Source organism: Vicugna pacos, chromosome 16 (genome assembly GCF_048564905.1).
Source record: "Vicugna pacos chromosome 16, VicPac4, whole genome shotgun sequence".
NCBI lineage: Eukaryota > Metazoa > Chordata > Mammalia > Artiodactyla > Camelidae > Vicugna > Vicugna pacos.
This window is the reverse complement of record NC_133002.1, coordinates 37,420,607-37,657,990: the sequence shown is the minus strand read 5'-3', so window position 1 is coordinate 37,657,990 and position 237,384 is coordinate 37,420,607. Positions and strand designations below refer to the sequence as shown.

Genomic DNA, 237,384 nt, shown 5'->3' with positions numbered 1-237,384 from the left:
TAGAGGCCTCCCACCCCTGAATTTTATGTGCCCATCTTTTTCCTATATATCTATTTTGGTAACTTTTCTTGATGCAAGTCCCTGTCTTCTCTACTTCTCTCCAGGCAGGCATTTATTGTCTTCTCTTTTCCGCTCCCTGACTCCTTTTCTCTTGAGATGCCAGGCCTTTGTTCATCCTCCCTTATTTCTGAAAGGGATTTGTGACCTGTGATGAAGGCCCAGCATTCCCCACCCAATCTCTCCTTCTCTTAGTGTTAATTATGCTCATAGAAAGTTAATAGTCCCAGAACAAAGAGGGAGCGAGACCCAGAGATGTCTTTTTGTAAGTTGAGTTTCCAAACTAAGTGCTCAGTTCCGAAAGGGAGGCACTTAAGTCACTGATTGGCCTAATAACTGGAGTCTGAATTCATGCCATCCTGTGGAAATAATTTTTTCTGGGCCCTGTGGTCCATATTACAGCTAAATCACTGGAATGCTGCTAAATAATGTGCACATCACTAAATCGAGGAGGGCTCGGAGCTGCATTTACCCACACTCCTCCTTTCTCCACCTTCAACACTATCACATCACTATTTTTCATCTTTATGGTGCCCTTCCACAGAAGCACTCAATAATGTACCCATTGTGGAAGTAATCCGAAATCCTTTTCAGCAAGCAATAGTATTTAGTAGTAATAAAACACTAATTTGTCTACCAAACGACATATTTATAGGAGCTGTATATTTTGACATATTTTTATTATTTCTACTCATTTGCTAAGTACTTTCTAATACATATTTATGAAGCACATGCCTTTCCCCAAACAACAGTGGAAAAAAAAAAGAATCGTATTATTTCTTTTGTTAGTAGTAGCATAGCTTTTAAGTTCTAGAGCCCTGATTTTTGTTACTTTGGGTTAAGAGCCGGAAGAGTTAATGGTGATTGAGCACCTACTGTATGCCAGACTCTGTGAAAGGCACTTTACATAAATTATGTTTAATTCCCCTGAGACATATATTTTACCAATATGGAAAGTGAAATTCCCCTGCAACGTATATGTTACCAACAAGACAGAGACATTCCCTTGTCCAGGTACTTCAGCTAGAAAGGACTCAGCAGCATTTTGAACCTAGATTTTTCCAATTCCAAATCCCAAATCATCATTCCACTTCACCAGCCCCCTCTTATCTTCTCTGGACCTAACAAATTTTGTAAAACACAAAGTATTCCTTTCTGAGAGAGGCTGTGTAGGTTATCCCAGAATGGAACAGTTAGCAATAAACAGACATGGGATGCTAACCCCAATTTTTCTATGGGAGGTTATCCTCTGAGGGAATTATTAATAAATCAGTGGCAGGGTGTTTCCCAAAAAGATGGACCAATGCAAGAATTCTACTCATTCCTGGAGACATGACCAGCTACAAAGTTTTCAGGGCACAGTGCAAATGTTGGGCCCTTGTTCAGAAGCATTGAGAATTTCAGGATGGCAACAGCAGACCATTAAATTAAGCCCAGGGCTCTGTGCAAGCTGCACTGGTCACACTATTATGAAGGCAGCCATGCCTGAACACTAGGAAGCTGTCACCAGTTTCTCCTAGGCATCCTAGGCCTTACAATGATACAAAATTGCATAGTTATTATATGCCTAGGGAAGTATTTGGTGTTTAACATAAGCTATACTGCTGGAAAACAATTCTATGAAGCAGGAATTATTTTCCCCATTTCCCAGTCGATGAAACTAAACTTAAAGAGGCTAAGTGACTCATCCAAGGACATACAGTGTCAGCTGAGACGGAAGTAAATGAGATATAAATCTTGTTCCTTGACTTTGCATCCTTTTCAGAATAAGCCCATTGTCTTCTGGCAAAACCCAGGCTTATACTGAGACCATTACACCCAGAAACTAGAGAGGCAGGAAGAGCTAGGGCTCAAAGGAGTCAAGCTTGTGCAGCAGCTGATGTGCACTTGCACAGCTCCGGGATGCATGGACCTTCCACCGGCTGGGAGAGAGAATTTTACGCATGTCAAAGGGAGTGGCCAGTACCTGGCCTCCCTCTCCAGGATAGACAGGAAACACAATGAGGTCTTTACCTTGATAAAAGGTAACTACAGGGAACTTACAGCATCTTACTTAGTTACCATATATTGGCAACAGCTTGCTAAAGTCAGGAACAAGACAGGGATGATGGCTTTTGTTACTTCTTTTCAACTTAGCACCGGGAGTTAGTTTAGCCAGTGCAATAAGACAGGAATACGTGGGAGAAACACCTTTTTGAGGGTAAGCTTGGGTGAATAATCTACCTAACTGTAATTTAAACTCCATGCATCACAGAGCCTTCTCCAACGCCTATCCCCAAGTAATTGAACCGTTTTAACTCTCCCCAGTGCACTCCGTGCCGGAGCACAGTAAAAACCTGGTTGGGGTGTGCATCTAAATCCCTTATCTCTTCCTGGCTCACATCTCAGGGATGCATAAACCCTGTCGTTTTTTACTCAGCTTTATTTCCCCCCAAACCTCCTGTTCACTTTAATAGCAATGATATCTCCCTTTTTTGAGTGTTTGTCATTCTCTCATAACTTCTGCAGGGGAAATTGGAAAGCACCGAGAAAGTAGATCTCTGGTCCAGTTTTCATGGTGAACAAAGATGAAGAGAGGTTGGGACAGGTAGCCTTGGCTGCTATCAGGGGAAAATATGAAGAATTTAATTGAAATATTTACATATTCACAGCTAAAGGCAGCATGGGGATGGAAAGAAGTAGGGTTTGGAATCAGACAGATTCAAGTGTGGATTCTGGTGCTGTCCACTTATTAGCTTTATGTCCTTAACCTCACTGGATTCCCATTTACTGTCTATAAGATGGAAGGCTTTCCTAAGGTCTAAATAAGATGCAGACGAAAAGGACCTAAGCACACATGAGCCTGGATAAACTTGCCTCTGGCACACACTAGTTGCCCACCCACCATCGAGCTCCTCCACGCACACCCCCTTTTCTAGTATAGCACCCCCTTTCCCTCTGATGGCCATGTGTCTCCAGCCCCTGCTCCATGCCTATTTCTCCATTGGTCTGAGCCAGTCACAGTGGTTCCATTTCCCTTGCCATGGTTAAATGTGGGTGCATGAAGCAATTCTGCACCAGTGCAGTATGATGCATAAATCTGCTTTGTTGGAAAAAGTTCTCAGTTTTCCTGGTTCTTAAAAGGACACAAGGAGGTAATCATGTTCCTGCCTGTAGATACCATCCTGCCTGGACAGATGCTCAGAATGGCTGCATCCAGGCTTTGATGAGAACGAGCTTAAAGACAAAAACCAACCCAAAAGGAGAACAGAGTAGAAAGATGGAAAGACCCTATACACCCCTTGATGACAAAACTCTGAATGAGTCAACCTTGGACTTCACGTTACTAGAGACAATGAATGTTCTTCTTGTTTAAGCCTCTTTAAGCCAGGTTTTGTTATTTGCAGCAGAGAGCAGCCACGATACATGGACCTTTAGCCTGAGTCAGACTTGGGAGTTCAAGTGCCTGACTTAAAAGCTAGCACATAGTAGAGACTCAACATTAAATTCTAGTATCAAACCAAGAACATGCAACAGTCCTGTATAAAAAGACACGTAAGAAAGACACCCTGAGGACTCAATGACAGGATCACGTTGAAAACATTGTGTTCTTCCTTTGCCATCTTTAAAATGAATTAAAGCCCACACATTTGTATATTTAACAATTACTGAGCTCCCACACTGTGGAAGGAACAAAAGAAACATTGACGTGGGAACCCTTCAAGTGCATCGTGGGCTCATGGGCAGACAAGTAAGACAAGTATGAGTGAGTGGTACAGGATTATGATGTCTATCTAGACCACAGCTGAGACGTAAACAAGGGTGGATGTCAGGATGGGTATGCACCAGACTCTGAGTGGGTGGAGGCAGACACAGAAGCAAAGGGAGCAAAAGGCACGTGGGCAGGAGAGCCAGGCTGGCCCGAGGCCTGTTAGGAGAGCCTGGCAGTGTGGTTCGCCGGCAGTGGAGTGTGTGGGACCAGGACAAGGGCAAGGTGAAGCCCTGGTCTGAGAAAAGGCCCAGGAGGGAGTGGGTTGGGACAGGCAAGGTCCCACAGGAACGTCATGGGTGGTCTGGAGCAGCAGTGAATGGAGCATCTTTCTGTGGCCAGAGAGGCCTCCCGGGTGAGCCTATGGCATCTTCAGCTTTAGTAAGTGCTCACTGGGGATAGAACTGCACCATGTGGAAGCAAGAAGACAGAGTCCTGGCCAGGGAATCAGGAGTCCTGGGTTCCAGCCCCTGTTCTGCCACTGGCGCTGTCATTTCTCCTCTTTGGGCTTCAGTTTCCTTCTCTGCTAAGTGAGAGGATAGGTCATAAGATTGTTCTAGGCCTCTCAGGCCACAATATTCTAGGGTCCTGAGTCAGGGATGAGGCACCTGACACCACACACAGGAAGCACGGCAGATAGCAACCAGGCTCCACCTCAAACGCCAATGCCAACTAATTGGTTGTGGCTGTGTGGACTGCCATGTGGAGAAAAACTGCAGAGGACACCAAGCTCTGCACAGAGTGGATGCTTGATCGACTGGTGATGCCCGCGTGGGCTCAGGATGCCCAGAATGGCGCAAGTAGTAGGGATGTGCCATTCCCAGCTTAACGTTTTGTTTCCTACTATGGTTGCAGATATGCGCCGACTGCTCAAGATGTGAGGATGCTGAAGATTCATTTCTCCCAGGGGGCCTGTGAAAGCAGCAGCGCCAGGGTTCCTTCAGTCTTAGGCTCCCCAACCCTGTCCTCACTCAGGCAGGTACCCTTAGGACAGTCTGTCACCCATTCCTGGTCCTCGATGCTGTTTGCTTTTATTCCCGCTGTGTTCATCACCTCTAGATGTTGTACCCTCCACCTGCAACTCTGACCCCTGCTTCCTGCAGGCAAGACACAACTAGTTAATTACACAACAGGCTCTCGAACCGAGAAGGGCGACCCTCCTTTAAAAAAACCATGGTCAGTAAACACTCCTGATCATTTCTCCTTCAACTTTTATTTCCCCTTCCCTGGTGTCCTCCTGTGCTCCTAGCCAGGGTTACAGCTCACAGATGAATGGCCACAATGCCGTAACAGACAGGGGGGTTATTTCATACACTAGGGCACTAGGCTGTGGTACAGCTGGCAGGAAGAGAAGGGTAATTATACTGCATCTTGGAGCCACTGGCAATGAATTTCTGCATAAAGGACTACATTTGCCATGTATTATTTATGCCAGCATCAATTTTCCCAGCTGGCTCTATTTACTGTGCAAATTCTCCTCTGTCTGTTTATGGGCAAGGCCATGGTTCAGCACCTCTGGTTACACTATACTGTGGAGCGGCCCCACAGGGCACCATGCACGTTAAACAAGCGGCTGGACTCACTGCAAGCAGGTCACATCTTCCCTTCCTGTTAAATTATATCCCTGGGACTGCAATGAGCTCATGGTCTCACTCAGGCACGGTGATCCATGCAGGTGTGTGAAACTAAATCAGCAAGAGGGGAAAAAGGAATAAACATTCTTTGGGGTGTCACTGGGGGAAACCAAAAGACCACCTTTGGAGGGGGGCAAATTAGATGGCTCTGGGGCTCAGGGAATTTCCTTTTTATATTTTTAAGGATGGGACACAGATAATGAAGAGTTTTGCATTGACAAGGTTACTTCTACCCGGTAACTCAAAGATCGAGCTAAGGAAAAAGGAGCCCCATTTTACAGATGGAAAAACAGAGGCAAAAATAGAAGAGAAGGGAAACAAAGGCAAGCTAGAGGCCTCAGGCTCAGTCACTGTGTTAGGGTGGCGCGCAGGTATGATGGTGACACACAGGGTCACCCTCCAGTCACCGGTGTGCCTCTTCAGAGATGCCCAAGCCAAGGTGAACTTGGCTCCCACTGGAAACATACGTGGTAGAAACAAGGGGAGAAAATCTAGTACCAGCATGAATTTCTGGGCCCTTTCACAACAGCATCCTCTCTCACCAGTAGTGCTGTGTTCCCAGAGAGAGGAGCTGAGGACTGAGATGTCTGCCCAGCCTGAGAGCTTTTCAGCAGCCCCAAGAGCTACCCCCAATTACTCCACAGGAGGGCTGGGGGCCTTGAGGTCTCTCCCTTTCCCAATCAACAGCACAGTCATGTGTGATCTCCTTGTAACTGTGGGCTCTGCTCTGACGTCCCCCAGGTACCAAGGTCGACCATCTCCTGGAAACCTGTTGGCTGGAAGACAGGATCAAAGTGTGAGTTTTGGGGTTGAGCAGCCCAGGTGGGTAGCCTCTTTGGCTGCAGGGTCTCAGCATCCAAGAATCCCCCAATGAGACATCTGCAGGCATGGAAACCACCCTCAAGGGCCCAGAATCCTGGCTTTCTCCTGGGGCTGGCTCACCAGACGGGGAGATTTCATCAGACACACCATGCGCTGACTATCTGATGCTCCTGTGCCTTTGGTGACGTCCAGGAGAAACCGGGTGCTGGGTACAAAGCTCCAGGAGCGTCCGAGGGCAGGTTTGAGCTTCCCAGTGTCCCTGTCTCGGGTCATGTGGTTGGTCACCTGCAGTGGAAAGAATCACAGGCTTATAGATCTGCAATGCTAGTACAAAGGACATCTGCTCCTGCTGCTTCATTTTACAGATGGGAAAGCTGAGGCCTAGAAGACACGACTTCCCCTAGCAGCCATAACTTATCAACGGTCTGGAATTAGAACCCTGGGCTCCTGACTTGTGCATAGGTCTTGCCACTAAACCGCGATGCCTCAGGCCTGACTCCAACAGAAGGGGATGGGGCACGTGTCTGGGAATAAGCAGTGCTGTCTGCTTAGGCTTATTATACCCCCAACCCAGCAGATGGGCATCCTGAGACCATGTCCACCCACCCCTTTGTGTCAGAAAGTGCACCTCTGTGTATGGCTGGGGGGATAGTTTTGAAAGGGGGGGGGTGTCCTAATCTGGTTGGTCAGCTCTATTCCGCCCAGGCTAGTCTCAGGTAAGAAACCCCAGCTTTACCACATCCTCTTAAGGTTCTCCCTGTGCCCCCTACTCCCATCCCCGGGCAAGGATGTGGCCTGTTCATCATTGAATCCCTGCTGCATAAGCCAGAGCCTGGCACATAGCAGGTGATCACATACGTCCCATAGTCAGGAGAGGGAGGCCTAGGGACCCAGTATAAGAACAAAAGGATAGGAAAACAGATCCCCTTTCGCTGCCAGGGGGTGCACAAAAAGTAAAACCATGCTGACAATTCGGCAATGTCATATCTAGACACTTAAAAATACGTGTGTCCCTGACTTACTGATTATACTTTTAGGAGTTTGAGGAAATATGAGATATGTAAGGAGACTTAGGTATAAGGATGTTCATTATAGTTTTATTTAAATAGAAGAAAAAACTGGTGATTTAAAGGTGCCAAGCCAGGCAGCAGAGTGTCATGGTACATCAGGAGTTGCAAATGTGGTTTCTGAAAATCACATATCAATGGAACACAGCCAAGCCCATGTGTTCAGGGATTGTCTACGGCTGCTCTCATACTACATACGCAACTGAGCAGTTACGACATGGACCATATGGCCATGAAGCCTTAAATATAGCCGCCCCTCACTATCTGTGGGGGGTTTGGTTCCAGGACCTCCGGGGATACCAAAGCCATGGATGCTCCTCTCTTATATAAAATGGCGTAGTAGTTGGCCCTTGGTATCCACGGACGCAGAACTCGAGGATAGGCAACCGGAGGATATGAAAGGCCAATTGCATTTACTCTCTGGTCCTTTAGAGAAAAGGTTTGTTGACCCTTGTGATTTAGGTATTAAACAAAATATGTAGTTGCTGAAAATGGCATTCTTAAAAAAAAAGGCATTCTTAAAGAATCTATTTAAAGACATGGGAAATGGTAAATTTGGGGTTTTTTTAAACAAGTTTACAGTTTAGTTGGAAAGTCTGTTAAAAGTATGTGTCTATATTCAGAGAAAAAGATTCCATGGAGAGAGATAAAAATATATGTTTTCTAGGGATGTGGACATTGATAAATTTGACTCATATTTAACTTTTTTACCCTCTTCTATGAGAAGCATGCAGACTTTAAACAAATTATTTCATAAGCAGAGAAAGTTACTTTAAAAGCAAAAAGATTCCTTTCTATGAAGCTCTTGAAAAGGCAAAACTATTGGAACAGAAACCAGACTGGTGGTTGTCTGGGGTTGGGGGACCTTTCTGAGTGATAGAAATACTCTGTATCTTGACTGAGAGGAGTAACAAGACCAAATACAACTATGTCCATTAGTCAAATTTCGAACAGGAAAAAATCACTCTGTGTGAATTACACCTCAGTAAACCTGACAAAGGAAGTAAAAAGAGAAAGAAGAGTGTCCCTGATCCCTTGGCCATTTATGGCCTAATCCCCTTATGGTCTAATCCCCTCGTGGTCCAGAGCTTTAGATGACCCAGGGAAGCTGGCTATGACCTTTTCCTAAAGGGCCACTTTGGGGGTTCAAAAGCTGCTGTTTAAGGGAAATAAGGAGCTATAACAGGAAACTGAGCTCATCTCCCCACTTGGTGAAGCCCAGGGACCAAAGGTAAGACCAGTCCACTGGCAAAGCCCGCCTCCTCACCACCACAGCCACGCCAAGGTCCCGGGCCAGGGTCTTCAGCTCTCGGGCCAGCTGCATCATCAAGGCCAAGCCTGGAGGAGAAAAGGCAGGGAGGGTGGGCAGCAGGGCACTGGGGATCAGGCTGGCCGGAGACTGGACTCCAGAGCTGGGAGGCAAGATCATGACTGCAACCTTGGGTTCTGCCACACCACTCACCTTCCCTCTGCTGGCCTCCCAGAAGTGGGGAGACCACCGCGGTGACAGAGTCCACAATCACCACCTTCAGAGTCCCTGAAGAACTGCTCACCTGGGGTGGAGGGGTTGATGGGAAGCAGGGAACATGAACCAGTTGGCCTCTGGGGGGCGCCCAGTATGGGACAAGCTTGCTTCTCTGTCAGAAACTGGTAGGAAATAATCTCCCCCAGCTCAAAAACAGCTGCGCAAGCATGATGGCATTTCACTTAAGTTTTTTCCCCACCCTCATTTGTATGTGTGACAGGTTTTACTGAAGACTTAGGTGGACAGAGAGTGTTTAAACCACAGGACATCACACATACCCTCCAATCATTAAATCTGAGAAATCCCTGCTCAGATCCTGTGATCCGTGGTCAGGAAGTTTCTTAGTAGAATCTTTCTCCTTATGGTCAATCCCCCCTACAATCAGGCCCCTCTTTTTCCCTCTCCTCTTACTCCCCAAGTTCCTCACTTTCTCTGCTGAAGACGTGAGCGTTCCCTTTACCTCACTGTCTCCTTCTGCCATGCCTCGAAGGCCTCGTCTTCCACATCTAAAAAAGGTTTCAGATACAGGCTCTCTAGACAGACACCTGGTAGAACTGTACATTTCTGTCTCGACACAGAGTTTGCTTCCCCTTGGTTTCTTGGACCTAAACTGTCCTCCATGCTTCCCTTGCTTTTCCTCACTCCTTCTGCCCAACTCACTTGTTGATTCTGCTTCTGCAACTTTTCACTTTATGTTGGCCGAGTCTTGGATATTCAGCTTCCATGCTCTGTCTTTTACATGTCTCCCCCTTCATCGTCCAGTTAACTGACTCTTGGCCAGCCGTCAGCTGGTCTAAGAGACCATGGCAGAAAAGACTAAAATCAGCTTAGCCCTACTTTACTCTCTGGGAGAGCAGGGTGAAATTTCTGGCTGAAACCATGGAGCTATCAGGTCACCATGGGGCTTTCAGATCACCTGGGGCAGACAGACCCCACAATGCTTGTAACCGTGGGGCTGTAAGGTCACCAGGGGCAGAGAGACCCCATGATGCCCACTTCTAGGTATTCAAGCCCTCCATGGTCCCTTCCCCTTGACTTTGGGGGAGTCCTGTGACTCGCTGATGACAGAAATGTCAAAGATGTTTGGACACTGCTCTATTGATTAGGTGACATTATACAGCAAAGGAGCTGCCACTCCCATGAGTACATCATGTTGTGTAAACCCCCCTGTTGCATTTTGCTCTCACTCTTGCGCTGTCTTGAAGCAGCAAGTGGTCGCGCTGCAAACTGTCTATGGAAAGGGCCAGATGGCAGGAACCGTGGGAAATCTCAAGGAGTGGAAGGTGGCCTCTGGCCAAATGCCAGCAAGAAACTGAAGCCTCAGGGAAGTGAACTCTGCTGACAACCTAAGGGAACTTGTAAGTGATCCTTCCCCAGCTAAGCCCCCAGATAAGAACACAGCCTAGCTACAGCCTGGATTACAGCCTGATGACACCCTAAGCAGAGGACCTGGCAAACCTGTGCCCAGATCCCAACCCACAGAAACTGGGAAGTAACAAATGTGTCATTTTAAGTCCCTAAGTTTGTGATCACTTGTTATGCAATAATAGACTATATACCATGTAATGGTCCTAGAGTAAAAAATATAGTCTTTTGACCTGGCAGTTGAGATATCTGAGTTATAAGCTTCATTCTTATCTTAAATATGCAGTGACCTTGGGCAACTCACTAGATGTCTCTGGTCCCCTCTCCTCATCTCTAGAAATGAGGGCTGGATTAGATCAGGACTGCTTCACTTCATGTCTCAACACACAGGGGGTAATTACCAGCTGATTCCTATAGCAAGTATCTGTTCAACTATTACACATTCTAAAGTTTGTAAAAATGACTTACTATGTATAGAATACTGGGTATGCCCATGGGAATATGTCATGCTTTGGGGTGAGAGAAAAAGTTTAAGATGAATTAAACTATTCTCTCTAAGGTGTCTCCCAAACCTAAGAGTATATAAATCAGTGCACCAAATCCTGCCTGAGCACCAGCGGGCTGGGAGAAGCCGGAAGGGGGCGGAAGAGTGGGCTCACCTGCTGGGCCACAGTGCCTCGCAGGTCCTGTATCATATCCAGCATCTGGAAGATGTCAAATGCACGCACCACCTGGATCCTCTGAAGAGCTCCTGCCTGAAGGGGAAGGAAAGAGAAGGGAGGGTTTTGGAGAAGAGGAGCAGGGGGTTGCACAAGATGAAGAGAGATTTTTTTGAGGCCGAGCAGGAAGAGGCACTTAGACGCCAGGACTCAGGTCCAGGATGGCAAATGGGCTCTGTCTGATGGGCCAGTTCTCACCATGGTGGCTGCCTGGGTGTTGAGCTGCAAAGCCAAGTCAGAGCCCGTGGGAGGGAGTAATAGGATTGATTAGTGTGTCTGCCACGGGCAAGAAATGGCGTAGAAAACACAGAGGCTGGGTGTTTGGCAGCCCTGAATTAGGGTATGCAAGGGGCTGGGTTTCCTGGGAGCATCAGTGTGGGTAGCATCCAAGCTGGGATGATGTCATAATGGAGGAGGCTTGCAGAGTACAGGCAGTATTCGCAGAACAGCAAGTTTCAAAGCCAGAAATGACTATTCACCCAAATGGCCAAAATGTTCTAATGTCAGATAGTGAGATCTTACTGTGTCATAACCTCAAAGGAACCCAACCCTCTCCTACCCTTTACCTGCTCCTCCTCGTCTGGGGTTCTGGCCTGAAGTAGCTGGAGGATGCGGGAGGCTGTGAATCCTCCATTGGAGTCGATGTACAAGACGTTCTGCTGCAGGCCATGGGCCACGTGTGCAGACACACAAAGACACACCTGAGTAGAGACAGGGCACTGGGTGAATCTGAGCCCTCAAGGAGGGCCCAGAATGGGAGCTCCCACCGAATCTCATCCAGATCCCAGAAACAAGAGTCGGCCAAGTTGGTGCCCTCCTCCTTACCACCCAGCTTCTCTCTTCTGCGCTCTGAGTCACCAGCACCCTGGCAGAAGCTTCCCCAGGGATCCTGGGCTACACACCCACCTCCACCAGTCCTCCTGCTGCTGGCCGCATATGTACCTGGGTTTTGCCGCTACCCGGGCCTCCCACGATTTCAGTCACTTCTCCAGTATAGAGACCAGCATCGAGCAGTTTGTCCAGGCTGATGGCAGAGAAAGGGGAAGAGAATCAACCAAGGGGATGGGAGGGAAGTACGAACCAGGAAGAAAAGCAAGACATTCCGTCCAAGCACTGTTTGGTCCACAGATGTTCTAACATTTCTGGCCAGGAGGCTTCTCCTGATGGAGTCTCCTTTGGAGGGGAGCGGGCCCGGCTAAATGTTCCTCTGGCCCTGCATCCTCTCACTCTCAGCTTAAAGATCACCTCTGGGTGATCACCTCTCTGCAGAGGTCTTTGCCGCCCCATCCAAAGGTCCTCCTCATTCTCCATCTCAGACCCTGTATTATTAGTTGTTATAATTATAATAATAATAATAATTATTATCATTAGCCCCTGTAGTAGTATTCCATGGTACAGAGGCACCAAGTTTGTTTAACCATTTACCCACTGAAGGACATTTTAGCTGTTTCCAGTTCGGGGAAATTATGCATAAAACTGCTCTGAACATTTGTGTACATGTTTTGGCATAAACCTAAGCTTTTATTCCTCTGGGAAAAAAATGCCCAAGAATACAACTGCTGGGTGGTGTGGCAAGTGCATATCAATTTTACAAGAAAATACTAACCTATTTTCCAGAGTGGCTCTGCTAGGTTATTTTCCCACTAGCAATGTGTGAGTAATCCAGTTTCTCCACATCCTCACCAGCATTTGGTGTTAGCACCATTTTTCATTTCAGCCATTCTGGGAGCTATGTGGTCACATCTCACTGTGGGTTTCACCTACATTTCCCTAATGACTAATGATGGTGAACCTCTGGTAATACGTCTGTCCATGTCTTTTGCCCATTTGCCTACTTGGATTGTTTGTTTTACTGCTGAGTTTAAGAATTCCTTAGCTTAGGGTATAGCTCAAGCAGTAGAACGCATGCTTAGCATGCACAAGGTCCTGGGTTCATTCCTCAGTACCTCCTCTAAAAATAAACCTAATTACCTCCCCATGCAAAAAAAAAATTCCTTAGCTTGAAGTTTTAAGATGTGATTAGCCATGATGTGTTATTCATCTAAACAGGTACAGTTATGTTTACTCTTTGAAATCTATCTTTTTCTAACCCAGTGGGTAATCTGGCATGAAGAATGGGATCCTGATCAGAAGAAATATGCGCTCTATCACCCTCGTAAAGATTCACAGTGCACGTCGGCACTAAGGGCTCTGAGAAGGTCTACAACAAGGATATCTGCTTCATTTAGGTGAACCAGCATTTCCCAAGCTGTTGACTACAGAACTCCTCCCCTCCCGGGTTCAAGTTACGTCCATCGTCCATCGAGTACCCAAAGAATACTTGTGAGGAAGGCTAGAAACCTAGTGGGTCATCGTGGAATCTCACCTATGTCCCCCCTGGAAGGAAGGCTTATCACATTTCTTCAACAAGCCTCCTGGGGTCCCCTGCCCTTGACTGGGCCCCACACCCTCCCCCACCATGTCCTTCCCAGCGCCGCTCACCTCCACCCCAGGCCTCTGCTTTCACCAGACAGCCTTCCCCAAAAGCGCGGACCAGTTCGAGCTGGGTTCCTGTACTGAGGGAGATGACACGTGACTTCAGGGGCCTGGTCTGCCACTTACTAGCTGCAAGGTCTTGGGCAAGACACTCAACCCGAGTCCCAGTTTCCTCCTCCATAGAATGATGACTTTCATCGTAACACGCTCGGTGTGGTTGTGAAGATCGATGAAATAACGAGCTTGGAATAAGGGTGCCTGATTCCCAGCGACCACTCAGAGAATGTCCACCTGGTCCTCACTGAGGTCCGCCTCCTTCACAGAGCTTTCTGGAACGCCCTGATCTCCCCTGCAGTGACTCCCCGTGTTGGCAATCCTGCCACTTTACCACCTGACTGCTCCCTAAATTCTCCCCCTGTACATGCTGGTTTTATAAGCTCCCAAAGGCCAAGCTGGCTTCTGGTCAATCATCCCCTCCTGACGCTGCCTCCATGTGTGCTAACACCTCTCTCTTGTGTTCACCTGCTCTTCTCACCCACCACACCCCACACTCCTTAAGTGCAGGGGCCTTGCCTCACTCCAACAGGTATCCTCTGCATGCACCTGGCACCTGTAGGCACTCAGCCAATGCTTGATGAATTACAGACCTGAACCCCCAGCCGGGGAAGCAAGCCCTGTGCTGTAGGAACCTTGCCAAGAGAATGTGTTGTGGAACAGCAAGGGCCAAACCAATCCAAAGACTTCTGCGGTAGTGGAGTTCTTTTTCAAATTCTGCACCAACAGGCCAGGGGAGAGGTCAGATTCCCTTGGCCAGAAGCAGCCCGTTGTCTTCCAACTCTTTCCCTCTGCAAACTCGGCAGAATGTATTCTTGGCCCCTCCAGGTGCAGAGTATGGAGAATGCACCAAATTCTGGCTCAAGTGCCCCAGGGCTGGAGGCCCACCTCTGCCCCTCGATCCTCTCGAGCTAAACTCAAGTGGGAATAATAATCACTAATTCACAGGGTCACCTAAGAGATTATATAAATATGACCTACTATGTGTCAATGGCTGCACATAGTAGGCACTCAGTAAATGTTTGTCCTGCCCTGCTTTCTCTGGCCCCATATTTTTTGTTTTGTTTTGTTTTTGGAAAAGGAAATGTTTTATTCCTCTCTGCAGAGAGCAGTATACAAAGGTGGCAATCATCCTGACTCCATACATCACTGACACAAAAATGCCCCCTCAAGGATGCCCAGTTATCCGCCCCACTTGAGTCTTGGAGAATTGTCAATTAGTGAGTGGGCAGAATGCTAAGTCTCAGGAAGATTTTTTGAGACATTTTTGTGGGAAGTTTAGGGTCAAGGGGAAAGATGAGACCCAAGAGTGGGTGTTCCATCCTCCATCTTCCTGGGGACATCCAAATCCCGAAGGTTTTCTGAAGAAAGGCACCTCTCTCAGCAACCCAGGGAGGGGAGGCGCCCAGACCTACTGCCTGGATGTAAGGCTGAGGTGGAGAGAGGACAGGGTTAAGCAGCAGAGATCACAGATCCAAGGCTGAGGAGTGAAATGCATGGGGGAGAAAAGGGGACTGAGAGAGCCCAGAGGCCCAAGTCATAAATTCCACCCTGTCTCCAGTTTGGTGCAGAAACTCTTCTTCCCAAGACTAGAATGGAGTTTTAGTTCAGGGACTGGCCTTGCTCCAGGGCACAGAGAGGCAAGCCAGGCAAAGATCCACGGGTGGTGAAGGTGGAGAGGTAAGGGATCCAGACCAAGAGATGGACACGCCCACAATGAGCACTCAGACCACAGCGGGCGGTGAAGCTACAAGCCAGGATTGGGGAGGGAAAACTGCAGCTGTGTGTGTCTGAAATACAGAATTTTATCAGCCCTCTGCAATAAAATTTAAATCACTGCTTCTTCCGCTCTGTCCCTTGCCTACGAGCTGTCCCAATCCTTTCTCCCAAGGCTGGAGGACTGGGCAGTAAGAAGGAATAAGAGAAAAACCGAGGCCAGTAAGCAGGGCTGCAGCAGAGACTTGCCCTGCCTCTCCCCACCCCCACTCATTCTATAAAAAGGATTCTCTCTTCCTCCCCTTGCTGGATATACGGGCTGTTGGGATGAAGGCCGGGTAAAGGCAAAGGGAGAAAACACTTAGCGCATTCTTTCCCCTGCTTTGATGTGAAGTGTAGCTGCAGCAAGGGGCACAGAAGTTGAGGCAAAAATATGAGGGACAGGAGAGCTTGGGAGCATAAGCCTGTCTAGAGAGGAAGAGGGTGCTTCTCCTGCCTTTTGTCCAAATCGGCTGAGAGCTTTACTCCAAAAACTACAGAAAAGAGTGAGAAGGGGAAGCATGTAAGGGTTGGGGCGGGGAAGGAGTGGGTGGGGGTAGGGGGCAACCACAAACAGGTTGGAGATTGAAGGATCCCTGTGATCCCCCAAGATGGCCCTGAGAGCATCAGTTGGTGGACTGGATGAAAAGTCACAGCAGACATGTGGGTTTTTTGAGGGAGTGAGGAGCCTCTCTGGCCCCATCTTTAAGTGAAAGGGGAGACAAGGCCACAGAATAGTTGCCCTGATCTGCTGAATAACAATGAAATACTGACATCTTGTGTTATAGGACAGTGGTTCTCAATCAGTGGTAATTTTGCCCTCTCCTCTGACCTCCTCCGGGCGGTGGGAGGGGCGGGTCATTCGGCAAGGGCTGGAAACATTTTGGGGAAGAAGGGAGGTGCTACTTGCATCTAAGGGGAAGAGGCCAGGGATGCTGCCAAACATCCTACTATGCACGGGTCATCGGCTCCCCTCCCCCCAAACAATTACACACCTCAAAATGTTAGGAGTTGGAGAAACTCTGTCATAGGGTTAGAGGACTCAGAAGTCTTGACCATCCAGCCACGCTGCTCTCACCACTGTTTGAAAAACCCTGCCTTCCCTAGGCTCCAGAGTCAAAAGCCCAGCTGGAGGCTGCCACGGTCCTCCCGCCTCTCACCTTCTCCCCCAAGTACACAAACAAACCTTCCAATGCCGGTGGACAGGATGGCAGTAGAGGTCTTCAGTTCCTCGTAGAGATCAGCGCCATTGAAGGGGAAAGCCGAGAACTGAGCTAGCAGCACCCGCCTTAGGGCGACCAGGGCCTGCGGAAGGGGCGGGGCGACTCAGGATGCGGCCCTGGCGCTTCCACCCCAAGCAGCCCAGAGTACTCTGCAGTGACCCGGCAAGGGAGGGCGAATCCCAGGGTCTCATAGCCCCCCTTAGCAATCTCTGGAAACCCTTTGCTCAGGGATGGGCATTTAGAGACACCCCGTTTTGGAGCGTGCAGATCATCAGCTCACCTTATAGGACAAGCCACATTTCTGGGCTACCTCCTCCAGGTCTGCAGAAACGAGGTCCACCACTGCAAATTAAACACGTGGGGTTGATGCGCAGGAAGGGAGGCCTCGAGCCTCCTGCACCGGACTTTTCCTCGCCTAAGGGAACGAGCCGAGCCGCAGGACCCGGCGTGCAGCCTGGCACACAGCGGGCGTTCCATCCTTCCTGGGGCGTGGTCGCCCTACTCCCACCTTCCCGAGCTCTCCAGAGGCTGTGGGCGGAGAAGGGAGGGGAAGGGCCCCTCCCGGGTGTGCCAGGACACGAGCCGGCCTCCGCGCTAGGCCCAGCGGTGTGGTCAGCACTGGCGCGCGCCTGCGGTCACCTGTCTTGATCCCGCGGCTCCGCAGAAGCTGAACCATGTCCTGGGTGAGGCCCGGGCACAGCCCGGCGCGGAGCACGCCCATGTTCGCTGGGGGCCCGGGGCCGCTCGTCCCGGGGGCATCCGTGGGGCCCTCTTTTCAGACGCCTCCTTGCGCCCTTTTCTGGACCAGGCACGGGAGGCAGGAGACAGCGGCGGCGGCGGCGCGGTGAGTGCGGACCCCGCTGGGGCCCCGGCGCCCAGGGCCACCCCGGCCCTGCAGCGGCACCGCGCAGCCGCTTCCGGCTTCCAGGCTTCGGGGCCTGGCCGGCGGCGCCACCTGCCTGCCGCGGGGCGGACGCGCAGGCTCCCGCGACCCAGCGATTGGGGCGGAGACGGCGCTGGCGGAAAGGAGCCACGTTCCCCGCGCCGCTGACACCACTCTCAGCACCCGCGTATGCCTCCACCCTGTCCCGGATCACGCCTCAGTGCCAGCCTCTCAGATGCTCCTTACGTTCTGAGCGCTGGGCCCGAACATCCGACTGGACAGACCATCCCACTAGGCTCAGGGACCTACCCGATAGTGAGGAAAGACAGTGAAGAGGAATCAAGTAAATCAGATAATTATCGATCATATGATCAGTGCTAAAAAAGCAGCAGAGCACAGAGAGGGCATCTGCTTCTCTGTTTTCCAAACAAAAGAGTTTTTAAATGAACAACAAAACCCCTGAGCATCTAGAACTCACAACGATTTTGGTATTTTTAAATGTCCTTTGCTTGACCTCATCCTCTGGAAGAAATGAAACGACGGGGTTATCTCCTTACAATCCAATGCGGTAGGTGCTATGTTCATCCCTATTTCACAGATGAGGAAACTGAGGCTCAGGGCAGTGGAGGCAATTGCCAAAGTTTTGCAGCTTGTACCCCTGGACTTAGAGCAGATAAATCCACATCTGGGTGCAAAGCCAGCACTGTTTTAACAGTGCCGCCCACCCCCCTCAAAATTGTGTGTATGTTTTGCTACCATCAAGTGGTTTCCTTGAGAGCAGAATCAATGTCTGGTCCCCTTCTGTATGTCCATGCAGCACCCACCATTGTCACTCAACACATGAAGACACCTGGGGTGATCGTGTGGCAGAACTTAGAATTCTAGGGGGTCAGGTATAGCTCAATGGTAGAGCGCATGCCTAGCATGCACCAGGTCCTGGGTTCAATCCCAAGTACCTCTATCAAAGAAAAAAAAAAAAAGTAAACCAAATTACTTCCCTCTGCTAAAAAAAAAAAAAAAGAATTCTAGCACTGAAACCTGGGTTTAAGTGAGCTATGATCCCCATGAACTATTGGGGCTTTCCCTGTGCCAACACAACTGGACCCAGGGGGGTTGCGGCCTAGGATGTCTGGATGGAGAGTCTCAGCAGTCTATGGACAAAGTTTCCTGCTCCCAGACCCATTCCAGTACTGGGTCCCCTTCCTCAATGCCCGGCGTCTTTGTCTCTCCATCCACCACCTCCATTTCAGGGCAGGTCGGAAGAGCACAGGTGGTAAGAAGCATTTTGAGCTCTTCAGAGAAGGGCAGGGCTGCTGTAACCACAGAGCCTTAGAGCTGGAAGGGGCCCAGGGGATGCTGTAGCCTGTTCCTGGGTTCTGCCTGCTCCTGACATTGGCCCTGGGCAGCCGCAGCCTCAGATCAAGGGGGAGGCTGGCCTCTAATTGTTACACTCTGGGATGCTTATGAAGTCAGCTCATTACACCCCCATCCCACCCAAACTAAGGGTGTGTCCACTGCCTCTAGTTTCTCTCTGCTTCCTGTCAGCCTGGTTGTCCTGCATGGTGACGGCTGTGGTCCCAAACAAAGATGGCATCGGAGACACGTTATAAAGTGGGAGATGGGGAGGAGGCCATGCTGAAGAAGGAAACGCTTAATGTTCTGAACGCACTCAATCAAATGCCGAAGCCCTTTCCGAACCCCAAATCTATGAACAGGACCGTCACTACCAAAGGACTCCCACTTTCCTCAAGGGGCAGTTTGGTTAACTTCTTGGAGGAAGATGCCATCAATCTACCGTAAGACATAAGTCTGGTCCTTTTCTCCTGTTTAAGGCCAGAGCTGGGGGCTGGGGAGAGGGGCTTGAAGAGGCGGTACTTCCTTGAGTTATCACAGCCCAGACTCTGGACTCCCAGGGAGGAGCACGTGTACAGGTTGCCTATGGATTCCTGACCCCAAGTCAGTTCTTGGAGACACGCTGGCCTCTGGTTCCAGGAAGCCTTCTGGGATTAGTCAGAGGTTTGCTGACCATACTGCTCATCCTGCTGACCATACTGCACCCCTACACAACATCGCTGCCCGACTCCACTCGCCATGGCTTCTTTCCCGCGGTCCTCCCTAGTGTGACTTCCCCTGCCTGGTTGTGTCCCCCCAGTAGCCTGCCTGCCTTCACATTGCAATTTACTGTTCTTCCTCAGTGATTCTGTGTTCCCTTTACTTCATTTTACAAAACTCTTTGGGCACTTACAAGGTGTCTGGCCCAGAGTTAAGCTCTGGGAACGGAAAGCCAGAAAGCACAGTCTCCCAGCCTGGGGTGTGTGTGTGTGTGTGTGTGTGTGTGTGTGCTGGAGAGGGTGTCAGGCAAGAATCAAGCATATTACCGCGTGGTCTGCACTATGACAGGACAACCAGAGGGGACTTAGTATAACCTGGGAGAGTGAAGGTAAGGAAGGCTTCTTGGAGGAGGCGATACTCTTAGGAAGGGAAGGAGTTAGCCAGTGAAGGGCCGGTGGTATGGGTTGATGTGGGCTGAGGGAATTATCCGCAGGGAAGTTGCATGGGTGTGTGTCCTGTGCAGTCACACACAGCCCCACACTTAGAAGGGCCCTGTGCTTGGTTTAATGCTCGGATGTCACTGTCATGACAGTCTTAGTAATTTTTGAATTATTGAACCCCAAACTATATTGCCAGTCCTGATTATATGAAAGGGGTATGGTGTCCACTCCATAAGGGACCTGTACATTAGCCTGTATGGCTAAAGTGACGGATGCCTGTAGGAAGCTTCACGGTATAATGGGAAAGTCTTGGGCTAGGACCCCAGTTTAAATTCAAGTTCTACCGCTTAGATATGTGGCCATAGACAAGTTGATTAAGATCAGGGACTCTCAGTCCCTCAATTGTAAAATGGGGCTGGCGCCATCTAGCAGGGCTGTAGTGAAGATCGCAGAGACTTTTCGTCCGGCATGGAGCCCAGTGCCCCTTCAGTACTGGTGTTTCCAGTAAGTAAATCTAAAACAGAGATTCATTAAGACAATCTATAGGATAACTGACATCAATGCCCAGACTGTTCGGCCTACAAAGGGCCTTGCAGGGAAGGGGACCCAGAAAGCACCAGGGGCAGATGGGAGCTGTGTGGCATGGGCCCCAGGAGATCTAAGTTCTGGTTCCAAACTCTGCCATCAATTCACCTTGGTCGAGGTACGTGGTTCCCAAAGGCCCTGTGACTGCTCTCTCTTCATACTGTGGGTTGTGACTCACGAATGGGTCAGAAACTCATTCTAGTTGGTGGAGACGGGTGTTATAAAAATAAAATAAAATAGAATTGAAAATTCCACAGCACATCACACACAGAGTATTAGTTTCTGAAACGTTTTAGTTATATGTGTATGTGTGAGTATACTGGCTTGCCAAGAAATATGTATTTCTTATTTTGGGTCAAGATAAAAAAAAGATTAGAAGGCCGAATTTTCTGGATTCTGTATTTCATCAGTAAAAAATTTTAAACAGGTGGGGAAACATGTGCAAGGATTCTCTTTGTAATAACAAAGAATTGGTAACAATGAAAATATTCCACTTAAGGGAAAAAAACATGGAGTAGTTCAAATGACTGAAGCAGAGCAGATTAATCTAAAAAATACGATGTTTCTTAGTAAAAAATGGCAAGCTGCAAATGGAGGTGTACACAGTGATACCACTTATTTGTATAAAGTTTAAAAATATGCAAAATAATGACATACGAATGTAACAAACCAAAACAACACATGGGTAATAATAAACATAAAATTGTAAATTTACCACCCTGGCTGCCCCTAAGTGGAGGATGAGGAGAGAGGTCGGGGAGCAAAGCATATAGGGGACTTTAACTATACTGCTAAAGCTTTAGTTCTGAGCTGGATGGTGGCTATATGGAAGCTTAATATATTATTATTTTTTTCTCACTTTATCATATGGTCATCATTTTCAGTTTTATTGAAACATAATTGACACCTAACATTGCATTAGTTTAAGGTGTACAACATGATTTGATAACCGCATATATTGTGAAATCATTACCCCGATAAGTTTAGTTACCATCTGTCACCACACAGTTATAAACTTTTTTTGTGTGATGGGAACTTTTAAGATCTAATCGTATAGCAGTTTTCAAATATACAATACAGTATTGTTAGCTATAGCCATCATTTTGCATATTATATCCCCTTTAATATATTATTCATGATGTCTTTGAGTGTATCTAAAATATTTAATGATTTAAAAAAATTTATCAAGGATGAGCCACCTGTTCTCTTTGCTTAGCCCTGCAGTAAACCTTTCTCTGAAAAACTTTCTCACAAAAAAAAAAATTAGAACGGAAGAAAAAAGTTTTTGAGCATTCACCCCAATATGTGTATATTTATCTGTACCGTTAATTTTTTATGCTATAGATTAACAAATATTGTTAAATGTTATAAAATCTAAGTAAATAAATTATTAATTATATTAAATAATAAACAGTAGTAAATAAATATTAATAAAGCTTAATATAGTATTTTTTAGATACTTTTAGGTATTTTTCCATATCCCAATAGATCGTTGTGGTGTGTGTGAAAGTTTTAGCAGTGTTTCTAAAAATGTGGTTCTCAGAATACTTACAGCAGAATCATCTGAAGATGTTATTAAAGATGCTTTAGCAGCTTCCCTGGTCCTATCCCAACTGGGGACCAGGGACCAGAAATCTACATTTTTCATTAATAAGTGCCCCGGTGAGGTTGATGCACTGCCGCAAAGCAAGACTGTTCTGAGCTGTTCAGAAGCAGCGGGGGGCGCTGGTGAGTTGGGCCCAAGGCCTGCTCACCAGGAGCTTCCAGGTAGCAAGGGCTGGGGTTGCCTCATTTTTCCGGTTCACCTGTCTCCCCTCCCACTCCAGGAAGCAGATGCCAATGGAGGATTCTGAATGCAGCTCCGATGACACCAGCATCTCCCCGATGTCATCCACCCTGTTGAATCCCATCAAATTGGCCGTGACCCAGCCCAACAGCAGCTTCTTTGCAGGGATACTGGAGGGCGAGCTGAACAAACTCAGCTTCTCCTCAATGGCCAAGAGTACAGAAAAGGGGAATCTGGCCCTCTGCCCCCAATCTAAGTCCCAAATAGCCCCCGGGGGCCTGCTGGACCTTGACAATCCGGAGGTGGACACAGACACCTCCTCGACGCCCTCGGAGTCCTCTGTGGTCATGGATGTGCCAGAGGCACCCTTCATCTCTGAACACACGGTCAGCGATTCCACAGCTGTGGTACGTTTCCCTACTGATGCACTTGGTGAAGGCTCACTGGCCACCTTCGATGTGCCAGGCACTGACCTGAGCTCACTGAGGGGTGTGAGGATGCCTACTGCCTACATCCTGACTTCAAGTTCATGGGTTAGGAGAAAGGGCATGTCTGTAAAGAACTCCAGTGCAAGTTAGAGAGGGCTCAACGCTGTAGGAAGAGTTCAGATCCAGGGCCACCAGGGATCCAGAGGGAAAGAAGTGTTGCTTCCAGGTGCAGGAATAAGCTGGGTGGCTTTTAGTAACATTTGGGCTGGGCCACAGCAGTAGGATTGAAACATCTAGAGATGGGGAAAGGCATTCCGCAAAGGGCTGACACTGGCAAAGGCTCACAGGTGAGAAAGGGAGGGAGGAACCACCCAGTTCCTGATCCAGGGCTTCTCACACTTCCCTGAGCCTGCAGATCTGATCATCTGGTTACAAACAAGATTCCTGGGCCTCATCCCTAGAGGTTGATTCAGTAGGTCCGGGTTGCCTGAGAATCTGTGCTGCTAACAAATCCCCAGGTACTGCTGCTGGTCCACGGACCACATGCTGAGTAGCACTGTCCTAGATACAGGAAGGAAACAGGCCAGGAGCTAGTCTGGGGTCATTTTCCAGAGCTCCTCTAATGTTACGCTACTTTATAGATTTTTTGGTAAGCCATAAGGATTAGTTTTGGCAAAGCCTAATACGGTGACAAGTTGCAATCTGAGCTGTATTTTGGAAGATAAATCTGGAAGTCCCATTGTTGGATGGCCTAGAGCACTGTTTCTCTAAGTGTGGTCCCCAGACCACCAACAGCATCAATATCATATAGCAACTTGTGAGACTTTTTTTTTTTTTGAATTAACTTGTTAGAATTTTAAATTCTCGCTCTCCCCACCCCCTGCTTGGGACCTCCTGAACCAGAAACTGGGGACAGGGGCCAGCGATCCATGTTTTAGCAAGTTCTCCAGGGTATTCTGATGCACATCAAAGTTTGAGAACCACTAGCCTAGACAGAGGAGAAACGAAATGGCAGACAAGACGGGTGATTGCTAAGATCCCTTTCAACTGACACAGCCTAGACTATGCAGTGAGGGTACACTGTGAGGTGGGTAGGGCTGCCCAGGGAATGCAGCTTATGCTCTGGGCTGGTGGGTCCACATCTAGCGTTGGGAGTGCCCTGTAACACCTTCCATCAGCAGAGCAGGGATGGGAGTGGGGCATTCTGACCCACATTGCAGGAGGTGGTGGGGGGAGGCCAGGCCAGGTCTGAGGAAGCCTTGGGGGTTCTCTTCCCCTAGATTTCCTGGACCTATGCCCCGGGCAAGCAGCAGGTCAGTTTCTACCAGGTCCTGTTGCAGGAGGTGGTCAGGAAAAATGACAATGAGCTGCCCAAGGCAAAGAACCGCCCATGGATCTTCAGCAAGATCTTGGGCACCACCGTCAAGCTGATGGAGCTGAAGCCTAACACGAGTTACTGCCTCATTGTCCGCGCGGCCAACACCGCTGGTGTGGGGAAGTGGTGCAAGCCCTACAGGGTGAGCCCTGGGAGAGGAGGGGCCCGACAGGAGCCGGGGGCTGGACCGGGGGCTTTGGGATTGGGAATCCCCCTACACCCTCATGTCTCGTCCTCCTGCTCACTTCCCTTCTCCCCGAGCATAGAAGAGTCAAGTCCCAGCTGCTCTCCTCTGGGAGGTTAAGGCACTCTGGGGCCCTGGGAATGCAAACTGATCTGTTCATTCATTTCTAAACTTTGTCTTCCAAAGCCATTGGTTTTTGGATTCTTCAACTTAGTACTGATAATTGTGAGTGGGTCAGGAAGTCAAGGGCATTGAGGGAAAGAGAGGGAAGAGGCTACAGGGATACAAAGAAGGGGACAGCCTGGGGGTGGGCAGGGGAGGCTTGAGGAAAGACAGCCCTGAGGTTGGAAATAGCACACAACTGGGGAGGCACAGATTTTTATTTAATTGAAGCATAGTTGATTCACAATGTTAATTTCTAGTGTACAGCATAGTGATTCATTTGTACATATATATATATTCCCTTTCATATTCTTTCTCATTATAGGTCATTACAAGGTATTGAATACAGTTTCCTGTGCTATACTGTAGACCTTGTTGTTTATCTATTTTATATCTAGTAGTTAGTAACTGCAAATCCCGAACTCCCAGTTTATCCCTCCCCACCCCTTTCTCTCCTGATAACCGTAAGTTTGTTTTCTATCTCTGTGGGCCTGTCTCTGTTTTGTAAGTAAGTTCATTTGTGCCCACCCCTTTTTAGATTCCACATATAAGTGATATTATATGGTATTTTTCTTTCTCTGTCTTACTTCACTAGTGTGATGATCTTCAGGTACACTCACATTGCTGCAAATGGCATTATTTTATTCTTTTTATGTCTGAGTAGTATTCCATTATATAAATATACCATAATTTCTTTATCCAGTCATTTTTTGATGGACATTTAGGCTGCTTCCATGTCTTGACTATTGTAAATAGTGCTGCTATGAACACTCGGGTGCATATATCTTTCCAAATTAAGAGTTTCCTCCAGATATATGCCCAGGAGTGGGATCGCTGGATCACAGAGCAGGTCTATTTTCAGTTTTTTAAGGAATCTCCATGCTGTTTCCATAATGGCTGCAACAAACTACATTCCAACCAACAGTGTAGGAGGGCTCCCTTTTCTCCACAGCCTCTCCAGCATTTACCATTTGTGGACCTTTTAATGATGGCCATTCTGACCAGTGTGAGATGATTGTGGTTTTGATTTGCATTTCTCTGATAGTTAGCCACATTGAGCATTTTATCAAATGCCTATTCGCTATTTGTATGTCTGCATTGGAGAAATGTTTATTTAGGTCTTCTACCCATTTTTGGATTGGGTTTTTTTGTTTGCTTGTTGTTATTAAGTTGTATGAGCTGTATGTAAATTCTGGAAATTAAGCCCCTGTCAGTCTCACTGTTTGTAATTATTTTTTCCCCATTTCGTAGGTTTCTTTTCGTTTTATTCATGGTTTCCTTTGCTGTGCAAAAGCTTCTAAGTTTAATTAGATCCCATTTGTTTAATTCTTGCTTTTATTCCTATTGCCTGGGTAGGCTGCCCTAGGAAAACACTGCTATGATTTATATCACAGAATGTTTCGCCTATGTTCTCTTCTAGGAAGTTTATGGTATCCTGTTCTGTGTTTAAGTCTTTAAGCCATTTTGAGTTTATTTTTGCGTATGGTCTGAGGGAGTGTTCTAACTTCTCTGATTTGCATGCGGCTGTCCAGCTTTCCCAGCACCACTTGCAGAAGAGACTGTCTTTTCTCCATTGTCTGTTCTTGGGGAGGCACAGATTTGAATCGTGCCTCTTTGCTCCTGGTGTCAATGAATAGTTCGGTAAGGCTGCTGGAGATCCCATTTAGCAAACAGAACAGGGAGCGAGGGGTGGCAGAGTCGAAGAGGTGAGGTGGCAGGCTCAGACCTGTGAAGGAATCCTGAGGACTTCTATTTTATTTCAGTTCGCAACCGTGGCCAATGACTTGAGCAGCTTCCCTGAGAACAACCCCATCCAGATCACTGTGCGGCGCAAGGAACCCCGGCGGAAAACTGTGTCCCTTGGGCTGGAGGACATGCGGAAGCTAGAAGATCTGGAGTACCTCTTTCCCTACTAGAGGGGCCCTGGGAAGCCCCTACCTTCAGCTTCGGCCCAGGGCCTTCAGGAACCAGAACCATGAAATGTACCACCTGCACCATGCCAGGGAGCCGCTGACCACCCTGCTGGCCCTGGTCTGGTGGCAGTAGTCCCAGAACACCACCTCTGGGCTGGGGCCAAGGCTGGATGGGAGCTCCACTCACTGGAGACACCATAGGCCAGGCCAGGTCAGCCTCCACTGCCTGCAACTACTAGGCTTCCTTCCCCAGATCTGGGCTGGTCCAAGTCCCTCATTAAAAACTGGAGGTCACCAAGCACCCTTAAACTCTGCTTCATCCTCCTAATGGCCTCAGCTGAGCCACTGCCACCCATCCTCCTGGCTTCTGCCAGGACCAAGAATCCAGGTGGGTGGGGGGACAGGGGCAATGAGATGTTACTACCACCTCCTGCCTGGCTCTGCCAACATCACCCTTTCCCCGTAGAAGGAAGAGGTGGTCCTCAGAGACTAAAACACACCAAAACACCCCAGCAATGTTGGACAGAGGTAGTGGCAACCAGCAGACTGTCAGCATCAGACCTGAGCTCCGCAGGACATGGTGCAAAGTGCACAAGCTTCGGGGGGAGGGTCTGATTTAACCATGGCCCTTCCTAGATGTGAGGGCATGGGCAAACCACTCAAGCTTCCTGGGCTGGGTTTCCTCACCAAAAATATGGGGATGCTGAGACCCTTCTAGGCACGGCCACAGGGTTACTGTGAGGGTCATGTAGGAGCACAGAACAGTGCCTGGCACTGAGCAGGACCTCAGACCCCTCTTTGCCCCTCTCAGTCCCATTGCAGAGATGTGCCAGGTGGAAGCCGAGAACCACAGCCAGGTGATGTGCAAAATCCTAAAAGCACAGATGGGAATGGGGGATGGTGAGAAGGAACAAAAGGTCAGAGATGCCATGGCCCCCAGCAGCCCATACAGGGATGGTTTGCAATTCAATCTGGCTACATGCACTTTCGCATTGGAACAGAAGAAAGTGGAGGCAAGATGATGGAGGGTAAGACCTTGCTCTAGGGTCTGAGGACGTCCTGGTGGGGATTCCCTTCACTATGTGAAAGTCCTTGTGGGGCAGACAACCATCACCCCAATCACACCACACTAACTTGCACTGGAGCTCTCACCACTGCATGGCCTGTTAGGGGGAGCCCTCTGGGACACCCCTGCCTTCCTCTCTGTACCCCGAGAGTCCAGTGGTGCTGCATGAGAGGTCGAGGAAAGCACCCCCAGAGCAGCACTGGCTGGCACAAGTCCCTATGATGGTTAAAGTGTCCTCCATCTGTGCTGTCCAGATCAGCAGGCAGTCCTGAACTAGTGTGACAACTGCATTTCTAAGTGGACTGAATTCGAGTTGATGGAAACAGTCACACAGGGTTGGTGCTACCAGAGGGGACAGCACAGACTGAGGTCACCCTCTGGCCACTGACATACAGGCTTCAGCTGGCCTCCCCAGCTTTGACTGGCCTCCCCCTCGAAGGCACAGGGGCAAGAGAGGAAAGGCAACTCCCTGGCCACTACAGTTTTGATTTGTTTTGCCCAGAGGGAGGGTGCTACACAGACTGACCTAACACAGTCCTCCGTTGAGCCCTACGAAGAATTATAACTCAAACGAACAAAACATAAGTTATTTATTTGGTCACAGAATCCGGGGTCTGACCCTGAATAGAGAGGGCATTCAGAAAAGGAGGCAGAAGCATCACCTGGCCTCGCACCACTCCAGCCAGCACCAGCGAGGTACTGAGTGCTGGCCCAGGGCTGGGCTCAGTGATAACCTCCCATGACCTTCAGTCTCCTGCTCTGGGAAGGGACCCCACTCGGGTCTGTCAGAGGACAGCAGGCCTCACTCGTTCTCAGCCTTTGGTCTCCGTCGGGGCAGGTGGCTGGCAGAGGCTGGGTCCAGGTGATGGACCCAGAGAACATGGGATTTCTTATCTTCTCCATCTGTGGAGAAGGGGAGGGAAGAGGATGGGGATCCCAGGGAGGCGTCACAACCCCAGGAGCCCACAACAGGGGAGAGCTTGTGGTTCCTCTTGGGCTTCGAGAGTCCAGCTACCCAAACTGAGGCGAGGCACCCCTGCTGCCTGGGCCAGGACCTCTTCCCGGATGTCCAATGTCATCAATGTCCAATGACAACAGTGACAATCCTTTAACAAGTGTGCAAAGCTCAGGTTCCAGTGCGTTCACCTATCTTTGACCCTCCTGTCTACCGAGGTTTGACAACTCCCAGGGGACACGTGAACTCAATCCTCTGAGACTGTACACTGAAAGGAAGACCCAGCATTTGAATGAGATCTCAAGACTCCAAAATCCAGCATGCTAAGAAGTACTGCCCCATGCTGGAGGGTACCATCGGGGTCTCCCATGATCCCCGTGATTCCCACAGCCCCCCGACTTGCCCAAAGAGCCCTGAGAACCGGACAGTCACACAGCCGAGCACACCAGCCACCCCCCTCCCCGACACTCACATCCGGAGACATTTGTCCTTCCCGCCACTCGCCACTCTCTGGCCGTCGGGACTCCAGTCGACAGCATATACCTAAACCGGGGAGGGGCAGGGGCACAGTGAGGACGTGGGAGAGGCGGGCCAGGCTTCACTTCCCCCTCCCTCAGCCTCGTGCCCACAAGGGTTGGCCGCACCTCATCCGCATGGCCTGGCAGGTCTGTGGCCAGCTTCTGGGCCTTCACATCCCACACCTTCAATGTGCTGTCACTGCTGCCACTGACCAGGAGTCGGCTGTCGGCTGACCACGCAATCTGGTACACGGCAGCCACATGGCCACGCAGGGAAGCCAGGTACCTGGGCCAGGGGAAGATGATGGATATGAGCTCTTCCAACACGTCTGAGAGGTCCTCTGTGTCCACAGCAGTGGTCTCAACCTTGGCTGCATGTCAAGAGTTATGTGGGAATTTTTACAGGCGAACTTAATCACTATTGGTCATTACTTTGCAAAACTTCTCCAGATGAGTTGCTTCTAAGATGCCTCCGGGCAGGCCTCTGTGCCTGCTCACCTCTGCCAGCCTCAGAATCCAATGCAGCCATCTGCTTAGCCCACCTGCACGACAGCCCCCAGCCCCCAACAGGTGCCTGCTGACAGGTGGCTTGGAGATACAGTGGGCCGGGCCCACCAGGAACGTGGTTGGGACAGACTAGCTGTGTCTGCGGGCACAAGTCACCAGGCCTGAGACTCAGAGTCCTTACCTTAAAAGGAACTGAATGCCCTCTCTCATGGCTGCTGTGTGAAAATACACGGAGACTGACACACAAGTGCCCTTTGGCCTCAACAAGGGTCCCCTGCTCCTTCTCTCTTCCCGCCCAGGCCTCTGTCTCTCCTAAGTAACCCGAGGGCTTGTGCCTCATCACATCAGTGCTTCTCAGACTCGGAAGGTGACCTTAAAATGCAGATTCTGATTCTCAAGGTCTAGGGTGGGGCCCCAGGCTCTGTGCTTCTATCAAGACCCGGGTGATGCGCCGCCTGGTCTGTGGACCACACTCTGAGGAGGCCCGATAACGTCTGGACCACGAAGCTACACTCCTGCGCAGCCCTGGCCCTCCACCAGCTGTCAGATGATTTCTCTCCTTAAATATGAGATGAACTAGCATTTTCAGTGCCCTCTTAGTGCTGGTGCTAAATACATCACCTCATTTAATCCGTGTAACAAAACTGAATCTGCACATTCAGAAGAGACAGATGCTCAGAAACACTTGCCAAGGCCAAATGGCCAGGAAGTGGCAGAGCCAAGTTCCTTCCAGAGGAACAGCACCCCCTAGCCCTGTACCCCAGGCCTAGGCCCCCCACTCACTTGCCCGTCCTGCCATCCCACAACTTGATGGACTTGTCAAAGGAGGCACTGGCGACGACACGGGAGTCTGGGGAGAAGAGCACCTGGTTGATGAGGGCCTGGTGCCCTGTCATTCGCGCCAGGGGCTTCTTGTCCTCTGCCGGGGACCACAGGAACAGGGTGAAGTCGTCTGAGCCAGACACCAGCCTCTCTGGGCCCTGGCCCTAGAGGAGGCAGAAAGCACACCATGTCAGACACAGTCTCCGAGAGGAGAGCCTGACCTCGGCAGCAAACACATCACTGACTGCTCAGGGCCAGCGTGGAGACCAGGACTGGAGAAAGGAGGCTGGGCCAGCACTAACTCACAGGGGTTACTCCCCCCAAAAGGAAACTTCATGCGCATGAGACAGGGCTATTTCTATGACATAATTACATGAAAAAGCAAGGCACAGAGTGGTGTGTTAAAAAGGGGAAGTGTTTTACATGTGGGTTTGTATACGTGTGTGTATTTGTACTGGGTGCAGTGTACACATATACACGTATGTGTATACCTGAAGTCTCTGGAAGGAGACGTGAGACACTGGTAACACTGGATGCACCCAGAAAGCATGGATGAAGGTGTAACAGAGATGAGAGGGTTTCCACCATCTATCTTTTTGTGTTCTTTGAATCTTAGACCATGTGAGTATGCTACTGAAAACTAAATAAAATTTAAAAAGAGAGACACCTTAGGACTGCAAATAAAGATAAGCAAATAAAACAAAATAAAATGATCCCCAGCGCAGTAAGATTTTTAGGATTATAAACTAGGATTCTCAAGAACAACTTCCCAGAAAACATAAGTTCTGAGCTGCGGCCAGAAGGGAGACGGGCCTGAGCACCCGCAGGGTTTTCAGGGCGAGCAGAGGCAGAGTACGGCACCGGGGATGCCGGCGGATCCTCACCCGCACGAGGTTGTAGCGGCTCAGAGCCCTCTCCTTTAACTCCTGCACTGTGTCCAGGTACCGAAGGAGGAGGAATAAGGCCGATTAGGAAAATCCAGCGCAAACAGCAAGCACCCCCCGTCCTGCTTGCACACGTGAAGCTAGAAAACTGGCTCCCCCACCAAGCGGCCCTCTCCCCTCCTCCCGCTCACTCACAGGACCCTTGGAGGTCCCTGGCATTCACTGAGGCCTCGGCTGGCTCGAAGGCCCCTGTGCGTAGGGCGTAGTCAGTGCTGAGGGCCATGGTGTTCACCCAGTGGCCGTGGCCTTGCAGAGTCCGGCACAGCACGCCCTAGGGCGGAGGGAGACAGGTCAGACACACATAGAGCGCTCCCCAGCCTTGGGAACCTGGACCCCCAGATCAGACCCAGAAGACGGGAGCCATGGGACTCAGAAGCACAACCCTTACTGTGATCTGAGTCAAATCACCCTGCTGGGCTCATCTGTAAAATGAGGGCACCAGCCCAGATCAACGTTTCTGAAAATAAGTTTCACGGAAGGGAAATGTCAGAATAAAAGGACTCTGCTCAAGTAAGTTTGGGATAGGACAGGTTCGATAGGGCTCAGTAGGCTTCCTACAGCAGGAATTTCAGAGCCCGACCACCTAACAGACCTGGAACCTCCACTCTAGTGCCGCACCACCCATAGGACCCCTTGTTCCCCAAGCGCCTCGCCAACTGGCTCCCAGACACGTTCAGGAAACACTGGTCAATGTTCCTTCCAGCACCCACATCCCTGGCCCGAGGTTTCCCCAGGCTGGTTCCGGAACCCTCCCAGCCCTTACATCATGAGCCCTCCAGACTTTGATGGTGCGGTCCTGGGAGGCGGAGTAGAGAAGCCCGTCCCCTCCCCACCGGAGACAGGTGACTGACTGCGTGTGCCCGGTGAGGATGCGCTCACAGCGGCCCGCGGTTGTGTCCCAGACCCGCACGCTGCCGTCCTTGGAGCTGCTGGCCACGTAACGGCACGCGGGGTTGCTGGAGAGGAAGAGAAACGTGCCCTTACATCTGACCTGGCGACGCCTGTCTTCCCACAGTGTTCCCCGGGGATAATGTCCTTACAGCTTCCTGACCCCAAGATCTGGCTGCATTGCAGGGTGGCTCTCAGGCTGTGTGATGACACCCTCTGCCCCCACCTACCGCAACACAGGTGCAGATCCACCGCCTGTCACGTGTTCACTATGCCAGATTGCCTGCCCTGTCCCCTCACGTGAGGGGACACCAAGCAGGGGAGGGGTACAGTTCTGAACCCCTGGCTCCTCACTCACCCCAGCTCTGTCAGTGTCACTTACGCATGGAGGGGCTCCCAGCTCAGGGCTGTGATCCACTTGCTGTGGCCCGCAAGGGTCCTGCCCACTTGCTTCCCTGTGCTGGGGTCCCACAGGAGAATCTGAAGGACAGAAGCTCATCAAATAACCCTCCCCAACCTTCCCCTGGCCCCATCAGAGGTATCTGCCCATTGATCCCACCCAACCCTCCCCAAAGACCCCAGAACCTGATTCTGACCCATCCCCCAGAAAGGGAGCCCCAGGATTGCTGCCTCGTTACCCTGACACCATCTACCTGGCCGTTCTTGCAGCCTGAAGCCAGCTTCTTGCCGTTTGGGGACCAGGATATGCTAAGGACCCAGTGTCTGTGTCCTGAGAAAGCAGGGGAGGGAGAAAGGGGGACCACACCTGTCTTTATCCCCAGTGCCGAGTGACACCTGGCACACTGCAGAAACACCTCAGCTAGCTGCTGAATAAATGAACAATTGAACAAAAGAGATGAGGCTCCCCGGGCAAAGGGAGACTCCTCCCCAAGTGCCAGAGCCATGCAGCGTGCCGCCCAGGTAATACTGCCACTACGGTTCCTTACGTGCTGCGGGACACAAAGTACTTTTACATACGTCAGCCCTTGTAATTCTCACGACGGCTCCAGACTACGGAGCAAAGCGTGCAGTACCATCCCCATTTTCCAGATGAGAAAACTGAAGCTTAGAAAGGAAGTGTGCCCTACACACAAGGTCACCCAGCTAGTGCGTGGCCCCCAGGCCAACGGCTTCAGCACCACTTGGGAACACGAAAGGCAAATTCTTAGGCCACACCCTAGACCCAAACAGACAAAAATTCTGGGGTTAGGACCCAGAAACTTGAATTTTAACAAGCCCTCGAGGTGATTCTGATATATGTTCAAGATGTTCAAGTTTGAGAACCACTATGGCAGAAGCTGGATTTAAACCAGGTTCTCTTTCACTCCTGGCCAGTCAGCCCCTGCCTGTTTGTAAGTGGCGAGCAGGACTCAAGGGTAAGGTCTCTACTGAGGAACAGGCAGCTGCTACCTGGATGTTAAGGGGCTAGAACCTGCTCTGGGCCTCATCAGGAACTAAAGAGCAGATCACCTGCCCACCCCTGCGTTAAAACCCCCTGAGTGGTGAACTGCATACCGACCCGGGCATGTGAAATGCGGTGTCTCAGTGCTGAGATCCCAGAAGCGCACAGAAGTGTCTCCGGAGCCGCTGGCCAGGTACCTGGGGAAGAAGAGGGGCTGCCGGACCTCTGCAGTGGGGACAAGGCGGCGGGGAGCCCACCCGGAACACGGGACATGCACACTCCTGCTGCCTAGTCAGTCGTCTTCTGGGAACAGAATCTGGGACTGGACTTCTCTCTCTCTCCTGAGAAGGAGAAATATAATGCTAGTGCCATCTGGGAGAAAACCCCCAGAGGCCATTTCTCTCCCTACCCTTCCTAAAAGGAATGACTACAGACATAACCAGGTTTAAGGCTTCCCAGTATTCTCATAGGATTGTGAGACTCCAAAGGGACCTGTTTCAGATGAAGAATTAACTCAGAAAGGTTAAGTGACTTGCCCAGGTCACACAAATAAGAAGGGGCAGAGCTGAGCTTACAGTTCAGATCTCCTGAGATCAAGTCCAGGAAGGGCTCTTCCAAGGCAGATGTCCTTGGCCCTTGGGACCCAAACTTCCCACTGGGGAAGTCCCTTACTTGCAACTTGAGCCCAGAGCCTGGGTCTGTGGTAGGTAGCCTGAGGCCCCACTGAGCATAACTTTGGGGTACCCCCTCACCCCAGCCAGAGGAATCCCTCCATGATTCTGCAGCTGCCCTTACTTTCCTGTGGGACTAAAGGCCACGGAAATGACCGCCTCGCTGTGGCCCTCCAAGGAGCTGGTGCAGCGGGTCACAGCGCGGACCCTGAAGACAGCCTGTGGCTGGTAGATGATGTCAAGGACCTTCTCTGTCTCCACCGCCTGGGACTCCAGCGTCCTCCCCAGGGAGGACACAATCTCAGTATCATGGACATAGAAAGCCAGTGGCAGGGGATCCTCCTGGAAGACAACAGCAAAGGGAAGCCCTCCCCATCAAAGGATGAGTGGGGCCACCTCTACCAGGGAGGCCCTCCTTACTGAGCTGTGGGCAAAGCTTCCTTCTTTTCAGCCACCCTGCTTGGGATACTCCCATCATTCCCCATGGAACAAGATCTTTTTCATCCTTGAAAAGCAACTGCAGGACACTTACTTACCTACCATTTTAAAATCCTTTATCTGCATCTCACAACCACCCTGGGAGGTAGGTATTAACATTCCCACTTGACAGAGCAACTAAGTGATTAGCCCAGTGTCCTATCGCTAATGACTAATTCAGGTTCTTCAGAAAGAAAACCGAAGTCCAGAATTAGGATTAGTATACAGCACTATGCAGCGTTTTCTAAACCATACCGGGCTGTATAATGTGTAAGAAGCATCCAAAAAGCTCACTGAAACTGCAGACTCTCTGCTTCACCCCAACGTCTGGTACAGTAAGTCTGGGGTGGGGCCCAGGTACTCCATTTTAATATCCTTCCCCCACCCAACAGAGGGTAGCATTTTAATAAACACGGGCTTAGGGGAGCATAGGTTTTGGGTCTGACATTTGGGGTCCAACTCCAAATCCACCACTTACTGCGCAGCATCGTACAAGTGATTTAAGGCTTCCAGACAACACTGTAAAATGGGGATATTAATGATAACGGGGATATAATGAGGGGCTTTGACGAGGAATCAATTTGACAATGCACCCAACGCGTTCAAAACCAGGTCCCTCTCCGCAGGTGGACCCGATGGTGGGCGTGTAAAGCGGTCTCGCCCTGATCACGTCTTCAGACCCTTCCCAAGGTAGACGGCACTGCCTAGGTGTATCACCCCTGTGGGTGAGTGGTGGGGGCCTTTGTATCCCAGACCTTCGGTCTCCAGATCCCCTGTAGGCCCGACCAGGACAGCGCCGCCAGCCCCCAGCCCGAGGGAGGAGACGCGGGACCGCTGAGCCCGCCGCTCACCTGGGCCAGCAGCGCGTTGCACACGAGCTGCAGCTTGTCCGGAGTGATGTCCACGGGCACGTCGAACGGGGAGCCCAGCAGCTGCCCGCCCTCATCCTGGAACTGCACTAGCAGCCGCTGCACGTCGCGCGCCGCCGCCTCGTCCTGCGCCGACAAGCGCGGCGGACATCATTCACGCCGCCCAGGCCGGAGGGCCCTCACTCCCGCCTCCCTCCGGCCTCGGGGACCCCGGCCCCAGCGCCCAGCCGCCGCGCCCCCACCCCACTCACGCACACCCACCGCCGCCGGTGCCTCCATCTTCCGTCCCCACGTGGAGGAGGAAGGAAACTCCCGCGGGCCGGAGCGCCGCCCCCGTGGTCCGGCGGTGCCGCAGTCCGCGACATCGCCCTCTGGTGATGTGGAGGGGAAGTGTCGCACCGCACTTGGACTCCAGCGATGGGAGTGAGCTCACCGGGTACCTGCCTCCGCAGCCTCCCCCGGACGGGCTGCCGCCTCCTCATTCGGTCCTTCCCAGTGCCTTGCAAGATAGAGACAATTCTTTTGTTTTTTGAGAGCTGGGATTCTTGCCTCAGTTTATGGGCGAGGAAATCGAGGCTCTGAGCGCTAGATTTTCTCCAAGATCGCAGAGATAGGAAATGGGAGTGGCTTACAAAGCCAGAGCCCACTGGGTTGAGGGCAGTTCTGCTTCTTTTTTATTTAAATGGATGAAATCAATTAATAATACTTGATGAGTACAGAAGCCAAAACTTCCTACAGTTTCCAACACTGTACAGCAGTAACAGTAACAATGATAATGACGGCAGTGTGTCAAGAATTGTTCTAAGTGCTTTACACATACAACTCTCTCCTGGTATTATAGGTGAGGAACTAGAGCAGAGAGGGACCACGAGCGCTCTGACTGGCCACCTGAGATCTTCCTCTCTCTCCATCCTGGCGATCTCAAGCTCTGCCAATTCCGCCTCGTTGACCTCTGTTGAATCTGTTCTCTGAGTCACATGCTCCTACAGCAGGCTCTTCACTTGCCTCCTGTCTCTGCTCTTGCCTCCTCCCGTGTATTCGGTACAGGGCAACCAGGGTGATGTTTCAAACCCAAGCTCTGGTCTGTTACTTTCTGCCCTAAAACCCAACAGACCCAACAGGGGCTCCCATTACAGGCAGGAAAGTATCATTCTTTCCCTCACCCTTGAAAGTTTTATTGAGACATAGTTGACATAGAACACTGTGTACTTTTTGGGGGAGGGTTGGTGGTAATTAGGTTTTATTATTATTCGAGGTTTTTAACAGAGGTTCCAGGGAGGTTCTGGGAATTGAACCAAGGACCTTGTGCTTGCTAGGTAAGCACTCTACCACTGAGCTATACCCTCCCCCAGGCCGAAAAGATCAGACTCCTTATAATGGTCCACTGGGCCCTACTTACTTCTCCTGCCACTCCTCTCTTTAAGATCAAATCCTTCTGGCTTTTTCTTAGTTCTTTCAATGCCTGACCCTGCCTGTATCCCTGCTTTGCACATGCAGTTTTCTGTCTGGAACTGGAATGAACTGAACTGTGCACACACACGCCCAATTCATATGTTGAAGCCCTGATCCCCCAGTGTGACTGTATTTAGAGACAGTCCATAAGGAGGTAATAAGTCTTCGGCTTCTAGCCTCTACAATTGTGAGAAAATAAATTTTTGTTGTTTATGCCACCTAGTCTGTGGTATTTTGTTATGGCAGTTGGAGCTGACTAATACAGGCAGGAATAGTTCCTCATTCTTCAGGTCTTGCTTTAACTATTGAATCATTTAACAAAGGTCTCTGCCAGACATTGTTCTAAGGGCTCTCTCTCTCTATTAAATCATTTAATCACTTACTAAGAGAAATCTTCTCGGAAACAATGTCATGTTTCCTGATTACAAGTTTGCAAAACATCTCAGTATTCATATTTAGAAAGCACAGATCCACGGAATTCTTTCCTCCATCCATTCAACAACTATTACTGAGCATCTACTACATACCACACACTGTGAAAGACACTTGGAATATGGAAGTGAACAAAATAGGGACAAATTCTTACCCTCATGAGCGTTCTCTGCTTCTGTGATCATTCACAGTTTCTGGCACATAGTAAACGCTTCAGAAAAGCCTGCGGAAACAGGCTCACAGACATGGAAAACAAACTATGGTTACCAAAGGGGAAAGGGGGGTGAGGAATAAATCAGGAGTCTGGGATTAACAGATACACACTACTATATATAAAATAGATAAACAACAAGGACCTACTGTATGCATAGGGAATTATATTCAATTTCTTATAATAATATATAATGGAAAAGAACCTGAAAAGAAAAAAAAAGTATGTATGTATATGTATAACTGAATCGCTTTGCTGTACACCTGAAGCTAACATTGTAAGTCAACTACATTTCAATAAAAGATTTAAAAAAACAAAAATGCTTGTGGAATGGATTACTGAATCAGAATTTGAATCTAGGATCCCTTGGACCTAACTAAAGTCATTTTCTACTAATGGCAGACCCTTTACCATATTATGTCACTGCTACAGAGCGCTGCTCCACAAGGGGCCCAGGGTTTGGGACACCACAAGGGCAGGGAACTCACTAATCCATTCATTCATTCGTTTATTCAATCAACAAACATACATCAAGGCTGGCCCTTGTGTCCAGCAGGGCAGTAGAACTTGTCCAAGGTCACATAGCTGTGTTTTCAAGGTCACATCGCTGTGTTTTCAAGGTCACAGTGCTAAGAGCAGAATCTAGTGTGAGTGATCTCACCTATGCTTCTTTCCTTCAGCGTCTTTCTCAGCTCTGGTCAGGTAAGTTTGAAGCTCTATGGGAAAAGGTGGCAGAATGGTAGCACATGGAGCCAAGCATCAGTAAGATTTCATTCAACAGTCATCGGGCACTGACTCCGCCAGGCTCTGTGCCAGGGAAATCAAGCTGCACGAGATGCTGTCCTTGACCTCTGGGAGGGAGCTCACAGGGCAGGCTCAGAGACACTGAAAGGTGGGAGAATTCTGAATCCAAGTAGGAACAGCCTCATCAACTTGCCTCAGGAACCTTCAGTCAGATGGGGAGGAACAATTCCTGCCCCAGGGGACACCTTCTCTGGTGGCAAATACATAATTTTTTTAATGAAAAAAATTAAATTAAATTAAATTAAATTAAATTATTTTTCCTTATTTGAGGCATAGTTGATTTACAATATTATATAGGTTTCAGGTGTACAACATAATGATTCATGATTTTTAATGAATACATAGTTCATGTCCCGGGAAAACCCCCTTCTGATAAGGGGGACTTCGCTTGTCCCAGTCAGTTGGCGGGTACAGTTCTTGGTCTCAGGGGTTTTCCAGGCTGCTCCAGCTCTTGCTGTGGGAGAAGAATTCGGTCTGGTGGGGCAGGGGTATTCAGAGCTGGTCCTGAGGGAGCTCCCAGTCTGATGGGAGAGGGAGGCTGAATGTATCTACTCCATAGAGACGGGCAGGAACCAGAGAAGACGTGCAGACTGAAACAAACAAATAACTCACTTCCAGTAAACTGACGCAGCAGGTCCAATGGTCTTTCTGAAAAGCCAAGGCCATTGTCAACAAGTGAATGTGGGAGCAGTTGGGGAGTTGTGGACAAGCAGAAGAGGCGAAGGAACTTTCTTTCCTCTTCTTCCCTCCTCCCTCCCGACAGGCATTTCTGGAAGTCTCCAGTTGTTCTAGGACCTGAGCAGCTGCTCTGCAGTCCAAGTCTGACGGCCCCTCAGCTGTCACTCTGTTCCCAAAATAGCAGCGGTGGGGGGATGGGAGAGGGGTTGTTTATCTGGGATGGAGGTGGAGAAGCAGCATTATAGCTGTGCCTAGGGAGGGGGGTGTCAGCTGGGGGATTCCTGTTCCTCTGGATCTTTCTCTCCCTCTTTGGGGCATGAGTGCCTGAGCCCCCAGGACTGGCCCTGAGCGGGGTGCCAGGGTGGAGGTTAGTCAGAACCTCCACGTGGTAATGACTGACCAGTCTGGGGAGGGGGAGGGCCCTGAGTATCGATGACAGACTCCAGGGGCACCTGCCCCTGTGGCTAAATAAGGCCTGGAGCCACTGGCAGGGGCGATAAAGTCTCCTGGGTGGGGGCTGGGAGGGACAGACTGACTCTGGCTGGCTCGAGGTTCACACGGGAGCTCAGAGGAGCGACACCCCCAGGGGGAAAGACCAAGAGCATCGTCCTTGTGAGAAAGTGAGCTGGCCTGGAGTGCTCCTTGGACTGGGGAGGGAGAAGGGGGACCCAGAGGGAATTTTAAGGCCTGTAGTGAGAATTCAGGCCCTTGGTGGGGTGGCTTCACCCGTCCAGCTGGGAGGGTAGGGAGGGAGGCACAGGGACTCTGAGACTGCCCTCCACTCAGGCCCCGCTCAGAGCAAATGTTGCGATGTCCTTCCTTGTCGTGGACTCGCGGGTGCTGGGGGTGGCTCCCCTCCAGGCAGCACCCTCAACTCCCATCCTGGGGGGGGGGACCCTAGAGCCCCAGACCTCAGGCCACAAGCCCAGGTTGGGTCTGGAGGGAGGGGCTGGCCAGACGGACCTGCTCCTGTCCCGACAGATGACCGAGACGGAAGCCGTGCAGCTGAAGGAGGAAGGGAACCGACATTTCCAGCTGCAGGACTACAAGGCCGCGACCAAGAGCTACAGCCAGGCCCTGAAGCTGACCAAGGATAAGGCCCTGCTGGCCACGCTCTATCGGAACCGGGCAGCCTGTGGCCTGAAAACGGTCTGGGCTGGGGAGGGGCAGGGGGCTGAGGGTGTGGAGGCAGCCCCCTCACCCTGATCCCTGTGTCTGTCACCCAGCCCTCTCACCTGGACCCCTCAGGGTGGAGAGCGGCACCTCCCACTGCTTTCCTGGATCCCCCGCCTGCCCCACTCCTCTGCGAGACAGAAACGCATCCAGATGGGAACCAGCCTAATGGGAACCGGCATTGTGCCGGTGGGGAAGGTGGGGGCTTCTCATATGTTATTTTGTGGCACTTTAACGACAGCCTGGGAGGCTGCTGCTGCTGCCAGGCCCATATCACAGGCAGAAACTAAAGGCTCAGAGGGCTCCATCACTGGCCCAAGACCTCCAGGTCGTTAGTGGCAGAACTGGCTTCAGTTTGCCTGATGCCAACGCTCACCTGCTTTTCCATGCCCAGTGAGGGGTGCTCCTCTGGCCTCTGACAGTGGCAGCTCCCAGCAAGCCCTCTCTGCACCTCGGGGACCCTCTCTGGCTGTCTCTGCATTGGACCTGCACTGAGTTTCTTCCTTCCCCATCTCTCAGGAGAACTATGTTCAGGCGGCTTCAGATGCTTCGAGAGGTGAGGCCCCTCACTTTGCCCTTGCCCTCCCTACCCCACCCCCACCCCCCCCACCCCACATCCCTGTTTTGTCTAAGAAGCTCTCGAGACTCACACGAATTACAGATTGTATAAACGTCACCCTAGGCGTTGTAGGCGGGGCTTCAGTTGGACTGCCCTTATGTGGAAGGAGAGCTCGAGGAAAGCCAGACTGGAGTCACATTTTTACATATTAAACATGCTGGAGGCAGCTTCTCTTCTGAGAAGGATGCTTGCAGAAATCCTTTTGTCACAGTAATGACACAGCCAGTTTGTTGTAAGTTAGGATATGCTCACAGTGGGGCGGGGGTGGGGTGTCCCCAGAACCAGGGCATCAGCCTGGTCCACTCTGGGGGAGGCCAGGCATCCTGAGGGGAGGACACTAGGAGAAACAAACATCCATCAGCGCTGGCCTTGGCGTGCCGCAATAGCCTATAGGATAGTGTGTGATCATTAGAATAGAATGGAATTGAATTAAGAGTGATCAAAATGGGAAGTCTCCAGGCCGTATTTTTAGGGCTATAATATGCAGGGTGAAGGGGATTTTCCTCTGTGCAGGTCTGTGTTGGATTTTGATTTGGCCACCATTATTTAGGAGAAACAGAGATAGTCTGGAGTGAGTTCAGAAGGGAGGGGCCCAGCTGGGAGGGGACATCCCCTGAAAAGCAGCTGAGAGAAGTGGCAATATTTAGCTTGAGCTCCCAGGTGGGATGGAGAGCTGCTTTCAAATACCTAAAAGGCTGTCACAAGGAGGAAGGATTGGATTTCATCTCACAGGTTCCAGGGCTGGACTTAAAAGGGCAAGTTTACAGGGAGATACATTTGGTAGGAAGAAGGAAGAGCTTTCTGCCTTGGAAGGAGGGAGCTCCCCACTGCTGGAGGTATGCAAGCGCCAGTTGGATAAGCACTTGGCAGGGATCATGGAACAGAGGCTGGAGCATCAGACATTGGATGAGATAACCCTTAAGCTCCCTTCCAACCTTGAGACTGTGATTCTTTCTGCCTCCCTAACAAAGGGGAGCCTTGGGCCAGATAGTCTACTTGGGTTCATATACTCCAAGACATAGAAGCCTTGGAGTTGGGGGCAGCGGTGGGGGATGGAGGAAGGTGGTCTGCAGCCCAGCCCCCTGAGGCCCTCCCTGTCTCCCTCGTTAGCCATTGACATCAACTCCTCGGACATCAAGGCTCTGTATCGGCGATGCCAGGCACTGGAGCACCTGGGGAAGTTGGACCAGGCCTTCAAGGATGTGCAGCGCTGTGCCACCCTGGAGCCACGGAACCAGAACTTCCAGGAGACTCTAAGGAGGCTCAACATCAGCATCCAGGAGAAGGTGAGCGGGTCCCCTTCCCACGAGCCCTGGTTACCTCCTCTTACTCCTGGTAGGGACAAGTTAGGGGAACAGGACCCCAGGGCAGGGCTAGCCAACCTCCACACTTTTGGATGGAGTGGGCACGTGGCAAAGAACAGCCGAGCAGGTGCACCTGTCTGTGAGTGATCAGAGACGCTGTGATGCTTATCCGAGCATGCAAGCCATCCAGAAGTAGAACATCAGTCATTCAAATTCCAGATGGAGGCTTCTTTAAAAAAATTGCAACTTAGTATGTCTGCAATACAATCTCCCTCTCTTTCTAGGACGACAAAGGCAGCAGGAAAAATCTAGAAAAAGTGAAGGGAGGATGTTACTGGGGAATGGAGGAGAGCCAGGAACCAGTAAAGACAGGAAATCTTTTCTAGGAAAATGAAGTGGTGTTAGGAGAACTTGGACCGGAAGTGAAGAATCCTGCACGCTAGTCCTGGCTTAGCTACCAATTTTCTGAGGGGCTCCTTGGGGTGTGGCTTCTCCACTGTAAGAGCAGGAGGGTAACTGATCACGCAGCTCCGTGCTCCAAGACACAGTAACTCCTGTGTGCCTGGGGCAGCCCCCCGGGGGGACCACAGCATGATGTCCAGAGGGCAGACCCAAGGGCTGACAAAATACAGACTAAAGAGTGATCCGAGTAGGGGTGGTGAATGAGAGATTCCCCCACCCCCAAGAAAGGAAACGATCCCAGGAGGGAAATAGGCGGCACTATGGACCAGCAGAACAAAGCAGTGGGAGGTACCGAAGGAGCTGGCAAGATGGGAGACGATGTTTGGTTAGGTCATTTTATGAAAGTTTCAGAGCATTGGGGTTGGGGTTGGGAGAGTGAGGGATGAGACATTTGAAAATAATGGTTTTAATTTGCTTAAACAGGGACTTGAAAACCATTTCAGGGTCTGTAGATATATATCCTGTAGATATATTTTCTGTTTTAGCCCATATTTAAATATCTACTAGGTAATTGTTTACTTAACTGCAAAATTGTGGTGATGATACTTTGCCTTCCAAGAATTGTGAAGACCAAATGGGCCAGTGAATGTAACTAGACTGTGAGCTCTGTGGCGCAAGGACTTGATTTTGTTCACAATTCTGTCCTCGGCATCTATCAGTGTCTGATTCGTAGTAGCTGTTCAGTAAATGTTTGTTGAATGAATGAATGATGGAGGGCAGCAGGAAGACTAGTTACCCTAATACTAACTGAGATGAACTTTATGTGGAGCCGACTGAAATGATACGGATGTCGGCCTGCCTCATTTCCCACTCGCTCCTCTCTCCTCAGCTCCGTGTGCAGTTCTCCACAGACTCGAGGGTTCAGAAAATGTTTGAAATTCTCCTGGACGGAAACAGTGAAGCCGATAAACTGGAGAAGGTGAGTGCTGGGCAACCATCTGGTCAGCAGAGGGCGCTCTCGGGACCCGCTGGGTAACTGCACATCGGCTGTAGGCTCCGCCCCCAACGCCCTGCCAGGTTGCGGGACCGGGAGCCGGGAAGCGGCTCCTTGGAGGAAGCGGACAAAAATGGGCCAAACGTTAAGCAGTTTAGAAAACAAGGTGAATTATAAAAAGGACCAGGATTAGGGTGACACCAGTGAGGAGAGTCATGCAGCAGGGTTGGATCCTGTCTTTATATTTTTATGTTTTGTTTATCACGGAGTTTTTTGCATTGCACTGATTTTGATATTTTAAAATATTGCAATAAATATCATTTATCTTGATTACAGAGGTCTTTGGTGTCCCTGTAAATTTTGCATCCAAGGGGAGTGTCTTACTTGCCTCACCCTAGTTTTGACCCTGAGATACAATGACACATTAAAATGTTTTATTCTATTTCAAAATATTGCAAAAAGTCATTCTGAAACATGAAAATATTTATTCATAATATTATCCTCTTAGCCAAATTTGTTGCATTAAAAAATGTTTCTTTCTATTCCTTCAGAGGAAAAAAAATGAACATCTGAATATTTATAAGAACTTGACAGTGCCTGGGGAATTTTTTAGTTTTATGGTCAATAAGTCCATATAATATGCAAATATCTTTTATAACAAACACTTATGAGGATTTAATGAGTTGTTCTAGATAAAAGCGCTTTGGAACGTACAAAGCCCTTGACTGATAGTGATGACGGTTCTGCTAATGCTTGCCTGGAATTCCCTGATCAGCCTCCTCCCCAGCATCTTACTCTCCATCTATTTGCCCACCTCTTCCTCTTCTTGCCTCATGAATTCTTTGCCCAACCCCACGGTCTAAAGTCCTGCTCCAGTCCTCCTCTCCAGATCTGGAGATTTTGACCCGCAATTGGCTGCCTGCGGTTACAGAGGGCCAACTGTACTATGCCATTTTATATAAGGGACTGGAGCATCCATGGATTTTGTTATGTGTGGGGGTCCGGAAACCAATCTCCTGTGGATACTGAGGAATGACTGTACATGTATCCTCAAGGAGGAAGGTTTTTGGTTGGGAAGATACTTGAAAACCTAGCTCAACTGTCTACTTTTATAGAAATGAATCTGGAGCCCAGAGAGGTGCTATGACTTGCTCAAGGTCACACAGCTAGCAAGTGGCAGAATCAGCACTCAAACCCAAGGCTTTCAAATCCCAGCTAGTGCTTCCTCTGCCCACAACCTCCAGCCTCCTGGAGCAACCCTGCAACTTCAGATTACCCTGAACAGATGAACAGAAAAATGTCAAAACCATATTCAAGGAAAAATTTTAAAGGAAAATAATTCTCCATGTAAAGACATTTCACTTCTGTTAAAAAATAAACTGAGACATATTAACATTTTAAAGAGTTCATTTGAGCAAAATCTGTTTGCACTGGGCAGCGCCAAACCAGAAGTGGTGAGGGACCCTCCACCGACAGGGACTAGGAGAAAGACTTTCACGGAAAAGAGGTGGAAGCAAAGAAAGGCAATTATTTGATTGGCTGTGGTTTAAGCAATTACATCACTTGGGAAAGCCTACTTAGCTGTTTATGATTGGTTGTCCCTAAATTTCAATTTCTTAACCTTAAGGCAATACAAGGTTAGGTTTGGGTTTGCTTACTTAGTTGTAAGGCTTTGAAGCCACCTCAGTCTAACAGCCTCCTTAATTGAACACTTCTCTACCTTTAAAAATTTCTTATCCACACGCATATAGACACAGTTTTATTTTACCATAAGTGCAATCCAAGTGAACCGAGGATTCTGTTTCTACTTATCAATGTTTTTTCCAAGTTACTAAGGAGTCTTCTCATTTGTGACTTTCATGGCTGAAATACAGAACTTTACTGCAAGCCACTTTGTTTCTTGTTTTGAATTATGTTCTTGGGTCACGTTTCCAGGAATGGGATTACAGGGCGGGAGAATATGAAGATGTCTTGAAGACCCAGTCCTCGCACCAGCTCCTCACCTTGGCCCATGGCCGAGACCTCGGTAGCTAGACCTCCCTCACGGCCTTCATGGTTTCCTCCCTCCTTCAGGCTGCCAACAACCTCATTGTCCTAGGCCGTGAGGAAGCAGGGGCAGAGAGGATCTTCCAGAACAACGGCGTGGCCCTGCTGCTGCAGCTCGTGGACACTAAGAGGCCTGAGCTGGTGTTGGCTGCGGTGCGGACCTTGTCGGGCATGTGCAGTGGCCACCGAGCGAGGGTGAGGGCGGGGTGGGGTTCATGGCGAGGATGGGTGCCAGTCTGAGGACCTGGAGTGGGCATGTGGGCAGGGCGTGGCTGGCATGACAGCCCCTGATACAATGTCTAAGGTGCCCCCCTTCAGCTGTGGTTGCCTGGTCCCGGATCCAACAGAGGCTGACCCTCTCGTTTTCCTTTGAGCTGGGAGTGGGTCTAACTAAGCAAAGATAAATTCATTGAAAGTGGTTATGAGGAAGAGCTGAATGTAAAGGCTATGAGAGTTCACTGTTTTTCATATTAAGTCTTTGGAATCCAGAGTGCATCTTACACTCAGTCCATCTCAAGTGGACTTGCCACCTTGCATGTGTTCAGTGACTTCCCCAGCACGAGTGGCTACTATATTGGACAAAGCAGCTCTGCACCTCTGGAAAGGGGCCTGGCTTGTGTCAAAGGCCTGTCCAGGCCATGGGCCCCATGAGGCATCAGCTGCCTGGGCGTGCGTCCCTACTGCCTGGGTGGCTATCACCCACCCCCTAACCTGCCTGGCAGCTGGAAGGGAAGGGAAGTGCAGGCAGCTGACTGTGGTTCTTGCTGGGGTGGGGTGGGGGTCATCTAGGCCACAGCGATTCTCCACGCCGTCCGGATAGACCGAATCTGCAGCCTCATGGCCGTGGAGAACCAGGAGATGTCTCTGGCCGTCTGCAACCTGCTCCAGGCCATCATCGACGCTCTGTCTGGGGAGGACAAACAAGAGCATCGAGGGAAGGAGGAGGCCCTGGTTCTGGGTAGGAGACAGTCTTCGGTTTTGGTGCCGGGGGGTAGGGGGCAAGGCAGAGTCAGTTACCACCTCGGACTGGGCACTCCCTCTATATAGAGGTGGTCAGGTTTTATTTTTCCATTTATTTTCTGATGATGAAAGTAACAGAGGCATAGCAGCGTTATTTACAACAGCAAAAAGGTGGAAGCAACCAAGTGGCCATCGACGGATGAATGGATAAACAAAATGTGGTGTCTACGTATACAATGGAATATTGTTCAGCCTTAAAATGGAAGGAAATTCAGACACGTGCCACAACATGGGTGAACCTTGAGGAACATTATGTTAAGTGAAATCAGCCAGCCACAAAAAGACAAGTACTGTATGATTCCACTTATATGCATTTTCTAAAACAGTCAAACTTACAGAAACAGAAAGTAGAGCGGTGGTTGCCAGGGGCTGGGGGAGGAGGAAATGAGGAGTTATTATTTAATGGGTGTGGAGTTTTACTTGTGTAAAATGAAAAATGTTCTATGGATGGATGGCGGTGATGGTTATGCAACAATGTGAGTGTACTTAATGCCCTGAACTGTACGCTTTAAGATGGTGCATCTTATTTTATGTATTTTTATGCAATTTAAAAAAGAAACAGAGGCTTATTGGAGATATTTGAAAGATTTTAGAAATATGTGAAGATGAAAAAAACAAGCCAGTCTCCAGATAACCACTATTATCACTGCCATGTGTATCCTTTCAGTCTTTTTTTCTATCCATCCGTATAAATATCTATTTAACAAAGCTGGAATTCAGCTATGGGCGGTTTTGTGTTTTTCCCCTTTCTAAGCATTAGTATTGCATACCATTTAATATTCCTGAAGAGAATTCCTTTTGACTTTAATAATTATTATTTTGACATTTGTCTCATTCCTGCATATATACACATACAAGCTCATGTTTCTTCCTGCACATCCAGGTCCTAGACATCATTTTCGAACTTCCTGCTCAGCCTGGGAAGGGCACAGAGGCAGGTTCACTCATAGAAAATTTGATCTTAAATAATTCTATTATATTCCATTGTATGGCAATATTATAATTCATTAATCAGCCCTATGCTATTGGAGATTTAGATTGTCTCTAATTGCATGCTTATAAAAAAATTTCAGTTGCCATTCTTTATGTAAATCTGTTTGCATTTGTAATTATTTTCTTGGAACAAATTCCTAGAAACTGGAGTTAAATGCTATGAATGTAAATAAAGCTCTTTCAGATTCCTTTCTGAGGGTGCAACAATTTGTGCTCTCACCAAGTGATGATAAGTATTCTAGTCTCAAATCATTCTCACCAGATTCGAATACTGTCATTCTTACAGATACTCTCCCAGTCAATAGCTAAAAATTATCTTGTTTGAATTTTTTAAGTTAACTAATGATATTGATCATTTTTCCTTATTCTTATTAGCCATTTGGTTTTGTCTTGAAAAGGCTTGTTCATGTTATCTATTTTTCCTCTTGGAGTATCAGTGTTTTTCTTATTGATTCAGCAGAGCTCTTTGGAGATTAGTTAACTTTGACCTGTCTGGAGTCCTGAATTCCTGATGTGGTTCTGACTTACTGTTGTAATGATCAGCAAGTCATGTTCTTTCTCTGCACTAGAATCACTGGAGGGTCCAAGATGGCTTCACTCATGGCCGGCGGTTAACTGGACGTGCTGGCCAGGGCACCTTAGTTTTACTCCTTGTAGCCTCTCTGGCAGGCAGCTTAAGTTTCTATGTAACATGGTGGCTGCATTTTGAATGGACAAGCCCACTGTGCAAGGGTTTTTAAGCCTCTTGGTGTGCCATAAGATCACAAGGCCAACCCAGGGCCAGTATGGGAGGAGACTCCCCGAGAGCATGTTTCATTGGGGACTGCAACTTCCTCAGGAGGTAGTGAGCTGTTGGACATCTCTGCTGAACGATTCTTCCATATAGTGATTTCAGCTCTATCTGCTTGTAGCTCCACCCACCTCTGGTCCCGGTTCTGCCCTCTGGAGTCTCACAGAGTAAGTCTCATGACATACCTTTATCTCATGTCCACTCATGTCTTTACTTCTTTCGTTAAATAGCCCCATTTCTTCATCATTGATTTATATGACACGACTTGGCGATTTTTCATTTTCTACCTGCCTGCCTTTGGGCTCCAACTCAGAATGAGGACAAAAATCTCCAAGTTCCAGAAAGGTCAGACAGGGCAAAAGCAGGAAGAGGCATTTGCTTTTAAGGTCCGCAGTGAACAGGGAAGAGCTGGTATCCCAGCAAAGGCTTGAAATTCAGGCTCCCAGCATGCCTGAATTTGTGGGGAGTAAGATGTATGTAGGGATGTAAATTTCCTTTCTGGAAAACATTTTATTAAATCAGTGTAGTAGAAACTGCATGAAGCATCTCTGGATCCCTGCCAGTCATTGCGTGGGAGTGAAGAACTTTCTAAGAACCAGAGCTGTTCAAGTATGGAATAGGCTGTTGCAGAGGTCAGTGTTCAGAGTGGCTGGAGGACCCCTTGGGGGTGTTGTTTAGAGAGTTCCCTTCCTTTTTTTGGAGTGAGATGGGCAATACTATACTTCCCTGGGAAATTCCAAAATCTAGGAAGCAGTGGATTCAGTATTTCCAGAGTCCTTCCAGAAGCCTCTGCCATCACTGGTTCTACAGCCCTAAGACTCCCTGGTCCTTTCTGTTTACCACTGTCCTCTCCTTCCTCAGACACCAAAAAGGACCTGAAACAGATCACCAACCACCTGCTCGACATGCTGGTCAGTAAGAAGGTGTCTGGCCAGGGCAGGGATCAGGCCCTGAACCTGCTCAATAAGAATGTCCCCAGGAAGGACCTTGCCATTCAAGACAACTCGCGCACCATCTATGTGGTGGATAACGGTGAGGAGATGGGAGGGTCGGGGCTCACCCCAGCCTTTCCAGTGGGCAACCAGGGTACCAGGCACCTAGCAGAAAGTGGAAGGGGTACGGCTCTTGTCTGGGAGAAGTCTTCATTCCCAACTGAAAAGCTGGGAAAGTGTATTAGCATATTAGGATCCACCAGTGTGCTGGTGAGGGTGGAGGTCAAGCTTCTGAATTCAGGACCTGAACACACGCAGAGAACACAACACACTCAGAAACATCTGGGTGGAGTTTCCTGACAAGCGAGGAAGTCTGGGGGAAAGAGAATATAAAATAGTATTTGAGGGAGGTTATATGTCAAGGCACAGATTGTCAGCACTGGTAGAGACCTCTGAGATCAACTAGTCTTGATTTTGTAAATGTGAAAATAGAGGCTCATAGCAGGAAGGGGGTTGCTTAGGTTCGGGCAGAGTCAGGTGTAAAACCTGGCTCTCCTGGCCCCACCCCAGGGATAAGCCACTCTGGATAAGCCATGCGCTGCCCAAAGGCAGGCTGGCGAGAGCTGGAGGTAAGACACAGTTGAGTGAGGGGGCTGCTTGTGAGGACAGGGCTCAGCAGGCATCTTCCACCTGCTGCCGTCCATCCCGCAGGCCTGAGGAAGATCTTGAAGGTGGTGGGGCAGGTTCCAGATCTGCCGTCTTGCCTGCCCCTGACTGACAACACCCGCATGCTGGCCAGTGTCCTCATCAACAAGCTCTACGATGACCTGCGCTGTGACCCGGAGCGCGATCACTTCCGCAAGATCTGCGAGGAGTACATCACGTGAGTTTCCTGAAGGGGCGGGCTCTGTATTAGTTATCGGTGGCTGTGTAACAAGTTACTCCAAAATTTAGGAGCTTAAAATGAGAGAAATCATTTATTGGCTCACAACATGACAGCAGTTTGTCAGAGGCTTGGCGGGGTAGTTCTGGCTTTGGGGCTGACAAGTTACAGTCACATGTGGGCCTGGGCTGCAGTCATCCGAAGGCTGTCCTGGGGCTGGGAGATGTGCTTCCAAGATGGCACACTCATGTGGCCCCCAAATCGTACACTTCTCCTACCTCCTCCTTGGCCAGTTTTCTTGACCATGCTTGCCCTGTGTTTTAGGGGCAAGTTTGACCCCCAGGACATGGACAAGAATGTGATTGCCATCCAGACGGTGTCAGGGATCCTGCAAGGCCCCTTTGACCTGGGCAATCAGCTACTGGGACTGAAAGGTGTGATGGAGATGATGGTGGCGCTGTGTGGCTCAGAGCGGGAGACAGACCAGCTGGTGGCTGTGGAGGCCCTCGTCCATGCATCCACCAAGCTCAGCCGTGCCACCTTCATCATCACCAATGGTGTGTCGCTGCTCAAAGAGATCTACAAGACCACCAAGAACGAAAAGATCAAGATCCGCACGCTGGTGGTGAGTGGGCCGGGTACCAGATTCATCCGGGGCACAGGGACACCCGGAGAAAGGAGACGTGAGGAGACCACGCGGCAGGAGGCACCCAGAGCAAGGGGACAAGCAGGAGGCTATGAGAATATGGATTCAGAATGGGGGATCCTGCTGCGGAGCCCTGACGACATTCGCCCCGATGCTTTGGAGTGAAATGAACACTGCTGAGTTTTTGTCCAGCAAGTAGTTTTAGTGCAGACTCCAAAAAGTCAGTTTAGGGGTGTGTAGGGGGGTACAGCTCAGTGGTAGAGTGCGTGCTGAGCATGCCTGTGGTCCTGGGTTCAATCCCCAGTACAACCAAAAAAGTCAGTTTCTACATAGCATAGTTAAACCTGCTGCATTTTATTCCATTTTATTTTTACGGAAAATACTTTTATTGACCTTTTTCTTGTCAACAATTACAGTGAGGATGTGAGTCATTGATCTGGTTTTTCATATCAGTTTTAAAAAAACGAATTTTATCTGCTGCCATGGTGGGTTTTCTCTTACGGGAGACATTTTTTCCCCAGGTAAACACCTGCCCATCCGAATTTGTCACCCACAAAATATGATTTCACTGCCAGTTTTTGTGTCATACGTTTTCTCATTGCGATTTCAGATCTGGTTACTATTCTCCTGTGCTGATTTTTCAAAATGAAGACACAAAGCATCCCTGGGGGGGAGGGGTAGGGTAAAAGCCTCCAGCTTTGTGGACGTCTACCCTAACCGGGAAGCCTCAGGGAAGGCATCTCGGAGGAGGTGACACCTGAGCTGAGTTCTGTAGGACGTGCTGAAGTTTATCCAGGCAAAGAAAAGGGGCAAAGGATTCCAGCCCCAGGGACCTGTTTAAGCCAGGCCTTGTCCCCAAGTCTTGGTGTCTCTGATCCTCCATGTCTCCCCTCCTCCGCAGGGACTCTGTAAACTTGGCTCTGCAGGCGGCACAGACTACGGTCTCCGGCAGTTTGCTGAAGGGTCCACAGAGAAGCTGGCCAAACAGTGTCGCAAGTAAGGGGGTCTTATTTCCCCAGGCCCACCGTCTCCTCTCCAGGATGTGCCCTAGTGGATGCCAGATAGGCCACCGACCTGCTGCCCACTCCCCTGAATCGCTTCACTCTTGCCCCTGGCATCCTTCCCCAGTGCCTCCCCTCCCCCAGGTGGCTGTGCAACGCATCCATAGACACCCGGACCCGGCGATGGGCAGTGGAGGGCCTGGCCTACCTCACGCTGGACGCTGATGTGAAGGATGATTTTGTTCAGGACATCCCTGCCCTGCAGGCCATGTTTGAGCTGGCCAAGGCAAGTGTGGCCCTGACCTCTGGCCTCAGGGTTGGTTGGATTTGGACTCACACAGCCTCCCCTGAGCCTGAGAAATTGGATCTCTGTGTCCTCATTCTGACTCTACCCTTTACTCTTCATGTAAACCGGGGTGGGTCATTTCTCTTTTCTGATCCTCATCTTTCCTCTTCATGCCTTCCAGGCAGTGGGAGGATGAACAAGAGGTCGGTTTTTTTTTTTCCTGGGACTCCTGGGACTGAGGTCTTGAAGGACTGAGAGGTGGTACCTAGCATCTTCTGGGCCCGCCCCTCCTTCCAAGTCCCTCCCAGACTCCTTTCCTCCTCTGCTGGACCAACCCTCTGGCTCTTTTTCATCACTAAAGGGCGGACGTATGGGAGGGAGTTTCCAGCAGAAGGAGTCCAGCCCCCACCGCGTCCCACCCTAGTCTGATGGAAAGCTTTTGAAAGGGGCACAAAGCAAAGAGGACACTCAGAGGACCCCCATTCATGCTCTCAGGGGTGTTGTTGACGGGGCAGGAGAAACTGCTGCCCACCTTATGCGAGCAGAGCCAAGAGCCGAGAGAGGAAGCTTCTTGGAAGCAGCGGTTTGTTCTCAGTTTCCTTCTGCGCCTGTCCCCTCTTCTCCCCTACCTCCTGCCTCCAGACCCCTGACAAGACCATCCTGTACTCGGTGGCCACCACCCTGGTGAACTGCACCAACAGCTACGATGTCAAGGAGGTCATCCCTGAGCTGGTGCAGCTCGCCAAGTTCTCCAAGCAGCACGTGCCTGAGGAGCATCCCAAGGTGGGGATGGGGGTGGCTGGGAGGGGGCCTATACCACCAGACCGTCAGAGAGGTTTGAAGGAAAGTTAGTGATGTTCAGGTGCTGTGCAGTCTGTGTCTGGGAGGATTTGGTGGAAGATACAGATACATTGAAGAGGATCATGGTCAGTTTCTCCCACTAGGTGGCACTCTGTTTTTTCTTAGTTTTAGTATTCTGTGGAGGGGGAGGGGGAAGGGGAGTCAGTAATTTGTAGTCTGAGAGACCAAATGGAGGCCATGATGAACGTTTTGCAATTTACGTGTTGATTTCATGGACATCAGACAGTTGTATTTCACGTTTTCCACATTTATAAAAACTTCATTTTCTGGGATATCCGGGTTTGGGGATCTGCGTACGAATGATGAGAAGAGGAAGGATGTGGTTAAGCAGCAGCCCAGATGTCACAAATCCCCTTGCGGCCCTCCCCACAATGATTCCCTGCACACAAAGTTGTATTTTGTGTGTGGTTTGCATGTGAATATATGTGCATCACACTTCTAGCCAGTAAAGCAGTTAGTTTTTTTTAAATGATCAAAATCATATAATCATGATGCAAAACAAACAAAAAGGGGGACAGTTAGGGAAAGAACATGGCTGCCTGCAATTACATCCTCTCCCCACTGACCACTGTCGGCCTTTTTGTTTATCACCCACCAGAAGCTCTTTTGTTCTGTGCATTTTTTCCTTTTAATAGTTATAATCAGAATGTGGTCATCATTTTGTACCCAATTTGGGAAAAATACTCCAGGGGTTTTCCCCCTTGCTATAACATTCTCTAAATCAGTTTATAAAGCTGCATGGTTTTTCATGCAAGCGAGTGTGTATAGCATGTTCTGCTGCCGTGAAGTTCAAACTTGGCTTCTAGAGATTTCCCATGAGCTCTCCAGCTACTCTAAGGATTATCTATATGGAATATTTAACTCCAGGGCAGACTCTGGGTTTCCAGCAAAACCCAATCCATTGTTATGTCAGCTCTGTCCGCTCTCTCTCCCCTCTCACTCCTGCCCACCTCCCCTCTCTCCCCTCTGCATGCTCACCCTGATGGAAAGCCAGCCTTCTGCAAGATAAGTCACGTATGGGTCATCTAGTGATCTAGTGTTTTGGATGCTCCTTCTATTTCACTCCTCTGTGAATGAAGAGTCTTTGAGATGGATTTCCTTACCATCATTTCATCTCCCCAGGACAAGAAGGACTTTGTAGACATGCGGGTTAAGCGGCTTTTGAAGGCTGGTGTCATCTCGGCGCTGGCCTGCATGGTGAAAGCAGACAATGCCATCCTCACCGACCAGACCAAAGAGCTGCTGGCCAGGTGCGGCTGTGGCAGGCCAGGGCTGGGGGCTGAGGGGCCCGGAGGCAGGAGGCTGGGCAGGGAGATAGAGATACTGGGGGAGTAAGTGAGGGAATGAGCCACTGGGGGCCTGGAGAGGAGACTGAAGGAGGTCAGCATTGAGAAGCGACATGGCAGGTGGGCCATCACAGGTGCAACTGCATTGGGAGGAAAGAGGTCACTGTCCATTCTGCTCACCTGGTTCCCAGGCCCTGCAGTTCCCGAGATGAAAGGCACTGATGTGCAGCCCGATGTGGAGGCAGACAGGCTCACAGTTACAATAAAGTGTAGTGGGTGCCACGAGGAGGGACATATAGAGGGCTGGTTGGAGCACAAGCCGTGGTACCCAACTGGCCAGACTGGAGGGTAGGTGGGTGGGCAGTCTGGAACGCCTCCTGGAAGATGTGACAACTCAGGGGAACCCTGATGAACAAAAAGGAGCCCCTCAAATGCAGTGGAGGGAAGGGTTCCAGGCAGAGAGAACAGCGTATGCAAAGACACTGAGGATGGAGGGAGAATGAGCGATTGAGGACAGGATTCTCCTGGAATATGCCTGGAGCACGAAGTCCTGGGGAGAGAGGGGTGCTAGATGAGACAGAGAGGGAGGCAAGGGCCAGAGCACAGAAGTCCTGAGGTGCCTCCATGTTGAAGTTTCTCCTGGGTGGCGGGTAGCAGGAAGCCATTTGTTATGAGCCTGAACAGAAATAGGGCAGCTCTTTGCAGCTGCATCTGGCCTCATGTCCTCCCCAGCCACTTATGTCCATGGCAGTATCTTCCTAAGGTTAGTTTTGGGGCAAGCGCACAGGGGTGGCACTTCCCAAGGTTTCACTGGGTCTAATCTGTTGGCTCGTGCACTGAATGTCCTTTATCCTTGTCCTCCAGGGTATTCCTGGCACTGTGTGACAACCCAAAGGACCGAGGCACCATCGTGGCTCAAGGTGGTGGCAAGGTAATTGGGCGAGATAAGTTTCTTGCCATTCTAGAAGGTGCTCCAATGGGGAAGAGCACATGCATGTGTGTGTCTGTGTGTCTGTGTGTGCGTATGCTCCTGGCCTGGCCCAAGAATAATGCACTCCCTGCCCCAACCCAACCTCCTGGAATACGGTCATTCAGAGATCTCTGCTGTCTGTGCCCAAAACCAACTTCTGTCTGAATTTATGATGTGGCATGAGATTTACTATGGAATCTTATTTTTCCTCCTTGCTTTTGGAAGGAACAGAGACCTTGGGCTCCGCTAGAGGAGACTTGTTGTCCGGTCCTCATTTGTCCCCTTTTTAGCTGCATAACCTTGGGCAAATTACTTAGTCTTCCTGAGCCATAGTTTCCTCATCTGTAAAACGAGGGGGAAAAAAATCACACACTCTATACAAAAATAAACTCAAAATGGCTTAAAGACTTAACTATAAGACAAGATATGATAAACCTCCTAGAAGAAAACATAGGCAAAATATTATTTGACAGAAATCTTAGCAATGTTCTCCTAGGGCAGTCTACCCAGGCAATAGAAATAAAAGCAAAGGCAAAACAAAAGAAAACATAAAAACCCAAAACCAAATGGGACCTAATTAAATGTATAAGCTTTTGGACAGCAAAGGAAACCATAAGGAAAACAAAATGACAACCTACGGAATGGGAGAAAAGATTTGCAAATGATGAGACTGACAAGGGTTTAATTTCTAAAATACATAAACAGCTCATACAACTTAATAACCAAAAAACAAACAACTCAATCCAAAAACGGGCAAAAGACCTAAACAAGCAATTCTCCAACAAAGACATACAAATGGCCAATAGGCACATGAAAAATGCTCAATATCACTAACTAACAGAGAAATGCAGATCCAAACTACAGTGAGGTACCACCTCACACCAGTCAGAATGGCCATCATTCCAAAGTCCACAAATGATAAATGCTGGAGAGGGTGTAGAGTAAAGGGAACCCTCCTACATTGTTGGTGAGAATGTAGTTTGGTGCAGCCATTATGGAAAACAGTATGGAGATTTCTCAAAAAACTAAAAACAGACTTACCATATGGTCCAGCAATCCCATTCCTGGGCATATATCCAGAGGGAACTCTAATTTTTAAAAGATACATGCACCCCAATGTTCACAGCAGCACTTTATACAATAGCCAAAATATGAAAGCAATCTACATGTTCATCGACAGATGACTGGATAAAGAAGTGGTGGTATATTTATACAATGGAATACTACTCAGCCATAAAAAAGAATAAAATAATGCCACTTGCAGCAACATGGATGCACCTGGAGATCGTCATTCTAAGTGAAGTAAGCCAGAAAGAGAAAGAAAAGTACCATATGATGTCACGCATATGTGGAATCTAAAAAAGAAAAAAGAAAAAAGAGGACACTAATGAACCCATCTACAAAACAGACTCGCAGACATAGTAAACAATCTTACGGTTACCAGGGGAAAGGAGGTGGGAAAGGATAAATTTGAGAGTTTGAGATTTGCAAATGTTAACCACTATATATAAAAATAGATAAAAAACCAAATTTCTTCTGCATAGCACAGGGAACTATATTCAATATCTTGAAACAACCTTTGATGAAAAAGAAAATGAAAACGAATATATGTATGTATATGCATGACTGCGACATTGTGCTGTGCACCAGAAATTGACACACTGTAACTGACTGTACTTCAGATAAACAAATAAATAAATAAATAAAATAAAACCAAATGTTTGTGGCAAAAAAAAAAAATCACACACTCACTTTGCAGAATGTCACAAGGATTAGAGAAAATTCACTTAAAGTGTTGGCTCACGGTAGGCATTCAATAAATGACTGCTGTTTTGATTAGGTTTGACTTAGGCAGAAAGCAAACCATCAGCGTATCGATCTGTTTATTTTTCCAAAAGCCAAACAAACGTACGGATGGGTAGGGGAGAGTGTGAGTGAAGACCTCCACGTGTGCTGGGAACTGGGGGAGTGAATCTGTGATTAAGAATTTCAGTGTTTTCTGTGATGCTCAAGAACTGACTACCTTGCTGAGTCTTCCTGAACTTCGGGTGGAACAGACAGCAGCTGGAGAGGGAGGGCGCGGATAGAGGCCTCTGCATGTCTGTGACCGAGGAGTGACTGTGCCCTTTCTTGCAGGCTCTGATTCCTCTGGCTTTGGAGGGCACAGATGTGGGCAAAGTGAAGGCAGCCCACGCCCTAGCAAAGATCGCCGCGGTCTCCAATCCGGACATCGCCTTCCCTGGGGAGCGGGTGAGCGACTGGGGGGGTCAGAGGGGGTGATGGGAGGAGTCTCCTCTGCTCCCAAGGACCTTTCCCCTTGTCACCCTACCCCTGGCCTGGGAGCGGGGGCATGGTGCCCTCACGAAGAGGCCAATGAATTGGAGGTGGGTGGATTCCAGGTCTGGCTCTGCCTGAACTAAAAAGGCTATCCTCTTGGAAGCTCAGTTCTCTCGTCTGCAAAGTAAAGGAACTAATCCTGCCTCTCAGGAGCACTGCGAAGGCTGAATCACACAGTGGGCAGGCAGGTGCTTTGGAAATTCTAGAGCTGGGCAACTATAAAGGACTGGGGGAACACGGTATCCATCCGACCACACCTTGACCCTCTCCCCCATAGGTGTATGAGGTGGTGCGACCCCTTGTGAGACTCCTGGACACAGAGAGGGACGGGCTCCAGAACTACGAGGCTCTCCTGGGCCTCACCAACCTGTCTGGGCGGAGTGACAAACTCCGGTGAGTGGGATGTGGAGGGGGCAGGGGTGAAGAGAGGCGTCCTGAAATTGAACATGTCATGTGTACTGTGTGTGCTTTCCTTGGGGGACAGGATCAAAGGCAGGGGGTAGAAATGACTGTGAGAGGGATCTGAGTTAGCACTTGGAAAACCACATTGAGTGTACAAAGTCAAAGGAACTATAAAGACACTTTCATCTGAAGTAGTGAAAAAAAGAGAGCAAGTGGATGGGTGGGGATACCACGTATTCCTTCTCGGAAATGGGGGATCATGGAGTATATGGAATGCATTGGGTTGAAATTCTTTTGATTGTGAGTGGAGAAAACTTACTCTAACTCCAAACATAAAGGAAAGTTAATGACTCGTGTAAATAAAAAGTCTGGGGTAGTCCGGATTCAGGTGCGGCTTGATACAGGGGTGTCAAAGCCGTCCCAGGTCCTATTTCTCTCCATGTCTTCTGTCTGTATTGTCTTAATTCTCAGATGGGCTTCTCCCCTGTCTCATAATCACAAGGGCTGCTCCAGATCTCATACCTTCTTGGCTTCATACCCAACAGGAGAAAGAAAGCCATTCCCCAGCAATGATACAAAAAAATCTCCAGCAGGGTGACTTGTTTATCCCAGACCTGTTGCTATGGCCAAGATGCTGGGCTCTGTCACTGGGTGCCCCTCTTGGAGGTGGGGGTGGGATTAATGCCACCTACACCATGTTGGCTAAGGATGTGGGATGGCCCAGGGGTGGCCAAAAACACCAAATGCTCACTGCAGAGGACTCAGTGGCCTCTCTTTCTCCACCCCTCACACCCTAGGCAGAAGATCTTTAAGGAGAAGGCCTTGCCAGACATTGAGAACTACATGTTTGAGAATCATGACCAGCTGCGGCAGGCGGCCACCGAGTGCATGTGTAACATGGTGGTGAACAAGGAGGTGAGGGGGGCTGAGGATGGGGATGGGGGCTGATCAAGGCACGGAGAGTTCGGCCACAAGGTTGGGCCTGGCGTGAGACTGGGGGCTGTTACAATGGTATTAAGGTAGCACTTTGCCAGAGAACCCAGGAATCCCTGAGTCTTTCCTAGATTACAGCACCTCTCCGTGTAGGGACCCCCAGGAGAATATATGCACAAAGGAGACAAAGGAAAACATACAAAATAACATCATCCCCAGCTGGGGCTTTGACCCCAAAGCTTGGGCTGGATGGGGTCAAAGTGCCATTTCCCCAAGTTACTTCCTAAATAGTCTCATAGGCAGGGCCTCTTACAATCAAGAGAAGCTGGACCACTTGCAACTGCTGCAGCTCCACATATATAAAAGAATGAAGCAGGGCAAAAACAGTTACAAACAATTTTAGAATATGTTAAACATTACCATTTAATGAATGATCACTGTTTCCATAGAAACTGCAATGCACTAGGATAATGCAATTCACAGGATAATTACAGGATTTGTAAAAACAAAATGAATTCAGAACGTGTCAGTGGCTTCATGGTCCAGTACTGGGATAAATTATCACCATGCGATGAATGAATGTCTTTCTTTCCATCCTGCTGGAACACTGCTGTGTCTGTAGGTATTAGCCTCATCAGAGGTAACAATAGGGTGGAAATCTGAGGTCCTTCGTTACCATGAGAACCAGGCCAAGTGGCCCTCCTGGGTGCTTACGTAGGGGTGAGTTTGAGAGCCACTCTGTTGCCCTCAATTCTTTTTAAAATTTTTTATCACTATATTACTATTTTTTTAATGGAGGTACTGGGGATTGGACCCGGGACCTCGTGCATGCTAAGCACACGCTTTGCCACTGAGCTGTACCCCCATCCCACCCTCAATTCTTCCCTCAAGTCTTGGATCTTCTCCCTGTTATAGGAGGAAAACCTGATCCATGAAAGCCTGTTAATCAAAAGAAATAAAGCTACCACGGGTCACCAGGGAGCTGGCCTGAGGCTGGGCTGGGGGCCCGGCAGCCAAGTGGGAGGAGAGAGTATGTCCAAAGAAAGGGGAGGGGTGAGCCATGGGAGGGGGAATCGCCTTCCCAAAGGAGCACCAGCTGCCACAACAACCCAAATCAAAATGCTCAGTGGTCCCAACAGGACAGAAGCTCATTTCTCACTCACATCATTTCTTGCTCACGTTGGGGTTGGAAGGTTCACTTCGAAGCAATGACTTGGGGATCCAGGCTTCTTTGATCATCAGTAAGTATCACCAGAGCCCTGCCCCACAAAGAACTGTCTACCCCTCTGCCACCTTGGGAGTGGTCTGCGTTCAGATGGCGAGTGGGGAGACAGACCACGGCACGGGGGAGACCCCTGTAGCACTCAGCCATGATGGCCTGGAAGTAACCCCTATCACTTGCCTTCCATGAGGAAAACTAGTTCATGGCCGCATTTGGTCCCCGGGCCCTGGGAGGCTCTTCTCCTGGCTTTCAGGTTCTTGGGAAGCTGCATTCCTCACCTGGTGAATGGTACAGCAGCTCTTGAGTACCACATAAACTACACAACTGTCCCTTGCTTGCCAAGCCTCTGTGCCTCAGGGACTGCAGAGTCATTTTATGGCAGACCCTGAAGGCCCATCTGTGGTGGGAGAAAAAGTCTGGGCTTCCCCAAAGAGAAGAGAAACACGGCTCCTCAGGAACATCTCCCCTTCAAGAGTCTGGGCCTGCCCTTTCCCGAGGGGTGGAGAGTTGAATGCAAAAAGAAGTGATGGAGGATGCTATGTGGGGAATCCCTTATTCTCTTTAACCTTTTAGCTGGAGGAGTTGGTAGCCCCTTCAGCTAATCAGAGAAGACTTCCTGGAGGAGGTGTCATGGGCGAGCCGCTCAAAGGAAAACTCCGAGGGATCTTGGGTCAGACACTGTGGCTCAGGATGCATCTTTCCCTCTCCAGGCTGGGCAGGTGGGGGCATTTTTCTCTGAGCCATCTGCCTGCCTCCCCTAGGTACAGGAGAGGTTCCTGGCTGATGGGAATGACCGGCTGAAGCTGGTGGTGCTGCTTTGTGGGGAGGATGATGACAAGGTGCAGAATGCAGCCGCAGGGGCCCTGGCCATGCTGACAGCAGCACATAAGAAACTGTGCCTCAAGATGACTCAAGTGGTGAGAGCGGGCCCTGGGGGCAGGAAGAGGCTGGGTGGGCTCTAGAGAATCTCCCCACCCTGAGACCTCACTGCCCTGTACGATCCCCTGGAGGGAGGCCAGCCCCCATGGTAACTCTTCCCAGCCCCTTGGGGATCTGTTCCTACCACCTAAAGAGAGAAGACTTGATACACTTCCGCCCCTTACGCTCGTTATTTGGACTCCCTAAGTGTGCCACCTCAAATTGCCCACTGCCTTTGGTGGCGCTTATGACTCATTACTTAAGAATAATAACAACCACTTAACTACTGCTGTGGAGCCCCCAAGCTCCCCCAGAGAAGCGTGGATGTGTTTGGGGTACCACAGGGAGCTCGCAGTTTGGTAAAGTGGCGGCAGATTCTCTTTAGTGAATGTGAAGACCAGATCCTTTGGAGGGACTGTGGCCATCTCGAGAGGAGTAATAGGAGTGATGTTGACACAGTCACAAACATGGGGGTGCAAAATGAAACTTTCCTTGTTTCACCAAACTGAACTTAAGTTCGTGGGCATCATTGCCACTGACAGTGAAAAAAATGTAAACATCTCAATTCAAACATATTAAAGCGAGTCTGCTTTAAAAGGCAGGCTCTTTTAGTCAGCTTAAGGTAAGTGTGTGTGTGTGTTTTCTCTAAGTTCTACAGGGGTTTATGCTGTGTGTGTGTGTGCGTGTGTGTGTGTGCGTGTGTGTGTTTTCTCTAAGTTCCATGGGGGCTTATGCTGTCCTGGCAATAGAGGAGGGGTCTCTCTCTGAGATGTAACTCATCCTGCTTGGTCCTTGCCTTCAGCACTTTCCCAAAGGCAAGTTTCTCAGAACTATAAGGTGTGTAAGAGTCACCTGGAAGGCTGGTTAAAACACTTCTACTAGATATTCTTTTTCGTTTGTTTTTTAAATGGAGGTACTGGGGATTGGACCCAGGACCTCGTGCATTCATCGAATATTCTGATTCAGTAAATCAGAGGTGGGGTGCTCTGCGACTCCTTCACTTACAACGCTCCAGGCACTTCTCTAAGTGTTTATGTCTATTACATCATTCCACACTCCCAATGACCCTGTGCAGTGGGCATGATGATTATTACCCTTAGTTCTAGATGAGGAAACTGAGCTCAGAAAAGTAATAGCCTAAAGCCACACAGCCAGTTAGATAGGAGGGGACTGAAAGCCTTCAGGACTGCTACCCACTCCTGACCACTTCTTTTGTCTTCCCGAGGGACTCAGGAATCCTGGCTGCATTCCTGTCCCTGGGAGCGATGGGTGCTGGACCCGTGATCAGTTACCCATCAGTGTTCAATCATTCCCTGAGCCCTACCACAGCTACCTGAACTTTCCTTTCCTGTCTTTGTGATGGGAGAATCAGTGCAGAGTTTACAAAAATCTGCTCAGAAGCTCAGAAGCAATCATTTGCCTTTTCTTCCTGTGTCTGTCTTCCCATCTGAGAGGGGTGCACGTAGAAAGGTATCCCTGCTGACTAAAGAAGGGTGTAACAGGCACGAAGCAGCAAAGGGGAAATCATTGGATCAGTGCCTGGAATCATCACTCCTGTCCACATCTACTTTGGGGCTCTTACGATGCTCCAGCTCCCATGTTAAGCTCTTTCCATGCGTCATATCACTGAATCATCACAATGCTGTGAGGTAGGCATAAAAGATGACAGATGAGGCTCCCAAGGCTTGGAGAGGTTAAATAATTTAGCTAAGGCCATACAGTTGGTAAGGGGCTGAATTGGGACCCGAACACTAGTCTCTCTGACTCCAAATCCCATACTGATAACTATTCTATTCTGTTGCTCATGTGTGTCTGTTGAATGATATGTCTAGCCTCCTGGTTCTGTTCTCAGCTCCAGCCCTGTGTCCTGGGGTGACTGGAGGGGTCTAGAGTCCTGTTTTCCCCAAGCAGCTTCACAACCGGGAAGGGAGGAGAGAGATGGGGGAGGAATGGAGGAGAGGACACATTCCAGACCCCAGTATTAATTCCAGTTGAAGTCAGGGCTAGTGGAGTGCATGCCTAGGGCATGCCTCTAAGGGCACCTGGGTGGGCAGAAGCAGGCATTGCATATGTGCCCAGGGTTAGAATCCCCCTTGCTGAACACTCTCCATCCCCATGCCACTCAGGCAGGCAGTGGGCCTGTCCTTTGCTTCTCAAGATGCTTAAAAATTAAATGGATGGGTGAATGTTTGCTCTTTACTATTTCCAGCTGTGTGACCATAGCTAAGTTATTTCCTTTCCCTGAACTCAGTTCCTCCACTTATAAAATGAAAGCACTGGATTATCTCAAGTTCCTTCTAGGTCTCTGATTGCTGCCCTGGCCCTGGTAAGGAGATGGGCATCACCTAGCGAGTCCCAAGGGGCTCCAATAGGCAGAAGCTGAGACCCAGACAGATAAGCAGATACATGTTTGCCCTCTCAGAATCTAAGCCTGGCCAATGCTTTCTGTTTATCTAGTCCAAAATCTCATTTGTCTGTCCCCCAACTGATTCCTCCAACCCTTCTTTTTCCTCCTCCCCACCTCCAGACGACTCAGTGGTTGGAGATCTTACAGCGGCTTTGCCTGCATGACTGCACGTCAGTCCAACACCGGGGCCTGGTCATTGCTTACAACCTGCTGGCAGCCGATGCTGAGCTGGCCAAGAAGCTGGTGGAGAGTGAGCTGCTGGAGATCCTGACTGTGGTGGGCAAACAAGAGCCAGATGAGAAGAGGGCAGCAGTGGTCCAGACAGCTCGGGAATGTCTCATCAAATGCATGGAATATGGCTTTATTAAACCAGCGTCTTAGACAGGAGCCCAGGGGATGCTGGGGCTGCTCCTGCACCGTGCAGAGTTCTGAGCTGAGACCTCCTGGGGTGTCAGTTCAGCTGGGGATCACAGCAGTGACAAGGAAGCCTCCATATAAAAGACGGACGTAACTGCTCCCTGAGTTGTGACTCTTGCCCTTTGCTCCAGGAAAGATTGGGTCTTTCATTAGCTCTCTTACTCCTTACATCTTTTATGTTCCAGAGATTCCTAGAATAATTTTCATCTGTGATTAGGAAGATAGGTTGGGGAATTCTTTCTGTACCCATTCCAAAGGCCAGGATAAGCGGCTGAAGTTCTTTATGTTGGAAAATGGGTTGTGTGGTAAGCTAGGACCTAACAGGTGTGTGAATATAAAGGTTAATGCTGGTGTATCTGGATGCTGATCTGTGCTGGTTTTTATATCCTCCCTTCCATACTGTTTGAATAAGCTGCTTAGAAATGCATGCTTCAGCTACAGTGCCCTGTCCCAGCCAACTGTAATGGAAATATAGTTTATGTTCAATAAACGGTGTGACATGAATTTTGCAATTTGCTTGGGGAAATCTTCCAAGCAAGATGGATGGGATGAATATAAATAAGATCAACTCAAAATACTTTAAGAAAATAAAAAAGGAATTCATTGGTTCATATATCTTGTCAATACAGGGGAAGGCCTGACATTGTTAAATCTAGGGCTCCAATGTTGTCATCTGATATTATTTTCTCTGTGAGTGACTTTCTCTCTCTCTCTCTCTCATCCCCCGACTTTGATTTCCTCTGGGTTGAGCTTAATTTCTGGCAGGCTCCTTCCATGTGGTGGGAAAGACAGTCTCCAGAAGTTCCAGGCTTCCATAGTTGTTATGGTTCATAGTTATGGAAGAGAAGACTATTCTTAATAGCCCAGCAAAATTCCCAGGGACAACTCTGATATATCTAGTTTGCATTACATTTCCATTTATCACATTAACAGAATAAAGAAGAAAAATAACGTGATTATCTCAATAGATGCAGGAAAAACATTCAATAAAATTAAACAATTCATGATAAAATGTTTCAGTAAATTAAAATTAGGAGACTTTCTTAGTTTGATAAAGATTATCTACAAAAATGCTACAGTCCAAATAATATTTGATGATCCCCTGAGATTAAGAATGAGACAATATTTGCTATTAGCAATTCTATTCAGCTTTCTACTGGAGGTTCTAGCTAGTACAATGAGGCAAGAAAAGGAAATGAAAAACAAAGATTGAAAATCAAGAAATAAAACTTTCAAATAATTCACACAACAGGACTATACATGTGTGCATGTACATATATATATATGGGAAAAATCTACAGATGAACTCAGAAATGATACGTGAATTTAGACAGAAGGTCAATTTACAAAAATCAATTGTGTTTCTGTATACTTGTAATGGGAAATTAAAATTTAAAAGATGATGCCCTTTACAAGAACATAAAACCACATCAAATACCTAGGAATAAATCATGAAAGACACTGAAGGACTCTACATAGAAAACTATAAAATATTATTGAGAGAAATAAAAGAAAATCTTTATAAATGAGAGATATCATGTTCATGGATTGGATGACTCAACATTACACTGGAGATGTAAATTCTCCCCAAATTGATGTAGAGATTCCATGAAACGCTAACCAAACTTTGAGCCTTTTTGGGGACAGAGACTGGTAAGTTGTTTCTGAAATATATATGAAAATGCAAAGAGTCAAGAATAATAATGACTATCTATCAAGAAGAAAAATAAAATTGGAGCAAACCACTTGAACAAGCATGTCATAAAAGAGGCCAATAAGTATATGAAAAGATGCTCAACCTCACTAGTTATCAGGAAAATGGGAAACAAAAGTATTATGATATGCTACTATAGACTTGTCAGAATGGCTAGTATTAGAAACACTGACAAAGCCAAATGTTGGTGAGAATGTGGAGTAACTAGAACGCTTACACATTGCAGGTGGGCATGTAAATTACTATGTCGCTTAAGAAAATGTATTTGGCGGTATCCCCTAAAAGCGTCAGGCAGTATTCACTAAAACAGCCCGCAACACCTAGGTACAGGGCTAACAGAAATATGTACTTACATGCACCAAAAAGCATGTACACAATGAAAGAGAACATTTTTCATCATGGCTCCCAAGTGGAAATAACCCTAACGCCCATGGAAAATGGGTAAATTGTTCCATCCTCATACTGGAGATGATATACCAATGCAAGTGAGTAAACTACTGCTACATACAACAATGTGGAGGTAACTTACATACACAATATTCAGTGAAAAGGGCTGAACCTAACGCCATGTCCTGTAGAGTGAGTGATTCCATTTGTACAGGTTCAAAACCAGGCGAATCTAGCCTATGATATTAAAAGTCAGGGTGCTGTTTACTTGCAGTGAGAAGGGAGTGGATAGTGATGGGGAGGGACTCTAAGAGAGCTTCTAATTTTTGGTCTGGGTGTGTTGGCTTTCATCAAGCTTATGGTTTGTGTACTTTTCTGTATGTTATGTTTCATTTTTAAAAGCGTAATTTAAAAAAGTGAATAACGTTTTTCTCTTAAGAGTGTGAGGATTACATAAAATAATGGATCTCAAGCACCTGGTTCTAATATATGAATACTCAATATTAATTAGCTCCTTTCCTTTCATCTGATTGCTATTCCCTGTTCCTTAGGGTAGAGCTCCCCTATTCATGGATCTGTATGTACTTCAACAGGTCACCTGGGGAAACAGGGGACTGGGGAGTAAGCCAGTTCACATTTACAAATTCACGCAATGGCGGCTACCTGGCCTCAGTGTGTTTAGGAAAGTTAAGGGTTGTGGTGGTGGTGAATTTACAAACAGCTAACTGGTCACCTAGGCTCCACGGCAGAGTGGGCACAGCACTCCCTGTAAGAACAGGAGTTGGAGCTGGGATTGGACTAAACCACCCAGGAGTCCACAAGGTGCTGTTTTACTTACTTTTCCCCACTTTGCGTTATGTTCTTGGCTCCTTTATCATAAATTAATTGACTATATGTATGTGGGTTTATTATTGGGCTCTCAATCTATTCTATTAATCTATATGTCTGTTTTTTACATCAATACCATTCTGTTTTGATTATTATAGCTTTATAATGTAGATTGAAATCAGTAAGTGTGATGCCTCAAGCTTTGTTCTTTCTCAAGATTGCTTTGGCTATTCAGGGTCATTTACAGTTTCATACAAATTTTAGGAACATTTCTTCTATTTCTAAATAATGCCATTGGAATTCTGATAGGTGTTGTATTAAATCTGTAGATTGCTTTGGGTAGTATGGACATTTCAGTGTTAATTCCTCCAATCCATAAACATAAACTATCTTTCCATTTATTTGTGCCTTCTTCTATTTCTTTCATCAGTGTCTTATAATTTTCAGTATACAGGTCTTTTACCTCAGTTAGATTTATTCCTAGGTATCTTATTACTTATGGTGCAACTGTAAATTAAATCAATTTCTTAATTTCTCTTTCTGCTAGTTCATTATTACTGTATAGAAATGCAACTGATTTCCATATGTTGATTTTGTATCCTGCAACTTTACTGAATTTTATTACACTTAATTTTTTGTGAACTATTTACTGTTTCACAGATATAATATCATGTCATCTGCAAATAATGATGGTTTTACTTATTCTTGTCCAATTCGAATGCCTTTCATTTCTTTTTCTTGCCTAATTGCTCTTTTTAAGACTTCCAATACTATGTTGTATAGGGTGGCAAGAGCAGATACCTTGGTCTTATACCTGATCTTAGAGGAAAAGCCTTCAGCTTTCACTATTATGATGTTAGCTGAGGGCTTTTCTTGTGTTGAGCCACATTTCCTCTATATCCACTTCTGGACCCTGACTCTGCCCATAAGCGAACCAGCACTAGCCCCAACTTTCCTCAGTCAGCCAACCAGGAGCTGGCAGCCTCTGCACAAGGTAAGCCCGGGCAACCAGCCGGGCCAGGGGCCAACCAAGCCTACCAGCCCACCCACGCAGTCAGCCTGCCACAACAGAATGACCCATGCACCCTCACAGGGGGAACCCCTGGAGCATAATGAGTGATGAGGGGAGTGCGCTGCTGGGACATATAGGACATCTCCCACAAAAGGCCACTTCTCCAAGGTCAGGAAACATACCTACCAGATACATAAAAATAAAAATAATAACTTAGGGAAAATGAGGCAAAAGAGGAACATGTTCCAAACAAGGAACAAGATAAAATTTCAAAAGAACTAAGTGAAGTGGGATAGGAAACCTATCAGAGAAAGAGTTCGGCATAGTGATCATAAAGATGATCAAAGAACCTGGGAGAGGAATGGATGCACAGAACAAGAAGTTAGAAGTTTGTGGAGTATTACTCAGCCATAAAAAAGAATGAAAGTTTGCCATTTGCAAAAATATGGATGGATCTAGATGGTGTTATGCTAAGTGAAATAATTCAGACAGAGAAAGACAAATACTGGATGATTTCATTTATATGTGGAATCTAAAAAACAAAACAAATGAACGTAACAAAACAAAACAAAAACAAAGTTACAGACACAGAGAACAGATGGTTGCCAGAGGGGAAGGGGTTGTGGGAGGAAAGAAATAGGTGAGGGAGATTAAGAGGAGTCTCCGGGGGATGAAATATACAGTGTAGATACTGTATACAGTGTGGCTGATACAGTCATTAAATATGTAATACCTTTGTATGGTAACAGATCATAACTAGACTTAGGTTGGTGATCATTTTGAAATATGAAGTATAGAAATATGGAATCACTATGTTGTTTAACAGGAACTGACATAGTGTTGTAGGCCAACAATATTTCAAAACAGCAAACAAACTCACAGTAAAAGAGATCAGATTTGTGATTACCAGAGGCATGGCTTGAGGGGAGGGGGAACTGGATAAAGGCAGTCAAAAGGTAAAATTTCTAGTTGTAAGATAACTGAGCGGGGAGGGTATAGCTCAGTCGTAGAGTGCATGCTTAGCATGCACAAGGTCCTGGGTTCAATCCCCAGGACTTCCATTAAAATAAATAAACAAACCTAATTAGTCCCTCCAAAAAAGATACATGAATACTGAGGATATTTTTTAAAAAAAGGAATAAAGTAAAAAAAAATTTAAAAGCATTAGGAAAACATCTCATAATCAGTGTAATTGTTTGTAAAGAACATAAAAAGACTGTGGACAAACTACTAACAATAAAAAGAAATTTCAGCAAGGTGGCCTAAACTCAGTATATAAAATCAATTCCATTTCTACACACCAGCACCAAACAATGAGAAAATGTAACTTTTAAAGAAAAACCTAATTTACAACAACAAAAATTAAAAGGACCTAGTAGTAAATGCAACAAAAGATGTACAAAACTTGTACACAGTAATGTGTAAAACTTTAAAGACATTAAAGAAGATATATAAAAATCCTTTGACAAATATTTGTGTGTGTGTATATATATAAATGTAAAAAAGTTATAAATAAATGGAAAGTACAAAGACTGATGTAAACATGTCACTTCTTCCCAAATCTATCTATAGATTCAATGTAACTGTAATAAAAATTCTGAAAGGGTTTTTTGTGGAGCTTAAGCAGATTCTAAAATTTGTGTAATAGATTAAATGATTAAAATCACCAAAATAGTCTCAAAGGAAAAGAATGAAAATAAAGAAGCTTACCCTACCAAATACTTAGCATAATATTACAATATTAAGACAGTATAGTGTATGTAGAGACAGACAAATTGACCAAGAGAACATAAAAGAAATTCTAGAAATATGGCCACACACAGATATACTTAGCAACATGCTGGAGGCGGCATGGCAGATGGGTGAAAGTGGAACTATTCAGTAACTGGAGCTGGGTAATGTGGTTCTCCACACGCAATAAAATGAAATAGCATCCTTACATCACTCTCCATTGAGATGGACCGAGGATTTAAATGCTTAATGTAAAGTGCAAAACTCTAAAACTTCTAGAAGAAAATGATGGGAAATATGTTATTACAAGAAATTGAATATAGTTCCCTGTGCTATACAGTTGGTCTTCGTTGTTTATCTATTTTATATATAGTAATGTGTGTCTGTTAATCCCCGACCCCTAATTTATCCTTCTAACCTTAAGATAGAAAAGGATCTGTTACACAAGACACAAAGAGCACTAAGCCACAACATTTAAATATTGTCAATTTGACTATATTAAAATTTCAAACTACTGATTATCATAATATCCCTTAAGAAAAGAGAAAACGCAAGCCACAAACTTGGAGAAGACATCTGTAATTTGTAATATCCTATTACCAAAAGAGGATTTGGATTCTAGTAAATGACTCCTACAAATCAATAGGAAAAAGACAAAAGCCTAATAACAAAATGGGTAAAAGGCAGAATATGCATTTCATAGATGATAAATACATAGAACCAGCAAGTATTTGGAGAGATGCACAACCAAATTAATAACTAAGGAACTGCAGATGCAAAGGGACACTACCTTATACCTATTTGAGTGGGAAGAAGGAGGATGAGAAGAAAAATGAAGAGAAGTTTGACAGTTGGAGAAGACGTGGCATTTCTAATATATCGTTGATGTTTGTATAAATCTCTCTACTCTTACATTAGTATAATACTGGAGTGGTGGTTTTCTCCTTTACACAAGAATTATTTAGGGACTATATTTAATTTCCTTGTGGATTTTATTAATGTTTAAGCTTTTATTATCAGTCATAATTTTTACGTGTAGTATTTTATAAGTCTTATGTTTAGAAAAAGGTTACTGAACGATGTAAAGCCTTAACATTCATATATTATATCCTTAAGCCAACAGTGCAAGCCTAATGCATAGTCCAGGGCGTATCTGAAGCATTATTTATCATAAGCAACAGAAGCTGAAAGTATATTGTTTGGGGGAAAGACATTAACTGGGAGAGGGTAGGGAAGTAAATCAAGTAGCATAATTTTGGAAATCATGTACCCTGGAACTAGGCAAATGCAAGACTGAACCCCAGCTCCTCAAAGTCCTAACAATGTGGCCTATGGCAAATTACTAAATCACTCTGAACCTCAATTTATTTATCTGCAAAATGGGAATAATACAGGTATCCACTGCATAGAATGGTTGTAAGGGTTGATTGGGATTTTGTGTATATAAAGCTTATGATACAGTGTCATGTACATAACAAGCACACAATAACTGTTATTATACTACTAATAATATTAGTGGTCTTCTGCTAGGCACTTTTGTGTTACTTCATTTAATTCTCCCAGGAACCCTAAGACAGTATATTACTCTCATTTTACAGATAAGGAAATGGGGTGAGAGGGGTTCAGTAGTTGTTGTTAACTGGGTGAGCAGGGCTGTTCATCTACAAGGTCCAGCAGAAGTCTGCTGTCACATGGGCTTGGGTGTGCAATTAACTGAGGAGGACATAAGAATCCAAGGGTGGTACTATCTAGCCTCTCCAGTTTTCTTTCTCCATCATCCCTATCACTAGACTTCCATCTTCTAAGGGCCTGGCCCAGAAAATCATGGTTGGGGGCAAGTTCCCAGGGGGCCCCCAGTTCCTCCCAGCACAGCCCCGGGCTCCTATCGCCTCACTCAGGATTACAGGATTCCTAGGACTCAGTCTCTTTGGACCCCACTAACAGGGCCCCGGGTGGGAATGCATTCTGTTCCTGAGGATTCCTTACGAATTTAAAGTTGGAAAAGGCCTCTCCAGCTTTTGCCTCCTTTCTTGGGCTTCTTTCTCATCCCCAGGTTTGGAAGGCAGCTTGTCTGTGCCCCCAGGTCCTGTTTGGACCAGGAGAGCAAAGCCCTCAGTCTGGGGACCCGGCTCTGCTTCCAGTCTCCTACTTGACTGGGAATGCAAACAGCTCCCTCATGTCCCCATCTGTTAAAAGGAGTTATTATGATACCTGCCCTAACCATCTCCATAAATTAATATAGAGGACGGTGATGAAGATGTTTGGGAAAATTCTAAATCCCCACAGAGGTGTGAGGCCCCACTGCTTTCCCACAGCAGTATTTATTAGGGCTTGTATTATTTACCTGCCGTTAGCCCTTCCCATCGCCTCCTCTCCCTTCTCGGGCTAATTTCAAGGTCTCAAGAGGATAACAGTATGGTGGAGAAGTCCCATGACAGAGGCGCTCTTGGCCTCTCTTTATCTCATTTCCGTACGTAAAGCCCAGCACCTGCCCCCAGAGTGGCTGACTGCATTTGTGCAGAGTCTCAACCCCTTTCTACAGCCCCTTCCAGGAAATCTTGCTGGATGGCCCTCCCTCCACTCCTGTGTAACCGGGAAGGAACCTCAGTTGTTACTGAGTAAGTCAAGCCTCCTTGCTTTACAGATTCAGCAACCAAGGTCTCAAAAGTGAAAATAAGAGATTTGCTCAGTATGACCCGTCAGGTGAGTGGAAGAGCGGGGACTGTAACCCAAAGACTGAGGTTTGGCTTTCAGGCGTCTTTACCAATTCCCTTTTTTTTTTCAGATGAAGCTCATTTTCTGACTTTGTTAAGGGTGAGTGGGAGGAGATTCAGTGTTTAATTTCTCTGCCAAAGAACCCAGTCCTTACTGGACAGCCTGACCAGATCTCTAAGACCAACCCTAGTGCATGAAGAACCTAATGGAACTTCAGAGTAGGGAGTGGTCATGGCAGAATAAGGGGAGCCTAGAACTCATAGGGACCCCCAAGAATGGTGATCTAGGAGTGCCTCCTTGTCAGTGATTACTCTTGTGATCCCATCAGACACAGACTCCCTGGATGGACAGCCTGGTGAACAATCAGGATTTAGGAGACTCTTATTTAACCTTGTCCCTTGTTGATTGAGGGCTGCACAGAAGCTACTAGGGGAGCATATCATTCTGGCTCATGACTTATTTGTTTCTGATGAATCTATCTTCCAAATGTAGAAAATATGTGGGAAGTTTATATAAAGAGCTATATGTCAGTGTGTGGATTACCACAACTACTGCGTGCCCATCTAGACAAATGGAGGACTCACCCCTACAGCAGTAACCTTGTACTTTTCACTTGACTCTTAGCCCCCTCTGAATCTTACCCATCCCTCAAAGTCTAGCACAAATTCCCCCTTGTCCATTAACTAACCCTATCCTCACCACTCTAGCCCGCAGTGATGCCCTCTGTCAGAAAACCTCTTTGTCAACCATTCAGTCATCCATTTATTTATGAAATGATGCATTATTAATTTTACGCATATAGTTCCTAAAGTTGAATCAGCCATGAGTCTCATCCTTAAATTGGACTGGAGGAAATACACTAAGTCACTAAGTGATTGCACTAGAAGGCACAGCGGTTAAGTGCCATGTAGCATACAATCAGAGTGCAATGGGAATGTTGAAAATGTAAATATCACCTTAAAATGGGCACAGATCAGGGAGGAATTCCTGGAGGAGACAACATTTGAGCCGAGTCTTACAGACTTTGACCCTGTGGCATTGGAAGAAGGACATTCAATATAGAGAAAACAGCGTAAGCAAAGGTGGGAATATAGGAAGTTACAGAGTTTGCAATCTGATGACATGGGTTAAAATAAAAAAGAGAAATCAGGGGGCAACTGAAGACTGTGGCTGTGATCCACCCAAGGCACTCATCTGGACTGGAGCTACTGCAATCTGCAAGGCAAGACTGAGTTCTACAAGGGCATGGCTGTCGTGAGGAAGAAAGTGGGTGTTTGAGTCAGAAGAATGGGTCAGAAATAGATTGAGAGAGAACTGCAGGAGAAGGACATGGTTTGATGAACCTTGAAGTGCCTTGATGGTGTGTGTAAAGGTTAAGAACAGGGGTTCTGGAGTCAGAATACTCGGGTTAAAACCTTGCCTTCAACTGCTCACTATACGGTACACACACTCTACCAGCTGTAACTGACATTTAATAATATGGTTTTGATATCTTTCAAATCAGCACAGAGCTCTTTCCTACAGCTGCATTAAATTCCTTTGGAAGGATATTCCATAATTAATTTAGTCAGCCCTCTAATAATGAACAGATAGGTTATTTTTGATTACTTGCTGTTACAAACAAATGCTGCAACAAACAAGCTCACACATACATCATTTCTTATGTGTGACTATACATCTGGTAGATAAATTCCCAGAAGTAGAACTACCAGGTAAAAGGAAAAACACATTTATAATTTTGAAAGATTGCCCATTTCCCTTTTCAATCCTACCTTACAACTACCATGCCAATTCCCCTCGTGGTCAACCCTATGCTGGAAGCATACAGGGAATGGGGTTTTGGGGATGTAGTTCCACTTAGATAATTTGGCAGAACTGGTAAATTTTAACATGATATACGTTCACATTGTGAAAGGATTCCCCTGTACCTGAGAATGAAGTAATGCTGTTGAGGAAAATGAAGTCAAAGAGTGAACCAGTGTGTGTGCCTGGGCCGTGGGAGAGTCCTCACTTGGGGAGGAAGAACTTAGCAGAGAGCTCAGCATGGAGAAGGAAGTCTGTTTCTTCTTTTTGAATAAATATACTGAGAAGGCTGATTCTTCATCTTTTTGGATATATCCTTGCAGAAACGAATGCAGCCAGAACCTGGGGCCAATGGAACAGCTGTTACTGAGTTCGTCCTGCTGGGCTTGGTGGAGACACCAGAGCTGAGGCCAGTTGTCTCTGTTCTCTTCCTCTTTGCCTACATGGTCACGGTTGGGGGCAACCTCAGCATCCTGGAAGCCATCTTAGTGGAACCCAAACTCCACACCCCCACGTACTTCTTCCTGGGGAACCTATCAGTGCTGGACATTGGGTGCATCACCGTCACTGTTCCCTCCATGTTGACTTGTCTTCTGTCCCACAAGCACACAGTTCCCTATGCAGCCTGCCTCACACACAGCTTTTCTTATTCCGTCAGCTGGTTGGGGTGGACTGCTTCTGGTTGACAGCCATGGCCTATGACCAATTCCTGGCCATCTGCCAGCCCCTCACCTACAGCATCCACATGAGCCAGACAGTCCAGAGGATACTGGTGGCTATGTCCTGGGCTTGTGCCTCACCAATGCACTGACCCACACTGTAGCCATATCCACACTCAACTTCTGTGGCCCCAGTGTGATCAACCACTTCTACTGTGACCTCCCACAGCTCTTCCAGCTCTCCTGCTCCAGCACCCAACTCCAACTCAATGAGCTGCTGCTCTTCGGTGTGGGTTTCATATTGGCAGGTACTCCCATGGTTCTCATTGTCACCTCCTATGCCCATGTGGCAGCTGCAGTTCTCTGAATTCGCTCATTGGAGGGCAGGAAGAAAGCCTTCTCCACATGTGGCTCCCATCTCACTGTGGTCTGCCTCTTCTATGGGTCTGGTATCTTCAACTACATGCGACTGAGTTCAGCCAAGCTTTCAGATAAGGATAAAGCTGTTGAGATTTTTAACACTGTCATCAACCCCATGCTGAATCCAGTCATCTACGGCCTCCGGAACCCTGATGTTCGGGGTGCCCTCTGGCGAGTAATCATGGGGAGGTGGTCACTGGCTCGTTGACAATTTGTGTCACCTTTTCCCTTTCTCTTTTTGGACTAAAGGAGAAATTCTATGGGGCCAAGAACTAGGACAAATGGTCCAGAACTACTCTACTTCCCTGAGCACTGGATTGTTTTGTAGAAGACAATCGTTACTGTTTCCCAAAGATGTCCTGCCCAGTTATAGGCAATGGGCCTGTAGGCTCTGCTAGGTCAGCCCCCTTGACAAATTACAACGGCAGTCACTGCAAGCTTCCCGTCTGGGTAAAAGTGAAACCTGGAGGCTTTGAATGCTCACAGGTGCATGTCCTACAGGGAATGACTCTTGGTTGTTTATAGGTGGGGTTCTCCCAATACACAAGCAACCCCCTCAGGTGGGCCTGTGATTCCTTCACGTTCAGGCGTGGTTGGTCCGTTTATAAAACAAGCCCAGCGATCAGGGTAATTTTATTTCTCCCATGAGGCTTCTCCAAGCCAAAAAGAGCAGCTCATTCCTCTCTCATCACACAAGATGCCACAGAATATAGAGGGGACAGATGGGAAGCTGAACAGTCACGTGTTCTTTAGTAACTCTGGAGACTGTGACCCCTCTGGGCAAAATTTTAAAACTCCATTAACATATATGATAAATCTTACAATACAAAACTGAAATTTCCTCGTCTATCCTTACATGTTTCAAATCTTTTAAAAGATAAGCATTTATAACCTAAATATTATTTAAATATTAAAAAAATTCAGAATACTCAATATGAAATTCCCCTCTGAATTCTCATTCTCAGTCCCCAAACCTGATAGCTGAGACAAACCATATCTGTAAATACAAGTCATATGGTGATATGAACTTACCAGCCTTTAGACCAGTCATTATTTAGCTGTATTTTCCTTCTCATTCTTTAAAAGGAACACTGGGTAATAGCTGGTGTTTACCTTTCCAGACAAACACACACACACACACACACACACACACACAAACATATAAGCAAAATACCATATTGTTTTGTAATCTGCTTTTCTCCTTTCCACATACATAGTATAATTCTTAACATGTCATCCTACAAATCTATCTTATCCATTTTAAAGGCTGCAGAATATTCCATTTTATGTATAAACTATCATCTATTTAACCAAACCCCTATTGATAAAATTTCTTTCTTTTTTTTGCAATTGCTAATAATAATGGAATTAATGTTTACTTAGTATAAATCTTTCCATATATCTGAAATTATTTCAGCTGGTTAAATTCACAAAAGTGATTTGAATGTGTGTGAGTGTGCACCCATGCTAAGGAAATACAGATGTAAAAATTGGTAAATATTCTGCCTTTCTATTTGCCAAAAACACGTGCACCATTTAACATCTTGACTGGCAGTTTATGAGAATATTTGTTACCTCACTTGCTGACTTCACTGGCTATTATAAATAGAACGTTTTATCTTTGATAATTAGATCAAATATTGCATTATTTTTTAATTTGTGTTTTTTGTTTATGAGTGTGATTAGACAGATTTTTAAATATATTTCTTTATTATTTGTATTTATTCTTTCAAAATTGTCTGTGTTTTTGTCCCTTTGAGGGTAATTTATCTTTATCTTACTGACTGATGGAAACACTTCACATTTTAATACAGTATCGCTTTGCCATAATGTTGCAAATATATTCCCCAATTTCTCATTTGTCTGTAACTTCGTTTAGGGTGTCTCTTGCCCAAGTTAAGTTGGACATTTTTATGAAGTTTGCCTTCTTTGTTCTGTGTCATGCTTAGGAAAAATGACTTTTCCACTTAAATGCTGTATAAATATTTCCCAGTGATGTTTTTCTAGTACTTAACATTTCTTTATAAGTCAAGTATTTGATATATAAAGGATTTATATTTGCATATGTTGTAACTTTTCTTACTGAGAAAAACTGCCCTAATACCATAAAGTGTAAGCTTGATCATATACCATGTATGTGACATTTTATATATACATACTATACATACTATACATATATATGTATATATATATATATATATACACATGTACAGTCAGCAAGAAGGCAGAATAGGAGGTTCCCCTACTCATATTCCCTGCTCAGTGTAACAATAATTTAGACAAAAAGTGACTTTGTGGGAGCTTTGGGATCTAGGTAGGAGACAGTGAGACCTTGCTGGAGCCCAAGTCCAAGGAGGGCCTTTAAGAAAACAGGCTTGTGCCCAGGTGGCAGACTTGCAGACAGTAGTCCTGGATACAGACTTGGAAACAGCCCTGTGGACTAAGCTACAGCCCCATTTGGCCTTGATTCTGTCACCAACAACATTTGCCAAGGGACCCAGAAGGAGCAGACAGACCCCACGATACTTGTAACCATGGAGCTATCAGGTCACCTGGGGCAGACAGACCCCATGACGCCCACCTCTAGGTATTCAAGCCCTCCATGGTCCCTTCCTCTTGACTTTGGGGGAGTCTTGTGACTCGCTTTCTGATGAAAAAAATGTCAAAGGTGTTGGGACGTTGCTCTCTTGATTAGGTGACATTATACAGCAAAGGAGCTGCTACTCCCATGAGTACATCATGTTGTGTAAACCCCCCTGTTGCATTTTGCTCTCTCTTGTGCTGTCTTGAAGCAGCAAGTGGTCGCGCTGCAAACCTACAAGTTTTCGGTGTCATTCTTGCCCTAATCATATGTTGTCTCATTTCATTATCTTTTAAAAATGGCTAATTCCTCTGACAGATTTCATTGGAATCAGTGAGAATTTTCACTGAGTAGCTGTTGGCCTTGTATCTCCCTCCCTTGTTCTATCACTCAGATCTCAGTAAGGAGCTGGGCTCCGAGCTAGTTTGCCCATCAGTAAGATGGGGACAGAGGCAGCCCTAGGTGGCCATGGTTTTTGTACCAGCGGACTCCCTAGAGCCAGGGTGTGTCCCTGACCCAAGGAGAGACAGGCTGGCCAGGTGAAGTCTCTGCATTCTGGCAAAAGCACTGCCCAATCTGGGACAAGCTGGGCAAAGCAGAGCCTTACTCTTGGGCATTTTTATTTAGAAATACGGTAGGGTAGCATTTGAGACTAATAAAGGATTGTGCAAATTTGAGGTAATGTGACATAAAAAATATTACCTAAGCCTCACTTTATGTACCAACATTGAAATAATGGAAACATCCCCAAATAGGAACCTGGAGCTACTTGGAATCCTGGTCCACAATCTGGGAAGCCCAGCAACATGAAGATCTTTATCCTTGGTTTCTTGTCAGCTCCCTGTCGTGCCCACCTCTCTTACTGACATCAACCCCCCACTCATTAGTCTGAGCGGGCATGGGGACTTTCTGTTCTCATGACCTAATGGTGTGACCCAAGTGCCTAGTACTGCACCTGGCCCGGAGCAGGTGCTCAGAAACAGCTGCCGTCGTTCTCCTTGTTGTTGTCATTGTTACTGACTCATTCAGAATTTCTTTTACTCACTAATGTATTTTAACCATCACTGGCTTACTAAATGTGACCGACTAATGACTTTCTTTGCAGGAGTGGAAGAACCTTGCAGCTGATGGAGGTGGCACTGTCATTTGAAATCATGCGGCCACGGGCCTCTGCTGGGTAAGGCAGGAAGTGGGTAGGTTTGGTGCTGGGCTGAGCTGGATGGAGCTGAGCAGCACATGGCTGACCCTCAGTGGGGTCAGGAGAGGCCAGGGCAGCCCAGGTGAGGCCTGAGGATGGCCATCTTGGGCAATGGCTGCTCTCACACATTCTTTATCCTGTCCCTCCAGCTAGCTCTCCAAGGGTTGGGATTTTTTTAGAGAAGAACAAGAAAAAAAAAACTCAATGTGAATTTTCCACCAACTTGAAAGGTTGGAGAACCCCCTACCATGACAGGGCACACATCTGTACACAAGTTTGAGAGCTTCGGAGAAAAGCCAGGCCTTGCCCTCAGGGTGGAGGCAGGCCCAGTGATGCAAATCTTCTGGCCTCCCCAGACCCTGAGACGGGGGCCCCCACTGGCAGAGGCAGCTGTGCTGTGAGTAACCACCGCTGGCTGGAGCGGGGGAGGATGCCAGCACCAGCTGTGCTGTGACTGCATGATCCTGCCCCCTGTGCATGACACGCTTCCCAGTTCCCAGGGACTGATTATACTGGGGAAATGAGGGAGAGAAGCCCTTCTTCATCCTTCTAGTCATCCTCCTGTGCCCACATCACCCCTCGCGGAAGCACTGGCTACCATGAGAGATTCTAGCTTCAACCTTGCTTTCTCCTGCCTGTGACCCTTGTTCTTTGCTTATAAATATTCAACTATTTATATCTTAAGTCCTTACCACATGGCTAGAATTGGTTGCGAATTTGTACATCTTAGTTAGAGAAAAACAAGTATTTAATAACGAATTCTGAGAAGCCAACAGGCCTGAGGCGGGATGGGGCTCACATCGCATCGCTCCCCTGTGCTGCCTCACTCTCCTCATCTGGCTCTTCCGACTCGATGGTCAGAACCACGTCAGCTGCGCCATCTCTGGGTGACCTGGGGTAAGAAGAAAAATGCTAAGTAAGGCCTTTACTCTTGAAAGGAACAATTAAATTTTTCATTATTTCCTCATTTTGGATGAGAAGTTTAAGTTGTCCCCGATCACTTACCTTGCATCCCTACTGAAAATCTCTTCCTCATCAGAAGATTCCCCATCATGTAGCTTCTGCGCCATATTTTTCTTGCTTGTGGCACTGAGAGGTCTGTACACGTCCCTGAGCCAGAACGGCCGCATTCTCAAGAAGAAGCCCTCCTAGAACAGAAAAAGGGGAAAATTCATTCTGCATCTCCCCTGCTTTCTCTGGCAACAGTACTTTATCCTCCTCAGATTTACCTGACTCTCAGTTTCCTCTGGGCATTTTCTACGCAGCACAAATCGAAAGAAGCCCCATGGAAGAAAACACACACAATTAGTGATGCATGCCACTTTCCACATCTCACAGTGTGTCTGTCTGGTCTTATTCGGACTAAAAGGGCACCTCAGTCAACACTCACAGCAAGCAAAGGCACCACAGACCTGGAGGCTGATGATAATTCCATGCACACTGGGCTCCCAGAAGCTCTCCACGTCTGTCCGAGATGGCCCCCCAGTGTCCCTGGACAGGCCTCTGAATGTGGCCGGGCACGGAGTTCGGCCAGACTTTCTGGTCCCACTCACCGCCTCGGCCCTGCCAAGTGCCCTCGTGCAGGGAAGACCCTGCACAGCCATGCTGGGCAGAAGCACGTGACTGTCTGGAAGTGTTCACCCCAGCCCTCCGCAGATGCAGTCTCACACGCAGCACGTGCTGGGGGCTGGGGGGGAGGAGCCCCTATTTTCCTAGCTGCTTTGTCCTGTAAGCTGAATCACACCAAGTAAACCCGAGTCTAACTAGCACAGTTATCTGACTCACTGACTTTCATACCGCAGGCTGTCCCTGATGCGTAAACGAATTGTGAAATCAGTTGAAAGGCCATGACCAGCACTAAAACACAAAATATTCTTTTTTGAATATACATAGTATAGGAAAATATCAGAGTGCAAAATCAGTTTGTTTTAGAAACTCCTTGTGTCCATAGAGTATGTGGTACTGATTTGTGACATAAAAGGTAGCTCACAGCCCAAGCAGTGTGATCAGTGAAGGCCTCAGTGGAAAGGAAGCATCTTCTTTTTGATACTCACGAGTTAGCATGGCCGTGGGGCAGGGCCTTTTCCCTTCCTCTTTCTCCACTTCCTTAATGGAAGAAACACACTACTCTCTAAAGTTTCTCCCAGTTAAAATTGTATGAGGTTTGTATAAAGGGAATGGAGTGTGGGGGCCTGAAAACCAGCAGGATGACAGGGGATGTTTTCCTGCCACTTTCTAGAAAGGACTCATATATTCTCCCTTCCAACAACTTTGAGTGAGGCTGGCCCTCAAACCCTAGAACCATGTGGCCTTCCCTACCCCAGGACCTCCAAGGCCACTGGCCCAGCCCGGCCTGATGGCCACCACCAGCAGGAACAGGTAACAACCCAAACCTCTCCCCCTCCCTGTTCTTTCCTTAAAGGACTAGGAAAAGGACAGGCGTCTGGGCCTGTCCCTTTCCAACTCAGCTTTGGCTGGGGAGCTAGTTTGGCTGGTAAATAAATTCGGGCAAAGCATTACGATAAATATTCTTCCTGCCTTTTTGGTTTCTTCACTGTAAACTGAAGAGATTGAAATAGATGAGGTCTAAGTTCTCCTCTAGTTCTAAAATCCTAGTTTAAAAATTACCAGAAAGGGGGAGGGTACAGCTCAGTGGTAGAGTGAGCTGCTTAGCATTCACGAGGCCCTGGTTTCAATCCTCAGTACCTCTATTAAAAATAAATAAACCTAATTACCTCCCCCACAAAAGTGAAACAAACAAAAGAATAAAAACTCAAAAAAAAAAATGGCCAGAGTAGTACTTACCTTACGCTTTTGCTATTGCCCTTTGCTGCTGTCCTGTAAGAACAAATCTGTTTTGGAAGAAACATGATCAGAATTATTCATCATAATGATCATCACCAAATTTTTATTCATTCCTTTTTATTTTAAGTCTTACCTATCCAGTGAGATGACGACTTTTTTTGTGGAAGGAATGCTCTCTTGTTTACTAATCCTTTGCCTCTTTCACAGTACCTAACTTAGGCTCTTGGGCACAGCTGGCAATACATTTTATTGATTGTTTTAGGCAACATTCAACAGATAATTCCCCCCCAAAATTCTTATAAGTAGGAAAACAAAAGTATCTACCAGGAACCTAAGCACAGTTTTAAAGCCAAGAGTAAGACTAGGATGCTTATCATTACGGCCACTATTGATCACTGTTGAGGAGGTCCTCATCACTGCAGTAAGAAAAATACTGGAAAGGAAGAGAGAAGCACATTTGCACATGAAATGATGGACATCCTTTAGGTAGGAAGCAATATGAGAATTCAGGAAGATGTTACACACAAAATCAAGAGATCAACATATAAACCTCAAAAACTTTCCTATATAACACAAATAACTAAGAAATAGAAGAAATATCCCATTTACAATGTCAGTAAAACTGCATAAAGTACCTAGGGATAAACTTAACCAAGAATGTGTAAGACCTATGCGATGAAAACATTGAAACTCTTCTGAAGGACATTAAAATGAAAAAGGTGTATATAGCATGAGATACCATCTTCCCAGAATGTTGTAAAGATATCAGTTCTCCTCAAATTAACCCACAAATTCAATGCAATCCTATTTAAGTCCAAGATAAATTTACAACAAAACCTGGCTAGTTGACCTTTGGTAGAGAAACTGTGCAAGAATAGTTATGAAATGTATGAAAAAGATGATCAAAGAGCAGGAGCTTACTCTGCCATTTATACAGTATGTTCCAGAGCAACTGGAATAGGCAGTGTGGCACCGGTTCTGGTGCAGGAAAAGACAATGGGATCAATAGAACAGAGTCCAGATAAAGATAGTATTTTTAGATTAGTGAAGAAAGAATGAACCGTTCAGCAGAAAATTTTGAAACAATTCGATTTTCATGCAGTGGAAAAAAGTTAGCTCCCCTACCTCAACTACACTAAAAAAACCAAATTCTAGACAGATTACAACAGCACCAAGAAAGTATCAGACTATTTTTATGCCACGAGGTGACAAAGGCCTGGCTGACAAAACCCGCTCGCCACGAGGACAGGGGGATACGGGGACAGACTGTCAACAGATGGCTACTCTTCCGAGCCCCTGCCCTCTCCTCCCCTGGATTGTCTGTCTTCTTCCTGTTCATTTATAACACTCTTTATGATAAATAAATAATGGCTCTCATTGATTTTCAGTGTTTCAATCACTTCCCAATGTATTTGTCTCTAAGGGGATGAGACAGAAGAGTGGAGTAAGGAGCTCAGGCTTCACAGTCAGGTGAAACTGCTTTCTCCTTTTGGTTTTGTCACTGGGGCCTTAAGCTGATGTCCTACATCTATGAAACAAGGATGCTACTGCCGTCCTCACAGGATTGTGGGGATTAAACCAGACAATACACGGAAGACTCATTGTCCTGTGCTTGGCATAGGTCGGTGCTAAGTTGGTGTCACAGACAGGGTGGTCAAATCCGCCAAAGGTTTCTGCCTGTGGCAACAGGCTCTGAAAGCTCTTTTCTACCACATGATTATAAACATACTGCTTCTACTTTCTTCTAATACTTTTATGAGTTCTTTTCTTTCATGTTTACGGAGATATGTTTAAGGTGAGAAATGGGGACCTGCTATTATCTTTCCCCCAAATAGTTAGGCAGCTGTTCTACTACCATTTATTGATTTTCCCCCACTGATTAGAATATTAAACATGAAGTTTCAAAAGCCTAACGAACACATGGGTCTCTCTACTGCTGAGCTCTCTATGCTACTTCAAATAAATATTATGTTGCATTACTCCTCATTGTGGAATTGACATAATGCCTCATCCCTCTTCCACTTAACATCATTACTGTCAACTTTAGGAAAAAGATTGCATGGTCCCAGTCCTACAAAAACTTATCATCTAAGTGGGGAGAGGAAATAATGAAATGATATAAAAACAAATTCAAGGTTAAACTACATAGCAATTAAAGCAATAAAAGAGGAGTTTATAGAAATTCTACAAAAGCACAAGGCCATATGCCACTGGCAGATGCAGAGGGCACAGTCTGGGCAATGGCCAATGACTAGCAAGCTGACACCACACTAGTCCCCAGGTTCCTAGGCTCAGAAATGAGACTCTGTCTTCACCAAGGGGGATCTCACATCTTCCTATTGAGGCAGTCTCACTTTATCAGTATCATAGGATTGATCAGAAATCAGAATGCCAAATTATTACTCGTCAGTGAGAAATACATCTGTTCTACAGACAGGACCTCTGTGTCCACACAAGCAGAGAATTTCCTTCTGTAGAGACAGGCCTCCATGGCACACCGAGGCATAGCTGGAAGGCTATGCGGTGAGAACAGGACTAGAACAAAAGGACATACTTTAGCCTGAGGCAGGAATTTATTTGCAGTGTTTTGATGGAAACTACCTATACAATGTCTCACACACCAGAGAAGAAAGCTGGAAGTAAACCTAATGAATCGACAGGATCACACTTCTCTCTCTTAGCCATGTCCTTTCAGCCCTCCCAGGGTGACTGACGGCTCCAACAGGGTGGAGATGATGTATCTCATCACATCACCCAACAAAGAAAGAAAGCAGTGAAGGGATGAGAGTGACTGGTGAGGTGAAGGGTTTTGAGCTGAAGAAATTGTACTACTGTGTCAACTCTGACCTTCTTAAAAACTTGACTTTTCAAAATAGTCTAATGGCTTCTTATCTTGGGTTCAGTTCCACAGACACCCCCTGGGACTGGAGCTACTTTAAGAATCCCGGGCGTATAACTTTTCAATAAAAGCCCAAAGCCCATCTCAGCCCTTGTTGACTGAAGAGGACTGTGGAGTAGTAGCAGGTGGAAAGGTAGCTCTGATTTTCAGTTTGCAGGTTCTGAATCTCATTGTCCTTACCACAAGAAGGCAGAAACTTATAACCAAGGTAGCCACTACTGCAATCATAGATACTGGCACTGCCAAGATGAGTTTGTTGGAATAGCTGTATCCTGGAACTTCTTCTGTGAGCTAAAAAAAATAAAGAATAATTTCTTTTAGAAACAAAGAGAAAAGATGAAATCTAACTATTCTTAAACCTATTCAGACACTAGCTCACTCTTCTTTTTCGGGGGGGGGGTGCGTGGGAGGTAATTAGGTTTATTTATTTTTAGAGGAAGTGCTGGGGATTGGACCCAGGACCTCGTATATGCTAAGCCTGTGCTCTACCACTTGAGCTATACCCTTCCCCTTAGCAAACTATTCTTAAACTACTCTAAACCCCATCTTTTCAAGTGAGTAGCTTATAGGTTCTTAAAGAACATACCAGATCTCATGTGTTACTAATCTTATCATCAGCATTTTCTCCTACAATTCACCTTGTGTGTGAAGGCTCCCCTAGGAATAGTGGCATCATTCTCTAAATGAGCACAGTGGGAGATCGCTGTCTTAGCCAGTCTCATGGATGAGATAAGATACAGACCAGGAGCCCCTGGTCTTCCTGCTTTGGCACTTTAATGGCATGCCCTACACTGAGTGAAAGTCCAGGTCCCCATGTGTCAGGCATTGCCCTCACCTCATGTGGCTCCTGCCCTGTCTCTTCACTCCGGCCTTCTGTGCTCTCATTGATGTAGTTCTCAGTTTTCCACAGGTCAGTATCCCCCTCTGCCTGGGGCAATTTTACTTCTTGCTGCTCACTGAGCAGCTTTATCAGAAGGCCTGTTCTGATGAAAAACTTGGCACAGGACAGCTTCACGTGCGTCTCAGAGCAGTCCATTTTGAGAGTTCGGATCAAATGAGAAATGAGGCTTCTCATATAATCATTCGGGATGGTGGACCGTAGCTGCTGGTTTACCTGTATTTCAAACTGATCACCCAAGGATGAAAGCCCTGGGGAAGTGAAGCTGGTGGGTTCAGAGGGTAATTCAGTGCCCACGTTGTGGTATTCCCGTTGTGTTTTGTCCGTGTGTTCAACAGTTGGCATAAAGTTGCCTGTAGTAACAGAATATGTACTGAGAACATCCGTACGGGCAGCGACGTCAGAGATAGCTCCTTCTGGCACAGTCGCCTTTCCTGCAAGAGGGTCTGAAGAAGAAAATATTTCTGGTGGATTTCCGTGAGAATTTAGTTCTCCTGAAGAAGAAATATCTTCTCGTGAAGGAGAATTTATGAGGCTCCTCACTGGAGAGGAGGGAGGCCTGCTTGCAGACATTCTCCTGAGGAGCTCTTTCCTTTTCAAATTTCGATTTCTTTCGGCCTGGAATGCTCTGTGCATCGCACGAGAGCGAGAACCAAGGAACATGTGTTTTTTTCTGGGACGCGAGGTTGGTTTAGAAGCTTCCATATTTCTAACTAAACTTTCTGCATCTTCTAAAATAGTGTAGGATAAGTCTTCTGATTCCAGTTTAACCTCAGATTTAGGAGGGGTGGGGGCAGGAGGCAGGGAAGAAGAGACTGCTGCTTTGTCTTTATTTACAAGTGAGGGTTTTGTGTTGAAGGAGCTTCCCACTAACTTCCGGGGCCTCCCCATCATGTGAAGCTGCCCCCCCGCTCCTGGGGACTGCCTCCTGAGCGCCTCTTCCTTGGCAGTGTTCTCCACAGCTGGCTGGGCATTCTGTTTCACCCAGTGCTTCAGTTCGTTGACACTTTCTTTGATGATGACATCTGGATCCTTGAGGACCCAGTCCACTCCCCGTAGCCTTTCTCCTACACCCTCAGTCTTTGCTGGGCTGTTTTCCTGTGGTTGGGCAGTGTCCAGCTGCTTTTCATCCTTGGCAGTGTTCTCCACAGGTGTCTGGGAATTCTGTTTCCTCCGACGCATCAATTCTTTGACACGTTTTTTGATGATGCCATTTGGGCCCCTGAGGACCCAGACCACTCCCCGCAGCCTTTTCCCTACACTCTCAGTCTTGGCTGGGCTGTTTTCCTGTAGTTGGGCAGTGTCCAATTGCTTCTGAAAGGCCTGCCATAATTTGTGACCCAAAGGGTCAGCACGTACAAGCCTGGCAGCTTTTTCCTTCTTTTCAACTTCATCAATTTTTTTTTGCATTTCTGAATCTGACCATCTTTTCAGATGATAGAATCTCTGCAGTATATTTTTATAAGGTAAATTGTTGGATTCAGGTTTAAGAAAACGGTTCCTTGTGTTTTTTTCCAAATAACCCAGGGACTTATCTCCATCTTGTAGATGTGAAAAGAGAAGTTTAATGAACGGTAAAAATGCTGTTTCTAAATCTTCTAGATTTCCCTCCGAGAAATAAGGCAGTACATAACTTAGTGCACTGATAACGTCACTTTTGTCATTAAAGTCTAGCTCTTCATCGACGAAGGCTGAGAAGCTGACACCATGTTCGTCCGAGGACGCCTTCTCTGGCTCAATAATCAGCTCGGTGCTGGTATTATTTTTCCGGGCTTGTAACACCTTCATGAACGATCCTTCCATGTTCCCCACAGCTGCTTCTTCACCTGTCAAAAAAGAAGTTTTTTTGATAACTGAAGGCTGATGGACAGCTTTTTGCCAGTCCACAGCCACATATTCCAGTCAAATAAATTAGAAATCAGCAAACGTCTGGGTGCCACTTAGAGGGGGGAAAAGAAACCTCACAACAGAAGGTGAAAAAGATGTATTTTGAAAAAGTGGCTATCTACTCAGAAAATTCCATGGTGTGAAATAGAGTAACAGTGTTTAGGATTATTCCACTGGTTTCCAGGGGCCAACTGCCCAGTACTCAAGAGAAGTCAAGGCTGGGAGGACAGCTGTTTCCCACTCAGCAGGATGCTCTGCAGACCCACTGCGACTCCTCACTTCCATACACCCTGCCCCGTCCTGCCTCAGACGCAGAAGAGTACGAGGCTTCCGCTCTCCGCCTCCTCAGTGTGCTCGTGTCCCGCTCCCATCACAGGTGATCACGGCACCCGCTGCTAACAGCTCCTCATCTGGATGTGACCTTTTCCACCTACCCCCAATTTCTCGCCTTGGTCCCTGCTCCCATATATTTCAGCCCCCATAACAGAAGGCTCTATACAGAGAGAAACACCATGCGGGCAGGGATCTGGGGTGTAGGTTAAGGCATTTGCCAGGCTGTATGCTAATGTGGAATGTTCAACAAATCAATGGAATAATACTTGAAGTCCTAAAATGCAGATGGGAAAAAGGAACTGTTGTCAGATGCCTACTTTGCTTTCATTTCATTTCACTCCTAGTATTCCCAGCTTTACCTGGGGACCCATCAAAAGCTTCTGACTGTGTGAAGGTCATGTGTACTGCTGTGCAGTTGGGTCTCTCTTCCAGAAGGATTAAAAGTATTTTTGGTGGTGGTGGTTAGGGTCAGAGTAGGAGGTGAGGGTCAGAGGAAGAGGTGAAGGGTCATGAGAAAGGAGGAACAAGGGCTCGCAGAGAGCCCAAAACCAGGGACAGAAGATCTAGGCACTAGGCCACAGCACTTAACACCTCTGATCTTGCTTTTGCTCACCTGTAAAAGGAGGGAGATTAAAAATGCCTGTTCTGCCCATTTCTGGGGGAGAAGGGAGTAATATAATCAGTAAAAAAAAAAGTTTGGAAAATAAGCAACATTTTTATGCCAGTAGCAAAATGTTATTATTTATAATGTGCTCCAGATCATTGATAGAGACCATATTCAAGCTGTCTGGGCATGAAAGCACATCTTGGAAGTCATCAAGTTAAGTGCCAGTAAATCTAATGTATAGAAAAATTCTTGAAAGCATCTGAGTGTTTTGTGGATAGAAATGCTTGAGATTCAGAGCTGGACAGTCTAAGAATAAAAGAGCCATCCCATCCACTGGAAAGGCTAGGGAGCAGCTTCTAGTTATGGAACCAGAAACTCTCAGGCTCCAAATAAAACATAAAACACCACCACTTGTATTCTTTTATAAAACTGCAAAAACAAACAAAATAAACAAAAATGTATTGACACCTGCCCTATAAGACAAAGGGTACTTGAGACCTAATGGATATTAAGTCAGTTTACAAACTGTGATGCACTGTATGAATAAGTTCTCATTTGGGGGTAACGCAGAGAGCACAGTATACAGTATGTGGCCATGAATGTTAATTCTCTTTCCACTTCCATGACTTTCTCTTGTTCCTCTGTGTATGTGGACCAGTTACATTATTAAGCTAACAATGTAACTGAGGCATTATCAGTTTAACAATGTAACTGAGAATCCGACTTTTAGCAAGGGAGTAGTTCTCAGAAATTTAGGAAATTGAAACTCTGAATGAATGAATAAAAATTCAATTACATCATTAGTTTAAAATTTTTATCATCAGTGATTAAGAATAAAAATTTAAAAAATAAATAAAAACTTAAAAATTTATCATCAGGCAATTCAGACTCACCACAATGTGTCGTGTTTGTCAGGCAGTCACTGTCACAGTGCAGCTTGACTGTCTTGCAGACAACTTCAATAGTATTTTTAAATTGGCAGAGGCAGCAGGTCCTACGGCTAGGTAAGATCCTATAAATGGAAACACAATTAAATTAGTGGTAAAGGAGTGACTTGAGTAGGGAGGCAGGCCAAGGCCACCACAGGGAAGTGCAAAAAGGAGTTCTTGGGGGCACATGGCCTGGAGAACTGGACAGGCACCAGTTGGCCAACCGCTGCTCTTAACTGTTGTAAATAAATACAGAGGACAGAAGTGCCCAACAGAAGGGTAAGGACGGCAGTGGGTGTTGGTGAGCCTAGGAAGAAGGTGACAGGGATTAGAATTGGGTGACACTGATCTGTAGTTTAATTCACAAGTATCTCCTCCCAACACCAAAACATCGTCCATTAAAAAAAAGGACAAATAAGACATGATCAAATTTAAGGATTTCTGCCCTGTGAAAGACACTCTTGAGAGAATGAAAGATAAATCACAGAATACTTAGCTAATTACATATTGAATAAAGGACTTGTTTCCAGAATATATAAAGAACTCTCAAAACTCAGTAAAAATATAGACAAAAAATTCAAAGATATAAAGATGGAAAAGCAGCATGTGAAAAGATGTTTGACATGATTAATCATTAGCGATGCTACACTGAAATGCCACTATATAATTATTAAAGTATCTAAAGTTAAAAATGATGATCATAGCAAGTGTCGGCAAAAACGTGAAGAAAATGGAGCTCTCGTACACTGCTGGTAGAGATGTAAAATGGCCGGACAATCATGGAAAATACTCTTCTAATTTAAACATACACCTACCAATGATCCAGCCGTCCTACTGGCAGGTATTTACCCAAGACAAATACCTACTAGAGAGGTTAAAATTCTTCTTAAAACCTGAAATATCAGGATCAGGTGAAGCTGCGGAGCAAGTGCAACTCTCATGCACTGCTAGTGGGAATGCAAAATGGTCCCGTCACTGTAGAGGACAGTTTAGCAGCTTCTTAAAAAGGTAAACATGCACTTGGCATAGGATGCAGCAATCCCAACCTTAGATATTTTGTCCCAAAGAAATGAAAACATATATTCACACAGAATGTATGTTTACACATACATGAGAGTTTTTAGCGGCTTTATTCATAATAGCCAAAATACTAGAAACTATTCAAATGTTCATCCCCTGAGGAATGCATAAACAAACTGTATATCCACACAACTGGACCACTACTCAGCAATAAAGAGGAATGAACTACGGACAGGTGTAACAGCATGGATCGATCTCCAGAGACTGCCTAAGTGAAAGAAGCCAAAAACAAAAGGCCACATACCCTATGACTTAACTTACAAGGCATTCTGGAAAAGGGACAGTTATAGGGACAAAAATCAGACTGCTGGTTGCCAGGGCTGGTGGTGGGAGGAGGGGACTGACCTCAGAGGGACATGATGTGACTTTTGGGGCTGCAGAAGTTTTCTATTTCTCAGATGTGGGGGTGGCTATATAACTACATGTTTGTCAAAACACAGAAACTGTGTATTTTAAGAGAGTGAATTACATGAAAATTATGGAACTTGTATATCAATAAACCTGATTTAAGAAAATAATAAAACAAGCCTATAAAAAACAATCAAGCAAAAAGAAAAATCCACTTACAGTTTTTCCAATTCAAGGGACATCATGAGGATTCTTTCAATTGTTGTAAGTGAGACATGTGTTTTTCCCAGGTCTCTGAAGGAAAAGCCCAAACAGGCATGATATAAACCCAAAGACAAAAATTCCACACTTAAAAAGATAATCAATATGTTATTATTTCAATTCTGGCTTCTTACTTGCCATAGACAGTAATTCCAAGGAGCTCTTACTGAAGAAATTAAAATTCATTTGTATCATTAAATTAATGACCTTGGTGCTGACCAGGACAATTTTTTGTTTTAATCATTAGCCTACCTCTCACTCTCAACTGCATCCACCTTCCTTGATTATTATTATTATTATTATTTTTAATAATGTACACCTTATTCCTTTTTGCTTTCTGGGATAAATCATATTTTTACATGTTTCATCTCTATACATGTTCTTCAACACAGTTTTCTTCCTCTGCTGGCTGTCTTACCCATATACATTCTTTCCTAATCTTTTTCTTTGCCAATAACTCCTACCTCAAAAACCCAGTTAAAATTTAAATTATGACTTTTTAGCTAAAATCCTCAATCTCTGATGAAAGTAAAAAAGAGCAGATATCAACTCAAGAGCCACAAGACTGTTCCAATACTTACAAATATCTTAATGCTGGCAATTTAAAAAGGTAAGTGTCTTCAACTGTCGTCAAAGGATTATGACTGAGAATTCTGAAAAATGGAATCACATTAAAATTAACTGCATTTTCACTAACGCCCATGAAAGTTTATATTCATTATTTTGGTATGGAACTTGAAGGTAAAAAATTTTTTTTTTCTGAATTTACCTATAAATCACCCTTAGAATTCATAAAGCACTCTTCATTTGGGAACTACCCAGGTATCTAGATGATAAAGTGGAGAACAGAAAAAGAAGAAAAAAAAGTAGATAGCAAAGAAAAAAATATGCCCAAGAACTTTTTAGGTCAAAAACCCTAGAAGGGACTATGCTGGTAGGAAGCCCTTCATCTGTAAGAAATACTATTTCTAGTGTCCTCCATAGTTCAAGGCATTTTCATCTCTAGAAATTTTTTAAATTTCATGGTTTAAACTACCCAGTGAAAGACAAAAGTAGGACCAATCCCTTGGTTCTGGAGCTGAAGAGAAGAATACAAGAGGAACTGGGGAGACCCAGACTCCCACCGCACACTCCTGTGTGTGCTTCTATCACAGTCTTTGCTGCCGTGTGTGGGATCACTGTTTACTTGTCAGTCTCTTGGACTGTCAGCTCCGTGAGAGCAGGGACTATACTGTATTGTCATTGTCTGCCTGACACAGAGCCCAATATTTACTAGGTACTTAATAAATGTTTGTTGAATAAATAATATTGTTTATATATCAACAAAGTGATAAATTCATTTTTTGGAACAAATTTTTATTCCAAAATGCTGGAATAGATTTTCTTCTCAATTCTTTAAAACAAACAAGAAAAAAAAAAAAAACCCAAAAGAAACAGGAAGAAAGAAAAGAAAATCTGCCTTTAGGTTAATTAACTCTACTCAAGAATCATTAGTGTACTTTTACAGAATATTATAAAGATAATCACAACATCCTTTGGATTGCCAAATATCTATGATCAACATTTAATATTTAATCCTCACTGTAACCTTATGTGATAGATATTATTATCCCATTTTACAAATGAGGAAACCAAGGCACAGAGAAGTTATGTAACTTGTCCTAAGTCATCAAGCTAGTAAGAGGCAGAGCTGGAATTTGAACTCAGTTCTGACTCCAAAGCCTGTGTTTAACCTGCATTAAAAAAAAAAAAAAAGAGTGTGTTTAAAATAACTGTTACTTTAACCTTAATTTTGAGGGCACTAAATATAGAAAAACCTTTTCAAATTTCATCTCCCCACCTGGGAGAGCCTCTATGAGAATTACATTTTCTCTTATTTCTTTTCTTCAATTTAATGCAGGGGAAAATATTACTTCAACTTATAAACATCCCAGTAATACGTCTTTACAGGCAACAAAATGACAACTCAAGGGGTCGCACCGTCTAGACTTTCTAGATTTGGCACAAAACAAAGGAGGAGCCCAGCCCCCAACACACACCTACTGTATTCTGAGAATCTTTTGAAAGTAACTGTGAATGAATTTTAGGAATACAGTATTAATTTGCTTCTAACACTAACTGATTCTTTCATTAACTTTTTCTCCCATTTAAGATGAACACAGACATTCAAGAGGAACAGGCTTGTGCCTCTTCCACGCCCATCTTTTCTAATCCACCACCCATTTTCTACTTCCTTGCCCCTCTAGCTTGTCACCCTCCTGCAGAGATGCTAGCATGGCTCTCGTAAGTTTTCCCATCAATTTTCTTCCAGTATGAAAGGTTCTTGGGGACAAAGTCTTTGGCCTATTCTTCTTTGTAACCCCAGCACTTAGTGTAGGGCAGACACACAGCGCACATGGCACTCAGTGAATGTTTCTGAATAAACTCATTAATTTTTATCAACTGTGAGTCCACAATCTCCCCGTCCCCGGGTCGCCTACATAACCATAAGGAAACTTAGATTCTTCTAAGGGACTCTCATTGTTATAAAATGTTTACAAAACATCATGAGTTTAAGACATGGTACTGATGCTACTAAAACCTCCTGGTGGAGGGACCTAATGAGCCCCCTCTCTGGTGCGCTGCCAAGAGAAAAACTGACCCTGTGTTCTCTTTCCGCAAGTTAGGCACCAGTAAACTAATGAAGAGGGGAGGGAGATGCCACTGGTGGGCACGTGCAGAACTGCTAATCCAGCTCAACACACCCTCAACACCTTCATTAACCCAAAGTGAACTGTGTGAAACTGTATTTCTGAACCACAAAATAGGAAAGTCTTTCCCAAACCCTGATTTAGATGAGGCTCTTCACCTTGAGTCTAAAATCCCCTTCAGGCCACTGAACCTACCCGCTGTGATCTGCATGTGACATGGAGAAGTCACAGAATTTTCAAGATTCTGAAAAGCCCACATTTATTAGTAGTAGTCAGGAAAGAAAGTACATAGAATTAGGCTATAGTGTTGTATCTTCTTTGAATTTTTCACATTACAGCTTAACACAAACATCCACACCTCAAAGGTTACTATTGGCCATAGATAATTCACTTCAATTTCATATTTTTGAAAAATAACGTTTTGGGTGGTTGGGGAGAGAGGTGCCCAGTGGTCGGTGTTCAGGAATTCTTTCTGCTTCACCATTTAAAAGAAGCTAATAGCTGAGGAAGCACCCATACCTTTTGCTCCCTGAAGAATTTTGCGCTAAACTTGGTTCTTTGCAGCTCTGTGCTGCATACATTTTAAGCAGTTAGGAATTTTGCACATGAGCAAGAATTAAATTCAAAAGTGGAATTTCAAGTACCATTCATGTGTTGGAGCAGCAACAATGGGATTCCATGACAATGCTGATTTGAATGTTTCTGTTGGACGCCTTTTATTGCTCATGCCAAAGATCAGTACTAGGGAAAGTCAAGTGTTCCATATATGAGTTAGACAAGTCTCTTGCCCTCTTTGTACCTTAGTTTTCTCATTAAAAAAAAAAAAAAAAGGATCTCAAGACATAATTTCTGGAATTCATGAGCTTATTACACCCAGCTAAACAATTACCGATAACAAAAAACATAGTTTTTACATGTATTCATCTTCTATTTTACTTACACATTCTGTAAAAACTGCATTCCATGCCAGGCCCGGAATGTTCCAAAGCTGAGGTCTGTGATTACATTACATCCAAGATTTCTACAAAAAAGAAAGAAACAAAGAAAAAGAAAAAAAAAAAAAAACGACACAAGCAGAAGAAAAAGGTAGTTTTTCAGAACACTACCCTTTGGCAGTAATTCTAATTTATATACAATGAAACATAACCTCATTATCCCTTCCATACACTAAAGAAATCTCCCTGTGGAAAATAGTTGCTTATGATTTATATTTTCATGATTTTATATACATGGTGCATTAGATACAAAATGGTAAATTCTCAATAAGTATTTGTGTTAAGTGATCCTTATTCCTCTAGCGAAGGGCAGTACCACTGACATTTTGGGCCGAATAGTTCTTTGTTGTGAGAGGCTCTCTAGTATCCTGTAGGGGGTTTAGCAGCATCTCTGGCCTCTGTCCACCAGATGGCAGCAGCATATCTATAGTTCTGATAACCAGAAATGTCTCTAGACGTTGCCAAATGTCATCTGAGCGCAAATCTTTGCTAGAGACAAAGAGGATTAGCTACATAATTCTAGTAGCTTTCTACAATAAGATCTTAATAATATTTCAAAATGGGTAGCAAATTCATTTTATAAAAAATTAGGTTTTATAAAAATTCCAAACACAATGAAGTTATATTTGTAACTTACACAAACTCCAAAAAAGGTAGTGATTCAAATGTACCACTTTCAATAAACTGTATCTTATTGCAGGATAAATCTCTAGGAAAAGGAAAAGGAAAATATTGCCTCAATTAGTACTAGATAGCTAATTAGTAGGAACAGCTAGTAGAGGTTAGAATAATAATAATGAATAAGTCACTTCTATATAACCTCTAAACCCTATGAGCCCCTAACCCTGCCCTCAGCTATCCTAAGAGTCTCATTTTCATGATGTTCATAAACAAAACATACACCTATATAGATCTGGGTAGATTTTGGAGGTAATCTTTCCTCAGAGCAGAAGAATTGATTAGATAACCTATTGTGGTCTCAACAAATTCTAGATTATAAGCTCAAAGTTTTTACCTCCACATATAATTATAATGTTTAATGTGAAAAGGAATACTCTCCTATTTACACACCTCCCAGTTTAATCCTGATTTTCTATGCCAATTCAATACCAGAAGAAATAAAAGATAGCCTTTCATACAACTTGAAAGGAATTACTCCTCTTTATTAATGCGTAATTTGAACTAATTGAGTATGATACTAAAATACTGACTTTTACTTGAAACAACCACACTTGATTATAGCTGGCTATCTTACTTCCACTGATTCTTAGTGTCTCCTTTCTCCTGGGTGGGTGTAACTGTCTTCTGACTGGTGTTTGCACCTGTAGTCTCTTCCTTTCTCAGCCATCCTGTACAGTCACCGGATTAACTCTCCCGAAGTGGTTCTCACTTGGGAAATTACTTAAGAAATGCTCAGCTCTGCTCTGGACCAACTGAACCAGCAACTGTGGGGCACAACTTGTGCTTTAACAAGCCCTCCAAGTGACTGATTCTGCTGCAGGCTCGAGTCTGTCCGAGAGCACTGCTGTGGGAACGGGGCAGCCTGGCCTGTTACCCTCGGCATGGCCTTCGAAGCCCTCGATGACCTGGCCCTAATCTCCTACTCTTCCTACTTGTACTCTCCAGGTACTCAAAGCATGTTTCCTGTGTTTTGCCTCTCTCCTACCTTCTTTTTGCAAATTTATTCTTCCCAAGTCTGTCTGATGTTACACAATGGTCATTTAAGGTTCTGTTCAAACAGCACTGCTCTAGTAACATTTTCCCTGATCCAATTTGGAGACTTTCTTCCCTATTCTGAGCTCCAAAACCAACTTACAGCTCTCATTGCCCCTCTTTACTTCTTTCTTTCTTATATAGCTATTCTTGCAGCCCATTTCCTCTTGAATGTATGGACTAGACCTGCTCATGCGCATTGTCTATCATGTTTAAAGCCAATGCATGGACATAGACATAAAGCAAAGTCAGACAGTTTTAAAAATAAACAATTAGTGTAAAATGATTATAAATCAATAAAAAATGTTAAAAAAAAAAGTTTAAAAAACCAAAAAAACCCCAAAAAACAATTAGCTGGGGAGTGAACAGAAGGAGGAAAACAACTGTTTTAAAAGAAACGTAGGTCTATTACCTCATCGCTCCCTTTTCCACGCCTCTGAAGCACCCTGTCATCCACTCAGTGCTTGTGTATGATGGTTTGAGCTTATGTTTATTTTCCCGGTGAGATGAGGAGTTGCTAGAAGGAACTCTCTCTTACCCATCTTTGTATTTACAACACTAGGCACAGTGCTCAGCATATTCTTTTCTACTGATAGGTATTTTTTAAAATGAGTGAGAATAACTTGTGCTAACATGAAATAATACACTAAGAAAGTATTTCATAGTAGAAGTAATTAAAGGCCTAATCCACTGAGCAGTCATCTCACTTATTTTTCTCCAAACTGTGTTTCTAAGGTTTGGAGCCCAGATGACAGAGGGACCCAAGAAGACTAATACACAAGTGGCTGCCCCTTAAGACTTGGATGGTTTGATAGTTAAAAAGACTGTTTTTAGGGTCCTGTGAGACTCTTTATACCCACTTCCCTTAAGCCTTCTATATTTGCAAGAAGAATATCTTTGCTAAAGAGAATCATTAGTTAATTAATGACATACACAGCTCTGGATGCCACGGACAAAGGATAAAAATTGATCTTTTATAGCAAAGAACACACAATCTCCCTATCTCTAAATAAACAAAAATACTATGCAAGCATTTCTTTCCTTGTATAACGAGGCTGGAGAGTTTTTTATTTTGTAATTAGTGAAGTTAGGGACATTTCTAATATGCTTATTTGGTGTAAACATTTATAACTATACCACTTGAACCATCATCTTAAACATTTTTAATATTGGTATAACAATTCCTGCATTGAATCCTTAATACCAGCCTGTTCTCTTTGTAACTTGGTATGTCCTGGACAATACTGTTTACATAATTCATCTGCTTAAATATTTAATATTTAAACATTAAATTAATTTAGATTAAAATTATGAGTCAATGGCATTCAAAATAATGTAAGTGTTCTATATGTCTTGGTCCTGTAGGTGATAATTGGAGCTTAACCTCAATTCCTCTCATTCCACTAAACCACCTTTTCCACAACTTTTCTGTGAAGGCCACACACAGTCTCTGTTGTGTGTTTTCCTTTGGTTTTCCCTCTGTTTTCCCACTTACAGCCCTTTAAACATCATCCTGAACTTGTGTGCTGTGTAAACACGGATCATGGGCTGGATCTGATCCACAGGCCATAAAGGTTCATGTGGGTGTCTGTAATTGGCTCAGACCTCATTACCACTTTTCCTCTACAACTAAAAGGTGTTTTTCCATCTACATCTTGTCTATATAAATTTAAAAATTAAAAATGAATAGGAGGTATTTGATGCTAGAGATGGGCTGGGGCCCTACACAGACTGAGAGAATTACAGATTTTATTGCTGGAAAAAACTGTAGAGATTATCTAATTTGAACCCCTTAATTATTTAATAGACAATGTAACTAAGAACTCATAAGTAAATGATTAACTAAGTAACTTACAAATACCGGAGGACTAGCAAGCCTTTAAATGAATCCTTACGTAACTCAGTCAAAGAATTATCTCTGAGAATTCTGAAAAATGAAAAGGTTATTTTTGGATCAAAATGCAAAACAATTACAATTATTTACTACATAGGACTAACTCCTACATGCAGGGGAAACCTGGGTAATGGTACCACCCAAATACCCTAATTCTTATTCAATTTAGAGATGGTGGTCTCTGCTCTGTTTCCATTTAATCATTTCTTCTCATGTCTTCCTTTGTGTCCATCTCTCTCCATCACACACACACACGTGCACGCACATGCACACCCCATCCGCTCTTCCTCACATCATATATTTAATGCCTACTCTTCAGATCACAAGTCCTTGGTTAGAACCCAATGCTGGGTAGCACTAATGTTGCAGAGCTGCCATTCTTTTCTCTTTTCCCAAACCGTATCTGGAAGTCCCAGACAGAACTATATTAGGGCTGCAAATGAAGCCATTTGATTTTTTCTCCCATTGAAAAATTTTTTTGAAAACTAAAATGTGCATAAAATATACATAACTGTTCACTTTAACAATTAGAAAAGAAATTCCCATGTAACACCATTCACGTCAAGAGAGAAAACCACCAGCATCCCTGCAGCCCCCGCTGTACTCCTTTCCAGTTACAACCCTCTCCCTAGAGGGAACCACTATCCTGACTTTAATACTGATTTCCTTGCTCTTTAAATGTAGTTTTGCCTTTTATACATCAGCCGCAACCAACATAATTTAATTTTGCTTCTTGAACTTTATGTAAGTGGAATCATATACGTATTCTCTACATTCTTTCATTCAACAATACTTTGTAAATTTATTTTTGCATGTAGCATGTAGGTTGCATGTCTAGCTACATGTGGCTACTGAGTACCTGAGAGTGGCTAATGTGACTAAGGAGTTGAATTCTAATTAATTTAAATTACTTTTAAAATTGAAATTTAAAAACTGATAGTGTAATTATTAGAAAATGTTAAGTATGTTTGCAACAATTTCAGTATGTAATACAACTTTTCAATTGTAAATCTTATGAAATCTAAATACACATAAAATTTAGCAACCAAATTGAGATTTCCAAGAGTTTTAGCATGGACAAAAACTATGTAGGCTCTCTCATTAATTTTTATACTGATTACATGTAGATATGACAATAATTTGGATATTTTTGAAGACTTAACACAAAAACATGGTAGATATCTTATCAACAATGTATATAATGTTTACATGTTGAAATGATAGTATTTGGGATATAAGGGTTAACTAAATATATTAATATTTACCTCATCTGTTTCTTGTTACTTTTAAGTGGCTACCAGAAGCTGTAAGGTGACTTCTGTGGCCGGCATCACGTTTCTGATGGAGTGCATGACTTCTAAGTGTGGGACTAACCACACTCTATTGACTCAACTACTGGTGGATACTGAGATTTTCTAGTCTTTACTTACTAAAAAACAATGCTGCTTTGAACAGTCTTGTATTTGTATCCTGATACATATTTGCCTGAGCTTCTCTAGGAGGTAACAGGGATACAAAATTGTACTTCTAAGAAGTTGTGCTATTTCAAGTTGGCAGACTGAAACACGTCAAGCCTCTACTCCTTCAACTTCCACCAAAATCCCTAAGAATGATAGAAAAGATATAATTTTAAAACTACAACCATAGCTCAAAGCAAGCAGCTCTACAAATGCTCCCCGACCAGATATGTCCTGTAGCTGCCTACAGGGTGATTATTTGGGGTGGTGTGGTAGGAGCAACCTGCAACACATCAACCCCGCATCTTTGCTCCTTAATCCAGGCAGCAAAAAAAAAAAGGTTCTTCCTCTAGGTTGGAGCAACTAGTGTTAGAAAAAGGGCAAAGTCCCAGAACCCTGGAGGAAGGCCATGCACTCCCTCACTAGCCAGCAGAAGGCTCCTTCCACTTCTTGCCTACTCTCAGGAGAACCCATTGAGAGTAACACGCCTCAGCAGCTCACTTCACCTCTCCCATAAAGCTCGAAAACAGAAGCAGCAGAATCTCAACTACAAAGATGAACTGTACTCAGAAATGACCAATGGGAGAAAGCCAACTCTACTAAGGACAGAAAACAAAAACAAACGTAAGAGCTTATAGCCCACTCATCAGACTTAACACAAGATGACTTTAGAACAGCATAATTAGTATCCCCAGGCAGATGTAAACAGAAAGTGCATCCGTTGCAAAGAATCAGCTCAAGAATATATGAGTGAGAAGTTCTTATTAATTAAAAACAAAACAAAAACCTCAGTACATGAGCAGCAGAAACGACAGTTAAAGAATAAATTAGAAAACTGAGAGATCCAGCCAATGACCTCTCCAGAAGGCAGAATGAAGGGGGCAGGAAGGATTCACACTCACGCCTGCCTCCTGGGTCTGCCCGAGGACTGCTAAGGCCTTTGCTCTGCCTAGTCTCGCAACAAAGACTAGGAACATGCTGCGGGAAAGAGGAGGTGCTATTTTGCACCAGTTTCTTTTCTTTTTTCTTGTTTTGCACCTGTTTCTTGAACCTGCTAAGGAGGAAGGCCCATAACCAGTGCCTCCAAGAGTTAGAGGGAGGGAGTGGTAGAGAGCCAGCACACAAGAAACTCTGTGAGATGGCAAAGGTAACTTTCTCTTGTCTCAAAGAATCCCCTTCCTGGCAGGAAGTATTAACAGTTGTACATCCTTCAGTAGCCTTGGGGATCTGAGCACATGCTACGTTGCCTTGTGAAACTATTTCCACTAAGTTCTGCATTTAAAATGTTCTGTTTTTCTCTCACAGTGTCTTTTGGTCACATTTATATTAATACCACCTCATACCTTAATTCCATCTCATAGATTATTCACTTACAGCTTACGAGAATTAACATGTTACTATCTGGAAACCGTGTGGCTGAAATCAAGGGCAGTTCTGTTACAAGATGGCTCATATTATACAGGATATAGTTCCACACATTTTCAAAAGACCATTAAAACAAAAACACAAAAAACTTAAATTCCCACAAAGAACTCTTGGTGCCCTGTGAATGCTTCAAAGACCCTGACCTCCATTTGAAACTGACCACGTTAGAAGGAACAGCAGAGATGGTCAGAAGATATGTGAAGGGGGAGTGGTCAACAGGTGGTGCTATGGCTGTTTTCTCACCTCTATTAAGTGGTTAAGTTTCATATTTCCATGGAAATGATCCAAAAAGAAAAAAAAAATCAGTAAATCCAATGTCATTTATAGTAACTCTTTTCATAACTTAAGAAGTTGGAAAAAACTCTACTTCCCTACATCACATAACAAAACTGTATGTGAACACCACAGATGACATACAAAGGTCATAGGGAACAATGATATATGAAAAAAATCAAGACAAAAATGAAACTCACATATACTAATTATAACTTTAAACACCGACAAGGATTCATAAGCCAGCAGAGACAGGGCTGACCCTCAGCTGTTGATGGCAGTGTCTTCTGATTGGCTGATGCCCATGTCAGACTGGCTAGAGTCTGAGTATCATAGAAGGACGGGGAGTAACCAAAGAATATGTCTTTTAAATTAATGGTTTCTTTGTATCAAGCTGTTTGGATGACAGGATAGTAAAATGTTTAAAAAGAACAATACATTCCACCTAGAAGTAAAGTTTAGAGGATGGGTCAGTCACCAAAAAATTACCCCAAAAAGGAGCTTCAAATAAGCAACCAACTGAAATAAAATATACTGATCTGTAGAACTCCAAATATTCATTTTCACTAAACAAAAAAATTTTAAATTATAGGGAATTGGAGTTAAAGCCAGATCTAAAACTTTCTTACACCATGAAAATATCAAAACCAGGCATGAACTAACATTTAAGAAACATCCATGTTTAACTTCTGACCAGGGTTATGGTCTAAGGCAACCTTCTGAATTTCACATTTATTCTTGATATTATATTTTTGACAATTATCCTTATCTCTACCTCTGTAACTTCTAGGAAACTGAGGGGGCTCAGGGTTTGTTTGTTTGAGTTAACATATAATGCAAACAGTAGGCCATTCTGAAAGTGATTTACTCTCCTTCCTCTGCTTGCTTTCTCTCCAAAGCACACATCAGTACTTGATATTATATCTATCTATTATATTTATATATTTATTTTTATGTATTTTTAACCCCCTGAGAACTGTGCTATTTGGTCGCTTGTTCTTGGGCCTGTATCCCTGGCATGTAAATCAGTCCCTGGAACACAGTGGATCCTCCATAAATATTTGCTGGACGAATTCGGAAAGCGACAGGTTCTATCAGATACTGTTATTTAGAACAAATCCTCCATTTATTATCTACTTATAAGTATAGCATTACAGAAATGTCTTTCTTTGCCTGTACACTTATGACTCAATCTTTTGAGACAAGAATCCTTTGAGAATTTCGTAAAAGCAATGGCCCTTTTCCCTAGAAAACTGCATTTTCTTCAATACATGCAAAAATGTGCATGCAACTTCCATTTGTGGATCATCCTTTTAGGGCAGAGGTCTGAGAACAGAGTGGACTGAATTCAGAGGCCCAAACTTGGAAGGGAAAAAAAATTACATCTCCATTTTCCCAAATATCTAACTAAAATTAGCAATTCCTTCCATATGAGCCCAGGCAACAAACCACAGATCAGCAGTACAGCTAACTTGGTTCCCAACAGAAGTCACAGATCATCCCACATCATGTTTGTTGCAGCTATCTCAAAATATCATTTATTCTCACCACTATCTTGGAATTATAATAGTTATTAGACTTACCATTATTCTTGTTATTTAATGTGTTCAGAAGCATATTTATTACTGTATCACTAATTTAAAAAATATTCTGAAAATGATTTCAATGTAACTGGTTTCCTTTTTCTATATATATTAATTTATTTTACATTTAATAACATTATCCTAAGAACATAAGCTTCTGCAGGTCACCAAAGAGATATATGTGGTGGGGGTGGGAGATTAAGAAATCCTGCCCTCGGGAACCACTGACCCGAAATTAGGAACTTCTGCTTATAAGGTACAAAACTCAAGTTGACTTAGAAATCTTCAAACCTTACCACACTCATAGTTTATCAACTCCGAAACACATGCTTTATAAAAATCAGTTTAATTTATTTTCTTAATATGTAATATATAGTCACATGGCTCAAAATTCCAAAGGTATATATATATAGTACATGATCTAAAGTTTTCCCCTTACCTCTGTCCCTCAGTCTACCATTCCCTTTTCCTTCCCAGAGAAAACTAATATTATCTATTTCTTGTGCCAAATGACTTTCATTTTTCTAACAAGCTTGGGAAATAAAATCTCTAAGTTAAATACTATCATGAGAAATATAAACCACATATAGTATTTAAGAAATCTGTAAACTAAAAAACAAAGACTGCCTGGATCTAGCATTTTTTCTTATCAGTAATGTATCAGATTAAGGGGGCATCTCTTTAAGGGTAGTCGAAATCCCTATTTTTAGATTACTATGACTGTTACGTCTTCTATTATTAATTTGGGAGTCATATTTATGATTTGTCTATTCTAGTTGAACAAATAAGACAAACTGCCATGAAAAATGCCAGTTAATTGCTTTGAATGTAATTTTTCCCCTAAAATCACTTATGTTATCTAACCTGACTTACATACAAATCAATTAAAAAACAAAACAAAACAAAACAGAAAAATGTGGTAAAGGGCAGACAATTCAGAGATGAAATACAAATGTTCAGCAAACATATAAAGATATTTAAATTCACAGGTACTCAGAAAAATTCAAATTCAAATGGAACCCCTTTTATTCACCCTTCAGATCAGCCAAAAACATGGAGAATATCCAGCAGTGGAAGGCTGTGGGGAAACAAAGGCTGTCAAGGAGTGCTGACTGGAGTGTAAACTGGCACGACCTGTTTGAGGGCAATTAACAGTTTGTATCTACATAGTCTTCACCCCAAGGATCCCATTTCTAGGTATCTGTTCTACAGAAATACCTGACAGGCTCACAAAGATGCATGTACAAGGATGTTCATTGCAGCAATGTTTGTAACAAGAAAACTGGACATAATCTAAACACCTTTCAATAGGGGTATCATTAAACTGATACGTCCATACTATGGAATATTATGCAGGAGTTTAAATGAACACGGCAACCCTCTACATACTGGGAAGGAAAGAAATCTAAGACGTATCGTGAAGTTAAAGAATCAAGTTGCAGGATGTTATCATTTATGTAAAAAAGGGTAAGAAAGTCACACAACGAACTTATTTTGTTACCTGTAAATATGTATGTTGCCAAATACATGGAAAAGATTCTGGAAGGACTGTTTTCCTAAACTCAAAATTGTGTGAGTGGGGGATTAAGGCACAAGGAGGGTTTTCACTATACCTGTTATTTCTTTTTTTTTTAATTGAGAATATAATCATGTATTACTTGTATAATGGAAAATAAGTTTAAATTGGTTCTTGCTTATCTGAATGAGGGCCTGCCAAGTTGAATTTTTAAATAAACATAGAATTTCAGTCAATAGGTTAGTTTGGAATATGAAGGGAGAAATATCTTTTAACACAGCTGTTGACCTCGGAATTCTGGACCAAGAAGAATCTGACAAGGCAGTTAGTGTTTTGTATGCATATTTAGAGAGAATATACTCACAGTTTCTCAGTCCACCGGTAAGGCTTCCAAGTATTTTCATTAATGTAAGAAATAGAGTTTCCTTGGAAATCTCTGTGAAGAAACACAGTTCATAACCTTAAATAGGTAGGAAGAGAATGAGGAGAGTAAGTGAAAGAATCATGACAACCTTGTGGGGAATACTCAAATGCAGAAAAGACCAGCTTTCTAACTCCCACAGCTCCTCAGCTTCCCAGTGGGCACAATTCATAATATAATGTGAGGCCACTGGCAAGCAATGAGGCATCTCCTCAGAACCTAAACTTCCTATCTGTCCAATTTCTTGGATATATATTGCCAATTATTTTAAATGTAAGTTTTTTTTCTCCCCAAATCACTTAAGTGTCTAAAATGACCCCTACAAATCAATGATAAAAATGTATCATTATCAGCAAATAAAGAAACCTTATGCCAGGTAACACCAAAGCTTTGGCCCAGTGCCCTCTAACTCTCTCCAGGTATTGGAAGGATAAGGGCAGTTAGAAATTAGAGATTAAAATGCAAATACCTCTTAGACATATTGCATAAGGAAAAGCACAGATCACTGAACAAGGAGTAAAGTTATTACCTCATTAGGGGGAAAAATGCAAAGGAAAGAGCCTGGAAGGAAGGACACACATCAAAATGGTAACAGTTATCTTATGGGTGGGAGGGAGGGTGGGGAGAGAATTTCACATTTTAGCCTGTAATACTTCTATGACACTTTCTTTTAAACAGTGAGAATGTATCCATGAATTACATGTTTAAAAGAAGCTGTTAAATGCCTGAGGTTCAGTATCAACCACTAAGTGTGGATGGCTTTGAATCTTTTTACCTTTAGCTTTGTCCTCTTTCCTCAGCAACAATTATTTAGTTTTTATATGCACATTTTTCAGGGGGATCAGAAATAAGTTAAAACAGATACCTGTCTGTCCACCTGCCTACGGGACATTTCCACTCAAACAGAAGCCTTCTGGTAGCTTTATGTTCATCAATAAAACTGAACTCATCTCCCTCAAACTGGCTCTCCTTCCCAACTGTATGTCCACCTGTTGTACCACCATCCTTCTCCTCATCAACATATTTGATTTTTCTCTTTCCTGTACACCTCATCCCCCGACTCTAGGCAGTTACTAAACCTTGTCGGTTTCCCTTTGTTGTGCTCTCAGGATCTCCCTTCTACTCCTGTCACAACCACGCTAATCCAGCCCGTTCTCGCTTTCCTCCTAGGTTTTGCTACAGCATTCTGTTTGGTCTCCCTGAATCCAACCTTCCTCTCTAGATCACACTACATATGGAATAAAATAAGCTTCTTCTTTCATCATTTCTCTCTTTTCCTTGAAAACTTTCAATGGCTCCCCGTATCTTACAGCGTATTTTTCAAACCCCCATTTGTGACAGTCAAGGTTTTTCATAAGCTTATCTTTCATTGCTGCCTAACCCCGTTCTTCACAGCTAGACTGATCTCTTAAATCCTGATGATTCCTGCAGCCACACCTTCCCCTAGACTGTACTCCCTAGTTTTACTCTAACAAATCACAGCCAGTCTTTAAGTTCCAGTGAAAATTTTAGCTTATCCATACAGTTTCCCCTGACCTCCACACCCCAGTGATTCCAGGTTCTGGCTAATTACAGCACCTCTCTGTATCTTTTAATACTCAATTACACATCACCTCTCTTTTAAGGCATATTCCCTTTCTTCCCACCTATCACTGTCATGTTCTGGAGACAATGCCATACTTCTGTGGCTCCCCTAGTACTTAGCCTTGGGTTGGGCATAAAATGGGTGCTATACAAAGAAATCCAGGGGGCAAAGATGAGTTCTCGATATAACTGAGGGATTGAATAATAAATATGGCTAACACTCAGATATATGCTAGGCACTGATGTAAAAGCTTTACATGTATTAACTCATCTAAATCTCACAATAATCCCATGAGATGGTGACTATGATAATCCCCATTTTCCAGATGAGGAAACTGAGTCACAAAGCTAATAAATGGCAGACCTGGATTCAAACCCAGGTAGTCTGACTCCAGAATCTCTACTCTTAACCACTTTTTTGCATTACCACCAATGAGATGGGGAGAGGGATGTGTTGCTGCAACGATGGAGCAAAAATGGGAGAAGATAAGATGTTAAGAAATTAAATAATGAAGTCAAAAATGGAGAAGGAAAAAGAATAAGGGCAGTTATAAGTAAAAGACTGGAGAAGACAGAATGATAGTAAGAAGGCAAATGAAGATAAGAAATCACTTATAAGACAAACAAAAGGTAAAAACAGTCAGTCAACGTGAGCTGGGGAGATGAGGAAGACCCAGGAAGACCTCAAAGAAAGGCTGCCAGGTCAGGCAAGATGCAGAGGAAAAACAAGGAAAAGCAATTCTTACAGGACAGTCAAGGTGCCATTGTAGCTGCTGGGCTGTGGCACGGGCACTCTGCGAAGCCTCTCCTTTGGGCTGAGACCAACGCAGGACAAGGTCTCATTACTGCAGATGCAGAGCTCACAGATGTTTACAACTGTGGGAGCGCTCTGTTCCGGTTGCTCCTTTCCTGAGGTGTATGTTATAGAAGGCACCACCAAAGGCTCAGTTGAAGCAGGTGTCTTCGGTGACCCTGGGTGCCGAGTTACGGCAACGTCCTGGTCTACAGGTGGAACTGTGACTCGAGTCACGTCTGGGTGTGCAAGTGCCACCTCAAGAGAAGGAGCTGTAGTCTTCTGGAGGACTGCAGAATGTCCAGCCTCTGTAGCAGGTTCTGGAGTTACGGTGAGCTCCAGGTCTACGTGATGAGGTGTAACGCTCGGCGGTGCTGGGTGTTGACCCTGACCCTTACTTGGAGTTGGAACAGTCACCTCCTGATGGGGTGGATATTGAGAGACAACCCCCTTAGGTGGCTCAGGAGGCTGCGTTGGGGTCTCCTGCTTTGTTTGAGAAGGTTCAGTGTTCACACTGGATGCTCCAGTTACAGTAACTTCCAGGTCCACAGTGTGAACTGAGACTGGAGTGATGCTTGAAGGGGCAAGTGTCATCTCAGGGTGTTTTGAAGGGGGAGATATGGAATGTACAGCCTCCGTAGTAGGTTCTGAAGTTATAGTAAGCCCTAGGTCCAAAGGTTTATCAGTGACACCGGGCGAGTTGGAATGCTGAGCTTGATTCTGTCCTGGTGTTCCAACTGTCATCTCAACTTCTTTAGGTGGCTCTGGAGGCTGAGCTGGGGCCTCCTCCGGGACCAAAGAAAGCCCCGGCCCCTTGAGGTGATCTGGAGTCTGAGCTGCGGTCTCTTGTTGGCCTAGAGAAGATTCAGCCTTCCCAGGGGGCTCCGTAGACAGAGAAAGAGGCTTGGACTGGATTGGAGAAAACTCAGCCTGCTCGGGGGAAACGGGAAAATGAGCAGAGCCCTCCTGCTGCTCTGAAGAACTTTCAGCCTCCTTAGCAGGCTCTGGAGTGATGACAACTGCCAGATCCAGGGGTTTACCTGTGGTACCAGGCATCACTGGACGCTGAGCTTCACCTGGACCTGCAGGTGAGAACGTCACCTCGTTACGGATTGGAGGTTGAGCTGTGGCAGCTGTAGAGGTCTCTGGAGGCTGAGTTGGGGGCTCAAGCTGGACTGGAGAAGGTTCACCATTTCCCGAGGGGGTTGGAGCCTGATCCGGAGCCTCCTGCTGGACTAATAAGGGTTCCAACTGCGCAGGGGACCCTGCAGACTGAGCTGAGGCCTCTTGTTGGGGCGGAGAGGTTTCAGATTCACTTGTGGGCCCTGGAGTTATGGTGAGTGCAAGGTCCACAGGTTTAACAGTGACACTGGGCCTCTGCAGAGACTGAGTTTGATCCTGGCCTGGACGAGAAGCTGTTGTCACATCATGCTCTTGAGGATGAGCTGGAGAGGGTTTGGCCTCAGCAGGAGACTCTGGACGCTGAGCTGTGCTTTCCTGCTGGGTTGCGGAAGGCTCTATCTCTGCTGGAGACTGAGCTGGGCTCTCCTGCTGGGTGGCTGGTTTCACTACCTCAGGATGCTCTGTGGGCTGAGCTGGGCTCTCCTGCTGGTTTGAAAAGGGTACAACTTCCTCATTAGGCTCATAAGGCTGAGCCGGTTGTCCCTGTTCACCTGGAGAAGGCTCAGCTTCCTCAGGAGGCTCTGGAGGCGGACCTGTGGCATCCTGCGGGGTTGGAGAAGGTTCTGCCTCCACAGAATACTCAAGAGGCTGAGGCAGGGCCTCCTGCTGGGCTGTGGTAAACTCGCCTTCCTTCGCAGGCTCTGGAGTGACCGTAAGTTCCAAATCCACCGGTTTAAGTGTAACACTGGATGGGTTGGAGTGAGCTGGATACTTACTTCCAGCTCGAGCTGCTGCCTCATCACTCACTGGAAACTGAGGTACACTCTCACCAGGGAACCCTGGAACTTGCGTTGGGGACTCTTGGTGGAGGGGGGCAGAGTCATACTCAGGGCGCTCTGCAGGCTGAGCCTGGGCTTCCTGCTCGAGCAAAGATTCAACCTCCTCGGGGCTCTCTGGAGGCTGAGACAGAGCTTCCTCCTGGACTGGAGGAGGTTCCACCTCCTCAGGGCTCTCTGGAGGCTGAGACAGAGCTTCCTCCTGGACTGGAGGTTCTACCTCCTCAGGGCTCTCTGGAGGCTGAGAAGGGACCTCCTGCTGAACTGGAGAAGTTTCAACCACACTAGTGACCTCTGGAGTTATAGTAAGTGCCAGATCCACAGGGTTAACAGTGACACCGTGCAGGTTTGATTGCTGAGCTTCATTCCGGTTGGGAATATTTACCTTATGATGCCTTAATGGCTCAACTAAAACCTCCTGAACTCCTCCCTCCGCCTGAGGGACTGAAGCGCCTACTTCCTCAGGGGCCTCTGAAGGCTGGGACAGAGCCCCCTGCTGAAGTGGAGGTAGTTCTATCTCTTCAGTGGTCTCTGGACGCTGAGCCTGGGCCTCTGCCTGGGACAGAAAAGATTCACCCTTCTCAGGGGTCTGCAAATTTTGAGCAGGAGCCTCTGGCTGGAGTGAAGAGTCAACCTCCTCAGTGGGCTCTGGATGATGAGTTTGGGCCTCCTGCAGGGATGAGGGCATTTCAGCCTCTTCCAGGGGCTCTGGAGGCTGATCTGGGATTCCCAGAAGATCCAAAAGTAGGTTCTCCTCAGGATTAACAATATCCATACTGGAATCCAAATAACCATTCTGTAACTGTTTGTCTAGATCCTGAGGTTTTTTCCCCACATGGCCTGTAGTTCCAATAACAATTTTTGCAAGTTGTCGATGCTGAACTAAATCTTTCTTCAGGTTTGGGGGTGAAACAATAAACTCTGTTGGTTTGGAACTCTTACTACCTAGCGGTGGAATAAGTATTTGAAATGACTGGTGATCTTCATCTTGATCCACGTCTGTAGCTTTCATGTTATTACCTTTAGGTTGAGACAGAGCTGGGGCCTGATTCTGACCCCAGTCTAGCACTGGAACCTCCTCTGGGAGCTTTTGATGCTGGGTTAGCTTGTCATTCCCATCTTGATGTGGAACAGCAACATCTGGATACAGCCTTGCAGACAGCTCTCCATGTGAATCTGTGTCCAGGTATGGAAGCAATGTCTCGGCTGACGTCTGCGTGACATAATTAAAGTCCCCCAACTCTGAGTTGGGGGTCAGCTGGACAGAGTCCAGGGACCGTCTCAGGGGCCATCCCTGGACCAGAAGCCAGAGTGGTTGCCAAGCAAAGAGCTGCAGCAACCAAAAATACTGGCGAAGCATAATCCAAAAACGATTCGGGCACAGCGACACAGGCCAGTAGGACAATGGCTAGGAACGCTGAACAGACACCGAAGCGAAATGGCAGCCTGGCTACACATGCGCCCCTCCCCTGCCTCATGCACCACCCTTTAGTGACACCTCCTCTATTAGGTCACAGGGGAGATTTAACCAGAGTGAGGCTTTTCCCCAGGGCCCAAGCCATCCTTCCCCCAGCAAAGGTGACACTTACCTCCTGCCTCTCTCCAATCCCGGCCTGGCCCCCCGGCACAACGAGGCAGGATTTGGTTTGCAGACCAGAGTGGCCCTGGACTCCAGCCGTGCAGGGGTGGGGGTGAGGTGGTGCAGAGCTTCCCAAGGAAGTCACAGGGCCCAGCCTTCTGGGAAATTCAAAAGTGCTAGTTCAGTTCTGGCCATCTGAACTCCTCCTCCTCAAAGCTGACATCTGAGAGACATTCTCTCTCTCCTTGGCCACACTGCTTCCAAGAAAAGTAGCTGACCTACAAAATGAGCATCAGTTATGGTGGCAGGATGGGAATACACTTTACAGTTAGTTATTCTAAAATGTTGTCATGTCCTCTAAACTCTCAGGATCGATGTCTGATTATAAACTTCACCACTCTATTATTAGGGGTTACCACTGAATCAGTGATGACTCCAAAATTTCTGCAGGAAGGGTGCTGGAGCGGGTGAGCAATTCATTCTGGGAAAGAGAGTCAGAAACCAAGCGAACAGCCCTTTACGTTAGTGTGGGAGAATTTCCCCATCCCACCTTGTTTCAGCACAGCCATTAGTCTAGAAACAATTACAATGCCCCTTTTCAGAGGTCTACCCTGGGTGCACACACAGGGAAGACACCTAAGATGTTAAAGTCAGCGTGTTCGGGGGAGGTATAGCTCCATGATTAGTGTGTACCTAGCACACACAAGGTCCTGGATTCAATCCCCAGTATCTCTATTAAAAATAAATAAACAGTGGGGAAGGGGGTGGGAAGGGATAAATTGAGAGCTGGAGATTTACAGATACTAAGTACTATATAGAAAATAGATAAACAAGTTTATACTGTACAGCACAGGGAACTATATTCAGTATCTTCTAGTAACTTATGGTTAAAAAGAATATGAAAACGAATATATGTTATGTCCCTATATGAATGAAGTATTGTGCTGTACACCAGAAACTGGCACAACACTGTAAACTGACTATATTTCAATAAAAATATTTTTTTAAGAAACAGAATATAAGTAACTAAATAAAAACCTAATTACCTCCTCCTTCTAAAAAATAGTCAGCATGTTAAATAATTTTCTTGAAATACTGCAACTAGTACCAAGTTTACTTCCTTCACAGCCCTTATAATAATCTCTTTCATTTCAGTCCTTTTAAATTGTCTGGCACACCCTCTGGTCACTAAACTCCATGGAGAAGGAGCTTCATCTTATTCCCAGTGTCAAGCACATAATGGCTTTTAAATGGAATTGATTCCAAGATAGGCCAATGAGGAATGGGTCTGTTGTTATAATCAGCTTTCTGAAAACTTTAGCATCGATACTGAATCCCTTCCTCTCACATTGCACAAGAAGCTAGATTTCTTAAAGTCCAAACATGAATATGACTGAAGTGCCCCTGATTTAAACTGAATTCAAAATAATTTGATATAAATTGGATTAAAATAATTATCTTGTGCAGAAAAAACTTCAAATACTTTTTCAAAATGTAACCATCTTTTCTTTCTCTACTTTCTTCCCTTCATAACAAATTTGGCAATGCTGGGGTGAGTTAAATAATTAGAAATCTAGCTGCAAATTAAGTTCTCAATGACATGAAACACATTTTTACTCCTTAAAAAAAACTTACATGCAGTATATTAATATTTTCTTTTAGAAATTACTTTGACAACTTAATCCCTAATTCAGGGCATCCATATAATTAATTTATAGAAAGGTTTTTCAGCAAAATATTTCACCTAAGATATATACGAGATGCTGAGGTCTGGGTAACAACACAACTTACTTGAAAGGCATTCATACTTATCAAATGCTGCAGCATAATCCCACTTACGGCCATAGTTACTTGGTTCCTAAATGCCTGGGATTCTGCTTGAGGGGAGTTTGAAAAGGCCTGTATCTTCTCCTGTGTCCACAACTGTAGAAGCACACTGATGGCCCTCAGTCCTGCTCTCCAAATTTCAAATAAGCGGTCAGAGCCAAGGGTCAGGACTTCAGGAAAAGCCCCAGAAATCCCCTGCCTCAAAAGCAGTTTCAGAGTTTCACATTTCCCTAAGGATGACAGAGCTGAGTGGACACGCCAAAGTCTTTCAAATCCTGCTGGTTGTTTTGAATTCCGGAGACACTGGCTGTGTGCCCCTCGAGTTTTTATCTCCTCACAATTGGATTAAATCCTGTACTTCCTCTTCAGTCCTAGAATCTGTGATCTCTTCAAAGGGTCTGTGCACCACAGCCATTTTACCGCTTCCTGAAATAGAGTTAACAAGGGTAAGTTCAGAAGTTTTCTTGTTCTAAAACTTCCCATATACAACGGTAGCACCCAATAATTAGACATTCTTTTGATTTCTAAAAGCAGAAAATAAGAGCATTTTCCTAGCAGTTCCCTCATCTGACACTTCAGTTTTTATCACAAATATTTGTGAAAATGTATGTAAGAAGTACCAACTTTGCTTGGTTCAAAAAACTTTATGATCTTAGAAATAAGAACTGAGAAATAATGACACAGGAAGTAAAAGCTATCAGAAACAAAAATGTTCAATCATAATGTGATTAAATAGTATGGCATTAGGTGGGGGTCAAAGTGAGTTCAAACCTGGGATGGACACCATTGGACTATAACAGATACTTCCTATTAGAAGCAAGGCAAGTGTCTCCTCCTTGGGACCAAAATTCCGTCAGATACAATGAACAAAGCTTTGGAGAGAGAGAGCGAGCGAGAGAGAGAAAGAGAGTGAGAGAGAGCGCATTTGAACACTACTGGCAGAAACTGGCCCATGTACCTTTTGGACAATAAAACTTCCCTCAAGGCAAACTAGAGTCATAAGGCTTTCCGGTCTAAGGAGTTGTGAGTGCATGTAAGGAATACCTTCAGCATATTAGGAACAGACAAACAACCCGGACATTTAGTTTGGTTCTTAAAGGTTGTTAATCAAAAGTTGACAGCTGATGAAGATTCTGCCTGGTGACCAGGGAAGTCAACCTTCACAGGAAGGACTGCCATGGGTTCTAGGAAAAAACTCAGTACCAGCTGGAAAAACCTTTCTAGGGATCTACATTTGACTTTATCCACTCAAGTCCTTGTATAGGAGGCAAAGGACTGAACATTTACACAAGAGTTTAAATCTTTAGATGATGATTTTCTTGGGATAACTGAAGGCTACAAGAAATCTATTGGAAAGGACTATTTTAGCACAAAACAAATTATTAACCAAAAATGGAAAAAAAAATTTTTTCCCTCTTCCTTAGCTTCTTGACAGGCAGTCAGCTCTAAAATTTTAAAGTCAAAGGTTCTGTCAGGCATCGCCTAAGATAAGAACCTATACTGCAAGGCAGAAAAACTCTGCCCAGGGCTTTAGTTGCTTAGCCACGGTGATGAGGTATCTGGAAAAAAAGGGTTTTAGGAAGAAAGGAAAAAGGAGAAATCCCATCCCCTCACTACCCACCACACTGGAAAACAGACCTTTCTCCAGCTTGTCCAAGGGTTCCTCGGCCATGCCAGCTCCAGGACTCCTGCACTCATAGGATGGCAACACCACCTCTAAAGCACAGAACTCCAGGCTTTGCTTCTGATGTGGTGCCACAACATCTTCATTTTTCCTTTCTTCAAGGTCAAAAAGATCCTGAAGCTGGTAGAATTTTGGTGGTGAGTTTTTTTGTTTTTTGGCTTTTTTAATGGAGGTACTGGGGATTAAACCCAGGACCTCATGCACACTAAGCACATGCTCTACCACTGAGTTATGCCCGTACCCAGGACTTTGAATTAAAGGCAAGAGTTCAAAATATTTTGTTATTAGAAGTAAAAAGTAAACTCCAGCAAGCCCAGTTAATAGTTGAGGTGTCCTGTTGCTTCAAAATCAAGGAAGACTTGCAAATGAATTACTAGATATGGGCAACTGTTTTTTATTATATACCATACACATACTGGAGAAAATTATGACCACCACCACTAAGTCATTGAGATTATCATTAATTCTACATGGCAGGTCAATGCTCAGATACTTCCACTTGGAGGTCTCTCATATTCCCCACAATCCAGCTCTAGTCGTCTCTCTGAAATCTAGGATTTCAATGTTGAAAGGAGTCTGGTTTAAGAATAAAACGGAGTCTGGTTACAGTTTATCTTTATGACCCTTTTTGATCATCCATTGAATCCAAAGTAGTAACTGGCCAATTTCAGGCATCTGGAGCTGCTCAGGGCAAGGGCATTAGGTTGAACTGCCTTATGTCTGGTGCCCAGACGAACCTAAAGACATAAGAGAGCTAAAAATATCACAACTTGACACAGAGACTTATTTTGGATACACCTGAGATTTATCAATGCCAATTTCATAAGAGAGGTTATGAAGGTTAAATAGGACCACAGTTTAATAAGCATTGAGTTCATAGGAAGCCCTAAATAAATGCTATTAGTTTTAAATCAGTACTTTCCTGTATCACTTCCAGGGCCCCTGATTAATCAGAAGGTTTCCTTGACCTCTGGTGGTGAAGGTGATGATGAAAGCAACCAAGGAAGTCCTGCAGAAGCCTCTTACAGGCTTGTGGGTAAGCAAAGGAAGTAAATCGTTTTAGTCCTGTCATCCTGTAGCTCCTGCCTGAGAATATGACCTCAAGAGGAGATAAGATGGACCTGCCACTGAAGTAGGACCTGAATCTGTAGCGGCCCTGCTCCCCAAGTTACTAACCCCTGTGAGAAGAAGGAACACACATACCTCTATACATTTCATAAACAACTAAAAGAATTAGCACTCTTTTAGCATCATCTGCATTAGCAAGCTTCTTTGAGAGTATAAATATCTCGTTAGCTCTCACACATTACTGTGGATCTCTTACATTGCTAGTTCTTCCTTATATCTCTATTTCAATTTTAGATAGGATGTAGTGTAGAAGTATATTCATAAAAATTTAAATACAAATAAAGTCAAAGCATTATCCTTTTTTTTTTTTCATCCAGGCTTCTTGCCCAAAAGATGGGAAGATGCAGTCAACTCCTCCAAAAAAAAAAAAAAGGGCACAGACAAAGAGGTAGACAAGAAAAAACATTACAACTCTCTGCCCAGGGAAGGCAACAGTGCCAGGTGTTTCCTTGAGGATACGCACAGGATGGTTCTTCCCTCACCAAGGGACCAGTCCTAGGTGTCCAATCTCCTGCTCCAACAGCTAGGTGGTAGGAGAGCCAGCTTTAGGCTGGGTCCCACCCCTGGCTGGACTCCTGGGGCTGGCCCAGGCTGGGAGTGGGCTTCCTTCTCACTGCGGGCTCCCTGGGGGAAGCGGAACAAGCAGAGGAGCCCCTGCTAGAGGAAGACCATGAAGAGAGAAGGGAGCCGCCCTAGCCCTGGTCCCCATCATTCTATGCTTCCCCCTGATCTAGATCAATCTGACTTGGGCTGATCCTCCCCACCCCATCCCAGCCCATGCCTTCAGAAGGCTGGCCTAGGGGAGCCCCTGTGTGAGACACTGGCCTCAAGACCTGATTCTGTAAGGTGTTGACAAAAGAAAAAGTAGACATCGAGGCAACAGGAGAGGAACAAAGCAGCCAACACTGGAAGGGACTCAAGACACCAGGACAATCCCATCCCCTACCACTGGGGCACTGGAGCCCCAAAAGCCTGCTGGGCCCTCCAAAACTGTAACAGCCCCTAGAGACCTGGACCTGCCCCTCTCTTCACAAAGACCTTTCTCACCAGAGCCGCCTCATCTTCTGCTGGGTGGGGAAGAAGGGGCCCAGGAGACAATGGGGGAACAATCCTTCGGTCCTGCCCTTCCTGAACACCTCTCCAGGGCACTCCCCTCAGGTTCCTGGGTTTCTCCCTCTCTGTAAAGAACACCACAAATACATCACTCTGTTCTGAGCAAACAGTGCCTGGCTCAGTTTTCAAGACCTGTCCTTAGTCCCACTACTCAAACACAGCCCCTGGCCCCTTCCCCCTCTCTATTCCACACCAGGTCTCACCCTGCTCCTATTCTAATTCACGCTATGAAGCCAGCTACTCTGCACCCCTCGCCTCCAATGGCAACAGACCTGTTCCACCCAGCACCTAAACAACACAGCTGTCCCCAGTTACTCCCCAATCTGCACTCCCATCACTCTGCTACACTCCCACCAGCCACCACTAACCACTTGGCCCAGCGGAGCTCTGTAACTTTCCCCTTTACTCTGCCTCCACCATTCTCTTCCTCATACCCCTTCACACTTACTCCGCACTCAGTACCCCAATCCCTTGACCCCTGCAGTCCCAGGGCCCAGGCGCTACTGACCGAACATGCCGAGGCCACGGGAGGCAGCGTCAGACGCGGACACCCGGGACCTGTGGGTTCGGTACATGGTCCAGCACATGGTGGTGGTGGGGACCTGACAAGGGCGCACGCCTCAGCAGCAGTGCCGCCGTTCCGACCGCCGCCGGCTTGTCAGCATCCGCAGCAACAGGCGCGTGGCACCGGGGCTATCGGGGCCGCCCCCTCCCTCTCCCTCCTCCCGCGTGGAGCCAGGCGGACGCGGCAGGCGGGGCGCGGGACGCGTGCGACCCCCTCCCTTCCCTGATCACTGGCTCGCTCCCTCCCTCCCTCGCAGCGCCTGCGGGTAACGGCTCTGGCCCGGTGCGCCCTGGCTGCCGGCGCAGCCCCGAGCTTTTCCGGGCCCAGGGCCCACAGCTCAGCGCCGAGCTGACCTCTGGCCCCGAGCCGGCAGACGGACCAGCGCGCGCACGTACGTGGGGTCTGAGAGCCCCGAGCTGAACCACGGCCGCCTCCCCTCCCCCGTCCGCCAAAGCATTATTTTTCATTCGTTTGTGTATCTTTCCTCATCACCAATTTATAATCCCCTGAAGTGCAGGGATCACCTGGCAGCGCGAGGCTTGGGTGGGGAGTCACCTTGCGGAGCCAGGGTCTTGAGGAGGGAGGAATCACCTGGCCCGGGACTGCCAGTTATTGGGGCAAGGGCGGCTTTCTCCATCCCTCCCCTCCACCCTGACCAGCTCGCCTGCAAGGCCTCGGTCCTGGGTCCACAGCTCAGCTCCCACAGCAGCAAGGTTTTGTCACTCTGGGTGAGAACCACAAAAGACACCAACTCCGCCATCCCACTAGTAGTCACTGCGCCTGCGCAAGGAGCGCCCGCGCCTGCGCAAGGAGCGCCCGCGCCTGCTTTGCTTTGCTTTCCTTTCCTTCCTTCCTTCCTTCCAATAGGTCGCTTGAGAGGGGCTGGGCCAGCTCGGCGGTGCTCTGACCGCTCATTCGCCCCTCCAACTCAGGCGGGTCTTGCCTTTAGTTCCCGTCCCCTAGCCCCGCAGCCTCGAGGTCTCCCAAGTTTAATGCTTCTGTTAAGTGTATTTTTAGGGTAGAGTCCAACTGGTGAGTTTACAGGATCAAGTGGTGCAGATGTCTTTATAGAAGCTGGCTTCATTTTCAAACTCCCACGGAAGACTAGAGTACTAGGTAGTTACCACTACCTACCTACAGAACTTTAAAAAGAAGAGAAGCAAGGGGTGGCAAAGTCAGGTCATCACAGTTGGGATTCCTATTAAAAGGGGCATATTGATTCATCTGTCTCAGCTTGTCCTCGGTGACTACCACAAGCTTCTGCTGTGTGTTGACTAGCCAGCTTCCAGGTGTGGCCAGAGCAGGGCTCGGTGTTCTCCAGCACGTGTAGCAGGCGTTTCTGGATCTTGAACCTAACTGGCTCTCTGGGAACCTGGTTGATTTTCCAGACGTCCTTGTCTTGAGGCGGGGCTGTCCTCTTCACCCTGGTGTGGTGAATCCACAGGATGATTCCTGCAACCTTGAGAGCTGTTGGGGTGGTTAATATAACTGGGTTGGGACACTTCCAAGTGGGTTTGAGAGACTCCTTTTTCCAATCTTTTACCCAGACTTGGTCCCCAGGTTTGTATGGGTGTAGCTCTGTTCCCAGTGAGACTGGGATCCTGTCAGTTACCCATCTATGGACTTCTCGTATGGTCTTTCTGAGGCCCTGTATTTGCTTATGAAGTTTTAAGCTTCCCACTTCCTTAACATTTTCTCCTAGTCTACTCAGGGGAGGGGATCTCCTATACAAGATTTCAAAAGGGGAGAACCCTATCTTGGCTCGTGGGGCACAGCATACCTGCAGGAAGGCCAGGGGCAAAATGTCAGTCCAAGGTAGTTGAGTTTCCTGACTGAATTTTGCTATAATGTGCTTTAGGGTTCAGTTCATGTGTTCTACTGTCCCTGAACTCTGGGGTTTGTAGGCCACATGTAGACTCCAGTGGATGTTTAGTGCTTTTGCCACTTGTTACACTATCTCTACCACAAACGCAGGTCCATTGTCTGACCCTACGGTCAATGGCATCCCGAATCTGGGAGTAATGTCTCTGAGTAAGGCCTTTCTTACCTCTCTTGCCTTTTCAGTCTGTGTCAGATATGCTTCTACCCATCCTGAAAAGGTGCAGACAAAACCCAGCAAGTATTTGTGTCCTCTGCTAGGCCCTATTTCTGTGAAATCCACTTCCATATCTGCAAAAGGAGCCTGGCTACAGGGCTGGATTCCCCTTGGCCCAGTTGGCCCCTGTTTTGCATTGTTCTGGGCACATATGAGGCAGCGCTGTGAGACCAAGGCACAGAGGGATGGAAGTCGAGCGATCAGACAGTACCACTCCAGCAGGGCCTCTAAGGCAGTCTTTCCCAGATGGTTGAGTCCACATGGCTTAAGGACCACCTGATGGGCTAATTGTTCAAGTATGTATATCCGTTTGTCAGGCATCACCCACCATCCTTCCTTTCCTTTGGTTCCTTCTTCAGTCCTGGTCCATAGGTCTTCCTCTCAGCTGTATCTCGGAGGTGTTGGCAGTTTGGGTGCTAGCAGAACCTTCGCGATGGTCCCAGAATCTCTGGCGTGGCCCGATTGACTTGCTGCTTCTTGCATAGCCTTGTCTGCTAGTCGGTTTCCTCTGCTTACGGGATCATCTCCCTTTTGGTGTCCTTTGCAGTGGATAACCGACACCTCTGTGGGCTCCCAAACTGCCTCTAACAGTTGTAGTATCTCATCTTTACTTTTGATCTCTTTTCCCCCGGCTGTTAACAGACCCCTTTCTTTATATATGGCACTGTGTATATGCAGGGTAGCGAAAGCATACTTAGAGTCCGTGTAAATGTTGACCCGCTTTCCTTTTCCCTTTCACAACGCCTGGATGAGTGCCCATATTTCTGCCCTCTGTGCCAGCCAGCCCTGTGGTAGAGGTTCAGCCTTTATTATCCCGTGTGCCGTGGTCACCGTATATCCTGCCCTACGTTGTCTATCTTGCACGTAGCTACTCCCGTCTGTAAAAATTTCAAGTTAAGGATTCTGGAGCAGAATATCAGACAGATCAGGCCTGCTTGAGTATACGTCCTCTATTATCTCCTCACAGTGGTGGTCAAGTGGGCCTTCTCCCTCAGGCAGGAAGGTGGCTGAGTTCAAGGTTTGCACCGTCTCCAGGCGGATCCTGGGATTTTCACAAAGGAGCCTTTGGTAATGTGTCATCTTAGTGTTGGTCAGCCACTGATGCCCCTGGCTGTTCATCTGGGCAATGACTGCATGCAGAAACTTTACATTGATAACCTGCCCAAGAGTGAGCTTGTCTGCCTCCTTGACTAGGGTTACTGTCACAGCCAACGCCCGTAAGCATGGTGGCCATCCTGATGCCACTGGGTCCAAGCGCTTTGATAAACAGGCCACGGGCCGCTGCCGTGGCCCTACTGTTTGGGTGAGGACCCCTAGGGCTGTGTGATTCTTTTCATGGATGAACAAGTTGAATTCTCTCATCACATTTGGTAGTTCTAGGGCTGGGGCCCTGGTCAGCAGTCCTTTGATCTCATCAAATGCTTCTTCCTGCTTGGGTCCCCAGTCCAAGGGTTCCTTCCCAGATCCTACGGTGGCATCGTACAGGGGCTTGGCTATGTTTGAGAAACCAGGGATCCAGATTTGGCAGAACTCTGCTGCCCCCAGGAATCCTTGGACCTCTTTCTTGGTGCCTGGCTGAGATATAGCACAAATGGCTTGTTTCCACTCTGGGCCCAAAATCTGATATCCTTCTGAGACAATGAACCCAAGATACCTGACTGTCTTTTTACAGATCTGTGCCTTCTTCCAAGAGACTTTATAGCCAGTGTCCAATAGCAAGGCTAAGAGGGCCCGGGTTCCCTTCCAACAGTCTTCTTGATTGGGGCTGGCCAATAACAGGTCTTCCACATACTGAAGCAGGGTGCAGTTTAGAGCTTCTCCAGGGAAAGCAGTCAAGTCCATAGCCAGTGCTTCCCCAAACAAGGTAGGGGAGTTTTTAAAACCCTGTGGTAGGCGAGTCCAGGTCAACTCAGTTTTCCTGCCCGTGTAGAGGTCCTCCCACTTGAAGGCAAGTATTGGTTGACTGGCCGGTGCCAGCCTGAGGCAGAAGAAAGCATCTTTGAGATCTAGGCAGGTGAACCATTTGACTTGGGCCGGTAGGAGGCTCAGAGGAGTGTATGCGTACAGGACTACCGGATGTATCATAGCACTGTTGACTACTCACAAATCCTGCACTGGCCTATAGTCTTTTCCTTCCGCCTTTTTGATGGGCAGAAGGGGCATATTCCATGGAGATTGGTACTCTATGAGAATTCCCTTGTTGTGCAAGTGCTGGATGTGCTTCTGAATTTCCAGGCGGGCTTCCCTGGGTGTGGGGTACTGTCGCAACCTCGCCGGGGTTGCACCCGGTCATAGGTCTATTACCAGCAGTGCATGGTTCTGGGCCAATCCAGGGAGTCCTCCTTTTGCCCAGATGGAAGGGAATTCCTTCAGCAGACAGTCAGTGTTCGTCTGAGTGCTTTCTGTTTGGTATAGGCACTATTCTTCTTCTTGGGTCACGGTCACCATCATAAGCAAAGCGTCTTTCCCTCTCAGAGTCAGATGCATTTATTTTCCAGGAGAGAACGTTATCTGAGCCCCCAGTTTTTGTAGTAAGTCTCTTCCCAAAAGGGGGATGGGACACTCTGGTAGGTATAGAAATTCATGAGTCACCAGATGTCCTCCCAGCTGGCATGATTGAGGACAGCAAGATGGGTGAGCGGCCTGGTCCCCAGTGGCCCCCACAATAGTTGTATTTTTCTCAGTCAAGGGGGCCACAGATTTGGTCACCACCAAATGTTCCACGCCATGTCCACCATAAATGTCCTCGGTTGGCCCCCCACCAACATCTCAACCGTGGGCTCCCAAGGGCCCAGGAGTAGAGAGCCTGGTCCCCCCTAGTCTGAGTCCAACCCTGCCAATCCAGTGAGGGTCCTCGGATGGGGCTTGGGTCGGTACTTTCCTTCACTGGCCAAGGGCTTTCTCTTCGGAGGATTCTTTGCCTCTCCACGATGAGGACACTCATTTTTCCAGTGATCAACCTCCTTGTAGTATGCGCATTGGTCCTGCCTCAGTTGGGCCCTCACACACAGTCACCCCCTCTGTGGTGGGGTGGGATGCTGGTTTGGGTTGGGGCTCCCTAGTGCCACTGCCAACAGGATGCTTTCTGTCTCATCCATCTGTCAGCTTCTCGTTGGGCTTCGTGGTCGCGGTTTATGAAGACCTTGTTGGCCATCTCCAGCAGTTGAATAGAATTCTTTCCAGCAAAACCTTCCAGCTTTTGGAGTTTTTGGTGGATGTCAGTGTAAGACTGGGCCACAAAAGCAGCATTGATCATTTGCTGGTTTTCAGGGGCCTCAGGGTCAAATGGGGTGTAGATCCGAAAAGCTTCACACAGCCTCTCACAGAAGTCTGTGGGGGACTCATTTGGCTTTTGGATCACTGTGGTGGTCTTGGATACGTTGGTTGGCTTCTTCGCCCTGGCTCGCAACCCATATAGGAGGGCACTCCAATATTCACACAGAGTCTCTTATTTGGCTTGGGTGTTAAAGTCTCAGTTTGGTCTCGTTTCAGGGGCCGCATCTTGGGCCCATCTTTCTGTGTCTAGAGTCCCTGCCGGGGCTCGCCCTTGTAGCCACTTTCTGGTTTCTGTCAGGATATACTTTCTTTCTTCATTGTTGAAGAGTGTTAGGAGCAGCTGACGGATGTCATCCCAGGTTGGTTAGTGGGTCTGGAAGATAGAGTCTAGGAGGTTAGTCATGGCCTGAGGTTTCTCTGAATAGGGCAGAGTGTGGTGTAGCCAGTTTAAGAGGTCCGTCATACTGAAAGGCTGGTAGTGTAAGATGGCGCGGCCAGGGTGCACAGAGCCATCATCGTTTACTTGTTGGGGCCCTTGGGCCTCCCGAAGAGGCATCTGGAGGGCAGCCGCTGGCTGTGTGACTTGCTGGGCCAAGCGGAGTCTCCTCCCTACGGGCTCCTGGCTTGGAACCAGGAGTTGTGACAGTGGGGACACAGACGGAGGTGGACTATCTGGTAGGGGCAGCTGTGGTGGAGCCGTAGCAGAGGGGACATATGTTGGGGGCATCAATGGCTCTTCTTCAGGGTCCTCCTGAAAGATCGGCTTCATCGTATCTTCCTTTTTCACCTTCAGTGTTTGGGCCATGAGAATCCTACGCTGTCCTTGACCATTTGCATAGAACTGGACCCATGGAGGCACGGTTTGGGCAATCGTCAGCCAAGAGTCAATATATGGGAATTGGCTGGGGTGCCCTGGGGTCCCAGTGATTACTCGGCATACAGCCCGGACAGCTGGCAGGTCAAGTGTGCCTTCTGAGGGCCATCCCACTCCAAACGTGGGCCATTCTAGCTCGCACCGTGTGCACAATTTTCCTGGTGTCAATTTAACTCCATAGTCTCCTGAGAAGCCCTTTTTGAAAATTTTAATCATACAGTCCAGAACAGTTGGCTTTGACTTTGAGGCACCCATTGTTATCTGACAGATTTTACGGTCTATAGGCGTGGGTCTGCTTTCGGCGCCGCAGATGGTGACCCCAGTCTCGCTGTTTCCTCCACTCCTTGAAACAGTGGAGCTCCCCAAAGTCCCACTGCCTCACAGGGCCTAATACCTGCTTGGCTGCAAGCGTTGCCAATGAGTCGGGGTTTCTCCCAGGAAAGAAATCTCTGATGTAGTCTAAGGCTTGGACAAATTTCAGGGGTCCTCATACAAAACCCTCTCTATAGCCTGAACTGACGAAGAATGGGGCTGAGATGGCAGGCCAGTGACAAAACGAGTGGACGAAAAAGGGGGCCTCCAAGGAGCGGTGCAGCCAGTCCTAGGGAAGCCTTCCCTGGCTCAGCTCTTGAGGTCTCAGCATCAGACAGAAGAGGCAGTACTGGGGCTGGCTCACTAATCGCCACAAGGTATCTCGGAGGTCCAACGATATGGTCGTGTCCGAAACTTTTTCAAAGAAGTCTCGTCCTAGTCCCTGAGGGCACAGGGGTTGCTTATTCGTGGGATGACCTACATCCCCTTCCCTCCCTGTGTGGCCACCCTCTGCCGGTGTAGCAGACAAGACAAAGGGACGGACTTTCGCTGCATCCGCCTGGTCACTCCCCTCTCAGGGACAAAGGTGCCTCTTAGCTTTGGCGAGTCAGTATAATCTGCTGACTCCAATTGATACCCCGAAGGGTTGATACTGCCCTGAGCCATATGAGGTCACCACGGAACCGTAGGTTGGGACTCATTCAAACTCCGTAGCAGAGCGCGGTGGAGCTACAGACTTGAACCTGAAGGGCAAGTGGGTTGGGCTGCACACACACACACACACACACTCACACATACACTCAGAGGTTTATTTCACATTTCTCCCCTCCAATTCGGGGATTCCTGACCTATGTTTCCAATCAGGGAACCCTTAGGAGGTCATGCCTCCTCTCCTGTCTGCTGGGACAGGACCTAACTATGGACTAGTCCCTGGGTTCCTACCTGATCCAGATGTGCTGGCTGGTGAGCTGGTCTGTCCCTCCACCGAGGCTGGTCGGGGTTCAGCCGCCCAGAGGACTGAACCACCTCCACAAAGGAGGACCCAGAATACTGTGGGGTGGTGTGCCGCCTCATTCGCTTTCAGGGTTCCCCGACCTCCAGGCCGTTGCTCCACTGCCCCGGCAGCTCAAGGGGCTGGCATGGTTGGAATCTCGCTGGGGCCTCCAGAAATGTTACAGAAACCTGAATCCTGTTGAGAGAGCAAGTGACACTCAGAGGGTTGAAGAACTCAGGTTTATTACGCCAGTGGGGCCACAGTTAACACCCCAAGCTCTGGACCCTGTCTGTAGGTTTACACAGGATTTTATACAGCTTTAAGTTTGCACCATACGCAAATGAGATGTTAGAAATGGACCAGTCAGGAGTGAGCTTTTGGGAACCAATGGAATCTTAGGGGTGAATTTTGTTTTCCTAGAAGCAAGCCATTTTACAGAAGCGCAAAAGTTGGAAGGCAATGGCCCTGCCTGGGGGGTCCTGCTGATCCCTTTGTAGGTTTTGCCTTCATTCCCCCCATTTGATGCTCTCTTCACTCCTGGAAAAAATTCTCTCTCCCCCAAAAATGAACACACAAAATTTTACATGCAATTTCAAGCAGTTTGCCCATTTCTGGAAACCCATCCATGCATCCCATAGGGACCTAAAAGCTCCAGTCTAAGAACTCCTGCCATATAGCAGGTTTTACTTTTCAGTATTCGTAATATACATTTAGGTTAGGTTTGTAAATTAAAATTTTCTCTACCTCCATTGCTCTTCTTCCTACCCCTTTTCCTCCCAGTCTCTCTAGCATATCTATGGTCATGAATGATTCAGTTGAATGAAAAAACGGTGTTGAGTAACATCATTAAATGTAGAATAAAAGATCCAAGTGGGAACCCCAATATGCTACTTAACCAGATGTATGACCTCGGACAAGTCAATTAATCTCATTTGATCTCAATGTGTTCCCCTGTAAAACCAGAATAACAGTACCCTCGCCTATTTAATCTGATAACAGAGGCAAAGTTCCCAGCACACAGGGGGCTTTCAGTGCTGGTTCCTTTCTTCTTCCTATTTGAGAGGATCATCCCTAAAGAATTTACAGATTACGGATAGCAGAGCAGAGACTTACGTAATTTTAAAGTTTGTTGCATGTATTTTTTCTAGTGAATGTGATGTAGTGAAGATGAAAGAAAGGAAAAGATGGGGAAGGGAAAGTTTAAAAAATGAAATAGGCTACAAGCTACTAAAGTAAGAATATAAACTGAACTTTATCAAAATAAAAAACTTTTGTGTGTCAAAGGACACTATCTGAAAAGTAAAGCGATAACCCACAGAATGGGAAAAAAATATTTGCAAATCATAGATCCAATAAAGGTCTAGTATTCAGAATATATAAAGAACTCTTACAACTCAACAATAAAAAGACAACCTAATTTTTAAATGGGCAAAGCACTTGAATAAACATTTCTCCAAAGAAGATACACAAATGGCCAATATGTACAGAAAAGGATGCTCAATATCTTTAGCCATTTGAAAAAAGCAAATCAAAACCACAGTAAGGTACCACTTCACACCTACAGGATGGTTATAATAAAAACTGGAAAGAAGCAAGTGTTTGCCAGGATGTGGAGAAATTGGAAGCTTCATACATTATTGATGGGAATATAAACTGCCATTTTTGAAAATGCTTCCTCAAAACGTCAAACAGAGTTACCATATGACCCAGCGTTCCACTCCTAGGTATGTACTCAAGAGAACTGAAAATATATGGTCATACAAAAACCTGTACACAAATGTTCATAGAAGCATTGTTCAGAACAGCCAAAAAGGGGAAGCAATCCAAATATACATCAACTGGTAATGAATGTATACATAAAATGCACATCCACACAACAGAACACTATCAGGTCATAAAAAGGAATGAAGTACTGATGCGTTGTACAATATGGATGAATCCTGAAAACATTATGCTAAGTGAAAGAAGCCAGACTCAAAAGTCTATACACTGTATGATTCCTTTTATATGAAAAGGTCACAATAAGCAAATCCCTGGAGACAAAATAAATTAGTGGTTCAGAGGATCTAGGATTAGGGAAGAGCAGGGAGTGACTGCTAACAGGTTCCATGTTTCTTTTTGGGCTGCTGAAAATGTTTTGGAAACATACTAGTGATGGTTGCACAACCTTCCGAACATACTAAAAAACACTGAATTGTACACTTTAAAATGGTGAATTATATGGTAGATGACCAGTATAAATAAATAAATATGTAAATAAATTAAATGAGATAGGCTACCTGGACACTAGTAGTCCAAAGACAATATGAAATAAAAGATTATCTGAAAATCAGGTACTTTATATTAAAATGACACTACTGATTTACTGGTTAGGTCGTAAGTGATGAACTGGGCTCTAACAGCAGTGATGCAGTGAGACTGACTGGAAATTTTACAACCATCCACAGTGCTGAGAGTCAGTGGATCTAGGCCGGCTCTATCTGGGGCTCTTCCATACTGCTTAGCAAGTTATTTTACCTTTTAAACTCCCAGTTTTCTTTACTGTACAATTAGGGGATTCCCTTCCACCACGGACATTTACTGTTTGTGCTGATTATTTATTTTCATTCTCTTGCCTAGTTCATCTAGTTACCTCCTGTCACACAGTATTTCCAGCCTTTTCAACATTAAGGGCTATTGTACACTCCCCTCTCCCCACGCCCCTGCCATGTTCCCATGGAGGACTGTTTTTAAAAGTTGTGTAAGAATTTGCATTTAGGTCATTTTTTTTTTATTCTTTACTAGCCAAATACAAAGAAGCAGTCTATCATAACTTTTTGGTTAGACTGTCTAACTTTTACCAGAATTTCTATTTGACTTTCTGAACACTAAAATGAGCTTGTTAATCTCAGGTTGGGGACACCTGGGTTAAGGGAATGTATCACCTACAATCTCCAAATGAGTATGGACACTAAATGGGACTGAGCCCATAGCCTAAACTTAAGTATCAGTAACTTTTTCCAAAAACAACACTGGGTCCACAAGACTTTCTCAGAGGGGAGAGAGACATGACCACACTTAACATGATTCCTTGGATGATTCTATTCATTCCTCTGCCTCAGTCATAAGGCACTTAATAAGCTGAACTGGATGTAGACGAAATCTATGAAGCCTCAGATACCTGCCATATCCACTGCTATCTCACTTTTTTTTTTAATGGTCCTTAAAAAAAAGTAAGTTGTAGGTTGAGTGAAACAAAACCAGGCAGCAATGCCACAACTGTGTCAAAACTAAAGGCAAAAGTGCCCAACTACTCTGTAGGTGGTGGAGAGAACTCTACCCAACAGGGGCATTCTATGCTGGATGTTGGCAAACTGAGCCAGTGGCTCCTCCCTCTCTCTTGGGATGTACAGCTGAACATAAAGAACAGTTTGATACCGGGGTCCAGGCTGTAACCCTAACCACACTGAGTTAAGGCTAACTCATCTATCACAGTCTTGGAAGTGATGGGACTCTGTTTACTAAAACTGCTGCTACTCAAACATGCGGTTTATTTATGAATGTCCAGGTCTTTCTTCTCCAAAGGGAGAAACAGCTTTTTTTTTTTCCCTGATTATAAAGGCGAAGTTCATAGGTCAAAAAAGTTTACACACTAAGTGTTTCCTGTCCAATTCCTGCACTCTACTGTTCATTAACAAGCTCTGACACTATCTAACATAAGGAGAAGATATTTATTTATTCCCTCAAATAATGATTGTATTGGCCCCAATCTTCACAAGCTTCAAATCTGTTTGGGGAGCAAGAATTATACACAAAAAATAAGTTACAATTTGCAAATAAAACAAATGTTATTTTTTAAAGGTGCCATGTAATTATTTAAAAGAGCAAGAAAGATGTAGAAGGGACAGGCTATGGAAGGCCCTGTGAAGAGCATGAGAGCTGAGCCAGGTCCTGAAGGATGGAGGGGTCTGAAAAAGCAGAGAGGAACTGAGAAGACAGGCTGAGGAGAGGGCTACGTGAGTAGGGCTGTCATTGTGAATAAGCAGAGCATACTTAGAGGTAAAGACACGGGTGCAGCCAGAGGGATCTTCCCGGGGGGTTAGTCGGTGGTAAGGTTATAAATGGAGAGTAGGGACAGAAAATGGAGGGGTTTGATTGGAGAGCGAGAGAGATGGGCATCACTAACAGTGGCAGAGAGAGCCAAAAAGTGAAATCAACAGATTTTCCTCTTCACATGTGAAGGATAAAGAAAAAAAAAAGTATCAAAGATGATTCAGACAATCTGAATTTCCATTCCTGTATCTAACAGGAGAACATACGTGGAAAAGCACATATTTTTATTACTGTTAACACAATCAGATTCAGAGACCTTATCTAGTTCTATCTTTTGCACAGTGAATAGGTAAGGTTTTGTTTTTTTTTTGCTAAATATTCCTAAAATTCCTTTACAACGACAAGCACTGCCAAAAAATTAAGTCCAAACCTCCTTCAAGATTAGACCCCTCATGTTACCTTTCTAACCTCATTTTCCTCCACATCCTTCCACAAACCCTATTAGGGTCTGTCTACTCAGTGTCCCCTGAGCAAGCCATGTAACTCTCATGCCAGTCACTTGTGTATCCTGCCCCGTCAGCCAAGAATGCTTTCATCTCTCTCCCTATCAACTGAATCACACGAATCTCTATATTCAGTTCAAACACCACTTACACTTCCTGAAATTCCCCAGCTCCATCACTTTTCCTGTGTGTATTTCAACTATACTTCTCCTGGTTTTATTATATTTATTTCATCCTATACTGTATAAAAATTATCTATATGTCCACATATCCATTGCAAGTGATTGGTTTAGAGGTGGGCCCATGATTAAGTTTTGGACAGTGAGACTTAAGTGGAAGTCAGCTGGAAGGCTTCTGAGAAAGATTCCAAATCTCTTAAAAAGCATAAGAAAGCACTAACCACCACCTTCTGCTGGATGTTGTCTTGTCTGGATATGATGCTTGGAACCGTGGTACCCATCTTGCATCCATGATGAGAGTTGGCTAAAGGACAAAGTAGACACATCCAAGTGGCAGAGCAGAAAGGTGGAAAAAATGTGGGTATTTGATGATGTCACTAAACAACAGATTTAAACCAATCCTAGACTGAGACATCTTGTTACTTGTTCTGATAAATTTTCCTTATTTTCAAATTATTTTGAATTGGATTTTCTATCATTTGAAGCCTAAGACATTCTAATTTCTACAGTCATGCTTGAGATACATATTAGACATCTAAGCAGAGATGTCAACTAGTCAACTGGACAGAAGAGTGTGATGATCAGGGAGAAGTCAGGACTGGAGCTATATATTTGGGCGACAGCAGCACACGGAAAGAATTCAAATTTGAGGGCTAGGAAGACAGTACAGAGAAAAGAAAGCTTTAGGGCACCCAAAGGGCAGAAGAGAAAAGGCCAACAAAGAAGAGAGAAGAAATTAACACTGATGTAAGACAAAAACACTCACCTGCAATGCACAGAAGCCAAGAGATTAAAAAAAAATATTTTTTTCAAGAAAGAAGAACTGGTCAACTATATCAAATGCTATTATAACACTGAGTAAGACACAGAAGAGTGACTACTTAATTTAGCGGCCAAATAATTCCTTAACATGAAGGCCCTCTTGTCCTTCCAGAGCCTCCTTCTCCCTGGAAAATCAGCCGTCCTGAGTTAAGTAGTATAATGATTAAGGGCTCAGACTTGGGCCGACTTCCAGAGCTACCACTCATTAGCTGTGGAATCTACTCAACCCACTGGCCTCTCCTGTGAGAGGAAGCTGGGATGGGACTCCAAATGGAGAACAGGTCTGAGTTCAGTCTTTAAAGGCGGGACAGACCTGAATGTGTTTAAATGCTGGTGGGAAGGAACACCTTTTACCAAACACACACACACACACCAAACTCCATTACAAGAAAACACTTTGGAATTCATTATAGTAGAAGGTTAGTCCACTAAGCTTTAAAAAATTACATATAGAAGAAAAAGTATGATAAATACACAATCTTAAGCTCTACCTCATTGCAGAACATATCAACCAAAAGAAAAAAGATTATATATTACAATAAGTAGTCATTGTAAAAAGCCAATGAAAAGTGCCTAATTTTCTCTTGGTTATACTACGAAGACGATTCCAATACTAAAACACAAAGTACTAAACCAAAAAATTTCAGTTTTTTTAAAAGCTAAGGAAATCTATAATATAGCTACCTAAAATCATTTGGAATACCCTTTTAAAACACTTTCAGTCTTTAATATAGTCTCAAGTGTTTAGTATATTCTGAAGTATTTTTCCCCTTTGGTTTTGCTGAAGAAATATGCTAACTGGACATAAGCTTTCTATAGACTTATGTACAACACCCACATAAGAACATGCTAACACATTTTAATGTTCACTTCAGGAAATTCTAAAATTTAAAACCACTCCAAATTAAAATATGACCACTTCAAAGAAAGGGGGATAATTTCAAAGTTAAGACCAAAACAGCTTTTGATACAAACCACTGCATGTTGCAGAAACAGTAACCTAGTTTCATTTTGAGTATAGTGTTTGTTGCCCTCAAGGGATCTGCAACTTTCCAGCAAGATTTTTTCATTAAATGCCAGATAACAGGTAAAACAGAGGAGAAAAAAAAATCAATACATCTCAACTCTTCAGTTTAAGGGCGGAAAAGCACGGTCCTTAAGAACACATGCAAACACGTATCCACGTATGATATTGACAAGCTTCTGTTAGTTATTGGTGACATAACACTACAATTTTAACTCAAGACTCAACTGCAGTACATGTGGCAATTTAACAACCTGCTTGTGAGGAGCAAAAATCCCTCAGCATCAAGCAAAATTATTCTTGGCTATCTGCTCTGTGGCCCAATAATTGGTCAGTAACAACCTGAGCAGAGAAAGCTGAATTCTTAACTACCAGTTCCCAAAATGTGGTTCTCTATATTGAACTGTGAATGACTGCATATTTCAATGAGACAAAAATCCCAAACATCCACATTTCTGAGTGGACAACCTGTTTGTTCCAAGACACTCTCTCCCCATAAGCCCGAGAGAAGCTACTTTAAGGGTATAAAATAAATTAATTAGTAACAATACACACTTTAGACATTTATATTTTAACTGCACTGGAATGTCTAAAAAACTGAGTCTATGAGCAGCAGAGGCACCGAGTCCAAGAAGAAGTGAACAGACTCCAGGCTTGCAGACAAATGAGTGAGTAGGTGGAGGAAACATTTATGTGGGGAGGATGATCTTTATACGATGCTTTGCTTAATCTAAAGAAAACCACAGCTCTTCACAATATATGCTATAAATAGATGTAATCAGTCAAAAACTTGAATAAATATTTGCCTGCCTGCTTGTTTTGTTTTTAAATACTTTTGTCATAAACCAAATCCAGTGAGTGAGCAAGACAATCGAGACAACATGACCAAGCAGGTTGCCCAGTCAAAGGCCTGGGGACATATGATGAAGACTAATTCCCCTTCATCTGTTTATACTGAAGAAAAGATTTTAATTAGCAGTGTGGGGTTTTACTGTAATAGCTTTAAATATACTTCCCTTACCGAAATCACAGTTTTCACACTGGCTCACATCAATGCAAAATTTCTATCACCTACTTTTGGCAATATCTTTAAGAAATGTGACGAGAGCAACCAAAGATAGTTTCAATCACAGAAACACTGTTCAAGTAATTGCTCTTTCCTTCCTTCCCAGCTTCTCCCCACTAAAACCTCACATTTACCTAAGAGTTACAAAGTTCCTGTCAAATAAGTGTTAATCTCTTTTATAAGAGGAAGCTAAGGCCTGCTGGCTTAAAGGACAATGAGAGGGATTCTGAGGGAGGAAGAACTAGTTGAGTATATAACTGCTATACTCTTTCATCCCTTCAAATAAAATCTAGCCAGAAGATAAAAGACAATTCTTTTTGGGACTGAAGGTGAGGATTGCTGGTAAAGAGGTAATTCTAGAGCTTCTAGTATTTTTACAACAGAAATGTATTATGTCTGTAATAAACAAAGCAACTAATCCTGAACTTAAAAACTAAACGAATTCATCAAATCTATTCAGATTCAATACATAAGATCTTCTAGAGGCAAGTGTTGCTGAAAGACAGTTAGAAAAAAGGGCAAACATAATTTAACTAAGCATAAAAAAACACTTAAGTCTACACCAAGCCTCAAAATATCAGCAGATTTTTAGTAACATTCAACAAATTGAGCACCTACCATGGGTGAGGTGCCACAGACATAACTATGAGCATGACAGATACGCTCCCTGGTCTCAGAAAACTCACAATATTGCCAAATAAATAGGGTGACTGTATATCCTACTTTGCCGGGCAAGGTCCTGGTTTATATGTATTTCTCCCAGAGTAATTATTAATAATGCCCCTCTCACATATCTCCCATCCTGGACAATAAATCATATGGTTACCCATTTATGCAAAACCAAACATACTACTGTACATAAATGCCAATAGGTTTGTAAACTATGTATCATTTCCAGGTTTTATCTTTTTAAATTCATTGTATTCATTTTTATTATACATTAAATTTTCTTAAATTATAAAAAGTAACTTATTTTGAGGGGGAGACTATAGCTCAAGTGGTACAGCGCATGCTTAGCATGTACGAGGCCCTGGATTCAATCCTCAGTACCTCCTCTAAAAATAAAGAAATAAATAAACATAATTACCTCCCTCTCCCCCAAGAAAAAAACTAAAAACAAACAAACAAAAACCTTATTTTAGACCTTCATCTCATTCTGATATATATCTGTCATACAATAAAACCAAAGATCTGCTTTAATCAAATAAGGGAAAATCAAAACCTGATTTTATCATATCAAAATGTATACAAAGTAAATAAATCAAATGAATAAAAAATAAAAACTTTAAAGACTATAAGCCCCCTGAGAACAGGTAGTTCTTTCTAACATACTACTTCAACATTCCAGTCTGTGTCTAGCTCAGTACTGAGAACATATTATGGTCCAGATATTTCCCACTAAAAGGAAACAGCACAGGAAACACGTAAGTCTGGAACATTTTATCATAATGGAAAGCAAGGAAGCTCTCAAAGACCACCAAGGTTGTGTCAAAAAGACTCAGAAGCCAGGCTGATAAGCTCCTAATGGATAAAAATAGGACAACTGAGTATCAACAAGGATTAATAACAGTAGTGGGTTGAAACACACCAAATAAGCTTAAATACAATGGTCACCTTTAGAGGATACTAAGAGAACCAACTCATTCTTTTAAAACTGCGAAGTAAAGGGCAAGAATCAAGCATTTAGTCTGCCATTCCTATCAGATATGTACCTTAAGGAAAATAAAACTGTTCTTTCCATCTAGTGATCGATAACAGTACCAAAAAAGAAACAACCAGCGCTATATGTCTCCTGGTAGAATTATAGACCACCACCAATTAGTCTGGCCCCACACCTATGAGAAAAACTGAATCTTAATCGGATCAAGCCTGCAAATCTAAAAGCCAATTTACAGGAAATAAAAGAGACTGAGGAACATGTTAAATGATACCACGTGCATACAATCAGCACGATCCTGACTACTGAAAACTATACAACCAATGATATGGGTTCTTCAACAAAAACAACAAGGAAAAAGAAAGACAGGAATCGGGCGGGGGGGGGGGGCAGGGGCAGGAGAGAGAGAGAAAAAAAAAAAGGAAGGAAGGAGGACCTATAGATTTAGAGAGTTAACAGACATATTTACCAGTCACGCTTCTTTGGACCTTAATTCAACATTCCAGCCTGTGTCTAAATGTTGGAAAAACAAACTGAAAAACAATTATGAGTCAACTGGGAAGTATAAACACTGACTGAATACTTACTGATGTTCAGAAGTTTTTTAGTGTAAAAATGGTATTTAGTTGTCATTTTTGAAAAAGAATTCCCATAAATAATATGATATGATGTCTAGTATTGCTTCAAAGTAATTGAAAGGAGAGGGGTATAGTGAGGGCAGATACAAGATTAGCTGTGTGTTAATAATTGTTAAAGCTGGGAGATGGGCATATTATACTGTTTTTCTTTTTTATATTTGAGAATCCTATAATATCAAAGATTGTTTTCAAAAGCAGTATTATTTCCTTTGAAAGACTAAAAATAATAACATAATTTAGAAACATATAGGTCACTATAACTTGCCAACAATGAAGAAAAAAATATTTTCTATTAACTATAATTGATTCTACATTAACGTTTTGATATGACTAGGAATTACAAAAGAAGTAAAATATAGTTTGAAAATCCCTCCATACGTATTATGATTACATTTAAAGCATGCGCTTTGGGCTTGTATTGTCCATTTTATGAGGGGGAGGTAATCAGGTTTCTTCATCGATTTCTGCTTGGAGGAGGTACTGGGATGGAACCTCTGACATGCTGGGTGCTGAGCATGCGCTTACCACTTGAGACATACCCTTCCCCTATGACTACATTTAATTTTCTCTTTTCACAACTTGAATTTCATACCTCTAAAAACTATAATGTAAGCAATATGATATATTTCTGGTTTAATAAAACTTTAATCCCAAAATATGCCAACACACAATGATCAAAAGTATAAAAGAAAAGTTAAACTTGTTAGCAGTAAAACAACTTGCCTGGTGAGATCATCAGTCGAGATAAGAATCCAGCCTTCTAGATAGTATCCACTACTGTATCCCAGATACTCATTAAGCTTCTAATTTTTCAATGACAGGACAAAAAACTGAACCAAAAACTTTTGTCTTCATGTGGAACTTACCATGTAGATCAGGTAGGGTTTTAGATCTGATTGCTCTTAAGTACGCAGCCATTGTTTTAGTAAGAACTGGAATTAAGGCTGCTTTATATGTGTTCTCCAGCTGACTCACTACACAGTATACTCTGCTACCTTCATATATACAGGTCCAACCAAGAAACCATTATTCAAACAAAGTACATGCATGTTTACAGGAGAGAGGCTTAAGGGTGAGCAGAAGACCATTTCAGATGGTTTTCTAAGCTGGCTGTACTATGAGGTAACCAGGATTCTCTTCTTACTCTGTCAGTGCTGTGGCGCTGTGTTACCTTAAGCACAATGGGCTGAAGCATTTCGTTGTATCAAAATCAGATGTAAGCACAGACCATGGTAACGGTTCTTACCATTAAAAGAAAAATTACCTTCTTCTTCCCTGGTTTGCTCCCTTCATCCTGAGTTAGCAAATATCATGTATTCTTAGTTCTAAACTGCACATTTCATTGTTTCTAAAACAAGAATGCTACATACTTCTCCTCAGCTCTAGGATGCTACTGATTTAAGTTCTTATTTTATGGTCAAGTTTATGGAAGATCCAAATGAAGTAGCTACAGTCTCTGACCTCATGTTCCCAACCACATGTTCATTTTTGGCTGTTCCCTCTACCTTACCACCAACAAGTCCTATTTTTAAAAACTGTCCTTCCTGCTCTAACTGCTTACATAGCCTCACAGTTCAGGCCCTAATCACCTCATACACAGATTAAAGCAGTCATTCTGCCTCCATCTTTCAAATCACTTTACACAGAGATCATCTAAAATACATTTTTTCTAAAGAATTTGGATCATGTAACACCCTAGCTACAAAACCTTTACTGGTTTCTTGAGCCCTGAAATAAAGTTTAACTCCTTAGCAAAGTATTCATAAACCCTCCACCATCTGAACCCAACTGACTTTTTCAGTCTTGGCTCCTAAAGTCCTTTTCTCCCACCTAACATTCTCATGCTATTTCTCAAATGCATCTTGATTTTTTCCACCCTTAAACATTTGATTATGTCATTCTTTCCTTTTACCTACTCATTGTCCCCTCTACCACGCACCCCAATATGACTATAAGATCCTAGCCGTATTTCAAGACCTAGCTTAAGTACCTTCTTCATGAAGCTTTTCTTGACCACCATTTTTGTTTCCTAGAATGCTTAGGAGGACTTTTTTGTTCTTTTAAAAGAAGTGTAAGCTAATGGGGGGAATACTCAGAAGTTCCATTTAAGCTGGGAGGAAAGTGATTTTAAAAGTCCATATGTATATGATGTTGCAAATTTCTTCCTTCTCTTCCATAAACTAAACTGTTTCAAGAAATGATTCAAACTAATATAGTGAGTTTGGATGCCATGGGTTGCCTCGGGAGGGATTCTTTGTATTAGTAAGTGCAGAGTGAAAGATATCCAAGTACTACCCTATATATAATAGAACTCTGCCTTAAGATCAGCAGCTCTGTCTCCTACAAGAACTGCCTAATACTAATATTCTCTCAGAACCAGACACTGTAGACAGTGAAACCACTTGGCAGAAGTTAATTTCCCAGTAAACAAAAGGCAGATATTTCCCATGTGCTCCTGGAGATAGGGACTGGTAACTACTGAGAAGGGTACCACTGTGCAAGAGCTACACTCATGATGTTATAAATCTTGTTTCTGCATGGACACATGGGGGTGGGGGAAAAGATCTTCAACCCTACCCTAAAAGGGACTTGGCTGAATGTCTGTGAACATCAAGAGATAACTTCTGAAGACAATAACGTCAAAGACAAATCTGTCTAAACCAATATAAAGATCCAGATACATTATATATAGGACATACATATGTACAATGTATGACTAAAATTGATCTATGAAAAGATATTCAAGCTTAAGAATAGAGTTTAAAAGCCTGAGTTAGGATATTTCCAAATAGTAAAAGAATGTCAGTTGAAAAACTAGTGAAATTTGAATTAAGTCCGGTGTTAAGCTGATAGTAATGTACCAGTGCTGATTTCTTAGTTTATGTAAGACTTTATTCAACAATAAGGGAACTGGATGAAGTGGTATATATATGGGTACTCTCTCTGCAACTTTTCTGTAAATCTAAAATTATTCCAAAATTCTAAATGTCTTAATTTTAAAAAAGAGCACTTACAGGATAACATAAATTGAGTTGTAATCAACATTAAAAGATTTCTTTGAATCAAAAATGTGAGTTGCTTTATTAGTTTTTCTCAAAAGCGAATTTTTTTAATTGACTTTTTAAAACTTTGATGTTTTTAAATATTCTCAGGTTTACTTAGTAAACACTATCAATTAGCAAATGGGCTGGGTCTTTTCAGCAGGACCCATGTACAAACATGTTTATACATGTTTCATGGCTTAAATCCTAAGCTGGCAAATGCCAAGGTAACCTGACTGACTTCTGACATCAACTGGCATGGCTGACTACAGCTCAGAATGCTGTGTCAATATGGAGTAACCTTCCTTAGAGCCATTCAGCGCTATTTTCCGAAGTGTGAAGTATGTGTATTTTGGGACCCAGCCTTCAAGAATTCCCCATTAGTTGTTAATGACACAGGTATAAAAAGATGTGTATACAAGGGCATTCATAACAGCACTGTTTAATATAGCAAAAACCTGAAACAAATAATGGTACACACAGACACTGGCATACCACATAGCCATCTGAATTACGACATAGATTTATATTAACTGACACAGAAGTATGTCCACATTAAAAAAAAAGAAAGACTAAAGAACATTGTGGGAATGGAAGCATGCAATCTCATTATGTATAACTAGGTACATACAATTATGCATATATAAGCTCCTATTCAGAGATATCTCAGGAGAGGGTTAAGGGTTGGAGAGGAGATCTTTTATTTTTTCCTTATATTTTTCTGTAATCCTTAAATAATTTTAGATAAGCATGTGTAAATTTTTAGAAAAATAATGAAGCTATTAAAATAATAATGTTATATAGAAGTAATTCATTTCACACTCAGATATTAAGGACAAGCACCCAAATATGTAACCTTAAAAAGTGATCCCCAATCACGATTGAAAATGATGAAATATCTATTATTAAACTTACTGTAGACTATAACCCTAGAAAACTAACAAACGGTTATAAAAACATCAAAAGACTCTAGGTTGTCAATGCTAACCGTAACATTAGGTGTATAATTTTAGCTTATAGATGGACACATGTTACAGTATTATTATGCTTAGCTAGAGCTAAACTATAGTTATAAATATCAAGTTATTTCATATGGATTCTATTTATAAATATGTATATTGCTTATACTGTTTGTACTTTAGATAAGATCAGTCAATAGATTTTTGGGGGGCACAACCAAGACAAATCTGTCCTCTTGCCAAGGATTTCTCTCCATACCAACAAACTGAGGAGCTGCAAGAGAACTTATGACACATTCAATATTTTCTATTATATGAGAGATGAAGTAAGAAAGAAGCTCAAAAAAGTTACATGGTTCCTGTAAAATCAACAGCTAGTTAATGGCAGAGCTGGGCCTACCATCTAGATTTTAGTCATAAGACTCAAAATGAATTATTACTACTTAGCTATTAGGATGGCTAAAATAAAAAATATTAACAATATCAAGTGTTAGCAAAAAAGAAGAACAAATGGGACTTGCAGTGTTATTGGTGAGATGCAAAAGAGCACCCAGAGCACAGTCTGGCAGGTTCCTTTAAAGTTAAACACACACCATATAACCAAGTAATCCCACACCTAGGCATTTACTCTGGAGAAGTGTAAACTTAGACTCACCTAAAACTGGAAACAATCCAAATGTCCTTCAACTGGTGAATGAATAAGCAATCTGTGGTACATTCACAAAGTGGAATATTACTTGGCAATAAAAAGGAACAAACCTGATACACACAAAAACTTGGGTGAATCTCAAAGGCATTATGCTGAGTGAAAGAAGCCAGTCTCAAAAGGTTACATACTGAATGATCACATCTATATAGCATTCACCAAAAGATAAAACTACAGAAGACAACAGATCAACGGTTACCAGAGTGGAGGGTGGGGAACAGTGTGAATGCAAAGGGATTGCAGGAGGGAGTTTTTGGGTGATGAAATTATTCTGTATTCTGATTGTGGCAGTGGTTACATGAATCTATACAGGTACTGATACTCAAAGTGCTGTATATATGCCAAAATGTCCATTTTACTGTACATCAATTTAAAAATTAAAACAAATTACTTACTCAGTCTCTGGTTTCTAAAAGCCAGAAATACTTATGAATTTTTAAATTCAATTCTAAAATTAATTTTTCAATTAGCAAAATAGAATGATTTGATGGGTCTTTTCTTACAAAAATCTCAATGCCAAGAAAAGAATACATTCAACTTGGCAAGTTACATAATCTCACTTTGTCTTAATTTCCCTGTTGGTAAAATGGGGATAATAATATCCTACTTCAAAGGATTCTATGAGGATTAAATGGTAGATAAATAAAATATAGACATACACATAGTATACATAACTTTGGGTATAGAAATGGAAGACAACTCCAACCAGGGAACTTTTAAGTTTTGCCCTTTTGGAGAACTAGGTTCTGACAACTGCTTTTCTGAGAGCCATCTCTGAAATACAGTCCAAGCCCAGAGTCTGATTTTCACACAGAAGTAAAAAATTCACTACTGAGTCCTTGATGTATTTTTATTCTGTACCACTCTACACAAGTACATTGTTGTTTAAACCAGGCTCTGTGTTAAAGGTTATGCTCTAGAGTTTATTAAAAATCTCTTTGTATATATTCATTAGTCCCCTCAATTCTATCTAACTTAATGAATAAACAGGCAGACAGTGCTTACGTGTGTGTGTGTGTGTGTGTGTGTTTATTTAGCAATAGTAAGTGTACTATTCCTTAGAAGAACATAGCTCAAATGCTAAGCAAAATGAGGATCCAAACTTAACCCTTCCGGAGTTTCAGGTCTTTAAGAATTACTGCTCTATATGGAATAAGTGAGGTCATAAATACGATGATTTTCTTCATGCCACATTTCTTAGCTTTCTATTTTAAACTCATACCCCTAAGCACAGCATTTATCATTCTTCCTACCCCAATTTGATCCAGTAAACATTTGCTTAGCATCTACCTCAAGAAAATCAGTTTTGTTAAGCTCAGCTTAGGGCAGTGATTTTCAAACTGCCTGGCCCAATTCAACTTTTTTTGCCAAATGAAATAGAATAAAATAACAGACTGTGTCACAGATAGTAAGGGTAAGTACTGTTTCATGAAGCTCCTGTTTCAGTTGTGGGTGCGGGTGTGTATGTGAGTGAACACATGTGGGCATGCACACACTGCTTCTTACTGTGGACCATGGTCCAAAAGTTTGAAAAATGGTGCTATAGGGAATTAAATAAACAACAGTTCTAGATTTAGAACAGTCCAACCCTGCACCAGTTGGCTTCTGTGGACATGTCTTTTAGTACTCACTGTATCACCTGACCTTAGAAACATAAGTCAACTTTAAAGAAAAAAAAATCTCACTTTCCATCTGAGGTGATGAAAAGCTTGAAGAGACTGAAAGGCAGAACAAACTATCTTTTGGGTACTGTTATAATTCCTGACAAGTTAAAATGGATGCAGAAGTGTATACCTTCTTTACTATAACCTGACAAGAGGAAACTAGCCATTTGAAAATAGGTGATTTTTCTACCATACATGTATTTTCCATATTCAATTTAACCATTTTCTCACTTAGAAATATTAAGGTTTTTTTTAACTTACCATATTATACAAGATTTAAATATACCTTATGTCAAACAACCAAATGTCTTCTTTTATTAGAGCAGAGCAAGACACACATTAGTATCATAAAAGTAAAAATGTATCTGCTTTTGAAAAAATTATACTCCTAAAAGTTTTTCTTATATTTTATATATATATATGGGGGGGAGAGAGGGGGAGGAAAGAGAGAGAGAGAGAGGGAGAGGGACTTTTATTCTTTGTGAATAACTCTTTTATATAAAAGCTGTATTCCAAAATAATCTGGCTTTACCCACTAGGCGACTATAAATAGCCAATTAAAAAATCTTATACTAAAACTAGTATTCATATTTAAAATCCTATCACTATTTAGAAAATTACCTAGCTCACTTCTTCTCTAGACTAGATAAACTACTGAGTTTCGCACGCTAAATCTAACAAGGCCAATGCTAAAATTGCTACCTGTACTAGGTAGCATCAGTTTAGTGAAGCTGCTTTCCGAAAGGATTTCTCAGAATCAGCACAGCTGACATTTTTGACCCAGTAATTCTTGGTTGTGGGGGGGCTGTCCCATGCATTGCAGGATGTTTAGCGGCATCCTTGGCCTCTACCCATGAGGTGCCAGTAGCACACCCTGAGCCCCACTGTGTGAAGGAAAAGCCCAGCTGGGCTAACAAGCTAAGTCACAAATCTAAGTGTGATAAGTGTCAGTTTACTGATATAAGTTCTGCCGGGCTAACTTGTAAATCTAAAGTTTAGTGTCAGTTTACTGGGCTAACAAGCTAACTCGTACATCCAAGCTCAACAAGTGTCAGTAATGTGATCTGTTCCAAATTGATAAGCTCCAGTGTACTGATTCCTTGCTTTTTGTTGTTTGAGCCTTATTGGCTAATAGCCCCATACTTGTAATTAACCCTATAAAACCTCATGCGCACTTCTTGGAGGTGCTCAGAGCTTCGGAGCAGAAGCCCCTCTGAGCCCGCCGGCATAATAAATCTGAGTACTCCAACCCTCCGAGTGGTGCTTGTTTCTTGGCTGGCCTGTCATTTCCGTAACAACTGGTGACAAAGATGTCTCCAGACATTGCCAAATGACTTATAGAGCAAAACTGCCCTTGGTTGAGAAACACTACCTTCCAGGGTTATATGTTAATCATTATTTTCATATTTGGGCAAAAGGAGTGGGGAAATGGCATTACTGTAATTAAAGCAAAAAATCTGATCAAATGCAGTTTTTAATAGAAACAATGATACCTCAGCAGTTACTACAGTGCATGGGTACACAGAATCACATTTCACCAGCCAACTGGTTGGCAGCTCTACCAAATTTCAAAATATTCAAGACAAAGTTAACTATAAGTAAGTTTTTCAAGTCGCTAACTTGTTTAAAAACTTGGGTTTCCAAAACATTTAAATATATGGCAGTTATAAAACCTGTATTAAGAAAAAAATTTTAATAACTAGCAAAATAAGAATTTCAATATTATGAAATGAGGCAGTAAAAAGAAATATTTAGCAGTTACAAAAACAAGTATTTCAAGAGTTGTAATTATTTTAGAGACATTTTCCATCATATTTAACCCCCTTTCAAGGATAAAAGAATATGGGGTTTGCTCTTAGGTTGACTTGAGAACTCTCTACATATCATGAAAATCCAAGCTAGATCTTTGAGAATGTACTAAAAAAAAAAAAAAAAGGTTTAAAATTGCTTTGCCACACTGAATATTTCAATATTTAATTTGAAATAGGTCATTATAATTTTCCTATGAATCAGTTGGGGGATACTTTTTAAATTAAAAAAAATCCTTGGTAGATATATGCTTGAAGGATCAAAAATTTTATGTACGGAAGAGAATATAGTGACTAGAGGAGCATTATTCATAATAGCTACACCAGAAACAATTCAAATGTCCATCAATGGTAGAATGGAGAAATAAACTACATATATGCATACAATGGAGTATTATATGAGATAAACTAATTCCTGTTATACACAATGATACGGATGAATCTTACAAGCCAAACACAAATGAGTACATACTGCATTACACTTAAATATAGCTTAGAGATTTTCCACAGCCGTATATAGTTGCTTCATTCTTTTTTGTAGCTATACAGAATACATTCTATTGCATGAATATATCCTAACTTATTTATTCAATTCTATACTGATGAACATTTAGGTTTTTCCCAAATTTTTGCTGAGTTAATTTAAATGGCTTTATATGCTTGGTGTGCTAGAAAGAAGACTCCCTACAAGGAGGATCTTTCAGGCAAGGGAACTGCAAACCCTAGCTTCTAGGATATTAACACGGGAAAAGCCCCTGGGCATCTGGGTCACAGGAACTGGGATAAAACACAGGTTAATCCACAAAATTGAGAATATAAACACTCTCCTTGCCACCCTCTCAAAAAACAAAACAAAACAACATATTGCCATATATTTCAATGTTGACAGGCTGCTGATACTGCTCTAGATATGTTAAGATGATACATTCAAAAGGGTGAAAACAATTCATAAGGGCCTAGTTATGAATCTCATTTTATAGGTTACATAAAGTAATTCAGAAGTTATTTTCCATTGAATTCCCCAAGCTGAATCAAAATTCCAAAGCTGAAAAGTATAAGTGTGTTAAAGACTATATTCTTCAGCAGCATTAAAGACTAAAGGAATCACCTGACACTGTATACCTTTGTGAAATCCAGCTAGTTATAACCCTCTGCATAGTAAGACCAAGAAATCCGGCTAAGGAGCCATTCTTTGCATCATTTCCATTTCTGTTCTCTTCCAACAATCCCTTCTCACCACACACTGACTGGTCTACCAAGAAACGAAAGAAGCAACTAGCTATCTGCTAAACCATTTGACTCAGTAAACTGGAAAAAATAATTTTAAAACACAGCACCCCCTCCCAAGAAAAAGCTTACTTACCAAAATGTATTATAGTTGAGGGAAAAAAAAATGTAACTCAATCACCTAAATTGTGTTTGTTAGTCAGTCTGGGCACACACAGCATTAGTGCTGTTGCTATTACACATTCTGGCAAGGCTGTTTTTTCAAGTGTTCTGCAAAATCTAAGGCAAGTCTAAGACCATTATTTGCCAGTCCCTCTTTATCAGCAATCCAATACTGATTCCACTGACAGGAAGCCCTTAGGTGGCTCAATAATAAAAGAAAAGAAGGCTTAGCAGATTCCCTTGAGGTAAATGCTAATAATGCAATACTGATGTGTCTACCTTACCTGAAAAGTCTCTAGCTAACTATTGTGGGTTCATGGACTTATCACTGAAAAATGATATTTTGCAAAAATGACAAGAGTAATTTAATTCTATAGAGCCCAAGAAATTCTATTTTAAAAGCTCTATGTACTGAATAAACCTATATACATGTCCTTGAATCTACTTTTCAAAGTAACCACTCTATTGAAATATGTTTAAAAAAGGAAAAAAATGTCATATTTCACCATAAAACTCCCTTTTTGAGTAAAAACAAGGCTAGGAACTATATACACAATCTAAAGGTATAGGCCCAAAGTGAAGAGCTGATAAAATCTGACAGGTAAAGGGAACTTGCTTTTCTTCCCTTCACCCACCAAAGCAAAAATGCCTAATGCACTCAAACTTATAGCCCTAATAACAGTTTACGATCAGAAGGGAAACGGGAATCCTTTAAGAAAACAATGTTCATAAGTGTTTTCAAAAATCAAAGATAACTGCTGTATAAACAAACAGATTAACTAGAAGCAGCATCTGATGTCTTCACTGATTCTACCAAGCACTTCATGGCTTGCATTAACCATGAAAATTTACACAAGGCTTTGCACGTGATTCAACCCTGGACACAGAACTCATTGAGCTACGTTAATGTCCTAAAACACCCCTTTCACCGCATAAGCTCTGAATAGGCTTAAAACAAGCACAGCCTGTGGGTAACACTGTAGAATTTGGAGCTAAGTTTTATTGTCTCCACCAAGTTCAGCCAGCCACAGAGCAACAAATCAAAGTTCCAATAAGCACACTGCACCTGCAAGACTTAGGTGTGCTCCAAGTCAAATATTTGCAATTTTTTCGTCCCAAATCTGCACAAACGAGAGTATGCAGCTCGCAGCACCAGACCTCTAAATCCTGTAAGCCAAAATGATCTGTAGTTTCACTCCCACGTCACTCACATGCTACCTTTTACTGAGTCCTTAACATGTATATGCGACAGGAATTGTTCCAGCAGTTTGCATATATTATCTTTAATCCTCATAACATATCCCACTCTGCTGATCAGGAAAGTGAGGCTAGAGAGGTCAAGATGACTTGTCCAATGCCAGAAAGCCAATAGAGCTTTAGTCAAACCCGGCTCTGCCTGGCTCCAGGGAGACGGGTTGTTTCCCGGATCCCCCTTCAGCTATCGTCACTAACTGCAACACTGGCTCACCTTCATCAAAGTAAATCCAAGTGCTAACAGTCTGAAATGATGACAGGAGATGAGAAAAATATACCTTAAACCATAGCACAAGACCCAGGAGTTCCTAATGAGGAAATGCAGTCACCTTCTTTAGCATAACTAATTCCAAAGGCTATGGCTCAAAATAGAAGACAATCCACAGTTGGGTTTTTTTGTTGTTGGCTGTCTCTCAACTGACTTTTTAGAACAAGGGAAATGAAACTCAAAAGCATATTCGCTCTTTTGGCGAAAGTTTCTAAAACTCTTGAGAAAAGAGTGATTTTTAAAAACAGTTCACCTTTACAGTTTACTTCGATAGGATCCAGACATTCAAAAACAAAATCACATCAGCAGCATTACTAATCAACTTTCTTCTACGGACTTGAAAAGTATTTTCTTACCACACTACAAGATTACTTCCCATACTGAGAGCAGAAATGGAAACAGCTCTGGGTGTCACAAATCAGATCTTGAGGCCACAGTTGCAGAAAGTCAGTGCTGCTTCCCTTGAGTAGGAGCTGCTGATCTGAACCCTCCTAAGGGAAGGGTGTCTGAAGAAGAGCACTGAAAAAAACTAAAGCAAGCTGTTTGTACTAATGAGAGCGAGCTGCTGGCACCACTACTCCTTAAGTGTTTCACTGATATGCAATTGTTTTCCGGCTTCCAAGCTCTGAATCTGGCAGAGAGAATGCTGTTGTCACAGTCATAGGAGTTATATGATCAGCTGCTCTGTGTGTGTGGGTGTTTAACTAGGTAAGTGACTGGTTACAAGAGATTCTGCAATACTAAATCAAGGAAGTATAATGTCCCCTGAGATTTTAACAATCTGTCACTATATTATGCTGACAAAGAAAAGTAACATTTTTGCAACTTTAAAGACTTTGGGTTTAGGATTTGCAAATAATTTCTGACAGTAAAACCTTAGACACTACATGAACAAAAAATACAACCTATAATATAAGCCACTTCAGTCATGTTTATTAGATAATAAAAAATGCAATATTTGCCATCTCAGCGTGCTTTCCAAACGTCATAGGTACACTGCATAATTATTAGAATAAATGCTATTCTTCAGGTGTATAAAACACGTTCTATGCAAGATTCCAAAGCTCCCTTGCCTTCCAAAAATCTGTTAATGCCATAAATTCCTTGGTCTCTCAGAAGCCTCAAAATATGAAAAAAAAATGAAGTCACCAAGGGATTCTTTAAATGAAAAATATCATCAGAACTATAAGCTCCTGGAGAGCTGGGGACTGTGCTTCTTTTATATCACTGTCCATCACAACACTATCACACACTGGAAGAAATGTCTCTTGATTTAAATATGATCAAAAGGCAAAGGCTGGATGCAGAGGGATTTAACGAATAGCTGATATTTATCCCCTGCTTACTGATAGAATGGTGCAACATTCATGACTACTTCTAGATTTCAAACATGGAGACTGAATTCCCTAATTATAATTAAAATTCTTCCATTAAAACAAAAATTTTAAATGGATGATTCTGATGGTAATATTACCCTGAATAAAGACATGAAATCATATTTAATAAAGCTGAAAAATCTTCACGGAACAGGTACTCTATTACAGGAATGATAAAGCCTTAAGAAATCAGATCAACCTCAAACAACACAGAACGATTCCAGATAGGCACCATAAAACAGACCACGGACACCCCTGCTGAAATCTGCTACATTTAGAATATAGTGCAAGGAACATACATTATCAATTGGTCAGATTTATTTTGACAAGTTATTTTGACTCCAGTTTTAACTCTTTCTGAAACTTTCACATACATCTTTCTACTGGAAGATAGGAAAATGGTGCCTTACAAATGTCTAACTGTAATCAAAGAACAAAACACAAGGATACATAGTTAATCTACTTTGCTGCTTACTGCTCAGGACCAAAGTAATGCCAATCCTTAACAGAAAAACAAAACAAAGCAAAACACAAAATTCAAATTCCTTTCACTTTTGCATAATATAGATCTTAAGTTGAGGTCCCAGGACCAGGTTCAAGATGACTGTAATTGCATACAAAATTATGTGTGTCTGTTTTATTGAGAAGAGGGCCCTAAAGGTTTCCATGACCCCAAAGGAAGGTTAAGAACCACTGAACTAGGTATTTCCAGGATCCCTAAAACTCAGCAGTGAACACTTTAAGCAAAATTACACTAAAGGTAGTGTCTACCCGAATACATGTACACAGGTCCTGATACAAACAGCCAAGATACCTGCCAGCCCTATCACAGAACACCACTCTCAAATCAGCCCTATATGGGAACGTCACCTGCATTCAGGGCATACACTCACACATGCCAGCCACAGCAGCTCTTCATTCCCTAAGCATACACATGTTGTCAAGAAAGCATGTGCTAGTTGCCATTCCCAGAACAATACGGACCTAGCCATCGCTGGAAAAAAATATACAGACATTGTTCCCAAAATACTACCCTATGTATTTACTATGGCTTGACCATAGATGTTAAACATTACAACAAAGTAAGTGAAATTCCCACACAGCATATGTATATAATTAACAGGGAAAAAAGCATCACTCAGGTATTACTGAGGGTCCACAAGAGATGCATATAAGGGAAACTGTAATGATGCTTGAACACGGGGACAACCTGCGGACAAAGACAGACTCACACAGCAACGTCCTGATAACATGGTTGTGGAAAGCACCCTTCTCCAAAGGCAAAAACACATTCCTTTGATTGGCACAAGCCATTCCTGACAATGGATCCGCGATGACAGAGACTGTTCGGCAATCAGGAAGGAAGGGGGGGGAGAGAGAGAGGGAGGGAGGGAGGGAGAGAGGGAGGGAGGGAGAGAGGGAGGGAGGGAGGGAGAGAGAGAGAGAGAGAGAGAGAGAGAGAGAGAGAGAGAGAGAGAGAGAGTGTGTGTGTGTGTGTGTGTGTGTGTGTGTGTGTGGGTGGGTGGTGAGGGAAGGATGTGCTAGATGTGATCAAAGACTGGCCCTCTTCAAGAAGAGCATATGGGATCTTAAATCGTGAAGACGGTCTTCGAGGGTGAGGTAGGGACATTTATCATTTCTACAGGAGACACCCCTCGACAATGGACATGTTCTGTGCAGATGGAACTGGGGTGTCACTACCTTTAGTGGCTCCCATCTAAGAATCTTAAGTATCTTAAGCAGAGCCTGATTGGAGGGGAAGAGGAGGCGGGGGTGGAGAAAGGTCTGCATTACCCTCTGGGTGAGTGTTGGGCGGGTGTACACTAGATGCATTTTATCTAGGGAGGCACAATACTCCCGGCGGTTCGAGGTCTGGGCGCAACCGCAGGGCAGGGGAGGCAGTGGGTGCAAGCCACTAGCTGCAGGGCAGGAGAATGCTCGCAGGACGACCGGTGCAAACCTCCCCTGGGCCCGCTGACCCGTGCAACCCCGGCCTCCCCCTGGGCCTCGGGGCGAGCGGACTCTGAAAAACTGGAGCCCAGCTCGAGTCCGGGAAGGAGCGGACGAAGGGGCAGAAGCGGGCGCCCCCGGCCCAGGCTCGGGACCAGAAGAGCGCAGCGCCCGGGGCCTCCCCGCCGAATGGGGGCTGCTTCGGCCTAGCGCACGCAGCTGCCTCGGCGAAGGGTTAACCCGGCGCCCAGAGCCCCGGTCGGCTCGGCGGGTGGCGGAGAGGAAGGGCTGCTGCCAGGGGCGCAGCAGCGACTGCGGCGTGTGCGTGGGGGGCAGGGGCCCCTACTCACCCGGGCCGGCCGCCTCCGCTTCCGCCACCCCGACCGCCGCCTCGGGGGTCCATCCCTGCGGCGGGGGGCCTGTAGCCGAGGCGCTCGAGTAACAACCGACGGCCGGGCCGGCCCCTCCCCCCCGCCCAACGTCTGTCCTGCGGGCCGCTCCGCAGACCCGGCCTCGGCGGCCGCCGCCGCCGCCGCCGCCGCCGCCGCCGCAGCGCTACGTGGCCGCCGCTCCGACGTCTCGCGACTGCCTTCCGAGCGCGCGAGGGCGAGCGGGGCCGACGTGGCGCGCGACGGGCGGGGAGGGAGGCAGGGGAGGGGGTGTGCGTGTGCGGTTCTGTGTGCGGAGAGGCGGGCAGGGAAGGAGGGCGAGAAGCGGCGAGAGCGCGCGCGCGCCCGCGGCCCCTTCCCTCGCCGGCACCCCCGCCCAACAGGGAGCCCGACACCTCCCTCCCTCCGCCCGACCCCCTAGCATCTCGGCCGCTGGGCGCGGCGGCACGCATGCACAGCCCTCGGGGTCGGCCCCGGCGTACCTTTTCTCCCTCCTGCCACTTCGTGAGAGCTCCGCCGCCGTCGTAACCGCCGACTCCCGCTCCACCCACGCCTCCCCTACTCCGCCCACTCCCGAGCGCCCAGGTAAAGGCATGGAGTGCGCGTGCGCACCGCTCTCCTGGGGTCTGGGGGCGTGGTTGCTGAAAGTAAGCCAAACCGTAGAGTGGGAGGGAGCTTTGGGCTGGCTGTGGGGTGGGATTCCACAAAGTAGGGGACAGTTTAGGATTTGGGAAAGATGAGGTGAAGAAGGTGGGCCAAAGTAGAAAAGTAGGCCCAAGTGAGATTTAGAAAGTAAATGAGACTTTGGTTTATGGAATACGTTAAAAAAAAAAATCTTGACTCTGGTCTCGTTACTGGAAGGCAGTGTGAGTGACAGGACAGAAATAAAAGGCAAAATATAAGCAGTATGGTCATTCGCCAGATGAATGGGACAGCTAATAAAAACTGGAGAAATTTAGAGATTGCTGAAGTGGTCAGAAAAACAAATTTAGAGCCGCACTTGTTCTGTGGCCAAGAATAGGGAAGGGGGGGTGGTGCATGCACGTGCGCTTGAGACAGAGCTGCTGAAAGAAAGGAAGCCTCCATTTAAGTATTACAGCATTATGACTAATTAGCTATTAATCATTAATATAATTAATGGTATTATTAGCTAACAAGGTAGCATTTATCCAAGTTCAGAGCCAAGAGAGGGTGTCCATAATTGAAAGGGCTTGGACTACAGAGAGGGGAAATGAACAAGGCAAGGTGAAGGCCTAGCGTGGAGTAGAACCAAGGCACGACCTTTCCCATCATAAACCAAATTTCCCTGATGTTTTCCAAATCTTACCGTAATTGAAACTCCTTATTCTCTCTCCGTTATTTAAAGCACACTTAACAAGTGTTCCTGCACTGAGGCTGACCTCTCTAAACATTTTCTATTCAGATGCAGCTACTTCTCCCCAAAATAGCACCTCCAAAAGAAATTCCTGTGGGAAGTAAAATAACCTGAGTCTGGGAAAAGGTTAGGGAGGAGACTGAAACTTTATAAAGGGATTCAAGGACTGACTCTATCCTTGGCTCCTTCCAAAAACTGATGATTGGATTTAATTACACTTGGACTCCAGACCCCAGGAATTGCAATTTAGTAGCTGTGGGTCATGTTCTTCAATAGTGAGTGTCTTCCATGGATAAACACTAAAAATGGTACCATATTTCAGCAAGGAGAAAATCTTCAGGCAGAACAGGAGAAAATAAGCATAAAGTAGTATAAGGAAAAATTTAGGTTCAATGTGAAAAAGAATTTGGCATCTATGGGGGACAGTGAGCCCAGAACATCTGACTGAGATGTCTAGCTTTGCCTTCTCGGACATTTGATCCATTCCCCACCCTCTGATTGTGAGGGCCAACCTGTTTGGAAGGGAGGTATGCAGAGTGATGGCTAAGGAAACAAGGTGATCTTCCAAATCTCTGGGACTCTACCCACAGGCCAACCCTCTGAAGGGCTTCTAGTAATTAGAATAGTAGTATGGTTACCTGCCCTTCGAGGAGTGCTTTACGGTTTTTGCAGAGAGGTTCTGTCCGTTATCTCATCAGATCATCCAACACCCCCACAAAGCAGGTAGGACAGGTGGTATTCCCAATGAAGGAAGTTCAGGCCAAGGTAGGTGTATGGGCTCAGCCCAAGTCACCAAGTCCAGTCAACTGTGGAGGCAAAACAGGACCCGGTCTTCCAAGTCCCAGGGTGCTGTCCTCTCAGAGGGTTTGAAAGGCTGTAGAGAATGACTGCATATTCCTGTGGGGTGAAAACAAGTAGTCTTGGCATGTGAGGGAGAATAATTTTAATATTCAGTTCTAAGACTGCATCTCCTTTATTTCATGTTTTTCCCCCCTCCTTTCTCTCTCCAGGACCCTGGGACTTGCCTGATGTATCTGAAGCCTTGGTGACTGGTTCTCTGGAAGACCTTGGGCCTGGCAAGGTGATCCCAGTTCCTCTGCTCCCACTTAACTCTTACCCTTCAAGAACCTACCAAGAGAAGGGCGTCATCACTTGACATGTCACAAGAAGAGGGCGTTTGCCCTCAGTCAGCCTGCCTTCTTCAGCTGCGGGCACTACAGCTTAGCAGTCATGGCAGGCAGGGCTTAGCACCCACACTGGCCTTGTTGAAAGTCAAGTCTTCTGTCATCCTGGTTTCCCGGCCCCGGATAGTTCCTCACTAACTTTTTCAATAAGGGTGGGCGGAAATCAACAGGACCCATTTTTTTTTTAATTTAAAAGTTTTAGTAAAAAGTTCTGTATACTTTGACAGTTCTGAAAACCTTCACAGATTTAACTGAAACAGCAGCAGAGCTATCTGGTTTCTATAAGGTGAGCTTGATGGCCTGGTACAAACTCCCTATTCACTGCATTTCTTTGCTCCCCAAGTTTTCAGGGGTGTACCCCTAGTCAATAATAGTTCTTAACACACTTACTTATGGAGGGGCAGTGGCCGTGGCTCCCTACCAACTCATTAACTAATATAACCCCGTCCTGCTGTACCAGACTTGGGGCCAGAGCTTGGTCATGACCTTCTGGGTCCTTATACTTGTAGTGTTGTGACCTTTGTTCAATCACTTCATCTTTGAGGCTTTGTGCAAAGAGGGGATTATATAACTCTTAGAACCTTCCAGATCTGATACCTAGGATTCTACTCTAGAAAGCTGACTGTGTTTGTTAATACCTTGTAATTTCATTCTTTTCCTAAGAGTTACTATCTAATTCTCATCTCCAAGCCCTTGCTATAGGAAACTGCCCCTTCTACAGAGTAGATAAAGCTGTCCTGGTCTCTCCTTTTGTATTCACTTTCCCCGCCTCATATCTCTAAGTGATAGTGTTTAGAGACAGCCCAGAGAGCTGGACTCTTGGCTTGTCTGCCACAGGGCTTGTCTGTAGATGCACACATGCGCTCATGTGTGTATGTATATTTACAGTCTTAAAGGAATGTGGTCCGTGGGCACTTTCATTCTGTGCCCCCTCAGCTCCCACCACTCCCACTTAAATTCCAGTGAAAAGTTAAAATGAATGCCAGGGTGCTCTAGAAGAAAAAAAGAGGATTCACTAAAAGACCAGATCTGTGAGTAGAGCTGTTTTGCTTTGGGGATAGAGATGAGGGAGGCTACTGAGACAGCCAGTGTCACTTCCATCTCAAGCTTGGTTTTGGCTGTAACCTGGACCCACCATTTGGTTCACAGCTCCCTACAGCTGTGATCTCTGTACATCACCTCTTCTATTTGAAACATCTCAGAGTTTGGAGTATGATCATTCTGGTGTCCTTGTCATCAAAATGCATTTTATAATTTTTTCAAAGCAACAGGTATATGACCATTTATACAAGTCTTTCTTCTCCAGTAGTTCATTTACTCCTCCCCTCAACCCTGGGAGGTAGGAAGGGCAGGAAATGTTCTTCCCACTATTTTTTAACAGCAAATTAAAACCAAGGTCCAGATTTTAAGGGTAACATGGCCAGAAGTAAAATCTGGGTCCCTGGGGTCCAAGTCCAGCACTTCTCTGTGACACGATACTGCAGCCCTCTGCTGGACACCATACAAAGCAAATTGAACAGATGTGGTCTCTGCTCTCTGGAAGTTTGGACTCAAATGGACAGCCACGACTCTGGCAAACATAAAGGGACAAAAGTGAGTCACAGTCAACTCACCTATGCCAATAAATAAATGAGTTAAATAGATAAGGAAAGTCATGTTTACCTGGCCTACTAATTTTTTTTTAATTCCAATTGAGTAGAAAGGACAGTGTTAGTGAGGCTAAGGTTTTAGTCCAGTCCCATCTGCCTACTTGCTTTGCACATGGAAAACTATTTGTAGCTGTGCTGCATGCCTCTTCCCCTCCTTGTCTTCAATGTTCTATCATCCTTCCTGAAGCTTCTACCAAGTGTCTGTCGAGCAAGGTGGGAATCAAAGACCATTAAGAAATCCTTTCTGGAGGGCAGGGTTGGTCCTGGGGGCAAGATGGTGGCCTCAAGATGAGGGAGAGCTTCCTCCATGCTGCATCTCTGGGTCCCTTGGTCTGCCGAAGATGCAGGCCTCCGAAGGATTGGGTTTTGCTCCTTTAAACCCCTTCCCATTACCCCCACCTTTTCCAAGAGTCCTGAGTGGTAATTCCACTTCTAAGTGGGACGAGTGTCCACTAGCAGATGTAACGAATTGATAAAACTTCCTCCAATAGAGCATGCTGGCTCCCTCGCGCCCTCCTGCTCAGCCCTGAGCCTCGAGGGGGTGGCTGCCTGTCTCCCACCCACCCAGGGTGGGCAGGAAAATGCAACCCCCTCACTGCAAGCTCATAGACTCATTTTAGCATAAGCAAATATGAAGTGTTCAGAGATCAGGAAGGTTGCTAGTGGATGTTTAACTACCCTCTCAAAAAGAAATACATTTTCTTTGAAAAAATAGAAAAAGAAATCACCTCTGCCCTCAAGCAACATCTTTAACCATTTTCCCAATTCAAACCGCTGTGAAAGCTTTCGCTAACCCTATGTCAACCATCTCTATGGATGGAAGGACAGATCAACTCAGTCCCTGTCCTGTTGTTAGAGGTCCTGCAATTCATCTTTATCGATGCAAGATGATCAGTTAGGACAGTGGAGAGGTGGGCTTTGGAATTTGAGGGACGTTGGTCCTACCTCAGAGAAACCAGGCCACCACACTACCTGCAATAGCTTAGCTTCCTGGCTATCTAAGCAAAGGCCAAGAGGAACCCTGGGGTTAGGGAGCATGGGCGCTGAGGGAGTCACCCACAACAGGACAGCATCTCCCATCTCTAAGTGGACTGTTGCCACCCAGTTCCTACCCTGGGGGTGCTGCCTCAGGGTCTGTCTACAGCAGAGTGATCTAGGGCAGTTAGGCCCGATTGCGTTTGAGTCTTTAAAAGGCTCAGAGATTCTTTTAGGCAGCACGATTAATTGCTGTCTTTAATTGATGTCACATATGCCCCAGAGGCATGCACTGAGGTCCAATTGAAGAGATGGTTTTTTAAAAATTGGAATTAATTAATTAAAGAAGGCAGCTGCACGGGGCTGTGAGCTAGTGCCAAACTCCGTAACCCTAAACCAGCCAACCCACCCAACCGGCCTCGCCACCTGAAGAACAGGCCCAAAGTTCTCACGGAGGTGGGATCGGAGACCTGGGATGCAGTGCAAGACATGGGGGCTGCAAGGGGAAAGGACGAGGCTCAGGGAACCCTCTCTTAGCTTTCATGACCCCGCAGAAGACTCAGCCGTGGAGAACTATTTGGGCCAAAAACTGTGTTGGGGGGCTGGGAAACGGCAGAAAAGGGAAGGTACGGGGAGGGGCGGCAAGGGGGAGGGTGAAGATATCTGGAGCGAGGGGGCTGGAATGGGAGCTGGCGTTGCTAGCAGGATTGAAGAATGATGGGGCCACTCCAGGGAGGGGCTGGGAAGATCTGGTGGTGGAGAAGACCCTGTGAGCGGAGCTCAGAGGAGGTGGAGCCTGCACGTGGGGGCACGAATGTGGTGCCTGGGGCCTCTGGCATTCAGAAGAGGCATTAATGAAAGCCCTGGCCTGAGGTCAGCAAAGCTGTGGCAGCTTTTCACAGGAGCTGGGCTAAGAACAACAACAACAACAATAATAACAGCAATTAACCATAATGAGACCTTGTCTGCAGCAGGCTGTTCCTGGAGCTTTGTTAGGCATGAAGTCATGAATTCCCCTGGCCCCTCAGGGCCACATTTTTCTAGAAGGAACCGAGGTGAAAGAGGACACAGTTAATCCTGTGCGGTTCAGACTCTTGCCCTTGGCTGGCAGGTTGGTTCACACACAGAGGGGTAAAATCCAGGGCTCCTTTACGTTTCCATAAACGGTACCATCTTTTGCCTTTATTTAGAGTCTGAAATAATGCTTCAAAGGGGCGCATACAGAAACGTAGGAGTCCACCAGATGGCTAACTAGATGGCTAAACCACTTCGATGGGAGATCTCAAGTCCCGCCTGACAGCACCAGACTGCACAGTATGCTGCATGGAGAGTGGCCTGGAGATGACCTGGAAGTGGCCATCTGCTGGAAGCCCTAGCTGGTGGCAGGGCTGAGCCTCAACCAGCAGACAAGGTAAGTTGGAGGACTTCAGGTGTTTGCCCCCCACAGAACAAGGAGGGAAGTTTGGAGTGAGGGCTAGAGGTGCGTAAGAAGAGGAGGGTCATTCTAGATTGGAGCAGTCACATGGGATGGCGCCTGGGAGCCAAACCTCAAGCAAACCTTAGTATCAACAGTGACTAGCCTGGCAGATTTCAACCATACTTTCCTGTGTGTGTTTCATGTAACAGTGACTGCAAATTATACACACCCAATCTGAAGACAGACTTTCCTTCATATCCCATAGATGGTAAGAGTCAGCATCGTTATCCTAGTCAAGATCAAAGAGATCTCGATATAGTTAAATAGAACGGGTATGCTGGTCTCCCTTAGGTTGTGGAGTAGCAGGGATTATGTGCCCCATTCATGAAGAGGAGCTGAATGTCTTTGAATCTCAGAGGTGGGCAGGAGAAGAAATTGTCACAGCTGAAGTGCCATCACCATTCATGTCAAGGAAATAAGAGGGCCCGTCCTCACTATTCTGACCCTTGCCATCCCTCGAGAGCCATAGCCTTCCCTCCTTTCCCTGTGTTACTACAAAGAAAGTCACCTGTAAGAAGGTCCTCGAACTTTCAGGGCTTGAATACCAATTGACCTTGTTAATGGCCTCAAAGAACATACATAGTGTTACATGGTGAATTTAGGGAATGGGATGTTCTGGTTAGTCAAACAATCTGGTTTTGAAAGTAGTACTAAACATATAGTAACATTTGAGACATACTAAAATTGTTCATCACTTATCTGAAATTCAAATTTAACTGAGTGTCCTGTATTTTATCTACTTGCTGGTAAATCTCAAAGAGATCCATAGCCACTTTTTTTGGAGCTCCTTAGAGAAAAAAGCAGCAGGAAGGAGAGAGATACTTTGGTAGCCTGCATTCATTGGAACTAGGAAGCAGGGACAGAAAGGATAGGCGAGCAAGAAACCCCAGACCGGGCGCCCATTGACTCTGAGAAGCACACTTACCATCACACTAGATGTGGCGGAGTCTTTGGCCCCACGTCAAACTAAACAGTTTTTTTTTTTTTACAGAGATCTCAGGGAAGAAAGCCTAAGACAGAACATCACCTACTCTCTAATATTATCCAACACTCAGATGGACCCCTAGCTGAGAGTGGGAACAGACAGGGGCAACTTCCGTCCCTCGTTTCATTTCGCCAGCAGAGAGGAAGAGGTGAGCACTCCATTGAGAAACATGGTGCCATTCAGAGGGGCTGCATGCTCCTCCTGTGCCAGAGAATCCCCTGGTGCCTGGGGACCTCCTTCCCTATCATGTTGGGTGTTGATGGTCCTGTGGAAATGGACCCCCTATGAAACTAGGTTCTGCTCTGTGTGGCATTGACCATGAATGTCTTTTTCCTGACTGGGTTGTGTTCTCAGCATGTACTGGGCACCAAGATGTTCCCAATTTATTGAGTACTTTCCACTGTCCTGTTTTACCTCTTATCCCAGGCAGTCCTTCCAACTGCTCTTTGAGTAGGTATCTCCATTTCACAGATGAGAAAACCGAGACAGAGAGAAATGAAGTAGGAAACGATGTAAGGTCACATTAAGTCTCACGTGGCAGGCTCAGGATTGAACCCAGGTAGTCAGACTCCTAAGCCTGCTCTTTTGACCATAATGCTATACTGCCCAGAATTCCAATTCCGTCACCCCACTCTTCTGCTCAGAATTCTTGAGGTGGGGAGGGTATAGCTCAGTAGTAGTGTGCATGCCTGGCATGCATGAGGTCCTGGGTTCAATCCCCAGTACCTCCATTAAAAAAAAAAAAGAATTCTTGAGTGGCTTATCCTGTGATAAATAGGATAATGGAGCCCTAAAGATGTCCACATCCTAAACCCTGGAACCTGTGAATATGTTACCTTACCTTGGTGAAAGGGACTTTGCAGATGGGATTAAGTTAAGGATCTTGAAATTCGGACCTTAGCCTGGGTTATCCGATGGGTCCAATCTAACCACAAAGGTCCTTCAAAGAGAGGCAGGAGCATTAGAGTCCAAGAAGGAGATGTGACCATGGAAGCAGAGGGCAGAATGGTGTGGCTGCTGGCTTTGAAGATGGGAGAAGGACATGAGCTAAGAAATGTGGGCAGTTTCTAGAAACTGAAGCGGGCAAAGAACTGACTCTCCCCAAGAGCCTCCAGGAGGAACACATCCTACTGATGCCCTGATGTTGTCTCAGTGCAACTTCTGACCCCAGAACTGTCAGTAAACCTGTGTTGTCTGAAGCCACTAGGTTTGTGCTTATTTGTTACAGCAGCAGCCAGAAACTAATACAGCTCCCCTTGCTTAAAGGGAAATCTGAACTGCTTTGCAAGGCAATTAAGGGCCTCATGTTCTCTTCCCCTTGGCTGACTGCCTAGCTGTTAGCTCATGGCCACCCCACTCCCACTCCCACCCCCACCACGCTCTACACACTGAACTTCGTCAGGATCCTCAGCAGGCCATGTCCTTTCTTACGTCAATGCCTTCGCTTGTGCTGTCTCTTCCATCTGGAACACCCTCTTCTCACTTGTTTGCCTGGCAAACTCCTCATCCTTTATGTCTCAGCTGAAACAATACCTCCTCTGCGAAGCTTTTCCTCCTTCCCCCAAAGGAACGTAGAGCTCCTTTCCTGCATTTCATGCCTCTGCCTCATTTCATGTGCACTCCCATCAAAGCTGTATTTTAAGGACCCATCTGTTTCCTTCCTGAATTATAAGCTATTTGAGGGCACAGGACCTCTCTTTCCACCTTTATCCTCCCTTAGCACCTAGCAGAGTCCCCAGCACCTAGCAAGGTGCCCAGCACATCAAATAAAGTTCTCCAGAGACTAGAGCTCCTTTCATGACCTGTGCCCTGGACCAGTGATGCAGCTTCCCCAGCCCCATTTCTCCATCGATAACAAGCACTGGGGGCATCATCCCTTCCCTTCTCTACTGAGAGATGAAAACAAAGGAAAGCAGACATGGAAGTGTTTCAAATTGAAAAAGAAAAGGCGCTAATCAAAGTTTTGTAATATTCCATTTGTACCCACGGTGTACAATGCTTCCTCTCCAAGTCTCAGTTTCTTCAGCTGGGAAATGGGTCTAGAGGCAAGCTGCACCAAAGACAGGAACTGTGGCTGCTTCCCCTCCCTGCTGTATCCCCATCTACACTGCTCTTTACTCTCGGGTAAATTCTCTGATGTTGGTTGGTGAAGACCCTGAGGGAAATTCTTCCACATTCTTTGGATTCATGGTTCTCTCTAATGTACACGCCGATATTGGGTATCGTCTTGAGCGGAGGGTTCCCCACAGTCACCTTCTCTGTAACTGAGCTCTGTGACCCTGAGTCACATGTGCCTTTCAAGCCTCCAGACTCACCTGAGGGTTCTCCCGCGGACATCAGATATAGGTTTCCCTCCGGCGGGAATTCTCTGACGTTGTGTACGGTGGTTGCATAAAGATGGTGTATAAAGGAAGGCTTATTCACATTTATTACACTTACGAATGTTTTTTCCTGTTTGAATTCTCTGATGTGTAATGAGAAGTAAAAGGCTAATGGAGGTCTCAATAAAGTCCTATTACATCTCCAACCCTGGGCTGAGGGGTTCCAAGATATAAAGAATGGCCTCTGCCCTTTAGACACTCGCCAACTGACTTGGGGGACAAGATTCACGTACATGAAACAGCTGGGGAACACAAGACATTGTGTAGTCGTGCCAAGCTGTAGAATTTAGCAGAATTCAATGGGAATTCAGAGAAAGAAGCAGACAACTAGAGATTGACCAGATGGGAAACATGCATGGAAGAGGTGAGCCTGTAGCTCGACCTGAAAGGATGGTAGAAATGGTAGAATTGACATATCAGAAATTGACACATTGTAACTGACTATACTTCAATTAAAAAAAAAGAAATGGTAGACTTGAGGCTGGAAGAGAGAAGAGGAAGGTGTTCGCATTGAAAGGTGGAGGGTGGAAGAAGGATAAAGGAAGGAAGGGAGGGAGGAAGAAGGAAGGGAAAGAAACTCAAATGTAGGAATTTGCCCCTTGATTTAGGAAACTACCACAAATTTAAGGCAACAGCCTTTGAAAACTGTATTTCTCTAATGCTTTTCTTGTTTTAGAGCTCAAGCCACTTTCATTTCTACCAGGCACACCTAAAAAGGAAAGCTCCATCACTGCATTTTATATGCCAGCTCCACCCCCGCCGCCACTCCCCCAGCATTCTTGGGGCCCATTCCACTTCCACAACCAGGAGTGTCACCCCCCAGGGTGACAGAGGCACCAAAGTGGGGAGAGAACCTCACCTAGGTGAGGGTTCCAGGAAAGCACCCCAGAGGCTTATATTCGAGCAGGTGGGAGCTCTCTGTCCTCCACCCTACCCCTGCACCCCTACCATCACTTCCTCTAAAAAAATTTCCATATGGGATACTGACACTTAGAATGAGGGCCATCAGATCCAAAGGCCTTTCACTCATGTCAGTTTTATAGAAGTTTTGTGAAAACACTCGGAGTTTTCTTGTTTTCCCCATTCCACAGAGGGCGGCAGATGAGCCAGAGGGTGGAACTTGCAGTGTCTCGTCTTGGTCAGACAGTTGGAGGACTTTTCTGCCAATTACAGTGCTTAAACACTGACTCAACATCCAACAACTGCGTGAGGGGTTAGAGCCTTCATTCATGGACAAGTTTCAAAATGAAACACAGGGGCACCACTTCTCACGGGCAATGTAGTCAGAGAACAGAGCAGAGTGTGGATTTCATCCACAACAGGGTGGCTGCTTTCTGGAGAGGTGGCGGAATCTGGTACTTCCCAGCACAGTGAAATTGGGAAATGCCTTTTGCAGCCCTTCTCAGCTTCATTGCCCAAATGGTTTGTTTGTACGTGGAGTTTTAGGTTCTTAATTCCGTCCCTGCTCCCTGTGTCCACTTCCTTAAGAGACTGAATTCAAGAAGGGTGGGGCCTCGCTCCTCTGCCCCATCTTGGTGGAGAACAGATTGGGAGCTGGTGCCTTGTGGGTCTTACCATGTGGACATCCTGTTGGAACAGTCTCCACTCCTCCCCAGCACGGCACGCTCTGCAAAGAATCCAGGCAGGAAGTAAAAGAGGTATTTGAGGACACGGTGAAAATGCCCAGACTCCCAGGGACCCTAGGTGGTTGTCCAGTCAGACCGCATGCCCCATTTTCATCATTAGTGTCTGTCCTGCCTGTTGGTTCATGGGCTTCCCCAGGACAGGAGGCTTGTCTGCCGTTGTCACCATCAGAGCCATCTCAGTCCCTGTCACAGCGCCTGATACACAGCAGCTGGTAGTAAATATTTGTTGAATAAACCAACTATAAATGTGGAAGTGATTCCCTTAAAGAGCTCTCTGCTCTGGTCCAGACATAGAGTTACACTATTAGATGGGGGCACGGGAAGGGACACTGATAGGTAATAAAAAGAGCTAGAAATGAGTGGGAGGGCTTTGGAAAATAGCCCCCAAATTCCAGGTGTCTCTGCCAAGCAACAGGGGACACTGAGGTTCTTCAGCTCATGGACAGGAGGAAGAGGCAGGCGCAGGTATTGCAGGGTGTATTTGGTCTGGAATAGGGTAGGGTCCCTGGAAAAAGTGCATCTTGGAGCAGCCTAATCCTAGTGGCAAGCTCACAAAATGACTTAGGTGGCTGAAGGGTGAATGTTTCAGCCAGGTGAGTGTCAAGAAAGTGGTAAGAAAGGATCTGCTGTATAGCACAGGGAACCATATTCAATTTCTTGTAATAAAATATATGGAAAAGAATCTGAAAAGAAAAAATATATATGTATGTATATGTATAACTGAATCACTTTGCTATACACCTGAAACTAACATTGTAAATTAATTACACTTCAATTAAAAAAGATTTTTTTTAAAGCAGCAAGAATTCCAGGAGTGTTGCTCCTGTGTGAACTCAGAGCTGGCGGTTGAAACAGAAGCGAGGGCCTGAGCTCACGGCCACAAATGGCCAGGGAGGAAGAAGATGCCTCGGGACTCAGCCCAGGATGCTGGCATTGCCCTGTGTAAAGTGGGGCCGAAACCAAACAGGAAAATGTCTTTCTCCAGAGAGCGTCTCCTGAGGGCAGCGTCACACCTGAGGCATCTCCACCCAAGGCTCCAAGCACAGCACCTTGAGTAGCTACTTATTAAATTCTTGATAAATTGAGAGCTTGGCTGGTTGGCCGACTCTGGGAGGCACTGAGGAGGTGAGAACTTGTGGAGGTCCCGAAGCCCTGTTGACTGACTTCTCTCCTCCAACGTCCTCAGCCTCTCTTCCATGTTGTCCCACCTCAGCTAGAAGCCAGAAGATGCAGTCAAAGATCGCTGCTCTCTAGATGGACAGCGCAAATGGGGAACGTGAGTCTAGCACCTATCAGCTGGGTCTCAGCCTCAGCTGGTGGGGCCACTCCCTCCCTTCTCCTTGGGTTCCCCACTGCCGGCCGGCATCTACTCAGTGGCCCCCTTGCCCTACCCCAGCCCCAGTCGTCAGGTTGTCATTCACATCTCCTCCTAGTCAGTCTTTCTCTCTTTGATCTCATCTGGGCAGGCAGGGACATGTCACCAACGAAAGCCTGGCGTTAGCAAATGTACACACACACACCCTCTTTCCCCTGTCTCTGAGCCATCGTCTGGCCCTCTGCCTCTGGCCTGGCTCTTCCTCTCCGGGGTGCTGAATGCAGCCTCTGCCTCTGATGGGAGAGAGCGGGGCATTTTGCCCAGCTGCGTCTGTGGCACTGGTCTCCCTCACGGGCTTGGGGAAGCTCCACCCATAAGGAAGGACCATCCAGAGAGACGCGAAACCAGCAGCCTGACCTCATGATGCCTGAGCACCTGGCAAAGAGGGTACCAGTTCTGTCGTCCTGGACCCAACCCAGTTCTCTCTTCTATGATCCACACCTTCCCTGGCTCTCTTCCAGGCCGACAAGATCTGCCCCAATTGGGGAAGGATAAACGTGGTCTAGTCAGTAGGGGTTGGCAGGAGACAGAGGTCTCCCAGGACCTCGGTCAAATCATGCCCTGGCTCTGTGCCTCAGTTTCCCCCTTGAGAAATTCTGCCCATGCTTCCAGGGTTAGGAAAGTCCCTGAGCTCACTGGGGAGGAAACCCGCCATCATGTGTGTTCCCTTGCAGCCAGGAGCCGCCCGCCCTGCCCCACCCCACCCCAGGAGGCCTTGCTAGCTGGTTATGCCCGGCCAGCAAGGCAGGGTCCTGGAAGATGAAAGCTCAGAGAAGCCAGAGCAGAAATAATAATGATAATCATCAGCTGTGGCGTCTCAACCATCCAGGAATGCGGGGCCCCACGCCCTGCATGCCCTACACCCCAGGACACTCCGAGCTCTCCTCTCCCGTCGTTTTATTGAAGCAATCCCACACTCAGCCATTCCCAGCCCAACCCATCTGGGTTCCCAAGGACTGCAGTCCAGCCACAGGCTCATCCATCACCCAGGTTCCATGGGAAGATTGAGCTTGACAAGACCCAAGCCAGCAGCAGGGGAGGACACCTGGCTCCTTGGAACCTGGGCTCCAGGTTTCCCCGAGAAACCTGCCTGCCCCTGGCCTGAAGCGCTTTCCCACAGACCCATCTGTCTGGTCAGTGTGACGTCCAGGTGCTCTGCCTGTGTCAATACCAATCTGAATTCAAGTCCTGGCTGGACCACAAATTAACTCACCATAGGACTCTGGGCAAATTTTGTTTGGTTTTTAACTTCTTTGAGTTCCCTGCCTCACCTGCAGCTAAACTTTCCAAGGTTCCCCCTTGCTCACTGAAGATAAACCCTGAATCTCGTGGTCCAGCATGTGGCTGGTGAAAGGCTGGTTCAAATGCATTTTTCCGACCCCACTCTTCTTTACCCTCTAGGTGCCATGCGAACGTGACTACTCCTTGTTGGTCATACGTACCCCAGGCTTTTGCATCCTGCGGCTTCCATCCTCCTTTGGGGGTGTCATTTCCTCCATTTCTATCTGGCCAGGCCTTCCTAGCCTTTGAGATCCAGGCCAGGGGTCTTTGCCTCCAGGACTGTGCCTCTCTTCCCACCTTGGAACACTGGCTCCTCTCTGTCTGAACCTCTCAAGCCCCTGGGTCCACCCTGTACTGTGGTTGTGTGCACCTTAATTGTCCACGGGACTAGCAGCGTGCTGAGGTCCCCACCTTTGTGTCTGCCTAGTACAGCTCCCTGCATCCATGACACATACTCCATAAAAACATTTTGGGCATAAATGGTGGCAAATAATCATCTCCACCATTCCCACATAAATCTGCTTTGAAAAAATAAAAGTAATTTTTGTTATGCAGTAGAGTAGCTTTACAATGTTGTGTTAATTTCTGGTGTACAGCACAGTGATTCATTTATATGTATATATATATATATATTTCTTTTCATATTCTTTTTTATTATAGGCCATTATAAGGTATTGAATATAGTTCCCAGTGCTATACAGTAGGACCTTGTTGTTTATCTATTTTATATAGAGTAGTTTGTATCTGCAAATCTCGAACTCCCAATTTGTCCCTTTCCACCCTGTTCCTGCCTGGTAGCTGTAAGTTTGTTTTCTATATCTGTGAGTCTGTCTCCGTTTTGTAAATAAGTTCACTTGTGACTTTTTTTTTAGATTCCACATATAAGTGATATCATATGGTATTTTTCTTTCTCTTTCTGGCTTACTTCACTTAGTATGAGGATCTCCAGATCCATCCATGTTGCTGCAGATGGCATTATTTTATTCTTTTTTATGGCTGAGTAGTATTCCATTGTATAAATATACCACAACTTCTTTATCCAGTCATCTGCTGATGGACATTTAGCTTGTTTCCATGTCTTGGCTATTGTGAATAGCACTGTTGTAAACATTAGGGTGAGTGTGTCTTTTCCAATTATAGTTTTCTCCAGATATATGCCCAGGAATGTGGTAGCTGAATTATAGGGTAAGTCTATTTTTAGATTTTTAATGAAACCTCCACACTGTCCTCCATAGTGGCTGCACCAATTTACATGCCCATGAATTAGGGTGATCTTTAACCTGCAATTTCTTTACAGGAATCTTTTTAACCCCTTTGTCCATTTTGTGAAGGTTAATTCAGTTCAAGTTAGATACTGTAATCCACAATGTCATTTAACCAGGCATTGTAAAAACTGTGACCCTCTGCAATTTTCTATCCATGAACTGGGGAGTGAGGGAAGCCTGTCAGCCCCTGTGTTTCCCCCAGCAGATCCCATATGTCACCCCTGGCCCATGGCTCAGCCTCCACGCTTCCTTGATTCAGTCTGAAGGGAGTCTTCTGCGACCCCACCTCATTTCCATCACTACTATTTCCTCTTTCCAACACCCTCTGGCTATCTCAGCCACCTCAAGCTCACCCTTTCTAAAGGCTTCTTTGTCAAGCCCACTTTGTTCCCCTGATTCCCTGTCTCTAATAAGGACACCACTAAATGCTCAGTTGCCCAGACTGGAAACCGTACAGTCAGCGCCCCCCCCCCAACTTGCCATCCTTCCAAATGAGCCCACTTTCTAAGGCCCCTCCCCGTGGTGTCTCTGGCCCTGACCATTCCTGGGCCACTTAACCCACTGGCCTCCCTGCAACTGTTCTCTCCCCTGTCGTGTCTCCTCCATGTTTCTGCCAGAGAATTCTTTCGAATACACAAGTCTGGTTTGGTCTCCCTGCTCCCTAGTCTTGCCATTTGCCTCATGGATAAAGTTCAAACTCTTGGCAGAGGATCCAAATCCTTCCAAATTGTTCTCTCCCAAGCCCCTTCCCTGCTCCCAATCCCCAGTCAACCACCTGGGAGCTGCCACCTTGAACACCATCCTCCCCCTTCTCGGCCTGCTGACCTGCGTTACTTAACCTTCAAAGTCCAGCGGCACCTTCCAAACACTGAAGGCAAAGGAAGTTACTCCATCTCCTGCAGGCTAGCACTTGGTACAAAATTCTCTTGTGTTGTGCTCAAGTGTGACTGATTAGCTGTTTGTATTCTCCTGAAGATGTTGGTTCCTGAACACTTATCTTATTTCTATCCCCTCTCCTCCTCCGCTCCCTCCTAGCCTGGTGTGGGGCAGGCTCCCTGTGAAGGGCTGTTCTGTTGACACGAGGCGTTAGGAACTTCTTCCCACCCATCTCCTTCACTGCCCACTACTCCACCTCGGATGGTGAACACTTAAAAAGCAATACTAGGTACCAGGTCCTGTTCTAGAAGCCTTGGGTATTGTAACTCACGTAACCCGTATTACAACACCATGAGGTCGCCACTCCTGGCATCTCCATCTTACGGATGAGGAAACTGAAGCACAGAGAAGCTTCGTGTCAGTCCAGGGTCATGGAGCTCAGCAACCCAGATCCAGAGCTCTGATCGGTGCCATGCCACCTCAGCAGCCTTCTCTCTGCTCTCTTTCCTCCATGAGAGTGCCTGCTGTTTCCAAGGCCCGCTGAACACCCTCCCACCCTGCCCAGTGGTGGGGCCGAGTGGCTCTCTCCCCGAAGAGAGAATGACAGACACGACAGTCTCCCTCTGGTCACCCAAGCCCCGCTCTCCTTAGGAGAGGCCCGCTGCCTGGCCACTCCGTTCCTGGGCCAAGACTCTTTGCGGGGATCTGAATTCTAGTCTCAGTGGGTCCAGATTACTTCTCTGGGAGGGTCTGCCTGAGCCATGCTGGGGATCCCACCCACAGCCCACCAGCCCCTCAGGCACCTGGAGGGCGTTCCCCACCTGTTCTACCTGATCAACTTCCCGGCCATTAATAATGTCTCATCCTCCTTCTCTGGGGCTTTCTGTCTATTCTGCCTTGCTTCCCCACACTTCCTTTCTGTTCTTCTTTCTCTTTGCAACAAGCCTGGGTATTTTTTTTTTTAACATTTTTTATTGATTTATAATCATTTTACAATGTTGTAAGCCTGGGTATTTTTAACCTGAAGTTTCCACTCACCTCTTACTGTCCGGTGGGGACTAGGCAGGGCTGCTGGCGGTGGTTTGCCAGCCTTGGAGGCTGGAATTTGCAGCCTCACTGCTGGGCACAGCCTTTGCCCTCACCCTTTGCCATGTCTGTTCAACTCTCCCTTCTCTGCTTCTGGGGTAAATACCCTAAACTGGCCATTGCTTGAAGCTTTGGAAACTGTACGGGGCACGGAGGGAGCTGACCCTGCCGTGATGCTGAGAGACTGTATATGGAGCCAGGTGAGAATCAAGGAGCGCTGGAACCTCATCAGGCCACCAGGGTCACCTCTCAGTCCACCTGTGTGACCACGTGATGAGGCATCAGGGGAGCTGCTGGGCCGTGGTCTGCTCCATCTCTGCAGATTTGGAGACCCAGCTCCAGGAGGGGCTCCCACCCCCTCCCCACCCTCCTGTGACAGCAGTTGTAGGTCTCCGCAGCCAGGCAGCCCTTCCTGCTTGGAGTTCCACCTTGGCCTCAGCCTGACCCCCCATCACTCCGTCCTCATCCAGACGGTCTCCAACCCTGCAGCGCACAGGCTCCTCGGCCCCGCAGGTGCTTAACAGAGGAACTTTTGTTTGAAGCCCAGACCGACTGCTGAGGGAAGATAACTGGGCTTTTAGGGTTTCCTGGTTATTGTTGTTTGTTTTTTCCTGGTTATTGTTGTTTGTTTTTAAGTTTGGTTTTTGTGCTCAGCTTTCTTCAAAGAGAACAGTGGCGACTAATTGAGTTGATAGCCAAGATTTTTTTAAGCAACTGACAGTGACTCACTGTGGGCGGCTGGGCCCGTGGCTAATGTTCTCAAGGTAATTGATAGTCGTAATGACCGCCCCGGGCACCGCCGTATCCTACTGCGCCCTCTGAGTCACCGCAGCGAGGATTAAATATATTCAGCATTGTTTTTATGTTGGCTGTGTGTTTTCAAAATTCTAATTCCTTAAAAAAAAAGGCACCCCCCCTTACTAAGTTTTATAGTAACTAACTGATTACTGATTGAAAACCAGGAAACTGATTTTCCCTGTGGTCTAGTGGGCCTTCGGGACTTGTGGACTAGACAGAATATCTTCAGTCTCTCCTAACTGAGCCCACCACTCCCCACTGTTCAGCTGCCCCAGGGTCCGGGTCAATCAGGAGCAGTGATGCCTTCTGTCCCCACCATGAGCCAGGGACTGCAACCCTGTCCTGTCTCCCTTCTTCTCTGGCAACCCTTTTGGAATCGGTCAGTCATTCAGTCTACAAACATTTACTGGGCATCCCCCATGAACAGAGTGCCGTGCTGGTGGGTACTGGAAACAGGCAGAAGAAAACGTGGGTGCTGCCTTCGGGGAGAAAACATTCTCCCACCACAAACACCCAGAGAGCTGCTTACAAGTTCAAAAGAACTCCATCTCAGAACCAAAGGGGTAAGGAGGATCCAGACAGGGTAGGCTTTATTAGAAAAGGCTTCCTGAAAGGGAGAGATTGGAGCCTCACTCTGATTCTCAGTAAGGCTGTCCCAGCTGTGTGCCAAATACGTGCACAGAGCTGGGGAGCCCTTCCTGGCCATGGGGCCCAGAACTCCCCTACCACCTCTGCCAGGAAGCTGCCTTGTGAATCCTGGGCTGCCCCTTCCCCTCTGGGCCAAGGGGGAGATAAGGACGGGGGACCAGCCGCAGCAAGGAGGAAGTGGCCTGGCTTCCTGTTTGTTTGTGAATCTCAGAGCAGCCATGAACACCAGCTAAGCAGAGCAGCCCCAGCCTGAGCCAAGAGCCCCAGGGAGTCCACCAGCCAACCCAGCAAGCCCTCAACCGGCTGGGACTCCAGACTGAGGACCCATCCCGGGGCAGCCATGCTCGGATGGCTAGCCTGGTAGCAGCCATGCCAGCTTGGCAGGAACAGGGGGTGGAGTAATGACTTTTCCAAAGGAGTCAGAGTCACACGTTCATAATACGAAGCATCTGGGCAGCTCTAGGGGCTCAAGCAGTGCTATCCCCTCACCCCAAAGATGATTTCCTAGGACCCTGGGCACAGTTCTTTTGCCCTGTGGGGAAATCTTATGCAGAGATCCTTGGACCCTTTGAAAAATCAAGCAGCAAGCATTGTGGTTTTGTCCGCCACAGCAAAATACATGAAAACTGTGAAGGAAAAGCCCAGCTGGGCTAACAAGAGAACTCATAAATCTGAAGTTTAGTGTCAGTCTATTGGGCTAACGAGCTAAGTCACAAATCTAAGTGTGATAAGTGTCGGTTTACTGATATAAGTTCTGCCGGGCTAACTTGTAAATCTGAAGTTTAGTGTCAGTTTACTGGGCTAACAAGCTAACTCGTAAATCCAAGCTCAACAAGTGTCAGTAACGTGATCTGTTCCGAATTGATAAGTTCCAGTGTACTGATTCCTTGCTTTTTGTTGTTTGAGCCTTATTGGCTAATAGCCCCATACTTGTAATTAACCCTATAAAACCTCATGTGCACGTCTTGGAGGTGCTCAGAGCTTCGGAGCAAAAGCCCTTCTGAGCCCGCCGGCATAATAAATCTGAGTACTCCAACCCTCCGAATGGTGCTTGTTTCTTGGCTGGCCTGTCACTTCCGTAACAAAACTACCACCAAATCCTCCAAAAGCCGATTGGTGACAACAAAACATCATAGATCCACACCAGGGGAAACACTGTAGCCATTAAAAAGAAGGGGGCGGGTTTGTTTGTGCCACGGTGGTGAGATGTCCAAGGTATTTCAGTAAAGGAAAATAGCAAGATACAGGACAGTGGGATCCCTTTTCTGTAAACAACCAGGACAGCAGAGGACAGGTTCATGTGGGCTTGGAGAAGTATGCACTCCTGAATGCATGGCTTTTTTTCCTGAAAGGCAATTAATAAACAAAAAATAAATAACAGTGGTTATTTTGGGAAGAGGAACTGTGGGAGAAAAGTGGTGGGAAGACACTCACTGTTCATTATGTATCTTCCTGTACTATTTGCATTTTTAAGTGATGTGTATATGATACTGATATATATATTTAAATATCACCTGTGGGCAATGGGTTATGGTCCATTCTGTTTTACCCTTTATGCTTCTCTGTATTATTTAAAAGAAAAAGTATCAAACCAATAAGTATTCTTTTTTAAGCCAATTTAAAGAAACAGGCAGTGTGCATTTGCAAGAGGAAACTGGAGAGCTAGGATCGCAAATCCTCCAGGAAAGTCGATGGGAGAAGACGGGGAAAGTGCTTTGCTCTAAGGTCTGTGCACGTCAGTCACAGTGGGGCCCATTTGACCTCCGCTTTGTGGATTCCTCATGGCAAACATTTGCATGGTCTCTGGCTTCCTTTCTACCATGCCCTTTCCCTGTTTCTTCCCCCATTTCGTGGCCTCATCATTTAATTTTTGACCTGAACCAAACAATAAGAAACAGAAATCTGAAGGGAGAAGACATACAATATGACTTCAATAGACACGACCTGATCACCTGCCATTTGGACTGAGTCGTATTCGCCTCTTTATAAAGGACCTGTGTCTGATTCATCTTCCAATCCCCTGAAGCTTCTAGTCCACGACTGCACACAGTAGGTACTCAATAATTATTTTTGGATGAATGAATGGACCAACCCAACTTGTGTACATGACACTTGTCCTTTTCAGATGTACTCACTCATACAGCATCTACAAGGTGAAAGGTCAAACCACCCCTAAGTCCAGCAGATTTGATATTGTTCCTCCTCATGAGTGTTTGGGGAAGTGGAAAGAAACTCCTGGGGCCTCCAGAGGAGAATCTGATGTCCCCTGTGACTCCCGAATTCATCAACAACTGGGTGGGCTCCCCAAACTGACCTCAGGCTGCCACAGCCCGAGTACCCAGCACCCTGAGAGCCTCCCTGGTTTCAGAAAGAGTTAAAGCTGCGCTAGTGGCCATCTCCCACCTGGCAGAGAGACGGGTAGCACCAGTTTGGCTGGTGGTTGGGGCAGGACACTTGGTATATTTACAGGCAGAGGTGCCTGGGAGGTTCTGTATCAGGAAGTCGTCTGCAGAGGGTCACCTCGATCTATTTGCTTAGCCTCAGAGCTGGTGCTAACGTCCCCCTAGTCCCTTCCCTGGGATCTTTTTCTGAACATCCTGTACTTAACGCAGCCTGGCACCCGCGGCAGCAGGCAGGCTGCTGCCATCTGGTGGAGAAGAGAGGCTACAGCCTCGCCGGGCTGGGCCTGAAACAGCCTTGCGAGATGAAAGGAACCTTTGAGAATAGCTTCCAGGACAGGGGATTTCACACTTCTGTAGCTGTGGAGCCCTTCCTTTGAATGACAGCAGTGACTGAGACCTTCCTGTAAGACTGCTAAACTCAACACTGCTCTGGCTGTAGCAGGGGAATGAGCCCTGCAGGACCTGCTCGACAAACCACTGGGAGGTTTACCCCTCGTTGTAAGGATGGGGAACCAGAGATATGGAACTATGAAGAGTTTGCACAAATTCTTTGTACAGAACGCACTTTGGAATTTGCCCCGCCAGCCTATAACCCCAACCTCAAATGAGGCTGGAACACAGCTTCCTGAATGCTAGATCAAGTCATGTGTCCCAAGACATCTGGGGTCCTGGGAGGAGGAGCCCAGGACTCAACTCCTCCTACAACTTCTTGTTTGAATCAACAGGGATCAGTCCCATGATGGTCCCTAGCTCCCTTCTCAATAGCCGGCAAGGAATCAGGGGCATAAAGATGCCCGCTGCTATCTCAGGATTCCAAAGAAGTTTCCCGGACTCTGACGTTTAGGGAGAGGCAGGCAGCCCCTTAGAACACAAATAGAGACAGGCACAGAGTATTTTGAGCACCCATTGTGTGCTGAGCCGTGCCAAACGCCTTCACATCTCTCATCTCCACAACTCCTTAACACTGCAAGGTGGATATTCACGCCCTTGGTTTCGATAAGAAAAAAGGGACGCTAGAAGTTGTTAAGTGATTTACCCAAGGTCTCCCAAGCTAGTAAGTGGCAGCGTCAGAATCCAAACACAAACGTTCTAATTCTAGAACCCATGCTCTTTCTACAAACTTAGTTGCCTTCTGGAGGGAGAAGTCTGGGAAGTCCAGGCCAGCTCGGAGTTTCACAGAGTCAGCAAAGATTGCTGCAGTTCCCTGGCGTGAAGGGCCTTACGGAGCAGACATTGTCTCTGACTCCCACCTGCTATGGTCTAGCTGGGGATGGACGTGCGCTCATGAGAGGAATGAAGACCCCACACGCACTCGCCCACCTCTGAGTGCAAAGGATTTCCAGGGCAGGCAGCCCTCCGGAAGCTGAGAGACGGGGTGGAAACAGCACTAGACAGTGGGGACACCTGGATTCCACCCTTGGCCTTGCCGCCTGCACCCTTTGGGACGTTGGACAAGTCTCCTCCCCTTCCTCCTCCAAATGAAGGGGTGGGTCCCGAGGATCTGAAAGCCTCCTGCTCAGTCCTGTGCTGCTGAGAGTCCAGTGCGGGTGGAGTTAGACAGGAAAGGAGGAAGTGAGTGCGGCAGGGGGGTTATGGACATGGGAGGGGGAGACGGCATTTCACTCTAGGGGGCTGGCGGAGGCAAGCAAGGGAAAGGAGAGGTCACTCGTCAGAGACGGCCGGGCTCACCTGCTGCTGAGCACCTGGAGCAGATTAGGTTTGGCACAATCCACAAGGAGGAGCATCTGTGCGCTCCCTTGGGGTCTCTGGTTGTTTGGGACAGACATACTCTTAACCAAGAGACTCCTCTACCCAGAGGCTTAAGGTCCCAGAGGCTCCTGTTTCTGGGAGTCCTTGATGCAATGGGCTCCCTTCCTTGGTGGCGGCCTCCCCTGGCTTGGGAAGGACCGTCCAGCAGCAAACCCTTCCTGGAGGACAGTGGGGTGGAAAAGAAGAGGTTTTATCCCAGACCTGGAGATCCTCAGCCCTCTAGGGGGCCACTGGGTTCTTCCTTCCTGATTCCCATCCATCTGCTACCCGGGTTCCCACCTTCTGCCTGGTTCAGAACCACGTGCAGCCACAGAGAACAGACGGTGTCGGCCGCAGGGTGATTTTGTCAGTTCACTACAGCCTCAGACACAGTCAGATACACCCAAGGACTCGGGTGACAATTACACCGTATCTGACTTAAAGCCCTCAGCCCTCCTTGGTGCTGGAGACTTCCAAATCCCAGGGTTCTTCCTTTCTCCGAGGCTACCTAATCCCCTTAAGTCAGAGGTCAGCAGGCGTTTCCTATAAAGGGACAGAGAGCAAATACTCCAGGGTTTGCAGGCCGTGTGATCTTGGTTGCAGCTGTTATCTCTGCTGGTGTCATGCAAACGCTCACAGCTCTTGTCCAGCAGAACTTGACTCGCCGACACTGAAGGTTGACTTCTGTATGGTTTTCATGGGTCACAAAATAGTATTCTTTTGATTTTTTCCCAGCCATTTAAAAGTGTGAAAAGCACCGTTGGCTCGTGAGCTGTGCACAACCCAGCAGCGAGCTGCACGTGGTCCGAAGCCACAGTGTGCAACTCACGTGCTTGCAGCTCGTTCAGCCAAACTTAGAGCATTGATGAAAGGCTTTTCTGGCTAATCCAGGAGGTCTGTCCTATCTTCCCAGGATGACAGCAGCCTTAAGCTTCTCCAAAGTAGCCTTGACCTTTCAGCTTCACTTTCTCTTCTGAAGTAGCTTGAGTGGAGGTTGCTGGAAAGATACCCTCCTCCCTCTCCACCCAGCGTCCTGGGCAAAGGCATTCTCTTTCAACTATAAACTGGTTTCCCCAGGCCAGAACATTTCCATTTGTTCTCTTTTCCAGCCATGTGCAACTGGCCTTGCCAAAGCATCCCAGCCTCTACTAGCTGGGGCAGGCCTCTTCACTCCCTTTTTTGTTCAGTTCTCAACCCCTGTGTTGCCAGAGTTCCAGAGCTAACGCCTTTTTAATAAAGGGAGACCTTATGCGCCAGGGAAGTTGGGAAGGGGTGAGCCACAGGCGAATTCCTGGAGACGAGGGATTTTAAGCTGGGCTTGAGACAGAGGGGGACAGGGATTGAGTGAATGAGGGAGGAGAGGTGTTCCAGACGGAGGAGGAGCGGGTGAGCTGTGGGCAGGCGGCAGCGAGGGGAGAGTCTGCACGTGGCAGCCACAGGAAGCTGGAGGGTGATGAGACTGGGGAGTGGCTCAGGGTGGGACGTTAGCCGATGGGTTGGGCTGGACCCTGATTCACAATAGCTTGAGGCAACTTAACATAATGGCGCGGGAGAACTCAAGGGCCTGGACTTCCAGCCCTCATGTCTAACCTCAGTCCTGTGTCTCTATTTCTTCATCTATTCACCCGACAGACATTCAGTGACTCCCACCAAGAGCCAGGCAGGTTTGACTTGGGGAAAAGCTTAGGGGGTGGTTGGGGAAGGAAGAAGGGAGAACATTGAATCACATCAAGATCCTGCCCTCCATACGTGTAGGGTAGGAGGGAGAACACACACACACACACACACACTGCAACCCAAGAGAGCGCTAAGTGCCTCTTGGGAACGTGGATCAAGAGTTCAGGCAAGGGAGAGGTAATGGATGGGGGAGGCAGGCATCAGCAGAAGTTTTGTGTTAGACAAAGAGTCTCAGCTAGCACTCAAAGGATGGGGGACATCAGGACCTGGGAAATGTGGGGGAAGGTCTGTCTGGGATGAAGTGACACTGTGCGCACAGGGGCTGATGTGAAAGTATGGGGGACATGCAGACAAGAGCGAGGAACTCGGTTTGGAGCGTATTTCCAAAGGGGGGATGTTACTGGCATTACTTTGGGGGCAGTTTGTTGTTGTAGAGTCTGTCCCACACAAAGTAGGTCTCATAGCATCCCTGCCACCTCCCCTCCCCAGCACCGAATGCCAGGAGCCGCTGCCCCTTTCCATCTGCATTTTCAAACACTCCCCACCCCACAGGAGCCACTAGGTAGGTTGGTGAAGGCAAAGTAGAGTTGGGTGGACTAGAAAGGTAGCAGGCGGAAGGCTTTGAATGCCGGGACGAGACATTTCCCCTTCTTTAAGCCAGGGAGGAGTGGCCTCTGAAGGTTTTTCAACAGGAAGAGGATGAGATCTGCTTTAGAAAAATGAAGTTTGGAGTGGTGTTCAGGATGAGCAGGAGGCCTAGGAAAGACAGGGAAATCAGTTGCAGCCTCCTGCGACCTTCTCACCCAGGTTACTTTCTGTCATGGTGCGCTACTTTGCCCACAAGATTGGCGGATGGCAAAGATTGAGGGGAGGTCCTAACCGCACGTCCCCCTGCCGAGGCCGGACCAACAATTAGAACAACATTTGCTAAGCCAGGTATGAAGTTACCATTGTCTCTCGCTGTTCTTCAAATCGACCCGCCCGGGGATGACAGCACAGCTCCTCCCCCATCGGTCCACAGTGGCAGAACTTGTGTAAAACTAGCAGCAGTTTAAGGAAAATAGCAACCCTTCGAGGGTTTTTCTCTCCTCCTCCCCATCCAGGGCCCACTGCCTTCCTAGTCCGTGACCCTCGGAGCCTGAACAAGGGAGCTATTCAGCCTGACCAAAGGACAGAAGGATGAAGATACTCCCCGCTCAGCCCCCTCCCTGGCCAGGCCAGGACAGGGCTTTTGATCGGGGCCCAGAGAATCCCAAGCTGATAAAGGCCCATTGTGGCAGCTTCTGGAGGAACCCAGAGGCCATCAGGGGACTCGGGCTAGTTAGCCAGTTAACAGCCCTTGAACATTTGTGAAGAGAATTACTTGGCGGAAGTCAAGGCAGAAGGAGGCCCCCCGGCTGCCCCTGGCACCGTCGTGGCGGGGAGGCTACAGGCGAAACCAGCAGGAACCTGCCTGCCTGTGCTGAAGGGCTGATCCGAAGGCAGAGGGAACCCAGAAGCCGGGGAGAGACACCTGGGTAGGAAACCCAAGCTCCTGCCAAAGGCATGAAACACAACTGCGTTTTTATAAAGGGCCTGGGGAAGAGAGGGGCCTCCTGCTCCCGCCCCCAAGGGTGTCCAAAGCAGTAAACAGCAGGGAAGGAGGGAGGCCGAGGGGAAGATGGTCTGGAAGCTGTTTAGGAATCAGGCTCTTTCTGCTGCAGGCGTCACGCGCTCTGTGAGTCCAGGCACCGCACCATTACCAGGCCTCACTACTCTTACAGCAAGAAGCCCAAGCGGGAGGTGATACCTTGGGATGACCGACGCCAGGGAGGCGGCGGGGACGGGGGCTAGCTGGGAGGCCTGCCAAGCACCACAGAGAATGAGGTTTCGGTGAGAGGTCCAGCCGAGGGTCAGGCGCCCATTACACCCTGGTCTGAGTGCTCACCAGGGTGGGAAGGGACTAGATCCCTGCAGAGAGGCCCTGGGAGGAGAGCAGGGCGCAGCACCGGGAGAACTCAGCCCCCAGCCCACCCCAAATGTGCGCATGCGTCCCCACCTTTCCCAGCTGACAGCTGGCCCTATCACTCTGGGGAAGGAAATGCAGAATCCAGGTCAGAGACCAGCCCGCGGAGTTCTCTTAAGAGACCGCTCTCCTTGGCCAGGTGGTGGGCCAGGTGGTGAGCCAGGGATTCACCTGAGAGCAGAGGTTAAAGCAGTCAATGTGAGTGCTCACCGCACGTTCTGTTTCATTCCTAAAAGGATTTGGGGTGGGTGATTTGCGTGGATCATTGCTCAATTGTAGGTCCTCCCACCATTCAAAATGCATAAAGCTGGCCTCCCTTCAAATGCCAGGTCATTTCCTCATCAAAGCAAAGCAGAATAAGCAATTTAAGCCTACGACAGGAAGGGCACCCGAAGCCGGCTAATGATGTGGACGTCTAACCAGAGCGCGCGGAGGGCTCCGGCACACGTGTATTTGGTATGGATTGCTCACTCCTGTCTGCTTGGCGGGTGGGCCCACAACTCCCAGTGAGCAGTGGCACCAAAAGCCACAAGGGGGAAGCTGACGAACCCCCACCCACCTTCACCTCCTAAGACGTGCCATGTCACGACAAACCTCACCCGACACCACTGAGATTCATTTCAGGCTGGGGACGGGGCTAGAACACGGCGCGAAGTGTTTTCTGAAAGCAAAGCATTTTCTGCCTTGCTGGAGATTCTGTCTTAGCTGGTGATACAAACACGTGCACACACAAAGTGCCAGACTGTCCTGGTCTAATCCCATGACTCCCACAAAACAAACCCGGAAGACTGAGCTGGAAGGTCTGGGTGTCATTTATTGACAGCGGTTTACACACAACTCTTTTCTTCTTGTGGTTGTTTCCTTCAAGGCACAGGCACAGAGCCCTCTAGGAGGGCAGTCTCTGAACGAGGGGGCCAGGAACGCAGGATGCGCATGTCCTTGGCAGGCATGTGCAGCCCCGGCAGGATGCAATCCTTCAAGCTGGAATTCCACCGGGTATTTGAGACACCAAGGTGGGAGGCGGAGAGGAAGTCTCCAGGACTCACATCTCGGTCCAGCCTGCTCTCTCACTAGCCAAGTCCATTCCAGTCTTAGGACCCCGGGGGGGGGCAGCAAATCAGGCCCACCCACCTTCACAGGGCAGATTCTTCAAACCTCGCTGTCTGTACACACCTGCTTCCGCTGGCCCCACAGTTAGAGAATCAGCCTGATGGCAAGAGACAGATCGCTTCCCCTCTGCGCCTCCCCAGCACCTGCCTTCAGCTCGGTCTGTGCAGAGAGAAAACTGAGGCCTGTGTTCGCAGCTCAGCTGTGTGTGCCATCTTCCTCCAACTGTGAATAAACCACAGGTTGGAGGCTACACGGCTGCCCGCTGTGCTCCCAGCTCGTCACACACACAGCATTGCCTTCCTTCTGCCAACTGCCAGCACCTAGGCTGGGAGCCAGCAGGCCGAAGACGGGAGCCAGGCTGGTCTGTGGAGGCACCTGGCAATTTTTGGTAGGGAGGGGGATAAAAAGGGGGATGGAAATAAGAATGAAAGAGCTTCAGTTTAGATACAGTAATTACAGATCTGAGGTGATCTAACTTTTATTTCCTTCACTTGAAGCCAATCATGAGTCTCACAGTGATTTCTGGGGCGGGGGCGGAAGGAAGGTGGTGTGGAGGATCATCGGGCGGTGGTCCAGCTGCCCCAGGAGGAGCAGGCGGGCGGGCCTCACTGGGGCAGCTGGAGGAGCACCGACTGCCCGGCGGGCAGGTAGGTGATGTTCCGAGAGCGGGACAGCTGGTATGCGATGTCCTCTGCGGCCTCCAGCTTGCGCAGCTCGATCAGGCCATCGCCTGCGGTGGCGAGCGAGTTGGCGATCAGCTCCGCGGCCTTGGAGTCGCCCTCCGCAGAGATGATGGCTGCCTTCTTCTGCTGCTCAGCCTACGGAGTGGAGGCAGAGAGGGACCAAGATCACACCTCGGGGCGCTGGACAGTGGGCTACAGCTTCCAGAGGACCAGGTTAGGCAGCCTCACTGGGTCCTGAAGGACCTCTGGGCATTTACCTCCCCCTCCAGAAGGGGTTAGTAATCCTCCTCTCTCATGTAATGTCCACTGCTCACCACCGTAGGGGCACGTTTCTGTTGGCTGTATGAATAGCTGTCTTATTTCAAACTCCTTAATAATATTAACAGCAACCCAGCCCAGCCACCTTACTCTGAGCCAGGAGGATCCCAGGCCAAGGAAAGCAGGAGAGAAAGGAAGGGAGAATCAGTCCTCAGACTCATCCTTCTCTCCAGTCCCAAGTCAAAGTGACGCATCGAAGTCAGCACAGCTGAGGAGGAGCAGCAGGCACGTGACGCTCCCTCAGGTTGCTTGTGAGCTAAACTGGTTCCTGACCAGGAACTCAGGCACCCAGAACAAGCTCCCTCAGGCTTCCCCTTCCCTCGTCAGTAGGAGGGTATCTATCTGCGATGCGCGACCTTCACAAGCGCGGGAGGAGAGGAGCAAGCCTCTCTGAAATGGACACAGAGCTGTTCAATGAGGCTCTGGGACGGCGCACTCAACCAATGTTTACCGAGCACCTGGTACCGATCTCCAGGCGCAGTTCTGGACGTGTTCGAGGTGCTGGAGGTAGGCGGAAAAAGGAGGAAAAAAAAGTCTCCATTCACACTGAGTTTATAGTCTCTAAAGTTAAATGCCCAGCCATATATTTCCTTTTCCTGATTCTAAGAACTAAAGTGCCTTGGATTAGGAATACAACTCCAAGAGAATTAGTGCTGGGGAGAGGGGGTTACAAGAAATAAATGCACCTTTGCAAAGACCCGAAGACAAGGCTCTATGCAGATACACGTTGTCCCAGCACACCCCGACACATCTGGATGGGTTTAGTGCTTTAAAAAACCCCAGTGACGATAGCGCATCTGGCGCAACGTTTGATCCTTTTTGCTGTCAGCTTTCACTGTGTCACCGCAGTTAAAAATGACTTCCCCAGTGAAGCTGAAAATATTCCAGAAGAAACATTTTTATTTGTGGGCGAGTGTTTTTGATCTTAGGGAAGTGGGAAAAAAAAATCACCCTTCAGTGATTTAGGAACATAACTTCACATATCCCTGACTAGGCCCCAAAGACTCTGGAACCAATTGCAGGAGTGCAGTCCCTTCAGTCCTCTTCTGATGATCCCGGAAGCAGAGATGACAGATGATGAATTTCCAGGCCACCCAGCAGACGTGGAGGCCGAGCACAGGAGAAAGGGGAGGGGGCTCCTGCCATCTGGTCGCACACTCACCTTTTCCACCACGAATCTGGCCCTCTCCGCTTCCTGCTGAGCCACCTGCTTGGCTTCTACCGCTTCTGTGAACTCCTTCCCGAAGGTCAGATGCGTCTAAGGGGAGAGAGTGAGCACGAGATAAGGCGGTGTGATTGCTAGACAGCACTGCTGTGAGGTCCCACAGCTGCCGGAGGGGGCGGCCAGCAATGGCTCCAGCAGCTGGAGGCATCGTGAGGCCAGACCACCCTTCCACCTCCACGTCCACGTCCAAACTGAGTCCACAGCCTGGAATCCTCGGCCACCCCACGGGCTCCTGTACATCTTTCTGTCCCTCTCAGGTAGGAAACAGCCCATGGGCACCAGAAGGTATCTACTCCAACTGACCACCTCCCTAGGGAGGAGACCTGTGGGTGCCAGGAACCCACCACTGACTAGCGCTCTTCCAAGGTCCTGTGATGGCCTGTCTGAAGCCCCTAGAAAGGTCAGATGGAAAACTGAGCCTGAGAGTGAGAGGTGCAGCTGGTTCTCAGGGATTCAAGAGCATGATGCTCTCTGCTTATGGATTAACCAGTCCACTTCTTTCTCACAGCACCTCCGCCACAAAACAGGAAGAGGACGAGAGAGATTTCCAAACCATGATCTTGCAAATCATGCTATTCCCTATGTGTGAGTGCTTCTGGTAAAGAGTTTAAAAGAAAGGGAAGGCAGGTAAAGCTATTGCTTAGGATGAAGTTTTAAAATTCTGTTATGCATACACCTTCCCTAATAAAGTGAGTGACGGAGACCTCACCGAAGTGACCATCTATAGTGACAACGCAAACAATGAGAGCAGATCTCAGCACCCCAATGCCTTGTCTAGGGTAATTTATTCATCTAGCTTTTTATTAAGAAGGAAGAAAGAAAGGAGTGAACAGCATTGGTTTTGCTATCAAATTCTACTTGTTTCATTTCTTCCCCCATCCTCCCAATCTCCCAATATGCTTTTTAAAAACATATGAGGAGCCCAAACTTCTCCCAGAGTAAGTCCCAGTCCACTGTCTCCCAGAATTTATAACACTCCTAACTCTTAGACTGCAGCTTTCCTTCTCTGCCTGCTCCCTTTCTGGACCCTTGTTCGAATTTGGGGGAAGAATATACAATCCTGAGAAATGAGAATGAAATGTGTAATTAAGGAATAAAATTTCTTTCTAAAAGGGCCAGCTGAGGGCAGCAAATTCCCCACAAAAATCTAACTTTCTTCTCACACCTCTCAGATACGGTTTCTTGTGGTCAGCCCGCATTTCCCCGGAATGGAGCATGTGGTTAAAGTCTAGCAAAATGCCACGCTTCTCCTTAGGTTTTACTTAGCCTCTTCTCACAGCCGAGGAGTTCAGGTGAACACTAAGCAGGAGAGCCTGAGGAACGGCTCTGGTCAGGAGCCAAGTGGCTGCAGCCTGGCGTCTCGCCAGTAGAGGGAGCCCACAAGCCCTTCGCTGCGGGCGGGCAGTTGCTGCAAGGGTGGAGCAGGATCCAGGGTTAGAGCTGGGTGCCGGGGACTGTTTAAACAGCTGCACAGATGCGGAGCGGGAAACAGTGCCTTTCCCGGGCAATGCACAGAACTGAACAGGAAGCACCTTCCTCACCACCCGAACAAATCACTCCAAATGACTTTTCCCGGAGAATCAGAAACACGACCCCTTCCCTTCACCTTCCTCACTCTGAAGCGCTACCCTGCCTGCACCGCTTGCTGCCTGCATCATGGCATCCGGTGTCGTACACACACACACACCAGTCTCGAGAGGATAGCTTATGCCTCGGAGACGTCCCTGCCCTCCCTCTGCACCAGGCTTCGGGGAACAGAACCATTCACTCACACTCTGTCACCTTTCCTGGGGAGCTCCCAGAGCTCGCTTCACTGAGCTTCAGACCCCAGGTGTCAGGAGATTCCCAGGGCTCAGGCTGGGAGGTCTGTGCGAGGGAGAAAGCCTACCCACGCTGTGCTCTAGTCTCTACCAGGCAGTGTCTGCCTGCGTCCAACGGGGTTAACAAGACGTCACTTCCCAGGGAGCTCTGGGAAACAGTTTGCGGAAGGTGAAAAATCTATTGGTTACGAACCACCCGGGTAGGGCCAAAAAAATCAGAAGAAAAATGTCTGTGGCACAGGGGAGGTAAAAACCCCCATCTGAAAACAAACCCAAAGAGACTGTTTCACACTGTCAAGAAGGTTTGATGTTTACAAGCCTCACATCTAGGAATGGATGTGTCTGCCCGGAAGTGGAGCCAGGCACCTACACAGCTGCTGCCCCTCTCCACAGGCTCCCCGTGGCTCTTACCAGGGACACGTCATCCAGGATGAGCCCAAAGGTTGCTGCTCGCTCTGTGAGGTCATCGCTCACCTGTCTGGAGACCAGCTCTCTCTGGGTGATCAGTTCTCCAGCATCAAAGCGAGCCTAATTCCAGAGGAGGGCAGAGGAGCCAGTCAGGATAACAAGGATGCGGAATCCCAGCCCTCTCCCAACCACCCACCGCCGAGCTCTTCCTGCCACCCAGCGGTCTCCTGGAGGCCCTGTTCACTCACCACCACGGACTTGAGGATCTCTGTCGTGATGGACGGCAGCACACGCTCGTCATAGTCCTCTCCGATGCTAGTGAAGATGCGGGGAAGCTGGCTGGCAACCGGCCGGAAGAGGATGCGCAGGGTGATGTTGACATTCTGTAAATCTTAGGGGACAAATGCTGGAGTTAAAGATAAAAACCACAGTAGTCTTCTATGACTTCTCCTACTCCCAATTTGCTACAATGTATAAGTTGCTGATTATCCCATCATAGAGGGTGCCGAGCACATGTGCGTGGTTTCCTTGGTAGAGAATCCAGCAGCGCACCAGAGGTAAAAACTTCTCCAACGTTTCTAGTGATGACAGCTACTCAGTGTGTCCTGAATGCCCTCTGATACAAGCAAATTCAGGTTATATGTCTAACAGGTGCTATGGAATGTCTGGAACACTGAATATTTTAAGAAAACAGGCCAATGCCAAGAACTCTAGGGTAAGGCCTTTCCGAGGCCTGGTCAATGTGGCCCAAGGCAGGAATGTGCCCCCGAGAGGTTATCGTGGGCCCAGTGGAAACAGTCCACTCGGGACTGGACAAGCAGTGCAGTCCCAGGCCTGGCTGCTGTCCTAACTCTGCTGCGGACTAATTACGTGGCCTCACTAAGCCTTAGTCCATCTCAGCTCATGTCCTCCTCTGTGAGAATGGGGATGATTGCATCTGCCTTCCAGGCACGCCGGGACAAACTGGAGGAGGAAACAGATACAAAAGCACTCTGTCAAATGTGCAACAGATGTGAGGGGTTATCAGCTCATCTAGAGGCCGCTTCTCATTACGTGGCCCAGTCAAAGGACCCAGGGAGGGAGGAACAACTTCCCCTGACAATTCACAGCTAACGCAGCACACAGCTTGCTTGCGGCCATCAACAGCGTGGACCAAGCGCCCATGAGATGAGTTCTGAACCAGGCACTGAAGTGGGAAGTGTTTACACACCAGTCCCTGGTCTCTCCAAGTTCCCACAGGGGTGGGGGTGTGGGCGGGGGGGGGCAATCACGTTTATTTATTATTTTAATGGAGGTGCTGAGGATTGAACCCAGGACCTCATGCATGCTAGGCATGCATTCTGCCACTGAGCTATACCCTCCACCTCCTTCTATCAAGTTTTGTAGACAGGTGCATCATGCATCCTTAGAACAACTGCAAAGTAGTAGAGAGAGAAATCCCAAAGCAGCGGGAAGTTTAGGACTAGGCTTTTAAGTTAAAATATGAATGTTCTCCACTAACCTCACCCCACTGTTGATTTCCTCTGATGCAGTAGGCAAGTCAGAGCCTTCACAGGAGGCTCCTTCCTGTCCCTGGCCAAGAGTGACAGGACAGACCAGGCAATGCCAACGGACCCTTCTCCTCCTCGGCCCAAAGCACGTCTCACTCTCAAGTGCCACACGTTCCTCTGCTCCCCTACACGCCATACGACCCTGGCTCTGTCCTCACCCCACTCCCCGCTAACTGCCTGTTCACACGTCTATCTCCCTATCTAGACAGAGCCCCTAGAGGCCCCCAATTTAGCCATCTTTGACCTACCCAACCCCCCGACCCCACACAAAGCCTGGCACCATCACAGAAAGCAAACATCTGCTGAGAAGCAGCAACATCCACGCACCCCTCCTCTTGCTGCAGACACAGCGCCGCGGAGCCAGCACCTGCCGTTCCATTCACTGCCCGTGCACCCTGTGCACAGCGTGGGGGAGAACAGTGATTCATGTGAGGCTCTAACTGGGCATCCAGTGATGCGTCAGACACAAGACTGCCCTCAAGGATGTGGGCCTCGGCCTGGGAGATAACAGTGTGAGCGCAGCACGGCTGGAAACAGAGGCCTTGGGAAGAAGGCAAAGGGTAAGTCAGCCATGAAGGCAAACAGGACAGCTGCAGATCGGCTTCCAGTCACCCTGGGGACCAAGAACCAATGGGAAGGGTCCACCAGGGGAGCAGAAGCATACTGAGATTTGTTTAAAACTGGATCACTACGTAACTCTGCAAAGACAGCTTTGCGACTTTCTCCAAATGTGTACAGCTCTGTGTGTGTCTTAAGAACACAGGCACACCTTGTTTTACTGAGCTTCAAAGACTCTGCATTTTTACAAACTGAGGGTTTGTGGCAACCCTGCATCAAGCAAATTTATTGGTGCCATTTTCCCAACATTTTGCTCACTTCATGTCTGTGTCACATTTTGGTCATTCTTGCTCTATTTCAAACTTTTCTATTATTATTATACTTGTTAAGGTGATCTGTGACCAGCGATCTATGATGTTACTACTACAATTCACTGAAGGCTCAGGGGATGGTTAGCATATTTAGCCACAAAGTATTTTTTAAAAATTGAAGTATAGTTGATTTACACTGCTGCTGGTTTCCGGTGTATAGCAAAGTGATTCAGTTATACATATGCACGTTCCTTTTCAGGTTCTTTTCAATTATAGGTTATTAAAAATTACTGAATATAGTTTCCTGTGCTGTACAGTATGTTCTTGTTGTTTATCTGTTTTATATATAATAGTGTATATCTGTTGATCCCAGACTCCTAACTTATCCCTCCTCCTCTCCCCTTTGGTGACCATAAGTTCGTTTTCTATGTCGGTGAGTCTACTTCTGTTTCATAAAGTTCATTTATATCATTTTTAAAGATTCCACATACAAGTAAGATCATATGATACTTGTCTTTCCCTGACTTACTGCACTTAGTATGATAATCTCCAGGTCCTCCCATGTTGCTGCAAATGGCATTACTTCATTCTCTGCCATAAAGTTTTCTCGATTAAGGTATGTACATTGTTTCTTTAGAAATATTGCTACTGCACACTTAATAGGCTACAGTATAGGGTCAACAGAACCTCTGTGTGCGCTGGGAACCAAAAGAATTCACGTGAGTCGCCTTATCACAGTATCTGTTTTTCCGTGGTGGTCTGGAACTGAACCCGCAGTACCCCTGAGGCATGCCTGAATATTTTTCTCTGAAGCCACATAAAACTCTTCAGGAAAAATATGCCAGGAATTATTACTACCTGAAGTTCAACTCCTTCTGGATCCCACAGCACCCTTTCCACACTCTCTACTTGACCTGACCCACAGGCACGCCTTACCTTTGCTACCAGTGATCACTGGCACGTTACGTGGTCGAGAGCGGCAGTCAAAGATAATTGGTTTCTGTACCCAAGGGATGAGGAAGTGAGTCCCTTCCCCTACGACAATATCCTGCACTCCACGGAACCGGTCAAAGATGACAGCTCTATGTCCAGCATCCACTAGGAACAAAAGATAATGATGGGTCAGAAAAAAAAAACCCCTCACTCTTTAACCAAAATGACCGTGTGTTTAAAAGATCCCTGATGCCTTCTGTTTACTTATTAAGGCTCCCCTCTCCTGCTCTGTCTTCCCATACTTCTGGTCTTTAGAGGCTTCTAAACAGGTATAGAACTAAGCCACTTGCCGTCCCATGTGTCTTCCCAAGGACTCTGGTCACAGGATCTTCAGCATCTTTCTCCTTGAAACAATTGGCTGCTAGTTTTCTGATTAACCCCATCCCCAAACTCCTACCCAACACATTTCCAGGAATCACCTCCTCAAACTTCTTTCCAAACCCACCAAGGTCTTCACTCTTACCACATCCCTTTCCGGTTCCAGTTTAACCCAGTGTTCCCAGAAGCAGCACCCACACGATGGCAATCCTAAAATTTGGAAGGCCCCACTCTTTCTTTCCAATAGCCTGGTTTCTCTAAGGTTTTAAGGGGCTATGGAGCTGTCTTGTTGATCCAGAGAGGAATTAGTGATGGTGATTACTGTCCAGCTATGCAGGCGTGGCCAAAAAGATCAGAGTATAAACCTGTGCCACAGGAGCCAAGCAGGCTTTTCTGATTCGCTGTTTTCTGTCTCTGCTTTTTTGGACTTTATAGTTGGTCCAAATTATCTTCCCACTGAAAGTAATCCTCCTCTTGTCAGAGTCACATTTAAGGTGGGTCAATCTACTGCTGCTTTCCAAGTCAGAGACCATCAAAGTTAGAGGAGGTCTCAGACAAAAAACAAGTGCAACCCCACTGCCTGACTAATGAGAAAGCTAAGGCCTAGGGAGGGGGAAGCAACTTGCCTGAGGTCACATACGGAAGCAGAAGAAAAGCCGGCCTGAACTGCTGCCACGCTGGTAAAAGCTGGGCAGTGCATCTCAAAGATATTTGCTCTGGAACAACCCAACCACAGCAGAACCAAAGCGCCCACTCAGGACAAAGTCACCAAAGGTCTAAAGCCCCTGCTGCTCCAAACACAGGCAGAAGAGAACAAACGAGATCTCCATTTCAGCTGGCCAGCCAAATTCTGGCTCCCTCCTGCAGCATTTGGGGGGTGCAGCATGACTTTAAATTAACAAGAGCAGCTGGAAACATCCAAGTAGGCTGGAAGGCTCTTTGTGAATAAAGGCTCTGAGTGAATCTATGGCTACAAGGACAGAAGCTCTGATGACCAGGCAACCCCATGGCACAGGAGGGCAGTAGGTGAGCTCTCTTGGTCACAAACACATTCACAAACAGCGGCTGCCAATAGGAGTGTCACATGGGCTCTGCAGACCAGTAGAAATCCTCTGGCAAAGGGCAGTGACCTTACCATTATACAAGGCAGAGTTCACCACGCCTCCTGCAATGGCTAAGGCCAGGCCGAACTTGCCGATGGACTCAAACACTTTGGCAGCCATGTCTCCTGCTGGACCCACTCACACCTAAGGGGGGAAAAACAAACAAAACAACTTGATCCTCAAATCCTCAGAGAAAGCCCTCTCTCTCTGCTGGCTATTTCTTCCCCCACTCTTGAGGGCTCTGAATCATCCACTGAAGGACATTTCATAAATAACACTGTGCAGCCTGTAAACGTGTATTATCAATTCCTCTGCTTTCTTCTTTTCCTACCATTTAAGAAAAGGGGTCTGGGGCACTTAGTTCAAAAGGGGAAGGAGGCAGGGACTTGATACCCAGAGAGAACTTAGCACCAAACCAAACCACCTTCCCATCTCCTGGGCGGGTAGGCCCTGGGAGAGAGAGGCTGTGTGGTTCTGGGTGATTCTGGTACAGAAAACAATGTGACCCCAATAGCAAAATAGCTAGCCTTTATACCAGGCAGTCTTCTAACAGCAGTTTGTGTATTTAATCCTCACACCAATCCTTATGAAGATCACTGCAGATGAGGAAACTGAGGCACACAGAGAGATAAACTAAGGAGCCTAAGATCACACAGCTGAGTGAGCAACTAGGATTAGAACCTGGAGGTCAAATTCTGGAAGGCACAGCTCAACTCCTCACCACACGGCTTCTCACATCAGGTATAAGGATGTCCTTTTATCATGGAAGCAGGAGCTGGATGACATTCTGGGGCTATCATACCAAGAATGAATCGGGCGACTCACAGACATGGAAAACAAACTTATGGTTACTGGGCAAGAGGGGCGGAGAGCGTGTAGGGAGATAAATTGGGAGTTCAGGATTTGCAGATACACACTACTAAATATAAAATAAACAACAAGGTCCTACTGTACAGCACAGGGAGCTAGTGAAAGAATAATAAAAGGAATATATATATGTATACTGAAACATTATGCTGTACACCAGAAACTAACACAACCTTGTAAACCGACTATACTTCAATTAAGAAGAAAAATTTTTTAAAGTAAAGTTTACACATTTAACTATTTAAAAAAAAAAAAAAAAGAGCAAGTGGGCCAGAAGGCTCTCAATAGCTGCACCGCGAGGGAGAGCCCTGGAGCGGGGGTGGGCGGGCGGGAGCACCGCTGACCGCGCTAGAATCCACCCCTGCACTTAACTTTGTCTTGCCCCGCCCCGTCGTCTGCGTCCACTTCGGTCTCCCCGCTCCTCCTCCCCAGACCGCAACTTCTCAGGCTACCTTGATCTCTCCCCGTGAACTTAAATATTTCTTTCCGGAGACCAGAACACCCAGTCCCCATCAGCCTTTCCTTTTTTACACAGCTTCTGGATTATTCCTCACCCTGCCCCCATATACACCTACCTTACTCTACGCAACCCCTGGCTCCTCCCGGGCTCACTCCCTTCCCCTCCGGCCCGAGGTGGACCCACGCATGCACCCCGCCCGCCCAAACTCCATGCGAATGGGAGTGCAGACCGGGTCTGCAAGAGACGCCGGGACGCGAGCCGCAGCCTTTCCCCTCCATTCTCACCTGCTTCCACTCTGACCTCCACATGAATTCCCCAGCCGCACATACTGCGCGTGCGCCGGGCAGCTCCTCCTCTTCCCCGCCCTCCTTCCAAGATCCGCCCCTCCTATTGGTGGGGACGAGCGCTGTGCATTCTGGGAAGTGTGGCTTGTCCCCTTAGCCTAGTTCCCCGGCTCTTCACAGATGAACTACAATTCCCAAAAAGCCATGCAGCGGCAGGCCCGCGCTGAAAAGCCTTTTCTCTTTGGTGGTACTAAATGCCCAGAAATTGTCGCAAAGCCTTTTGGGGATTGGAGTTTCTTGGGGGATTAATGCACGTGCCTGGCCTGAATCCTTGCTACAGCCTGCCAGAAGATGGGCCCTAAGGCACTCAGAAAGAGGGGCTGGGCCTGCGGGTTGGTGGCGGGTTGGGCAGGGGCGAGTTTATGGCCGACGAAAGAGGACGGGTGAACACCCTGGAGAAAGTAGTGCTGAAGTAACTGGTGGGCTAAGAGACGGAGGGGCTGTCTTCTTTCCAAAAGCCCTGTCTAGAAGCCACCTGAGTTGTGAAACATTGATTGCTAGAGCCAGAGAGAACCTTAGAAACCATCTGGACTAGGAAATGAGACCCAGAGAGAGGAAGGGATTCATTCAGGGTCATGCACTAATTTAGCAAAGGGGCTGGGCTTAGAGTGTGGGTCCCGTGGGAAAAATTTTTTTTTAAAGACTTTTGGAGAAGTTGCAAGAAGAGCACAAAAACAGTGTAATCTTTACTCAAAATTCATCTGTTGCTAACAATTTGCTGCATTTGCTTTGTTGATCTGAAACAATAAAACAGCCAGTTATCTTACCAGCAAATTGGGTTTATTTGAGAACAGCAGAAAATTATGACTCTGGACATGCAAACTATGGCAACCCAGAGGCAAGTTTGCAGAACAAAGGAGAGGACCTTTCTTTTATAGTGGAGAAGTTGGAGTTGGGAGGGGCTGTTATAAACAAAGACCTGGAGGAAACTGGGGGTTTGAAGTGTAGTGGCTCTTCATTGGCTGAGTTGTAACACCGTCTTATTGGCTGGACTGTTGCTGGGCAAGGAGAAATTCAGTCCAGAAGAATTTTTTTTCTCCCTCCTGCTGGATAGTAACCTGGTAACCTTCCTTTGGAGATGCTAAGGTATCTCTTCCTGTTGGATCTTTACCTGTTGGTAGGGTGTGAAAATTTCACCCTTCTGGCCTCCCAACTCAATTTTAAATGAGGTTTCTGTTTATGAATTTTTGCAGCTTATCAATTGTTCCTTCCTCCTCTCCCTCCCTCTTTTCCTTCTCTCTCTTTGTATTTTCTAAGAATAAGGACATCCTGTTATACAATCTGTATAAATTTAATCTACCTTCTGCCCTCCATTTTTTCCCTTGACCTAATAATGAACTTTATAGCAATCTCCCCCTGCCAAATGCAGGATGCAGTCTAGAATTAGGTACTGTTTTAACTTTTCATATCTTTTTAGTCTTCTTTAATTTGATCTCAACCTTCTTTGTCTTTTATCACATTAAAACAGGAGGGGGGGAAAAAAAAGAATATTTCTCCCTTGGGATCTGTCTGATGTTTCCTCATGATTAGATTCAGATTTTGCATTCTTAGCTGAGATACTATCTAACTGGCATGTGGACACTTAATTTTAGTGAAACCAAGGCCATTTCTGGATTCTAGTATGATTGGATTCCTTCAACTTCTTTTTCCTGCATTCCTCTCCTCCCTGTCTGCTTTCTTTGTCCCCACTTGGCACAATCAAATGACCAGAGACGTGCATGGCAGCACTCTTTCAGGTGGCATACGAGTTTGCCCTAACTGCCCACAGTCTTTTCCTCTGCCTACCAGAATGCAAGCCCTGTGAGAGCTGAATGTTTAGTCTGTTGTCTTCATTGTTCTATTCCCAGAACATACAACAGTGCTTGGCACATGGTGGACACTCAAGAAGTATTTGCTGAATGAATGAATAATGAAGGGCGTTGAAGTGGCTGGTTAGGCAGGCTGTGGCCAGGAAACGCAAGGCAGGATGCTCTGGAATGTGTCAAGATTAGCCTTAGTATGTCTGCTTCTATTCCAACCTCACTAGCAGAAATGTTGAAAATATGAAAAGAAACCAATTTTATATGTTTTATAATTTTCAAGTCTGTGTGTCTACAGTATCCCACTTGAGCATCATTACAACCTATTATCCTGCTACAGATAAGGAAGTTGAGGTTCAGAGGTTAAGTGGCTTGCTCGTGGTCACTCATGTCATCAGGGCCAGACTGGATGGGAACACACGTCTTCTAGGTCTAAGACCTTATGTTCTTTCCACTTGCTCGTGTTGTGTCCTGGGAAGCAAAAGCAGCAGGAAAGCTCATGTGACATGAGGGCATCCTGTGGACCTGGGCTTGTTGTAGTCGGAGAGATGGTGAGGATGAAGGATGAGGATACTAAAGAGGGTATCTAGGAAGAAGTTAATTGCACTGAGGCAAAGATGAGGGACAGAGCAGCGCTGGTGCACCAGCTTCAGGAGGGGCCCAATCTGTTGCTACACAGAGCATTTTCCCCTCCAACCAGGTGTGCAGATTGGAGATGAGAACAAATACATCTTGAACACCGACTGTGGACCAGTTGTTTCATAAATGCATAATCTTATTTAATCCTATTTTCATATTACCATTTTTGAAATGAAGAAATGGAGATTCAGAGAAGTCAAGTAACTTGCTCACAGTCACACAGCTGATAAATGACAGGTATGGCTAATATCATACCCTGTGCTTTTCCAAGTTGTGGGAATGTGTGATCTGTAAGTAATATCTAAGCAAAGGTTGATTCTACTTCCAGGCTCAGAGCCAATGTGGGAGGGGTGGTAATTATAGCAAATAATTATAGACGAACATCCTTTTTTCTTCATTCATTTAACACATATACATTGGAGGCCTGTTGTGTCATGCTAGACACTGGGGATACAGTGATGAAGAAGACAGAGAAGGCCCCTTTCCTCATGGAGTTTACATTCTGGGATGACAGGAGGGTGGTATATGCAGACAAAAGACAAGTACACAAAGGAATAAATGATATGAAATATTGACAAACTTCATAAAGGAAAAAAATAGGCAATAGGAAGACCGTGAAGCAGTAAGGAAGATTTTGACTGCAGGTAATAGAAATGTGGACTCAACTGGCTTGAACAATAAAGAGATATATCTTTATATATCAAATAACAAGTCCTGGGGCTGGTTAATTTAGTGGCTCACAAGGCCGTCAGTGATATAGAATCTTTCCATCTTTCTGCTTTGCTATCTTCAGATGTTGACTTTTGTCCTCATGCTTGCCCCCACAAGGTCACAAGATGACCGTGGAAGGTCCGAGCTTAATGTTCTCACACAGCAGTAACCAAAGGCCAGGAGGCAGGGAAAGGGCATGTCATGTTTTTGGGCCCCTTTATGAGTGAGGCAAAGTTTCCCAGAAGCACCCAATCAGACATCCCTCTATGTGTTATTGGGCAGAATTGTATCATCTGCTGTAAACCAGTCATTGGCAAAGGAATGGCATTGCCGTGTTGGAATCTGATGAGCCAAGAGTCAACCTCTGGGACTGGGGAGGTTGACTCCTCAATCACATGACTGCCTAACACACTAACAAATCAAAATTGGGGTTCTAGTTAGCAAGGAACAGGATGCAAGGGAGAACGGATGTTGGAATTACAACCAATAGTGTCTGACACAAGGGGTCTGTTTTGGTAAGCTGGTCAAGGAGGCCTCCATGAGGAGATGACATTTAAGGCAAGATGTAAAGAAGTTAGACATGAAAGGTGGGGTGGGGTGGGGTGGGGTGGGAGGAGAGCATTCAAGCAGAGGGAACAGCATGTGCATGGCCAGCAGGACGCGAGGCATGACTGATAGATTTGGCTGGTAAAGAGACGAGGAGCCCTTTTTAGATTCAGACAGTTTGTTACATAACTCAGACAGCGAAAGGAAGAGTAGCCAAAGGTGGCAGCTTGTAGTGACCCCTGTGTAGGGTGACACTGAAACAAATGGCGCCAAATGACTGCAACACACACCCTGTTCCTAAGGAGCCAGGGCCCTGATGCAGCTAAGCTGTATTACAGTTAGTTGCTGTATCCTTGGTTTGTTGCTGTATCCTTGAGGGTGGGGGCAGGGACAGAAAGCTTCAGCCCTCATCAGAACCCAGAGCCTATGAGAAGCTGTCTCGTGACAACTTTCCTGGTAGACAGGGAAGTGAGCGAGAGAGGCCCTTGTAGTAGCTCCTCACAAGCCTCCCTTTTGTTCCAGGAGGATCACAAAGTATTCTGCAAGACAGATTCAGCCAAGGTTCCGGGCTTGCCGATATGGACAACGCTGAGACGTGTAAGGTCGCCATGGCGCCATGGTGGCACCATTTCCCGACAGTGCAAAGACCTCAAGGTGGGCTGGACCTTGGTCCACTGAAGGAACTGAATGTGACCAAAGCATACTGAGTGAATAGGATGGGAGAGTTACCCAAGATGACAGTGGTGAAATAGGCAAGTGCCAGATGTGGGCTTTGCTAAAAATTTTTAAGTGCAATGAGAAATCCCTGAAAGTCTCTAAGCAGGAGAAAACTTGACTGATCTTGGCAGTTGGAAATCCCCGAGGAAAGAGCCCCAGCAGGCGCTTTCCTCGCACATTGGTTCTTAAACCTTTTGATCTTGGGTCCCTTTTATGTTCTTCAAAGTTACTAAGCACCCTAAAGAGCTTTTAAAATATGGAATATATATATCAAAATTAAAATAAAACAACGTAAAAGTATTTACTTACTCATTTTAAAATGACAATAATAAACTTGTCATGTGTTAACATGTGTTTACAGAAAACTGTATTATCCCAGATAAAAATATTTAGTCAGAAGAGTGGCATTGTTTTACATTTTTGCAAGTCTCCAGTCCTTCATTCATTCTCGAGTTGTGCTATCACAGGTCATGTAGCTTCTGGAAAACTCTGCTGACACTCAGGAGAGAATGAGAATGAAAAAGTTAAATAATGACTTAGTATTATCATGAAAATAACTTTGACTTCAAGTATCCCCTGAAAGGGTCTCTAGGACCCCCAAGGTTACCTGGGACACACCTGGAAAGCCACTATCTTAGAGTGAAACTCACCACTGGACATTCATGTGAAGCTTCCAACCAGCTTCTCAATGCTTGTATTAGTTGAGATATTAGTTAGAGCAAAGTCTAATTTGCTATACCAAGGAGACCAAAAAATACAGTGGACTAAAGAAGATAGAATTTAATTTCTGTGTTCCACAAATCATTCACAGACCTAGTTTCCTTTCATTGCTTTGTCAGTCCTTAAAATTTTTCTTCGCTTAATCATGGGCCGTCTGCGTTCCAGCTTGCAGGAGGGGAAAACAGAGGAAAATCAGGGCAGCAGTTTTGTTGTGAGCAAATGAGGCAGAAACAGCACATATAAACCCCACTTCATTTTATTGGTGAAAACTTAGCTGCATGACCTCATCTGCTCACAGAAGAGGCTAGAAAATGTATTCTTTAGCTGTGCAGCCAAGTACCCAGGAAGAAAGGATTTGGGGGCTAACCAGCAGTCTGCCGTACCTCACTTTCAAATATGAACAGACAAGTGATGTTAAGTCCATTTGAAGAAAGCCATAACATGAAAGAAAAACAAAACAAACAAAAACAACTAAGCAAAACAAAAAAGTTGGCAGAACCAGAGACAAGGCAGAGAGCATGGAAAGTCTAAACCAACGAGCCAACCAACCCTATAATTGATATCCTCAGATAAAGGGAAAGACCCTACCATTCATGAAACTAAAACAAGATATTATTAAGAAAAGTAGGTGGAAATAAAAGATGTTTTCACCTAAAATCAAGAACAGGTCAGAGATGCCCACTCCCATCACTTCTGTTCAACACTAGGAGATCTTTGCCAGGACAACAGCTACAATGGGCACACACACACATACACAGGCATACAGAGTGGAAAAGATGGAGTAAAACTGCTTTTATTTTTTGTGTCTGTAGAAAATTCTAAAAAAATTTAAAAGAAGCTGTTAGGACCAATAAGTGAGTTTAGCAAGGATGCAAAACATAAACATAAGATCCATATACAAAAATCAGCAACAAACTGAAAGATGGAATTTGAAAGTTAAAAATGCCCTTTACAAAAGCATCAAAAACATGAACTACTCCGCAATAAATTCAATGCCACCTGTATGATTACAATTACAAATATTGCTAAGAGAATTTAAAGACCAAAAAAAAAAATAATGGAGAGATATACCATACTTATTGAAGAGAATATTCAATATTCTGAAAATGTCAGTTCTCCTCACATTAATCTATAAATTCAAAGCAATCACAAGCAAAATTACAGCAACCTTTTTTGGGGGACAAAAACTGACAAGCTAATTCTAAAGTTTATATGGAATTGCAAAGGACCTAGAATTGGCAAAAACAAAACAAAACAAAAAAACTGAACGATTTTGAAAAAGAGAATAAGGTGGGAAGCTTTAGTGTATGTGGAGGACATGGTGACCACACAGTTACAATAATCTAGAAATTCTCAGTAGAACAGATATATAATCCAGAAATAAACCCACACATCTGTGGTCAGTTTTGTTTGTTTGTTTGTTACAAAGACGACAGTGTTATTCAATGGCAAATGGATAATCTTTTTAAAAAGTGGCACAGGAGTAAGTGGCTATGCATGTGGAAAAACAAAAGTATTTGACCCTTATCCTACTCCATACACAAAAGTTAGTCTGAAATGGATCATGGACCCAAACATAAAGTCTAAAACTATAAAACTTCTAGAAGAAAAGCAGGAGAGAATCTTCATGACCATAATAAGGATTTCTTACATAGAACACAAAAAGCACAAATCATAGGAGAAAAAAAATGGACAAATTAGACTCCATTAAAATTCAAACTCTGCTCTTTGAAACATTTTTAAGCTACAAACTGGGAAAAATTATCTGCAATGTACTTATATGACAAAGAACTTGTATCCAGTACATGTAAACAACTCTTACAACTGAATAACAAACATATAAACCCAATTAAAATTTTCTTAAATAGACAAAAGATTTGAGCAGACACTTCATCAAAGAATGGCTAACAAGCCCATGAGAAATGCTCAATAGCATTAGTCATTGAGGAAATGTGAAATTAAAACCATATGATTTCTTGTAATAACATATAATGGGAAAAATCTGAAAAGAAAAAATACATATGTATGCATATGTATAACTTTGCTGTACACCTGAAACTAACATTGTAAACTAACTACATTTCAATAAAAAAATGTAAAACAAAAAACCCAAAACAAAATAAGTTACTACTATACATCCTCTAAAATGATTAAAATGAAAAAGCCTAAAAATATCAACTTTTGTAAGAATGTAGCATAACTGGGACGTTATAGCACAACCACTTTGGAAAGCTGTTTGGCATTTTCTTATAAAAATTAAACATGTATTTACTATACAATTCAGCAATTTCATTCTTAGATATTTATCCCAGAGAAATAAAAACCTATGTTCATACAAAGATTATATACAAATGTTCTCAGCAACTTCTTCCTAGTAACCCGAAACCAGAAGCAATCCCTACGCCTGTTGTGAGGTGAACAGACAGAAGTCTGTGTGGTGTGCCATGAGATAACACTGAGCAACGAGAAGAAATTATGACACAGCAATAATATGAAAGAACCTCAAAACCATGATTCTGAGTGAAAGAAGCCAAGTGCAAAAGAGTGAAAATTGTATGATTCCATTTATATGAAACTCCAGAAAAGACAGGTCTAATCTGCAGTGTCAAAAAGCAGATTGCTGGGTACTTGTGATCAGGATAAGGGGATGACTACTTGCAAAGGTGGCTCAAGGGAACTTTCTGGGGTGATAAGAATTTTCTATATTTTGATTGTGGTGGTGGTTACATGGTTGTATTAATTTGTCAAATTTTAACCTACTTAAATAGGTTCATTTTAGTTTTTTAAAATTTATTTTTGTTTATTATGAGGTTTTTCTTTTGTTTGTCTTTTGCAGGGGAAGGTAATTAGGTTTTACTTATTTATTTATTTAAAAATAGTTTTAAAATTTATTTATTGTTTTCAGGGGAGGCAATTAGGTTTATTTATTTACTTATTTATTTTAATAGAGATATTGGGGATTGAACCCAGAATGCTAAGCACACACTCTACCACTGAGCTATACCCTCCTCCTTAGGTTCATTTAATTGCATGTAAACTACACCTCAATCAAGTTGATTAAAAAAAAAAAAAAGGAAGTAGAGAGTAAATAAGCTCCTAAGGGCAGAGGTGTTTGTCTTTCTTCACTGTTATATCCGTATCACCTGCATATGGTAGACACTCTGTAAATATTTGTTGAGTGAATTCTTGAAAACATTAAAAAGCTCTAGGAGATTAAAATTTTGAGATAAAATTTAAAATAAAAAATTCAATAGAAGGACTGGGAGATAAAATTACCCCCAGAAAATAAAACAAAAAGAGATGGATAATAGGAGAGAAAAGATGAGAGAATCAATTCAGATCTGACATCCACTAATGGGATTTGCAGAAAATAAGAACAGAGTAAACAGAGGAGGAAAATATGATTACATACACTCAAAAAACTAAAAATAGACTTACCATAAGATCCAGCAATCCCACTCTTGGGCGTATATCCAGAAGTTTAATTCAAAAAGATACAAGCACTCCAATGTTCATAGCAGCACTATTTACAATAGCCAAGACATGGAAACAACCTAAACGTCCATTGACAGATGACTGGATAAAGAAGTTGTGGTATATTTATACAATGGAATATTACTCAGCCATAAAAAAGAATAAAATAATGCCATTTGTAGCAACATAGGTGGACCTGGAGAAATTCATTGTAAGTGAAGTGAGCCAGAAAGAGAAAGAAACATGCCATATGATATCATTTATATGTGGAATCTAAAACAAAGACACAAATGAACTTATTTACAAAACAGAAACAGACTCACAGACATAGAAAACAAACTTATGGTTGCCAGTAGGGGAAAGGGGTGGGAAGGGATAAATTGGGAGTTCTAGATTTGCAGACACTAACTACTGTGTATAAAATAAACAACAAGGTTCTACTGTATAGCACAGGGAACTGTATTCAATATCTTCTAGTAACCTATAATGAAAAAGAATATGAAAATGAATATATGTATGTATATGTATGACTGAACTATTATGCTGTACACCAGAAATTGACACAGCATTGTAAACTCACTATATTTCAATGAAATTTTAAAAAAATAGATAATACAGTGAACTGAAGGACTTGAGTTTCCGATTAAAAGATCACACACACAAGTAGAGCACAACAAATAAAAAAGACTGACACCTAGACTCATCATCAGGAACTTTCAGAACAATGGGGACAGAAAGATTCGAAATGGTCCCAGAGAGAAACAAAGTGGAATGGGTGGTCTGAAAGTCTTGCCAGCCCCACCGGGACTTAGAGCACAAAGGAGCAATGCCTTCCAATTCTAAGGGAAACTGGTTTGCTACCTAGTATTCTACACCCAGCCGACTGATCATGTGAGAAATCAAGGCATTTCCCTCCCGTGCACCACTGCTCAGGAAGCTACTTAAGGATGGGCTGCAGCAAAAGGAGACAATTCTTTTTTTTTTTTTTTAAAGGATTCAGGAAATAGGAGATCCAACCACAAGAGAGGAAAAAGGGATCTCTGGAATCCTGTCCAAGGAAGCTGACAGGAGCCCAGGAAGCACCCAGACCAGATGGGAGCAGCGATCTAGGGAGAATGTTGTGGAGAAAAAAAAATTTTGTTTGAAAAATACTGATAGAAGATTTTAATTTCTATCAGAGAGTGTGAGGATTAATTAGCACTAAGTACATAGCTTTGGGTGTAAGTGGAGGCATCACCATCGCGAGAGGAGAAAGGAAGGAAGGATGCAGCCATGCAGGGCGGTTAGGGTGTTGTGGGAAAGGCAGAGTCACGTCAGGCGGTTTCTCAGTTAAGTACGTGTAAGGTCATCGGTTGAGAGGAAGGCAGAGGGGGAGGCATGAGATGTCTTGTGGAGTGGAAGCAACACTACCAGAGAAACACAGCAGGACCGCTGGGCGGAGTCACGCCCATGTTAAGTCTGTGAGTGTCAGTACCTGGTGACCCTGGTCAGCCTTGGGATTCTCTCCAGCCATGGCCGGCTACTCAGGCCAGGCTTGGAGAATGCGGATGGTTGACTGCATCCAGGGTTGGGGTTTTGCCAGGTGGGTTATGACAACAGAAAGAGGAGAAAGGTGGAGGGATCACAAGGGGTAGACCTTAGACTCTAGGCTAGGTGAGAAGGGGAAAGTCAGGGAGGGCTGAGGGCTGGTGAGAAAGTGGTACCCCACAAGGAGGTCTCAGTGAGCTTGCAGAGGTGTGGCCGCAGGAGGACCTGAGCAAGCAAGTTGGAAGGACAGGAGGTGGTACTCAGGGGTGGTATTTGGAGTTAGAGATTTCAGAGGAGGTGTAGTTTCCGGGGAGGATGAGGTGGGGGGGGGTGGTGGTCAAGAAACAGGTGTAACGAGCTGAGGAGAAGGTACATGGATCACGAAAGCTTCAAAGGACCTGAGATTTTTAAAGAAGGGAAGAAGGAAAAAGAGATGGGAAGCAAGGAAGACTCTTAGCCCTTCTCTAAGCCCCAAGGTGCTCAGGGTGCGAGAGAAGGAACGCCTTCAATTGAACAGGTTTCAGGAGAGGCTGCCAGGTGGGGTGGGTGTTCCGATAGAGGGGAAGATAGGAGGGAGCCTGCCAGTCACAGGCTGGGGACACCAGTGGACCCTGTGCAAAGGCTGAGAGGGCTGGGGTTTGGGGCAGGTTGGAGGTGGGCAGAGGAATGAGAGTCAGAGTGACACGGGGTGACTTCTGGTGGGGATGGGGGTGAAGTGGGCAGTCAGGCACGGGAGACCGGTCTGGGGGTCTTTGGGAAGGGGGCGGGCCCGGGTCTCTTCCTGTCCTGATGCTTTTGGCAGCTGGGCCTTCCTCGGCAACAGCTCTTCAATCTCACTGATGGGGGTGCCCGGACCCTGCTTTCTGCTCCTCCTCTCCCTCTCACCTGTCTTCTCTGCTGCAGCGAATTCTGAAGCGCCGTGCCTTCCCCACGGATCGGAGCTGCCTTAGCCCTGGATCACTTCTGTTTGGGTTTGTTTGGCCCCCTCGCCCTGAAACCTCTGGAGGCCACGCTGATTCACCTCTGAGCCCCCTGTGCCCAGACCATGCTGGGCTTGAGGCGATGCTCCCCAGGCCCGGGCTTGATTGAACTGAACTCACTCAGGAGGGAAGAGGGGAGGGAGGCTGGTTGATGAGCGCTCTCTGTATCCAGGCACATGCTAGATCATTTTAAATCTCGTCTGTGGTTTCCCTAGCAGAGAATTGGCACTCAGCAAATGTTAGGGGTTATTATTTACATCTAACACCTCACTGGATAGATATTATTACCTATCCTAGTCTTTGTATTCACTTAAGTATTTCTCGAGTGCCCGCTAGGTAGCAGGCGCCATGTTAGACCCCTGGAATAATACTAAGTGTATATGAACGTGCTGGCCCAGCTTAATTTAACCCCAGATCCCCAGATCCATTCTCTGTCCTGCCCTGTAGGTGGGGAGGCTAGTCCTTTGGCCCGCATCAACCCAGCTCACTTGCCAGCGACTTCCAGCCACATTAGGCCAATGGGAGGCACTGGTAGAAGATGGAGTGGGAGAGAAATGGAAGTATTTCTTCCTCGCTCCTCCCTAGCTTTAGGCTGTGTTTCTGACTGTGGCAAAACTGCAGCCTCTTTAAGTCCAACCCTTTCTTGTGGTCCTAGCTCTCCAGGGACTTTTGTAACAATATTGTCCTTCCCTTCCCCCACCCAGCATCCAATGCACCCGGAGTGGGGAGACACTGTCCAGAGCATCCCAGGGTCCTGAACCTATGGTTAAGTCCACAAAGGCCTCCCTGGCAGTGGCCTAGGGCCTAGTGTCCCTTTCTCCAACACAGCACAACTGTGTGCCCAGCACGTGCTGGTGCCAGTGCTCAGGATAAGTGACAATGTGTGATCTGACCTTCAGAGTCTAATGCCTGATGCACAGAGTGCAGAATTTGTTGGAAGGAGGAAGGAAGAGGGAAGAAGAAGAGGGGAGAGTGGGTTGGCCTTGTGTCTACGTCAGCCCCATGAATCCATTCTCTCCAGGTCACCACGCCTCAGGTCATAAGCAAACAGGTCACAGATCATGTAAAGGGGGCAACTCTGTTGTAGGGAAAAGACCTTGACCTTGAGAATCAGGAGGCTTTAGGTCTCAGCTCTGCCACTCTAGCCAGATTTGTGGCCTCGAACAACACATCTGCTTCAGTTTCCTCCTCTGCAAAATGGACATGGGAGAACACACTTCTCATGTTTGAAAGTCACACACAAAAGCACCTCAGGACTTGTGCAAATGTGAGTTGCTGTCATAATCACACCCAACCCCTGTCCCCGGGGAGGATGCCCTCCTCCCACAGGACCCTTTCCTGATCCCTCAGAAATGCAGTCACGGCCAGGAGTGATGACAATATTTCACTCTAATTGGACACCACACACAACTAACTCTTTACATAGAACAGAGAGGAAAAATCATGAAAATTACACCACCTCTCCCGTCCCAGGACTGTTGAATAAGCAAAAATCTTCAGCTTTTAAAAGACCATGCGGGGAAAAAACACACACACATGGGGTCTGGGAAGTGTTGCGGATGCCCTGAGGTGGGGTGGATGGGCAGGGAGGAGATGGGGAGAGGCTGGAGCCCGGAGGACCGGGGGCTTGGTGTAGACCCTTACAGACAGCTGGATGTGCCTTTCTGGGACGTGCTTCATTTCCACTGAAGCCTGGAGGGATCTGGCACCAGCCATGCAGAGTAATCTGGGTTTTTTAAATTTTTTAATTATTATTATTACTGGGGATTGAATCTAGGGCCTCATGCCTGCTGAGCATGCGCTCTACCACTGAGCTATTACCCTCCCCCCAATCTGGGCTTTTTAAAAGGGGGAACTTAAGGCGGAGGGTATACCTCAAGTGGTAGAGTGCATGCTTAATATGCACAAGGTCCTGGGTTCAGTCCCCAGTACCTCCATTAAAATAAATAAATAAATACATAAATCTAATTACCTTCCCTCCAAAAAAAAAAAAAGGGAGAACTTCATGATGAAACCGAGAGGTTGGGAGGATGCTGGTCCTGGGAGGGTGTGGGAGGGGGAAGGGATCTGAGCGGGGGTACCCAGTATGTGTGAAGCCCTGTGTCAGACTCTAAGGAAACAGGTGGGGTAAGCATGCTTCTTGCCCCCAGGAGCTCTCAGTCTGGCTAAAGCATAGGACAGAACAGGATGTGGATCATAAGCTGTAGAAACATATCAGTCATGGCCCCAGGAGTCTGGCCTCAGCTCCAGTGAGAGTGAATGTCTCCGAACGTCCCTAAAGAGGCAGGTGGAGTGTCTGTTGGGGGACTAGGAACTGGGACTGGGCCCATTTTGGAGACTGGTCAGAGGGAACTGAGGTCCTATGCTCCAGGGACTTGGACACCAAGCTGATCTGGGGCCAGGAGCAGTGCTCCTTGTGACCACTAGGAGGAGCCAGTGTCCTCGAGTGGATTGCTGGGTGGTGCTCTCCAGGGAGAGGGAGCCTCAGAGGTCTTCAGGCCTCCCCCAAACACCTCCCCTTTGGCCTGGGCTCTGGCTTTCTCCTCTGTCACTCAGGCTGGTGGTGGGAGTGGCGTTCCAGGCTCTGTGGAAATGGTTAGATTGTGCATAAATCAAAAGCAAATCTGCAGTCACCTCCCCAACTCAGAGTGGGAGAAACTTCACGGGGCAGTTTCAGGCAGTTCACTCTACCCATCCGAGCCTCAGCTTCCTCATCTTTAAGATGTGAGGATCTGATCATCCAAATGATTCCTGAGGCCCTCTGCTACAGTTAAAGGAAGGATTCCATCACCAAGGGGATCATGCCATCCCTGGTTCCCGGCACTGCCTTATCCCTTCTACCCTCAGTCTTCACTGGTTTCTGCAGGTGCTCACTGCACAGCTTCCTGCCCCTTCTTCCCCCTCCCCAGCCCCAATTCAAGAACAGTCCTCAGCGGGAAGGGGGCATGTTGCTAGAGGCAGAGTCCCTGCGAGCCTGAGGACCTGTGTGGAGACCCACACTCCTGGCACCACCTGGGCCTCTCTCTCAACCCGCATCTCATTCCCAAGCACAGCCTGGTTCCCAGCTGTCAGCCAGATGTCTCTGCCTGCACCCGAGCACAGCCAGGCTGAACCCTCCACACCCACTCTAGGCTGCTCTGGCTCTTGGGCTGTCCCTCCCGGTGGGGGGGAACCACCCTCCCAATCACCATTACCTCTCTCTTCTCACACTTCCCTTTTCCATAATCACGTGGCCCAGAAGTCCAGACAGTCTGACCTGGGAGGTGCCCACCTCTCACTCTCTCACCACCACTGCTATATTCTTTCCGGAACCGGTTGGTCTCTCTGACTCCAGTCTGTCCTCCCTCTAATCTATCATCTATCTCTGCTGCTTCCAGAGAGCTCCTTCTAAAACACAAATCTGATTGTGCGCATCTCTGCTCTAAAATCTTGGCGGTAGGCGTGTGGCCTACAGATAAATCCAGTCCTAATGAGGCTTCTGAGTCCATTCATGGTCTGACCCTTGCCTCCCTGGTCAAGCGCACTTCCCAGCATGCTCCTTGGACCATCCACATGCACTTGTCCCCACCCACCAAGTGGCCTGGGTTCTTTCAGGGTTGTTGCCTTGGTGAACAACATCCCCTTGGCCAAGGATTCTGACCCTGATATCTGCTTGGTGAACTTGGACTCCTTGAAGTCTGGGCTCAAGGCTGTGCAGACTTTCCCAAGTAGCCCAGCCTTTCCCAAGCATCCCACACATCTTATATCTCTACTATCTGTCTGCCTCGCCCCCAAGGCTGTAAGCCCCTGTGCGACTCTGTGTCTCCACGTCTAATCAGTGCTTGACGTGTGGCAGCGACTCAATACGGGAGTTTGAATGAATGAGTAAATATATGAATGGCCTGAGAAACTGGATGCTGGGTTGAAACCTTCCTTTTTTTTTTTTTTCTCCCCTTTTCCTTTGCTGGAGCCCCGTGAGTAAAGGAAAATCAAGAGCAGTAGGAAATGAGGAGGAGGAAGTGACGGAGGCCAGACCAGCCAGGGCCTTGTGGACAAAATAAGGATTTCGGATTTTGTTTTTTACTGGCTCTCAGGTACACACGTTTCATCATTTAGCTCATCCTCCTTAGAGAGTGGTAGTGCGTCTGCATCCTCACTCTTGTCATCATCATCCGATTGTTTTGGGGGCCTCTTCCCTCACGCACGGTGGGAACCCACCAACATTTATCTCGTGTGAATCTTCCATTCTCCCTGTTTATACTTACAGGAGAATTTGTGATTCATTCTCAAAGCGGTAGGGCTTCAGAGGCTTTTAAGCAAGGCAGTGACATGATCTGATTTTCATTTCATAAAGATTGCTGTGTCTGCTCCTTGGAGATCGCGTGGTAGGGGACGAAGTGGAGCTGGGAGACCAGACACAGGCTGCCGGAGCAGCTAGCGGCAGGGCGGCGGCGGAGAGAGAGACAGTGGGGAGGTCGGCACTGGTTTCGGAAGGAGAGCAGACCAGGTTGGTTGGTGTATGACTTGTGAGGGTCAAGAGAGAAAAAGACCTCAGCAGGGAAGTTTCCAGAATTTCTGTACAGAAGGGTTTTTGGGAGAAGTGATGCTGTCAAAAGAGGGGCCAGGGAACTGTCTAAAAGCTGTGTGCAGAGCGAGCACACTGTTCTTATTTACACTGTATCTATTTGGGGCAGGTGAAGAGGGATGCTTAGGGAGATAATGGAGGGGGAGGGTTTGCCCCTCCAAACCATTTTTCCCCCCTTAACGGAAGCACTGGGGATGGAACCCAGGACCTCGTGCACACCAAGCATGGGCTCTACTGCTGAGCTATACCCCCTACCCCCAAATCACTTCTTAACACCATCATAGGCCACAGGGCCTTTGCATGGAAGGTTCTCACTGGAGCCTGGCTGGAGAGGGGATTTCTGCCCTCCTCCCCACCATCACGCTCTGCCATGCTCTTCTACTTTCTCTGTAGCATTTATCAAGTGTTGGCGCACTTTTCAGGTGCAGCCCCTTCATAGAGCTTTTGGTGCCCCTTTGAGGCTCCTTCCCATCTCTCCGGCTTTGGGGACCTTGGCAGGTTTCTTGGAGAACCAGGAACCGAACGGAGGTCCAGGCCTTTGTGAGGAGCTGGTGCGAGGGCTGCACCCAGGGTTGGAGGAAAATAAACCCCTTAGACTTCCAGCTGGAAGAAGTCTCAACCCCGGAAGGTGGTAGCTGTCCCCCTACTCCTACTCTCACCCCCTCCCCCAGCTCCGCCAGCTGCTGTAGAGGGAAGCTGGGGAGGAAGGAGGCTTGGTGATTAAGAGCTCCGGTTGTCAGGGCTGGGGCCAGGGGGCACGCCCCCTGGGTGACATTTTCTCGCATTGTGTCCTCAGAACAAAAACGAGTCTTATTTGAGGAGCTGGAGGGGGCGGGGGCAGGGGGCCGAATGGAATCGTGGCTCCAGGGAACGGCAATTACTCATCAAAGGCCAGGGCAGCCCGCGTCTTTGTGTGCCCTCCGCAGCCCGCCCGTGCCTGGCCACGGGCCCCTAGCCCTAGACCACCCCCCTTTCCGCCCCCGCCAAGAGCAGGGCTGGGATCGTGTGTGGGCAAAGAGCTGTGGCAGGCTCGGCGGGGGGAGAGGTGACCAGGGCCGGCTTCCTGGAGGAGGGGAGACCCGAGGAGAATGAAAAAATGGAGTGGGTCTCCGGAGACAAGCGGGTGAGTGCAGGCGGGAGGCGGGGGCAGAACCTCTAAGGTGTCAATTCAGCCCCCGGATGGAGAGTCCTAGAGGGGTCAGGGGAGGGGGCTGCTTCCTGCAAGGAGGGCTATTTTGGGGCCTGAATCAAATCAAATCCGCCGCCGTAGCCCCCAGAGCCCCCAGCAGCTGCGCAGAACAGCTGTCTGACTGAGGGCGCAGAGTGGCTGGAACCTCGCTTCCTGCCCCCAGCTGATCTCTCCGGGGGGGTGTGGGCTGCAGGGGAAGAGGATGTGAAAAGGCTTTGAGCAACTCAGAAACCTGGGCAAAAAATAATGGAAGAGGGTCACCCCAGAAGCTCTTCCCTGCACCCTCACCCTCCTTTGAGCCCCAAGCAGGTATCTCCCCTGCCCGTTCTCTGCCCAACTCCACCACCCAGGAAGCCCTCCTGCTCCTCTCCTGGAAACATGTGATGGGATGGGCCTCCTCCCACCCTCAAAGGCTAGTCATCACTCATCTCCCTGGGTTGTCTTGGTCTCTGTTCTGGGGTGTGTGTGTGCAAACTGTCCCATCAGACTCACTCTTGGCTCTGAGGGAGGGAGGGGACTTAGCAAGGACAGAGCAGGGGCCAAGTCTCTCATTAGATTAAAGGCGCCCCCCACCCCAAGGCTCGATGCTGGGGGCACATCTCCTTCCCCCAGGGCAGTGCCTTGCAGGGCGCTGTCTCTCCCATCAGACCTAGATTTGATGCCTTCCTCCAGTAGAATCTCCCAGCCCTCCACTTGCTGTTGACCCACCAGGCGCTTGAGTGTTGGTGCTCTGGGAGACAGGTCAGTTCGAGGGCAGGTGCCTGTTCAGGCCCCTGATTGTACCAAGGGGAGCCCTGTGCACACATGCCCGCCAGAACCTGAGGCACACTTGGGAGGAGCACCAACGCCTCCTCCAGGGAGGCCTTCTCAGACAGGCAGGAAGGAGGAGAGCCTCTCTCTTTCAGTCTACCCTGGCTCAAGGCCAGTCAGTGTCCACAAGTGTGACCAAGGCTGGGATGTGCCCTGGGGCAGCCCTGTCCCTCAGGTCACAAGTCCATGACAGGGTCCCTCGTGCCCATCTTGTGCAGAAAGAGCCCCATTGTCCCAGGGGCATAGCTGAGGGGTGAGTTCAGAGCCCAGAGATGTAGACCGCTACGCTGGTCACCAGCATTCTGACCACAGCAGGAGGGAGTCAGGGAGAACTGCTGGGCTGCCTGTTGGAAAGGAGGCCGGCCCACACAACAGTGCCCACGGAGCCAAGAGCCCAGACAGACACTGCCATCCTCACATAGGCCCACTGGTTCCCAAGACTCCCCAGTGCGCGCACACACATGCACACGCACACGCACACACACAGCCCTGCCCTCAGGACAGCCGAGCAGAGCTGATGGCAGCCCCTCCTCTCCTCTTTCCACATTCCTGCCAGCAGATGCTCCATTCTTTCCTTCCGGGAGCTGTCGGGGCAGAATCTCACCACCTTCCAAGGGCGGGGGGGCATCGGACAGAGTGACAACAAGGGGAAGCAGGACTGTGGCACCTGTCCCTGGGGGCAGGGGCAGCCCCTGGAGCCCCACCCACACTGGGCTGGGTGCTTTGATCTCCTGTCTGGTGTGCACTGGTGACGGGGGCTGCCCAGGTTAACAGAGATGCACCTACCGGGTCTTTTCGCTAGCTCTGTTTCCGGATCTGAGCTCTCATCTTCCTCCTGAGCCCCACCACCCGCTCCAGTGAAATCTTCTGCCTCTCACTGAGCTCCCCACCTTATGGACCACCCCCACCTCACCGAATTCTGCTTCTCTCCCACTCCCGCCTCTGAGTCCTCGTTTCTGGAAGAGCAGCATCCTTTCCTTCCAATCTCTGCAGGCCCCAGAGGGTCTGGTCTACAAAACAGACCCCACAGATGGTGGCTGAGACAGTTGCACCGGTCTGCCCATGCCCAGCCACACACACTCACACACACACACACAAACCACCACTACCACCATGCAGGCCCAGCCTGTGAAGGCTCATGTGGGCCTGTAAGGTGGGCACACTTGGTACCAGCCATGTCAGCCGGTTGGGCCTCCTGGCCCAGCAGGGCTCACCAGGCTTCAAGCAGACCATGGGCTGAAGAGAAGTGAACGGCCAGGGGAGAGTCTAGTAACCAGACTCTGGCTTGAACTTGATTTTGGCCCTGAATCCATCTGACGTGGGGTCCTGCAATCCAGCCTCCTTGCAGGATCATTCACAAAAATCACTCTTTCCCCTGCAAGCTTCCTAAAGCAAGAGAGGTGCAGTCCCCATTCCCCCCTCTCCCACCCAGGACAGCTCAGTTCAGTCGCTGTCAGGAAGCCAGAGAGGTAAGCAATGGGGTGAGAGGGAAGAGGAAAGAAAGGAAAATAGAAAAGCAGAGGGAAGGTGGGGAGAAGGGGAGAGAGGAGGCTGAGCCAAGAGATGGGAGGAAGGAGGCTCCAACCTCCTTCCCTGTGTCCCTCCCTCCTTCCCCCAGCCTGGCCATGCCAGGCCCAGCTCCAGACACAAGCGCGGCCCGTTGGGCCCAGGCTCCAGGCTGCCGTGAGGTCCTCCGGGGCTCACCTGGGCCAAGGGTGTCGAAGCACTCCTCACCCCACTGGAAACCCAGGCTGTGAGCCCCAACTCAGAAGGCGATTCTGGGCATCAAATAGAAGACAGATCTGCCCCCAGGAACCCCTAGGAGGCTCAGCCCCTCCACTACTGGAGACCCTGTCCCCTAGACCAGGACTGTGCTGACCACCAGGAGGCCAGGCCTGCTGGCAGAAGCGGAGCCGCCACCCCCAGCCTTCCGCTGTGCCTCGCCAGTGACTATTTGCTGACTGTCTCTTTCATGTCGCTAATCGCCCGGCCCCATCTAATTGATAATTAGCCTTGAGAGCCCAGCCTGTGCTTGGCTAATTGCTGTTTGTCTCACCCTCATCTCCGGCAGCGGAGCCGTGCCAAGGCCGCTGCCTGGGCTCTATCTGGGCTGCTGGCATCCATGCCAGGCTCTGTGGAGGTTTCTGCCGCCCCACCCTGCTCTAGTCCAGGAGGGCTGCGGGGCACAGTGTTTCTCAGTGGCAGTCTCTGGCCTGGGAGTGAGTGGTCCCAACTGTCCCTCTGGGCAGCTGCAGAGGGTGGCCCCAGGCTTCAATCTTAAAGGAGACAGCCATGAGCGAGCCATGGTTCCTGCTGGGGAACAGTCTGCGAGGGGTCCAGGGAGGATGAGATGTCTGAGCCGGGCCTTGAAACATGTCTATGATTTAACCATCAGAGAAGGGAGAAAGGACATTCTAGGCAGAGGGGAAAGTGGGGTTGCTTGTAAAAGAAGGCTCTAGGGCTGTGAAAAGGCTGTTTGGGGACCTGGAGGCGGTTGGCCCAGTGTGACTGGATGATCTGGCATATGGGTGATGGGAGAGGCGGCTGGGGAGGCAGGCAGGGGCGGGATTGGGGAGGACTGGCTTTGGGTGCCAGGCTAAGGAGTTGGGTTTCATTCTCTGGGCAGTGGGAGCCATGGAAGGTTTCTGAGCTGGGGGGAGGCATGATCTGATCGGCTCTGGGGGCCATGTGCAGAACCAGGACAGGGAGATCACTTAGGTGGCTGCTGCTTTGGTGTCAGAGGTAGAGAGGGGGAGGAGTGTGGGAGAACTGTTTTAGAAGAATCCACAGGATTTGTTGACCGATTAGAAGCAGGAGTCATCCATGGGGACCATGTGCTAAGGGTGGAGCCCGTGAAGGGTCATCCCCTCCCTTGACAGCCCTGCTGGGGAGCAGGGCAAGGGGCACCTCACATGCTTTCCATGACTCGGAGTTGCCTGGGGACCCCTTTTTGAGAACTAACCCTTCTGGTCTCTTTAGGAGCCTCTTAAGGAGATGTTGCCATTGCCACAGAGCTGGCACTGGCTGGGCCCTTACCACGGGCCCGCACTGAGTGCCTGCTTCTGAGAACTTGTCTTGTTTCAGGCTCAAAGAATCCTAGCTGGAAGCCACTATTATTAACTTCATTCTTCAGATGACAAAGCCAAAGCTGGAAGAGATTAGGTCATTTGCCAAAGGACACACAGCTAGTAAATAACTAAGGCTGGATGTAAACTCAGGTCTAAGTCCTCGGTCAGAACTTTAAAGTCCCTTTAAAGTCCCTTTACTACCCCTCCTGTGACAACTCTGCTAGACTAGGGTTTATCTTTTGATTTATTTTAGTCAAAATGGCACCAAATCTGCTTCTTATTTAACTCTGTCCAAATCCTATTGTTCGGTTTAGGCCTAGGACAAAGCCTGCCTCCTCCAGGAAGCCATCCTGGATTTTGTAAGCCCCTCTCCACATGCTGGAGATAATCGCTCAGGTGTACTTGATTTTGAACCACACAGACGCACTTCTGCCACTGCCCTCTCCCCCGTCTCCCCTCATCCTGGAGTTCCCTGTGCAGGGAAGGCCTGCCCTGCTGGAGGCCCCACATGTGTTGTCCACAGTGGCCTGAACTGCTTGGGTCTTTTCTTCTCCACTGAACAGTGAGAGTCCTGGATCCCTTGGTCATCTTTGGGCCCCACCCCAGCCTGGCACAGCACCCCAGATCAGTGCCTGCTCGCCAGCTGGGAGCTGAGTGATGCTCGCCTGCCCGGATGGGGGCAGAGGCGATACCTCCACTCATCATGCCCGACTCAAACTCAAGTTCACGCCTCACAGCAGGAAGTTTTGCATTTGTCCTGAAGAGCCAGGGACCTGAGCTGAGAGCAGTAAGATTGGCCCAGAGCAGGAATTTCCCAAAATCTGGGGGATTTCTAGGAAGATGGCTTTGAAAGGGATCACACGTGGTTTGGTGAGTGAGTCCTGGGGCTTTTATCAAAACCATCAGTGACATCTTGTGCTTTCCTTTCAGGGCCCCTATTTCCTCCAGCAGTGCTGGCCTCAAGCCCCAGGAGAAAATGCACTAGTACTTTCCATCCAGCCTGGAAGGGGCCTTTGGTGAAGGCTGGTGGAGCTGCAGGGAAGGTGGACAGGTGGGCAAATGAGCCTATTTGTCCTTTGCCCCCAAGTGGACCCCAGACTAAAACAATCGAAGGCTGAGGATCGGAGATCCCACCGAGGGCACGATCCTGGGAGATTTAAAACATTGTTTTCATCTATGATTGGAGACCTGGGGATCCTTGGAGGTCCCTCAGGGATGGCCTGGGGGCACGAATGGGCATCATCGTACCTTAATCTCCCCCAGAAGTGTTTTTTGTTTTGTGTTTAAAAATTTTTTTTAATTTATTTTTTGGGGGGAGAAGTAATTAGGTTTGTTTGTTTGTTTATTTAACAGCGGTGTTGAGGATTGAACCCAGGAACTTCATGCATGCTAAGCATATGCTCTACCACTAAGATACACCCTTCCCCAATAAGAGTTTATTTTTTTCTCCTGGTTCACACAGTCTTTGTGGACTTGGACTTGGAGACTAAGCTGCCTGATTCGGCTGGCTCTGTCCTGGCTTCCTGTGCAACCTCGGGCAGTGGCCTGACCTCTCTGGGCCTCATTCCTCACCTGCAGTGTGGGGTGACGGTATAATCGCAGCTACTTTAAGGCGGGCTGTGAGGGTTTAACCCACAGCACCATGCCTGGCCCTCAGCAGGACTTTATAAAGTTAGCTTGCATTATTTTAACCATCTGCTTGTTTTTGTTTTTTAAATCCTCTCTAGCCTGCCTGCCAGGCCTAGGGAACAGCTTGGCACAAGGCAGGCAAATGCAGAGGCTGCCCCCACAACTGTCTCACTTCGGGAACCTTTCTTCCTGGCCAGCCAGGACTCGGAGCAGAGGCAGAGAAGAGCCAGGTGTCCCATGGCCTGGTCCTTCCGGGAGGCCCCTCGGCCTTCCCACCTCTGAGAACATTAGGCCTTTGAGACATGCCCCCAGCCTGCCCCCAACCCCCCCGGCCTGACAATGGGGGCTTCAGAGGGGATGGGTGGCAGGACACAGCCCCCTCTGTGAACTGGAGCTGACCGCCAAGCTGGTGAGCCTCCGAGGACACATTCCTCACGGGGCGAGAAGGACGGAGGGGAGGGGGCTGGGCATCAGCCCCTCGGCCTGGCCCTGACCCGGGGAGCAGTTGTGGCCAGGGGCTTGGACAAAGGTCCCCTCTTCCCGCTCCCTGTCCTCCTGGTGCCCACCCGGGAAATGGTGCCAGTGAGAGTCTGGGCTGGGGCCAAGAGGGAAGGCGTGAGGCTTGGAGGGGGTAGGGGTCACCTCCAGGTTTGAATACGGTACCCACAGCGCTGCGGGGGCAGGTGGAGGCTGGGCAGGCAGCCATCCAGGGAGGAGTCTGCGGAAGCGGGTGGTGGCCCCACGGGCCCAGGCTCCCTTGCCGCCTTCTCTGCATCTTCAGTCCTCAGCCGTCTGGACCATCTCTCGGACAACACCTCCCTCATTCTCAAACCACCCCCCTGCCCCCTCAGGTTTTCCCGGGTTAATCAGGGAGATGGGATGGCTTCACGCAACTCGACTCAGCGTGAGTAAAGGAGTTCCAACACCGTGTGACAGCCCTCTCCCCTCGTCAAGATCAGTGTCCAAACAGCCACATCTCTCCTCTGGCAGGATGAAGAGAGTCTGGACCAGCAAGTCCACCTTCCCCTAGTAGCCCCGCCTCCCCTCGGGCCTCAGCTCACCAGTTAGCCTTAACTGAGGTGTCCCTGTGGGCCAGGCCTTTACAAAGTTACCTCACTGAGTCCTCTCACAGCCTAGGAGGCCAGTACCATTCCTGTCCCCAAGAGGTGAAGCAGCCTGCCCAAGGTCACACAGGTAGGAAGCAGCAGAGCCAGGATTTGGACCCAGCAGCCTGACCGCTGAGATTCATTCAGCTGAAGCAGAAGCCTGGGAAGGATGCCCTAGTCCCTGCACCAAGCCAGCTGAGCCAGGACCACTGGTGGCTTGACTTCTACAAAGGATTCCTGCTGATGAAGCTAACAAGGAGGATAGGAAGACGAGACTGGTGCCAGTGAAGAAGAATGTGTTGATAAAGAGGGGGAATTTCTAGGAAATTCCATTAAGTTGTTCATTCATATATTCCGTCGTCCATCTAAGGAGCTCTATAGGGTGCAGTGGTAAAGAGCATGAGCCCTGAGGCCTGACAGACTGAGTCCAAATCCCAGCTCTGCCGTGATTCACTGTGTGACCTTGGCAAGTGGCTTCGCCTCTCTGAGCCTTGGATTCCACATCAATAAAACACGGATGGTAAAAGTTCTTGTTTTGTAGGGTTGTTGTGAATAATACATGATACGACACAGAGGAAGTGGTTTGTACGGTGCCGAGTGCAGAATGAACTCTCAATAAATGGTAGCTATTGTTACTACTCCTGCTCCTTGCCAGGTGCTGGGCTATGGTGCCAGAGTCGCAAAGATGAATGGGACTGCTCCTTCCCTTGGAGAGGCCAGTGGGAGGGACAGAGATGGACAGACAGTGCCATAGGTGCTGGGAGAAGGGCCTGGGAACAAATAGCCATGGGAACAATTACTGCGCCAGGAGTATTAAGGAAGGCTTCCCTGGGGAGGTGACCTTATCTGGGACTTGAAGGACAGGTAGGAATCTGTCAGAGAGATTGGCAAGGAAGAGATAAAAGCCATTCCAGCTAGGGAACAGCAAATGCAAAGTGCTCCTGTGCTAAGCAAGCATCATCAAGGGAGCAGTGTGTGTTCTGCAGGCAGGAGGCGCTGGGTCTGGCTCTAGTGTTGGGTGCGGGGTGGGGACAGCAGGAGGAGGTGAGGCGCTTACGCAGGCAGGGCCTCTGAGATCCTGCAGGGCCTTGATGCTCCTCCAAGGACTTTGCCTTTTGCCTTAACAGACAGGGGGAAACCAGTTTTAAGTAAAGGAAAGATGTGAACTACATATAAGACCATCTCAGTGAAGTGGATCCTGAGAATTTAGGTTGGACATGAGACAATTTCTGATGATTGGGGACCCCCAGGTTTTCTTACAGGGAAATATGGGAGCCTTTTATTGGTGCTGAAGGAGCAAGTGGACAGCTCTTTGGACAGTCAAGACACATTTCTGGATGTCTCTGAGCATGGCCTGCGGGTAGTGGAGATTCTGCCTGCCTTGGGAGTGTGGATGGAGATCTGGGGTGTGTGTGTCTGTGCGTGTGTGTGTGTGCACGCGCACGTGTGTGCCCCTGTGTATGAGTATTAGGACACTTGGGAGGGCGAAAGAAGGACCTGGATACCACCTGGAGTCCATGATCTAGACCTGGGAGAGGCAGACCCTCAGGAAATCAGTATCTTCTAAGAATAAAGCAGAGACCCCAGACAAATTGTGAGCACCAGAAACTCTTGCTGCTCGGTCTGACTGAAACCCTTTGCTCCCCAAACAACTTAGAAGCAGTGGAAGGGTCTAGAACAGTGACTCTCCAACTTCAGCCTGCTTTAGAGTCCTCTGGGGAATCTTGTTAAAATGCAGATTCTGATTAGGCAGGAGGGGGTGGGGCCTAATCACCTGCATGTCTAATGAGCTTCCAATTCCCCGGTGGCTGCTGCTGCCCAGCCAGGAGCCAGGTTGTGAGAGGCAACGATCTAGAAGAGGGGTTTGCTTTCTGGCTGCACATTTACCCGTGCCTGGGGAGATTTTTAAAAGAAAAAAAGGATGCCAGGAACTCACCTAAGACCAAAGAAATCAGAATTTTTAGGGCTAAGGCCTGGGCATCAATAGTTTTAAAACTCCCTAAATAATTCTGATGCCTAGCGAGGCCATGAAAGAAAAACTGCTCCAGAACATGCCCATTCAGACTGGAGCACAGGGTTCAGAATGCCCCCTTCCCAGCAGACCAACTAGAAATAGAATGCAAGTCACACCAAGTCCAAGCCGATATGCCCATGAACAGCATTCCTGGTAACTCCAGAAGGGCAACAGAGGGGTATCCATATCAGGAAGGGGATGGGGCAGGAAGGGCAGCCCCCTCTCAGCTCTGTCCCCACCAGCTCCTTGGAAAGTGGCTTTGTCCAGTGTTTGAGGCACGAGGCTAAATATAGCCTGGGCTGGGGGCTGAATTCAGGCTATTGAGGGAACAGGCCTCTTGGCTGCCCTGCCCCAGGCCCAGGCCACAGAGAGCTGGAAAAGAGGCTGGGAAAAAGGGAGTAGGGGTGGGACCGGGTAAGCGGGCCTCCCAGGAGGTGGGGAGGGGTAGAAAAGAGTTGGAAGCGGAAATCTGACCTAGATCATCCTCAAAAATGAGGATGCAGTGTAGGGGGAAAAGGAGAGAGGTTCCTCACCTTGTGCTATGGACTGAACTGTGCTCGCCCTAGAAATTTGCTTGTTGAAGCCCTAACCCCTAATGTCACTGTATTTGGAGATGACACGTACATGGCCTGTAAGGAGGTAATTAAGGTTAAATGAGTTCATAAGGGTGGGGCCCTGATCTGATAGGATTAGTGTCCTTATAAAAAGAGACACCAGAGAATGTGTCACTTTTCTGCCCTCCTGCACACATGCACAAAAGAAAGGCCATCGACAAGCCAGAGAGAGAGGTCTCGCTGGAAACCACAATGGCTGGAACCTCGATCTTGGACTTCTAGCCTCCAGAAGTGTGAGAAAATAAATTTTTGTTGTTTAAGCCCCCCAGTCTGTGATTTTTTTTTTACGGAGGCTGGAGCTAGGACGTCTTGGAAGCATAACTAGCCTGCCCATCCCCTTACCATGCTTTTGCCCACTTCTCCCAGAGTCAGCTTCCCTTCCAGACATGTATTCAAAGGGGGAATCCTTTGCTTCCCTGAAAGATGCTTACTCTAGTCTCCCACCCAACACGTATGAGGAAGTTCATCTTGCAAACTAGCCACAATCTCTACAGCTGCAACTGGACACGTGGGAAAGAAGGGTGCTCAAATCCCCAACCTGCAAAAACACATTTCTTTGTTGGAGTGCCTACCAGAGGCTTAAGTGAGACACAGAGGTGGGGGAGGGGACACAGCAGAGAATGGACCCACTCCTGGCCTCTTACACACCCACTCCTCTTATACAGAGCTACTCAGGCAGACAGGCACCTCCAGAGCACACACAGCATCCTTGGAACTGAGCTTGCTGTGGTACCCAACCCCACCCCGAGGAGTGTGGGCTCTGTGGCTCATCCCCACCAGCCTGGAGTGTTTAAGTGGTGAGTTTGCACAGCAGTGAGGCCAGAGGCACATTAAAGATTAACTTCCTGGCTGCAGCCAGCCTGGCTCAGCCTTCCTGTTAGAGGATTCTGTGGGCAGCCTCTGCCCAGAGACATGGCTCTGCAAAACCACAGGCCCCTCCCAGGCCGGGGCCCCCACCCACCCACCAGAGCCCCCTGTGGCGTCCAGGCAGGAGCTGTTCCTGTGCGTCTTGCCAAGGCCTTCCAGATGTCTTTGAGCAGCTGGCCAGAGCCTTGAGGGGCTCTCAGGTTTGGGGGCAGGTGGGCAGAACTATCCTGGCTCTGCTGTCTCAGCTCTGAGCGCTGATGCTTAACAAAGTCCGAAGGTCTAATTGGTCTGATTACTTTATGGAGGGCACACTCCACCATCTGCAGTTCCCAGACTGGATTTAGGGGTGTGGGGGCATAGCTCAAGACTCCCAGAGCCCCCCACCCTAGAGAAAGTCTCTGCTGCTCAGGGGGTCCCAGGCTGATGGGGAGACACAGCCCCTGTGCTCAGGGCTCCCAATGTGACAGGCGACTGTGAGCACCTCTGGAGATGGGTGAAATGAACGTGGGAACAACAAGTTTGGGGGAGACAGGGAGGGGATTGCTGGGATGGGCTGGGACAGTTGTGGCAGGGATGGTGGTGGTGATGGCAGATGCCAGGGGAGAAGAGGGTGTGGTGACAGGGTGTGAGATGGTTTCACTGTAGACTTCTTTTAACAGTCACCCAGGAGAGCCCCCAAGGTAGGAGCTGGACGAGAGCCCTCTGCCTTCTGCACTGCACGTCCTGTGTGCTGGGCCGGCACCCTCACCCCTCCCCTTGCTCCCTGCAAGTGACAGAGGGGCTTCCAGGGTGCCTTAGGTCCAGGCTGGTCCAGCCTGTCTCCAGGTAGCAGCCCCTTCACCTGGGCTCGGGGTGTTGCCTCCATCACCTCTCTCTGCCCCGCTAGCAACGTCTGCCTCACAGCCCCAAGTAAGCAAGAAAAGCAGCCCCGGGTGGGGGTGGGGGTGGGTAGTCAGTGTGTGGAGGGGAGGGGGAGCCATTAGGGAGCCGAGCTGCTGCAGGACTAGAGGATTCTAATCGATGGGCTCATGTTATATTTATCAGCCACAGTACTTAGGCGCTGCCCTGAGCAGGACTAATGGCCTCCCCATTGGAGACGCCATTACAGGAAGTGTAGGGGGAGGGGCCGGGGTGCTGAGAGGAGATGGGGGTCTGGCAAGGTCTACTTCTCCTGTCACGCACCCCCCAGCCCCCCAGCCCCTACCGCACAGGCGGCTGTCCTGAAGGCTGTTGTCATGGAGTGTGCTCCAGACTTCCGCTCTTCCTCACCGACTGGGAGGAATCTCCCAGAATCCTCAGCCAGAGGTCACCCCACTCATCCCTCTGCCTCCTTTCCAGGGCAGTCTTTTACCTCTATCCTTTCCGCTTTCCTTGACTGAAGCCACACTCTCCCTACCGCTGTCTGAATGACAGCCGTGTGGGCCAACCAGGTGGCTGATGCCTTCCTGGGGCGGAGCCAGCAGTGGTTGCCATGGTGATTTTTCAGGGTGGTGGGTGGAGGTGGGGTCTGGATAGTTCCTGTAACAGCCTTAATTGCTCATTTATTTAGGGCAATTAGTCCCCAGTGACCCTCCCTTCCTTGACCCCAGCAATGACTATTCTCAGCTCACACTACATTCCACCAAGATGGGGTGGGGCCTGCATGAGAATGAATCGGGTGAAGAGGGGCGTGGAGGCAGGGTTCTCCCGAAGTCTGAGAATCCTTCCGTGTTCCGTCACTGGCCTCTATTTCTAGCGTGCTTATGGCCCTCTCTGGCAGTCCATTCAGACGGGTGCAGTGGTGGACCCACCCGTCCAGCTCTGTTGGTGGCCTCTGGGCAGCTGCCCTCTCCGCCAACTGCACCGCTGTCTTCCCTGTCAGGGTCCTGCATGGCTCTGCCCCTCCCTCCCTAAGGCTGCTGTTCCCTTGGCTGAAACTCTCAGGGGCCCTCCCTGCCTGCCGTGCTGCACCATGTCTCATCAGGTGACCACAAGGCCCCGTCACCGTGTGCCCCGGATCTGCACTCTGCTTCCTAGAGCTTCTTAGTCTTGGACCACTAGAAGTTTGGCTCTGGGAGGATCTCACTGCACAGATGGCGAAACTGACCCAGAAAGGAGAAAACAAGGGTTCCTGGGTGAGTTAGAGGCAGAACCAGCACTAGAACCCAGTGCCCTTGATTCCCTGCCCAGTGCCCAGTGACACCACAATGACACTTCCTCCAAATTCCATTCAGACGCACTCTCCTCTGGCCTTGCCCCTCTTGTCCCTCTTATCTGCCTTCACCCCATCCTGACAGCAGAGCCTCCCAAAGGCCTCGCGTCTCAGCTCCGCAGAAACTTTGGTTCAGACTCTGGCTCTGTTGCTCTTCCAGGCTGTGGACACTTTCCCGTGCCTTCTACACCCCTAGAACCCCCAGCTTTTCCTACGCTCTGGGCCCCAGACTCCCTCTGCTCCTCTCAAGACCCTCCTGATGACTGTACCTGTGGGACTCCCAGTTCACCCTCTTCTCAAAGGCCTGGTGGTCAAAGGTTGAGGCAAGCTACTGGAGCCTCTATGAGCCGACCCCTTAGTTTTTCATTTTGGGTTTGGAACCATCTTTGTAGGCCAAGCCACATGACAGCCTGGAGATCCTTGTAAGGAAGGGTCACCCTCTAAGCTGGGACATTTTCTCAGCCCTCTTCCCTGTTTGTACCCATCTCAAACATTCCATCATCAACCAGTGCTTGCTGCACCAGCTTCTCTCCTTGTCAGTGCCCCTTCCTGTGCCCCTGGGAAAGCCCTTCTTCGGGGGGGGGGGTACCCAAGAAGGATACCCCGTTTGGGGACAGGGGGATGCTGCCTGGACTCAGTCTTGGTGTCTCCCTGGCTCTAGGACAAAGACAGCCATGTTGGGGGTGACCTCACCCTTTGGGCATCTTCCTATTGGACAAAGGGCTCAATTGTTCTCCGGCCTGGAACCAGGAGGCGGGAGGATGACACTCCAATCCTCGGGCGCTCTTTAAAAGCCCTGCCCTTTTGGCTGATGCTGCTTCAGCAGTGCAGTGAGGCAGGCCTCACGGAGGGAGGCTGGCCCAACTGGGAGGCCAAGGGCAAAGCCTGGAATATCTGTTAAGAAGTCCTTCCTAGGGTCTAACCTCACGCTTGGGACGCTGAAGGCACTGCTCTGAAGGTAGAAGCAGACTCGCTCTGCTTTCTCTTGTTCAGCAGTGACCTCTGCTTGGGGGTGGGGGGGAGTCTTGTCTTCTATTTCCTGGGAGAGCAGTGATTTTCAATATTTTTTCCCCAATGGTATTGGGAGCCTTCAAACGAAATCTTCCTAGAAGTCTGACCAGTAAAGCAGATGCAGATGGGAGCTACTTTGGTTGAGGTGGTGGAATTGCGGGGGTGGGGGAAGAGACCACCTCAAGCCCCTTTACCCATCCCCCAACCCCCAAGGCAGCATCCTTGGTGGGGGAGGGTCCCCAAAACATAATTTGAAACACTGCTTTAAACTTCTCTGCTTCATGCTGCTCCCTGTGCATCCAGGAGCCAGGTCTCTGTAGGTGCTTAAAACTGGTTAACTAAATAAATGGATGTCTACATCCCCTCGCTTTTGTGCAATGAGGTTTTGTACTTGGTTCTCTTAAGGGCCTGGACTGGGTCTTCTCGCACTTTCCATCTACGCTGGGCATAATCAGCATCCTGGCATGTCTGTCCCCAGTTCAGGGGTTCCCTTTTGATTATACCTGAGCTAGCCAATGTCCAGGTGGGAAGGGCCATAGCAAGGACATCAGCGGTGTCTGCTGAAGTAGCAGGCAGAGTGGGGGCGAGCGCGCAGCAGTGGGCTGCACGCTGGTAATCGCACATAATCTGCCAACAGCCCATACACGGATGGAGTCCCCGAGACAGAGCCTGAAGTGGTGCAGAGCAATCAGGAATGGGACTCAGGAGGTACCCCAGGCCCCAGGGTTCTGAGCTGTGTTCCCAGGGCTGAGCAGGGCTGGGGCAAAGCCCAGGGCTGACTGCCAGGAGGAGCTCCAGAGAAAGGGACAGAGATCACCCCTCTCTGGGAAAATGTTCATCTGGAAGTTATGGAAGAGAAGGGTGAGGAGATGGAGCCTGGCGATGTCCCCTCTTGTACCCTGGCTACACAGTTGGATTCTTGATCTGGATTTTCTCCCGGGGCTGGGCCACGCTGTTTTGCCCCCTGCTTCATTGTCTTTTACCACTTTGTGCGTAGATGTTCTGTATTCCTACCTCTCCCTGGAAATGAACCTCCCCTCCAACACACCCATTCTTTTCTCAACCATGTCTCCCTGCACTTTCATAACCCTCCTCCTCTAGGAAGCCCTCCTTGATCTCAATGTCTCTATGCCCTGGCCTGCGTTCATAGCCCCTGAGCTGACTTCTGTCACAGGCCTCTTTCAGTGTTGTGATCATCCTTTCACTTAGAAATTCCTTGAGGAAGGAGACCCTATCGTTCCACCTCAGAATGCCCTTTGCCTGTTTCACAGCCGGGCCTTGTGGAAAGCAAGACAGGAGAGACTTGGAAGGAAGCATTCGATTTGGGGCTAGTAAGGCTTGTCTTGTGTGCACTTGGCCGGGCAAACACTCCAGACCATCAAACTCACCCTCACGTATATACACATCCAGACAGTCTGGCGCAGACGTACAACCCGAGAGCCGGCACCCTCTCTCACACTGTGAGCCCCCACGTGGGGTGGGGTGGGTTGTGGGGGAGGAGGAGGAGGGGCCTGCCCTCCAGATGTTGGAAATCCAACACATCCCCTCCACCCTTCCCTCTCCCACTTCCCGTTCCATTTCCCCTAAACATTTACTGAATTTTATTTACATTCTTTGCTCGAGGTGCCCAGCCCCTGTCAGGTCCCATTTGCTCGCCCCTGTTCCCTCCTGCCGGCTCCCCTCCTCCTCCCTCAAATCTGGAGCCAGGAGCTGTGTGTGGTTGGCAAAAGCCTCCTCCAGGCCCATGGGGTGTTGGGGGCGGTGAAGTCAGTGGGCTGGCAGCTCTGGGCAGGGCTGGGGCAGACAGGGGCCTGTACACTGCTGCCTGTCCCCAATCTGAGATCGCTTTAGTCAGCCCCCTGGTTTCACAGAGGCTTCTGGAAGGGACTGATGGATGCCAGATGCCAGGAGAACAATCACCCAGAGAGGACCCTGAAGGGAGGGAGGAGGGAGAGCTGGGACAGACGTGACGGTGAGGGGGACAGTTCTGTTCCTGGCATGCTGGGTGACTACCCAGGAGCTCCTCACCCCTAGCTGATCAAGGAGACTGAAAAAATGAGTTTCCACTCCATTCCCAGGCTCTCAGCCCCTAGTGGGTTGCTCAGTTGATATTTACAAAGACCTACTGTGTGCCAGGCGCTGTCCCAGGTGCTGAGGATGTATCAGCATACCAACAATTTTTTCTTACCCCATGGAGCTCACTTTCTCTTGAGAGAGAATAAGTAAGTTATGGAGCGGTTAGGAGATTGTTAAGTGCTCTGGGGAGGGGGGGCAGCAAGGTAAAGGGAGTAGGGGTGCCAAGGGTGGGGGTGATTTTAAACAGCATTATCAGGGGAGGTTTCATTGAGCAAAGCCTTGCCAGTGAGGGAGTGAGACGGGGGTGGGAGTGGGGTAGCTGAAACGGTTCCAGGAAGAGGCAGCAGCCTACGCAGCATGACCAAGTGTCTGAGGAGCAGGGAGGAGGCCACCATGGCGGGGCGGTGGGAGGCAGGGCGGAAGGCGACGAGGAGATGAGGGTAGGGAGGAAGGTCTTTGGCTTTTCTCTGAGTGAGATGGGAGCCTCTGGATGATTTTGAGCGTAAAGTGACAGGACCCAACATGTTAATGCAACAGGGTGATTCCTGCCTCTCTTGCACTCTGCCTTCTACTCTGGTCACACCGCCTTTCCTTGCCTGCAGCCTCCTGCTTCTTAGCTACCCTTCTAATCCGCCTGTGGATTCTATAATGCCCTCTTACTCCAGGAAGCCCTCCAGGATTGCTCAGAGGAGCCTGCCCTGGCTCTGCTGGACAGCAGATGGCCTTTTCTCTCACTCTCCCTTTCCATGGGAGAGATGCTAAAGAGGGAGATTGTGATGCTTCCCTCGGATAAGCCAAGGACCAGAAAGGGCAAGTCATTTCCCGGAGGCACCTCCCCCGATGGCTCCTACGAGCCTGTCTCCTATCACCCTGAGTTGTTCATGGGAGCTCTGGCTTTCCTTTCCTTCCTCTTCCTCCCGCTAGATCTCCACCCTTTAAGGAAGAAACCAAAGCCTCCCACTTCTCTGCTTTAGGATGGGCTTGAGGAGAACCATTTCTAAGGCGAAGGCGTGGCACGTACTGGGCTCCCAAGGCCAGGGAGCAGAGCAGTGCTGAGAGGGAGCAGCAGCAGTGCGGACTGCAGTGGGGTTCGTGGCTCTAGCTGGTACCCTCCTCTGCATCTGGTCCATGGGGGGCTGCCAGTTATGTGGCAAACTCTGTTTTCAAATAGCAATAAATTGCTAGCAAAGCAGAGGGATGGAAGGACCCTCTTCCAGCAGGGTATGGCACTGCGGCTTCCCCTGAGAGTCCCTGGGAGTTACCCCGAGGGCTCTGAGATCCCGGTCCTGGCTTGGTTAAGCCTCCCTGGGTGACAAGCCACCAAGTGCATCCTTCATCCGGGCCTCACTCATTCAAACAGCAACTATTTACTGAGAGCCGACTATGTGCCAGGCACTGTGCCAGCCGTGGGGATACAGAGGGAGCAAACCCAACTTGGCTCCTGCCCTCACCGAGGCTGCAACCTAGCAGGGAGCAGATGTCCATTAAATAGTCACACAAATGCAGTCAGAATGGCAGACGCGGTCAGTGCAAAGAAAGGGTAGGACATGATGCCCTGAGAATATATATACAGAGCATCTGACCAGGGAGACTGAGGGGCTTCCCCAAGGAGGCGACGCCCAGGCTGAAACCTGGGAGAATGGGAGCACAGTCCAGGCAGAGAAAAGAGTACATGCAAAGGCCTTGTGGTGGGAGGTGGGGTGTAAAGGGCTGAGAGAAGGTGGTTGTGGCTGGATTTCAAAGAGCAAAGGGGACAGGGAGCAGGAAAGGTGGGCAGAAACAGACCATGTGAGGTCTTCTGGGTCATGTTTAAAACCTTGGTTGAAGAGCGGTGGCAGCCACTTAGCATTTAGGGGTTGCGATAGAGGGGTGACATGATCATTTCAGGGCAACTGCAGGTTGGGGGCAATGAGAATGGAGGTGGGGAGACTTGTTAGAAGGTGTTGGCTGTGGTCCAGGCAAGGGCTGATGCTGGCTTGAGCTGGGAGTTGGCAGGGAGTTAGTAAGGGAAGGAGGGTGGTGACAAGGAGGACTCCTGGGTTCCTGTCTGCAGGGGTTTCCACCTGTGAAGAGGAAAGAAGCAGCTCTACTTTCTCTGGGAAATAACTGAATTAATAGAGACCAAAGTTCTTCTCAGGAAGACATTAGAGAGAACTATGAGAATAGCATGGCTTAAGCCCTACAAATACTTGTACCCTGGATCTCCCCCAAGTCCCCCAGGCCACCCCTGCCCCTACAGAGCCTGGAAGTTAAGAAGATGAGCATCTTAAACTGCAATGAGTATGATTCAGGTGAGACTGCTCGCTGCCAAAGGGACTAGAGGAATAACGTTGGTAAGAACCAGGGGCAGGGGATGGGAGAAGAGACATGATGCAGGCGGAGGGCCACGTGCCAGGAGCACGAGAGAGGCTGCAAACACCTGCAGAACAGTCAGGGTCTGGCGGAGATGAGAGGGTGGTCTCTGAAGCTGGTGCTGGCGTGGGACGCAGCTGCAAAGGAGATCCCATGCTCTGTACCTGCAGAGGAGATGCTCTCCAGAAACCGCCACAGTCTCACGGGCCATGGATGTTGGTCCACCGCCTCGACCCCATGTTTGATGGAGACAACACCCAGGAAATAGAGAAGTGGAAGGTACAGGAGCTGGGCAGACACACAGGGAACCCTCCTGTGGGGTGGAGGTGATCTGAGATGTCTTCTGGGAGGAGGTGGAAGTGGGTGAGGAGGAGGGGCACTCAGAAAGGCCTTTGGAACTGCCGGATTGGTCAGCCCTCTCTGGCGCAGCTGGGATGTACTCATCTAAGTTGACAGCGAGCTGGGTGTTAGGTGATATTGCCCCCCGCCCCACACAGTGCTTCCCTCCAGGATCCCATCTTGCTGTCAGTTTCCAGACCCCCAGTGAAATGATGGTGGGCTCATTAGTCTGCACCCCTCCTCCCTTTCTCTCTCCTCCTCTCCCACTCCAGTTGCTAGCACCACTGGCTTTGGAAGATCTGCACGCTTGGCTCCCTGCCCCCACCCTGCTCCTGCCCCCAGCCCCAGGGGAGCCCCAGAGTGAGCACCACTTGGCTGGTGGCCCAGGGTCCCATGTGCCTACATGCTGGACTTGGTGAAGGAACTGGACCATCCTGGTTTTCCATGAGAATTGCTCCACTCAAAGGAGGTCCCCAGGAGGAGCCAGCCTTGACCTATTAAGGTATGGAAATTCAAGTGCAGGAAGGCTTTCCTGGGCTGCAAGGGGGGATGGCTGAGGGGCTGCAACTTGAGGAATCAGTGAGCATGCACCCTGTTGTGTGGAGGGTTCGTGGCTGAGGGTTCAGAGTCGGGGAGAGTCAGAGTCTGGCGAGGAACAGGGACCACAACGACACACAGGCAAAGGCAGCCAGACTGGACCTCTGCACCGCATGTGACAGAGCCCAGCCCAGAGCACGCCTTCTGTGAGTCCCTGCGGCGAGAAGAGGTTTGGGTTCCCAGCCCAGCTTTCCACTTGGTCTTCCTGAGTCTCTAGCTTCTTGTCCACAAAACGGGTTGTAATCCCTGCACTTTGTTTCTCACCAGACTGTCATTGGGAACAAATGAAAGGGTGATGGTGAAGGTGCTTTGTCAATACAGTGGACGCAATACAGTGCTGAGCCCATCACAGCGCCTGGCCCGCTGGCCAGGACTGAATAAATACATCCGTGATTCAGTCCCCACCAGACCGAGCTCCATGCAGGTGGAGACCTGGCTTGTTTTCCCTGGCAATGTTTTCCCCACGCCTGGCACATTGTAGGTACCTGATAAATGTTTGGATTGAACGAATGATGGATGAATGAATGATGAAACTTAATCCTTCCCTTGGGAACGTCTACAGCCCTGGAGGTGGTGAGCAAACCACAGGGCAATGAACCAAATTGGCTTTGGAGACATCAAGAACTCTGTTTGAATCCTGACTCCCTACGAGCAGCTGTTATTTCCTATTTTACGGATGAGGAAGAAGGCTCAGAGAGATTGAGTCACTTCTCCATGGCCTCGCGGCTCCCAGTAAGTGATGGGATCAGGATGGGAAGCCGGGATTCCACCTCCAAATCCTGGGCTTTTCTTTCCATAGAAGGATCCTGCTGTAGCCGCTCCACTGGGACGTGGCCGCCGTGACTGTCCACTTGACTCGCTGGAATATTCTTTTGGGGGGGAGATCTCATAATTGCATAACATCTCAGGGACTCCCTGGTCAGGGGCTTCTGGGCCCAATGAGAGGCCATGATTATTTCGGATATGCCAGGCTCAGAAGTGCATACAGTTGCCTGGGACATCCATGTTCAGATGAGGAAACAACCTGGAGGAGGGAGCTATTAATGGAATCTCTGACCCACAGTCTCTGTCACCTCCGTCCACAGCCTCACCTCCTCTTTGGCTTCCCGAGCCTTTGCTGCTCCCCATGTGCTCCTACAGACCCACCCCCTCAGGCAGGGACTTGTCGTGTCACAGCTGCCCTTCCCTTCCCCGAATGGACTTACCATTCAGTTCACTGCTTCCCAAAGCATGGGACTGTTTCTTGAGCTGCTTAGAGGTATTTCTTGCAAATAATAATAAAAAGATTGTGCATGATAGACTAAGTTTGGGGAAGCTGTGTCAAACATGGTAACCTGGTTGCACACTAACTTGCAGGACTTCTCAGAGCCTTTATTATGTTCAGGTAGAATGTGAATCTCAAAAGGGTGGCAAGCTCCAAAAAAGAGTATTTTTTAAACTCACTAGGCCTTCAAACCACTTCTTCTGGAGCATCTCTTGGGACTGAAGTGCCCTAGGGCGCACTTTGGGAATTATTGCTGCCGCTGTGGAGAGTCCCCATAGGCATTTAAGCAGAGTCAGAGGGTCTGAGCGGTGTTTAGGAAGACTGTTGAGTGGTTTGCAGGAGCCAAGACAGAAGCAGAGAAAGCACTTCGGAGGCTGAATCAAGTCTGCCAAAGAGGAGCAGAGCCCTCCTGCCGGTCAGGCTCTGTGGCAAACCAAGGTCTCTGTCCTCAGTGAGCTTGCAGTCAAGTCGGGAGGCTGAGGTCCCACCAGGAACTCTCCTCCAGGGCAGAAGGTGCTAAGTGCGCAAATTGAATCGCATGTCCATCCAAGAAGGCTCCTGATGCCTTATTCAAACGTCAGCAGCAGCCAGCGGCTTTGGCTGGCTTCCTCTCCTTTCTCTTTTCAAGAATCAGTAAATTAAGTCAGGTGGTCCTTTGATATTTTTCACCCTCGTTGGTGGGGTTGATGGTCTCAGCATTCTTCACCAAAAGAAAGATGGCGGTCAGCTTACCACTTCACTGGGGCATTGAAACTCAAGTTGGGAGGCTTGGTTCCAAGGTTTAAGTGGTAACGCCTAGTTTATTTTCAGTCTATCATGTTGTCAAAAGTCCAGTCTCTTGACACTGCTGAGGACAGCTTAGATTCAGACAGGCTGGGGGGCAGGACACTGTAAGACTGGCATTCTGCCCTTTCCCCACCCCTGCCATGTCCCACACCCACTCTGCAGCTCCAGTTAAGGGAAAATGGCGCTAATGCAGCAGCCCCCTCCCCAGGCAGCTCAGGCAGCAACGAGGTCCCCCCCACAACTGGATAAGAGCAAAGACTCCCTTCACCATCCCTCCAAAGAGTCGACGTGGGAGACTGTCCACTCTACGTAAGTCAGTCTCTGCATCCAGCTTGGCTAGACATCCAGGTGTCATGGCTGTTAGCTTACCTTGGACCTCATATAGACAATGGGTATTTGAGCCTTGTCCTCTGACTTGCTGAGATCCTGAGGCCCCCTCCTCCTTGGAAGTCTTCTCTGGGTTGACAGTTGGGGGCAGTGGAAAGTTTTTCTCCTCCCTGTGCCCACAGGCTGAAGTTGAGTGATATTCCCTACCCGAGTCTCTCCTCTTTTTTTGGAAACAACCCAGAAGACAGGTTTGTTTTGCAGCATAATATCTAATTGAGTCGCTCCCCTCTTCAACAACCTTCAGCGGCTCCTTATTGGCTTCAGGACAAAATCATCCTTGGAAGTGGCATAAAGAACCCTTGATATTCTTCAAGCATCTCTCCTGCTTCTCGGTCACTTTAGGCTCCAGCCTCCTGCATTTTGTTGCAATCACCCCCAAAATTCCATGCCCCACCCCACCGTACTTCACACACACTATTTTTTCTGCCTGGAACATCTTCCTCCAGCTGGTTTACCCAACAGATTCCTATTTGGTCTTCCAGTCTGGGCTCAAATTCTAACTCCTCTGTAAAGCTTTCCCTTTTCTGAGCATTTATGATGTATGTGGCCGGCACTGGGCCAAGCACACTCCGTGAACCACTACTTCATTTTCACAATCCCACGAAGTAAGTGTTCTAATTCATCCTACTTTGCTGAGGCTTAGAGAGGGTAAGCGACTTGTCCATGGTCACAAAGCTGAACATCCAGGAGTGGAGCTCCCTTGTTGCTTCCAGCTCCTGTCCCATGCAGGCTGTGCATACCCCCTACCCTCCACCAAAAGCCACTTTTCCCCCCTAATTGTGTAGTATTTTTTAAACTGAAGTATAGTCAGTTTACAACATTGTGTCAGTTTCTGGTGTACAGCATGAAGTTTCAGTCATACATATACATACATGCATTTGTTTTCATATTATTTTTCATTATAGGCTACTGGAAGATATTGAATATAGTTCCCTGTGCTATACAGAATAAACTTGTTATTTATCTATTTTATATATAGTAGTTAGTATCTGCAAATCTCGAACTCCCAATTTATCCCTTTCCACCTCCTTTCCCCCCGATAATCATAAGCTCGTTTTCTATGTCTGCGAGTCTGTTTCTGTTTTGTAAACAAGTTCATTTGTGTCTTTGTTTTAGATTCCATATGTTTTAGATATCATATGGTATTTTTCTTTCTCTTTCTGGCTTACTTCACTTCGAATGACAATCTCCAGGTCCATCCATGTTGCTGCAAATGGCATTATATTATTTTTTGTGGCTGAGTAGTATTCCATTATATATATATCAGAACTTCTTTATCCAGTTATTTGTTGATGGACATTTAGGTTGCTTCCATGTCTTTGCTAATGTAAATAGTGCTGTTATGAACATTGAGGTGCATATATCTTCTTGAATTACAGTTCCCTCCGCATATATGCCCAGGAGTGGGATTGCTGCATTATAGGGTAAGTCTGGTTTTAGCCTTTCGAGGAATCGCCATACTGTTTTCTATAATGGCTGTCCTAAAATACACTCCCACCAATAGTGCAGGAGGGTTCCATTTTCTCTACCCTGTCTCCAGCATTTATTGTTTGTGAACTTTTTATGATGGCCACTCTGGTGTGAGGCGGTACCTCATTGTAGTTTTAATTTGCATTTCTCTGATAATTAGTGATATTGAACGTTTTATCATGTGTCTATCGGCCATTTATATACCTTCATTGGAGAATTTCTTGTTTAGGTCTTCTGCCCATTTTTAGATTGGGTTGGTTTTTGTCGTTAAGTTCTATGAGCTGTTTGTATATTTTGGAAAAAGCCACTCATCTAAAACTGTAATTGAAGTATAGCTGATTGATAGTGTTATGTTAATTTCAAGTGTACAGCCTCATGATTCAGTTTTTTTTCTGATTACATTCCATTTTAAGTTGTTACAAGAGATTGGGTATAATTTCCCGTGCTATACAGTAAATCCTTGTTGCTTATCTATTTTATATATAGCAGTTTGTAGCTGTTATCCCATACTTCTAATTTGTCTGTACCCACGCCCCACCTGGTAACCAGTTTTCACTGTTTCACCATATGGTTCTCATGTGCTTGCCTGTCTGCAGACCTGCAAATCCTAAACTGCTCCAAGGCAGGGGCTGGGACAGTTACTGTTACTTGCCTGACACTAAAGAGATGCGTAATTAATGCCAGCGGTGGAGGGAGGAAGAATGAAAGGGGCGGGTTTATTAGAGTCCCCACCTGAGCCAACAAAGCCTTGTGTAACTAGTACTTGATTAGCAACTAGTTACCTAGTGCTGCTGTAACAAATTACCACACATCTAATGGCTGAAAAGATATAAATTCAGGTCAGAGGTTAGAAGTCTAAAATGGTCAGTAGGGCTGCATCCTTCGGAAGGGGAGAGTTTGTCCCTTGCCGTGTCTGTTTCCTTGCCTCCATGTCTGGAAGCTGCCTGCATTCCTTGGCTCATGGCTCTTTCCTTGCATCACTCTGACCTCTGCTTCCATTGTCACCTGTTTCTGACACTCCTGCCTCCCTCTTTCCCTTATAGGGACCTTGTGATGACATTGTGCTCATCCAGACAACTCAGGAAATCACAAAATCCTTAAGTTAATCACATATGCAGAGTCCCTTTAGCCATGGAAGGTAACATATTCACAGGTTCCAGGATTTAGAACATGGACATCTTTGGGGGAGGGCGTTATTCTGCCTGCCACACCCTGGAAACTGAGAGTGGATTAATTTGGAAGGAAGGAAGGTTTTTGGAATCTCAAATGACATCCCTGTGTGGCCCCATTTGAAATCGGAGGAATGGGACGACAGGATCCCCAAAGTCCTCTTTGGCAACATTTTATGAGCCCAAGATTCTGCCTCTGAAGCAGGATGGAATCAGGTCAGACCACAGGAGGACCACACCTCCTTCTGTCACAGATGAGAACTGCCCACTCTACTGTTAACTCTGACCCTCCCCAAAGCCCCTTCACCCCCCACCAGGCTAGAGTCCTGCTCCTCCGGGAGTCAAGGCTGGGGCTCCAGGGATCTCTCCCCCACCCAGAGCCCTTACCTTCTTCTCCTGGGGTGGGACAGAGGGCTCTGGGCATTCTGTGTCCCCATAGAGCCCCACAATGTGGCTCAAAGCAGGACACAGGGCCTCTTGAGTCCTCATCAGGTGCTTTGAGCTGGCAAAGCCAAGGGGTTAAAAAAAAATGGCACCACTTCTCATTCAAAGATTTTTCAGGGAAAAGTCTGGTAATTTAACTGAAAATAAAATATTCTTACACAGACATCCTGGATGTGTTATGGAGGAGAATACAAAATTGGCTAGAATTTTGGAAACAAAACTGGAGAATCTATCACGGGGCAGCCACTGTGGGCAAAGCTGGAGGAAGAAAAGCGGAAGCCCCGCCGGAGGCCGTGGAGGGGCCGCACCGAGGAGCTGAGGGAGAAAACAGGTGTGTGTCGGGGGCAGCCGAGAGTGAGGAGATGAAGGGCTGCTGAATGAGGCCCGGGGGAGGTGGCGGTGAGGAAGATGCAGCTCCCGCTCTTTCCAGCCACTGCCCCCGCCTCAGCCCTGTCCTCCACCGGTTCTTCCTTCAGAACCTCAACTGGGACCTCACACGTTTCCAGATGAGGCCAGATGCTGTGGAATGGGGAGGGGGCTGGCCCCTCTGGGGGATGAAGGAAGGACAGGAAGCAAGGGAGGGGGGAGTGTGATCTTCAGCCAGGGCTTTGAGGGACAGGGTCCCGGCTAATCCTCACAGCAACTGGGGAGGCAGGTGTGGGCCCATTTGTACAGATGCGTCAACTGAGCCTCAGCAGCGCCACCTCCCCACCCACCGCCTACCGCCCCTTCCACACTCCGGATGGACAAACCACTCACACCTGCCCTGGAGGCCCCTCTTCCCTCTCCCAGTCTCGTCATTGACCCTCTTTCCCTTGGCCTTGCTCCCCTGTCCTCTCCTTGTCTCCTCCTCCAGGAAGCCCGCCTGAGGCCCTCACTCAGCTCTGTCTCTTCAATCTGTCAGCCGACATGGGTGTCCCACCTGCCCCCATCAGACTGGGAGCTCCCCAGGAGCTCAGACTGCTACTTCAGATCACCGAACTACTCCAAGGTTGAGAGCTGCTCATTTACAGTCCTTGTGGAAGCGGGGCCAGGTCGGTCCCCCATGGCAGGCGCCGGGCATGGGGAGAAGCACAAAGGCGGCCGCCCAGGGCCCCAGATGAGGTGAGAGTCTTGGCCGTGTCCCCAGGCCCGTAAAGGATGTTAACGGCCTCTGAGGGAGTGAATGAGGGTCAATCAAAGTGGTGGGCCGGGGGCTTACTGCCAAGTGATGGCTCCTTCCAGCTTCTGGCTCAACACTGGCACCTCCTTTCTGTCCCACCTAATGGACTATCTCATCCCGAGGCTGCTGATTGAAGGAGAGTGGTTTGTCCCAGCCCCCTGCTCCTCCTTCCTGCCCGCCACCACCAGGGTCCACCTCTCCCCGCTCCCCTAGGACACCCAGGTCTGTCCTCCCCTCCTGTGGGGTGAGAGAGGATTGGGGTGGCAGCAGCGGAGAGATGAGAAGGGAGGAAGGTAGGGAGGTCAGGCTGGCTGCCTGTGCTCCCACCAGCCTCACTGTGAGAATCAAAATCAGTTGGTTCTGCTGGCTGACTGGTTCAAATCCAGGATCTTGGAGAAGCTGGAAGTCTTGCTTGGAAGTAGGAAGTAGAAGCAGGGAAGCAGAGGCAGGCAGGGGCCGCTTTGGGGAGGAGCCCAGAAAAGCCGGCCAGGCGTGGAAAGAACCCTGGGCCTCACAGTGGACGCTTAGGTTGGGGGGTCCAAGGGGGTAAACAAGGGGGGTTGGGAGCTGAAGCTGGCAGGACCCTTGATGGGACCCTGTAGTTAGTGTGCCAACCCATGGCCCTCAGAGATGGTCCAGAACACCCCATTATTTTACAGATGGGGAAACAGAGGCTCAAAGGCAAATAGGAACTTGCTCAAGGTCACACAACCACGAGGCAGTGGCAGAGCCAGGACTAGATCCCAGGTCTGGGTCTGGAGTTGGTGGCGGGCGAGGTCTTATTCCAGCACCCGGTGTCTATTAAAATGTGTGGCCTTGAGGTTCTCTTTAATTTGCATATGACTATTTTTCACTTCATCCCAATTCTCCCCGTCCTTCCCCTCCAAATTCTAATAGCAGGCTTTCCCCTTGCATTGCTCCTCCCCTGAACACCAGCCCCCCTGGACTTTGCCTATAGTAACCCCTGGGTCAGCTCTGGGAGAGAGATGCAAAAAGGATGCCACACCCCATCCATTCATTCTCTGGGAGTCTCCATCCCCCAGGCTTTTCCCTGGCTCCTGCCTCTGGCCAGACCATTGATTTTCACAATTAACTGAATCCAAAGAGTTAGAGCCATCCTCTCAGTGTGTGTCCACCTGCCCTTCTCTCCAACCGATCCCTCTTTGTCTTGGGAGCCATCTCCCAGGACCGCTGCTTGTCTGCCCTGGACAGTCCACCCCTCAAGATACAGCTCTTGCTTCTTGTTCACACACCATGCCAACTATCCAGGATCCTCCGCAGGCCATGGAATCATAAAGCAAAAAATTCATACAACATCAGAGCTGGAAGGGAGTTTAGAATGTCATCTGCCCTCTACTCATACCCTCACTTAACATAAAATCACTGAGGCAAGAAATAACAAGTGTCGGCGAGGATTCAGAGAAAAGGGAACCCTCATACGCTGCTGGTGGGAGTGCAAACTGGTGCAGCCACTATGGAAAACAGCACGGAGTTTCCTCAGAAAAGAGGGAAAAAAAAAAAGGAATAGAACTACCATATGATCTAGCTATCCCACTTCTGGGAATTTATCCAAAGAATACAAAAACACTCGTCTGAAGAGGTACCTGCACCCCAATGTTCATAGTAGCATTGTTTACAATAGCTAAGATACCGGTTAAGCAACTGGTTTCCATTAAAAGATGCATGGATAAAGAAGATGTAAAATATATATAAAATGTGAAATACTACTCAGCCATAAAAAAGAATAAAAAAATTTTCCATTTGCAACAACATAGATGGACCTGGAGGGTATTATACTTAGTGAAGTAAGTCAGACAGAGAAAGGCAAATACTGTATGTTTTCACTTACATGTAGAATCTAGAAAATAAAACAAATGAATACAACAAAACAGAAACAGACTCACAGATATAGAGAACAAACTAGTGGTTACCAGTGGGGAGAGAGCTGGGGGGAGGAGCAAATTAGGGGGAGGAGATTAAGAGGTACAAACTACTAGGTATAGAGTAAGTAAGATACAAGGATGTAATGTACAGCACAGGGAATATAACCAATATTTTATAATTACTTTAAATGGAGTATGAACTACAAAAATATTGAATCACTATATTGTATACCTGAAACAAGTACAATGTTACAAAGCAGCTATATCTCAAAAAGATGTGGTATACACACACACACACACACACATGCACGTGCACAAAGGAATACTACTGAGCTGTAAGAAAGGTAACACCTTGCCATTTGCAACAACATGGGTGGACGTTAGGGTATTATGCTAAGTGAAATAAGTCAAATGGGGAAAGACAAATATGGTATGATTTCACTCATAAGTGAAATATAAAACTAAGAAACAAACAAATAAACAAAACCAAAATACATGAACAAACGAAATCAAACAAAAACAAGCATGTAGATGCAAGGTACGGGATGCTGGAATGGAAGCGGGGGTAAGGGTAGGGTGAAATCAGTAAAGGGCATCAGGTGTGTGGTGATGGATGGAAAATTAATTTTTAGTGATGAGCATGGTGTTGGGTATACAGAAGCAGAAATACACTTCTGTACTCATGAAGCTTATATAATGTTATTATAATGTTATAAATCAATGCTACCACAATTGAAATTAAATTAATTAGCTAATTAAAAAAAACACAAAAAGAAAACTGAGGCCTGCAGAAGAGAAGTGATGTGTTCAAGTCCTGCAGTTTGGTTCAGAATCCAGATTCTCCGACTACAATCTTGTGTCTTCTGGTCCAGATCAGGTAACTTGAGTTCCAGGGGTCACACAGACCATGGCCAACTCCTCAGATCGCCTTCCAGCAAGACTCCTTTCACTGGATGGTTTCCAGGTGGAAACCATCTTGGGAGCAAGGCCAGAAGAACAGGAAGTTGGAGACTAGAGAAGGAGGTGAGAGGAGGGCCATCCGCTAGTCTTTCAAGACTTTATTGAACATCTCTGCTGCACCAGACCCCATCAGGGAGGCAGAGCCGAGCAGCCCACCGCCCCCCTTCTCAGGCAAGGACAGGCAGCCACCTGATAAGGGCTCTGCTGGTGTGGAAGTGCTGGGCCAGCAGTTTGAGCAAAGTGTTGTGAGAGCACAGAGGAGGGAGCTGTTCATCCTGCGGGGCGGGGCAGGGGAAGCTGCGTCGAGGAGATGACGTTCAACCGTTTTGAAAGGAGAAGTACGAGTTTGCCAGGTGGAGATGGGGAAGGGGGCTTTCTGGGCAGAAGTACAGTTGGAGCCAAGGCCAAGGGGAACAAAAATCTTGGCACATCCTGGGCAAGGCGTGCAATCCCACGTGGCCAGTAGCTCACTGGATGAGAGAGGGAGGTTGTCAGAGGAGGGTTTAGAAAGTTCTGCTGGGCCTACTTCTTAATGTATTATCTTAAAAGTGACAGGGAGCCAACATTTTTAAAGATGGAAGTGAAGGGTTAGATTGTACTTGGAGACATGCATCCTGACAGCCACATGGAGGAAGGAATTGAGTTGAGGGGAGGCTGGAGGTCCATTTGGAGAGTCTTGGGAGAGTCTGGGAATGATGCTGGTGAGAAAGGCCCAGAGTCTGAGCTACATCACTGCTGCACAGCTGGGGAGGAGACACCCAGTGATGGGCCCATTTCACAGATGGGATGGACCAGATTCCATACTCTCATGCCTGGTTGGACGTGGAGGAAGAAAGGGAGGAGGGAGGATCCCCACGTTGCTGGCTTGGGCAGCCAATGACGGAAGGTACCTTTTGCAGGAGGGAGGAGCAGGCTGGGGAGGGTGGCTAATGAGCTCAGAGTTCAGCACGTTGAGTTAGAGGCCCCTACCGGACAGCTGGTCGGTGATGTCAACTAGGCAGCGGGATAAATGAAGCCAGTTCTGGACAGAATCAGAGTCCCAGATGTGGCTCAGAAGGCATCTGCTCAAGCACCGAAGTCACAGACTGAGGTTCAAATCCAGTTCCCATGTTCTTGCTCTGGGACCTTGGACAAGTCCCTTAACCTCTCCAAACCTTAGTCATCTCATCTGTAAAACAGAGAAAGTAACAGCAGGAGAAATGAGGTCAAGTCACCGGCCAACACCTGGCACATGGCATCCAGAGGTGTGGCTGTGTCTCCCTCCGCCTTCTCGGACTCCCTCACTGCAACCACACCTTCTCCAAATCTGATCCCACCCAAGAGTGTCCAGACAGAGGACCCTTCCTTCACTCCCTTCCTCCTCTGCCGCTGCCCGGCATGGACTTGATGCCAACCACCAACCAGTCACCAGAGTCCAGCTTTGAGGCATCAGCCTGCTGTGACTGACATCGACGCAAAGACCCCCATGGGCTCAGGAGAGGTGGTGAGGCACGGACTGGGCTGGCAGGGTGTGGATGTCCGCTGCCTGAGCTGGGTCACTGACAAGCCCCTAACCTTCTGTGACCTTCATCTCCCTCCTCCCTCAGAGGAGGGGCAAGTTTGGATCACTGGGGCTGACTTGGGTTGGAAGCCTCATCCAGGGCTCATCTTTCTGACAAACTGACAACCTGACAACCCAGGTCTAGCCCTCAGTTCCTGGAGAATGGAGGAAAGGGGGAAAGAGCCAGGCTAAGAGGTCACTCACTGGGTCTCTTCTCAAGTTGAACCAGTCTGGCTGGCAGTAGGGGGTGTGTAGAGGGTGTCCCGTCTGGGAGCGTCCAATACCCTCTGCCATGACGTGCTTCCCAGGTACAAGGGTCTTCTCAGCAGTTCTGAGAGGGAGGGGCTCTGGGAAGGAAGAGGCCGGCTGGAAGGAGGAAAGACACCCACCCCACCCCCACCGCCAGGACCCCATTTGGGTGGGGGGAGGGGCGAGCTGGCAGGACTAATGGGCTCATGATTCATCGCTGGGCTCTTCTCTGCACTAATTGGCTCTGCAGGCCGCCTGATTCATGGCAGGGAGCTGGGCTCTGGGGGACCCCCGTGTCCCTCCCCCGCCTCCCATCCAGGATGGCTGCATGAGGCTTTTAGATCCAGGATCTGTTCCAAGGGACTGCTACCCGGCATCCATCACTGCTGACAGACTGGGGCTCCGAGGTGGGGGTGGGGATGCCAGGCCTGGAGCTGCCCGGAGATGCTTCTGACCCCACCCCAGCCACAGAGCGGCATCTGAGGGCAACCAGGGCCTGGGCTAGGTCTCAGGGAGAAGCACGGGGATATCCAGGCAGGTGTGAGTGGTGAGGAGTGGTTTTCTAGTGGTCGAGGGGGTAGGAGGCAGTTGGAAAACAGGAAGAACATTGAGGGCAGAAGAAAGGCTTGGGCAAGTGAGGACTGGGCTGGAAGGGAACTGAGAGATGAGGCTGGTGACTCGGAGCAGAGATACACAGCATAGTGCCCCGAAGCTTCATCCTAAGGTTCCCAGAGCGAGACAAAGGCGACCTGAGGCTTCGCTTGAAGAACTGCTGTGATCTTAGCCATCTGAGTCTCCGCAGCTCAGGACCTGTAGTAGAAAACTGTCATCCCCAGGCAGAGGCACTCTTGGGGACCTTCCTCTGACACTGTCTTGGTCCAGGCGCCCAGGACCTAGGAGTGTTGTCTGCCATTCATTACCCTCCACAATGACAAGTGTCTATCAGGGACACTCCCCTGGTACAGGGGTTGGCAGGGCCTCCATTCTCTGGACAGGAACGCCCACTGTGTTCCCCCATCCTCCACCAGAGCATCTCACTACAAAGAGAGATTTTCAACCCTGGAAGGCCCCCGATGTGTCTACCCCACATCTGGGCAGCAGCGTATGAGGCCAGACCCACCAGGCTGGAGGGGAGGGCAGCGGTCCAGCCCGGCTGTCAGCAGCTGGGCAGGGTCCAGTCAGAGCAGGGCTGGGGGCTGGAGGGGGCCCGGCTTGAGCTCCAGAAATACCTCCTGCAGGAATCCATGAATGAACAACTGTCCTGCAGCCTCTGCAGAGGGAGGCCCGGGCTGGCGACAGAAGGAGATGAATGGAGAATACAGTCCACAGTGAGGCACCACCAGCCTCTTAGCTGCTCTGGCCAAAAGCCCAAGTGCCATCTCCACTCCTCCCTTTGACCCTCAGCCACATCCAGTGGTCAGCAGGGCCTGCTGGCTCTAATTCTAAACCAAGCTCAGAATCGGGCTCTGTCTCCACTGCCGCCAGCGGCTGTTAGCCCGACACTGCCACGGCCCAGGTCCGGCCTTTCCTGGCAGCCTCCACGCTGGCACCTAGAATCCATTCTCCACACAGCCGCCAGATCTTTCAAACACATAAATCAGATCCAAACCCTCTAGTGGTTTTCTATCACGTTTAGCAGAAAGATCAACCTCCTTGCCTTACCTCACAAGGCCCTATATGATCTGGCCCCTGGCTACCTCCCTTGCCCCACCGCTGGCCAGTTTCACCCCATTCACTCCGGTCGTCTTGCTCTTGCTCAGTGTCTACCAAGCTCATGCCTATTTCTGGGCCATTGCACTGGCTGCTCCTCTTGCCCAGAATGCTTTCCCTTGCGGCTGACTCCTTCTTGGCCTTCCAGTGTCAGCACAAATGTCACCTCCTCAGAGAGGCCCCCCATGCCTACTCCATCTGTTGCAGCCCCCCCAGCAGTTTTTATCACATCAATTTACTTTACTGTTTTCAAACTCTTAAGACTACCTGACAAATTCTCACATTACTTGCTTAAAAATCTGTCCCCATCACAGAGTCCGGTCCCCCAAGCCTTCTCTGCACTGTCTGCTGTTTTCCAGGGGTGTCTGCGTCTGTTCCAGCATCTGAGGTTTGAATGAGGGACTCAAAAGGCAGGGCTTGCCACCAGCTTTTCCTCGTGGAATCTTCTTCTTCCTCTTCTCCTTCTTCCTCCTCCTCTTCCTCTTCCTCCTCCTTCCTCTTCCTCTCCCTCCTCTCCCTCCTCTTCCTCTTCTTCCTCTTCTTCTCCTCCTCCTTCTCC

General features: G+C 47.0%; 6 protein-coding genes, 1 long non-coding RNA gene and 1 pseudogene across 30 annotated transcripts; 4 read left to right on the top strand and 4 right to left on the bottom strand.

Moving 5' to 3' along the window:
- Positions 1-4,999: 4,999 nt before the first annotated feature.
- On the bottom strand, positions 5,000-17,399 carry RAD51D (RAD51 paralog D). Of its 5 annotated transcripts, none has more exons than XM_072938920.1 (10): positions 17,084-17,399; positions 16,725-16,786; positions 16,408-16,526; positions 11,880-11,961; positions 11,504-11,638; positions 10,878-10,973; positions 8,791-8,881; positions 8,596-8,666; positions 6,409-6,546; positions 5,000-6,215 (listed from the first exon to the last, which is right to left on the bottom strand). In XM_072938920.1, the coding sequence occupies exons 1-10, from the start codon at positions 17,163-17,165 to the stop codon at positions 6,132-6,134; spliced, it is 960 nt and encodes a 319-aa protein (XP_072795021.1). In that variant the 5' UTR covers positions 17,166-17,399; the 3' UTR covers positions 5,000-6,131. The 5 variants fall into 5 exon arrangements, with proteins under 5 accessions (XP_072795021.1, XP_006219509.1, XP_072795024.1 ...); XM_006219447.4 differs by having other exon boundaries at positions 6,382-6,546; positions 17,084-17,395; XM_072938923.1 differs by lacking the exon at positions 8,596-8,666 and having other exon boundaries at positions 17,084-17,398.
- Positions 17,400-18,842: 1,443 nt separating this feature from the next.
- FNDC8 (fibronectin type III domain containing 8) lies at positions 18,843-26,561 on the top strand. Its single transcript, XM_006219444.4, has 4 exons — positions 18,843-19,123; positions 22,231-22,597; positions 23,899-24,135; positions 26,103-26,561. Exons 1-4 carry the CDS (start codon positions 18,915-18,917, stop codon positions 26,253-26,255), a joined length of 966 nt encoding a protein of 321 aa, XP_006219506.1. The 5' UTR covers positions 18,843-18,914; the 3' UTR covers positions 26,256-26,561.
- Positions 26,562-27,891: 1,330 nt separating this feature from the next.
- Positions 27,892-35,734, bottom strand: NLE1 (notchless homolog 1). 6 transcript variants are annotated; one of them, XM_006219442.4, is made up of 13 exons: positions 35,633-35,728; positions 35,354-35,497; positions 34,150-34,367; positions 33,472-33,551; positions 32,606-32,682; positions 32,335-32,432; positions 31,828-32,020; positions 31,200-31,335; positions 31,005-31,051; positions 30,082-30,284; positions 28,918-29,077; positions 28,746-28,816; positions 27,892-28,221 (listed from the first exon to the last, which is right to left on the bottom strand). In XM_006219442.4, the coding sequence occupies exons 1-13, from the start codon at positions 35,648-35,650 to the stop codon at positions 28,209-28,211; spliced, it is 1,458 nt and encodes a 485-aa protein (XP_006219504.2). In that variant the 5' UTR covers positions 35,651-35,728; the 3' UTR covers positions 27,892-28,208. The 6 variants fall into 6 exon arrangements, 4 of the variants coding, with proteins under 4 accessions (XP_006219504.2, XP_031541131.2, XP_072795019.1 ...); XM_031685271.2 differs by having other exon boundaries at positions 35,627-35,664; XM_072938918.1 differs by lacking the exon at positions 34,150-34,367 and having other exon boundaries at positions 35,633-35,734.
- Positions 35,735-39,493: 3,759 nt separating this feature from the next.
- UNC45B (unc-45 myosin chaperone B) lies at positions 39,494-63,758 on the top strand. Its single transcript, XM_072938917.1, has 20 exons — positions 39,494-39,568; positions 39,930-40,097; positions 40,641-40,677; positions 41,851-42,026; positions 43,336-43,425; positions 45,514-45,681; positions 46,276-46,444; positions 49,151-49,321; positions 49,933-50,104; positions 50,429-50,729; positions 51,652-51,746; positions 51,896-52,037; positions 52,680-52,820; positions 54,021-54,148; positions 55,049-55,115; positions 57,291-57,404; positions 57,769-57,884; positions 58,691-58,808; positions 60,810-60,965; positions 63,494-63,758. Exons 2-20 carry the CDS (start codon positions 39,930-39,932, stop codon positions 63,752-63,754), a joined length of 2,790 nt encoding a protein of 929 aa, XP_072795018.1. The 5' UTR covers positions 39,494-39,568; the 3' UTR covers positions 63,755-63,758.
- LOC102534891 (leucine-rich repeat-containing protein 37A2) lies at positions 54,122-149,450 on the bottom strand. Of its 11 annotated transcripts, none has more exons than XM_072938915.1 (20): positions 124,583-124,722; positions 118,218-124,082; positions 114,232-115,014; positions 112,558-113,019; positions 110,777-111,044; positions 107,183-110,400; positions 104,796-104,867; positions 98,139-98,210; positions 95,208-95,279; positions 94,516-94,596; positions 91,467-91,538; positions 90,844-90,918; positions 89,161-89,279; positions 85,378-87,266; positions 84,723-84,833; positions 81,644-81,690; positions 80,068-80,095; positions 79,844-79,986; positions 79,638-79,730; positions 56,274-56,509 (listed from the first exon to the last, which is right to left on the bottom strand). In XM_072938915.1, the coding sequence occupies exons 6-20, from the start codon at positions 110,197-110,199 to the stop codon at positions 56,443-56,445; spliced, it is 5,958 nt and encodes a 1,985-aa protein (XP_072795016.1). In that variant the 5' UTR covers positions 110,200-110,400; positions 110,777-111,044; positions 112,558-113,019; positions 114,232-115,014; positions 118,218-124,082; positions 124,583-124,722; the 3' UTR covers positions 56,274-56,442. The 11 variants fall into 11 exon arrangements, with proteins under 11 accessions (XP_072795007.1, XP_072795016.1, XP_072795015.1 ...); XM_072938914.1 differs by having other exon boundaries at positions 112,606-113,019; XM_072938906.1 differs by lacking the exons at positions 56,274-56,509; positions 112,558-113,019; positions 114,232-115,014; positions 118,218-124,082 and adding exons at positions 54,122-55,496; positions 149,321-149,450 and having other exon boundaries at positions 107,183-110,429; positions 110,777-110,924; positions 124,583-124,829.
- Positions 74,310-75,879, top strand: LOC102535145 (olfactory receptor 3A1-like; annotated as a pseudogene).
- Positions 149,451-149,522: 72 nt separating the features above from the next.
- LOC116277442 (uncharacterized) lies at positions 149,523-164,204 on the top strand. Of its 5 annotated transcripts, XR_012059662.1 has the most exons (6): positions 149,523-149,944; positions 151,745-151,815; positions 155,733-155,953; positions 157,011-157,152; positions 161,829-162,307; positions 163,808-164,204. It is a non-coding gene; the product is annotated as an uncharacterized lncRNA (long non-coding RNA). The 5 variants fall into 5 exon arrangements; XR_012059661.1 differs by having other exon boundaries at positions 149,674-149,944; positions 161,832-164,204; XR_012059660.1 differs by having other exon boundaries at positions 149,674-149,944; positions 161,829-164,204.
- A 13,544-nt stretch (positions 164,205-177,748) lies between these two features.
- On the bottom strand, positions 177,749-188,280 carry LOC140686128 (prohibitin 1). Its single transcript, XM_072938905.1, has 7 exons — positions 188,202-188,280; positions 186,623-186,734; positions 185,113-185,274; positions 182,006-182,148; positions 181,761-181,877; positions 179,467-179,562; positions 177,749-178,121 (listed from the first exon to the last, which is right to left on the bottom strand). Exons 2-7 carry the CDS (start codon positions 186,708-186,710, stop codon positions 177,909-177,911), a joined length of 819 nt encoding a protein of 272 aa, XP_072795006.1. The 5' UTR covers positions 186,711-186,734; positions 188,202-188,280; the 3' UTR covers positions 177,749-177,908.
- Positions 188,281-237,384: the final 49,104 nt, after the last annotated feature.

Excerpts from the sequence above, each read along its gene's own strand:
- LOC140686128 (XM_072938905.1), bottom strand. The coding sequence starts at position 186,710 with ATGGCTGCCAAAGTGTTTGAGTCCATCGGCAAGTTCGGCCTGGCCTTA. Across the intron at positions 185,275-186,622 it reads GAACTCTGCCTTGTATAATG|TGGATGCTGGACATAGAGCT; the intron begins GTAAGGTCACTG and ends TTTTGTTCCTAG. Across the intron at positions 181,878-182,005 it reads AGATCCTCAAGTCCGTGGTG|GCTCGCTTTGATGCTGGAGA; the intron begins GTGAGTGAACAG and ends CTCTGGAATTAG.
- RAD51D (XM_006219447.4), bottom strand. The coding sequence starts at position 17,165 with ATGGGCGTGCTCCGCGCCGGGCTGTGCCCGGGCCTCACCCAGGACATG. Across the intron at positions 8,882-10,877 it reads GAGGCACTGTGGCCCAGCAG|GTGAGCAGTTCTTCAGGGAC; the intron begins GTGAGCCCACTC and ends CCTCCACCCCAG. Across the intron at positions 8,667-8,790 it reads GGGAGGCCAGCAGAGGGAAG|GCTTGGCCTTGATGATGCAG; the intron begins GTGAGTGGTGTG and ends TTTCTCCTCCAG.
- NLE1 (XM_031685271.2), bottom strand. The coding sequence starts at position 35,650 with ATGGAGGCACCGGCGGCGGTGGGT. Across the intron at positions 34,368-35,353 it reads GCAACGCGCTGCTGGCCCAG|GAGGATCCCCTGCCACTGGC; the intron begins GTGAGCGGCGGG and ends GTTGTCTTCCAG. Across the intron at positions 32,433-32,605 it reads CAGGCTGCAAGAACGGCCAG|ATTCTCCTGTGGGACCCCAG; the intron begins GTAGATGGTGTC and ends TCTGTCCTTCAG.
- UNC45B (XM_072938917.1), top strand. The coding sequence starts at position 39,930 with ATGACCGAGACGGAAGCCGTGCAGCTGAAGGAGGAAGGGAACCGACAT. Across the intron at positions 42,027-43,335 it reads ACATCAGCATCCAGGAGAAG|CTCCGTGTGCAGTTCTCCAC; the intron begins GTGAGCGGGTCC and ends CTCTCTCCTCAG. Across the intron at positions 45,682-46,275 it reads GCAGTGGCCACCGAGCGAGG|GCCACAGCGATTCTCCACGC; the intron begins GTGAGGGCGGGG and ends GGGGTCATCTAG.
- FNDC8 (XM_006219444.4), top strand. The coding sequence starts at position 18,915 with ATGGCATCGGAGACACGTTATAAAGTGGGAGATGGGGAGGAGGCCATG. Across the intron at positions 19,124-22,230 it reads GAAGATGCCATCAATCTACC|GAAGCAGATGCCAATGGAGG; the intron begins GTAAGACATAAG and ends CTCCCACTCCAG. Across the intron at positions 24,136-26,102 it reads AGTGGTGCAAGCCCTACAGG|TTCGCAACCGTGGCCAATGA; the intron begins GTGAGCCCTGGG and ends ATTTTATTTCAG.
- LOC102534891 (XM_072938906.1), bottom strand. The coding sequence starts at position 124,714 with ATGAGGCGGCACACCACCCCACAGTATTCTGGGTCCTCCTTTGTGGAG. Across the intron at positions 84,834-85,377 it reads CAGGGCAGGAGCCACATGAG|CTCACAGAAGAAGTTCCAGG; the intron begins GTGAGGGCAATG and ends TATTTTTTTTAG. Across the intron at positions 79,731-79,843 it reads ATTTTCAGTAGGGATGCAAG|GTCACCCAGAGATGGCGCAG; the intron begins GTAAGTGATCGG and ends TTCTTACCCCAG.